Source organism: Vipera berus (assembly GCF_964194415.1).
Source record: "Vipera berus genome assembly, chromosome: 1".
NCBI lineage: Eukaryota > Metazoa > Chordata > Lepidosauria > Squamata > Viperidae > Vipera > Vipera berus.
The window spans coordinates 162,777,922-163,021,714 of NC_138202.1; the positions used below are offsets into that span (position 1 = coordinate 162,777,922).

The window sequence follows — 243,793 nt, forward strand, 5'->3', positions numbered from 1 at the left end:
TTCACCGAGGAGCTCCGGGAGATGAAGCGTCGGAGACGGGGCCTAGAGAGCCGTTGGAGATCCAGTCGATCCGAATCCGACCGATTGCGACTAAGAATCCTCACCAGGTCTTATCTCGCTGCGATAAGGGTGCAGTCGGTGCTGACAGGGGGACAGAGGTCAACCCCGAGGCCTCTCGCTTGCGGAGTCCCTCAGGGGTCGGTCCTCTCGCCTTTCCTGTTCAACATCTACATGAAACCGCTGGGTGAGATCATTCGCAGCTTTGGAGTAGGGTACCATCAGTATGCTGATGACACCCAGCTTTTTATCTCAACTCCAAACAATATCAGTGATGCCCTCGACGTGATGTCCCGCTGCCTGAAAGCGGTCCGGGAATGGATGGGGAGGAACAGGCTTCAACTAAACCCGGACAAGACTGAATGGCTGTACGTACCGGCAAGCCAGGATATTCAGAACGTCCCATTGCTTAACATCGGGGACAAGTTACTACCCCCTGTTGATAGGGCCCGCAACCTGGGTGTCCTCCTAGACTCGCAGCTCTCCCTGGAAGATCACATAGGAGCTGTGACCAAGGGGGCCTTCTCCCGGGTTCGACTAGTTCGCCAACTACGGCCATATCTGGACCTGGATTCCTTACGTACAGTCACCCATGCCCTTGTGACCTCTCGCCTAGACTACTGTAACGCTCTCTACATGGGGCTGCCCTTGAGATCCACTCGGAAGCTTCAACTGGTGCAAAGTGCAGCGGCACGGACACTCTTGGGAGCCTCCCGATACTCCCATATCACACCTCTCCTCCGTGCGCTACACTGGCTTCCGGTTGCCTTCCGTGTGAAGTTCAAGGTGCTAACAATGACATACAAAGCCCTACATGGCATGGGTCCGGACTACCTACGGGAGCACCTTCTGCCAATGTCAGCACCCCACCGTCCTGTGCGCTCCCACAGAGAGGGCCTCCTTAGGGTGCCACCACTCAAGGAATGTCGGCTGGTGGCCCCCAGGGGGAGGGCATTCTCAGTGGGTGCGCCAGCCCTCTGGAACAGCTTACCAACCGAAATCCGGATGGCCCCCGACCTCCGCACCTTCCGACGCGAATTAAAAACTTTCCTGTTCCAGCAGTCCGGCCTGGCATGATAGCTTTAATTGGGGTCCCAGTTTGTTTTTTACTATTGTTTTTTATTGTTCAATCTGTATACCTTCCTTCCTCTGTACACCGCCCCGAGTCCCTCGGGAGAAGGGCGGTTTATAAAAATAAATAAATAAATAAATAAATATTGAGCAAGGTACCCCCTATACCTGTACATTTGGTTTTTCTTGCCTAAATGTAGAACCTTACTTTTTTCACCATTGAATTTCATTTTAGCACCCAGTGTTCAAGTCTGTCCAGATCCTCCTGTATCTTAAGCCTATCTTCTGGAATGTTGGCTATTCCTGCCAGCTTGGTCTCATCTGCAAATTTGATGAGTTTCTCATCTATCCCCTCGTCCAAATCGTTGATGAAGATGTTGAAGAGCACTGGGCCCAGAACGGAGTCCTGGGTTACCCCACTGCACACTTCCCTCCATGTAGATGCAGTTCCATTGAGGACCACATGCTGAGTACGGCCGGTCAGCCAGCTACGAATCCATCTGGTGGTGATGCTGTCTAGTCCACATTTTTCTATCTTATCAAGTAGTAGGTTATAGTCTACTTTATCAAATGCCTTACTGAAGTCAAAGTAAATTATATCCACAGCATTCCTCTGGTCCACTAATTTTGTCATTTGGTCAAAGAATGCAATAAGATTTGTCTGGCATGATCTGTTTTTGACAAACCCATGTTTGCTTTTGGTAATGACTTTGTTTGCCTCTAGGTGTTCGCTGATTTGTTGATTATCTTTTCCAGAATCTTCCCAGGTATTGAGGTCAGACTGATAGGTCTGTAGTTTCCTGTATCTATTTTTTCCCCTTTTTTGAAGATGGGAACTACATCAGCTCTTTTCCAGTCCTCTGGTAGTTCCCCAGTGCTCCAGGATCTTTGAAAAATATAGTTCAGTGGTTCTGAGATCACATCTGCTAGTTCCTTGAGAACCTTGGGGTGTAATCCATCTGGCCCTGGTGATTTGAACTCATCTAGGCTGGACAGGTGCTCACTTACCATTTTCTTACCTATCTTAACTTGTGTTTCTAATCTGTTTTTTATGGTACTGTTTTTGATAGGTTAGACTGTTTTTTCCCTTTGTGTAAAGACAGATGCAAAAGACGAGTTAAATAGTTCTGCTTTCTCCCTTTTGCTTGTCACCTTCTTGCCACTTTCCCCCATTAATGGACCAATCATTTCCTTAACTTTTTTCTTGTTTTTTATATGTTAAAAGAAGCTTTTTTGGGTTATTTTTGACTTTGATTGCAAGCCTTAGTTCGTTTTGAGCCTTAGCTTTCCTTACTTCATCTTTGCAGGCTCGGACTATTTGTTGATATTCTGCCTTAATTATGTGCCCCTCTTTCCACTTTTTATACTTGTCCTTTTTATCTTTCAATTTATCAGAGAATTCTTTATGCAGCCATGCTGGTTTCTTTTGAGAGCTGTTATTTTTCTTCTTTGTTGGCATTGTGCTAGACTGGGCTTTTATTATCTCACTTTTCAAAATTTCCCAAGCTTCTAGAGTTAACCTTAGTCCTGCTCAGGTTCATTAAGGGTTAGAGAAACCCACAACATAATTTTACTAGTAGCCATGTACTTTCTTTTAAATTATACTAATTTTTTCAAAACCTTTTTGAAAAACATGTTTGTCATTTTTCTTCTTCTTTAACCAATGTCTCTGAACAATTTAGTCTTTTTGTATATTGATCCCAGTTTTAAGTTTCTGTCATTTGCTTTCTAAAAGCTTTATATTTTTCATGTTCCCCACTGGCTGCCAATGATAAATTATTCTTACATAATTAGAAGCCAGTGGTATTATATTTGTGATGAAATGTATCCATGAGCTGCGGTGATAGGGCTCTAGACTTTATGTAATATTATGCCAAATATATTTTACTATACATAACTATGGATAGTAGTATTGTAGGCTGACTGCCCACTGCCAGGAGTTTGATCCTGACCGATTCAAAGTTGACTCAGACTTCCATCCTTCTGAGGTCAGTAAAAAGAGGACCCAGACTGTTGGGGACAGATAATATGCTGACATTTTAAACAGAATGCTGTAAAGCATTGTGGAACAATATATAAGTCTAAATGCTACTACTACTGTTATGAAGATGGCTGATCTATACACAGTTGCTTTTTAGACTGTTATTTTTGTTAAATTGAATGAATTCAAAACATTTCAGTTATTCATGAATTATCTCAAGAAGATACTTATCTGTAAGAATAATTACCTGCAATTATCTGTAATAATATAAAACAACCACTTATAAAAGAAGGACAGGAGTGTGTGGCTAGCCACCAGAGAAGATGATGTATTGAACAAATTGATCTCTTCCAGACCCAGCTCTTTTGATAAGTTATATTTCTGTATTTGACTATTAGGGAGCCAGTTTGATATAATGGCTAAGGCATCAGGCTACAAACTGGGAGATATTGAGTTCTAGTCCTCCCTTAGGCATAAAGCCAGCTGGTCGACCTTGGCCAGTCATATTTTCTCATCCCTCGGAAGGGGGTCATGACAAGCCACCTCTGAAAACCTTGCCAAGGAAACAGCAGGGACTAATCCAGGTAGTTGCCAGGAATCAATGACTTGGAGCCACATGCAGAAAAAAATGACATCCAGTTGGCAAGATAACTAATAAAAGATGTTTAAGAAAGGTGATTCCCCCAAAAGCTGAAATTACACCCCATTCTAGCAATAAATAAGAAATGGAAGAAGAGGATATAGTTTGACACAGCAGGAGAAAATTGAGCACTGTCCAATCAATGCTTTGAGCAACTAAAACAAGAACTGAAGGTAGAATGGAATGAAGTTGCTAATACAATCCAAGAGAATACGGGAGGTACATTGGAACAAGTCAACAAACAGCTAAAAGAATCGTCTACTCAGTTAAAATATTCAATGGAATTTCCTTAAAACAGGAAACGTGCAAAAAGATATTGCAGATATTAGACTGGACTTGACTAATGTTCAAGTGAAGAAGAGAAGAAATAATTTGAGCATTAGATAAAATACTGATTTAACTGGATACACGGCACAACAAAGACTGCTTCCTGAACACTACCTTAAAAGATTTTTTGGCTGCTAATTTAATCTATCACAACTTAATCACAAGTTAGACAGAAAATTTCTATAAAATAGTGTATTATTAAGGTAGGCAAAGCAATAAACTATATTTTGGTTCCAAAAGTATATTAGAGATTGTACACATTTAAGATCAGAAATTTTGAGATTTCATTTGGACAAATAGATCTCATTTATTCATTGTTGTTGTTAGTTGCGAAGTCATGTCCGACCCATCGCGACCCCATGGACAACGTTCCTTCAGGCCTTCCTGTCCTCTACCATCTTCTGGACTCCATTTAAGCTCATGCCTACTGCTTTAGTGACTCCATCCAGCCACTTCATTCTCTGTCGTCCCCTTCTTCTATTGCCCTCAACATTTATTATTGGGATTTTAATTGTATAATTGTATAATTGTATATAATATTATATAATTTACAATTTATTAATTTAACACTCAATAACTTTACTGGTATATTAAGAATTCTATAATCAAGATCAGTCAACATAACCAAAGCCTTGGAGTCAATTGGCAGAGTCAGTAGCTTCTATAATAAGAAGGCACTACACAATAGAGATTGAATTACAAATAGGTTACCATCTGTCTTTGCTCAAATGACTCTATCTTAATTTTTTCTTAACAGAAAGGATATAAAGGAATCAGCATCTTGGTATTAGGCTACCTTTGACAAATGACTAATCAATTATTGTTCCCAATCTAAAAGAACAATCTCAATTACTGGAATTAGAATTAGGTGAACCCTGCAGGAGTTTTAAACAAATCTTGTCATATTAATTTAGGAAACCAAATACAAAAAAATGAAATTATTCTCTATCATCGTCCATACAAAAGATGCACTGAAAGATAGTACATTGTTGGCATTTAACTTCAATTATAACCTGCAGGCTGGCAGTTTGACACCCCTGGAATAGTACAAACAGCTCATAATCATATATCAAAATGTTGGAGAAGTTGTAATCAGAAAGGAACAATTATTCATATGCAGTAAACTTGTGAAATTGTTCCTTTATGAAAAAAACATTTGAATTACTAATAACTAAACAAGTAGCATGTGTGGCAGAATTGTGATTATTATGTGTTTTGAGGGATCACAGATAATTTATAATTTGATAGTTGGCACATTAAAGTATAGTCAATTTTAATTCTTGAAAAAAATCACCAATAAAATTCTAACATTAAATTTACAGAGAGATTGGTTCTGAAAAATTATATACATGTTAATGATTAGACCTCTAATTTTGAGTTATCTATCAATAAATGGGAAATATAACAATGCTAAAATAAACCATTCTTGGATATTATCTATTATTCTTGTTCCTTGCCTGTTAAGAAATATGTTAAAAGTGAATAAAAAACATTATATATCTTTTTAAAAACCCCAGTGATCAGAACAAATCATAACTTTTTTTTGAAAGCCTTAATTTTTCCCTCAAGAAAGGGAAAACCAGAAGCATCTTTGCCTAAAGATTTGTTGTAAAAAGTAGGGATTCTGTCCTGAGCCCAATTCCTGATAATTTCACAGACAAGACTTTCTTACCACAGCAACAGTAATGCCTTTCCACTCTCTTTTTAAATGATTTTTTTTTCTCAGCTTCCCAACCCAGCCTACAGTTTTGGGATTCTTTGACAGACTCCCTCTAAATCAGGGGTCTTCAAACTTGGTCCTTTTATGCCACACTGGCTGAGGAATTCTGGGAGTTGAAGGCCACAAGTCATAAAAGGGCCAAGTTTGAAGATCCCTGCTCTAAATTCTACCCCAGCACAATCCTGCTTAGCTACTGACCCTAGAGACCAGCCAGGTAGAGCCATCTAGCTAAGCAACACACATGGTAAGGCAACTTTCTTGATATACCCATTTTGTAAATGTTCAAAACTGAAGCAAACAGAGACATTTATTCTAGCATTTTGTGAAAATTCTTTTCAGATATCAACTAAACCATAAACTATTCCTGATGGGACAAGTAGGAATAGTTTCAGACAGTTTTTCTTTGGAGTAACATGGTAAACTTTGTGCTGTTACACCACAACTCATAAGCCATTCTCACAGAGAAAATATAGTGATCTATGTAAGTTCTTAACTAAAGAGCTCATCACTAAATATCCTATTTCCTCTTGAAAGAGGCATTAGTTCCTAAACAGGAATTTAATCTTCAAAATACTACATAATTGTTGACATAATCAGCATCAACAACATGTAAGACTGAAGTTTATTCTCTCCACTTATATTATTTAAGGAACAAAGTTCTTTACAATGCTTTTTTCATTTGTATCAATTATTTTCCAGAAGTAAAGATCAACACTGGTAATATATACCGTATTTTCCGGCGTATAAGACGACTGGGCGTATAAGACGACCCCCTACATTTCCTGTTAAATTATAGGGTTTGGGCTATACTCACCGTATAAGACTACCCCTCTTCCAACGCACACCAAATAAAAATTAAAATACATCAGATTTGATTTTAATATGGTAATTTTAATTCAAATGCTTATGACATGCATGTGCTTAGTAGGAAAACTGTCACTTATAAACATAAGGCAGTTTGTCATCAAACATGTAAACATAAAACAGTGCAAGTGGATTAAACTATAATAATAATAATAATAATAATAATAATAATAATAATAATAATAAGAATAAGAATAAGAATAAGAATAAGAATAATAATAATAATAATAATAAGAAGAAGAAGAAGAAGAAGTAGTAGTAGTAGTAGTTGGAGGGGACCTTGAAGGTAATCTAGCCCAATCCCCTGCTCAGGTAGGAAACCCTATACCATTTCAGACAAATGACTGTCCAGTCTCTTCTTAAAAACTTCCAGTGTTGGAGCATTCACCACTTCTGGAGGCAGGTTGTTCCACTGGTTAACTGTTCTAACTGTCAGGAAGTTTCTCCTTAGTTCTAGGTTGCTTCTCTCCTTGATTAGTTTCCATCCATTACTTCTTGTCCTGCTTTCAGGTGCTTTGGAGAATAGCTTGACTCCCTCTTCTTTGTGGCAGCCCCTGATTCCAGCAACCATTCCCTATTTTCCTAATTCACTTTTTCACTTTTCCTAATTCACTCTAAAGCTTTCCCTGCGCAGAGCCTTAAGTAACACAAGCTGCCTGCAATTAGTGCAGGTTCTCATCCCACCAGGCTCAAGTTTGAGTCAGCTTTCCATCCTTCCAACGTAGGTAAAATGAGGACCCAGATTGTTGGGGGCAATAAGCTGACTTTGTAATAATGCTGCTTGGGGGGGGGGGGTGAAAGCCCTAATAAACAGGCATATACACAGAATGAAGGCTATTGCTAAGCACATTGATTTGTGCTTTAAATTGTAAGCCACCCTGAGTCTTCGGAGAAGGGCAGGATATAAATGGGATTTTTTTTTAAAAAAAAAAGACCAAATGGGAGATCCGCTCCAGGTTTTCCAGCCAGCCCGCCCAGTTCCTGAGTCAAATGTGTCCTTAGCGGCTGCTCTGGCTGCTGCCTTCCCCACCTGCCTTTCAAGTTGGGATATACTACAGCTGCTCTTCAACTTTAGAAGGAAAGACGCCCAGACCCCAGCCTGTAAAAAATCACAGACTGCAGCTTCTTCTCCAATTGGTCCCGCTTTCCCTGCGCAGACTAAATGGGAGATCCGCTCCAGGTTTTCCAGCCAGCCCTGTCCCTAAATTTTCAGCACCCAGCGTATAAGACGACCCCTGACTTTTGAGAAGATTTTCATGGGTTAAAAAGTAGTCTTATACGCCGGAAACTACGGTAATAGGATTGTTTTTTACAATTTGTTATGTTTCCAGTACTATCAATATTCAAAGAACTTTCATTTATTTGTATCCTGCCTATTATTTTTATAAATAACTAAAGGCAGCCAACATATCCAACACACTTTCTGCCTCTTATATTCCCCACAACAACAATAATCCTGTCAGGTGCGCTGGACTGAGAGAGAGTGACTGGCCCAAAGTCATCCAGCTGACTTCCATGACTAAGACAGGACTAGAACTCATGGACTCCCACTTTCTAGTCTAGTGCCTTACCCACTGGACCAAACTGACTCTCACTTTTTGGAGACAACTTTATTGTGCCACCAGAACAAATTTGTACAGAATACATTTTATATCAATTTTATTGCTTGCTCATTCTCTCCACATAGCAGAAAATCTGGTTTAACTCAGAAACAATATCTTCCTCCTCCTCCATTTTACAATGCTATCTTCCCATACGTTAAGTCTTTCTTTGATGTCATGTCCAAAGAATTTGCTCCTTGAGATGTTATTCTGATTGTGCCATTTTCCCCTCCTATCTTGCCTGTCAAATGTTAGCCAGCATCTGAAGGGTTTTATTGGGATTCATTAGAGAAATACAGGAATTGGACAGAATGAGGATGGAAACTGCTTTCCTGGATTACTACGGAAGGAAGTTTATGAGCTCCAAGGTCTGAAAATCATAGACATAACTGATGAGGCATTTGCAGATGTGTGACAAAGCTAACAATGGTTTAACTTGGATGACAGAAAGGAGAATCACTAAATTTGATAAGCCTAGCATTTCTATCCCTAAAATGAATGGGACCTAGTGATAACATCTGGACAGGAATAAAGATAGCATTCATGTGATAGCATTCATATTTATGTCAGGAGGGCAGCATGAACTAGTCACAAAGGATATATTTTATTTATTTATTTAATGTAATGTATATGCTGTCCATCTAATTTTGAGAAGAGACCTGAAAAACGAGGGGGTCACCAGTAGAAGTCCTAAAACCTTTTGATATGATTTGTAAGCCAATTCTAGCTTACAAGTGCTCTAGAGCTGGGGCAAACTATGCGGAGATCAGACCAGCATAGCTACATATAGACATATAATTATTCTAATTGCAATCTGTATTGGCATGATTAGAATATAACCACAGGGAGCTGATATTTCTGGCATGAAGCAACTGCACTGATTCATCCAATACACAGAAACATGTTCTCTCTACTCAACATGTTCATTCTCCTTTTCCTGATTTGTATGAAGAAGAGCATAAATGTTTATAAGTCTTTGATTCTCATTATGGAAAGTTTGATAAGCTAGCATCCTAACTTTCCTACCCACTAAGCTAGCCATGCACATAGCGTCAAGTCTTATAAAATATAGGAAATCTAAAACAAAATAAAAATAAGCGAAAGGAAAAATAAAGACCAAACTCATATATAAAACACTCAGTTTTAAATAATGCATTAAAGCTTGGCCACATGAAATAATATTAATCGATCTTTCCATTATGTTGATAAAGAGCCAGTTCATACACAGAGAGCAAACAATTCTCCAATTTTTATAACCCAGGGTAGCACTGACTTTCTGTTGTAAAAATGTGTGAAGTTTATGCTTAGTAAGTTCATAGCTTTTCACCGATTGATTAATTCCACTTTTAAGGCACATAATGGCAAAACGCATTACTTTAAAGGTATCCCCCAGACTACCATTGAAGCTTTTCTTTTATGCATCAGCATGATCTCCACTGCTGGACTGGTCCTCCATAATGATAAAAGTAAAGGTAAAGGTTCCCCCACACATGCGTGCTAGTTGTTTCTGACTCTAGGGGCTGGTGCTCATCTCCGTTTCAAAGCCGAAGAGCCAGCGCTTGTCCGAGGACGTCTCCGTGGTCATGTGGCCGGCATTGACTAGACGCCAAAGGCGCATGAAACGCTGTTACCTTCCCTATTTTTCTACTTGCATTTTTATGTGCTTTCAAACTGCTAGGTTGGCAGAAGCTAGGACGAGTAACAGACGCTCACTCTGTTACGCGGCACTCAGGATTCGACCCGCCAGACTACCGACCTTCTGATCAACAAGCTCAGCGTCCTAACCCACTGAGCCACCGCGTCCCATCGTTCCATAATGATAGGAAACCATAAAAATAACCATGTTCAATTCTTTATTTATTCCTTGAAGCTCTTGGAAATATCACGATGGAGTTTGAAAAAAAAATCTTAATGATTTCATCCACTAGTATCACTGAAAATTTGAGCAAAGAGATTATGGGTAATGATAAAATGAGGACACCTGACTGCATTACAATCTGAGATTGTTATAATTACACTACAAATTATTGTGGCATGCTAAAAATGGAAAATCAATATCCCCTCCCTATTTTTCAAAGGCTAGTTCAGAACATAATAACATTAAGTAATTCTTCATCCAATATTTGTTATTAAGAAGTTGCTTGTAGGATCTAAATGCGTATATTTTGTTGCTATACTGTATATTTTTAATTTAAAAATGTTTATGATTGCAATGTTCTTACTACAACCATGTCTTAATTGCTCTAAACAAAGGGAGAATGAAACGTGCAAAAAAAATTAGTGTATCCAAATTTCACTGGTTTGTTTCCAAATTAAGCTTTCATGTCAAGCAGGCAAAGAAACAGAACAGAACAGTGATATCAGGAAAGGTTTTCAGTCATCATAAATATATGCATACCTTCAGTGGGATTTGGTTATTGATATTAATTAAGATATACATTAAGAAATTAAATTCCTATCCTATCCAAAATATACCATTAAAAATTGAAATATCTCCAGATTTCTATTTCTGATTCATTTCCATATGTGCATCTATTTTCATTTCTTTTTTCTAATAATAACATTTCCTGGATCAAGTGTTGGACATATCCAGGACAGATAGCTTGGAACATTTGAAGTCCACTGATCTTGATGCATCTGGGTATACGCTCCAAAATTCCACTGAAAATTGCTCCTGAATTGTGAATTTAAATTTTTAAAATGTATTATAAAAAGTAACTACTTAACCTGTGGCTGCTGTTGCCCACTGCTATCTTCACCCAGAAAATGGTTTTCTCTTGCTCTGGTTTACAATTTGGGAGGTAATGGGTCAAGAGGTATGCTGGTTGTTGGTTAATTTAGATATCTCTAGAACAGCTTATTGGGTGACTGTTTGTAAATGCTGTCTTTATTCAAATAAACAGGACAGAAAAAGTAAAAAGTAAATAATGGAAGGCCTCTTACAAAAATTTTACACAACGTGTTCAATAAAGGGTGACCATATTTTATTATAATCATTCATAACTGATCTATGTATATAAAGAATTTGTAATAGTTAATGAATAGAACTATTTCAACAAATAAGTGACTTAATGGCTGACTATTAAATAATTTAATTCTAATTTAATATCCCAATTCTAAGGCTGTCTGTCTACACAATAACTTTGGGTAGTTTACAAGAAAATAAAATGAAATAAAGTAAGAATCAAGGAAGAAAGATAAGACCAGTGCTTTTTTTCAAAAAAAAAAAAAAAGGCGCCAGAACTCATAGGTGCTATCACTGGGAGCGATGCTGGTGTCTTGCTATGGCATCGCTGCTCATCCTGTGCACCCCCGCCCCTTCAGCTCGGAGCCACATGCCGCGGGGATTCCCCTCCCCACAGCCGCCGTGGGGATTCCCCTCCCCGCAGTTGCCACGCCACGGCCAGTGCTGAGCCCCGATCCGCAGCTGCTCCAAACCCCGACCGAGAGCTGTGTTCCTCGTGGCAGTGGTCTCCGGCGCCAAACAGCTGATAGCCTCCAGCACTCGTTCACTTACTGCCCCATTGCTTCCAAATGCAGTAAGTGAGCGAGCAAGTGGCTTTTGGAAGCGTTTGGAAGCGATGGGGCAGTAAGTGAGTGAGTGAACGAGCAAATGGTGTTTGGAAGCAACGGGGCAGTAAGTGAGCAAGCGAGCAAGAGGCCTTTGAAAGAGATGGAGTGAGTGGGGGAAAGACTGAACGAGGTGCCTTTGAAAGAGACGGAGGAGTGAGTGAGAGCGACTGGAGGCTTTTGTGAGCAAAGTGTGAATGAGTGGGGGGGGGGCTTTTGCGAGCGAAGGGTGAGAGAAAAAGGGAAAAGTGAGGGGGAGAAGGGAAAAAGAAAAGGCACTGACTTCTGACTTCCTCTGATACAGGAGTAGAAGGAAGCATTAACATTGAACCTCAACATTTTGCTTTTCTATAATATTATAAACTAGCCATTTCTATAACAATAAATGAATCTAACCAATGAAAACCAAAATACCCCCCCCTTTTTTTAGTCATCAAGTTTTTGACACCTTGTTAAGCACTGGTGGTGCTTGAATATTGTCATGTCCTAAAAGTGATACAATTTCTGAAAAGGTTGAAAAGGCCTGATGTAAATGGAACCACTGATTGGTTCAAAATTGGGAAAGGAGTCCGGCAAGGCTGTATACTGTCGCCTTGCCTATTTAACTTATATGCAGAGCACATCATGAGAAAAGCAGGGCTAGATGAATCAAAAGTTGGAATTAAGATTGCCGGAAGAAACATCAACAACCTAAGATATGCAGATGATATCACTCTAATGGCAGAAAGTGAAGAAGAACTAAAAAGCCTCTTGTTGCGGGTGAAGAAGGAGAGTGCAAAACTTGGGTTGAAACTAAACATTAAGAAAACCAAGATCATGGCATCTGGCCCTCTCAATTCCTGGCAAATAGATGGGGAAGAAATGGAGGTAGTGACAGATTTTATTTTCCTGGGCTCCAAGATCACTGCAGATGGGGACTGTAGGCAAGAAATTAAAAGACGCTTGCTCCTTGGGAGGAAAGCCATGGCAAATCTAGACAGCACACTAAAAAGCAGAGACATCACCCTGTCAACAAAAGTGCGTATAGTCAAGGCTATGGTCTTCCCAGTTGCAATGTATGGCAGTGAAAGCTGGACCATAAGAAAGGCTGAGCGCCAAAGAATTGAAGCCTTTGAACTATGGTGCTGGAGAAGACTCCTACGAGTTCCTTGGACTGCAAGGCGATCAAACCGGTCAGTCCTAGAGGAGATCAACCCTGACTGCTCTTTAGAAGGCCAGATCCTGAAGCTAAAACTCAAATACTTTGGCCACCTAATGAGAAGGAAGGACTCACTGGAGAAGAGACTAATGCTGGGAAAGATTGAGGGCAATAGAAGAAGGGGACGACAGAGAATGAGGAAATATTGGTTGCAAAGTTGGCATTTCTGGATGTAATACAGATATTTTGGACATTTTTTGTTTCTTTGCATGTTTGATATTTTTAAAAAGGCATATGCTACTGACTACACTTATGTACATATGTAACATCTTTTGCTAGGATACCTGACCACTGCTTGTCCAGAATGTGAAAAGTGAAAGATTGCGACTAAACAAAATTTTAATGTACAGATAATACCACCAGAAATTATTTTAGCCTTTTTAATAAATGTTGTTATTGATGTTAAGCTCACCATGGAAAACATCATATATTGTTATGTATATACTAGGTTAATTATTTAAAGACTGAAGCACAACATAACTAGATTCTAAAAATCTATTTTTCAAAACACACAACAGTCCAAACAGTAAAAGTAAAGTCTAAATTAAGAATATTTCATTCTTAAGAATTGTTTAAACTGTTTTAGTTGTAATAGATGGTTAGGTTCAAAATAGTTTTCAAGAGTATGTACGAAACATACTATTTTTTTTCTAGCATCAGCTAAATTAGACATATTACATTGAGAAAAATGTTCCTCATTTCTTTCCTGTTACCTTTATTGATTTCATTGCAGAGATGTTAACATAGGAAATGGATTGTTTTGTTATCTAATTTTACCTTCCAAAAGACAGAAGCAGATGAAAAATGTGAGGTTCTTTCCTGTTGGCTTTTTTGAATTAGCGGTTTTAGATTCTAAAAGATTAATTCCTAAAGAAGTAACCATGTAAATAATTTTAATGTCCTCCTCTAGTGCAGGGTAGGCAATCTTGGCTCTTTTATGACTCAAGGACTTCAACTCCCAGAATTCCTGAGCCAGCATGGCTCAGTTTGGAAACCTCTCCCTTTCCCCTCAGCATGGCTGGCTCAGGATTTCTGGGAGTTGAAGTCCACGAGTCATAAAAAAGAGCCAAGATTGCCTAGCCCTGCAATAGGCTTTCGAAAGCCAATAGAGGGAGCTTTTTTCTTTTTTTGCAAAAAAAAAAAGGTGCCAGAACACTGTTCTGAGCATTCTATGAGAAAAAAAGCCCTGGATAAGACTAACCAGAAAATCAATCCGTAACAGTAAAAAAATACCTAAACCAAGAAACAGAAGTGGTTAAACCAGCCATCTCACCCCAGGATCTAGAATGACCAGGTTTCCAGCAAAATTCAAATTAAATAATGCAATGCTTATTAATATCCTATAGAAAAATAATATTTTTCTATACATAAAGAGATACATCTCTGCATACACATTTGAGAGAAGTACTAAGTATGAGATCTTTTCCACATTATCAAACAAAAAGGGCAGAAAATCTTACTTTTTCATCATCATCAGTAAAAGGAATACCTCCAGGAGTTTTATTTATCACTTGTGCAACTCCAATGATTTCGCCGTCGCTGTTTCTTATAGGCATGCAGAGCAATGACTTGGTCTTGTATCCTGTCAGTTTGTCAACCTTGTCATTAAAGCGGTGGTCCTAACAAAATGGAGAAGGAAAATATTAAGATTAAAACTTATATGCTTTTAAAACATTCTACTCTATATTCAATATCACTTTTGTCAGGAATTTCTTAGATTGAACTACAATCTGGCATGCATTGCACACTACTGAAAGATGGTAATTTAGAACTTGGATGACAGAAAGAAGAGAGAGAGAGAGAGAGAGAGAGAGAGAAAGAGAGAGAGGTTTTTGCATGTTGTTTTATATTGTACACATTAGATTGATATACATTTTGTAATATTTCTATTTGCTTCTTTTGCTTGGCATGTACAATAGGAGTAATTTTTTTCTGCTTTTTTGTTTGTTCTTGGCTATTTTAATGGACCTGACTTTAACAGACTTTTAAAAATAATATTTTGAGCAATTTCTTTGGATTCCTCGTCCCAATCTGTTATCCACACTGTTATCTATCATCACTGTACAATTCTGCTCCACCCAATTCTGGAAATCAATTATAATGTCTAAGACTGGTAACGACATATATTACAATAACAGCTATTCTTTAAACACTTTAAATGAGATGAATGGATATAAAGCTGCCATCCCATTTGTTTACTGTCACACCTTCCATCATCTTTTCCTCACTTGAGAGTATGAGAAACTTACATGTAGCCCTTGACTTATGAACAATCACTCAGCTGCCAAGTGCATGAATTTTGGTCATATGACCACAGGTTTCCTACATCAGTTGTAACTTTGGGCACAGGTCATAAGTCTCTTCTTTCAGTGCCATCATACCTTTGAAATGTGGCTGAATGGTCATAAATCAAGCACTACGTCTAAGCCACAGAGACGTTTACTTGCAGTGAGAAATTAGATATTGACAGGACTGAAGCTAGTAAGGCAGGACCCAATAATTCCAAGATAAAGAGAACCATTTCATAAATATATCACAACTACTTTTCAACATCCTACTAGGAATTTGTTAATTTAGAAGAAAGGAGGAACAGTTCAGCCCTAAAGCTCTATAAATTTCTGACCTCTATGCACTACAGTGGACAATCAACTGTTGTTCCATTATGGTATGCAATACCGTTTGTAATCTTGTTGATTCTTGTCTGGAAGTCTTTTCCTAAGACTAGCTGAGGAGTGAATTAAGGATTAAGTGTCTAACAATCTGTGATTTACTCCCAAAATCTGGGTGTGACTCTTGAGAGCTTGAGTTGGGATTAGGGTTTGCATTTGTTTGAATTAAAGCAGCTCTGTCTGGTTACCTTTAAACTAACCTTCCCCAAGGTCTAATCTCCATCTTTTGTCTACCTTTCCTCTATTCGCAGGGGTGTCAAACTGCCGGCCCGTGGGCCAGTTTTCATCATACCGAAGCCGCGCCCACTCCATTGCCAGCAATGCAAAAAGAGTCGTGATATGTCACGACACGTCACGTGACATGTCGAGTTTGACACCTGGGCTCTATAGATAGCTAACCCTTTCCTTAAGTCTAGCTACTACAATTCTGGTTGAGGGGAGATTAAAAACAGAGCTGCCAGCAAATATAGAAAAAAGCAAAAACTTCTGAATAATCTCTGGTTGTCCTGTTTGGGTGTGGCAGACTCACTCTAAAAAGACCCATACAGTAGAAGTAATGAATGTGAAATTAAAAAGAAACTAACCAAGTGGATCAAATTATAATTGATAAACTGTTATGAACATGGCTAGCGAAAAAATGGAAAAAATAAGTTCCAAAGAAAATAACTATAGAGTGAATGCAATCATTTAGAATGCATTTGTTTGTAATGGTGTCGTTTTATAAAACAGAATTCTTCAAGAAAACATATAGAATAGAAAATAAAACAATAAAAAATTGACTCCAATATAAAAGGAAGTGCTAGCATTAAAGTCAATAACACAAGACACAAGACCAGCCTTAACTATCTCTCAACTCAATCTATACAATATACAATACAAGGGTATTGTTATGGGGAATGACTGAAGAAGTGGTTTGCTACCCTGAGTTCCTAGAGTAGGGGTCAGCAACCTGAAACAGTGAAAGAGCCACTCGGAACCGGTTCCCTCACAAAAGGAAAAACTGGGAGCCGCAAAAAATGTGTGCACATGCGCGTACATGTGTGCATGCGCAGAACAGGGTTTGACTGAAGAGTGGAGCCAAGGCGAGATATGCACCTACCCTGCATATTTGAATTGATTGGTTGATTTTTTAGTCCCACTTTTTTTTTTTGGACTGCACATGGTAGAGGACTGGGAGCCGCAAGAGATGGCTGAAAGAGCCACATGCGGCTCCGGAGCCGCGGGTTGCAGACCTGTGTCCTAGAGGAATGGTGGGATGTTAACCAAATGAATAAATAAATACTCTAATAAATAACAAAGTTGTGCTACAGATAACCTAGACACACATAAAAAATGATTTTAAGTAAATGGTATTTTCTTGTGAGAGACTATGGGAAGGAGGAATTTAGATTATGTGAGAAGAGACAACAGAGCCCAGATATAGGAAATACAGGAAAAACATGTTACAAAGAGATTCCATCTTAGCTGACTCACTATAAATAAGGGAAGTTTACTGTTTTCAAGATTATGTTTCTTGCCCTGACTAGCAATAAGCATAACTATTGGAAATCCCTGTGTTTTTCACTCTATATTGGCTAATTTATTTTTTTTTGCCCAAGATGGCGGCGACCACGGGCGGCGTTCGTTGAGCTCTGCGGTGAGCCTACACAATGGGGGACTGGTGAGGCTCACGAAAGCCCAGCCGAAGGGCATATTCGGAGGGGGGGTGTAGGAACAACAGGCTAGCACCGTTTCGCGGTGTGGAGCCTTTCCCCCCCCAGAGAAGTAGAAGCGGCCGCGGCAGCGGCCGGGCGGCCTGTAGCCTGCCGCCGATCAGCTGGTGCTCTGGATCAGCTGTCGGGCGCTGTGCTGGCTAGAACTGATTGCTCGCTCTCCCTTCCTCGGGCGTTGGGGAAGCTTTCTCAGACTGAGATGACTTCGGCAGCCTAGGATCCTGCTGCGGACCCCTGGATGGATCATCAGGCGCCTGAACTCGGTCGGAGGGCGCCGTCTGCAGCCGCGTGGATCTCTCTGTTCCTGTCTGTTGCTCCTGGCCTTTCCGCTTATAAAATGGCTGCGGATTCCCGTCTCGGCGTGGAGGCTATGGGGGAGACTTTTCTGTCTCCTTTTTCTCAGAGGACGATGGAGATTTGGCTGCTTGAATCTGAGCATTTGACATTTATAACTGAGCTCCCTGCAGCCCTAGAAATGGATTTAGCGTGTTGGATGGTCTCTGCTTGCTACTTTCTAAGATGGACTGGAGGCTGGAACAGGATTTGGGACATTTTTTTCTCCTGTTCCCGTGACCTCCCTATGATGTTCCGGAAGGAGTCTAGGACAGGCCGTGGTGAGAGGGCGGCCCTGGACTGGCTATCAATCCCCTGCTGGTGTGAGAGACTAGCAAGGGGGACTTTTGCTTCCCCAGCAACGCTGCCCTTATCCATCCCAGGCTGGATTTCATGGCTAGGTGAGAGGACAGTCATGGGCTCTTGTCTGGACCGGCTCAGGTGAGAGCAGAGCCGGACTGGCAGACTGCTGGATGAAGACACGCTCCGGACTTAATGTTTTTTACATCTGAACTAACATCTTATCATCTTAATAACTTCTGACCCCATTTGTGAACAATGGCTCATATGGACAGTTCCATCTCATGGCTCGAGTACAATACTCTGGATCGGACTTGTGCGCCCTCAGAGGGGTTTCTCCCTCCTGGATACGACCAGCCTTCTTTTCTAACATTCCCCTTGATGACGGACCCAATTGCTGGGACCCCGAGAGGTGGCTGGGCTTAACTAGGGGCCTCGAGTTGAGATGTGCTAAGAGGCCCCTGATAAAATTTTTAGCCGGTTATTTTAAAAGGTTAGGGAGGGGGAGGGAGGGGGGGTAGGGAGGGAATCTTTAACCGGCACTCAGTCTGGACCTGTTAGAGGTCCTGATGGGACGGGGTCGGTGGCTGCTGGTTCTGGGAATGTGGGGGTGGGGCTTCAAATCCCCACGGCAATAGGGAATGGCAGCAGGTGTTTGCGCGGAGGGCCATATCAACACCTGGGATCGCGCCCCCGCTATCTCCGAGCGGTGGCGCGCTCCGACCCTCCGGTTAGCACCCTCTTACCCGGGGATGAGGGTGATCAGGTCCCTGAGCTCAGGTTGGTCTATTTTAATGCTAGATCCGTAGTTAACAAAGCTCCCCTCATCCATGATCTGATCGAGGAGGAATGTGCGGATCTAGCGTGCATCACGGAAACTTGGTTGGGTTCGGAGGGAGGGGTGCCTCTCACCGAGTTATGCCCGCCAGGTTTCCGGGTGCTGCACCAGCCACGGGCTCAGGGCAGGGGTGGTGGGGTGGCAGTGGTTATTCGCGAGACTTTGTGTCCCTGGGAGGCCACCATTGTCCAGATGGCCGGGAGTGAATCCCTCCTCTTGAGATGTGGTCCTCGGGCTCAGTTGGGCTTGTTGCTTACATACCTGGCGCCCAGCTGTGTGGCAACAGCCCTGCCTGAGCTGCTCGACACTCTCTCAGGGTTGGCGGTGGAGTTCCCCAGGCTTATAGTCCTGGGTGACTTCAACCTGCCGTCACTGGGAGGGTCGTCGGAGTTAGCTCGGGAGTTCATGGCCTCCATGACGGCCATGGGCCTGACCCAAGTTATTGAGGGCCCGACCCATGTGAGGGATCATACTCTCGACCTGGTGTTCCTATCTGGACAGTGGCTGGATGATCTGGGAGGGGGTTCCCCATCCATCACCCCTCTGTCATGGTCAGATCACCACCTCCTGAGGCTGGTCTTCCGTTATGCCACCCCCCGCCGCTGGGCGGCGGAACCGACCAGGTGGTTCCGCCCCAGGCGCCTAATGGACCCGGATCGGTTCCAGAGGGCGCTTGGGCCTATACCTATCACCCTTACCCACAGCCCAGTCGATGCTCTGGTGGAGGCCTGGGAAACGGCTGCCGCCAGGGCACTTGACTGCGTTGTACCCATGCGACCTCTGACCCGGCGCAGAACCCGTTGGGCCCCATGGTTCTCTGTGGAGCTCCGGGAGATGAAGCGTCGGAGACGAGGTCTAGAGAGCGGTTGGAGATTCAGCCGATCCGAATCCGACCGATTGCAGTTAAGAACCTTTATAAGGTCTTATCTTGCGGCGATAAGGACGGCGAAGTCTAACTACTTTGCCGCCCTTATCGCGTCCGCAGATAATCGCCCGGCCGCCCTGTTTAGGGTGACTCGCTCCCTCCTTAACCAGGAGGTGAGAGAGGATCCCTTGCGGGGACGAGCCAAGGAGTTTAGTCATCATCTGGCGGACAAAATCGCTCAGATCCGGACCGGCCTGGACTCTGACTGGGCAGAGTCTGATGTGGAGGAATCGGGCGGTCTTGAGCACATTATCTGGACTGAGTTCGACCCTGTTTCCCCTGATGATGTGGACAGGATCATGGGGAGACTGAGCACCACCACCTGTTTGTTGGATCCGTGCCCCTCCTGGCTAGCTTATGCGGCTCGGGAGGGAACACGAGGCTGGTTCCATGCAGTAATAACTGCTTCTTTGAAGGAGGGTGTCTTCCCTGCCGCCTTGAAGGAGGCGGTGGTGAGACCCCTTCTCAAGAAGCCTGCTTTGGACCCGGCTGCTTTAAACAACTATCGTCCAGTCTCCAACGTTCGCTTTTTGGCGAAGGTTGTTGAGAGTGTGGTGGCGCATCAGCTCCCTCTGTTCCTGGAGGAAACTGATTATCTGGACCCGTACCAATTGGGTTTCAGGCCCGGACACAGCACGGAGACGGCATTGGTCGCGCTGGTGAATGATCTCTGGAGGGCAAGGGACAGGGGTTGTTCCTCTGTCCTGGTCCTATTAGATCTCTCAGCGGCTTTCGATACCATGGACCATGGTATCCTGCTGCGGCGTCTCAGGGGGTTGGGAGTGGGAGGCACCGTTTTACGGTGGTTCTCCTACCTCCAGGGCCGCTCGCAGTCGGTGTTGACGGGAGGGCAGAGATCCGCCCCGAGGCCTCTCATTTGTGGAGTCCCTCAGGGGTCGGTTCTCTCGCCTCTCCTGTTCAACATCTATATGAAGCCGCTGGGCGAGATCATTCGTGGCTTCGGGGTGGGGTATCATCAGTACGCTGATGATACCCAACTTTTTCTTTCCACCCCGAACCAACCCAGTGATGCCCTCGCCGTGATGTCCCGGTGCCTGGAGGCGGTTCAGGTCTGGATGGGGAGAAACAGGCTTCGTCTCAATCCCGCCAAGACTGAGTGGCTGTGCATATCGGTGTCTCGGGCTAACCAGGTTATTCCACCTCTAACGATAGGGGGTGAGGTGTTACCCCCCGTTGATAGGGCTCGCAACTTGGGCGTCCTCCTGGATTCACGACTCAATTTTGAAGATCACATAGGAGCCGTGACCAGGGGGGCTTTTGCACAGGTTCGCCTGGTGCGCCAGTTGCGGCCCTATCTGGACCGAGACGCCCTACGCACAGTTACTCATGCGCTTGTGACCTCCCGTTTGGACTACTGTAACGCTCTCTACATGGGGCTGCCCTTGAAGACCACTCGGAGGCTTCAACTGGTGCAGAATGCGGCCGCGCGAGTTGTAATGGGGGTCTTCCGATACTCCCATGTAACACCTCTACTCCGCGAGCTGCATTGGCTTCCGGTTGCCCTCCGGGTGAAATTCAAGGTGCTGGTTATCACCTATAAAGCCCTACATGGCCTGGGTCCGGGGTATTTGAGGGAACACCTGCTGCCGGCATCAAATGCCCTTCGCCCAGTGCGCTCCCACAGGGAGGGTCTGCTCAGGGTCCCACCGGTAAGAGATTGCCGGCGGGTGACACCCAGGGATAGGGCCTTCTCAGTGGGGGCACCTGCCCTCTGGAACCAGCTGCCAGTGGAGCTGAGGACTGCCCCCGACCTCCGATCATTCCGCCGGGGCCTGAAGACCTGGCTCTTTGAGCTCTCGGGCCCAGGCTGAGGAGAAATTTATTTTAATTGGGGTTTTTAATTGTACAGGGTTGGTTTAATCTTTTTTAAATTGGTTTTTTAACTTTTGTATGGTTGATTTTTAACTCCCTGTAAACCGCCCTGAGTCCTCAGGGAAAGGGCGGTATATAAATGCAATTAATAATAATAATAATAATAATAATAATAATAATAATAATAATAATAATAATAATAATAATTATGTAGGCATCGCTAAAGAAGGCTGATTTTTCCCCCAGGTTTTTGTGCAAATCTAAAAAAGAAGACATGAATGCTTGGACGCATAGCTTTTGAGTCAAGATCTTAAAGCAGCCACATCTTTTTTTCAGGCACACATAAATTGGACTGATTTAACAAGTAGCACAGAGCTATTCTGCTCATGCAAGATCAAAGTCAAGTTGTTGTTTTTTCAAATAATGATTGAGGAGTGGTCAGCTATAAAAAAGCCAGTTCTCGCATAGGAATAAGCAAACAGCTTCTGTTACTGAAACAGAGCCTAGTAAAAACTGCCCCCAAATGAATGGGTTCTAGTCTGTTATACTGCATGGATAGGAAAAAGAGGTGAACCTTGATTTCATTAAGTAGTTTAGTTTAGTTTAGTTTTATTGTATTTGTATACTGCCCTTCTCCCGAAGGACTCAGGGCGGTGAACAGGGCATACATAAAAAATACAAGATACAAAAATTAAAAAAGAATTAAATAATAGCCTAGTTAAAACAGTCGGTAACAATATACAATATAAAAAACCCCATTAAAAATCCCCATTAAAACCCCAACATATCCCCATCAGGCCAGGCCGGCTTGTACAAATAGATGGGTCTTCAGACCGCGTCGGAAGGAGCGAAGGTCAGGTGCCGTCCGGAGCTCGACCGGCAGCTGATTCCATAAAGCCGGAGCGCCCACAGAGAAGGCCCTCCCCCTGGGGGCCACAAGCCGACATTCTCTGACTGGAGGCACCCTGAGGAGGCCCCCTCTGTGGGAACGCACAGGGCGGAGGGACGTTGACGCCGGCAGCAGGTGGTCCCCGAGGTACTCTGGACCCATGCCATGTAGGGCCTTAAAAAACATTACCAAAACCTTGAATCTCACCCGGAAGACAACCGGCAACCAATGCAGCTCGCGGAGCAAAGGTGTAACATGGGAGTACTGGGAAACTCCCAAGACAACTCTCGCGGCTGCATTCTGTACCAGCTGAAGCCTCCGAGTGGTCTTCAAGGGAAGCCCCATGTAGAGAGCATTGCAGTAGTCCAGACGAGAGGTCACGAGCGCATGAGTGACCGTACACAGGGCATCCCGGTCTAGATAGGGCCGCAACTGGCACACCAGGCGAACCTGGGCGAAAGCCCCCCTAGTCACAGCTACTATATGATCTTGCATTTGATAGACAACAGTCAATAGAATTCTTTCATAAAGACATTGCAATAAATCTTTTGTGTCCTTGGAAATCTCAACAGTTTTTTTACTAGCTGATCAATGGAAGCCTGACACTGGTCCTAATAACTGTATTTACCTTATTATCTATACATTCCTTTATTCATGCCAATATTAGAACATAATACTGTCCACTGAAATGTTCTGAATATAGGTAGTCCTTGCTTAGCAATTGCCTTATACAAATGACCATTCACAGTTATAACAATGATAAAAAGTCACTTTTGTTAATCACTCTTTGCATCTTTGCAGGTCTGTAAAGCAAAGGAAAGTTGAAGGAAGATCATAAACACAGTTTCACTTAGTGACTATTGCACTTAACAAACAAATTGCCCGTCTCAGTTATGATCAGTAAACAAGGACTACCTAATATGCTTAAAACCAGTGAAAGATCTTTTACCAGCAGGCCTTTCAGCACGTCTACCAATCACTCTTTTGTAATTGAAGAAATCTTCTTAATAGTTCCTGTAAGAAAGAGTGCTTCTAGACAAGGCTTTTATGTGCAGACCCACTGACTCATTAATGGAATTTAATGCAATGCTCCAAATGATGTTTTCCATTTTTAATCCTCCTGTGTTTTTCCACTACTTATTTCATCCTTTTTCCTTGTGATTGAAATCCATTAAGGAGAGCACATTGCAATAGCTGCATAATATCTTTTGTTTAGTAGTGTTAGCAACTCTCCATTTGGTAACAATTTTTCTCCATTTGGAAAGAACTTATTTTGTTTATTCTGCTGAAAGGAGGCAAAATAATCAAACGGCAGCTGAGAAGGAATTTCCCAGCATCCAGGAGCATGATTTAGCATGCCATAAAAATTATATGAAATATCCAAACCTATATGGTATACTATGAGCAGATATTCCTTATCTAGTATAGTATTGTTCTTTTAAACTAAAAGGACCATTTCCTTCAAATGACATGGCTCAGATGCTTGGACTAAATTTCCTTTTCTGAGAACAACCTTTGTAAAACATAGACCACGGGTGTCAAACTCGCCACGTCACATGACGTGTGGTGATGTAACGTAACTCTTTTTGCATTGCCGGCAATGGGATGGGCACGGCTTCAGTATGATGAAACTAGCCCACGGGCCGGCAGTTTGACCCCCTGACATAGACCAAGAAAAACATGTCTGTTCCTATCAAGGGGAAGTACTGAACTATTTATTCATATTTTGACACAGATACTTTGATGCTGCCAAGGCCTGATTTAAGCTTTAGTGCAATTTGAGGAACCAGAGTTTCCGCTTATCTAACCTGAGGCTGAGAGTATCAGATATATCCAGGGCTTTTTTTGTCATAGAACACTCAGAACGGAGTTCCGGCACCTTTTTGGGATGGAACCTTGTAGGGTAGGCAAGGCGGGTTGTATGACATGTGTGAGTTCTGGCACCTTTTTCTTTTACAAAAAAAGCACTGGATATATCAGAGTGGACTTAGGATAGCCAACAGTCTTTATTTATTTATTTATTTTGTTTCATTTCAGTGGGGGATAAGGATTCCATAATCACATATAAAGAATGTGAATCATCCAAATTAATATCCAAATTTGACAACGCCTGCAATAATTTCTGCCTGGAATGCAGTTGTATTCAGTGTAGCCTTATCATAGGAGTAGCCTTAATGATTAGGAGCAAATTTACCGGTAACTCTAAAACAGCATACTTGTTAGCCATTTCAAGGGAGTCCAATGTACTACATTTTCATGTACTTGTCAATTTTGGGTTGCCTTGGAAACATTTACAGTTTCAAAGACATATTATCACTTGGGCTATTTCTTAATCTCTTTTTCTTTTTCACATTTGCAATAGAATTCAACTACTATATTATCAAAATTCTACTAAGTCACGAATCAGTATGGAGCTCAGCAGAGGAAATATTGCCAACATTTCATTTAAGTTGGATGAAAACACCTACAGAACATTTGGCATGCTTTCAATCCATGCTTCTCACATGGCATTGACCAACCCAAGGCAAGGCATCCTTAACCCATACCCGCATGTTGATCTTATGAGCTTAGCTCCGCATTGATAATACTGTAAATCCAGTGCCAAAAATTTGCTCAAGCAGACGCTGAGGTTCTTTTAAAGGATGAGTAATTTTAGGTGTAGAAACCACAGCATTGGTTTCGATGTCTAAACATTTTCTTAAAGTAAAGACTCTATATTAGAGAAATAATTGAGGAAAATCTGTTTAGTCGTAGCTTGGCAGTTTGCACTGCATGTTCTTTGCCCAAATGTGTCTTTATCTATTTGAGGAAGTTTACTGCTTATTTATTTCGCAGGTTGAAGTCTTGAAGCCTCGCCATGAGAAAGCATGAAAATAAAACAACTTTAAAATAATATGTACTATGTTTTTAGTATCAGCTATGAAGTCTTAAATCTGTAGTATTGCTGCAAAACAGAAAGGATGCGTTCTGTTTTAGTTTTAAGAAAATAAATGTTTATGTTTATTAAATAAATTAGGCACTGAAATGTGTTTTATGGAACTGATCTTTTGTAGCTAGCTAGCTAGCTAGATGCATTATGTTCAATTAATTACGTATCTTTTGATATTGTTGATAACTCATTCCATACAAGTTTTACAGGCCCATTAATAATGACAATAATGAATCATGCTGATTATACACGTTGATAACTTTTTAGAAAATAATTATCAACAAAATGCATACTTTTGTAGAGAGAAAAATAGTTTCCATTAAGTCATAAGTACAATATTTTAAAATACGATAAAACTATTCTAATGACAATTATACAGCCCTTATTTACTTTCCATGTTTCCAAAGAGATTTTACTACTTAGGCCTGTAGCATTGTGTCCCCTAATTTGCAAAGGATGGCAGCACTTTAATTAATTTATCTTAATTGTATTAAATACACCATGTAATATAGAAGAGAAACAATGTAACTTATTCATATTTTGATTAATAGTATAGTTATAAAATCAGGATTGGCTTAACATATTAAAAACAACATAAAAGAAAATAATTTATCATAAAACAAATTAAGCTAAGCATGAGGCATGTGAAGGATTTAAATAAAAGCTCCATGAAACACAAAGAAAATCCTTTCAATTGAATGAGGGTTTGTTAATTTTTATTTAATTTGTATACTTATTTCTTTCTAAATAATGTATATTGCACTTATCTTTATCCTTAAACAATCCTGGGAGATATTTAATCTGATAAATGGTAAATGGATTTGTTTAATCTGGAGTCACTGAAGAAACCACAATTGAATGGGGTTTTGGAGGACAAGAGGCAATGTTAGAAAGCAACCATTCTGGTTAATAAATGTTTTCTAACTGGCCATATCTACATTACCTTTTGTAAAAGTGGCCATATGTATTTTCAGAATCTCAAATTTAACATTATACTAAAAGATTAGGAGTACATATATGCATACTATTCTTATGACCGGTATTCTCTTTTGGGGTAAGAAATACTATAAAAAGCACAAAAGGGAAATACTGTAATAACAAAGAAATTAGAATGATATGAAAAAGAATAAGAAATATAGCTAAATACCACTTACTATACCTCTTTATTCCTTTCTGAAGCAAATCAATCTTGCTACCATGTCTCTACCAATTCACATATTCCCTTCTGTAAATTAACTTTCCACTTCCCTTGTCAACTCTTTTCAACCATAATTTTCTAAGCCTTCTCATTTCTCTCAACCATTATTACCTCTTTGTTTATGTAGCTCTCGGCTTATGTCCATTCGGTGACTGATCAAAGTTACGATGGAGTTAAAAAAATGGACATATGATTGGTCCTTGAATTTTCAGCAACCACACAATCGCGACATGTGTGTTGAGGTGCCCAGTACGTAATTACAACTTTGCAGAAAATTACAGTCAAATAATCACCATTTGCAATCTTCCCTGCTGGCTTCCCAAAAGCAAACTCAATAGGGAAGGCTCCAGCAAATCATTCCTGCTTTTTCTCCAGGCCACAATACACCCCTGTCCACATGCCTATTCCACCAGCCTCCCGTGACTCATGGGCAGCTTATGTCAGTCATCCCCTGGTCTCCCACAAGGCCTGTGCTGGCCATCCCAGGTCCACCACTCCTCTTCCTCACCTCCAGAACCCCCTATAGCACACTCCTTACCTGAGACTCCCATCTCTTCCAGCTTAACGACCCATACATCTTGGGGCTATGATGTCAACTAAAAACTGCCCAAGATTGTTGTCACTAAGTGATGCTATAATGTGACATTGTGCTTTGCAACTGTATTACTTAGTGATAGCAAGCCTGATCCCTGTGCGTTCTTCCCTATGGCCAAACTACCTCAATGTATTTCCTTCATATCAGTAACTTATTTTTGAATTCAGTGTACGTTCATTTCCCATTCATTCTTGAACTTATCTCTTGTTATATTGTGCAAATTCTTAAGTACCCCTTTCCGACTGCATTCAATTTTTTTTTATCATGACATACTCAACTTTATATAATAAAATGTGCAGGAGCACATTCTTATATACAACGTATTATTTTCTTTCAAGAAATATTCAAACTTCATAAAAGACCACATGTTATTTATTATCTATCTATCAACATTTACACAGCTTAAAATTCTTATTGGTCTACCAAGATTCATCTATTTGGTTTAGTTTTTTGCTGTTTACCGTATATATAATTTGCAATCATTCACTCCATTTTCCTTGTCAAGCATAATTATCTCAGTCTTCAATACATTAATTTCCAGATCCATATTCTTGTTGCATCATACAGTTTAATATCTACTATAAATCATTTTGTTTTCAGTCAATAACAGCATTATCTGCACACACATTCATGTCTCTGTCCAATATATCTCTAACACCAGAAGGATGAATGAATGTATGGACGTATGGATGATGGACAGGCAGACAATTATGGTCAATGCCCAGACCATTAAACAAAACAAACCATCTCAGCCTTAAAGAGTTGTAAATAAAACTGATCCAAATGACTAAGAAATTTGTTTAAAGGTGTACTTAACAATGGCTATCATCATAAAGCAAGCAATATACAGTAGTAAGATCTGTCTAGTTGCTTCAATGGTTCCTGCTCTATCTAGGCATAGTCTAGATTCAAATGGAATGTCCTAATATCTCTCTAAAATTACAGATTGGAGCACATAAGCATTATTTTTGTATTCATCCATAAATACACAAATACATTAAACAACCAAGGAAACATTACATATCCTAATCTTATTCCCAGCTCAATGTTGGACATTCATTAAACAATGCATTTACTTTTACATATATTTTATTTCCGCTATATATTACCCTCATCACATTCAGTAACTAAACTTCAATTCTGTATTCGGGCAAAATATCCTGCAACTGGAGCCCAGCATATACTTTCTCTAAATTAACAAAAGTGCAGTAAATTTTCTCACATTCATATATTTCCTCATAATCTGCTGAGAAGTGAACCTTTGTCCAATACCTATCCTACCTAACATAAAGTCATATTGCACTTCCCAAATTTTGCTTTCTACTATATTTTATATGCTTTCAATCAGAATTCTGAGAAATCTTCCCAGGCACACATAACAAACTAATCTTTGCTTTCACTCTTGTAACTTTTCCTTTGTACAAGTCAAGAGAACAGTAAAAATATTCTTCTAAACGCTAGGCGGAAATGCAATCTCCACATACCAGCAGTCCTCATTTAATGAGCATAATTGAGACAGGCAAATCTCATTAAGTGAAGAGGGTCAACAGAGTGAAAAGTTCCTCAACTGCAACTGTGTTTATATGTTTACAGCCATTTGTCTGAAATGGTATAGGGTTTCCTACCTGAGCAGGGGGTTGGACTAGATGACCTCCAAGGTCCCTTCCAACTTTATTGTTGTTGTTACTACTACTACTACTACTTTCAGGTTTCCATTCCTTTACAGTATCTGGGGGAATATGATCCCAAACAGTGGAGAATGTTTCCAGAACACAGCTCCTGAGGAAGCAGAGAAAAGGGAAAATCTCTACTTATAGCCCTTTTTTCCTCCACTCCCTCAATCTTTGGAACACTCATCCCAGTGCTGGGATAATTAGCAAGCAGAGAATGATGTCTGTATTTACATTCACTGGAGAACAGAATGTTAAAAAGAGAGCATGTAGGCACACAACGGGGAATTCACATGCAAAGGAACGCACTGTTTGCCTGGTATGCTAGGAGCTGTGCTTAAGAGAAAAAAATGGAAGACTTTAATTTAAAACTGTTTTCACCATGATCTGTGTGTACTATGGCTTCCTGACCTGTATCTAGCATCACCACTGCCATAAAAATTACTAAACTATTTCTTCCAGTGTGTTACCTGACTTCAGTTTCATCCCAAATAATTTAATCATTTTATTTTTAATCCCAGTCTGCAGCAGACTCCTTGTTTAACCCTTTTCATCTTCTTCTAGAATATTTTTTTTAAATTCCATTGAAATCTTTTTGCATTTTCCCTGCTTCTTTTAATCTTAATCATTGTATTTCAGCTATTTTTTTTCAGCACATATAAATATTACACAATAGCTTTCTCTTATTCTAGTTTATTTCTAGAAATATAGCTTTTATAAATGTATTCTTAAGTATTTACCTTCTTGAAACCCAATTCATGGCAGAATACATTGCAAGTACTACAGTTACTTTTGTCTGGCAATTCCAGCATTATGTTGGATGATACTTCCAGATTTGGCAGCCAGCCTGGCCAAAGGAATTCAAGAATTTTTAGTTCAACACATTTGGAGAATATCTTATTATCGAACGCTGGGTTTATGTTTTCTATCCATTTCTATCTGAATAACATATGCTGAGAAACAACTCACAATATGAATTAAAGATATGTGAATGTTGGATTTCTATAAATATGTGCATATTACCACATTTAAATAGGAGCTTAAATCATCCACTGGATCTTTCAAAACTCCTCAGGGCTATACAGCAGGTAGAAAAAGTTCCTTACTCCTTATAACTTCTCTTACTCTACTATTCTGTAGTACTTCCAGGAACAAAATACTTCTACCTGTACTAATGAAGACATCAAAATTGAACAAAATGACCAGCCACATACAAATCCAAGATGATTTTTATTTATGTGTTAAATTTATTTGCCACCTATGGGGCTACTCTACTGCTGTGGTAGAGTGCTTGAGAAATGAAAAGAAGTGTCAACCTAACAGTAGTAAAGTAATGAAACAATAGAATAAACAATGAAAAAGAAAACAATGATACAGTGTTAGGAGAACAAAATATGAGTGGATGGGGAAGCAAGGAGCTAGGTGGGAATTAACTGGAAAGAGCAGCTCACCCTGCTGTGCAAGATACATTTCTAATCTAAACTATCTATTATTATTAGAGCCTTGGTGGAGCAGTGGGCTAATGCCTCCTTAAGTAACACCAGCTGCCTGCAATTAGTGCAGGTTCGAGTCCCACCAGGCTCAAGGTTGACTCAGCCTTCCATCCTTCCGAGGTAGGTAAAATGAGGACCCAGATTGTTGGGGGCAATAAGCTGACTTTGTAATAATGCCGCTTGGGGGTGTGTGTGAAAGCCCTAACAAGCAGGCATATACATAGAATGAAGGCTACTGCTAAGCTTGTAAGCCGCCCTGAGTCTTCGGAGAAGGGCGGGATATAAATGTAATAAAAATAAAAAAAATAAAAATAAAATGTATAACCAAGAAAGGGCAGAAAGCCACAACTTGTGAAACCATTGGGTGACATGTGAGGAAAAAAAGCTACGAAATTAGACAGGAGAGAGAAGTTCTGTCAAGACTTTCAAAAGAATAGGCTCCCAAAGAATTAATTATATTAATGAAACCTAATTAATATAAACTGCATTTAATATTATATTATTGTAAATTATTGGGTTTTATAATAGTCTAAGTTGTATGTCCAATGAGGTCTGTGAATGTATGAAAAATATCCTCCTCCAGATGGTTGGACTATGCTTCCTGTAATTGTTAGCCCCTGGCTATGAAGGCTAGAGGTTGATAGCAACTGAACTCCAAACCAAACAGAAGGCTTCAAGCTGTCTACATTTACTCATGTGATACTAGGGTGGACAGATCAGAGTGAGATGTACGTATGAAAAAAGTGCAACATCTCAGTTACTGTAGAACGTCAGCTGCTATTCTGGCTGTAACTCACAGCAAAACAGCAATGATGATAAAGGATTAAAAGCTGCACATCTGAAAGCATTTCAACATGTCACAGAAATAGGAAGCAGAACCTCAATAATATGTGAATCAGCAGTGAATGAGATTTTATCCTTCACACTAATGCATTTCAATATCTATAATGCAGAAAAGAATGCATCAAATTAATAATGCCTATTGTACATACTCTGGAAAGAAAATAAAATTTTGAAGAATGACAAATAGTATTTACAGTTAAAGTCGTCTTACAGAGGCAATAGAAGCGGAATAGGGATCAGCAATGATGGCCACAAAGCTCATGTCTGGTACAATTTTCTGCTGATGCAAGAAGAAAACCATAGAAGTGCAAACGCTGACAGCTGCTAACAGTTTTTAGCAGCATTTACAAATTTAGTCTGATTCTAACTTGTTTCCTCTTACGTCAAAGGGAATAACTGGTAGATAGATATAAACAGAATTATTACTCTTGACTCATTTTGGTTATCATTTCATTTCCTTACCTACCACACATGCATCCCTTCGCACCCTACTTGAGTTATGTAAGTATTTACAACTAATATCATTGGACTGAGTAATGCATTTGAAAGGAAAGGGTTTTCTGAAAGTAATAAAAGGTGATGTAGAAACTGAGGGGTTCTTGGTGCTCTCTGAGCTTGTTGTTTTCTTGCAGATATTTCATTACATAATGAAATACATTGTCAGTGCTAGTGATGTTACTAGCACTAGCACTAATGATGTGATCTAGTTTGGGTAATGGAACATCCTCAAGAAAGCAAACAAGCTCTGGAAGCACTAAGGACCTTCCTTTCAATTCTAAGCTACAAGTATTCTCCTTTATTAATAATGTATAAATTATATATCTTCAAAAAATTGTATTAAAAGTCTTAATTTATTAGAATGTATCCAACTTATGTTAAAAATCTGTGGCCTTATGTGGGCGAAAAAAAATGGAGCACTCATATATGTGAGAAATTTACCATGGAATCTGGAAAAAAACAAATGCAAAACAAAGAATTTCATTCTAAGGAAAAAAGATGGGAAAATAACAGTTGTTTCAATTTATGCTCTAAATTATCATAAACAAAATCTTACGGTTTGTTTTTTTTTTCCAATTTCTTCTTGAGTTTGCAGTGGAAGAGGTTTGATTCTAACAAACAGCAACAGAATCCCTTCTTTATATTTCAACAAATGTAGATCATCTACATTTCCCCCAAATCTCAGATGATATTTTGCTATTGTCCCTCAAATGCATAGATACAAATATCCCCTCAAAAAGAAATTTGCTTACGATTTTTTTGTTCATAAAATTTATCCAAGAATAGACTTGCTTTGGATTTCTTGCTCATTGCTTACTAACCTTATAAATGTAGAAAATGCACCTTTCATTTAGCAGATCATAATCCAATAATTGTCAGTTTACACAGAGGAACTCTTTGCCTGGAAAATGTGCAGACTTAATGGTTTATCATTACAGCAAGAAAATATTAAACTAAAATATCAACATATACCAAGAAGCTTCTTCCAAGCTAGTTTAACTCTGATGAATTCTAGCAAATCATTTATGAGAAGATTTTTATTTCCTTAGCATTAAATAAAAAGCTGTATTAAATCAGAAAGCTATATTAGTAAATGAACCAAAACAACTACTGTAGAAATAAGTTATAAGCAGAATCCACTTTTGGATGTAGCACGAAGGATCAAAGTAATTTTTTTACCAACTAGATTTAATGGATATAAATGGCAGCTATAAGATGAATTTTGCTAGAAAGAAATACCATGAAAAATGTAACAAACTAGATAGATTGTTGGCTTATCAAGTGGGGAAAAAAGACAAACATAATAACATTCTTAGAGATGATAACTGATGTTTCAACAATGGAGAAGATAAATCAATTTATTAAATATTAAATAAAATATTATTCTATTATTATACAAAGATACCAAATCCAGAAGAAACTGAAAAATATTTAAACACAAGACAGTTCACCAAACGTATAGATCAACACAGGAAGTTCTTAATAAACCAATTACCAAAGATAAGCAGAACAGATTGAAATTGAATAAATCTCCAGGACTTTATTGTTTTTATGCAGTTAATACAAGACTTTCCAGAGATAATATATCTGATATTATCATATATCAAAGAAATACATGAGGATATCAGATATATTTTGAATGTAATAATAATATAAATCAAACAAATCAGAAAACAGTTATGTCTTTTCTTGATGTGGAGAAAGATTCTGATAATTTATATTGCTTATTTAAAGTCTCTTATTTTTGAAAATTGTGAATTGTAATTAATTTTTCATATGGATTCAGAGTATTTATAAAGGACAAATAAAAAAATAATTGTAAATGGACTTCTGGTATAAAAATGTAGAATAACAGGAAGGATGTAAAATAATTCTGTGTCTTCTTTCATTCATTTTGTCGTTAGAACCATTGGCAAAGAAGATAAACAGGAAAATAAAATTTCAGGAATTAAACTATCAAATCAAATACATAAATTATTTTCAGATGATGTACTTGCAATTATCCATGCAAAACACTCTCTAAATGTGACATTGGAATACCTACAGCAATGTAGTTCATCATCAAGATGTCAGGTTAACAAGACTATCTACCATCAAATTGGTATTGACTCTTAACCACTGGATGCATGGATGAATAGATAGATAAATTAATAGAAGTACGACATGAAATTGTGACATGAAATTTATCTGAATATGAAAACAGTATTTACAGAAAGCAAATGGTTTGATGTTATTACAAAAAAGATGAGCTAACTTGGAATTTAGAAAAAATAAATCTTTTTCAAAAGATATGAGATTTGAAAAAAATATGGCAAAGATAGAAAAAGTTAAACATGATCTTTGTTAGGAAGAATTGCAATGGTAAAAATGAATATACTTGAATATAGGAATATATTTATTTCACTTATTTCAAATCATTCCAATAGATATTGATAAGGTTCTAAAGTGATGGCAAAGACATACAGTATAAACAATTTTACATAATCAAGTACAGTAAAAGACAAAGTGAATCTCAAGGTCCTACAAGATGCAAATAACAAGGTAGACTGGCAGTACTAAACTTCAAATTGCATTATTAAGGTAGTTGCTTAATGTACAGTAAGTCACAGATTAGGTTATATATTTATTTTATTTATTTATTATTGGGACTTATATGCCGCCCTATCTCCCGAAGGACTCAGGGTGGCTAACAACAGTAACATATAATAAATACATAAGTTAAGATAAAAATTAAAATTAAAGGCCTCTGTACAATAAATTAAAATTAAAATTAAAATAAATTAAAAGTTTAGAGTTAAAAATTAAAAACATAATTAAAATCCCTGTCAGTCCAGGTCAGCCAGGTGGGAAAGGAGTGTTTTGAGGCCGTGGCGAAAGGACCGGAGATCTTGGGCCATCCGAAGCTCATGGGGGAGCTGGTTCCACAGGGCTGGCGCTCCCACAGAGAAGGCCCTCCCCCTGGGGGTCGCCAGCCGACATTGTTTAGCCGACAGTACCCTGAGGAGACCTTCTCTGTGTGAGCATACTGGGCGATGGGAATTCGTTCCTGGCAGCAGATGATCTTTCAGACTTGATTTAAAATATAGTGAGAGAGAGAGAGAGAGAGAGAGAGAGAGAGAGAGAGAGAGAGAGAGAGAGAGAGAGAGAGAAACTTTTCCTATTGTTGATTTTGATATTAGCTTGTTTGAATGGTTGTCATCTTAAAAGTTTTATTTTCTCATCAAAAATTTCAAACATATGAATAAAGCAGGAGTGTCAAACTTGCAACGTCACATGCCGTGTCACGACGTATCGCACCTTTTTTGCCATTGCTGGCAATGGGGTGGGCGCAGTTTCACTATGATGCATCTGGCCCGTGGGCCGACAGTTTGACACCCCTGGAATAAAGAATACTAGGGTATAACATCTTACTAGTATATTTTCCCCCCCCTGCTCCTTTTAAGGTATCTTTCTAAAAGGTTACGGCATTTGAAGGTCCTGGCAATATATTTAGTTAATATTATGGAGATGTTTAAATGAATTCTTTGAAGAGCACGCATTAAGGTTTCTAAGGTTTTCTTTTCTTTTAAGTCAGTAAAACGCTGTATGTCTCCTGCATTTTGATTACATCGTGGCACAGTGTGTAAGAAATATTTTCTTTCTGAAGATGGTAAAGGATCTCTTTTTTTCCAAAAAAGAAAACTCAGTTGCTAATATGAAACAGCATTCATGTAAAAACCGAGCTGCAAACATTGCCTTTTATTTTATTTTTCAGGAAAATTTATTTCTTCAAATTATAATATGCCTCTAAAAATGCAGAAGTGCTACGTTTCCCAGTACTTGGCCTTTAAATGACTTACAACTACCGGTAGTACGCCATACTCATACTGCGTTAAAGGCAGGGAGGGGGTTTGCCATTTCACTAGTCAAAATGACAAAATCAATACACAAGCGAAGAGGATTGCCTTTTACGTCAGCATGCATTCAGGTTTTAGTCATGCTTGCAGAAAAATGGGGGAGGTGGAGAAATCAATCCATTGCAAGAGTTGTTATATACAGCATTAATCTGGAAATTAATACTCATATAGCATTTTCTTTTCCTAGTGCAAAAGGTATTGTGATTCCAACCAATAATCACCTAAGTATGTTTTGCTCTCCTGATAGTGGCAACAGGCTGCCTTATGGTATCTCTGAGATATGCAAGTCTGACTAGAGTGCATGTACAGGTGTGTTTCCCACTGGTAGTATGAAATGTACTGCTGCAACACTAAACAAGAGAATGAAAAAGACTCTTACTTTGCTTTAAACAAATAGTGGAACTTGTTTTAACACCCCCAAAGGGAAAGGGAAGTAACCCTAAATGATGAAACTAACATAACTGGGGGAGTTCCTATGGAAGAGACAAAGCTTTGGGGTTTGTTTCTATGTTAAGCACAAGGAATTTATTTTTGTTTTCTCCTTTCCCTCTTTCTTGAATTACAGTTGTCTGGATCATTTACTGTTATAAAACAGATTTTCAGATTTGATTGCATGAAACAAAGTCGGTGTGAAATATAAGCCCAAATATGACTTTTTTTCTGATTTAAAAGAGAAAATAAAAGGGATGGAAATTGCCCATACATTGTACAGTTACAGCAAAACAAAACCAAATAAACTGTAATGGTCATATTAACAGAACATACATTATTATTCTAACCACTGGTGGCAAAGTGGTTAGAATGTAGCATTGCAGGTAAACTCTGCCCACAGTCTGGAGTTTGATCCTAACTGGCTCAAGGTTGACTCAGCCTTACACCCTTCCAAGATTGGTAAAATGAGAAGCCAGATTGCTGGGGACAATATGCTGATATTTGTGAACTACTCAGAGAGTGCTGTAAAGCACTATGGAGCAGTATATATGTCTAAGTGCTATTGCTACTTACACACCATATCCTTAAATCGGCCTACTATCCAGAGGACCCCACTGCACTTTACAAGTCACCAAATAAAATATACAGTGAATTCTAGTCTCGACTTAGGCATGATGGGCCAGTCCTTCTCTCTCAGTCTAATTCACCTCGCAGGATTGTTGTGGGGAAAATAGGAAGAAGAAGGAGGAAGAGGAAGGAGTATTGTGCATGTTCGCCATCTTGAGTTATTTATAAACATGGTAAAGGTAGGATATAAATTAAATAAATTAAATTAAATTAACAAGAATCCCTAATAGAAAGGCACTTAAGTGATCAAAAGCATAATCTGGCTCTGAATGCTACATTTTGAACATTAGAAAAAAAGCAAATGTTCAGCTAGAGCCAAAAGGCTGGGGTTGAGTCAGGTATTAGCCTGTCCTTCAGGGAAATGTTATTCCAAAATCATGGTGCCACTAAATGGATTTCCCATATCTCCACTTAACATAATTATCCCAGTCAAGGAATGCTAAGAACTCCCCCTCCTGTGTATATCTTAAAATAACAGCAGATACATCCTAAAACTGCTTCTATATACTGACATCTGAAACTGTTAACGGTCCTCAGCATCATCAATGAAAAGTTGAAATTCAAGCCGATCTTGGAAGAATGTTATGGATTGTTGCATTCTGTTCAGTTACAATCTCCATACTACTTTCAGCTATACCTATGAGGGGAAAAATTTTAGCACTTGCAGCAGAATGAAGACATGATTGTGAGCCACAAAGTACAGATGCTGTTTTTAATGTTTCCTTAAATAACATTTTTTAAAGCAATGCTGAGGTTCTTATATCCTGTTTGAAGAAATTTTGCAGAGGAAAACTAAGATGGTCGAGAAGAAAATATGCAGCCACCATTAGTAAAACACAAACTTAGTTCAGGAAAACAGAAAAGTGCAATACAGAATCTTGACTTTCTTTGGAATAAGAGGAAAGGAAAGGAAAATGTCAAGCTTTTTCAAGGTTTATGTTGTTGTAGTCTGTTTCAATAAATTGGAGAGTTAATATGTCTTGTACTACATATTTGTTTCCTGACCTGGCTTATACTGACACACAGAATATTTATTTCATAGCCCTTTAGGATACCCATGTTGCTTGGGGAGAAAAAGAATGTTTTATCCACAATGGATAAATACTGTATTTACAGAATGTTTTTTTTCCTTTCCCTACTTTTTAAAAGCCATTTCCTATGAATTGCTGTTTTTTTTCAGTTTCTTGCTCTCTCCCTTGTATAAAATTAAAACATTCTGGTTTAAGTTCTACCTGACACAAATACAATTTAAAAAGCAGTAAATGTTGAAACCTAAGGTAATACTCTGTTGAACAAAGAATATCTTTTAAATAACCTTCCCAATCTGAAACTCTTTAGAAATGTTGGATCAGTCCCCATAATTTCAATGACCAGATTGGAGAAGACAAATCTAAAAAGTGTAAATCTGCTTCAGAATCACTGAATTTCAAAAGCTTTGTTAAGATTTTACAGGTACCCACACTTCCTGTGTCAAGATATAATTAGAAGAATGCAACTAGGAATAATGTGAGCTATTATGAAACATCCATGTTAGTAACAACCTTTGCAATAATGTTTTAAATAGAAAGGAGGAGCTACAACTCCATTAAGAGACGCCCTATTCCAACAATAGTAGTTCAGTTCAAACTTAGGTGTTTTTTTAAAAAAAAATGGAACAGCAGTTGTAATTCATCACCCCTTCTAAGAAAGTAAAATGGGTGAGCCATTTTGTTTTAACCCAACACTACAGGTTTAATTGCCAATCTTACTATAAAGCACATCTGCTAAGATAAAAACAGTGACACAATATTAATTTCATGGCTTCATATGGCAAAAATAACAATAGAAAATATAATCCAGCTTTACTGTTGGCTAAACAATATTGTCTCTCATAAGTACCAGCAACAAACAGCATCAAGGCCAAATTGAAACTACTTATGCTTACTGGCAATCAGAAGCAATAGAGGTGTGTACATCCACAGACATGTGACCCAGATTTAATAAAGTCATTCAAACTCCACTCTGAAATTTCATGAGTGGACAGGAGGAATGATATGTGGAAGAAGTGGACCAATGACACAAAAAACATTTCATTTTCTTTGCCCACTATTGTAAACCAGGTTTTCTAGCAAAAAGCAGGTGAGTAAAAGGTTTATTATTACTTTAAACAAAATTGCTCAAATTGTGTGGTGTGTAGTCCAATCCATTTTATAATTCTACAGACATGCATGTTAGACTACTACACTATGTATAAAATGTATTGGTAAATTAACAATTTAGGTTAGTGGTCCTTAAACTGGGATGTAATTCCCCCCAGGGGTATAATTTGGGCATACTGTGAGAGTAATGGGGCAATTTGTAATTGCTTTTTAGTGAGTCAAGAATCTCATTTCGGATTCCTGCCATGAAGATATGGCATGAAATAACAGTCTGGGTATTTTTGTGGGCATAATAACCTTATTTTAGACCAAGAAAATATTAATTGGGTCAAACAGTTTAAGAACCACTGACTTAGGCTGGGTATATGTAGTAAATCAAGCTCCTAAAGGAAAGAAACACCAAACATAAGATTCCAGGAGTTTTATGCTCCTTATTATGAGATCAGTATCAAATAGTTTCCAAAGAGTTTTCTCTTGATTAGTAATCACTTTAATGATCTGGGATCAATTGATATTTATATTGATTGACAAATGATCTGCTTTCTAGCAGTTAAAGGCATAAAATATGTACATAAAGAGATCCTTTTGCCATGAATATTTTTGTACACTTTATTTCACCTGTCTGAAACAATTTCATATGCCAGCAGAAATATAATCCAAATCTAACTGAATCAAGTGTAAAACCTGTGATGGTTTCAGTGCCAAACTCATCAGGATTTGAGGAAGAAAAACAGATGGTTTAAAAATGGGAAAATGTGTCCAAGTCTGTCAATTTTTCTGTGGAATACTAAATATTCAACATTAATATTATCTTATCAATAGAAGATAATATACTCTATTATTCTAAACTTATCATCCTAAAACATATTTACATTATGAGGCGTATTTAAAGTTTAAATTTAAATAACTATCCTGGGCAGAAGATAGAATTTGGGATTTTTTATTTTTGCCAATATGTCTTTAGGTATCAGCAATGCTGAAAAGTTTGTTCTTCCAAAATATCTGAGCTTTATTTTCAGTGTCATTATTCTTCTACACTTCATGGAAAATAAATGAAAATATTAAAACATTTTCCCCATATCTATCTGTTATTCTGATTATGTATTCATTTCATGGATAAGCAATTAGCTGTGTTCAGTACTAAAGGATATTTGAAAAAAATAACAATTGCTATTAATTTTTAATATGAGATTAACAATAATCTAAATGGCAATATCTCTTGCTCATTTGTGTTTGTTCAATACTAAAGAGTCCTTCTAAACTAAACCTCGTCATTTTTTGTACACAATATTTCCTCTTGTTTAGATAACTGTCAGTTCTACTAAATCTGTTAAGAGGCTAGAACAGGGGTCTCCAACCCCTGGTCCATAGACCAGTACCGGGCTGCGGCATGCCAGGAACCAGGCCACACAAACAAGCAAAGCCCCATCCACGACATGCAGGCAGCACACAAAACCATGCCCCCTGTGGTCCGCGGAAAAAGCTCTCTCCACGGAACTGGTCCCTGGTGCCCAAAAGGTTGGGGACCTCTGGGCTAGAATATAAAATTATGGCATACTAAAAATTGCCAGTTGACAAAAAATAAAGCCTTTTCTTTGATTATCTGAAAACACCATTCATATGTGAAATGCAGGGCGCATAGAAATATATTGGCTTTTCCAGGAGTACATTAGATCAAATGAAACTTACTACAATGAGCAAGGGCATCGAGCATAAAATTCTTAATAATTTATCAGAGTAGAACTGCGTTAGACCAAGGCGAAGGCAGGCTTTCACTGCTTCACTAGGGGTTCTGTGAGAGTTTATAAAAAAAAAAACACATTGCTTTTTAAACAATGCTTTTTAAACTTAATACACTGCAATGCTAGCTGTAGAGATATTTTTTTATGCAGAGATTTCTTGAGAACAGAACATTATATTTCAAGGTTTCCTCCAGGATAAACATTTGCAAAAGACTGAACCAAGGTGTATTCTGACATAATAGTTTCTGCTCTCTTGATTTTGAATCTTTGTGTGTTCATTCTTTCTTTTGTCCTTTCTGGCACGTCATAAAATATTAGGCTAATATACCATGTGCTTCACAGAGCCTTGAGCCTCATATTATCTATCACTCTGATGGCAAATCCTGTCAAGAATATATGAAAAACTGAGTAAGAAGAAATGTAATGCAGTGGAAAAAATCAAAATGACCCTCAGAAACATTGTGCATAACATTATACATGTGATAGATAGGATAAATTTAGGTTCCAGGGAGGGTTAAATACAATGCTGGCTTCTATTTTTAAAAAAAGAAGTTCAAAGAAGACAAAGAAAAAAACAAGATAGCCTCCTGGAGAAGGCAAAATATATTTGCCAATGCAATTCATGCAGGAGTGGTGCTACACAGATATACCGAGGCACACTCAAAACTACTCATGCTGCTGTATCCTGGACTAGCCATAGCTTCCGAGTTGTCCTCAAATGCAGCTTCATGTAGAGCATGTTACATTAATTCAAACAAGAGTACACCGAAGTACAGATGACCATGAGCAATGCCTCCAGGGACAGTTACAATTAGCACACAAGAAGGATATGTGCAACAGCCCTCCTAACCACGACTGTCACCTACCCCTCAAGCTGGAACTATGATTCCATGAGGAGCCTCAGATTGCATAACGTTTCTGATTAGGGAGAATGCCCTCATCTAGAAGATGAAAAACCTGTAGAACTGCTACTCAGTTTCATCAGGATTATGATTAAACCTATTCCTCTTTATACAGATCCTCATAGTCTACAGATACTGAGACGAAACACTTGAAAGTATCTGTAATGTAGTGGGTCCAACGCAAGGAAGAGACGCCAGCCGGAGTACGTGTTCAGCTCTTTATTGTGGGGGGGGAGGTTCGTACTGGAGAATAAGGGCTACCTGGCCTCCTTATATACCTGGCCAGGAAGGCGGCTAGCCAATGGGGTTGGCCCTAGGTTTCCCGCCAAAACCATCCAGGCTGTTGCTATGCAGATGCGTGCACTTGGATACATAACAGTATCACTTGGATGACCAAGGGCTGAGATGTATCCAGTGGTGGGATTCAGCCAGTTCACACCAGTTTGGCAGAACTAGTAGCTAATTTTTTGTTGCCCAGGCCCAGAATGGACTTCCGGAAGCGGCATCCACACAGAGAACAAGTTGTTCACATATTTGAATCCCACCACTGGATGTATCATATTGATGACACCTAAACCCAAGTCCCTGGCTGAACTTTCCTAGCAGTTCCATGTAGATGTGAAGTAGGAGAGGAAAGTGTCAAATTTTATAAAATTCCTTCAGAGTAACAACATAGGGTTAGATTCATAACAATATTCAAACAAACTCAATAAAAAAACTGGTTTCTTTCACTGACCACTCTGAGATTCTGAGACTTCTTCAAATCTGTGATTCTTTTAATATTTCATTTATCCCTTAAGTGTACTGAGAATAAGTGTGAGCTGGCTAGAAACTACCTATAAGGTAAATGGTTAATTCTTATTCTTGTAGGTGCTAAAGATGCCTTCAGACAAAGAATTCATAATATCTCAGAGCATCACTACACAACTATTCTGTCATTTAACTTAATTTCTTTTCTGGGGGGGGAAAAACCTATCATTTTTGACTGGAAATCTGTGGGTGGCAATGGCAGCAAAGAGGTACAAAAAACAAACTCTTTGCTGGTAGCTCTACAGAACTAATAGTAGGAAAAATGGGAGTTAAAATTAAATTTGTGGAATGTAACGGTTTGAAAGGGTCCATTAAAACCAACTGTCTATCAAAGTGCAGAAATTTAAAAGAAGGCATCTATGAGACAAAATTGACTAGTTCCATCTGACTACATTCAATAAAATGGAACCTACTACCTCTCCAAGGTAATTATTTTATTTCCTGCTCTTTCCTTATTAACTGCTCCAAATATTTGAATATTATCTCCTCCAACATTAAAAAAATCTCCTTCCCTGTAACTTAAATCTATTGTTTTATTTCCTATATTCTGAAGCAATAGATAATAGTTTTTATTTTCTATGATGTCATGTCCATAAGTGACTACAGAAGATAAGGGGCAAGTGACAAAATACGTATCACAATGGAAACTCTGCATGTTGAGGATTGATAGTTACCCTACAATACATAAGGGTGAAACTTGTAGGACGATTTCACAAGACGTTTTACCCGTCTGACTTAACAGTGTTTAGGAACAGATGCCTATGATAATTTCTTTTTCCACTTTTTTCTTCTCAAAACAAAATATTCCTAAATTGCTGAATTTCTCTTGTAAAAACTGAAACTTGGTTTCTATTTACTGATCATATTACTATTACTATTTACTATTTACTATTATCACTGGACTAGGCATACCAATCCTATACATTAGCATTAGACTTCTGTCATCTCAGTAAAGTATTTTGGTATTTGCCTATTAAGTTTAGTTATTTTCTGTCTTTTAGCTGTTGTACTCAATTGTGTCAGTACCTATAAGTGCCCCATGGTAGAAATTTACTTACTAACATTACTAATAACTCAGTCCTCCATACGCGCTGGGCAACAACAATGCACTGAAAGGACACTAAGTTGGGTTAGATTTTTGCAAACCAGGCACTATCTGGTTACCTGCAAAGAAGTAGTACACTAATCACAATAGAGATGTAGTGTGACATATAAGAAGTGAGTACACTGATGTTTGGATGGAAACAATGTCCACAATAAAGATCCAAATTTGGTCTTTCTTTTGCTATTGTAATCAACGTGTTATTATTGGAACCCAGCTATGTTTAGTGGAACAGAAAATTTTTGAGCAAAATTCCTTTCCCTGATGTAGAGTAATTCCATACTCTTTATGATTGGAAAGCTCATATTTGCTTGACCTAGCAGTATTTGTCCTCTTTAGTCAAACCAAACACTTTTTAATAAACATAATGCTACTTGTTGCAAACAATCGGCACAGAAGTAAATCCACAGGTTTACTTTTAGCAAGGAGAAAAAAGCTGTAAAATTGATCAAGCACTCAACTTTCAGGAGAAGAAAGCAGCTTTGATAAATTATCATATACAGCAGTTTCCTTCCACAGTGAATCTCTGACTAAGATCTAAGACCACAGCTCTTTGTGTAGAAGCAGGTGAATAATTAGAGACAAATGAGTCTTGATATAGTTCCAAAACAAGAGTAACACAGAGAGTGTGCTATAGGGTTGGGTTAAATCAATGACCTTATTCTATTAGATGAAAAGCCAAGACCTAACCATTGACCTTATAAAAAATGAACAGACGGCAGAACAGATTTAATAAATATTGTAACTTGCCCCAGATCTTAATCACAAGTATTTTGTAATCCATCTGTTCCCTTCTGTCTCTTAAAGCAGGAGCGCCTACATTCACAGTGAGACTATCAGTCAGTAAATCAATGTGTTTTAAGTTTCATATTGCTTCCCACAATTTTATCTGTTAAAATTGTACTCAGAATAGGAACAGCTAGCTTTATACAAGTAATTTCACAGACTAGTCAGCCTTCTAACCAGTGCTTTTTTGTAAAAGAAAAAGGTGCCGGAACTCACACGTCATACAACCCGCCTTGCCTACCCTACAAGGTTCCATTCAAAAAAGGTGCCGCAACTCCGTTCTGAGCGTTCTATGAGGAAAAAAGCCCTGCTTCTAACTAATAAGTCTAAATTTACAAGTACAACCAAGAAAACAAATACACCATTGAACAAATGAACCCAGAGTTCTTACTCGAGGACTAAATGACTAAGCTCAAATCATTCTACTTTGGACACATTGTGCCAAGATCTAGCTCTCTGGTGAACACTCTAATACTGGGGGAGATAGAAGGAAAGAGAAGAAGGTTAACCAGCATCAAGGTGGATGGACTCAGTTACAATGGTGATGAGTACACCATTGGAAGACCTGAAAGAACAGGTCAAGAATAGATCATCATGGAGAAAATGTAGCTGTATGATTGCTAAGTTAGAAACGACTTAACGGCACATAATCAATTAAATTTACACTATCTGCATTTATGAAAACAAACTATATTTGGGAGTGAAAATGACTTAATATATATTACTAAACAATAAGAAGCCAAAATTAAAACAATGTGTTCTGGATGGTGATTTACAGAAAAATCAAGATCTAGCCCCTCCAGTCCCATTACTATAAGGGTAATCTACATAAAAGCCACTTATTCTAGCCAACTATCTTGTCTGTTCTACATAAAAAAGTGTTTTCATTGATCAGATTTAATTTATTGCCAATTATAATTCTAGAGGTATGGTATAATAATTTCCCTTTACAAGACTGTCTTTTTTCCTGCTAAGGAGGATCAACTGAGCGGGCTTCTCATATTTACTAGCACTGCCCTATATACTAATCTAGGCACTTCCACCTAATAATGTCTTTAGTAATCGGTCCCTATGTCAACCACATAAAGGAAACCTGTTTTTCTTTCTACAAGTGGATTTGTCTGTACAAATATCCAGGAGGATTATTAAATTCTGGCAATGACTAATTTGACAAGAATTCACAGGGTCAATGAAAACATCTACATAATGTACAAAGCATTTTAAAAAAGCAAATACCATGTTAAGAAGCATTAAACCAAGGATTAAAACGTGCAATGTTTTGGATTCAATTTCAAAAGGGGTGTGTGAATTTATCTGCACCTCTTTAAAGCAGTCAAATCTTTTCCCCGGGATCTGTTAGCTGCAGAGAGCAGCATGTGATCCTGGGAATAGAGATGGCTGCTTTAAAAAGTTACTCTCAAGGACACAGATATCTGCTCCTGATGCTGTTGATCATGTTGATGTTGAGAACACTACCTTTGCATTGTGACATCAAGACATGAACTCCAACCTTTCATATTTGCATCATGATGCTGCATGTAACAGTAGAGCTTAAGCTGCAATTGATATTTTGTCCCTTGTTTCTTCTAGATGCCTATAGACAAGAGTTCTATGTTTACACTCCTCTATTTTCCAACGCATCTTTTCCAAATTATTTTGGAATGATACCTAGCAATATTAAAAATAAAACGGTCAAAACCAAAATGCTTTTATATAAATCCATGATGTGCCCTTTACATGCCATATACCGGCCAAACTATCCCATCCCTACAGCTAGGGCAAACTGAGCCTTTTATTTTTACATAATGATTATTACATGCATGTTGTCCTTTTGGCAACATTGTGGTTTGCTTTGGATACACTGATAGGCACCTTCATGGGTCCAAGATTACTATACCTAGAGATCCAACATTTACTTCTTTGAGGGATGATAAGACTGTAATGATTATTAATCAAGAAACCTATTAAGTTTAGCAAACAAAGCAAGAATAAACTTCTCTAATTGTTTAAGAATAAAATGGACTACTTGTGTTTTGCTTCCACCTCTGATTGGCCACTGAGGAAAAAATAAGCATGACTTATCTGAGACTTTAGTTTAATCTACAGCAGACATGTCAAACACAAGGCGGGGGGGGGGGGGCAGATCCGGTCCACAGAGTGGTTTCATGTGGCCCGCGAAGCCGTCCTGGCAAGTGAGGGAACGGCCCCCACTGCCTTGGCCCTGGCCCAGAGACCCTCCTTCTGCCAGAGACCCTCAGATCTGTCCCACTCCTGCCCAGGCCCCCATAGGCACCCTTGATGCGAACGATGTACAGCTGGCCATGCCCACCCAGTAGGCCATACCCACCCGGCCCCTTGAGGGCAACCGCAATGCTGATGCGGCCCTCAATGAAATTGAGTTTGACACCCCTGATCTACAGGATTCTTTGGCCATAAATCATTACACAACTGCTGCCATCTGAATCTCATTCATCTGAATCCTTTAATCGCAGACACACACACTTGCACAAAGGGACCACTCACTCTGTTTTGGTTACTCTTGATGGCAAACACAACAAAACCCCTGGATATTTTTCTCTCTCTCTCTCACACACACACACACACATACATAGAGGGACAAGGACCCTCTTTTGGCTAGTCTGATGGCAAACACCCTTCTCTGACAGCAAGTTGTATTGATACACGAACGCATACTTAAAACATAAATATGAAATTTCTCTCTCCCCCACCTAACTCGCCATAAAATATGGAGAACAGAAATAACCGGCACCAGGGGAGACCTCCTCGATTTCTGCAAGACATAACGCTTTCACCTAAACCAGGGGTCTTCAAACTTGGCCCTTTTATGACTTGTGGACTTCAACTCCCAGAATTCCTCAGCCAGCCATGCTGGCTGAGGAATTCTGGGAGTTGAAGTCCACAAGTCATAAGAGGGCCAAGTTTGAAGACCCCTGACCTAAACAGATTTCTTCCCACGGTGCCGTTCTGGATAGGTACCGAATGAATTCGAGCAGGATTTTGTTTCGGTGTTGCCGGTCGGTCGGTCGGTTTTGTTTTATTTTTAACCGTCTCACTGGAGACCTTTAAGTTTTATCAAGTTATTCTGCTAGCGTTAAGACCGCGTGCGGCGAATCGCGCCAAAAAAAGGTCTGCTCGAACGGCAAGCCGTACCTGGTAAGCGTCGGGCACGTTGACGGTCCGGCCGTGCTCGGCCACATAACCGACGACGCCTTTACCCCAGAGCTGCTGCATCTCGGCGGAGTTCTCCGTGCTGTAGCAAGGCAGCACCGGGGCGCCGCCGTGCACGTCGAAGACCCTGGAGACCAAGCTCTTCTTTCCCCCGGCGCCTTCCACCAGGAAAAGAGAACCCCTCTCGGCGTCCACCATAAGGCAGACGAAGACGAGGATCTTGTAGCTGAGGGCGCTGAGGTCCAAGTCGTTGGAAATGTCCTTGACGAGCTCCAGAAAGAACTGCCGCTCGTTGTGCTGCTTCAAGTAGCGCTTGTAGTCCAGGGCGGTGGGAGGGTACTGGGGCAGGTTGACCCGGGACTCGAGCAGAGCGCTGAGCAGGTGCGCCGTGGTGGGCGGCAGGGAGCTGGCCTTCCTCAGCAGCGCCCTTCTCCTGGCGCTGCTCAGCGGCTCCTGAGCCCGGGCGTGGAGGTGCTCGTCGTAAGTCAGGTTGACGTGGATGGCCTTGGAGCGCGCGAAACTTTTCCTCAGCTCTTTCTGGGACGCTCGGTGCGGCAGCCCGCCGCCGCCGCCGCCCGTCGGCTCCAGGCCAGGGGGGGCTGCGGACGAGGGGCTGCTCCGCGGCGAGAGGCCGTTGGGATGTCCGCTGAGCTGCTTTTCCGCCCCACCGTCGCCAAAGTCAGGCGCTCCTTTGCTAAGGAGGGCGGTTCTCCTCTGAAGCCACTTCTCCACCAGCTCCGGGTGTCTGTCTAGGAAGCCTTCCACTGCAGCAAAGTCTAAGCCGGCGGGGTTTGCCATGATCCGGTAGTCTCACCTTTCCACCCCCTCCCCTCCCCTCCCCAAAAGGAACTTTTTGGCGCTACTTATGCCTCATGCCGCAATCTTCCCTTTCTCGTAGAGGCGGTGAGAACTCTTAAGCCACTAATGCCCACGTCCCGAGAAGGTACCAAAGCTGGCTGCAAGGCGTTAATTAACCCCTTCGGGCGGTGCATCCGAAGCCCTTCCAGGGCGCTCCGCCGACTGGAGAAACTCAGCGTTGAGCTGCGCCTCTTGCTGGCCGGCGCTCGGCTCTTTCGCTCCGTTCCCTCTTTATTTTGCTAGCGATCGGCCTCTTCCACTGCCCTCTGCAAGCTCGTCTCCCTCCTTTCTCGATTTGACTTCGGCGTGTCAACATTCGGCGCGAGCGCGCGCGCAAACACACAGACACACACACAGAGAGACACACACACGCACCCTTTGCTTCCCGTTTTCCGGGTGTTTCTTGCGGACTTCTGCCCGTCCCTCCGCTCCCCAAATACCCAAGCGGAGTTGCCGCGGATTCTCCGGGGACGGGCGTCGAGCCCCGCTGACTAGCTAACTGCTCCTGCCGGCGACGGCGGCTGCGTTACCCGGCGAGAGCTGAGCACTGAACAAAATGAGGGCGGCGAGGGGAGGGGAGGTGAAGAGCTACAAAGCTGCGGCGGCGGCGGCGGCGGCACGCGCCTTCTCTTCTGCCTTGAGGCGATGTGTGCTGGAATTCGTGCAGCAGAATGAATGAAGGCGTCCAAAGGGGAGGGGCGGGCGGGCATCGACCGTTGTTCTCCCGCCCTCCTCACCCCTCTTTCTCATAAAGCCGGAGCAGAGATTGCACCGCCGCGGTAGTGTATTTGGCTAAATGGCTCGCAAAATAGCTCTCGGCATGGCTCCGTTAAGACGATCAAGCTCGGCGGTTGGGCAGAAGACGGAATTGTACCGGGGAGGGGAGGGGTGGGGGGGCAAGAGAGGAAATATTTTGAATGCGGGTAAAAAGAACGTTGGTAGAGATGCTAGGGATGTGTGTGTGTGTGTGTGTGTGTGTGCGCGCGCGCGCGCGCGTGTAGGCGATTTGTAACTACCGCACGCGCGTTTGTGTTTCAGGCTGTGAGTTCTTCTGTCTGTGCGTAAGTTTGTTAGGGGGAGGGAAAGCCGAGGGATTTCAGCAACTGTCAGTCCTTTAAAAACCGCCCGACGCACCCGTTTTAAATACCATTATGAAGACATCGACTTTGCTGTTTTTTAAATAGAATTATTCCAAATTGGACGAGTCCCTCCCCCCCCTTGCGTTTTCATCAATATCTAAAATGTTCTGTAATGTTGGATGTTTCAAGGCAAGCAGAAGCTTTGACAATCTGGGTTAACGGCTGTAGTTTGTTGTTTTCTTGCTTTCCTGTAACCGTGTATAATAATTCCATCCTCCAGTGCAGACGTCACTCATAGGAAATGAATCCTACAGCGGGAACCCCAGGTAGGTCAGCTCAAAAGTAACCCCACTAAATGGAATTGAATTCCATTTCAAAGAAGGCAGGCTTGGGCTTCCATTCTGATTTATATGATTTATATGAATTGTTGTTATTATTTAGAAATGAATATGCCCTGCACAGATTCAAGGTGCTGGTGATGACCTATAAAGCCCTAAATGGCTTGGGTCCGGGATATCTGATGGAACACCTGCTGCCGGCATCAAGCTCCCTTCGTCCTGTGCGCTCCCACAGGGAGGGTCTTCTCAGGGTAAAAGATTGCCTGCGGACAATACCCAGGGGGAGGGCCTTCTCTGTAGGTGCGCCAGCCCTTTGGAACCAGCTGCCCGTAGAGCTTAGGACTGCCCCTGACCTTCGCTCATTCCACCCGGGACCTGAAGACTTGGCTCTTTGAGCTTTCTGGCCTGGACTGAGAATATTAATTGGGGTTTTAATTGGATTTTAATTGGGGTTTTATATTTATTCAAGGTCTAAATGTAATTATTTTAACTGTTCTTAATTTTTGTAATTTTTGTATTGTTATTTTAAAAACCTTGTGAACCTCCCTGAGTCCTACAGGAGAAGGGCGGTATATATGTCTAATAAAGAGAAAGATAAAGATAAAATGATTGCTGATAAATATCACTGCCTCTTTTTCCCCTAAAAGAGAAGGCAGAGGTAAGATCTTGGAAGCACGGGCTTTCTCTTCAGTTCTCACCAATACCTAATGACAAAAACCCAGTCGGGGACAGCTGACTGGCTTGTACAACTGGGTGCTCCCCCAGCTGGCTAAGCATGTGGTGGTCTTTCCACAGAAATGTGTGAGTGCTAAGGTCTGCTGAAGGAACTGCAACCATGCAGTTTCCATCCCCCTCCCCACAGTGAGACAAAAATCTGGGCAGCTTCCATTGAGATGGACTGAGGTGGAGCTATTCTTATCCACTTGTGGAGGAGCACATTTCATAGCTAAGTTGAAGTTATGGATCTCAGCATGTGAGGCTGCAAGGACATGAATGAAAGCCAGTTTCCAATATTCATGAATGAGATATCAGGCCTTCTCCACAGGCACCCAGTACACAGCAAGCCTTTAGTTGAAATAACGGAGAACTTAACAGCTTGGAAGGGAAAGAAAATAAGACAAGAGCTCACCGGGAAGTGTTTTTGTGCTAAAGCTCAATCCCAGAACAGGTTTGTTATTATTAAGCAAATAGTATGTGAGCAGAGTTCCTTTCTCAGATTTTTCACCAGTGATTGTAGAATTGTAGAAGAGTCCACACTTGCCTGACCAAAGAAATGTGTTCACAAAGCAGATTGAGCTCCAGATTTTAAAATAATAAACTCGAGGACAGGTACAAAAAGAGATGATGAAGAGATCAAAGGTGGACATATGGAACTTGATGAAGCTGACTTGATATTTAGTGGAAGAGCACAGGGCAGTCTACAAACTTGGTCAGTAACAATAATTGAAATGGACAAGAGAGTGGTCACTTCGAAAACTCTGACCTAAATATCTGTCCCAGATTATATAGCTGAATCAAGCAAAACACATATAAGAAAGGAGAACGAAATAAATACCAGCTTCTCAGCGCTGCAATATTTGTGATTTCACTGCAATCAGATTTAACTTGGATCTATATATCTGCCCTATTTGTATTGCTAAGAATCATTTCCATTTTGCTTGCTTGGCTAGCTCACTTGCTCACTGTAAGATAATGGGCTTGCAAAGTAACCCCCTCTCCAGCTATGAGCTTTTCCTGGAGAATAGCAGAATAGGAGCTGCATGGCCTCCAAAAGGTTGCTGGTACTATGGGGGGGGGGGTTCCTTTTTAAGCTTGCACCATGTGGAAGAAAGTCCCAAACAGCCCTACTGGTAAATTTTGTATGCCACAATGTTTGTGACCTTCTGCAAGAACAGGCCCATTTCATCCTACTCTTTTCTCACCAGAATCAGTTCCATAGATGTTCAAGGGCCTCTCCAGTCATCTTTGGAATAGATAGAAAACTGCTTTAGTATGGAATTGACTATCCCCCATTGTTGATTCTGATCAGGTCTCTATTCTCTCTGTTCCCAATCACTCACACACAATTCCCCTCCAAGGTAATGGGTGACAAAGCTTAATGGATTTTATATGGCCTAGATCAGGGATAGGCAACCTCAGCTCTTTTATGATTCGTGGACTTCAACTCCCAGAATTCCTGAGTTAGCTGACTCAGAAATTCTGGGAGTTGAAGTCCATGAGTCATAAAAGAGCCGAGGTTGCCTACCCCTGGCCTAGATGATTTTAGAATAAGGCAGAAAGGAGTTATGCACAGCTAAAGGTGCCTCAGATATGGGTTGGGGATCACATAAAGCCCTGAGGATATAGCAGAAAAAAACAGCCGCCAAGACATGTTTGGGGTGCAAGTGATGAAAGGCAATTTATTGATAATATAATCGGGAAAACCGAAGATCCTGTTGCTTCTGCTCTTTTTAAGAATCTAAGGCATCCAGAAGCAGATGTATTTTGGAACTAGGATGTGATTGTCTCTTATCCCCAAAGCAGGTTGATTGCATAAGCCATTAAGTGAACCACTTGTCTAAAGTTTGGATTACAGTAAGTCTTTTCCAGCTTTCTCTTACCTAGTGCTTTGTTGACATCTTGGACCTCAAATTTAGTCATTATCTCTGATTATGCTAGGAGAGTTATAGATGCTTGTTGGTCAGTGGATTTCAAGAACACCTAGTTACTGAATGTGGTTTTACTAAGGAAAAAAACCCCATTGATTCCAATACAACATTTTCCCTTTATAAGGGACACGGTGGCTCAGTGGGTTGGGACGCTGAGCTTGTTGATCAGAAGATCAGCAGTTTGGCAGGTCGAATCCCGAGTGCCGCGTAACAGAGTGAGCACCTGTTACTCGTCCCAGCTTCTGCCAACCTAGCAGTTCGAAAGCACGTAAAAATGCAAGTAGAAAAATAGGGACCACTACGGTGGGAAGGTAACAGCATTCCGTGCGCCTTTGGTGTCTAGTCATGCCGGCCACATGACCACGGAGACATCCTCGGACAAGCGCTGGCTCTTCGGCTTTGAAACGGAGATGAGCACCGGCCCCTAGAGTTGGAAACAACTAGCACGCATGTGCGGGGGAACCTTTACCTTTACCTTTATATTTGAAAATTAAAGAAATGGCCTGTGATGCATGGTCTTTGGAAGTCTTTTATGATCTCTTGTCCCAAATTCCATTTATCATGTTTTTGCCTCTCTGTTTGTTGCAAAACATGTTTGTATGGCTACAGCAGGAATCTGTGCTTTGTCATAGAAAGTCTATTGTGCAGACTGGAAATAGGCATGCTTAAATTAGTTGGTTTAAATGGACTTGAATAAAGCTGGAAGGGACCTAGCCTCTTCTTAAAAATCTCCAGTGATGAGTGCCCACAATTTCTGGAGGCAAGCTGTTCCACTGGTTAATTGTCCTCACTGTCAGGAAGTTTCTCCTTAATTCTAGGTTGCTTCTCTCTTTGATCAGTTTCCAACCATTGTTTCTTGTCCTGCCCTCTGGTGCTTTGGTGAATAACATGACCGCCTCTTCTTTGTGGCAGCCCCTGAAATACTGGAATACTGCTATCATGTCTCCCCTATTTATTCTTTTCTTTAGACTAGCCCACGGGTCGGCAACCCGCGGCTCCAGAGCCGCATGCAGCTCTTTGAGCTGTCTCCTGCGGCTCCCAGCCGCCCGGTGCACACGCACCTCTTCGAACAGGCAGTGGTGCGCGTGTACCTCTTCAAATGGAGAGTGGCACCGCCCGTTTGGAGAGGTGCGCGTGCACCTCTCCGAACGGGCGGAGGTGCATGCGCACCTCCCCAAACCTTTGGAGAGGTGCACGCGCACCTCCGTGCGAACGGGCAGCGGCGCCGCTCTTTGAGAAAGCTGCCGCGGCACGTTTGCAGGCTGCCAAAAGTGGCAGCTCTGCAGACGGGCCGCGGCAGCTTTCCCAAGAAGCGGCACCGCTGCCCATTCCGAGAGGTGCGCGCGCACCTCTCCGAACAACCGTAGGTGCGCGCGCACCTCCGTGCGAACGGGCAGCGGCGCCGCTCTTTGAGAAAGCTGCCGCGGCACGTTTGCAGGCTGCCAAAAGTGGCAGCTCTGCAGACGGGCCGTGGCAGCTTTCCCAAGAAGCGGCACCGCTGCCCATTCCGAGAGGTGCGCGCGCACCTCTCCGAACAACCGTAGGTGCGCGCGCACCTCCCCAAACCTTTGGAGAGGTGCACGCGCACCTCCGTGCGAACGGGCAGCGGCGCCGCTCTTTGAGAAAGCTGCCGCGGCACGTTTGCAGGCTGCCAAAAGTGGCAGCTCTGCAGACGGGCCGCGGCAGCTTTCCCAAGAAGCGGCACCGCTGCCCATTCCGAGAGGTGCGCGCGCACCTCTCCGAACAACCGTAGGTGCGCGCGCACCTCCCCAAACCTTTGGAGAGGTGCGCGCATACCTCCGCGCGAACGAGCAGCAGCGCCGCTCTTTGAGAAAGCTGCCGCAGCACGTTTGCAGCCTGCCGAAAGCGGCAGCTTTGCAGACGGGCCGTCGCCGTCGCGCAACCAGGAACCGGTTCCATCACACATTTAAAAAATGGCAACTGCGCGCGTCCGCGCATGCGCAAGAAAAAACCGTTTTGCGCATGCGCAAAATGTTTTTTTGCGCATGCGCGTGCATGGACACACGCACACGGCTCCCACTTTTTTTTATGTGTGATGGAACCGGTTCCCAGTGGCTCTTTTCCTTTTTCAGGTTGCCGACCCCTGGACTAGCCAAACCCAAGTCCCGCAGCCATTCTTCGTATGTTTTAGTCTCCAGGCGTGATTATCTTAGTTGCTCTTCTCTGAATTTTTTCCAAACTCTCAACATCTTTTTTGTGATATGGTGACCAAAATTGGCTGCAGTATTCCAGGTATAGTCTTACTAGGGTTTTATAAAGCAGTACTAATACCTTGCATGATCCTGATTCTATGCCTTTTGCTGCTGCACATTGCTGGCTCATGGTTAAGTGATCATCTACTAGAACTCCAAGTTCCCTCTCACAGTTACTGTTTTTAAGCCAGGTCTTGCCAAATCTGTACTTGTAGTTTTTATTTTTCCTGCCTAAATGTAAAACTTTGCTTTTCTCTACATTGAAACTCATTTTGTTGGATAGGGCCCATTGTTCAAGTTTGTCAAGATCTTTTTGGATCCTGAGTTTGTCTTCTGGGGTGTTGGCTACTCCTGTCAGTTTGGTGTCATTTGCAGATTTGATGAATTCCCCTTCAATTCTCTCAGCTAAGTCATTGATGAAGATATTGAAGAGTACGGGGCCTAAGACGGAACCTTGTGGTACCCCACTGCTTACTTCTCTCCATGTGGATGTAGTGCCGTTGAGGATTAGTCTTTGACTATGGTTTTCCAGCCAGCTAGGATCCATCTGATAGTGATGTTGTCTATTCCTGCTTTTTCTAGCTTACCAAGGAGTAGGTTGTGGTCTACTTTATCAAATGCCTTACTGAAGTCTAAGTATACTACGTCCACAGTATTTTGCTGGTCTATTAGTTTAGTCATTGTGTCGAAAAATGAAATAAGATTGGTTTGGCATGATCTGTTTTTTATTATCTTTTCTAGCATCTTCCCAGGTATTGATGTTAAATTTCCTGGGTCCGTTTTTCCCCGTTTCTTGAACATGGGAACCACATCAGCCCTTTTCTAATCTTCAGGTACTTCCCCGATGCTCCAGGATTTTTGAAAGATGTGGTGCATCTTAGATGTAGCTAATTCAATATAGAACTGGCAGGCTCGTAATCTGGCTTATAAATGCACGTTAAGAAAAAGGAATACTGATCTTCATCCATGCTCCAGATATTTAGCCCTAAAAACGAACTGGACAAACAGGACTATTTTACCAGGATGGTCACTTGTTCCATTGATTTCACCAAAAAAATCCTCCTCTGAATAAAAGATAACAGTTGAAGTGTAGATTCTCTGCATGTAAAGCAAACTTGTAAGTGCTACTGTGTTCCCTGTAAGGTGCCTTGTATTCTGCTTCCTTCTGCAATCCTTGTCAGACTTCAGAAATAAGATGGTCTGCCATATGTATCTTGGTGAAATTCCACAGTACCCTTCCACTGAGGTAGGAGTTTTGGTTGGAGATAGTGATGTGAGCTCATGACTCTCCTCTTCTGATTATTTTCTCCTTAAATTAACATTAAATCCTGTACTGCCTAGCCCTATACAGTATTTCATCAATCTGGTAAATTAGGGATGTTTATATTGTAATATTTCACTATAGCTGATTGCTTTGCTCTTATTATGTCAACTAAAGCCAAGAAATTTTCTATTGCAGCTCCAGCTGTGTCATTCCCATCTGTTCTTTCAAAAGCAGATCTTCCAATTTATAATTTTATGTGGCAAGAAATCCTGAATCTGTCTCTTTTCTTCAAGCAACAACTACAGAGACTAATAACACCCTTAAGCAGATCCAATACAAAGTCTCTAACCGAGAGGATCAAATGAAAACCCAGGAGAAAACAATATGGGACGATCAATGTTGTGAAAAATTGCGTTAACTTCCTGGTGTCTCTGCTATACGGAACAAAAGTTTTGTGATTGGCATTAAGAATGTTCCTAATCAAATTTACTAGATGGAATTAATGGAGAATTTTTCTTCTTTTTCTGATGATTTCTTAATTGAAACTGAATATGTGAACAAAATCTTCAAGAGGTGATAATTAGGGACTAGGATTAGTTCAAACATTTTTGTTGCTCAATTTCTGCCTGCTCCTATAAAAGAGGAGATTTTTGATAGATTTAGATAAAAATAAGTGAAATCTCAGTTAGAGCAGGGTCTTAAGAAGAATAAAATATATTCATCTGGGTTAATACTATAGATGTTTACTAAGAGAAGCTTTTCAAAAGCCCTGTGTCTTGCTATATTACTGCACCTGAAATATTTTATGTGCTCTTCTACACTTCATATCAGAAAGCAAACAATTCAAATATTGCACTAGCCTCAGCTTTTAAACGGACCTTAAAGTCAACATGACAATTTTATTCTCAATTATTGAAGTTAGGAAGAGCAATACTGCCTTTATTATTATTATTATTATTATTATTATTATTATTATTATTATTATTATTATTATTATTATTATTATTATTATTATCAAACCACTATGATTTCTAATGTTATAACCAGGGCAAAGGCCATACCATTCTAGTTCAATAATATTTCTCTTCAGAGGTCCAGGGTTATAACTGGCATAAGTTATCATTTATTGATTCTAGCGTATTTATTTATTCCAATTTATATGTCCACTTATGCTAAACAGGTGAATCTGGCTATCTAGCAACAATTAAAAAAAACAGTAGAAAATACCCCAAAGTACAAAATAAATTGGAACTTGTCAGTGGAGATAAAAGCAACAAATAGAAAAGCAATCAATACAACCATTTCACAGGTCCCAACTGATTGAGCCCCATGCCCAGGATCACAGCCACATCGCCAGAGCCTTGCAAATAACCAACAGGGTTGGGGTTAAACTGATGTCCCATAAGTGGGCACCATGGCAAAAAAGACTCCCTTCCTGGGTGTGGCTAGAATGATGGTACTTTTTACTGAATGTAAACCGTAATATGCCTCTCCGGTTGGTTCTCATGCGATGGGTAAAGATCAGAGAGGTGGTCCTGCAAACAACTTTGCCCTATTCCTGGAATTATTTATTATATTTATTTGCTGCCCATCTCAACCACAAAGTGACTCTTGGTTTACAGTATTTTACGGATGATAATCAGCACCTTGAATTAAACCAGAAACATTGGCAACCAGTACAGCTAATGGAGCAGAGGTGTAACGTGCACATGTCAATAAACGTCTGTAATACTCAAAGTATTTTATGCCAGCTACAGCTTCCAGATGCTCTTCAAGGGCAGCCTAACGCACAACATATTGCAGTAGTCCATTCAACAGGTGACAAAGGTATGAGCAGAGCCTCTGTCCAGGAAAGGATGCAATTGTGATGCACAACACAAAGCTATGCAAAAGCCCTCCTAGGCACAATTGCCACTGTTCTTTGAACAGTCTGCGGTGGTTCTGTTGGGACAACGCAACCCTGCCCAGAAGAAATGAAAATGCTGGTAAAAGTTCTAAAGTTTCTAATTTAACTATGGTTATGATCAAAGTTAATGATCCTAAATTAAGACTTTTCCAACATACAGTATGCCTGTACTCTTTATACACTTATGATTGTGAATCATCTGACCCATCCACTGCGATAATCAAGTTCGCAGATGATACAACTGTGGTGGGTCTTATTACAGGTGGGGATGAGACAGCATATAGGGCGGAGGTACAAAAACTATCCATATGGTGTAGTAACAACTTGCACCTAAACATCAGCAAGACGAAAGAGATGGTGTTAAGACTTCCGGAGAAAAAAGGAGGAACCTGCCCCACTTTACATCGGGGAGAACTGTGTAGAGAGAGTTTCCTCCTTTAAATTTCTGGGAGTCTACCTCTGTGAAGATCTGACCTGGAAAGTTAACACAACTCAGGCCCAACAGAGGCTTCACTTTCTTAGGGTCTTGCGGAAGAACAGGGTAGAACAATAGCTAATGACCCTCTTTTACCGGTCTACTATAGAGAGCGTCCTCTCGTATGGTATTGTGGTTTGGTATGCTGGTCTGACAGCCACGGATAGGAAAGTATTATAGAGGGTAGTGAGCACAGCACAAGACATTGTGGGCTGTTCCCTGACACCACTGGATGACATCGCCAGGGCTCGTTGCCTTGGAAGAGTGAGGAAGATTCTCAGGGATGACTCACACCCTGGACGGTATCTCTTTACTCTCCTACCATCCGGTAGGAGATATAGGAATATAGCCTGCCGTACCAACAGGCTGAAAAATAGCTTTTATCCATGGGCTGTTAGGATTTAAATGGGACATAATCTTATGTGTGGTGTAGTTGGTTCACATAGTGTGGTGGGATGGAGGGTTTGTTGTCACTGTGTTTTGGGGGGAGAGAGCATGGGGGGGAGGCTCAGCTAATCTCAATGTACACATGTTGTACTTTGACAATAAAGGTTTATTATATTTAGAATGATATACACAGATCTCTTCATTTTCTTAACCTCTCAGACCAAACAGATATATGGATATTACATTATTTCATATATTTGAATTTGTATAGCCACCCCCCCCCCCAATCTTACCTATGTAACTCTGGGCAGGTCACAACAATGAAAAAAACAACACAAAAAACCAAATATAAACAGGTTAAAACATAAATGGATTCCTTGGTTAATGACTCAGGGACTGTTTGAAGTTATGGCAGCATTAAACAAATAGTACAGGTAGCCCTCAATTTACAACACTTCATTTAATGGCCATTCAGTTACAATGGCACTGAAAAAAGATGACCGTTTTTCACACTTATGACCACTGTAGCATCCCCATGGTCACATGATTAAAATTCAGATGCTTGGCAAGGGGTTCATATTTATCACGGGTGCAGTGTCCTGGCGTTATGTGATCTCCTTTTGCGACCTGACTAGCAAAGTCAATGGGGAATCCAGATTCACTTAACAATCATGTTACTAACTTAACTAATGCAATGATTCACTTAACAACTGTGATGAGAAAAGTCATAAAATGGGGCAAACTCACTTAACAAATGTTTCACTTAGCAACATAAATTTGGGGCTCAATTGTGGTCGTAACTCACACGTACCTGTACGTATGCCTAGAACCTGCAGTTACGGCCATTGCAATGACAGTGCAGTCACATGATCAAAATTCGGGCACTTGGCAGGCTGCCTGCACTTACAACCTTTTGGGGAAGGAAGGGAGGGAAAATGTCTTTATTTTTACAGTAGCGTTATCCTGTGCGGTGTTTTTACTTATATCAACCAGTTTTTGTGTGACCTGAACTTTTTTTAAAAAGGAAGCTGAACTGCATGTGTCATTTTAAAGGTAGACGCTATACATCCCTCCTTGCAACATCACTGAGCACTCCTCCTATTGTCTTCCTCCTGAGTTTGTCCTGTTTGCCACTGTTCACTCCCTGGATACCAAAATGGATGATCTGAAACTTGAGTTGGCCACGAACAAGGAGTGTATATTGGAGGTGGTCTCCTTTTGAGAGCTGTATGCAACGGAATTTCATTTTGATGTATGCCGATTGTACATTGTAGATTCAAAGTGGCAATAAAGTTACTGTTGGTTGTTGGAGAGGAGCAGGTGTTGTTGTGATTCAGGGTCAACCTGTGGGTTCGGCAGTTGGGTCGGACGACTCAGAGGAGGAGGGGGGTGTTGAAGAGCTTGCTGAGGGGGTTGGAGAGCTTGCTGATGAGAGCCCTCAGCCAGGCCCCTCCCACCTGGTCAGGACGGAGACCCAGCTGTGTGAGCCTGACAGCGTGGATGAAGATGACCCACAGCTGGCCCTGTTCAAGGACGCCCGACGCAGGAGGCAGTCAATCAGGAGTAAACAGAGGAAGGCAATGGGGCACCTCGGAAAGAGGCAGAGAGAAGCCACGCCCTGAACTGTATAAAAGGGGAATGCGTGGGAGGGCTGGTTTGCTGAAGGCAACCGCTTGAATAGTTCCTGTTTCATAGATCCTGTTTCATGGTTGGTGGCTTGTTTTGCTCTGTTTTATGTTAATAACTTTGGCAGGCTTAATTCCAGCCTCTTGCCGTTTGTAAAGGGGTTGTCCCTGCCTTTTCTGCAGGGCCGGTAGCAGGCTGGTACAGAACAGGTGTGGCCTTATTGTAAGCTTTTCGAAGACCTCCGAAGTGCTCTGAAGCATTGTGAGAAGGCAATGTGTGATTTGGAGAAAGTGCTTATGGTCTGAAGAAGAAGGCCTGGTGCAGCCAGCAGCCACCTAGAATAGGGCCAGGTCGGACGTGCCTTGTAAGCAGCAGGAGGAAGATGACGGCAAAGATCAGCTGGGGGTGCTAGGGCCTGTAGAGCACAGGGTGGCAGGAGTAGGTGGGGCTATGCACCATGGCACTGTGGTAGCTGGTTATGGTGCAGCATATGAGGTGACAATCCTTGGCAGCAATGGCAGGACTGGAGTTGAAGCAGAGTCCTGGAGGTAGTGGCAGCTGGCTGAGACTGCTGAAGCCCTGGGCCTCTACTTCAGCTCCAGTGCTGCCGGTGCCACCTTTGCCAACCAATACCAGTTGGGAAAAGAGCCACAGGAGCTAACTTCTTACAGACTTATTTCACTTCTCAATGTAGATTATAAATCATATGCAAAAAAAATACTGGCAAACTTATGTATAAATCTATTGTAAATACGATTATGTAAAGTTTGGATTATTCTTTTAGATCTTTCATTCCAAAAAGAAATATATGTATACCTGTTAAGAAAAGGTTAAATATCATACCTTTTAGGAAAGCAAACAAGATTCCTTTAGTTAAATATTCACTGGATATATTGAAGGTATTGAATTCTCAGGAGGGGACTATCTTTTAAAGCAGGTATTAAAAGAAATGTAAATTTGGACCTTATTTTCTTAACACGGTTAATCAATTCTACATTAACACAGACGCAAAGATGAGGCTCAGCAATTATGATTGTGATTTTGAGAGGAATTAAATGAGGCAGCCATCAACTCTATTTAATTTGGCTTTAGAAGTTTTAACAATTGCATGGTAGGCTAACAATCAAGAGATTAAATTTGGGAATTGATATTTACTAATCTTATTTGCAGGTGACATGGTATTTACATTGTTGATTCCTAGCTCTTCAGCCAAACATATTAAGAAGAAACCTTGGACTGCACAGGTATTAGGCTGCTCACTGAATTTTCAAAAAATATTTGATGTACTTCCACTCAGAGAGTGATATCTAATGCTTTAAGAATCCCAACTGCATTCAAATCCTTAAAAATACCCATGGATCAACATTACTAAGAATATTTTAAAAGTACCGGTATTTGGGAATAATTTTACATTTACATTTAACTTAAATCGCCCAGGGTCACCTTGTGGCAAGATGGGCAGCAAACAAATTAATTAAACAATTAAATAATTTTAATTCAGCTTGGGGGGGTAAATGAAAAGTCAGATGAAACCAAATTTGAATACTTTACTGGATAGCAACTATTAAAATGAACATTATTTCAAGTCTTAATTTCTTGTTTCAAACCCATCCATTAGAATTTCCAGACAAAACATTACAATAATACTATAAAAATATTTTACTTCTAAGAAACTAAGAATCAATAGATTTTATATTGACCACAAAAACAAGGAGGCAGGGAGGTTCCAAATTTTAAAAGCTATTACCAAGCAGCACAAATCATGATCCCATTTGTATTAGAAGACTGCCTAAGCATTGAATCATTACCTGACATCTTTAAAATGATATACAGTACTTTTTCAGCCTAAGATAGATAAAATTTAATAATGCCTTTACCAAGGCTATTTTTCAAATGGGCAGTGGGAAGTGTTTTACATTGATATGTAACATCTCCCCTCTAGCATCCCAGCATTTATTTTTTGAGGGAAACATCAATATGGATTAATTCAATTAAAATTATCTAAGAATTATATTTTTATACGATAAATGGTTTTATACTGATACCAGCCGGTGTAATAAAGGCAAAATTGAACACAGTACAGGTTGCCTTGGTTTTTTGGCATCACTTTTAACACTCCCCTGCTACTTGCCTATTCATTGAGAACTTAACATAAAATCATTTGGCACTATCAAAAGAAATATTGCAGTGTCCAAGATATATATGCTATTATTGCAAATCAAGATGGGGATGCTCATTTGGCTGAAACAGTGCTTGGGATATTGATTTAAGCAATTCAGTAGATGAACCAAAATGACAATTGTTATGGAAATTAGATTTTATTTTGGTCACTATCCAAGATTTGCAACTGAAGAAGTTACACAAGTAGTTTTTAATCCCTGCTTAATTAGCACGTACACTATACAGTCTTCAAACTATTGGAGGGACTATACACAAAAGGGACCTCTTTTGTGGACATGCAATAAGTTAGTAACCTTCTGCTACAGAATTTTTCATGACTTTGGTTCAGATTTTTTTAGTTAAATCAGAATTATTACAAAACAGGGTCTTCAGACATAGGTATTTGTATCTATTAATATGATCCAATGTTTCACTTAAAAATAAGGACTGATTGACTATTTACTTATTGCAGCAAAATGTATTACTCGACAACATTTCTGGAGAACTTAATAATTGTTTTAAAAATTAAAAAAGCTTTTTAATTGCTTTATTATAAAAAATATGATGAAACAATTGGAGAGGGTAATAGGTATCTCCATGACCTTATTTTTTATTTTCTCTGTTCTATTAATTAAATAACATACAATCACTCTCAAAAATCAACTTCCACGGAGATATATCTAAGCTGTCTATCCACCATTACTAAACTTCCGGGGTTTTTTTTATTTTTTATCTGAAACTGACAAGTCTGTAATAGGAACAACTATGCATACTGTAAACAAATAAAAGGAACAACTGACTTTCATTGGGATATGAGTATTTGTGTAAAAAGAAAAGACACTATTTCCCCTTAATTTTTAAAGAAATATTTTTATTTTCTTTAAGACAATAACTAATAAGACCCTGCCAGAACAATAATAAAACACCATACTGAAAATTTTGGTATTCAGAAACTACAATGTTTCATGATGAAGTTGCCTTTTTTAAATATGTAATGAGATCTGCTCTTTCATTTTTATTTTTAATGCCAGCAAAGACCATTTTTGTTCCAGGAATATATTTCTTTGGATCCTCTAAATATTCCATCAGTGTATTTTCATTCCAGACAATACCTGAAAAATATACATAATTATGCAATATCTATTTCTATTAATATCATAATAGTAACCAACTAGTTACAGGTTTTAAACCAAAGTTAATACTGATTCCTGAACTCGTCAGTGTTTTAGTTGTATTATTTAAGTAAACATTTCAGAATCTAGAACTAGGTTTCTGATTTTGATATCAAAAAACATATGGCATATCTTTCTAATATAATCAAACAATTATATATATTGTTATTACACAATAAAATAATCAGCATTATATAGTAATAATTAACAAAACATAACTAGAATAAATTGTCAAGACTGATAACCACACTTATTTGTGTCAAACCTTTCACTTATTTTTTCGTTAAGTAGGATCATATTTCCTTTAAAATATAACACACAACATATATATTTTTCCTACTTGTTGCCCTTCAATTACATTGGGAGTACAATTTCCAGTTGTTGCAGCCAATGTTCTGTTAAAATGCTGATTAGGGACTCATTTCCTCCCCTAAATATATGGGATATATATTTAATGCTATATTCAGTGTTATACAAGTAGAACTCCCCCATGTAATGGAATTTTCCTTCGATGCCTCTTCACTGCAATCCTGTATATGTCCCCAAATACTAGTAGATTTATTTATAATGTGCTCATAAATAAGTACAGTAGAGACATACATAGAATAAATTGAGAGAATTAAGTATGACAGTCTACATGATATAAAACGGAGGAAAAGCACCTATTGCGCTAGTTGATACTATTCTGTCAGAAACAGATAAAGCTGGATACAGTCCAAGTCTTTCTAAATCAAATGTATAACTTCCCTTCTTATCCATATTTAGGCTTATTTAATTTGAATTCATGTTCAAGTAAATCTTTCAAGTAAGTACCGGTATACCGTTGGAATTAGAACTCAAACATAAACAACATGAAAGGAGTGCTTCCTGCTCAGCAAAACATGCGAATAATCTTAATGCAATTCAAGTAACTTTCTCTAGACAAGCAAACTTAAGTGATAGCAATTAGCAATATCTGCCTTCTTCAACAGCTGAAAATAGGTAAATGAAAAAAGAAAAAGAAACCCCAACTGCCATAAGATGTGTCAGTACAAAGCTGACATAGGTAAGATACTGGTGTATAAAGAATCTAGCCACCCTCTGTATAAGTTGTCAGAATAAACTAAACAACCAGCAATGACAGCAGGGGAATTTCAGCAATCTGATTTAGCTATCACAATGCAAGCCGTCACAGCAGAAAAAGGAAAAAAATGTAGTTAGGAGGGATCAGAAACCCAGTTCAAATTCCTGTTCAGTCATTAAACTAATTAGCTGAGTTTCCTGTAGGGATATAGTACATGAAAATAAACCATTACCCTGAGCAATTTCATAGGATACACACACACATACAGAAGCACACATATCCATCCCATGAAATTAATTAAGGTAATGGTGTGTGTGTGTGTATATATATATATATATATATATATATATTGTATATATTGTGAATGATAATAGTTCTATATTGTTGTACAACAGTGAAAGAACAATAAGACACTGCACTGTAAACAAATTGTAATAAGTTTTATTTTCATTACATTCCAATAATGTTTTTGTTTTATTTATATAATCTCTGTATGCTGCCTCCATCCAAGACTCGAGGCAACTCACAGCATAATAAAAAATAGTAATAGTCCAAAAATATTCAGTATGTAAAACGTCATATCTTTGTAACATTATGAAACATACCAACAATAGCATCAACATTAACAATCAGACAGCCAATGAATTGCTATTCTTAAATTGCAAGAGTTTTCATTCTTTTAAAAGACTTTTTATGGTGCTTATCTCATCTAAAGATTCTAAGAGGCTCACAAAAATCCATAAAAACAAAAACAGATCCCAGGCACCAGACAGTCTCCCAGGTCAGTCCCATCCTAGCCTAATGCTTGGGGGAAGAGCCAGGTCTTGGCACACTCTGTAGTATCCAAAGCTCCAGGATAAGGAAAAACAGCCTGCCTCAATATTAAAAGGGAAAGACGGAGTTTAACTTTGGGTAGGGAGCAAGTTGTTCCAAGGGATCATGACCTGGATGGGTGGGGGCATAATATTGAGGAATTAGGTACCTACTGCTTGCTTTCTTGGCCACTGCATATTAAATGGGGATTCTGCTGATGTTCCCAAATGTAAGATGGTCCCTAAAGCTATAAAGGGCTTTATAAGTAATAAGCAGCATTTTCAACTTGATTTGAAAGCAAGTTGGCAGCCAGTGCAAATCTCCTGATGAAAATGCTATTGTCCTGTAATGCGTTTCGTCTGTCAGCAAGCAGGCAGCTACATTTTGCACTATTCTGAATAGCCCTCAAGGGCAGCCCCATATAAAGAGGACTCAGTATCTAGCTTCTGAATATAGAAAGCTTAGGTCAGGCACCATGATTGAAACATACGTTCAGTGAAGATTTCCTCCCAGATGGATCTAGAATTGCAGCTTAATATAACTAATATTTTCCCATTAAGTGACATTTGTAAAAAAAATAAAAATCTGCACTGACATAGGCTCCTGGCCAGCTCAAACTACCCGTAGTATATTACAAACTGTCAAGCTCCATCGTTGATCTTTGCTACATAGGACTGAAAGCAAGGCACCGTTCTGACAGAAATTCTTGTAGCATTGGCCTAAGTAGATGCATAGCACACCATAAATAGAATGTACTATTAATCTAATAATATCTTAAACATCAAACATAAATCATAGATACTCCCTAAAGAAACAGAGTATGCACCTCCACAGAAATGAAGAACCTCTCAGAAACTGGTGACTAACATACTAACCAAGGATGTTTGGGATATAGTTTGCCAAAATTAAAGAGTGCAGCAAATTCTTACTCTACCATTATATACAGTATATTAGAAAGTCATTTTTGGAAGACATCCAACAACTCTATTTTAAAATGGGAAGTAATCACTAATTGCCATTTTTCTTTCCCCGATTCTGGAGCCAATTTTAAAATAACTTAATATTGACCCAAATTTTTTATAATGCCAATTTCATCAAATTGCTCCCACCGTTATGCCTATTTATCTACATAATTTACCTTTATTCTTATTTGCTTCTGTATAAGAAAATCCTGCAGATTGCCCTGTTTTCCGGCCAAAGAGTCCCCAGAGATTAGGGCCTGTCTTGTGCTTTCCACCTTTTTCAACTGTGTGGCATTGTGAACATTTCTGAACAAAGATCTTTTTACCCTTTTCAAAATCACCCATGGTAATCTGTGGGGGAAAATGTATAGAAATGAAAGTCTGACAAAATTTTAAACCATTATTTTAATGTATCTATTGCCCCAAATCTCATTTATGGTATAAACCAGAAATGAAACAAGATCTAATATTTTGGTACAACAAATCTTTATAAACAATAGTGAAAAAATTAAAACCAAGCAGTCAGATCCTACTCAGGTTATTTAAAGAAAGATTCATGAGATTTATTTCCAAATAAAATGTACAATGGGTCAAATTATTCCATGTAGGCTGGAGTTTTAACAATACATTATTATTATTGTTGGTTTAATTGCATATTGCTTCTCTTCTTGAAAAAAAATCAAACTGAAACTCCTAAGCTCAAAATGATAAAAACCATTGCCATGTTATACTCTAATAGCCAGTGTGTACAAGCATTTTTACTTGGTATCCAAAGTTTAATAATGTAGAGAAACCCTGTGGGACTTCCCCAGGATACATCGTCCATAACAGTGGTACAGTGAGATACCAGTGTAAAGAAAGGTTACATTTGAAATACAAATAGTCCTCGACTTACAACCACAACTGAGCCCAAAATTTCTGTTGCTAAGCAAGACAGTTGTTAAGTGAATTTTACCCGATTTTATGATCTTTCCTGCCACAGTTGTTAAGTGAATTACTGCAGTTGTTAAGTTAGTAACAGGGCTGTTAAGTGAATCTGGCTTCTTCATGGACCTTGCTCATCAGGAGGTTGCAAAAGGTGATCACATGACCTTGGGACACTGCAACCGTCCATGCCAATTGCCAAACATCCAAACTTTGATCACATGACCATGGGGATGCTGCAATGGTCATAAGTGTAAAAAGTGGCCATTAATCACAGTAACTTTGAATGCTCACTAAACATGGTTGCCAGTTGAGGACTATCTGTATGGCTTTCCCAAAATTACAACTGTTAATACAGAAGAGTATCATTTTTTTCATTTTAATAATCTTAGAAGTTGAGGTAAATGAAATAAATATCTACTCTTTCGAACAACAAAATATAGCTTGAAGTGAGAAATACCAACAATATTAATACAAAGGCAATAAGGGAATAAATGTGAAGTGAAATAGATTATTCTGCAATTAATTGCAATTTGAAGATATTTCTTGAAGTGTATGTATTCCAAAGGAGTCTCAGTTCTTCAAATGAGTATACAAAAAAATTGGGACAAACAAGATACAGAAAATCCAATCCTATATATTTATTATTGAAGTCCCTGCAAGCTATTAATTAACTGTAAGAACAAAAGTAATAATACTGGTACACACTACATACAATCCATAATACAATTCAAAGGCTATAATTTCATAGTCTGGAATGTAAAACAGAGGAAGAACTATTTAGTGTTTTTCTGTTCCTTTTATTTACATGTTTTAAATATATGCCAATTCTCCTGGAAAATTATTTTTTCTTTAAAGTGCAGTTAAGTTTCAGCTACATGCTCTTAACTACAAAATAAAAATGTTTAGGATTGAACCTGTTATATATGTGAGGATTCAAGTCACAGGTCTGGACCCTCACAAGCTAAGGATGGTTGAGCCAGGTTCAATGGGAAACTTCCAAGGAATTCAAAGGCTGTAGGTTAGAATGGAAAGTAAAAGATAAAAATACAAACACAGCTATATGACTGTGCCCATGTAGCTAACAAGAGTCAAGCTAGACTCAAAATTTACCTCAGAAAACAAAGATATTGCCCCAACACAGGCAATAAAAAGGAACTGAAACTTTAAATACCGGTACATATCTTTAAATACATGCAACATAGGGATGATCTCTAGAGAACTTGATAGACTTTATGGGGAAAAGAAATTGCAAAATGGCTATGCTTACTGCAGAAAACATATGATAGATATTAAGGCTAAGAAGAGTATGTTAGGACTCTGAGGCAAATAACACAACCAGAGAAAATGTGCCTAGACTAAAACATTGTAATCCATCCCTAAAATCATCCTTTATTTTAGAAGATAAAAAAGTGACCAGTGTAGCATATTTTTTAAAAAAAAGTTGAGAGAGATGTGGCTATGAAGTTATAGAATAATTTAAAGACTGTTCTGGGCAAATTGGGAATGGGTTTTGAATAACTCTTTAAATGGCTAAGTCCCATTATAAAAAATAACTTGGCTTTTGTATAGGTTAAGACCTGTCTTCCTTTCAAAATTCTGTAAGAGTGGATTCTTAGAAAACTTTCACATAGTTTCCTTCCATAGTCTCCTGAACTAATGTAACAAAGTTGAAATTAAAGAATAGTCCTCTTTTAATTTGGTAATTAATTGCATAGAAAAATACCCAGATAGTTTTCACAACTAAATGTTGTGCTGGGACTAGCTGATTCAATGTTCAGTTGTGGAAAAAAATAAAAGAAAATGATAAAAAAAAGTTAAAAATAAAGCTTCCACTATTTTATTACCTTTATTTTTGATATTTTGACCATACCTGAGACTGTAGGTATGATAATTTAAAAGAAGATAATATGAAACTATAAAGGATTTAGAAATAATCAAGATAAGGAAAATCTTGAAAAAAAAGTGTATTTGAAGCATTTTAACGGAGAAAGGAAGAAACTTGTTGACTTGTATGGTATACTCTACATAAGACCTCCTGATTTTTATATACACCACTACAATCCTCATTGCACCATAAAAATAATTTGTCATTTCATGCTGCACTATTGAAAAATGCACAGGATACACAAAGACTTGGGTTTTTCCCCTAGATGGAAACGTTTCAATAAATTGTGAAAGATTACTAGCAAAATACAACAGCCATACATAAAACTACAGGGCCTTTTGTATAAAATGGATAGAAGGGAAGGGACCTCGGAGGTCTTCTACTCCAACCCCCTGCTTAGGCAGGAAACCCTATACCATTCAGACAAATGGTTGTCCAATCTCTTCTTTAAAACTTCCAATGTTGGAGCATTCACAACTACTGGAGGCAGGTTGTTCCACTGTACAGGTAGTCCTCAACTTATGACCACAATTGAGGCAAGAATTTATGTTGCTAAGTAAGAAATTTGTTAAGTGAGTTTTGCCCTGTTTTATTACTTTTCTTGCCACTTTTAAGGGAACCACTGCAGTCGTTAAGTTAGTAACACGGTTGTTAAGTGAATCCGGCTTCCCCATTGACTTTGCTTGTCAGAAGATTGCAAAATACGATCACGTCACTGCAACCGTCATAGACATGAACGCATCTGAATGAAAATCACACGACCAGGAGGATGCTACAACAGCCCCAAGTGTGAAAAATGATCACGTCACTTTTTCCAGTGGTGTTGTAACTCTGAACGGTCACTAAATGAACCGTTGTTAAGTCGTGAACTCCCTGTATGTCTGAGGAATTGGTCTCACCTGAGGTGAAAAACCTATACGCATTATTCAAAATTAAGATGTAGCGTTGTACTAATAATGGTATGGACGGTGATGAAGAGTAGTAGGAAGCTAAAAAAAAAGCTAAAAAAATAAAATACTGGAAGGCCTTTTAGTTCAATTAAAAAGAAACGAGGGAATAGGGAAGGGCCCCCGGAGCCGGGCCTTCTGCCTGCGGCTGTGGCATCGGTGGCCGCGGACGGAAGGAGAAAGAGGCAGCACCTCTCTTCCTGGACGAAAGACTGAGAGCGAAGCATTTCACAATAGCAGGAAAAACCCTCTCCCGCTTTCAAACAGCGGTCTCGCTCCCTTCCTGCCTACCTTAAATCAGAAACGGGTCAAGTCACTTTCTACGCTAGCCTGGCTTGTTCTCCTCGCTCAAGGCCGAACCCTCCCGCCAAATCCCGCCAAATCGAACTGGCCCTGATATATCACGCTTTTCGCACGCATTTCCAGCCGCCCCGCCGCCAAGCTAGCGAAGCCAATTGCGTCATAATAGCATCGGCCAATCAGACCCAAGGCGCCGTGGCTTGGCGACTGCCCATTGGGCCATTTTAGCCACCGAACGACCTATCGGCTGCAAGAACCGTCGCCGTCCCTCGGCATCTCTGCGAAAGGAAGAAAAAAAAAAAAGAACTTTTGCGCTTTCAAGCAGTCAGTGCAGGGGTCTTCAAACTTGGCCCTTCGATGACTTGTGGACTTCAACTCCCAGAATTCCTCAGCCAGGCAAGCTGGCTGAGGAATTCTGGGAGTTGAAGTCCACAAGTCATCGAAGGGCCAAGTTTGAAGACCCCTGAGTCAGTGGAACGTCGCTGCTGTCAGATCTTTCCTCAGCTGCTTTTCCTATTTTTTTTTAAACCTACCAACCGTATATCGGACCGCAGAGTCCACTGGAGTTGGATAGCGGCCGGCAAACAAAACCACAACAGTAAATAAAGGGACGTCGTCCTGTCGTAAAAGTGATTAAACCTGGAGAATACGTTTACGTTCAAGCACAAAAGAGTTTCCCTTGCCAACGATCGTATATCGACCTTTTCCCACAACAGCTGCAACAGTGAACCGAGCCCGCCTCCACGCCCCCCCCCCCCAAATTGAAAATGCCAGGAAACTATAAACCTGTTTTCCGATTGACTGCTTCAATCGCTGACAAGAACCGCGAGAATCAGGCGATGAAGCCTGGTTATTTTTCCCACCCGTGCAGGGCTTGCCAATAACTGGGCTGCAAAAATTCGCCTGACCGCTAACTGGCAGCAGAAAGACACGGAAACTCGCCGTGCGGATTTTTCCAGACCAGGTAAAATACCCCCGCCTTGCGTTTGTTCGGACCTTCGGAGCCAGGAAAAGCAAAGCGGAAGAAGCAGTGCTTTTTTTGTAAAAGAAAAAGGTGCCGGAACTCACACATGTCATACAACCCGCCTTGCCTACCCTACAAGGTTCTATCCAAAAAAGGTGCCGGAACTCCGTTCTGAGCGTTCTATGAGGAAAAAAAGCCCTGGTTGTGTGTAAGCAATGAAAAAGCCCTGGGAAGAAGTGATGCTAGTGAATCTGTCTGATCCTGGTAAGATGGCGATGCTGATGACGGCGGTTGTTATCCAGAACTGGTGAAACCGGTGGATGAACCGCAATCCCTCTGAGCTTTTTGAAAACTCCCTTCTATCCCACAATTGCCTTTCGCGCATTGGAGAATGACTCCGAGATAAAAAAAAAAGATCCAGGAATCTTCTTTCCGTGAGTCCTGTAACTCTGAAGATCGTTTATCGTCTCACTCATCGTTGTAAATCCGCACTTCGCCCGCGGGGCTATGCAGGCGATTTACGGTAAACAGAAACGGAAGGATGCGGCGCCTGTAAAGTGACGGACCTCGCGGCACTGATGAGATGGTTACATTCTTTGACTAATAATATTTGAAGTACCTACATCCAAACTGTGTTGGGGTCTAGCGTGAAGAACGATGGAAGGCTTATATTTAAGACCGGTAACTGCAAAAGTTGAGGCGATCACTAGATGGCAGCAGGGAGGTGCAGAAAAACCCTAGCTCTGCACGTCTATTGAGTTTCTCAGTCATCCAGGTCAGGGCTTTTCAACCTTTTCACCCATTGTACTACTTTTAGGATATGGCAACATCCGAGTACCACCAGTCCCCTAGCAAGGTGTCAAAAACTTGACCCCCCCCAAAAAAGGAAAAAAGTGATGAAGTACCGGTAGTCCTCAACTTACAACAGTTCACCTAGTGACTGTTTGAAGTTACAATGGCACTGGAAAAAATGCCCCCCAAGCCACAGCTGAGCTATGGCTGGCGGCGCTCTTCCTCCTGTCCGAGGTTTTCATTGTTGTGAGCATTTCTGTTGAGGATTGGCAGCGGGGGTGGGGTGTCTGGTTTTTATTCCCCCGGTCTACTGGGTGGTTGCAGCAGGTTTTGGTCACTTCACATGACCCTGGGACACTGTGACCGTCATAAATATGAATTAGTTGCCAAGCATCTGAATGTAAATCACAAGACTCTGGAGATGCTACAACATTCCAGCTGATTGGCGCTTCTGGGCTCAGCAGAAGCGCCGGGATCAGCGCCGAGCTCCAGCTGGAGCCTGGCGCTGATCCTGGGTCTTCCGCTGAGCCCTGACAGCTCTGAAGAAGCGCTGATCCTGGCGCTTTCGCTGAGCCCTGAAAGCCCTGCAGCTCTAGCCACCTCTCTCAGGCTTGTGCGGTGCTGCCACCGGTTCAGCTCATACCCCTCTCCCGCTACCACTTTTCTAGGATGGTCGCGTACCACCTACCAGGTGCCAATGTACCACAAATGCTACCCATACCACTGGTTGAAAAGCCCTGATCCAGGTCATGGTTGTCCCAAAGTTACTTTTCAGGAGGCAATTGGACTTCCTTGTTTTTCTTTGAAGACGTTTCGCTTCTCATCCAAGAAGTTTCTTCAGCTCTGACCGGATGGTGGGGAATGGAAAGATTTATATTCCTTGTAGATAGCTGGTCATTTGCATTATTTTAGAGATTGCTTGGTATCATTTGGAGGTTTTCTGTCTCCTCGGGGTCACCTTAGTAGGGCACATGTGTGTGGAGCCTTCTGGCTGCAGGATGTTTTCTGCCCTTTTCCTGTAGTCTGCAATGTTTTTTGGAAATCCGTTCATACTCCCGCACCGTTCAAAGGGTGTTCATCCCAAAGTGCATATAGCTAAATGTCTATGGAGATTCTCAGTCATCCAGGTCATAATGTGCAACAGTCAAAGAACTTATAAAAAAGCTTGGATGGCTCATAGGAACAAATATTCTATCAACTCCCCACAACAATGTCTCTAGAAAATCTGAGACCTAAAAGTAGAAGAAGATGAAATTATGATTTCATTCGGTGTTATAGCACTCTTTGTGTCCATAAATTTAGAACTAGCAAAAGGCTTCAAGATGGCAGTATTTACACAACACACTTGATCTAGTGAAACACTAAGATCAAAATATCCAGAATCATGGACCTCGTCATCCTCTGCCTCACCACCTACGTTCTAGTTTGATGAACAAATACATCAACAAATAAGAGGAAAACCCATGGGATCATTACTCTTCAGGCTCATAGAACCGATCATAACGCAGTGTGTAGAATCTTTAGCATTCCCCCACATACAATGAAAAGTATGAATCCCGTATCTAGTCTAATGTGTTTGTTTGTAAGCTTCATTTAACAAAGGGAGAAAAAAAACCCATCTCTTTGCATATTTATGTATGTTCTTGACCTGTGCCAGGGCATCCTCTCTAGCAGGCAGTACCCAGATAAGCAGAGATAAGAAGGGATTAACACCAGACAAAAACCAAGCAAAAAACAATACTTAATCAAGAAACTGTTGAGAAGAAAACCACATGCCCACCAATATTGGCAGGGCAAACGACTGTATATAAACCCTACATACACTCATTAGCACTATTTTTTTTCTTAGTTGGGTAATGAAATGTCAGCAAATAATCAACCAAGCTCAGAGGTACCACAGACTCCACAATTCAATTTTGAGTGACATATATTCTTTTTTGAAGCAGTTAAATAAATTAGGAAACAAGTAAACTTGCTAAATCTTCCTACCTGGCAAAGTATGAGATAATGCCAATATTGACACTTTTTGGGGGAAAATGCTGTCCATTAACACAATGTTTCCTTTAAATGAGAATGTTTCCTTTAAATGAGAATCTGTTTCTTTGAATGAATCACTTTAAGTAGTTCCATTAATGCTTTCACAGGATGCATTCATCTCAGGGGATGGCCAGCTCAAATACATGTTTATTGCAATGACAAGTTTTAGGCAATAGATACTGTACATACAAAACCTGACACTCAAAAGAGCTTGTGCATGTTTGTGTCGATTTTCCTAATCACATCTGATTTTATAGAACCAGAAGATGGCACTATAAAATTCATTTCATTTTTATCAATTCCCCCCCCCCCACACACAGGCTATTAAGTTCTGAGCCTTATTTATTTCATAAGAGGGAGGATGCTACATAAAAGATAGGGAATAGCAGCATTAATTAGCTACACTCAGACAGGAAGGCAAGGCTAGTGTAGATCCAGAGATGATCTATAAGAAGAGATTTATGACCTCCTGCCTTTCACCCTTCTCTCAGCCCTGCCACTGTAGAAGACTTCATTCTCACTGGTGAGAATATTGAATGCTAGGCAGAGGGTATGTTCAGCCACTACACTTCTTAATAAAATCCAATTCCTAGTAAAATCTTGGCCATATTTTTCTTCTTGTAAGTGGACATTCAAATATTGTATTTAAATGGACTGTAATCCACAAATGATGGTGTATTAATATTTGTGTGAGCTTCCAAATAGGCATTATTAGATCTCAGCATCAAATTGTTGAAAAGGCAGCAAAGAAGTACACATAAGACTATTTGCACTTTCCCAACTGGGAAATGCTCTTGCTCTGGCATGTAACAAATAATACTAATATGGAGGAAGATGCACTGCATCTGGTAAGTGAAGACTCCTTTGAGATGAACATCAAATATTGGCAAGTGCAAATAATAATAATAATAATAATAATAATAATAATAATAATAATAATAATAATAATAATAATAATAATAAGAAGAAGAAGAAGAAGAAGAAGAAGAAGTAGTAGTAGTTGGAAGGGACCTTGGAGTAACCAAAACCATTTGTAAATAATTAAAGTAAGCAAGTTTATTGTTTTTGACCAAACTTACAAGAATCTGCCCAAATGGCTTGTTTTCCCATGGGAACAACCAGATAGGTTTCATGGATCTTAGGAGATGTGAAGCTTATGCCTCTTGTGGCTGTGCAAGAACTCTAAACTAAGCCTATGCTTGACCCTGCCCCTTCCAGCCTAGCTAGCAGCTTCCGAACAAATATTGACTAATTGGGGAAAAGATCTTTTGTACTAGCTCATACAATTTTGGGTAAGCCTTATACTCAGATTTTTCTGAAACCTGTTATCAAATATCTGTTGCTTGAAATCTACAGTGGCATTCTGAGAGCCAAGAAAGATCAAATGTTTGTTGGCGAGAACATATACCTTTAAGTGCAATGAATACTTTTTCCAGGCGTGTAAGAAGTTAACCCATAAGAAAGTAAGAAAGCCATCCAGAAGAATCACTGTAAAGATGAATTTAAGCCAAATATAGGACTTTTAAGAACATTGATTCCAAGCAAAGAGGTGGGGAATCACCAGGGGACTTACAATAAGCTTCTTAAAAATTTGACTGAGTCCCTTCTACAAGTCTTGTGTCATAATAATTAAATATCTGGCGACTGTATGGCAGCTTGTTTATTTTGGTGGGTGTTACTTCGTATGGGCATGATTCAAAGTAGCATTGGTGGTCCATGGGCCTGAGCAGTAACAGCAACTGTGTTCTCGATGGCTTGAAAGATGACATTCAGTTCAATTTAGTATATTCAGAAGCCATTGATTTTCTTGCAGCAACTGGCAGCACTTTTAGGAAAGATGACTACTTTTATTTTTCATAGCTCTCTTCCTGGACCCTTTCAGTTGGAATTCTTTGGCTGATATACAACATACCTTCCCTGCCTTACTGTGTGAGACAGGCTGATGTGATGGGGTGAAGATGGTTCCATAGGTAACCTGGCCCTAGTAGGGCTTTATGGGCCATAACCAACACCTTGAATTGGACCTGGAAGCAAACCAGCACCTAATGCAGCTCATACAGCAGAAGTGTTACATGCACCATTCTTTGGATGCTCAAAATTGCCCATGTGGCTGCATTTTGTAACAGCTGAAATTTTTGGATACTTTTCAAGGGTAACCTCATGTAGATCACATTGCAATTTATGTAAATCAGTCAAGATATCATGACAGATGCCCCAAGGGCTGTTGTAGTACTTTTCTACTAAATGAGGCAGATAAACACATTGGTTGAACATTGATCATCCCTAACCCTGCTTGCTCTTCCAACAGGACATTGTGCTGCTGCATCTATTTCATTAAACTCCCATGGAGATGTCTAGAAAGTTGCTAATTATACTAAGAAAGTTAAATGAGCAAATGTTAATCAGGTTTACCTTGTTTCTTCTTTTATATATTGGCATTGTAATAGATCGAATCCAGTCATTTGAAGCATATACAAGGGAATTTTAAACTGTAATTCAATGTTAGGAAAAAATTATGTCCCCTTAGAAATCTTATCCTTTAGCACTTGCAATGACTTTTGTGTCTCCTTCCTTGGTATAGTCAGAGGAGTTGAAAAATGCATATATTTTACTTGGACTCCCAAATTTTTGCCAGAGAAGAAAAAGAAGAATAAGGGAATTCTTTTTCAATAAATCCAAAACTCTTCTCTGAAAAATATTTCAGGAAATCTATGCAAACTTCCCAGAATTAAAACAGAACTTCAAAACTATATTCATTTTAAGAGTGAATTTTCTACACTTGGTTTTCTGAAGCAATCTGTTTTCACAGATTAGTTTTTGTCACTAGCAAAAGTTTAAAAAGTAATTTGCCACTTTATGCTAATAATAAGAAACATCCTCCAAAGATGTGTTACCTATTCAAAATAATTGCCCACTTTTGATGTAAGTTATGATCCTCTGAACACAAAAACCAGTTATTTGTAGTGTATATTATAAATGGATATAGTAAAATGAAGGGACATGAGTTTCCCTTTCTTTTTAAAAAATGTGCATGGCTTTTTCAAGTGTGAAATTAAAGCAATAAGTTTGGATAGGTAACACATTTCAAATTTTAGTAACATTTTCAGGAACAGATACCAGTATTAGAGACTCCATATAATACTTACTGGATCCACTCCTACTTTTATCTAAGGACACTGCAAAGTACCTCAGATTCCTGTGTGCAGAAGATCATCCTTGGATATCTGGAGAATATCTTTTAGTCAACAGTAATGCTTTTAATATTGGTAAATTAAATACACCCCCCTCTAACATTTTATCCAATGAGAATAGGAGAGCAAAGGTGTATGGGGCAATTTTAAGACTGTTAAACAATGTTTTAAACACTGTTCATGTATGTCTGCTAAAAATGTCTACTGCATTCCCAATTAGAAATATATTAATTTCACCCTTTCATGGCACTGTAATTTTAAGTCTGCCTGCTTGCTTGTCTAGTTATTTTCCCCCCTCCGATTCTTTTGTTGGTGGGTCCTATTTCTCTGAACAAATATTCCTTGAAGCAGGTTATTGATAGGGCAATATTGGAAGAAGGATAGTTTGCCTACTATTGAAGAATGGACGCTTAAAGTGTCAAATTTAGCAGAAATGGCTAAGATCTCTGCTTACTTGAAGGATCATTCACAAGAAACATACATTTCCGTTTGGAGAAGATGGATAGATTATATTCAGAATAAATATGGGACTAAAAAGTTTCATTTGGCTTACGAATAGGTTTTATATTGTTATTTTTATTAGTAGTTTATTATAGTGAAATTTTGGATTAGCTTAATAATAAGGATGTTATTTGTTTATGTTATTGGTATGTATATTCCAACTTGGTCTGTATTTTTAGTTTAAAGGGAGTTAAAGTGCATTAAGAACTTGGTTACTTACATAGTTGGTTAATGTTAGTTAGATTATGTTTATTTTATTTGTAACCCTGTATTCAACTCTGGGAAGTGAGGGAGGGGGAGGGTGGAGGGTGGGGTGGGCTGGGTTTATATTGTAACTTTTATAAAACTTTCAATAAAAAAAATATTCCTTGAAGCAGCTTATATCAGAGTATTGGCCTCTCCTTTCTTAGGCCTGGGTATCTTCCAAAGTCTTTGCTCTCCTGTTCTGCTCACACATTCAAACAAACCTACCTACCGTAATCGTTTTCAGTTTCCTTCAGTATAGATTAATTCAACCAATCATTATTAGCAGCTTTACCAAACACAATAAGCCCAACACAAACAATACGTTTATATTGTGTAGACACGTACTGTTGACTGCCTCTCTTATTTAGTTGCAAATATTTTATTGTTTTGAAAAATGAGTTTATATTTTAAGGATTTTAAAAGATTTCAGAGGCAGCATTAGATGCCTTTTGAATTTGCTTTGCAGGATGCTGCTTCGTACAGTATTATTTTCTGTTCCGCTTCCTTTCATTCTTGCTTGAAAGTGTACCTTGAATAAGTTATGAATTGCGATACAGGATCTTCCCCTTAACTCTTCTCATCTGTTCCACTGCCAAATTGCACATGAGCTTTCAGTTCCTTGCTGTATCCTCTATAACTGTATCATCTAATGAACCTAATGGAGATTAAAGTTTCTCTTGAATAATAATAATAATGGTATAGTATTTAAATTATTGTGATCTTTTCTAATTATGTCAAAAATGAGTTACTTGGGAAAGTTTCTGGACAAGAATGGGGGTGACTGATTTGCAGCAAGTATCAAGAAAGCAATATATTAACCTTTTCCATGCTCACTTTTTAGAATGGAGAGACTACATAATCTTATACTTGTATTTGATTTGCATCTGTTCATTCTCTACTACGTTAACAACCCTTGCTACATTTAACTTCTTTGATTCTCAACTTCATCCTACAAAAAGCAGGGTTATCATATAAATGGCATTCAAGAGATGCTGTTTGGGTTCCCTTTGCACTTTGCCATACAATCTCCTATGCTTTCACAGACAGTTCACAGAATTTAGTAAGGTAAAGGTAAAGGTTCCCCCGCACATGCGTGCTAGTCGTTTCCAATTCTAGGGGCCGGTGCTCATCTCCTTTTTAAAGCCGAAGAGCCAGCGCTTGTCTGAGGACGTCTCCGTGGTACTGTGGCCGGCATGACTAGACGCCAAAGGCGCACGGAACGCTGTTACCTTCCCACCGTAGTGGTCCCTATTTTTCTACTTGCATTTTTACGTGCTTTTGAACTGCTAGGTTGGCAGAAGCTGGGACGAGTAACAGGTGCTCACTCTGCTATGCGGCACTCGGGATTTGACCCGCCAAACTGCCGACCTTCTGATCGACAAGCTCAGCGTCCTAACCCACTGAGCCACCGCGTCCCTCACAGAATTTAGGCATCCTCTAATAGTTGTGTTCTAAATTTAGCCAATGATTTTTGTTGTCTAAATACTATTGCTAGTATAACTCTGGTGTATAATGAGAAAGGGAGTAATTAGAGGAGAACTTAAATGTAACAGTTCTAAGGAAAAATAGATTAGGTATTGTGTCGGGATAAAACAGGATTTGCTTTTAACTACCTATTATCTGGAAAATGACTCCATCCACACAATCTTCACCCGTCTAGGTGGGAGGATGATAAGGCACAAATCCATGAAAATACTGCATATTCATAGGATATCATCACAAATGTGGAATGAGTCAGATCAGTACCCACTGACAACCACGTATATATGGTTGAAGGCTTCAGTGCATTGTTTAGAGTATATGCTTCAATTGGTGCCACATCATTTCTTCCCATCTCAACTGAATTAACTATATGCTGAGTGCCATGACTCATGTATTAATAGTAAGATTACTTCCTCCTCCTCTTCCTCTGTATTTGCTTTCTGTTCTATTCTATTCTTCTAGTTTTGCATGGCAAGATACTAAGCCAGCAGTGCAAGAACTTGCAAGGTAAATGAGCCCTTGGAAAGTAAAAGCATTTCTGGCATGAAAGTAGTATTATCCCTGCTATTGCAACAGAAGATTCCCCTATGTACAGTTTATGGCCCACAGAAGAGGAGCAATGAGCTAGGCTCCGTCTGGTCTAGCAAACCTGTTGTGGAATCATCCCTGGTCAGTGGACTCTCTTCTTCCAAGGTTCTTTCAGCTGTGATTAGGAGAAATACCAAACTTTTTATCTGGTGGTAATGGTGGTGGAGAGAGGATAATTGATGGAAAGGAGGTTTTCTTAATTTTGTTTTATTGTGTTTTTAATCGGACTAATTATGGGATAATTTGATTTAATACCTTTTAATGTTTGTATTTTGTGTTTTTATTGTTGTTAGCCGCCCTGAGTCCTTTGGGAGATAGGGCGGCATACAAATCCCATAAATAAATAAATAAATAAATAAATAAATAAATAAATAAATAAATAAATAAATAAATAAATAAATAAATAAATAATCTCATATAAGACTGAATGCTGGTCTAGAAGTGGGTGGCTATTTTCCCCAATGAGTATATTATACCGCAAAATTAGCGAATGGCAAAATAACTATTTATTTATTTATTTTATTTTTATTACATTTATAGTGGGAAGGGACCCTGAAGTTCTTCTAGTCCAGCCCCCTGCTCAAATAGGAAACCGTATATCATTCCCAAAGACAAATCATTGTTCAATCTTTTCTTAAAAACTTCCAGTGTTGGAGCACCCACAACTTCTGGAGGCAAGTCATTCAATTGATTAAGTGTTCTTTCAGGAAATTTCTCCTTAGTTCTAGGTTGGGTCTCTCCTTAACTAGTTTCCATCCATTGCTTCTTGTCCTAGTGCTTTCTTCTGAATACAATATATGTGCTGCAACTGACCATTGAGAAAGATCTTCCTTGACAAATGCCACTGAATAAAATTACCTTTGATTTTTACCATGTACAGTAGTTACATTTAATTTGTAACCATTCTGTACAGAAAACAATCTGTAACTGTTAGTGGAAACAGTCTGATCAGAAATGCCACCAGCTTTTTCAACAGTCTTGGAGCAGCTGTTCAACAAATTTTCTAGATAAGTTTTCTTCAGCTTTTTGATAACTGCTTTTTCTGGATCCAAAAACACAACTGTCAGTGATGTGGATAAAGAAATTGATTCTTTTTCTATTATTTGGAATAATTCTCCTGCAACACAAGAAATGTTGAAGGAACATTTTTGCATTCATGGGAATGACCAGTGGCAAGATAGGCTGGGAGACTAAAGGCTGACAAGGAACCCAACAATCATTGTCCTACAGCAGACATGTCAAACACAAGGCCCAGGGGCCAGATCCTGCCTGCAAAGTGGTTTCACGTGGCCGGCGAAGCCATCCTGGAAACAGTGAGGGAACGGCCCCCACTGCCTGAGCCCTGGCCTAGAGACCCTCCTTCTGCCAGAGACCCTCAGATCTGTCCCACTCCTGCCCAGGCCCCCATAGGCACCCTTGATGCCAACGATGTAGAGCTGGCCACGCCCACCCAGTAGGCCATACGCACTCTAGCCATGCCCACCCAGTAGGCCACGCCCACCCTGGCCATACCCACCCGGCCCCTTGAGGGCAACCGCAATGCTGATTCGGCCCTCAATGAAATTGAGTTTGACACCCCTGTCCTACAATATTTTATTTTTCACTAGAGCAGCAGCACTGACCAGCCTCATTCTGAAGGCATAGGAAAAGTAGACTGCTTTATATTGATATATTTTCCTCCTATCTCGATAATGGAAACAAAGCACATCACAGAGAGTGGTAGATGGGCCCACAGAATATGTTCAGAATTGTTCGATAAAATCTCATTCCCAAATACTGAAATTTTAAATACTCGGGCATTTAGCACAGATTCTTCCAGGATCGCTGAAAAAGTTGGTGACATTTCTGATCAGAGTGTTTGCACTGTAAGAATTTTATAGTGAAGATTACTGTTGTTGTAACTGTCAAGTAGGAGCTGAAGGTCATTCCTCAACAATTAAGAACATGTTTGATATAGCAATTGGACTATTTCCTGGCAAGGTATCCTTTTATTAAATGACTTTCTCTTATGGATGGATAAGTTGCTTGAGTCATCTGGCCTTTTACAAAAGATACAGCATTATTCATCATTTCTGCTCTCTTCTTCTGCCCTCTAATTCTACACAATGTAGGTCAGAATATTATTTGCACTGGATTGCAAGATGTTCTTACAGAATAGAGTTGATTACTTCTACAATTTATTACTCTTCCATAAAGCTAGGAAAGCAACTGCTTTCCAAATTTGCTGGATTCAATGCCTACAATTCTCACCCTATATGCGCTAAACCATGGGTTTTCAAACTGTTTCAGACTATGGAACCTGTTAAACAGGAAAAAAAAACCAGAACTCCTGATCAAGAGGCAGTGATGGACAATGACTGCAGTCAAATTAACTTTTTGTTACCTAAGTCTACGATGGAAATCTATCAAATTCACTGGACAAAACTAAGGAGGGATATAAATCTAATAAATAATTCTTGTGGAACCCTTGGAAAAAACTCTGACTCAAACAATAATCCATTTGGTGGTTATGAGATCGTGAAAGGCATTGTATTTTGTATGTACCATAGTATGCTATTGAGGACATGAGAAATCAAAACTATTTCAAGAGTGCCCTGGGTTGCTTCCAAGTCTCGTTACTTGAGTCTTGCTTCCTTGTTCCCTCCATCACCCTAATATTAAAATACACGTGATTAAGTGTGCTTCTGATGTCAGAAGTCAATCACTTCTTGTCCAGACAAGATTTATTTCTACCAATATCACCTTGCAGAACAGAATATCTAATGACCCTGGCACAATAGAAAAAGGCGGTAACCTATGGCCAGTCTGAGTATTTACTTATTTGTTGCGGTTGCCATCATTCAATATAGTGCTCAATCCACTTTAGTAACTGGATTGAATAACTTTTACAGTGCAAAACCTACATGTTACACCTGGCATCAAAGAGATCTAGGTTCAGGTCTATAAGAGCTCAAAATGGCTGGTTGGTTTCTTCAGCCCTGCCTGCCAAGAAAGTTTAAAGTTTTCAATAGCCTTCCTATGACCTCGTTGTGTGTGTGTGTGTGTGTGTGTGTCTTTGGAAAACCCTCATATCGCATATTATATTTCACATTTCCCCCACCCTCCCGTTGGAACCCAAACTGTTACACTGCTGCTATAATTCTTTTACCTCCTCCTCCTCCTCATGGAAAATATTTTGAAGGGCAGCATGCAAATATTTAAAACGAGTAACAGCCTTACTCGTTTAGTTTTAACTCAGACCACGGGTACATACAAACTCATCGGCCTTTCTGCTGCTCTGCAATACATGGAACAGGCCCTGTAGCCTTCTACTACCCAACTGACAGTAGGTAGGAGTAACTCTCACATGCGTCGTAAGGGCACGCACTGTATTCTAAAGCCAGCAGGATTAATTTCTACGGTTGGTTTAAGCCAGGGGGTAGGCAACCTCGGCTCTTTTATGACTCGTGGACTTCAACTCCCAGAATTCCTGAGTCAGCTCTGCTGACTCAGGAATTCTGGGAGTTGAAGTCCACGAGTCATAAAAGAACCGAGGTTGCCTACCCCTGGTTTAAGAGAAACGAAAACAAGGGTCATTTCTCCTCAGGACGGCATACTATACTGCTTTGTAAAAAGCCGCTAACTCCGATATCCTTTGAAAGAGAGCTAGTGAGCTCCGAGTCCTTTTCGGGCATTGCTGAGCACGCCCACGCGCGTTGCCATCCCTTTGCCAAGACCCTCTTGAAAGGAGGAGGAGGAGGGAAAGGGGCCTCGCTCAGGCTCTGCTCGCAGGGGGCGGGGGGGGGAAGGAGGAGGATGACTTAGCATTGAATCCGACTCCGGCAGGCTCTGCGCTTCCAGGTCTTGGCACAGCCCGGCCGGCCTTCTCCGAGCAAGACGGGTAGGCGGGAGCGCCGGCCAGGCGTTGAGGGAAGGCGAGACTGCACAGCCACGGGAGGGAGGAGGGAGGGAGGAGGGAGGCCCAGGAGCTGCCTGGAGGAGCCGCCGCCGCCGCCTTCGCGTGCTCTTCGCGGGACTTCGATTTCCTTCGCGAAAACCAAGCGGGCGACGCCACGACCGCCGCCGTCACTTTCCACGCCGTTTCCTCCCTCCACCGCCCCCCCCCACGCGTGTCCGCATTTTCCTCCTGCAGCGCGCCCGGAGCTGACTTAACTCAGGTGCGTTCTCCCCTGCCGCCGCTCTCTTCCCGGGGGCTTTTTTTTTTGCGCGGGGAAGGACCGGGGTGATGATGATGATGATGATGGTGGTGGTGGTGGTGGTGGCGGAGGGGGGGGAGCGACCCCCGGGGTAGGAGGTGCGGGTGGGGTTAGGGTAGAAAACGACCCGGGGGGGGGAGATGCCGCGGCTCGCCCCGCATCCAGTCCTCCTGTCAGAGCGGCTGCCGCTGCGACTGGAGGGAGAACGACTGATGCAGATAACGGGAGCGTCGTAAACGCCGCAGAGCAGCGGCAGCAGCAGCGGCGGCGGCGAGCCGGGTCGGAGAGGCCCGTTTGCAAGACTTGGGACAATGGCTTGTGTGCGGACGGAGGACGGAACTGCGCACAAGGCCGGCGAGCCAGACGACTGCGGCGGTCCAGGGTTCCCTGTTGGCAGGGGAGGGAGAGGAGCAGCAGCAGCTACTAGCTTAGCAGCTCATGCCCCCGTCCACACCCAGGAAGAGAAGTAGGTCTGCATTCTTGGGCGCACGCTGTTTGACTGTGTGTGTTTGTGTGTGTGTGTGTGTGGGAAGGGTGTTTGTGCAGGCGCGCGGGTCTCGGAGCCCACGGGGAAAGTGCGGGTTCCTCCTGGGTGCCAGTAGAAATAACGCTGCAGTTTTAAGACACAGCCTACTTTTTTTTTTAAACGAACAAACAACCGGATCATAGGTTTTCCTTAATTATCTCACGCTGCAAATGGATAGTCATAGGCAGTGCTTTTTTTTTTGTAAAAGAAAAAGGTGCCGGAACTCACACATGTCATACAACCGCCCTGAGTCTAGGGAGAAGGGCGACATACAAATTAAATAAATAAATAAACCCGCCTTGCCTACCCTACAAGGGTCCATCCCAAAAAGGTGCCGGAACTCCGTTCTGAGCGTTCTGTGAGAAAAAAAAAAGCCCTGGGAATAGGAGGGCAAAGACTTTTTTTTTCTCCTTCTCTGGTTTTGCAGTCAGTGCTCCGTCCCCTGCATAGCGGGAGCTGCTCTGCATTAACGATGTCATCAGAGAAGCTGGGCCCGGGAAGGGTACTTTTCCTTGCATAATGTGGCGCCGGGGGGTGGGGGGTGGGGGAGGAGAAGAAAGCTGCATGCTTCAAGGGCTGTGCTATGATAAACCTATAAACGAAGCTTAAAAACTTGGAACTGACATCAGGGCGTGTTATATAACTCAGTGGTGCTGAATGGAATGAAAGGGCTTGGAAAGATCTTTTGATGTTATCAGGGGCAAAAAAATAAATCAGGAGGTTTTCCCCCTTTACCTACAGTATCATTTTGAAATATGTGGCAAATGGATTGTTCCTGTGCGTTGGAGAATCCCAGGTTTTGATAATGGCAGACATATTAAAGTATCATCTAAGTCTCTCTTAAAGTTAAATTAATCAGAGAAATTCATTTTATTTATTGTTAATGTGCTCAAAGTTGTGCAGAACAGTAATATTTCACATGGCTTTAAATTGTTTTGCTAGCGCTAATACGCTGTATGGTTATGGCCATATGGTAACATAACAAGAATATCTATGTTGTATTTTTCATAGTAAAACACATTTCCAAGGTCGTACCACAACCTGCAGTGTAGCTTTCATTTAGCAATCGGTCATCTGTAAGATCAAATGCCTGAGCCATCTTGGAAGATTATATTTACAGTGATTCTTGAATGGAGTCTGAAAATAATTGAATATACTTTATAACTTACTCGCCGAATAGTTTTTAAAATATTGGCAGTAAGTTAAAAACTGCAAAATTCATTGACTATTGAAAACTACAGTAGCAGAACTTTAGTGAAAATCGAGCATGTAATCACAATGATAAAGATTGTTATTCTCTAAGTGGTTAGCAACAGGATGCCACTAGCTAAAAGATAAAGTAGTTCTTAATAACATGTTTCTCTTTGGCTTGATTTGAAACATATGTACATAGGCTGAATATTTGCTCATGTTTCCAAAAGACACGAATTTCAATGTTGTTTCACTAAGTGACTGTCAGAATCTGAATTGGGACAGGGAGGGAGCAGATTTAAATGAAGTTGCCAGATAATTTTATTTCAGGATAAATTGATGCAAGTAAGAAATTTAAATGCACATTGTGGTTCTGTGCTGGGGAAAAAAAAATCAAAATTATTATTTTCTATTCAGAACTCTGAGCTAACTGCATTTTGTTCAAATAATTTTTTTATCACAAACTAGTTTACTTAGAGAATATTTATGGAAGCGTCCTTCTCCTACTTTAATTAATGCAAATTTATATACTGATTTTTATGAAAACGACATCAGAATTGTTTACTATCAGGGAGGAGATAGAATGTACTGCTAAGCTTGTAAGCCGCCCTGAGTCTTCGGAGAAGGGCGGGATATAAATGGAATTAAAATAAATAAAATAAAAAAATAAAATAATTGAAACTTGGCTGAACAATAAAGTTACATGATAATTAGGTACAAAATAATTAAGTCAGGTAAAGGAAAAAGCAATTTTGGAAGGGAGTTCTGTTAAAGGATAATGCTGTAGAAAATAGCTTTTCCCTGGTCCCTCTTCATCTTGCTTCTGCTGATTAGAACATCATCAGGCCTACAGGTTTGCAATTCCTATCATGTGCCGCTGCTTCCTGTGCCTGGTTGTGAACCCGTGTAATTGTGTAATTCGTTGCTTTGCATACCCATGATCTCAAATTCATCCCTGGCATCTCTGGGTTGAACTAGAAAATTGGCTGCTTAAAACCCTGAAATGCCAGTTCTAGTCAATGTCAAGTAGACTGAGGTAGCAAGTGCCTTATGTTCCTATGGCAGAATTATGATCTGTGGCATTGCAGGTATGCAGGATGAGCAGTGAGGCTTTGACTCTGTAGAACTTCCCACGTGCTACTTAGCAGATAATGGAAAGAATATTTCAGAAGTGAAGCTTATAAGTTCCTAAATTTTATACAAATACAGATCAAAAGCACGCTTTTTCTATGTTTCTGTAATTACTGCAGTCTGTTGTTCTGTCATTCATGACCAATGGACGACGCTTGTATGTTGTATGGAAGAAGAAATGGATGGAGAATTTTTTGGGGGGATGGGTTGTCCAGTTATGGTAACCTATTTATTTTATTTATTTTATTTTTATTACATTTATATCCCGCCCTTCTCCGAAGACTCAGGGCGGCTTACAAGCTTAGCAGTAGCCTTCATTCTATGTATATGCCTGCTTGTTAGGGCTTTCCACACACCCCAAGCGGCATTATTACAAAGTCAGCTTATTGCCCCCAACAATCTGGGTCCTCATTTTACCTACCTCGGAAGGATGGAAGGCTGAGTCAACCTTGAGCCTGGTGGGATGCGAACCTGCACTAATTGCAGGCAGCTGGTCTTACTTAAGGAGGCATTAGCCCTCTGCTCCACCAAGGCTCCTACGTATTGACAGCTACGTAAGCATTAATATAGGAAACAAGCCAGACCCCCACAAGTGTTTTGAGTTTCTTCGAAGTGCCAGAACTGAAGCTGATCCCAAACTCTAGCAGAAAGATGTCTCCACATAGTAGGTTCTGCAATAATTATTATAGTTAATTTGGGGTAGATAATGAACTACCTTCCTCAAGATTAACCCCGAACGTCTTTCTCATTGGCTGAGAAAATTGTGAAGGATGCTTCTTTTCTTCAAGAAGAAAAGGGTAAAGAACCTTTGCAGAAAAGAGTAATTAAAATAAGAATGCATATGCACAGATAATTTCCTATGAGTAAAGATGTTATAGAATGGTAAGTGATGGAGTACAATTCTGTAAGCATTCTCAGCCAGTTTCTATATACAAGCTTATATAACAAACCAGCATTGCTTATCACAGAATCCCTGCTGTGGGAATCATACTTACGGTATGATGGGAGGTCCTCATATATTATTTCCACAGCTTTAAACTGGAGATAGGAGACATTGGCAGTTAATCTGTTGATCTATAACACAATAAACACAATTTGTGGTGTGTACATAAATTAGTCGCAAGGTCAGCCAACCAGTCTAATCAGTTGTGATATCAGGATTTCATTTTTGGCAGGAGATTCTGAGGGAGATCTGTCCATGTACCCACAACATGAATATCTTCTCTGGGTATCTTAGAACCTATTGAAGAAGGAGCAGGATGGCCTGAATTAGAGCTGTGGCTGTAGAGGCATTCCAGCTGGGGTGAAGTGTTGCAGCTGTTCCTGCAGATGACAGATGGAATAACTTGTGCTATGGTGGGCTTTTGGGAGTCCCATTGGCAGCATATTTTTGCCCTGTGCTAGATAATAAAGCAGAGTTTTGGAGGATTCTCTCTTTCCCGCTTCCATATAAAGAGGTGGCTTTTCTGATCTATATTAGAAACCCTACCTTTATTGAAGACATAGAGTTTGAGGGTCTAAAAGTGGGAAAATATGCATTTATTATTATTTCATTTAATAGAATAGTATAATTGATCAAATGTAAGCTATGTACTGATGTATGATTCATTTTGAAATCTAAAATGATTTTATTTAAGAATTGAGGATTATTTCCCTCCAAATTTCATTATTAGATATAATTCATTTTTTAACAAGTGTCTGCTGAATGGTAATTAAGTCCTTGTTTCACTAATTCCTGAGTAGATATCTTTTCTCTGCTTGCATATTGGATTACATATGGCTTTATGAAGCTAGTATACCCATTTATCCCCAAAATGTTTAGGAGTAAAATGACATAATAGTTGCACATAGTCAGCAGGACAAAGTAGAGAGATTTGCTGTTGAGTTTTCACTTCTGTACTATTAATTGTTACCATCTTGAACTTTTTTCATGAACTTTTTTTTCACTGCCTCATGCATGTGATAAATTTTTGACAGACATTTGCTAGATAGATAATGCTGTCATGTAATGTCAGGCAATCCCTCAGGAAACATTTTATCTCCAACTAAAATGCAGAAAAGTAGAGAGAGGCAGTGGCTTCAAAGGTCCAGTAACTTCTACATTCATGCTAAATGCAAGTATATACTATAGTAACTATATAGAGCCAGTTTAGTCTAGTGCACAGATCGGCAAACCACAACTCTGGAGCCGCATGCGGCTCTTTCAGCCTTCTCATGCGGTTCCCAGTCGTCCTCCGCCATTTGCAGAGAGAGAGAGAGACAGAGAGGGGCACTTGCGCTTCCCTTCTCTCTCTCTCTCACTCTCACTCTCTCTCTCTCTCTCTCTCTCTCTCTCTCTCTCTGTGTGTTTGTGTGTAAAAAAGAGAGTGGCCTCACGCTGTTCTCTGAGAAGCTAACAAACCGATTGGGTGGGGCTCCTGCCTTTCCTGCGTCTCCACAGGAACCAGAAAGCAGCAGCTCTCAAGGGCAGGAGAGCCAGCCCAATAAGAATGTGTGTCAGCTTGTCCAAGAACAGCGTGAAGCCACCTTGCCAGGTGAGCAGAGGATCAGAGAGAGAGTGGGGGGAGAGAGAGAGGGAGGGAGAGAAAGAGAGAGGGTGGGAGGGAGAGAACTCATGCACAGCAGCCTCTATTTCTTTTTAATTAAACTCTTCAATCAAGCTCTTCCCCTTGTGCGCGCACACGCACATGAGTTTTGTAAGGCATCAGGCTAGAAATTGGGAGTTCTTGAGATGAATGCCAGTTGGGTGACAATAATAATAATAATAATAATAATAATAATAATAATAATAATAATAATAATAATAATAATAATAATAATAATAATAATAATAATTATTATTTTATTTATATACCGCCCTTCTCCCGAAGGACTCAGGGCGGTGAACAGGGCAGATATATAAAAAATACAAAAATACAAAAGTTAAAAGAAAATTAAACATATGCCCAACTAAAAACAGTAAATACATATATTAAAAATGACAATAAAAACCCAACCCATCCCCCATCAGGCCAGGCCGGCTTGTTCAAATAAGAATGTCTTCAGATCGCGACAGAAGGAGCGAAGGTCGGGCACCATCCGGAGCTCAACTGGCAACCGATTCCATAGCTCCGGGGCGCCCACAGAGAAGGACCTCCCCCTGGGGGCCACCAATCGACATTCTCTGACCGGTGGCACCCTGAGGAGGCCCTCTCTGTGGGAATCACCTCATAGGGTTGTAGTTGTGGGGAAAATAGGAGGAGGAAGAAATATTAGGTATGTTCACCACCTTGAGTTGTTTATAAAAATAATAAATGTGAGATATAAATAAAATATTACTCATTTATAAAATAAATTATTTATAATTTATAAACTAAATTATTACTCATTAATCTGAGGTATTTGGGTACTTTATGTTTCCTTGCTGAAAGCTTTGTAAATAGGAACTTTTAACTATTCTGTAAATGTAATTTCAGTTTTTTCAGACTGTAGAAAACAGAATCTGTTGCCCTTTTTTCCTTCCCTGATATACTTTCTCTGCCCTATGAAATATCAGCAGTATCCCAGATTAATGTCTCATGTTCCAGACTTCCTATTCCTACTGCAATCTACGCGGCCAGAAGAAAACAGTCCAACTAATTTTGCCACCGAAATAGTCCATCTAATTTATGCTAATAAGGAAAAGTGTACTATGTTTTAATTTTAGGGCTACAGTCCTCTGGTGAAAGATTGAGATTAATGCTGAAGGTGGTAAATCTCATGATTGAAAGTGAGCTACTTTTGTTGAGGTAATTTATCCTGTTTTTAATGTGAGAATTATTTTGATTTACAAATCATCATGAGGCATGAAAATGTTGTATTCTGCTTTTTAAGTAAAAATACATGTGGATTAGAATCTTTTGTCAAGGATTGGGGCTAAGGATTTTATTTGTAAGCAAGCATGGTACATTCTCCCAATGTTGAGGAATAACGTTTAGAGTTCTTCACAGACCACTTTGTTTTTCGCTATGCTGAATTCAATCTAGTATCATGTGCAGACTTCATAATTTCATAATATCCCACAATGTATTTTCCTTTCAAATATTGAACTATTATACTGTATATAGTTCTACTCAGTGAGAATATCTGACCTCTCTTGCTTGAGTTTCCATTAGATTCTACAAGTTGCAAAATATATTCACTTGAAAATAAGTGTATTTAAGCTATTGCATCTTAAATGATTAGGTGTGTGTATTCTACTACTTGCACCTGGTAAAGGAAAATTCATGATTTTTAAATATCAGGTCTAGAAGAGCATATTTTTCTGCTTTAACAGTTTAAATATCAGTTTAACAGTATATAACAGTTTAGATAAGATATCAAAGCTGAACATAAATAAATTATTTGAATAGTGGAAGAATGGTTGTAAATGTTCTACCAGTAAATGATCCTGGAAGAAAGTGAGGATTCTTGTATTAGTTTTGAATAGTATTTATCTTTCTTACATTTTTTAAGAAACAGCAGTCTTAGGTCAAAAAAGGATGTTCCCCTGTGGCAGAGGGAAGAGGTTACGTTTACACTAAAAGGCTTATATGGATTTTTTTTGTTCCCTGATTACATAGCACATTTAACTGCTGGTATCTTAAATGTTGATAGAAACCTGATCTAACAAAGAATAATTTACTTTTGATTCTGTGGCACTATGGCAGCTTAACATGTGTTTGTGGTCACACAGTAGTGTCATATTTTCAGCTTTATCAGGAATTTTCAAGTGTTTCCTAAGGCACTTGACCAAGTATTTCTCAATGGGAAATTCAATAATAATAATAATAAGAAAAAACCTACGTTGGAGGACATACTTCTTAAACTACTTATTTTTGTCCGTACCATTCATAGCTGTAGGCAGCAGGTCTCTTCCTTTTGGCACAGCGAAACCTTGGTTTAATAGACCTTGTTACAATAAACATTTCATGTGACAGAGATTTCTGCAGTGATTTACATCATTTGTGTAATGATATCATTGATATAATTTACATAATGATTTCATTATACAAATTATATAACTTGTCATGATGTGGTACTTTGAAATGATACTGGTGAATAATGAGCCCCCTCAATCTGATTAGTCTGTTAAATGAGTTTCATGGTACTTTCACAGTATTGTATACAGTAATATCAATTCAGATGACAGGGCTGATGGGAATGTGAAGTATCCAACATAAACAGATTTTTAACAGCGGAATATACCAGAGAGGGAAAAAAGTACACCAAATTCAGGTACAGAGGTACACTTTTCCGTGTGCAAAGAAGATTTTTTTTGTTCTCTATATTTCAAATATAGTGAATGAATTCCAAATTCTAGTTGATGATGATGGTGCTGCATGCTTATAATTATTTATACTTAGCTGCTTCAGCTTGTAGGGGCAAGTAAAGGGTTTAGAAATATTTCTCATTATTTTTGGGAAGTGTAAAACTAGGATACCTGATTTGCTTCTCTTAAGAAAGGAATATTAAACTAAAAATAAACTACTTTTGGGGAAAGGAGTAAATCAGAGTTTCTGATTCCTATGTCACAGGATCATGTCACTAAAATATGCAAAATACTAATTTACACTGACACATTGTTTTTCAGTTTTGAATATTTAAAGCTTAACCCCAAGGCTTAATAACTATATTGTATGTACATATGGACCAATTTCTCAGAAGATGAAACAAGATTGAATATTTCTACCTTGTGAACTTTGGTGAAATCAAAACTGTCCTCTTTATCTCCCAGAGGCTGAAACAAATTGAAGGGCAAGCCTTAACAGCAAAAAAATGCTTTTTCTGTAACTCAAGTCCAGCACACAAATGCCTTTCTTATTTACTCTCCTCATCACATGTAAAAATAGTGGCAGGGGAGTTGATCATGCAGACTTGCCTCTTGATTTTTTTGATATCCTCCCTCCCTCCTTGAAATGGTTCCTGCCAAATGGGCACTTGGTTGATGCCAAGGGAAGCTTCAGAGGCTGCAGGGGTATCCTATCCCCTAATGTTGTGACCTACCCCTTAATGTTGGTCAAGCCCTTTCTACCATTATTTGCATAAGTTCTTATGCTACTCTTGCTTACGTATCGTCTTTTTTCACATTGCATTCTAGCATTAGATTTACCAGCCCAGTAAAATATCTTTTCCGAGTTTTGGAATAGTTCTTTTAGGTTTCAGCCTAGCTTGGCTGAACAGAACATACAGAGCCCAGGTGTACTTGGATAGCTGGCATCCAATACTGCCATTTTTGACTACAGAGTTAGTGGACCTGTAGAGGGTGCCTTCTTCACCCAACATTTGTATTATTCACTCACTTCAAATCATGAACATCTAATTTAGTGCACTTGGGGATATGTTCGTTCTGAGTGGAGCCCTGAACATCTTAATGTCTTAAAGTGTCATTGTTTATTTCAAAGGAAAATGCAGATAAAAGGAGATAAATTCCTGGGTAGGTCACCCATATCTCCCAGATGTAAGAATAGGGTCATTAAACTTGGCAGTATTGCTTCCTGTTTTGTCCTTTTTATGATTAAACTGAAAAATAATCTTTACATTTCTCTGTGTTAAAAAGAGTAAGGCTCTCTTAACTCACAGCTTGACCTCCCTTAGCATGTGACCAAATTGTCAGCAGTATAATGGTCACCTTTGGTGAACGTTCATACGCCCAGATGAAGGGTGTTCAAAATGTAAATCCCCTACCCCATCTTTATGTGTTTGGCAGTCTGAGTAAGTTACGTAAACGTATTGACAGGCTTTCCTTTTCTTTATGGGCTTTACGGAACCTTAAGTAGTTAATTTACAACTGCTCCTGGAGGCAAAAAACAATTCTGTGAATAATAGATCAGACATAATTTCTTTGATCCTGCATGGTAGGATGGTACCTTTGCTACTACCATTTGGATGCTGTAAAATCCCTTGGAAGTTTATTGCCCTGTTTGGTTCTGTCAGAACAGAGAAGTTCATAGGGCTTGATACAAATTTCTTTTCAACCTTTGTTGTGTCCAGTCTAGGTTGCAGAAATAGTCACTTTAGTTAGTATAGCCACTTCTCTCTTGTCCCTGCCACAGCTGTTTCTTTTTATGCTTAAATAGAAGAAGCCTCTTTAAGAGCAATCCCAGAGCATGTGTATGTTCATATTTTGTATTTCAATATTCTCTAAGGCAGTCTTTTTCAACTTTGACAATTTTAAGATGTGTGGACTTCAACTCCCAAAATTCTCCGCCAGCTGTCAACCCTGCTAACATCTAATGTTATTGCTTGACAAGAGATGAAGAAGTAGCCGTTTCATATGTTAAACTTGCTTTAAGACTAGTGTATTGCTTTAGTTTCAGGTTAGGAGGGGGAATGAGTAGGAATGCACTTTCAAGGCTATTTCTCTCACTAAGGAGATAAGAGTTTGGCGCGTCTTGTAACGGAAGGGAAACTGATTCTTTAAATTAATTGGAGAATATGATTAATGACAAAATTAGAAAGGTGGAGAATTGTGTTTTAATATATTGTGCAAGGGGCGGAGATTTCAGATTCCAGCTTCTTTTGAGCATATTAGGCTAATAAAGGACTTTTAAGGTAAACAATGCCTCAGAGTCACTTGAAAAGCCCATACGTCGGAAACTTGACACCAGCCATGCTCACTGAAGAATTCTGGGATTTGAAGTCCACACATCTTAAAGTTACGAAAGTTGAGAAATGCTGCCTTAGAGAATATCGAAATACAACATATGCCTGCACGCATGCTCTGGGGTTGCTCTTAAGGGTTTAGATAAGAGGATTCTTCCATTTAAGCATAAAAAGGATGATAAGCTTAAAAGGGGGATATTCACTAAAAATCACTGTGTGAATGAGATGGACAATATATAATTTATTTATTTATTTGACATACAAAGAAAAAAAATACTAAAAGTTGCCAGGGTTAAGTGGATCTGCATGGTTTTATTTGATTGTCAAGGAGGCTATCGTCATGTTTTCACTAAACTTGTTTCCTCACTTCTGCAACAAAAATGAATTTTGGGGAGCAAAATGTATATTAGTCTTGTATATTAGTCTGAAACCCAGTTCCAACTGCAAGTAATCTAAACTCAGCACATTTGAAGATTTTTTTAAAAAAATCCAATTAGAAACAAAAAAAAATACCTTAATAGCTTTACAGAGTCCTTGAAGTGCAGAATTAGTCTTTAGAATAAAGGGTAATGTTAGGTTTTCCTCTGTTAAAGAGTATTTGGATTCATTGGTGCAAAGTTCCATCTGGCTATTCTAATATTTACATTCCCTTTCTGATTTGTAAAAAAAAACCACTAGTATTTTAAATAAGTGATTAACAGTAGAGTGTTAATGAAGATGTAAATATACATCTAGCTAAAAGGTGTTGAATTTGGCAAGATCTTCTATGCAGTTAACAGCAATCAGTTCAGAAATCACAACTATGTTAGAAACCGTTCCCCACAGAATTATTCTATTTGTAGCAAATAAGGATTTTGTGCTAGGATGGAAATCTTAAGAGCGGTTGCTTGGCATGCTATAATAATAACCTGTGCTTAAGCATCACAATTGCCAGAATGACCTTCATCAAGCTTAGGGTGGAAATCTTGTTTGCCCAGGATCCCAGAATAAATAGGAATGGTTGCTGGAGCAACATAGTATTCTTAATGAAGTATCAAAGGTGCAGCCAAAACACTTGTGGAACATTGCAACTAAAATAGCGAACATCTTCAGAACCCACACATTTTATCATCAGTTATGTCAGACTTTTTTACACTGCTTTCGATGTAATTGTTAAAAGTTCTTTAGAGGGCTGGCAAATGTAGCAAACAAGTAAGGAAAGGGAAAAAATACTTGAAAATAAGTCTTAGTGAAATTAATAATATCTGACTGTAAGAAACTATTCATGGAGCTTTCAGTTAAAAAATATTTAATTACATTTAGTGGAAGAATCAATGAGTAAAATAGATTGGAACTAAATATAACTTGATACCATACATTTTTGTCGCTTGATTAAAATGCATGCTTGTTATGAGTGTTTTTCAGATACTATGCTGTGGTTTAAGAAGCTCGATAAATTGGCCCAACAGCATCCCAATCTTATACATACGCTCATTTTTGTCTCATATTGTCATCTTGTTTTCCTGACACTCCATTGTGTGTGTATTTTTAATTCTTCCTCTTTCTCCTATTCTTCCAACAGGTAGTGAGTGACACTTGTGATTTTTTTTTTTAAAAAATGTATAAATGTAATGCACTGAATTTGAACCTATCAAAAGTGTGAGCTTGCTTTAATAACCTAGGCTAAATGGTTCCTGTATATAATGCCCAATTTAAGACATCATATTTACATTTCTATGAAGATGTGCTAAGTACTGATTTGTCTCTTAGTTAAGGTGGCAAAAGAAAAATCTGGCATTGTTTGAACTGAAGCAGCCTCACATCCAGGATTACATATATTTGGAATATCCTATGCTAAATAAAGAGTATGTTTTTCTTACATTTGCTTAAAACTATATATATGCCTGCTATCCCTTTATGTTAAATCAATTGTGTGGCCAAATGATTTCCCAGAATGAGTTGCCGATTCTTGGTAATTCATAAGACTGCAATCATCCTTGTAATATATAGGAAGAAATCTGTTACACAGAACATAGTGACTCTGAAAGCCATTACAAAAGCATTCTGTTTGTCTTGAGTGCAAGAAAGACTTTTTCTTGTAAAAAAACAATCAGAGTTTTTTCTTCTTCTGAACCATTTCTAAGATACAGTAATGTACAGGGCAGTGCAATTTTTGCTAAATAGCCAGCAACATGAATTAAAATTACATCTTTACAATTATAGAGGTGAAAAAGCTACACACATTTGACTGTGTTGGTTGGTTTAAGTTCCTTCAGAATAAATATAAAGAGGGCTCTGAATTGAAAATTATCTCTTTGCTATAGTATAGTATAGTATAGTATAGTAATAGTATAGTATAGTATAGTATAGTATAGTATAGTATAGTATAGTATAGTATAGTATAGTATAGTATAGTATAGTATAGTATAGTATAGTATAGTATTCAGCTTTCACAGCAACATTTCAGTGGCATGCCAGGGCAGCAAAAGGGGACAAGACTACATCAAAACATTTTAAAAGGCAGGGGGAAAATTGAATTAAACTATTCCAATTACATTATTCTTCAAGGTGCTGTATTTTAACATAAGTACACAATAAACAGAAAAAGAAGCCTCGTTCATGTAATATTATACAATTCAATTTTTAATATTTAGGGAAAAAGGGATCTTAAACATGCAAACTGGTCTGTACAGTTCACAATTCTAAAAGGCCACATTGAAGGCATTCCTAGTATTAAAATGTCTCTTCAAAGAAACTTTGTATACTTGTTTAGTATTTTCATTCCAGGTTTAAACTCACAAGGAATATATGAGCAAAAAAAGGAGGAATTTCTCTCATACATATTCTCTTACTTGTGATTCTGATATGGGAGGCATTCGGCCAAATCTGAAGACATTTGGTGGACAATTGAATCTGGGGAGCATTAGGAAAACGTTTGACCTGATAGCTGAAATTTCCCAAGGTGACCTTGCAGATTTCTAGCTATGTAAAACAGGCCTTTAATTTTAGATTTGTTTAGATATTGTGCAAAATATCCCAGCATTCTAAATCCATTGATGTAGCAGTTTTTAACATAGTGTGCAAATTTCATTTTTGTCCAGCAGAAGAACTTTGAATTGCAAAATCTTCTTCCTGAGATGGTGATGAATATTATTTTGCCTAGCAGAATAAACAACGGCTAACCCTTTCAACCCAGAAGTGCCTCAGTGCTTCTGACTCAATGCTGGATAGTCCAGCATTTCTTCAGTGTAAGGCATGCTAGCTTTTAGTGGTGCATTTATCACTGTGGGAACAGAATGCAAGATTCATTTTAAGCAGTGAAGCAAACAGATAAAAAAATCCAGATAAGTGTGCTTTATCTCACATCCTCATAGGCTCTAGCTGATTTGATAAGCTAAAATATAGAAAGATGTTCCTGTTTTAAAGGCTAAGCATAAATATTCTATCTGTAAATGTCTTTATGAAATACTTAAAACTGCAGTAATCTATAAAGTTGACAGTCTCACTGAAGTTAATGCTCAAGTTTACTTGTGCAAATCATTCATGTTTCCTTTCCTGTCTACTTTTAGTATTCAGTTACAATTCGTTGGTGATACTTAAGAGGAATATGTGTTGTTTGCATGATTGTATAATGCTTGCTATAATGAATTAAGCTAGTGATGCAGGAACTACTATTTCTACCACAAGAGAAAACTGCTATGTCTACATAGATAATGTATCTTGGGCCAGCAAAGTCCCTTAACTTAGAAAAGTAGAACAAAGAGATCTAGCTTTTAAATCCTGGAGCTTAGGCCCACAGCATTGATTTTTCCAGTAGGTAGATCCCATACATACCGGTATATTGCTTTATTTTTTTCTAGACCTGTCTTATTTCAGGCCAGTGAATATTCTGGATAAGCATTATTTTTCAACCTTAGCAACGTTAAGATGTGTGGACTTAACTCTCAGAATTCCTCAGCCAGTGAGTCAGGCTGGGGAATTCCTGGACTTGAAGTCCACATATTTAAAAGTTGCCAAAGTTGAGAAACACTGATCTAGAGAGTAAAGAATTCTTGCTGTGCCTCTGAGAAGCCTAATTACTTGTTATGTTGTAGCTGATCCAGTCCAACAGCATCTAGTTGAAAACGTGCTCGTTCCCCATGAGCAAAAAGAAAACTGTCCCAACAGCTGAGCAATCAGATCAGCTCCTAATTGACAAGATGATTTTGGAAAACTGCAGGAGAAAGAAGACCAACTTAATGTAGCATGGATTGATTACAAGAAGGCATTTGATTCCCTGCTAGATGATTGGATAAATCAGATGCCTAGAAATAACAAGAGTCAGTAAAAACATCAGAAGTTTTGTGCAAAGATCAATGGCACAATGGAAGTCAAAGTTGCTGGTCAATGGTGATAGAATGGGACAGGATAATATCAAGAGGAATCTTCCAAGGAGACTCACTATTGCCACTACTGTTTGTCATTGCACAGATTCCTCTCTGAACAATACTGAATAACTCAGGCCATGGCTATCTAACATAAAAAAATATCTGCCAGGCTATCCCACCTTCTTTACATGGATGACCTGAAGCTGTATGGAAAAACATCATCTGAAATAGAATTGCTGTTCAACACTGTTCGCCAGGTATTGCAATGGAATTTGGGTTGGACAAATGTGCCACCCTCACCATCAATAGGTGAAAAATAGTGAAAACTGAGAGAATCAAGAAGTCCTATGGAATGAAGATGAACATTAGAAATATACCTTCAAGCTGACAACATCAAGAAAAGGACTGAATTCAAGAAAAGGATTAGAAATGAATACATCAACAGAGTGAAGATCTTAAAAGTCCTAACTCAGTGGAGGAAACATAATCAAGGCAGTTACAGTCATTAAATACACAGCTGGAATAGTGGACTGGATTAAAGCAGAACTAAAGGCTCCGGATAGGAAGGCCAGAAAAATAATGACAGTGAATCATGCCCTTCATCCACACCGTGACCTTGACAGACTACTTACCAAGTAAAATGGGTGGGCATGGAATGTCGCAAGTACATCAGATGGTTGAAGAAGAAGAAAGGGCATTGGAGGAATATCTGAAGGATAGTGAATAAGATGCACTGAAGCTGGTATAACAGGAAGGCCTACTGAATACTGGAGAGACCAAACTGGCCTATGAGAAGCACCAAATGAAGAATAAAAAGGAGGCATGGAAAGCCAAAGCATTACATAGCCAGTACATTGAAAAAAAATAGAGAAAGTAGATAATGACAAAACCTGGCAAGAGCTAAGAGCAGGATAGTTGAAGAAAGAGACAGAGGGGCTAATTTTGGCTGCACAAGACCAAGCCTTAAGAACAAATGCATACAAAGCCAGAATTGAGAAGACAGCAACATATAGCAAATGTCATCTCTACCAGGAAGCTGAAGAAACAGTGGACCATCTGCTTCGCTGCTGCTGAAGATTGCACAGACTGACTACAAACGACGGCAGGACAAACTAGCAACAATGGTGCATTGAAAGATCTGTAAGAAATTTACGGGAGTACCTTTTGCCGGCGTTAACTTCCCATCGTCCTGTGCGCTCCCATAGAGAGGGCCTCCTCAGGGTGCCGTCGGTCAGGGAATGTCGATTGGTGGCCCCCAGGGGGAGAGCATTCTCTGTGGGCGTGCCTGCCCTCTGGAACCAGCTTCCTGTTGAGCTCTGGATGGCTCCCGACCTTCGCTCTTTTTGCCGCGACCTGAAGACTTGGTTATTTGAACTTGCCGGCCTGGACTGAGGGATTGGGGTTTTAGATTTTAAATTCCAAATTTTAAATTTTAGAATGTGTTTTATTGCTTGGGCTATTTGGTTTAATTTATTTTAATTTTTGTATATTATGTGCTGTATATTGTGTTTTAATTGCCCTGTACACCGCCCCGAGTCCTTCGGGAGAGGGGCGGTATATAAATCCAATAAAATAAATAAATAAATAACTGTTTGCCTGCAAGCAAGAACTCGTGGGTCTATAATAGAATAATAGCAAACGAAAAAGCTGAAGTGCTCTGGGACTTTAGTATTCAAACAGACTAGCACCTGCCACATAACACCCCAGACTTAACAATTGTCAATGAAAAAAACAAACAGGTCTGAATAATGGACATGGCAATTCCTGGAGATGGCAGAATAGAAGAAAAGGAACTGGGGAAGATAATAAAATGCAAAGAAAAGGAGGAGATAAGAAGGGAGACCCAGGCGACACAGTATTGGATAACCGGAGCTAGTATAAATATTTATAGTATATACCGAGAAGGTCAGATTTATAGAAGTATTAACGTAATGGAAAATTAATGTTATTATACCTAATATAGATATTGAAAATCTAGGGAGAGGAGTTGCTCAGACATTACCCCTGAATTGTATCTGCAGATGAATGAGAGGGAAGAAAGGAGAGGAGGGAGGGAAGAGAGTAGAGGAGGGGGGAAGGAAGTAGGAAGGTTGGAGGAGAAGAGGAGGAGAAGGGAAATGGGAGGGGAGCGCTAAAGGAAAGAGGAGAGGAGAGGAAGAAGAGGGAAGAAAGAGAAGAAAGGGAGAAGGTAGAGAAGAGGGAAGAGAGAGAAGGAGTGTGGATACAGTAAAAGGGGAAATGGACGAGCAACACCAAAATTTATGTGTATGTATTTATGTTATTAAGAGTATCTGATACTGTAGATAAGAATGTAAAAAGAATGTATGTCAATACTTGATAAAATATTACGGTATATTTGTTGATATGTATGGGGGACAGTTGGAAAAAAAAACTTTAAATAAAATAAAATAAATTGCAAAGACCTGCAAATAGAGATAGAATGACTGTGGCAAAAAAAAGCAAAGATAACACCAATAGGAATAAGTTGCCTTGGATGCAATCCCAAAACAACTGGAGCATCACTTGAACACCATCGATATTGACAAATCAATCAGTTTCAAAAGGCAGGTTTACTTGGAACAGCTTATATCCTGCGACAATACCTGTAACACCCAACAGATTTCGACATCTGCCTATCCCAGGTCCTTGTGAAGGACTCAATAGAGTGGACAAAAATGTCAAATCCAATCTGAACATCTAGTTGATTGTGCGACAATAATAATAATTTGCTTTCTTTATTCCCTCTTAGTCTTGCTATGGTCCATTTAATCTTTTCAATTAAGTGATTTGGATTCATATCTCTGTTCCAAAATATGATTGCAGATGTTGCATTGTGAGTATTGTTAAGACTTCAGAGTAAAATATGCAGAGAAATTTTTTTTCTCTTGCTATTTCTATTACAGCAAATGGCTTTCTGAGCCAGGATCTTTTAGCCATATTTTGGATGCTTTGTCATTCTGTATGCAAACCAAGTGCATTCGTGAGTCACTGCCTCCTTGCAGATAGCGTAAAAAGACTGGAAACAAACCAATACCTTACACAATTTTTTCCTTATTCTGAGTCATTCTTGCCTTACTGACAAGAATTACGTGTTTCACTTTTGAAAATGAAGTTAGTTTCCTTAGAGAAGCATTCATGAATGAGTTCCTGATTCAGAGTTTTATACTGATACTATTTGATCCATAGAATTATAGTTTGTTAATTTGAAAGCCTTATTGTCACAGTAATGTTTCTGGTGATTTGTATTTTAGTACTGTTTGAATTCACGTTTAGAGATTCTGCTTACATGGTACAGCTAATACAGTATTTGGCCACTGGGGCACTTACTGGAATTTATTTATTTTACATTATATATTCTGTCTTAGTTGTGCATATATGATATTTGGGGCAGCTAGCAGTGACTCAAAATGCAAAATAAATGTAAAAGAAGGTTTAAAAAGGTTAAGTAAAGGCAGGAAACATGTTTTAACATTTACATTGCCTGTATAAATCAGTGCCTTCTTCATGTTTCATCCAGCTGGTAAAGGATCACCAAAATGCTAGAATGATTTCCACATTTAGTTGTAGCCAATAGAATGATGATAACTTTATGATGATGATGATAACTTTATTGTCACTTTGAATGTACACCAATCGGCATACATCAAAATGAAATTTCATTGCATACAGCTCTCAAAGGGTCACCACCTCCGATATATACTCCTTGTTCGTGGCCCGCTCAAATTTCACATTGTCCATTTTAGTCTCTAGGGAGTGAACGATGGCAAACAGGACAGATGGAAATGGGGCTCCATGTGGATTAGCCCTCAGGTTAGCTTGTATTCTGACAACCTCGCCTTCTTTCCTTTTTCTGATCCTGACTCTTCCACCTTTTCCTTAAAGAGGCCTTGCTTCTTTTCGCCCCTGGAGCACACTGCCGCCGCCACCAACTCCTCCAAAAGCCTCTCTCTCTTCCTCTGGGCCTGCCGACAGCCTCATCCAGTTCCTTCAATAGAATCCATCACTAGAATAGAATAGAATAGAATAGAATAGAATAGAATAGAATAGAATAGAATAGAATAGAATAGAATAGAATAGAATAGAATAGAATAAGAATAAGAATAAGAATAAGAATAAGAATAAGAGTATTCTTTATTGGCAAAGTGTGACACTTCAAGGAATTTGTCTCCAGTGCATACGCTCTCAGTATACATACAAGCAACAAAATGATAAATTATAAATCATAAAATACACTCTTAAATGATAAGATACAACCAACAAAGTTATAGCCATAGCATTTTCTCATAATTCTAGTATCCATTCCTTGGCCACAATTTGGACTTATTTTTTAAAATCCTGTGTGGATTTTATTGTACACCACTGAATGAAGTGGGCCATTTAACTCCTGATGCTAAATTCTGAGTTGTTTTCCTGAGATTGGAATAAATACTCATTATGGATTATTATTGATAATGTGAACTAAGCAGTCCAGTTCACCATTATAGTCGCTATAAAAGGAAGCTTGCAGCAGTTAAATGTGTACTCTAAAAGTCAAAAGATTCACAGAAAAAAGAAGCTGCCAAAAGTTCAGCCACATGCTAAATGAAGTCATACCTGCAAGATTAGGTTGCAGACCACAAAGCAAGGATTCAAAGGGTTAAAAGCAGGTTTCTGTCAGAAAAAAAAATCACGTCATGTAGATTAGGGGCGTCAAACTGCCTGCCTGCGGGCTAGTTGCATCATGTGGAGGCTGGGCCCACCCCAGCTCTGGCAATGCGAAAAAAGTCACGATACGTCATGCCACGAGACACGGCGAGTTCGACACCCATGATCTAGATCACGTAGAAAATTATCTGTTTCATTATTTACAAGTAGTCCTCATTTAATAATAATAAAAAGGTAAAGGTAAAGGTTCCCCCGCACATGCGTGCTAGTCGTTTCCGACTCTAGGGGCTCATCTCCGTTTCAAAGCCGAAGAGCCAGCGCTTGTCCGAGGACGTCTCCGTGGTCATGTGGCCGGCATGACTAGACGCCAAAGGCGCACAGAACACTGTTACCTTCCCACCGTAGTGGTCCCTATTTTTCTACTTGCATTTTTTACGTGCTTTCGAACTGCTAGGTTGGCAGAAGCTGGGACGAGTAACAGGCGCTCACTCTGTTACGCGGCACTCGGGATTCGAACCGCCAAACTGCCGACCTTCTGATACTCAGCCGTTAAGCTAAGTGTGAAGTGAAATCACAATTGTGTTTATGTTATTACTTCAGCATTCCTTTGCTTTACAGACCTGTAACAGGTGTAAATGCAAGGAACGGTCATAAAATTATTTTTTCATCAGTGTTGTAACGGGATGGTTGCTAAAGAAGGCAGTTGCTAAATAAGGACTACCTGTATTTCATTGAATTTAGGGGCCAACCAACTCTAAATAATTCTAGGCATCTTACATTTTAAAAAGTAAAGAAGTATAAGATAAAGAACATTATTATACTGAGCAGAGAGCATCAAAAGCCTGATAAATTCAAACTTTGATCAAGAGTGAAAAGAGAAGGAGACCGTTCAATCATCATCATCATCATCATCATCATTATTATAAAACTTTTATTCATAAAACATGAAACTCAGTCAACTGAACACTCAAATTGACTGGCACTAATGGTTGACACGGGCTGCTGCCAGCGTCCTAGGTATCAACCAGGTATCTCCTTAAAATGTAAGATGTTCCGAGTAGCGCAGTTTTTTGTAGCTTTGCTGGAGTTATTGCAGGAAGTTGCAATTTCTTGATGTGTTTTGTAAAGTTTTTTTGGACATAGTTCCCAGTGCCCCGATGACAATGGGTATCACTGTTACGCGTTTCATCCATAATTGCACAGTTTTGACGGCCAGGTTGCGGTATTTTGTAATTTTTTCCAGTTCTTTTTCTTCGACTCTGGCATCTCCTGGTACAGCGATATCAATCAGCTGTACGCTTCTGTTCTCTACAAGTGTGATATCTGACGTGTTGTGTTCCAATTGGCGATCTGTCTGTATTTGGAAGTCCCACAAGATCTTCACCCTGTCATTCTCGACAACTTTTTCCACCCTATGTTCCCACGACTTTTCAGACACAGGCAAGTCGTATTTTTTACACAATGCCCAGTGGATTAGTTTAGCAACTCGGTCATGTCTAGCTTTGTAATCAGTTTGGGCGATTTTGCTGCACTCACATATTAAATGTGAAACAGTTTCAGCTTTGTTGTTGTTATTATTATTATGCCTTCTCTCCCTTGGGAGGAGTGGAGCATGTTTTTTCCAGTTTGTTCAAAGCCAAGAAATCAATAATCCAGTTCCCAGGGATCTAGAATTGGAGATCCAGGATATATAGAGCAATACAGGCATCAGTGAAAACATGATATGAATTATTTTTATTTTACTTTATTAAAAATATTCTAAACTCTGGTGTTTTTGTTATCCAATTATTCTGTTTTTCTCTGTGTAAGACAGCAGCTGCAGAGATAAAAACTGAACACTTCAGTTGCTCGTTTTTTCTTGCACTTTGATTTTTAAGTCTTGTTCATGTCCTTAACCTTGATATACATAATAAAGATGTGAATTTCTTACTGATTCAGGCCACTTATTCTGAACAGATTATAATGTTATATGGTCTCTCTCTGCTCCCATTAAGCTACAAAAAGGACTAGCTGTTGTAAGTATCATAGAAATTGTCTTTTTAGATTTTTATAATACTGTAATGACAACTGTTTCATCTATGCCATTCCTATGATACTTAATATGGTATTTTCTTAACACTTTCAAATAGTGTTAAAGCAGTCAAAGGTTTTTCCTTCAAAAATAGTTGTGTATACAGACTAGAGTTTTCTCTGGCAGAAATCTAGAAGAGAGCGAGAAACTGTTGGCATGCTGTTAAAAAGCTTACATTAGGAAAGGAATGTTTTGCACTGAAAAGAATTGTGGTCTATAATTAAAGCATCATCTCTGTTTGGAAACTTAAATTATGATGGATGCCACAGACTTCTAGGAAGCTAATGTCAGACAAGGCATACCACACCATACAGACAACTGAGGATTGACTGATTTATTTAAAGACCTGTTTGATCTATGGTTGATGCTAAAATAAATAGATATTCTGAAGGTTACATTTAATGATGTACCTTTTACTTATGTGTCCATTGAAATAAATAAGCAGCAATTTAGGATTGGAACCTTTTATCTGATTGTTGGGTAGTCACATACAAACAAATAGCACTATCAATAATACTAGTAATTTATACCACCTTTCATTGAAAAGCTATGCATGGTGATTCTAATTCAGGGCTTTTCAACCAGTGGTATGGGTACCAACTGTGGTACATTGGCACCTGGCAGGTGGTACGCAACCATCCTAGAAAAGTGGTAGTGGGGGAGGGGAATGAGCTGAACTGGTGGCAGCACCATACAAGCCTGAGCGAGAGATGGCTGGAGCTACAGAGCTGTCAGGGCTCAGTCGAAGCGCCAGGATCAGTGCTTGATTCATATTTATGACGGTCACAGTGTCCCAGGGTCATGTGAAGTGACCAAAACCTGCTGCAACCACCCAGCAGATGGGGGGGAAATAAAAACCAAACACACTCCCATCCCACCCCCACTGCCAATCCTCAACAGAAATGCTCACAACAATGAGAACCTTGGACAGGAGGAAGAGTGCCTCCGGGCGGGCAGGCAGGTATCTTGCTCGGCTGTGGCTTGGGGGGCACTTTTTCCAGTGCCATTGTAACTTCGAACAGTCACTAAGCGAACTGTTGTAAGTCGAGGACTACCTGTACTTCATCACTTTTCCTCTTTTTTTTTGGTCATCAAGTTTTTGACACCTTGCTAGGCAACTGGTGGTGCTCAGATGTTGCCGTATCCTAAAAGTGGTACAATGGGTGAAAAGATTGAAAAGCACTATTTTAATTCATTATATAGTTATGAATACAGATTCAGTAGGATATTATTTACTGAAGATTAATCTGGCATTAAACATAAAGATTATGTGTGGGGGTGTAACCTTCACTCTCATTGGTGGCTGTTAAGGAAAACTTATTACTCGGTTCTTCCTCTACTACAATAGTCTTGTTCTGTACCAACCTACTACTGGCCCTGCAGAGGCTGGAACTAAGCCTGCCAAATTTATGGACACAAAAGCAAACAGAGCAAAAACAAGACACGAACCATGAAACAGGAGCTATTCAAACGGTTGCCTTCAGCAAACCAGCCCTCCCACGCATTCCCCTTTTAAACAGTTCAGGGCGTGGCTTCTCTCTGCCTCCTTCCGAGGTGCCCCATTGCCTTCCTCTGTTTACTCCTGATTGACTGCCTCCTGCGTCGGGCGTCCTTGAACAGGGCCAGCTGTGGGTCATCTTCATCCACGCTGTCAGGCTCACACAGCTGGGTCTCCGTCGTGACCAGGTGGGAGGGGCCTGGCTGAGGGCTCTCATCAGCAAGCTCTCCAACACCCTCAGCAACCTCTCCAACACCCTCCTCTTCCTCCTCTGAATCGTCCGACCCAACTGCCGAACCCACAGGCTGACCCTGAATCACAACAAGTCTTCTCAACTCAATGAATTTAATAAACTGATAGACTTTTGGGATGCTCAGCCCAGGAGTGTGGTCTGAAGGAGCTTTTTGACATTCCATAGCTCGGGGTTGCTTTTTTTCTTTTCTTTTTCTTTGAAGCTGAAGTCCAGCCCTAGCCTGCATATTAGGCATATTTTGTCTGTTTTCAGTATGTAGGCAAATGATGCTCACCCTTGGCATATAGGTTATAACAAAAATGTCTGTTGGTAGATTGGGAATTACTATTGGAATATGTGAAAGAGTTAACTTAGTAATAAAAACACATCTGAAAGTGGCCTTGAAAAGTACAAATAGAATTGTTCTTGTAGCTCTTTGGGGTATGCTGTGCTGTTTATTACAACTGAAGCCATAACCTCTGATGACTAATACTTGACTCAGCCATCATTTAAAAAAAATGATTCTGTTTATACAAATAAAATCCACTGAAGGACACTAGCTTTAAAGGATAATAAAATTTATAGGCTAAAGCTGTATGTTTTATCTGCCACATTAGATATTCATCAGTAATTTTAATGTTGATTCAGTCATGATTGTAATAATAAGGAACTGCTTCCAGTAATTAGGATCATTTTCATGTACTATTAAACCCAACAATGGAGATTTCAGTGCTCCATGATTACGTTCAGATGTAATGTCAAATTATGTCGTCTTTTACCCCTTATTGTTTCGTCTTTTGCAAATGGCAATCCAATCATGGTTCAAATCTTTCCAAAAAGCGATTTAAATTATGGTTTCCTCAGTGACATTTAAATGGAACTCTTCAAGGCTAACTTTGATTCCCTAAGTTGGCAGCAAAGTTTCATGAAGAAATTGGACATTTGTTTCATGTAATGTTTATATCTTGTTTTTTATTATTTATTTTTTGCATCGTATTACTGTTAACTTACTAATTTCTATCTGTTTTGAAGAGTGTAGCTCTAAAAATGGTTTAAAATAAGCTTACTTGGTTGTTTATTTATTTGACATACTTTAATGATTTATGTCTATCCTTGGCAGTCTTATTAGCCTGAAAACAGGTTCTTCCAAAGTTATAATTGTGAATAAAGAAATGGGGAGGGGGCCAAAGCTTAGTGGTAAGATGAGCTATAGAAGAAATATGATTCCAGATACTTAGGAATTTTTGTTTTTGAAATTTGATGCCTAGAGCTTTAAATTAGTATAACTCTGAAATAAAGGAGTATAAATATTGATAGAAAGGTGAACAAAACCTTTTTATCGTTCCCCTTAAGAGGTATGCTAATATTGAGCTGGTAATTTTAAACTATATACAGTATAATTGAGAGACCAATGTATGACTTGGAGACAGTTAGCTTGTGGTATATGAACTAAGAACATAAATATGTCTTTCTTTTGCATCTTGTTTGCAGCATTTAACAGCAATATGTGATGCCTGTATTTATTTTACTATACATTCTTCATATTTATCTTTAGAATATTTTTTTCCATTTGTTTATGGTTTTTTTTGGTAAAATACTTCCAGAATATTAACTGTCTCTTTTGGGAGGCGAGGTGACTTAAAACTCACATCAGCTAAATAATATATTGGTTCATTTCTCTTTAATATCAATTTGTGAAATAGCCAACTACGTTACTTTCAATGTATGAGATTATAGGTGAAAATAAAGCGAATCATGGTTGAATCAATTGAAACTGCAGAATGCTTTGATCTTTCTGAAATTAGTGCAGATACTATTTAACTGCTTTTTTTTAAAGGGTGGGTCAAAGGCATTTGTACATGTGTTTGTTTTAAACAACGAAGCTAATGTTAGAAAAAAGAGTACTGTATGCTTAGTAATTTCCTGCTAGATATCGAATAGTACACCATGTAAAGATGAAAATGGTCCACAGCATATATATTTTGTTACTGGGAGTCAGTTTGGCTAGTGCAGGGTTGTCAAACTGCTGGCCCACACTGTTCCCACTCCATTGCTGTCAATGGGAAAAAAGTTGTGATACGTCGCAACATGTCACGTGACATCACGAGTTTGACACACGTGGTCTAGTGGTTAAGGCACCAGGTTAGAAAGCGGGAGATCGTGAGTTCACGTCCTGCCTTAGCCATGAAAGCCAGTTGGGTGACTTTGGACCAGTAATACTCTCTCAGCCCAATCCATCTCACAGGGTTGTTGTTATGGGGAAAACAGAAGGAGGAAAGCATCTTAGATACGCTTGCCACAAAAAATAATAATAGCGATATATACTTATGTATATGCATATACAGTACGTACGTACGTACATACGTACATACATACATACATACATACATACATACATACATACATACATATATATATATATATATATATATATATATATATATATATATATATATATATATATATATAAAGGTAAAGGTTCCCCCGCACATGCGTGCTAGTCGTTTCTGACTCTAGGGGCCAGTGCTCATCTCCGTTTCAAAGCCAAAGAGCCAGCGCTTGTCCAAGGACATCTCCGTGGTCATGTGGCCGGCATGACTAGACGCCAAAGGTGCATGGAGTGCTGTTACCTTCTCACCGTAGTGGTCCCTATTTTTCTACTTGCATTTTTACGTGCTTTCGAACTGCTAGGTTGGCAGAAGCTGGGACGAGTAACAGGCGCTCACTCTGGTACGCGGCACTCAGGATTCAACCCGCCAAACTGCCGACCTTCTGATCGACAAGCTCAGTGTCCTAACCCACTGAGCCACTGCGTCCCTATATATACATATAGATATAGATATAGATATAGATATAGATATAGATATAGATATAGATATAGATATAGATATAGATATAGATATACATATACATATACATATACATATACATATACATATTTATACACACCTCACTGGCAGTTGTATCTGTTTTTTCCAAACGTATTGAGAACGTGCTGCAAATGGCTATTTGTTGGTAACACTGAATGTTCATACTCATATCAATGGTGTGTTTGTGGGGAAAATAAATATGCTATGATTACTGTAATTATTCGGCTTACATTTACAATACTTGTGTTTCAAAAAAATAAAGCTGAAATGTGATAGAGTATAGAAAACAGATTTTAACAATTCATTTGCAAAGTACTGTGATGTGTCATTTGGGAAATCATCAGAGTAATCAATATCATCTCAGGAGAAATTCTGCTGTTGAAAAAAGTAGTAATTATTATGAAGGATAGAACCAGCCATTTATTTTACTGACATTAAATGTTTTTCATAGGTTTGATAGCTGGAACCCAAGAGACCTGCGTTTGTTTAACACTGTAACTCATGCAAACTCACAAATACATAGTATACCAATCACTCTCTCTTTTCCTTTCTCCTTCAAGATTTGGTTTGGATGCCTTTTACATTAATTTGACCTGCCCATGTAAAGAATATACTCTGGGAGAAATGCTGAAAAGCGCTTGGCTTCCTCTTTCCGTAGAAAACTGAATGGAATGTGGTGTTAATCTGTGAAAGGAGACCCTTAGAATTTAGCTGCAGTGATGAGTTCTGAAGAGAAAGGTGTATCTCCTGTTCACAGAACCTCCACACCATCACATAAAGCTGACTCCTCTTCATCATATTCCCAGTGGGATACTAGGCAGGTAAGTGAAAATATTCTTTTAATTATGGATGTAGAAATCCTGCAAATTAGTTGGGAGGTTCTTTATTTACTTCACCTGTTAAAGAAAAAAGTGAGTCAATGGATAAAAATTAGGCTTCTGTAAAGATAGCTGCAATTAATAATGGCAAAATACTTTGTGAGTTTTCTAGTTCTTTGTTTTCTGCTATCACTTTATCCTACATTATTCTAGTGTATTCACTCATGTTGGATTATTATACAGTCTGCCTAATCTTTTCGACTGCTATCGTGAGACCTTATCCCTGAGGCTTCAGTCTCTCTGATTCTTCCTCCTACCCTGTTGGAACATGTTCAGTTCTATTGTTAGTTTATATTTTTTTTGTTTCATTCCATCTCTGACAATATTGAGTTATTTTCAACCCTCCTTCAGATGCTGTGCTGCCATTCCCTGATTCCTTATGATCAAACAGTACCGGTAGGGGTCAATCATTTGCTTTTGCTTTTTTTTGGAATACTGATGGTAATGGCTAACACTGCATCAAAGTGAAATATTGGTCCTATAAAGCCTGCCATTTTACTTCCCAAGAATGCCTCAACGTCCACAAGGGACCCATTGGTGTTCTGAGGACATTTTCCTGTCAGCGCTGCCTTGAGAGCTGTTAGCTTGTCTACAAGGAAGAGATCATAAATGGTTATATCATTCTTTGTAGATTATATCTTTGTGACTTGAGCCCACTTACAGAAGTAATTTGGAATTGGGCATTAATTATTAATTCCAAACCTAAACATATGATTTAGCTGAAAGATAACTATATTTTATATGGAATATTGCTGTTTAAAATAATTATAAAAATGTGATCTAAGGCATGACTAATTCCTGGACTTGAATTGTGACATTACCCACATCAAAATAAAACCCTTTCTGTTTTTACATAAGGACTCAGCAGTAGCAATCGCAAATGAGATTCATGATTCACAAACAAGCAGTTGCAAATTGTTCTATTACCCCCAGGTTATGCCAAAATTACTCTCTAGTAATTATTTCCAGTTTAAGAAAGATGCAGAATTGATAGTATTGTACTCCAGTAATCATTTATCATTTGTTAATTAGTCTTTTAATTTCTTGAACCTTAATTTGATCATTTTAAATTCTGTCATTAGAAAAATTTCTGTCTCCCACAAAACATTAGTCACACTTGCTATTAAGTTGTTTTCACGATGCATCTATTTTGCTGTTGATATTGTCTCCCTATTACCCTTACTAAATGGCTGAGGGTGGTTAGAATAAAATGTAAATCACAATATTCTGCTCTTTTGAAATCTCAGTTTTTTGTAAATTACGTTTTGGTAAGGAACAGGTAGGTCACCTTAAAAGAAAGCACTTTCAAAAGAACATTGCAAGACAGATATTCAAATCTTTGTACTTTCAAACACATATATCAAGAATACATTTATTCTGCTTTATAGTATTGTGCTTGACAGATTTAATTCAGTTCAGCTCAAGGCAGGATCAAACTCATGTTTTATCTTCCAAGCGTATATATATAGAGTGAGTTTGACTTATTTTGATCTAATTAATTTTCACATTGTTATAGCTTATAAGTGAATGCGCTCAGATATTTCATCGATTTTCTTAAAGTATCCATATGTGAAGTCTAATGGACCTGCTCTGCTATGGGTAGCATCTACCGTCATAATTAAGGTTACTACATCTGGGAGCAAAAATCCAGATAACTACTAGACATGGGAAAGAATCAGATTTTTCTTTACATCTTGGCTGCCCTGTCATTGGTGGTCTGAATTTCTGCAACCCGATGATAATATTCCTACACATGAATCCATTCTTGTCTCACATATGTTCACTTTATATGAGAAGAGTATGTACACAATCTCCGGTTGAACTTTAGACAAGACAGCTGTGGATGGAAGCCATTTTATAATAACTCAACCTAATTTTGGAAATTTTAGGAAAAAAAGTTTAATTATACAGTAATACCTTAAGTTGGCAGAAAAAGCCTGTCGAATGTTAAGATGCTGACTGAAATAACATTCAGTACTAAAATTTGAAAATACTTTGTCTATTTTCCTTATTAGAATAAATATATATGTTGCCTTTCCATTTGAAGCAGCTTGGGTAACAATATCTCATAAGATATTTCTGTGCTTTAATATTAAAATATTTTGAAATTATTAAGGTTGGTAATGATGCGATATCTGTTTTGTGTGAACACAGTGTATTTCCATTCCCTCAAAGGCATCTTAGTTATGTATGAGAACTATTTTCGGTGACAAAAATTTACTCCATTCTTTTCTTTGTGCTTTAGAGTGGTCATGTGTTAGAGCGAAATGCTTCTGCTGGAAGCACAGACTTGATTATTGGGAAACAATTGCTAGAAAATGAGCCAATCATTGTATCTAAAGTAAGTAAAGTCTTGGTCCCTGCAAAAGTATGTGGTTGCAGAACATATTTAATCATTGGATGTGTTCTATAAGGCTATGCAAATCATTGGTTTGTAGCAATACTGTAGTGCCACTCCTCAAAGCACTGAAGTGGTTGCATTAAATCAGGGGTCTTCAAACTTGGCCCTTTTATGACTTGTGGACTTCAACTCCCAGAATTCCTCAGCCAGGCACGCTTATATTTATCAACTATTTTTTGAAAAAAATTCCACTAATTAAAGGACTTTTATTTGAAGTGGATCTTGCATGTGCTTTCTCTGGTTAATTTTAATTATACCAATTCACTCTAAGGAATCTAATACAGGTAGTCCTCGACTTTCAACAGTTCATTTAGTGACTGTTCGAAGTTAACAATAGCGCTGAAAAAAGTGACTTATGACCATTTTTCACACTTAACGATCGTTGCAGCATCTCTATCGTCATGTAATCAAAATTTGGACTCTTGGCAACTGGGTCATATTTATGACGATTGCCGTGTCCTGGGATCATGTGATCACCTTTTGTAACCTGACAAGCAAAGTCAATAGAGAAGCCAGATTCACTTAACAACAGTGTTACTAATATAACAACTATAGTGATTCACTTTGCAACAATTGCAAAAAAAGTCATAAAATGGGGCAAAACTCAACTGCCTTGCTTAACAAAAAAAAACAACAATTGGGCCCAATTGCGACCATAATTCGAAGACTACTTGTATCCTTTTCATCCTCCCCATCTTCCCCACCTTGAATCATCACTGCTGGGTTTCATAACTGTAGAGCAGGGGTCTTCAAACTTGGCCCTTTTTTGACTTGTGGACTTCAACTCCCAGAATTCCTCAGCCAGCTTGCCTGGCTGAGGAATTTTGGGAGTCGAAGTCCACAAGTCATAAACGGGCCAAGTTTGAAGACCCCTGCTGTAGAGGTTGCTCAGCCCTAGGCTGAAAGTGTGAAATTTTGGAGAAAATGTTAAAGATAAAATATCCCACAGCTTCTTGAAGTACGTGTTTCTCATCTGCATTATGAGAAAGAAAGATTGGATTAAAAAACGGAGGTTTTTAAAATTAAAAATGATTCTAGTAATTGGAAAAAAATGTATGTAAGTGCTGCATATAATGAAAACACAGTACATCTGTTGTCACAAATTCTGGCACATAAAAAAAACAAATGAATACTATCAGTGCATTTTCTTCCTGGCAAAGGAACGAATCATATGAAACTAAGCAAACTGCAAGAAGCATATGGGTAGCCCTTGAATTGCAATTGTAATTGGGACCTGATTGATAAACAGTCCGCTCATAAAACATGACATCCACGATGACCACATTCCATAGTGACGGCAATCTCGGCAGGCCCTGTTGCTGTCATTAACATAATCCCACCAATTATTAAGTGAGAACCCATCCCTGATTGGTACCCTTTGTAGCTTCCTCATTTCTAGCTCAGATCCTTGAGGAGTTAATTAATTGCTTTGATTGTTTTGAAGTTAAACAGCACTGAAAAAAGTAACTTACCATTGTTTTTCACACTTACGACCTTGCAGCATCCCCATGGTCGTGTGATCGAAATTCAGACGCTTGGCAACTGACTCATATTTATGACGAGTGCAGTGTCCCTGGTTCATGTGATCAAAGTCAGTGGAGAAGCCAGATTCACTTCACAACCGTGTTACTAATTTAACAACTGCAGTAATTCACTTAACAAATGTGACAAGGAAATGGGGCCAAACTCACTTTTTTTTTAATCCCATTTATATTCCGCCCTTCTCCGAAGACTCAGGGGGGCTTACAATCTAAGAAGCACAAATCAATGTGCTTAGCAATAGCCTTCATTCTATGTATATGCCTGCTTATTAGGGCTTTCGCCCCCCCCAAGTGGCATTATTACAAAGTCAGCTTATTGCCCCCAACAATCTGGGTCCTCATTTTACCTACCTCGGAAGGATGGAAGGCTGAGTCAACCTTGAGGCTGGTGGGACTCGAACCTGCATTAATTGCAGGCAGCTGTTGTTACTTAAGGAGGCATTAGCCCACTGCTCCACCAAGGCTCCACTTAACAAATGCCTCACTTAGCAACAGAAATTTAGGGTTCAATTCTGCAAGTGAGTTGAGGACGACCTGTGTGGGATTTTGAGAATAATTTTTTATATAAATACTGCAAGGTACATCATGAATTTTTTTTTACTGAAGACTCAGTTCAACATAACACAGTCCTTTAATGTATCCCTATATTACATCAGTAATGCATAGAAGTGCTGTTTACAAGTCTCTGTTCTATTATAAAAACTTAAGGGACCAAGCATGATGAGTAGCGTGATTTTGATTGTTATTGCTATGCAGAATGCTGCAAATCAGCCCTCGTCATTTGTTTCCAATAAAAGAACATGGTTACAATTTGAAATATTGCTTCTAGAATTATTGTGCCTTGATGTGCCTAGTTATTATGCTAGGGGTGCATCATTTGCAAATGGATGACATCTTTGCTTGCTACAACTTCAGATATGTATATACACGCCAGATTTCTTCCAAACATTTTTTGGAAAAGAACCCAAATAGAACTAAAGAGATTTTAGCCATGATTAATTATGAATGGTATATAGGATACCCCCCAAAACTGTTACCTCCTGGGAGTTCCCACTTATATAGTTTAACCTTACAATTCCCTCAGTAATTTCCATAGCATAGACTTCAGGAACATTCGTATTCTCAGTGTGGTTTACTTAATATCCAGTTTCTTTTTTATTTGCTAACTAAAGGCAGACTTATTGAATTCAGTGGAATAGATTTTATGTAAATGTACACTGGGTTGCCAAAATAACTTGAATAATAGGCGCCACAAAAGTGAAATTTTGATCTGTTTGGTTCTGTTCCCTCCCCTTCTTCCCCCTTTACTCAGGAGCCAGACAGTTGGGAAATTATAGAAGGCTTGAAAATTGGCCAGACTAATGTCCAGAAGCCAGACAAACATGAAGGATTCATGCTGAAGAAAAGGAAATGGCCTTTAAAAGGCTGGCACAAGGTAAAATATGTATAAAACATATTAGATGCCGTTATTTTCAATTATCACACAAAATTCATCATGATCTGTAGCAAATTGAACTCTCTTCAGAAACTGACCAGCAGTTGTTGAACCAGGCCTAGCTCTTTAGTCCCTGACCTTGAACTGAATGGCAGACTCTGAAGGAGGCTTTCACTTCTTCCTTTGTTTTGCGCTCATGTAATATGTTGAATTCTATCAGCATTCAAGTGAACATGATTAAACCTTCCTGCAGGGCTAGAAACAAGCAGTTAGCATGTGATCATATACCCTTTAAAGAAGTTTAACTGCCTCAACATAGATACGTATTATTCAATTATAGACATACACACAGACAGAAAAAACGGGAGATAAAATAAGACTGCAACATAAATTGTATTCTCTGTATGAAGGCATATGCGAGTCACAGTAAAGTATATTACTTGTAAGGAATTAAAAAAAACCAAATGCAATGGCTAAACAGAGTTATTTGATTAAAGGAAAAAAAACGTACATTTAGCGGTGACGGGAAACCCTTTGTGGACTTGTGATTTGTAGCTTTGATGATTAGAAAGGATAGACTATAGAAAGAAGAGAGTAATGAAGTAATCTTAGAGAGAGAGGTTAAATTATAATTGTATTTATACCTGCTGAGAAGACGATTGACAGTCACTTCTTTATATCTTTCTTAATACCCTCTGTTTCCTACTTTCCTTTTTTCTTTTACCTTCCTCTTACCTTTTTTGTTATTTTTAATTTTTTTAAATCTCTTTTTTTCTTTATTTATTTTAATTTGTATTAGTTCTTACTATTCTTCTTAAAACTCAATAACGTCTGTCTGTCTGTCATATCAAATGTTGGTTTGATTATTGTGAAAGGAATTGTTCAGACTCCATCACAGTCAGTTACTGAACAAAGGGATGATACAGGAATCCCTGAGTATGATGTATGAAACTGGGTACATTTTTGATGTTTTAAGAAAGTTAAGAATTTTTTCTGAGATTGGAGAAGCATTTGACAGGAACGGTTCTAAATAAAAAGTATATCAGTTTGACTTTGTGTCTTTTCATTCTTATCCCGAATGCAAAGACTTGCAGGAAATTAGGTTCTCTTCATTTAAAGGGTTCTGCCAAGTAAACCTGCTTAGCATCCTAGCCTTCAGAAACCTAATTCTAGGCAAGCTTTCAGATGCACTAATTCAGTAGGGTTATTGACATTTGCCCCATGAATGACTTGATTCAATTCTGTCAAATAAAGCAGACTCACTTTCAGAAATTCAGACAGGCCCCTTATCAGTATAAGCTGCAGGATCTTGCTGCTCTTTGTCAGAAAGATGAAAGCACTATTGCATCTTCTTTTTTTTGAGACATCCTTGTTACATCACAGTGTACATAGACAGGGGCAGGGTTTGCATCAAATGCTGCAGTGCTGCTTGTGTCAGTCTGATTCTGTCATGGTCTGTTGGGATGACCTTGGGAAGCAGGAGAAAGAGCTGCAGGCTGGATAATTGTCATGCCAAAGTATCTCAGTCCATAGGAGGAAAAGGAGTGTAGGAAGGCATCTCCGAAGGCACCCGCCCTAGTTTTCTAGAAAGGAAAAAAAAAATGATGTCAGGCTTGCAAGATTTTATTTTTGTAACCTTACAGTAAAGGTAGCGTTAGTATTGGTTTGTGCTTCTTGCCTAGACTAGTTTGAAGGGCTTGTAGATCCTTGTTTGCTCTGCTCTGGGGACGTCAGTGCTCCTTATTCAGTAGGACTACCTAGATTCTGTTTTTAACCTATTCTGAAAATACTTGGTTCCAGTATGATCCTGTGAGCTATTTGTAAAAAAAAGTGATGGGTTGTATTGCCATATACCACAGGTCTGCAACCCGCGGCTCCGGAGCCGCATTCGGCTCTTTCAGCCGTCTCCTGCGGCTCCCAGTCCTCTGCTATGTGCAGTCCCCAAAAAAAGTGGGACTAAAAAAGTTAAACCAATCAATTCAAATATGCAGGGTAGGTGCATATTTTGCCTTGGCTCCACTCTTCAGTCAAACCCTGTTCTGCGCATGCGCGCATATGCACACATTTTTTTGCGGCTCCCAGTTTTTCCTTTTGTGAGGGAACCGGTTCTGAGTGGCTCTTTCACTGTTTCAGGTTGCTGACCCCTGCCATATACCATAGCTCAGTTCACAAGGCAGCTTTAATGATTTAGCTTTAGGATTGATTGATTGATTGATTATGTTCCATCAGGTTGGTGTGGAGTCCAACCACATAGCTAGGAAAATCTATCCCTAGCTTGGTCCTTCATTTATTGTAATGATGTTTATTGCTGCATGCAATGTGTTTATGTCTTCATTAATAGTTTTATATATTCTCCACTAACATTGTGATCTACATTTTTTTTCTGCAGCGCTTTTTTGTTCTAGACAATGGAATGTTGAAATATTCAAAGTCACCAATTGATGTAAGTAACTCTGGGGGTCTTTAAAAGAACAATGAATGTTACATATTATTTGGATGCTTAGTTCCAGTAACGATGCAGATATTCCTGTACTGTAGAGAAAAGGTACAAATCCTCCCATTCAGTTCAATTTTTCCCCATCCTCCTCCTTTTTTCTCAAACATTCTGGATTTATCAGTGTTATAACTTGCCAGATTTTATTTGTGGCAATTAGATAATTTTAAACCTGCTGGGTTATTAGTGTCTCTGAGCTTGATTGTTTTCCAGCAGTTATTTCATCACCTTGAGATGAAATCTTATTTCTGTGGTTTCTCCATATATCAGGGAACAAAGCACACTTCAACTAAGATTGATAGGATAAACTCCTGTTTATAATGACCCAGCAAACTCCACCCTCTGGCTCTTAAATTATTAAGATTTAAAACCAAAAGCACATCAGCTTCTTGCCTTAATACTATTATTTTGAAACTTTACTTTGGTCAGATCAGTGTTCTGCCTTTTGCAATATTATTCGATAGATAACATCAGTGTACTTATTATGCAGCACCTGAGTCCTTATAGGTCAAGGGCCCTGGAAACTCTGTATATGCCATTTGCTGCTCAGTGAACTACAAAATGCAGCAAACCCTCAATTTTACAGAATAATAGAGGGGAAGGGATGATTATTAGATCTGAATAACCATTAAATTGCAAAGGGGATGCATAAAACAGTAAACAAATTTTCTCCATTGCTTTCATGAACCAATTTTTAATGAAGATGGGTAAATCAAGGGTTTACTGTAATAATAAATAGATAGAGATTTTAAACTGTAACTTTGTTTTACTTTAATTGTAAGGTGATTGTAGACCATAATAAAACATATATTTTTACTATAATAATACAAGTCAATAATTACATAAACATTGGAAAAATCTAGCCAAGTTTAGAAAAACATATCCCTGTTAATAAACAATATAAAACAAAAATGACCTATAGCGTTGTAGATTTAAAGATGAATTTAATTTAGTTTTTGTTGCATCTTTAGAATTCTGTAATTGTTTTAGATTATATATCTATATATGTTAAAATTAAGTACATTCTGTTATTTATTTTATAAAATAAGAGTTTCACTACAAAATGGTCTTAAAACACAAAAGCAATCTTAGTTATAATTAATCTTTCTTTTGTGTATAATTGTAGGGAGGGGAAATTGGTTCAGAACATGTTGATATTTTGTTCAGAGGCAGACTTAACTATTTGGGTAACATTGTTTTCAGTTATTTCTGAAATATATGTATAATGGGTGACAAATAGGAGTTGATATGCTTATTTATGTAGTTTGTGCCTTTGTGCCTATTTTGAAATTTATACAGGTATAAGTTTTCATGAGGGCAGAAACTCTCTGTTGTTATTTATCAGCATAAATTGATGTTTACTATTTGCATATGAATGATGCATCTTACCAGAGTTAAATTAGCCATTTTTTTATCAACATAGCTTTCATTACTACATAGGTGAGCCAGTGTTAATCTGAATTTATTTCTTTAGCAATGAAAGTAGCTGTCATAGAAATGTCACTTAAATTAGATCTATAATTTTTGCCTGTACGTATATGTAGATTATCTGAATCATAGCCTCAGGCTTGTTTTTCATTCTGATATTTAAACATCTGCCATTAGTTTTGTTCTTAAAATAGTTTTATACAGAATTATTCCACATCTTTTATTTACTCAGCCTATGAAATGTTCATATGTATGTGTGAAAAAAGCAGTGCACTTCTTACATAACAATCCTGTCCTGGATAAGCAGCAGGTGATGTCTTACCAACTTTTTCCTATTTTTGCTATTTTATGTACCTTTGCATTATATCCCAGAAAGCTACACTTCTGTCTGCTCATTCTAAAAAGCAATAAGTTACCAGTTTTGCCTTTTATTTCCTACTGTGCATACCTTTACTTTTCTCTTCTTTTTTTTCAGACTCAGAAAGGAAAGGTTCATGGGAGCATAGATGTGGGATTATCGGTTATGTCAATTAAAAAGAAAGCACGTAGAATAGATCTTGACACCGAGGAGCATATCTACCATTTAAAAGTAAGGAGTATTTCTACTGAGTTATGGGGTAAAAAGGAAATCAAATACTATTACTGGATTCCTCACATCGAACTTTTAATTAGGTAAAGTCCCAGGATTCATTTGATGCTTGGGTGTCAAAGTTGCGCCATCATAGATTATATCGCCAGAACGAGATTGTGCGATCGCCACGGGATGCCAGTTTCCACATATTCCCTTCAACTTCCACCACTGAATCTTCACCAGCTGCTAATGCCACAGTGCTGGAAACTAAGGTACAACCTTTTATTCAGTTGGGAAGAATACCATCCTTCAGTTCATATAGAGTTGTTTTATAATATACAACATTGCTAGCCGCTCAGTATGGATGCAAATGAGAATGGATGCCGTTATATGTGAGTAAACGCTAACACCGAAAAGAAGAACACACTCAACGGAGGAATCTACACTGTACAGATAATCCTCGACTTACCACAATTCACTTAGTGATCGTTACTCATGGTCACGCGATTTACATTCGGATGCTTGATAACTGACTCACATTTATGACGGTCGCAGTGTCCTGGGGTCATGTGATCACCTTTTGGAACCTTCTGACATGCAGAGTCAGTGGGGAAACCAGATTCGCTTAACAACCTTGTTAACTAACAACTGCAGTGACTCACTTAACAAATGTGGCAAGAAAAGTCATCAAATGGGGCAAAACTCACTTAATAAATTCCTCACTTAGCAACAGGTAAATTTTGGGCTGAATTGTGGTCATAAGGTGAGGACTACCTGTACCACATTTACTAAAATATTTGTTATTTAATTGAGACTAGAGTATCAGATACATACATGCCTCAGTTTTTAAAGAAGAGGATAACAATTGCCACTTTGTTTTTTTTTATCACAGGCAGTTTTTCTCCCAGAATTCTCATGTGTATGTGCATATTTGTGGGCATATCTTTCTTTAGGTTTCACAGAATAATTTCCCCTGGCAACCGTCTATCCCCTGCAGTAATAGTCTACCTGCAACGTGTACTACTGGCCAAAGTAAAGTAGTTGCTTGGTTGCAAGAATCAGAGGAGATGGACAAGTGTGGAGAAGGTGAGCACCTCCTTCCTTTAATCATCAATCACTGCCACTGATACAGCAGAACATAGCTTGAAGCTACAATGAAAATGTACTTATTATATGTTATATAGCAAAACGAAAAAAAGGAATTCTGCCCTGGCTGTACTTAAAATGAAGCCTCCTCTTTTTAATTGTATGTAATTTTTCCAAGAACCATCAACATTTAGATTTTCAGCACTAATCAAAAGTCTTAGTATATTTTATAGTTAAAAGTACTCAATTTCCACTTAACAAACATTTCCTGTGTAGTATACATCTGTGTAATGCAGAGCTGAAAATTCTCTAGTTTCTCTATATTATAGGTAATAATAATAACATTTTATACTTTCTATTTCAATGTATCTTTTTTTAATTTTCAAAATAGTTATCATTTCACTCAGGGATAATTGTAGGGATTAAAGATAACCCAAAATGAATTTTAGGATGTTCCCATTATTTGCCTTGAAATATAGTTTTAAGAAGGTTGAAGAACCAAAGAATAAAAACCTTCCCAAAACTATGAGTGTTTCCAAGCAAAGGGTTTTTTTCCCCATGGGTCACCCCACTAGCACATAAATTGTTCTGTTCTGCACATGGAATGATTTACTATCATGATGTCCACCAATCTAAAGTTATTCCAAGAAGGTTTGGGGACATGCAGGAAGAAATTTAACAATTGTATGGAATAGATCAGGGGTAGGCAACCTTGGCTCTTTTATGACTCGTGGATTTCAACTCCCAGAATTCCTGAGCCAGCTGGCTCAGGAATTCTGGGAGTTGAAGTCCACGAGTCATAAAAGAGCCAAGGTTGCCTACCCCTGGAATAGATGAAGGGAGCCCAGAATCGGTTTGCATGATGTGGCCTGAAATTTATGGATTGTTACTGTGTGATCATCTTGTTTCCTTTATGGAATGTTAGTGGGTAATGGGGCATGGGCTCAGATGTCATTTCAGTAAGTCTTCTTGTATTACTTTAGCAAATAAAATCTTAAATCAAAATAAATTTTTGTTGTTCTAAATGTGTTATTTTTTGTCAGATCTTGCACATTGTCAATCAAATCTTGTAAAACTCAGTAAAATTCTTCAGAACTTAGAAATACTTCAGAGAACTCAGTCAGCACCTAGCTTCACAGATATGCAGGTAAACAAAATAGATTTTAAAAATTATTGAAATAATGCTTGCTTATACCATTTATTTTGCATTTCAGATATTCTGTATGAATGTTCTCTGTCATGTCATTGTCAGTATATGAACTTCTAGTATGACACAAGAATTATTCATTATTATAGTCGAGTTCTCTAATGAGTGTAAACTGAAATAATTTTTAAGCCTAAATCACATACTTTGTTCTAAATTTAATTTTCAGTTGCCCTTTTGTTCTTCATGTTAAGAACTGTTTTGAAAAGAAAAATGGAATTATCCTAGTTAGCAAATATTAGATAAAATTCTTTAGCATAAATGCTTGAAGAATTGTACTGCAATTCTTGTTTGTGAAACTGTCTTTAATGTCCTGTTTGCTTTATCTGTATCATACTGTATAGATTAGCACTTCGGCAGTCAACTAATGCTGGGTGTTTATTACTAACTTTTGCAGTATTGTCCATGTCAGCTTTGTCAGCTTTAACCCAATGCTTTACTACTTTAATTATTTTATAACATAGGCTAACAGTGTAGATAAGAAAGACAAGCGTGTCACCAGAAGATGGAGAACAAAAAGTGTGAGCAAAGATGCTAAAATACAGCTTCAGGTACTGAGTTCACTATATTTTAACTGTGATTTGGTTAAGTATTTGTTAAAAATAATAAAAACATAAAATTAACTTGGATTTGAAGTACTGGCTATTTAATTATTGATAGCTTTTTAAAAATGTAAGATGAAGGTCTGCTGCTCAAATTATTTTTGTAATTATTTGTCCTTAGAACTGCTAGACCTTGTTGCAGAAATCCAGAGGACCGCTGGAAGGTAGCAGATCACTATAGAATTTTATTTCCATCTAGTGGTTCTTTGGATTTTACAGCCTTGATCTGGTAACCATATCATTTCTCCTATGAGCACCAAGGCTTATTAAATAAAGAAAAAAGAAAGAGACAAAGAGAGAGAGAGACCTAAATAGATTGATTCCTCATTATCAAGGCACTATCATAAGTTACATGATGAATATATGTGACTATTTTGTGTGTGAATACATTTTGGGAAATCACATCTAATTGCTATACTTACAGAGCAGTTACACACAGTAAGGCAAGGTTTATCTACTCAAAGGTGATATCGTATCAGAGGTATAGATACCCAAATTTTTGTTTTTCTAGATACCTTAATGTAGGCAAAAAATTAAACTTCATTGAAGTGCCACAAAATCTGGTCTTGGATGCAGAGTTTAATGAAATAAAAACAGCATTAATTCTACTGCAAAATGGTAAAGCAGCTGGAATGAATGGAATTAGAGCCAAGGTATTTAAAGCTGGTAGAGATGATCTAATTCAATGACTACATTCACTATTACCCATTATTTGGCAGTCAGAGGAGGTCTCCACTGCATGGAAATGAAACAGCAATAGTTGCAAATGCAAAAGCTACTGGGACTTAGGATTTTATCAGTCATTGGGAAGATCTTCATGAGAATCATTGACTGACTTTCCAAAAAAAATGGGAATAGACAACTGGAGAACAAACCAAAGAAGATTATTACTTTATGTGTTCATGAAAAAGTTATATACAGATCAGCAGAAAGAACATGATGAAACAGACTCTCAAGATTGGCAAAGCAATAAGTCAAGGCTATGCACTTTCCCCTTATTTATTCAGTCTATATGCTGAATATATAATAAGGGAGGCTGGATCAAAGTATGTCATGATTTTAAAATTGGAGGGAAAAACATCAGCAACCTCTGCTTTGTTGTTGATACTACCCTAATAACAAAAATGCAAAAGTCTGCAAGACTAGTTCTAAAACTGAAACAAGCACAATGAAAAAAATGGGATTAAACTAAATGACGACTGGTACAACAATCAGTCTTAGAACAACCAGCCTTAGAATTCATACTGAAGATATCAACATTGTAGATAGCATCTATCTTTTAGGATCAATCATCAACACAAAGGAACAAGCAATAAAGAATTACGCTGCAGACTTGCACTTGCTAGAGCAGCCATGAAGGCCTTGGAAAAGATACTGAAATATGACAATGCAAAAGTCTGCAAGACTAGTTCTAAAACTGAAACAAGCACAATGAAAAAAATGGGATTAAACTAAATGACGACTGGTACAACAATCAGTCTTAGAACAACCAGCCTTAGAATTCATACTGAAGATATCAACATTGTAGATAGCATCTATCTTTTAGGATCAATCATCAACACAAAGGAACAAGCAATAAAGAATTACGCTGCAGACTTGCACTTGCTAGAGCAGCCATGAAGGCCTTGGAAAAGATACTGAAATATGACAATGCATCTATAATCTACAGAGATCAAAAGTGCAAGCCATGGTGTTAGAGAAGATGTTGGAGAAGACTGGGAATACTGTGGACAGTGAAGAAAACATGTCAGTGGTTCATTGAACAATTCAATCCACGCTTCTCACTTGGGACACAAATGAACAGACTCAAATGATCCTACTTTGGACACATGCAGAGACCTAGATTTCTGGACATCTGTAATGCTGAGAAAGATGGAAGGAAGGAGAAGAGGACTCAGTTAGATGGACTCACTAGCAGTGATGATAAGTGTACTATTGGAAGACCAGGTTTGAGACAGATAATCATGAAGAAAATCTATGTATATAGTTGCTCTCTTTAAATTGGCAATGACTTGGTGGCATGTAATCAGTCAGCTGTTTATATAGAACTGGCTGCCTAAGAACATACATAGTGAAAAGGCGTAATAATAATATTTCCTGGAATTGAAACAATCACTGGGAAGTTGAATTTCAATCATAGTGTCATTTTGTCAGTCCATCTTTATTGAAAATTATATCATATCCTACTCATCAGGCACACATCCTTATATTCTTTTATTGGCAAAAATTATTTAGAATGGAATATATCCTTTCACAATTAATGTGTGTCTTATAGGAAATAATAGGATTGCACTGTTACAGAGCCTTGCCAAAAGATGATGTTGGGTTCTAGATATTCTCTGAGCTTGTTATTTTACTGTAGACATTTCATACCAATCTAGATAACATAATTTATGCATAGGAAAATGGAGTATCCTGCACCAGTAATGTTACCTAGACTAGCAATGAAATTTTGCAGAAAAACAATGAAACTTAGGGAACAATGAAATTTTTTACCCTGACCTACATGTATTCTCTAAAGTTGGAAAAGACAGTATAAAACATTTTGGAAATGAATGTATTATTTATGGAAGAAATCACTCTTAACAACTTTATAAACATTTCTTTTATGAGTGAAGTGGGATATCTTCACATGTTTTTTTTTTAAATGACTCACAAAGAGACTATTGCAAACTTGAAAATAAGTAGTTTCTACTTAGGGAAATAATATAGATCTAATGACAATTGCTTACAAGTGTACAAGACAAATTAGAAAAAAAGGAATATAATGACTTCCACTGTATTCTTTCTGAAGTTACAAGTAGGAGAGAATGTGTTGTTACCCTGAGCCACACCACACATTGGAGTTTTGCAATAAAAGATTCTGTTTAAAATATGTGCCTTCAAGCTGAAATTAGTTTTAGTCTCTAGCATGGAGACAACCTGCTATGTCTTTCCCCAAAATCAATGGGAAAAAGCTAACTTTTAACTGACTATTTTTAAGGCAATACTAATTGGTGTACAGATAATCAGATAAGATAGCATACAAAATATTTCATTTTCTACTTGAATTATGTTTCTGCTATAAGCAGTGGTGGGATTCAAATACCCGAACAACTGGTTCTCTTATTGGATGCAGGCCCTGGGTCTCCGAAGCCTAGAACGGACTTCCAGAAGTGGCATCCATGCACTTCCGGTGGGCGGTTCTAGGCTGGGGAGGCCTTTTCCAGGCCTCTGAGGCCTGGAATGAACTTCCAGAAGCAGTGTGCATTCAGCCAGTTCTCCGAACTCAGCAAAATTTAGCTTCCGGTTCTGCTGAATTGGTGTGAACCGGCTGAATCCCACCACTGGCTATTATTATTATTATTATTATTATTATTATTATTATTATTATTAATAATAATAATAATAATAATAATAATAATAATAATAATAATAATAATAATAATAATAATAATAATAATGTTGGAAGGGACCTTGGAGGTCATCTAGTCCAACCCCCTACTCAGGCAAGAAACCTTATACCATTTCAGGCAAATGGCTGTCCAGTCTCTTCTTAAAAACCTCCAGTGTTGGAGCATTCACCACCTCTGGAGGCAGGTTGTAAAATGAGGATTTTTTACATATAGATGATGTACCTCTGTCTTCAAACAATCTTTGTGCTTGTGGCATGCTTTGCATGAAATGTTTATACAACAGTGGTTTTGTTATATCTTAGTTAATGTCTTGTGTAAGGAATACCAAATTTAGGGTATTTTACTTACCATAATCTTGATGTTGATACTCTGTTGATACAGTCTGGGACTGCACTGACTTTTTTGACAGCTTTTTTGACATATTTACATAATGGTTTGCTAGGACACCAAGATTTTTCTCACAGTTACTATTGTTAGGCCAGGTGTTGCCTATTCTATAGCTGTGTATAACCTATTCTATAGCCTAAGTGCAGGACCGCAATGTTGGAGCTGTTTTTTTTAATAGCAGAAATTTCCAAGGAGATTTTTCTAAATTTATTCCATGCTTTCAAAAATTCTGTTTAGATTGCTTTGTGACCTATTTATCATAATTTTCCCACATAGAAGGTATAATTCAGAAGCCTACAGAATTTGTACATTTCAGGATTAATGTAATGTTTTTGAAATTATGTGGAAAGATTAGAATAACAGTCAACAGTCTGAAGGATTGTTTTTCTATCAAATCACCAAAATTAAACAACAAAAAAGAAAGAAATATTGCAACATTCTAAAACATAGCTTTGTATTTTTATGTAGTAGTGATATATGGGATTAATGAAGATTGATCTAAAAGCCTGGATCCAAATTTTAATTTCAGTTCTCTATTTCTAATGTAGACGGATGCTCCCTCAGTGTGACTGTGGGGTCCCACATCAAACTGTAGATCACATCGTAATTGGCTGTAAGCTGAGGGCATATACCGATCTAGTATCTAATTTTTTTAACATAAATGAAACTGTGTTTCAATGGTTACATTGCCTAGACATTGGTATTTGAACATAGATCTTTTTAACATTTATATTTTATTGGGTTTTGCTAATCTAGATGAAATGTTAATATATTGCTAGTCCATGCATGATACGCCATGCGCTAAATAAATTTGTAATATGTTAATCTTGCAAGACTGTTCTGACTTAATACTAATAATTTATTGACTAGGGATGTATTGGCTTAGTGGTTAAGGACTCTGAGCTGGTCAGCTGGAAAAGCTGATAGCCAGGGTTTGAGACCCAAGTGCCACAGGATGGGGTGAGCTCTTGTCCTTGCCCCAGTTCCTGCTGGCCTAGCAGTTCAAAAGCATGCAAATGTGAGTAGATTAATAGGTACCACTTCGGTGGGAAGATAACCGCATTCCACGCATCTCTGTGTAAAGTCACGCTGGCCACATGACCACGGAAATGCTTTGGAAAACACTGGCTCCCTCAGCTAAGAAATTGAGATGAGCACAACTCCCCAGAATCAGAACAAGTATACGGGAGAAACCTTTACCTTTAATCTATTTACTATATATCTATTTATTTTAATGCAACAACTTAAATTGTTGCTGCTAAAGTATGAAAACCATTTGAAATAGGAAAAATATATTAGAAGCTACATGCAGTTATTTTTGGATATGTGACTTCTAAAAAAACAGGATTCCAAATTTCTCCTATTGTAATAGACTAGGTCTCTTGGGTGGCTCACAATAGAAAGATTCCTAGATATAACTAAGCATCTGTTTAAATCATATCTGGTATAGAATGGAAGTGAATCTTTTCTCTCCTTTCTGTTGCCCTTTTCTGAGCTCCTTAGGTAAAATATAGTAATGACTATGTTCAATATCAGTTTTAGCTGTATCCAGAGTTTTCCCACGTCCTCCATCTGTTACTTCTGATTCTTACCTCTTCTCCCCTTTAGTTAAACAATGGTTTAGTGTTGAGAACCTACAGGGACAGATCTGCAGAGGCAAGAGATGCTGAAGGGAAACATCCATTGTAGAAATAGAAGTCTGCTTCATATTACATATAGTCCAGGAATAAAATGAAAGAACTGTGCAGGAGGAATGAAGCAAAGATTCGTGCAATCTTAAGTCTTACTCCCTTTTTCTGGATTGAAATAAATGTAGTTAACTTGAACAAGCTTCAAAGACAGAGGGGGTAAGCCTTCCTGCCCAACTAGGAATATTTTATGTATTCTTACTTATTATCAGTTGGACATACAGAAGTTATGGTGTGGCTTTAAAAAGAGTTGTTTATAATCCCGCAAAACTACTGTTTGCTGCATGCTGTGGAATGGTAATTTTACAGTAGACTTTAGATGGCATATTGAAAGATGGTCATCACTCCTTGGGTAGATGACATATACAGGTAGTTATTTAATGTTTGTTGTTATTTGGGGATGGGGGATGCAGAATAGCTTTGAAAGGAAATGGACAAGTTAATAATGTAAAAAATCTATAGAAAATATGAGTTTTTGAAAAACTTAAAACATGAGCTTACTTTGTCTATCTAAAATGTAGGAAATCTGCAGAGAGGTCAAATAGTCTTGATGTCTGCCACAATCATGGACTCAAAAATCCTTATGATCTATGTAAAAAGGGCAGCGCCTCCGTTGCCTGGTAGTGGCTGCTTTCTTTGCTTTTTTGACCCCTTTCTTGTAGCTACCCTGCTAATCTGTAAAGCATAGAGCAGCATTCCAGGTGATAGTACTAGAAATACAAAGTAAATCATCCGAATGTCACATTCTTAGTTTTTTGTTATCTTTTCATCCCATACCTATTTTTTATTATTTCCATGATAAATGTTTAGACATAAATCATAGTGGACCACAGTCAGATGGTACTGAGAAAGCTGTATAACAGTTATTATCAGTGCTTTTTTTGTAAAAAAAAAAAAAGGTGCCGGAACTCACACGTCATACAACCCGCCTTGCCTACTCTACAAGGTTCCATCCAAAAAAGGTGCCGGAACTCCATTCTGGGCGTTCTATGACAAAAAAAGCCCTGGTTATTCTGAATTTCTGTTGCATATGATTCAGTGACAAAACCAAGCATGCTCTTTTCTACCAAAATATTCTTTACCACTACAACCTATGATAAATTTGGATGATTCCTCATAGATTGACAATATTGAATTATAGCTAAGATTTGATCATTTGTTTATCTATTTCCTGAATTGGCCAAACAACAAGCAATACAATTTCATTTAGTTTAATTATCATGATCTTACCTGAAGGAAAAAAATGAATAACTTTTCCTTCTTCATATATATATATACAGTAGATATAGGATAAGATAGACAGTCCCTGTATAGGTTCAGAGAGTTATGGAATTTGGCTTTTTTAGGAAGAATATTCCATTAAAAAAAATATCAACCCTTCCTTTCTTTGATCATCTGTCTCCTTCTTGCCTTCCATCATTCTTCTTCCTTCTTTTTGCTTCCCTCTTCTTTTCATGTTCCCTGTCAGGAAGGGACTGCACTGAAAGGCCAATTCGGTACTGCACGGCGCCGGCAGAGACTAGCAGCAGCAGTGGCTACAACAGTGAGTGGACTCCTCAGTCAAGGCATCTCCACTTTTAAAGATGAGGAACTGTATATCTTGAACATGCACTTACCATATGGAGAGCTTGGTGCTCTTCAGAGGCTGGTCACACTGGGGAAGTTTAGAGGGCAAGGTTGGAAAACTAGAGCTAGGGGGATGGTGGCGGAATGCAAACATTTATATTTACATGGAGACATACATGGGCTTCTAAAGCTCTGATTTATAGGAATTTATAGAAGTGTTTTTAAGCACCTTACAAACAAAATCTAGCCAAATTTCATGGACTCTAGATCCTGTTGATTTTGGAGAGAGAAAGTGTGGTTCTAGCAAAAAAAAACCTTCAGTGTGACTGGACTGTAAATTGCATTTTTTATATAGTCATTTCTCACATAAATGGTTGTATTTCTATTTTCTGAGCTAAATTCTTTTATGTTTTATACTCAAGGTGTCCCTCGTTACGAGCAGTATGTAAAGCATTACATATGTTACATTGCCAGGAATTATTGCTAGTACCATGGCTATTATATTGATGAAAAGTAGCCCAGCTCCTTCGCTCTCCCATAATAGAAATTAACTCTTTTTATGCATGGTTCTCTATGGGATGGCTGTCCAGTCTCAGATTCTTTTTTTTTTTAGTTGGGGGCCCACTTATCCTTTGAATGGCATTTTGGGAATCAGCCTCCAACACAAGGGTCAAACTGACCAAGGGCTGGAGTGAAGGAAAGAAAAAAAATGTTGATTTAAATTAAATGTAAACTAAATTAAGTATAATGAATATACTCCATCCTCATGTGTTCAGTATTTTTCCCTGACAAGTGCAAAAGTTGTAATTAGGAGCAACAATTGGTGAGGCTGCTCCCAAGACTTTGGCAGGCCCCCTAGGCTTTGTAACCCCAGACTATATGCTCCTTTTCTGTCCGTGTATTCTGTGACCTAAACAGAAGGAATGGCTTAAAAAATTCCAAGTCACCACATGTATTTCCCTCCCTAGAAGAGTGGCAAAGTTGTGGGAAGTACAGAGGTTTCATACTTGAAAAGCGAATCAGACAGAACTTAAATCAACGTGGAAACATTTATAAATAATGAGGCTATAATGCAGACTTGTAACACATTCAGAATTTGGGTTTCTCTTAACTTGAAGCTTTAATATATTTGTTTCTGCTTGAATTGTTCAGTGAGGATGGAAGTTTAAGACTTGAGGGATGGAGCATTTATCTAATGCCTACCTTGAAATCTTAATTTAAGTTTATGTAGCTTATAAATCTATTCTTTTTCCTTTTAAAAATTGTTCTGTTTCCTCCTTTTTATTAGTTTAATAAAAATAATTAAATTAATATAGTATGTATAACTAGAAAACTACACACATACAAACTCAAACACAAATATATAAAATGTGGATGCTTACTGAGAAAGGGTTTTAATATCAGAACTATTATGATCTTAGCATAATTACTCACATTTATTTATAATAAAATACATAATCCACTTTCCCCCTGAAGAAGTATATATTCAAAATGTATTTGTTTCTTTGTTTTTTAATCTTGCCCTTATTATTTTTTTATAAATAACTCCTCCTCCAAAAATGCAAATGTGCTAAAATCAAGTGATAATAAAACAACCAAATGCATACATATGTTGTATTTACACACACACACACACACACGGACACATACCAGGATGTATGTATGCTCATTTTGGAGTGAACTCAGTGAAATCTGAGTAACATAATTTCTCAGTTCAGTTGCTTAAGCCATACTGATTCTTTTAACAAACATTTGAAATGGGCCTTCATGAAAGGATAAATACCCTATAAAAACTTTATTCCACCATTATATATTTTATTTATTTATTTATTTTATTTTATTACATTTATATACCGCCCTTTCCCGAATATAAAATTTATTCTCTTCCTTTCCTCTTGCCTTGTTTGTTAGAAAGAGGTCAGTTTTGAAATAGTCATATTCAACTGGTTGTATTCAAATGCATGATTTACTTTATTATGATCTATTGTATGTGTGCTAAAAATAAATATTTAAAACTAAAAATAAGGTAGATATAGATTTCTCCCTGGCCTAGTTATATCTTTTTAGATTTACATTTATTCAGTCTCAGTGGCCCTCCAAAAACAAGGATTCAAAGTGCCGTTGGAAGTATAAATATGCTCTGTTGGCAAACTGGGGCTTTCATAAGTGACATTTTTCTTGTTCTCTGATTCTTGGGTAATGTAGTTATTTCCTTCATTTCAAATGTCCAAGATCTTAAAAATGTTATCAGTTGTTTCTTTGATGGGGGAATTTCTGGATGTCTTTAGATCCTATCTTTTCGAAAGAGCATACACTAAATAAATACTTGGCCTGTGGAGCACAAATATTCCCCCAGAGCTTTCCAGAGAATGAGTAAACTTTGTGTGAACTTCTTCTGTCCTTCTCTCCTATCATCCTCAAAGGAAGCCATTGCAAGAGATAGTTTCCCCGTGTTGGAGAAGTGTTTTCAGAGCCTCTAGAACAGGGGTGTCAAACTGCCAGCCCACAGGCCAGTTTCATCATACTGAAGCCGCGCCCACCCCATTGCCAGCAATGCAAAAACGATCGCAATATGTCGCGACACATCACGTGACATGGCGAGTTTGACACCCATGCTCTAAAAGGCAAGGTATGGTTGCCCTAGCTTCAATCTTTATGAGGTTTATTTTTTGCTCCTCATGGTTATGTTGTGAATTTAAAACACTTTCCTGCTTCTATTTTAAAGAGAAGATCCTAGCTTATTTTTCCCCTGGAAAGGTTTACGGTTCAGGGCTTAAATATAGTGGAATTTAGTGGATTTAAATGGGATTTACATTCCAGATAATTGCTTAAATGGAACTTAACATTTCAGTTAGAATAACTAGATACCTAGAGGAAAGAAACAACAGAATTATAATTTAGCTACATAAGAATTTCAGTCCAGGTTTTGGTTACAATTTTATTTTAGGCCAGTTTCAAATAGTATGGAAAAGGAAATAATCCTATTAAAATATAATGTGTAATTTTTTTATGTTACTGTTGTTCAGATTATTTCAGAAGACTGTAAATTTTTTGTTTGTGATTGGCAGGGCAGGCTTTGAAAGATCTTAGGAAGAAACATTTAGGATGTCTTGTGAGGGAATTAAGGAATCCACACATTAAAGTTCTTGCCGTTCTTAAACAACAGCACCTTTTTCAGGCTTATAGAGAAAATACTTAAATGGGGTACCTTAAATGATAGCAGAGAGAGGCTGCACTTGTGTGAGATCAAAACCACATTGGTATCATATTTAAAGTGTGCATTGCCCTATTTTGTAATATTTTTCCAAGTATTGGTCCTTAGATTACATGAGCAGTTTGAATTGGAGTAAATTTTAAAATATAATTGAATACATATCTAACATAACTTACGTTGTGCATGTTGATACCATAGACTAGCATGTATATTATTGTAGGCATTTATGTGTGTTTGTTTTTATGAGACTGTCAGATTGCATACATGTTTAGGATAGGTTTTACAGATATATCTCAAAGTTGCACATATGTATTATACATATTCAATGTACATTTAATATATGTACAGAAACATATTTTAGAAAAATAATAAAAAGTGGAGATGGCATACTATCCTGGGCCCTTCAAGATATTCAAAGAATCTTAATTCTAAGTATTATATAGGGTAGTTTTTAATCATGCCCTCCAGATATTGTTGAAAACCATCATGTACAAAGTTATGGGGGATTGAATTTAAAAGCATCTTGATAGCAGGAATTTGGGGGAAAGCTAATGTAAATATTTTCAAATTATACCAGTTTAGACACCAGAACAATATGTGATTTGAAGATCTTCAATATTAATCTTAACTCTTCTTTGGGAAAAATCCTTTTTTAAATTTACTGATCTGTTTAAGTGTGTGCTGAAACCATATATTACCATTCACTTATCTGCTTTTTCAGGAATAATTTCAGCAGGTATTGATTAAAATCCATTATTTTATTCCTTTCCTCCAATATATAGTATGATTTGTTGCACTTTGTTGTCTTTAGAAGACTCTTGCTTTTGCACATTATAAGTCTTAGCTCTGTGTGTGTTTTGAAAACTGTATCTATTCCTTGCATAGCATAAGTATTTTTCAATTAATGTTCAAAAAGCATCAGCATTGATTTGAGAGAAAGGAGCCTAACTTGGCACTCGCTGCAAAATAAACAAAAGTGCTGGACTGCTTCCAGGTGAGGATTTTTGATGGAATTCCGTGGTTTGCTTACTCACATTTTGTAGGAAGTTCACACAATATAATCACTTGCATAAATGCTGTTTGTCCATATTTTTTATGAGATGTGGTTCTGAAATGTGGAGCACTCCCATTTTATGTGAATCTCACAATTTTTAGTACATGTTCAGTGTAATGTTTGCAAAAGGGTGCTGTTTTTATCACTTCACTGTTTTTTAAACATTGTTTAAGTAATCTAAAGCATGTTTTCTGTTTTAAAAATTAAGATAATACTAAAATACTGCTTAAATATACAGTCCTACAATGTGTACACATCTAAAATGGATTTCCAAACATGACTAGCACCATAATGCTACTTAAAAAACACACAACTTGATATAGTTTTCAGTCACCAGTCACTTGCTAAAATGGTAGCAACTGTTAAGGGAACATTTTCATAGTAATAGTGCATGTGTATGGATATAAAAAGAGTATGTGTGCACACAAATACAAGAGTAGAATCTATTTAGAAACATTATTTAACAAAGAATAAAAATGAGTGATAAAAATAGCAATCACTAAGATAGGCTCATTCGCCCAATACATTAATATTCAAGCCAAAAACTGTGCATCTTTTAGACATGGAAGGATGTGTTTATATGGTTTGAACTTCATAAGATATATAAAAAGGAAAATAATTCTAACCTGATGCTTTAAAAAATAAATTCCAGTTCAATTAATAGAAGAGCAGAGTTCTGTTACCGATAGAAACCAGAAAGGATCCTCTACCAGGAACACTTCTAAATATTTACAATAATAAAGCCTAAAATAATGTAAGAAATTATTTAGGAATAAGGTTTTTCTGGTCTTTCATGGTAGTCAGTGTGATGTATCTGTTGATTTTCAATTTAGGTTCCTTTCAGTACGACAATGTCTCCTGTTCGCTTACATTCATCTAATCCTAACCTTTATGCGGACATCGAATTTCAGACCCCACCAACTCATGTATCGGATCCTTTGGAAAACTCCACAGACTACATAAAACTCCAGGAAGAATTTTGCCTCATGGCTCAGAAAGGTAAGTGTTAGCATACCCCACTGGGCACTGCTGCTAGTTTGGCCATTTCATCTGTGAAAATGTAAACAGGTGAAATCAGAAGAGATTTTTTTCTTCCTGGATTGGTTTCCAGGAATCTTTATAGTTAACTTGCAAATTGGATACCCTTGTACAAAGCTACACCTGCATGAAAGTTGTGTTATCGCTTGGGTGGTTGTTTTCATCAGATCAGTAGCTAATTTTCTTGAAACATCTCAAGCCTGTGGCAGTGTTATCAGCTGTATTAATCTAAATGTTAAAAAAAGCCTTTGTTCTATTGAGGCTGTCATTGTAGTAAAAGTCAGAAGCAAATATAATCTATCATTAGGAGCTGCGAGAGAGCGTAGTTTGCTGAAACATTTTCAAGAGCAGAATATAAATCACTATCTCACACTGTGTATATCCGAGATGCTGTCAATCCTTTTCAGTTTTTGGGGAGACAGTTGTGAAAGTATTCTAAAGAGGTATTTTGTATCCAGGTAGTCCTTCAGTTACGACCACAATTGAGTCCAACTTTTGTGTTGCTAAGTGAAACATTTGTTAAGTAAGTTTTGCCCCATTTTATTATGACTTTTCTTGCAACAGTTATTAAGTGTTTCATTGCAGTTGTGAATCTGGCTTCCCCATTGACTTTGCTTCTCAGAAGGTCATAAAAGTAGATCACGTGAGCCTGGGACACTGCGACCATCATAAATAGGAACCGGTTGACAAGTATCCGGATTTTGATCATGTGACCGTGGGGATGCTGAAATAGCCATAAATGTGAAAAATGGTCATAAGTCACTTTTTTTCATTTCCGTTGTAACTTTGAACGGTCATTAAATAAACTGTTGTAAGTCAAGGTCTACCTGTGCATAGCGTTTTCCGTCAGTGCTTTTCTTTTCCTACCGTAATCTACATGCTGCTCATTTCTATAACCTGTTTAGGTTACATTTAATAATTGCATACAAAAAAACAATAAGGGTGTTTTTCAAAGACATTCTTGTTTCTTCTTTAGTACATTCTCTTTTGAAGTCTGCGTTTAACAGTATAGCAATAGAAAAGGAAAAGCTGAAACAGATGGTAACAGATCATGATTTCGCAGGACGTAACACACAGATGATACGTCTCCGACAATCACTTTCTCAGGTAAGGTGATATGAAAATGAACGTTGACTTGAAATAGCTATAACATATGGTGTGTGTGTGTACGTGTGTGTGTGTGTGTGTATGCTTCTAACTACACATGACACGTGGCCAAAAAAAAAATTAATAGAAGTTTTATTGATTTTTTAGTTTTACATCCAGGTATTTATGAAGCAATACGGTGGTTGGGTAGTTAAAAGTAAACAGTAGTAAATAACAAAGTCATTTGTAGATAGGTCAAGTTACATCAACAAGAATTCCCTCTCCAATTCCCTTAGTTATGATAGCATAGTCAAATTAATCAAATTAATACATTTCTAATTGTAACACAATCAGTTAGAACAATTTTCAATATATTTTCACATATACATATCCATGTCCTGTTTTTAAGTTTTACCTAATTGGAATAAGATACTCCAAACTAGCCTATAATATATAAAAGAAAACTTAATTTTCGGGTAGCCCCCATTTCCCCCATTTCATTATATAATAGTTATCCTGTCTAAAGTACATATATTGTTCATTTCAATCCATTCTTATCTTATACAAATTTATTCTACTTAACATCTTAATAGTTCACCAATTATTGAAAAAATATCTTTTGTTGTCTCCTTCCAAATTCTGTAATATAAGTCAATTCTAATAGCTAACTTTCCTTTCCTTTAAAGGTCTAAAAGTTAAGTGTAAAATCAATGCGTACCTTTTAAAGATTCCCCTTAGAAAATTTTTTAACTCTTATCATTACAGCAAATATATTCTCTCTTATCATCTTAGTAGTTCATCTTTTTAAAATAATATCTTTTACTATATCATTGCAAATTCTATAATATAATTCAGAATTATGTTCTGATAGCTAATCTATTTCATTATATAGTGATTATCATGTCTGAAATACATACATATTCTTTGTCATCTTTACAATTCATCTATAGTTAACAAAGTATGTTTTATTGTTTGTAGCTAATTTTCATTCCCTTAAAAATCTAGTTCCTAAATATAGACCCAGTTTATATCTTTTAACAGTTCTCCTTGGACTGTTGAGAGAAAAATTTAAGCTTTATTATTGCAAGTCCCAACACTTACAACAAAAAAAGAAGAAAAGTTCATTTATTTATTTTTCTTTTTCTTAAATCTAATTCTAGCTTTCTTCTTGTGCCAGGCAGGCTTCCATATCATTGCCCTTAGCTTCTCAAATGTGTCTCCCTTTCTTCCTACGCATGTTGTTTGAATCCAGGGAGACCAGTTATCAAATTTTCATGGAGAGTGACCCCTTTGTAGACATTAAATTTTCGTTCCAGTAAATCCAATCTCCATGTTTGGCATAGTGCAGATGTCATTAATTCAATCTGGTCATCTTCTTCTTTCAAATCCATCTGGTTTAGGTAAGAGGTCATGTATGGTGTTGTAATTATTGTTTTGTTTGGTTGAAGTCTTGGTGTACAGTATTTGAAGGCCTTTGGCATCCTCCATCTTAGTATTGCTTTCTTCAGCTTCTGTTGCTTGTTGGATTGTAGGTTTTATAGTTGAAATCAATGTGTGGGCATCAAGGATCTCAGAATATACTTGTACTTTTATCATTAAAGATAATGTCAAAGACAAATCTGTTAGAGCCAAATCTGAGAGTAAAAAAAAAGGTTTACTTGCTATACCAGGTTTCGCCACAAGATGTCCTTAATAGCATGTACAATCGTTTTGCAGACTAATATAATGTAAGTCTTTTATCCAATTAATTCATTTTTAGTAGTAAATAGGGTAACAGGTCTCCATGAAAATAGGCAATAAAAACTTTTTAGTGGCCCAAAAATTTCAGAGGTACAAATAAAGTTGCTTAGTTATTTAGCTTAGTCATTTGATTTCTTTTGAGGCTTTAAAAGTTGTAAATCCTCAAGCAGTTGCCCATCTTTCAAGAAGGGGGGAAAAGATTTTCAAAAAAGTCCCACAGGAAAGTAATTAGGGAAGTAAGAAGGGTAAGGTCTTTCCCAAATCCTCCAGATTGCTTCGTTGTGCTTGGTAGTGATTTTGGCTTTCGGCAGGGAACGGCTTAGTGATCAGGCCAGAGAAGTAACTCTGGATCAAACGGAGGGCTGCCGCCCTTCCGCGATTACAGAGAAAGTCTCCTCATGGTGGTCGCCCCTCCAGGGCGACTTTTAACCCTTTGCAGGGTCCTTCCTCAGAGGGAGAAAGACCGGACGGCAGGGGGAGAGCTTCTCTCTGCATGTTCGCCAGCGATGCACGTGCAAACCGGAAGCCACGTGGCAACTTTTTAATAGATAAGTGAAATACAAAGTAGTACCAGCAATAATTTCCATTATATCTTATGCTTCCATGCAACATAATAAAAAATGAATGTTTGTGATTTCCTTACTAGTGTTTTCAATCTACTGTATAAGATAAATCAATTTAATACTGATATTAACATTATACTTTATACTGATTTTTAATTTTGTTTTTCTGCTACCTAGAATTCCACTTCAAGCATATCTTTAACCTCCTTTTTTCGTATTCACATGTATCTTAGTTATAAAGGGAGCTATGTAGAAGTATTAATGTGGTAGACGCTGTTTCCTATGTATCCCTTAGATCTATTTTGCTGTGAGGGAGTGGTGCTAAGTATATTAATATGACACATCATGCCCAAGATTTTCCAAGGTTTTTTTAATGGAGAACAAAAAAGAAACTTTTACCACCACCCCAAATTGTATCCTGAGGTTTACAACAATTTCATCTGAAGAACTATGCTACCAATTTTCAGTGGGAAATTGACATATTTTAGTTACATGATAAGAGAGGCTCTTGAGACTGAAAAATAGTAGCTTGTTGGCCTTAATGTTGCCTACCCCTACCTTGATTAATCTGTTATCTGTTTATTTACAGTAGATATCAACTGAAATAGATATCTTTATGGAGAACAGCAAATTTTTGTTTGATTGCATAACATGACCTTGTTTCCTTTTGTAACTTAAATCATAATACACCACGCAATTCTATGTATTGCTATCTCATTCCACTTACTATGAATGAAGTAAAATGTAGTTTTAAAAAGCCCCATATTAAAAAACAGCAACCAAAATAAAAACTCACAAACTGCTAGACCATGGACAATTAATCAGCATTAAACCACAGTAATAATAGTAGCAATAAAAGTTGTAAGTATTGTAAGTATTCACAAAAATGGGAGAATAAGAGACCGTCGTCTTGGAACTATATCGAAGGTATCTGTCAAGCATTTTTGAGAAGGGTTTTTCAGCGATAAGGTACCATTGAAGAAAAGGAATTCACAAATGCTTAGGTGTAGACTTTCCTATCTGTCCACCTTTCCATTCAGATGATTAGTCTGTTTAAATTTGCATTTGCAATAATGTAATGTAGGAAATACAATACAATATCGATTGCATGGAAATAAGATATACAAAATCCCACTGATATTTTTCTCAGTTTTGCTTTAACATCTATACAGTGTGTGTGTGTGTGTGTGTGTGTGTGTGTGTGTGTGTGTGTGTATATAATATTCACAATTAATATTGATGTTAGGTTGGTTAACATCTATAGTTTTTCTTTCATGTTTGTTTTACTGTTACTGCTTTCTACTTGAAGTCATGCTTTAATTTCTAGAATTTTTCTAAATATGTTTTTTGTTGTGGAATTGTCTTGCTTTATTCTTTTTTTTTCTTCATGAGGTGATTAGATAATACAGGTTTTGGTTACAACCTCTTCTATTTTATTAGTCATTTTCCTTCCCAAGGAGGAGGAAATTATTTGCAGTGTTTATTGATTAGCACTTATAGAATATCTTGAAACCCAGTATCTTAGAATATCTTCCTTTCGTAGTGTAACAATTTCTACAGGGCAAAATAGGCAAAGAAGAAGTGAGGAAGAAAAAAAAACATTTCGTGGAATAATCCATATCTAGTAGGATGTTATTCTTTTGCCTCTGGTCACAATATCATCTAAGTGACCCAATTAGCATTTTTATTGTCGTGTAATGATTTTATTATTTTTTTAAAGATAAAATAGTAACATGGCATACACTTTTACTTCCAGTCTGGCATCTTACAGTTCTGTGATCATTTAGTTTTCATTTCTTACGAGTTTCTGTAGAAGAACATATAAAACATCTCTAAAACTAGAAAAGAATCAGGGTTAACAAGTGAAATCATATTTTTCTTTACTAATTTTTTCCTCTCTTTCTTTGATAACCAAAATGTTTGCCCAAATTTCCACGGTCCCACTCGTGCTTTCCCCACATTGCGATATGTTTTGGTGAATCCTCTTTTGCTATTGAATAGAATTCAGTTTCATAAATCAAGCTTGTCTAGCTTACTTAACCTTAAACAGTTAATATTAAAGTGTATGTTTTCTAATTTGTGGTAAACAAGGCATTTCAGGAGATGAGTTTGTTGCTTTTTTTCTACCCCATTGTATAAAAGCTAATGATTATTTGGAGAGTATTTGCACTGTTACAAATATATTCAGTAGTATGGGATAATATTAATATGAGAACCAATCTGGTGTAGTGATTAAGGCACCAAGCTAGAAATTGAGGAGACTGAATTATAGTTCTGCCTTAGGCACAGAGCCAATTGGGTGAGCTTTATCAGTCCCTTACTCCTAACCCTAGAAAGAAAGCAATGGCAAACCATTCCTAAATTTTGCCCAGAATACTGCCAGGCCCCTTGTTCAGGCAATCACCAGGAGTCAAGACTGATTTGAAAGGAGAGAGAGAGAGAAAAGGAGAGAGGGAGGGGGAGGGAGAGAATATGACTGATGATATCAGTAATAAGTATTGATATACTAGAGTTACAAGCAGCAGTCATTAATATAAGTAATATAAGAGATGGCCGGGTAAGGCCAGGGGCTCTCGATATAAATTTAATAAGAGGCCCCTGGTTAATTTTTTAGTCAAATTTTTTAGGGGGTTGGGGAGGGGGGTGGGGGGTAGTGGTTGTCTGGCTGTGGGGGGTGGCCATACAACCGTGTTGCAGGCCAGGCCTGGGTCTGACGGCGTTCGGGGGGAGCGGGTTGTGGTTACATCTGGGGCTTGGGAGCGGGTCGTGGGATTACCGATTCCCACGACACTGGGGTATGGCAGCAGGCGTATGGACAGAGGGCCGTATCGTTACCGGGAGGGCCGTTTCCGCTGTTTGCAAGCGGTGAGGCGCTCCGACCCTCTGGTTCTTCCCCGAGGTGCCGGGAGCGAGGATGTGCAGCCTCCTGAGCTCCGGCTGGTGTACCTGAATGCCAGGTCTGTGGTTAATAAGGCTCCCCTTGTGCGGGATCTGGTGGAGGGTGAGCATGCGGACCTGGCTTGTATCACCGAGACCTGGTTGGGTCCAGAGGGTGGGGTCCCTTTGGTTGACCTTTGCCCACCAGGTTTCCGAGCGTTACACCGGCCTCGGGCTCAAGGTAGGGGCAGGGGAGTGGCGGTTGTTATTAGGGAGACCTTATGTCCGCGGGAGACCACCGTTCCTCAGATAGTCGGGTGTGAGTCTCTCTTTTTGAGGTTTGGTTCGGGGGCGCAGTTGGGCTTGCTGCTGGTGTACATTTCGCCTAGTCACACAGCGGCAGCCCTTCCCGTACTACTCGATGTCCTCTCCGGTTTGGTGATTGAGTTCCCCAAACTTCTAGTTTTGGGTGACTTCAATCTACCATCCCTGGGAGGGTCATCTGAGTTAGCCCGGGAGTTCATGGCTTCCATGACGGCCATGGACCTGACGCAGGTAATTTCTGAACCAACTCATGAGGGAGGCCACACCCTTGACTTGGTTTTTTTATCTGGACGGTGGTTGGATGATCTTGGTGGGGGCTCTCCATTTATTATGCCCCTGTCATGGACCGATCATCACCTCCTGCGGCTGGTCTTCCGTCTTGCCACCCCCCACCGTGGGGATGCGGAACCAACTAGATGGTACCGCCCCAGACGCTTAATGGACCCTCGGGTTCCAGGCAGCGCTGGGATCCCCACCTGCCTCCGTCGCTCACAGCTCGGCGGATGCCTTAGTGGAAGCCTGGGAAAGGGCAGCCACTGAGGCACTGGACCGAGTTGTACCCCTGCGGCCCCTGACCCGGTGCAGATCCCATCGAGCTCCATGGTTCTCCGCGGAGCTCCGGGAGATGAAGCGTCGGAAACGGGGCCTAGAGAGCTGCTGGAGGTCCAGCCGATCCGAATCCGACCGGTTGCGGTTAAGAACCTATATTAGGTCTTATCTCGCAGTGATGAGGGCAGCGAGGTGCAATTACTTCTCTGCCCTCATCGCGTCCGCAGATAATCGCCCGGCCGCCCTGTTTAGGGTGACTCGCTCCCTCCTTAATCAGGAGGTGAGGGAGGATCCCTTGCAGGGTCGTGCCGAGGAGTTTGGTCAACATCTGTCGGATAAAATCGCTCGGATTCGGACCGGTTTGGACTCCAGCTGGGCAGAGTCTGACGATCAGGACACGGGCGGTCTTGTCAATGTTATCTGGGAGGAGTTTGATTCTGTGACCCCTGATGAAGTGGACAGGATTATGGGGAGGTTGAGCTCCACCACATGTTTATTGGATCCGTGCCCTTCCTGGCTGGTTTATGCAGCAAGGGAGAGGACACGAGGCTGGTTCCAGGCGGTGATATCTGCTTCTTTGAGTGAGGGTAATTTCCCCACCGTCTTGAAGGAGGCGGTGGTGAGACCTCTCCTCAAGAAGCCTGCCTTGGACCCAGCTGTCTTGAACAACTTTCGTCCAGTCTCCAACCTTCGCTTTCTTGCGAAGGTTGTTGAGAGTGTGGTGGCGCATCAGCTCCCTCTGGTCCTGGATGAAGCGGATTATCTGGACCCGTACCAATCGGGTTTCAGGCCCGGGTACAGCACGGAGACGGCATTGGTCGCTCTGGTGAATGATCTCTGGAGGGCCCGGGATAGGGGATATTCCTCTGTCCTGGTCCTATTAGACCTCTCGGCGGCTTTCGATACCATCGACCATGGTATCCTGCTGCGGCGTCTCAGGGGATTGGGAGTGGGAGGCACAGTTCTTCAGTGGTTCTCCTCCTATCTCCTGGGACGTTCGCAGTCGGTGTTGGCAGGGGGGCAGAGATCGGCCCCTAGGTCTCTCGTTTGTGGAGTTCCTCAGGGTTCGGTTCTCTCGCCTCTCCTGTTCAACATCTACATGAAACCGGTGGATGAGATCATTCGTGGTTTTGGAGTTGGGTATCATCAATATGCTGATGATACCCAACTTTTCATTTCGACCCCAAACCACCCCAGTGATGCCCTCGCTGTGATGTCCCGTTGCCTGGAGGCGGTTCGGGTCTGGATGGGGAGGAACAGACTTCAACTCAACCCTGACAAGACTGAGTGGCTGTACATTCCGGCATCCCGGGACATTCAAAACGTTCCATCACTTTCTATGGGGGGTGAGTTTTTACCCCCCGTAGATAGGGCTCGCAACTTGGGAGTCCTCCTGGATGCACGGCTTACCTTAGAAGATCATGTAGTAGCCGTGACCAGGGGGGCTTTCGCACAGGTTCGCCTGGTGCGGCAGTTGCGGCCCTATCTAGACCGGGATGCCCTGTGTACGGTCACTCATGCGCTCGTGACCTCTCGTCTTAACTATTGCAATGCTCTCTACATGGGGCTTCCCTGGAAGACCACTCGGAGGCTCCAACTGGTACAGAATGCGGCGGCGAGAGTTGTCTCGGGAGTTTCCCGGTACTCCCATGTTACACCTTTGCTCCGCGAGCTGCATTGGTTACCAGTTGTCTTCCGGGTGAGGTTCAAGGTCTTAGTGATGGTTTTTAAGTCCTTACATGGCATGGGTCCGGAATACCTCGGGGACCACCTGCTGCCGGCGTCGACCCCCCTCCGCCCCGTGCGTTCCCACAGAGAGGGCCTCCTCAGGGTGCCTCCAGTCAGAGAATGTCGGCTGGTGGCCCCCAGGGGGAGGGCCTTCTCTGTGGGCGCTCCGGCTTTGTGGAATCAGCTGCCGGTGGAGCTCCGGATGGCACCGGATCTCCGCTCCTTCCGGCGCGGGTTAAAGACCCATTTATTTGAACAAGCTGGCCTGGCCTGATGGGGAATTACTTAGGGTTTTAATATTTATATATATTTTTATTGTTTTTATTGTGGGCAATAATTTAATTCTTTTTTAACTTTTGTACTTTTGTAGTTTTAAGATATGCCCTGTTCACCGCCCTGAGTCCTTCGGGAGAAGGGCGGTATAAAAATTTAATTAAATAAATAAATAAATAAAATAAATAAATAAGTATTATTTCTATTAAGTGCATGTTTTCTTACTGAAGCAAGAAAATATATTCAGATCAATTTCCATTGGAAGTTATGCATGCATGCTTATTTATTTATTGAACTCATATGGGCTGCTTCTCTCACATTAAGATCCTAGGTGACTCGTAACAACTAATAAAAACAGAACAAGCCTTTCCATCAGGGTCAAACTAAACAGCTAAACAGCTCTCAATCTCTAGGCTAAACTCCCCACCCTAGTCCAATGTTTGGAGGAAGAGGCAGGGTAAAATGTTTGGGTTTTCTCAAATCTCAGTTGGGAGGCTATTCCAAAGGGCTCAAGCAGCTATAGAGAAGGCGTGCTTCCAATATCCCATCAGATGACAGAATGTAATGGAAGGGATTTCAAATACGTTTTTTGTTCATAAACTAATGAAACAAGTCAGTATCTGCGTTATAAGTATGCAGGCCAATTCTGTGTAAGTCTAACTCTGGGTAAGATGTTGTATTGGATTTCAGTCTTTATAGCCAAATATAATGAGATATACAGTATAAATGGTTTCAGACCCGATTTCTAAATTGATATGCCTCCCTAGAAAGGTTACACATTTACTTAGAACAGTAAGAGGTAGATAGGCTCCATAGCCTATTCTCCATAGACTGTTTTTCTAATAATGGCTTACTCTTCATAGAGGAAACAAATATAGAAATCTGATTAATTTTCTTGTATAAAAGCAGTGTGGAAATTATTCTGAATAAGAAAATATTCCACCGGGAAAGATCTGAGCACCACTTTTACCACTGGTCCTTCCAAGGTGTGCTTTATTTAAAAGGTGCACATGGATCTTCCATATTTTATCCTGATCTCAGACTTATCTAAAGTGTGAGGGACTATGGATTTCCAGCAGGATATTCTCAACATCATAGCCATAAAATCAGTAATAAAATCTTGGGGGAAAATATCCTGTTACTGTAGTTACAATAATGCATAATAATGCCGCTTGGGTGGGGTGTGAAAGCCCTAATAAGCAGGCATATACATAGAATGAAGGCTACTGCTAAGCTTGTAAGCTGCCCTGAGTCTTCGGAGAAGGGCGGGATATAAATGGAATTAAAATAAATAAAATAAAAAATAAATAAAAATAATAAGTAAATAAATCTTTGGGGAATAGCATTTATGATCAGCAAAGGATGTTAATTTTGGAAATGAATCCTTCCCAATACATTACATAATAACACTATGCTTTGGCCAGGATATAGGATATGAAGATAGCTTGGCTCTATTTTTTACTATTCTTGTGCAATTGAAATTAAATATTCAATTTTATTATTTTAAGGCTCTCAACCAGAATGCTGAACTAAGAAGTCGTTTGAACAGAATACATTCAGAGTCTATTCTTTGTGATCAGGTTGTCAGTGTAAATATTATCCCTAGTCCTGATGAGGTAAGACTTTGGCATTGCTCTAATGGACTTACCATAGTTAAATTCTGCTAATAACCATTAATGGCTAAATGATTATGGTTGGCAAAGTTGGCAAGCAGTGGGACAAACTCATTTTAAATAATATTTTTCTAATTGCATTCATGAAAGTAATAAGCTATAATTAGTGGGAAATTCCCTTTGGAAAGCCATATTTTAAATTGCTGAGTAGAATATTTGGCAACCTCATTCAGACAGTATTTGAACATACAGCTGAAATGTAAATACATAAGAGCCATGCCAGTTTATATTAAATACTTATATAGTATAACAGCTTGTTCCCAAGTTACTGTGGGGACCTTGTGAATATTTAGCATTTTTTCGGTAGCTGATCTTCAGAGATGATCCTAAGATTGTCCTACAGCTGTCTGGCTTAATAGCCACTGGTAACTTTATTCCCCATGAATTTCTTGAATACCATTTTTAATTATTCCTAAGCTATAGGCTTATCCCAGAGAATGTTTATGCATGTGGTTGTCAAGAGTTAACATCAACTCGATGACATCTAATTAGTTGGTCAGCAATTGATTTTAGGATAGCTACCGGTATTTTAAATACTGTGTGAAGACAGACTTTCATTTCTTTTTCCTAAATATGCTTCTGAATTTCTGTGCTGTGAGAGAAATACTATACATTTTCTGTCTATTTATATCATGCATAATTTATTCATACCTGCTACCTTTTTTTCAACACTAAAAATCTAAACTGATGTATTTTTTTCTGGTTCCTATTACAATCCCATGATCTTTTCTGGTTCATCCTTGCCTATTCAGTGGCCATCAATGTGTTGTGAACTTAAAATTTTTTGGCCTTGGTGCATATTATTTTATTTCTTGAACCACATTTGCCATTTTATAGCCTCTTACTCAGGTTTATAGAAATGGGTTTAAAGCTCTTCTCTGCCATTTTTTGGCCACCCTGGTCAGTCCATACAGTCAGTTACCTTATTTGGCTAGTCTGACTCTAGATCTTTAAAAATGAGTTTAAAATGTGTTTTAAAAGCATTAGTCATTATCAGTGTAGGTCCTCAGAGTAACCCCACTACTCCATTCATGGTAAGAATTGTCTGCTTCCTTTCTGCTTTCTGATCATTTGGCATTATCAATCTTATGCTTTGGATTTTAAAAGATGGAAGATAAACCAATTAGCATTGCAACAATACCTGTTGATAATCTTCTTTCTTTTCTGTTCTCCTTTTGAGCAGGAGACCTTCCAGGTTAGAAAATGTAAAACTTCACTTAGTTTTAAGAGATACATGACAAGCTAATGCTTACTGGTTTCACCAACGTTTCTATTTCATTATATATTTTTCTTTCAGACTCCTTCCCTTGAACATCATGGCGTCTCTCTTCCTCTCTTACTTGCATTTTATGCCATGTTTTAATTATGTTAGCCTGCACTTTGTTGGTTAACCCTTCAATTCAGACAAAAGTATATTTTTCTTGCATCTTTCATTTGAAGCTACGTCTATTGCATGGAGGTTAGAATTCTTCCATAGTATGAATTGAGGCAAACGCATGTAGGTACTTTTTAAAGTTGCTATGCCCCTTTTGAAACTGAATTTCCTGCATCTGACAGCATATATAGCTTACCGTATTCATTTTCTTGATTTGCAGTAATTGCTTTTTCTGTATTCTCAGGTCTTCCCATCCTTTTGCAGTAGCTTCTTAGTGATGTGTGTTGAGCTTTGTTGTATATCGAGAAGTGTTATTTTAATGGAATATAATTTGCATTGGGAAGTAATGAAATACAAGAGATCCATGCTGCAAGCCTGAATGACAGAGCATATCTCTTGGCTTAGATATGACTTCTCCTAAAAAAAGGGGGGGGGAGTACTTGAAGTACAATAAACGGAATACAAGCACTGGTTTTCCTAATAGCACACTTAATAGCAGGGTGGTAAGAAGACTATAATCAAAACTGAAGAGACCTGAAGAATTAAAAGTTATTAGCATACTCAATCCTGGAAATGTAACTTATTCAGAACTGAACATAGTCAGTGATTACAGAACGTTGAATGACAGTGGGGAAGAATAGAATTCCCTCTTTGAGGGAATGGCTGGCTGAGTATGAATTGAATTTTAGCTAGCCAGTATTTTGCGGCAAGTCTCATCGATACATGTGGAAGTACAGTGCAAACATACTAAGAATTGTATTAATCCTGAGGAAAGTAATGCATCTCTTTCTCCAGGTGTCAGAAAGTTCTGAGTGCATCCTGAAAATATGACTCCTTTTTCAACTAAATTCTCAATTGGCTAGATACAGGGCAGATTTACAGGGCCATCTCTGCTTTATTTTCTCTATCAGTACGCGGGAAATAAATGTAGAAAAGAAGCAGGGCATCTATTCATCACGGCTTGGTATGATTGTTGTTTTGTCATAGCTTGTATAAGCTCTTAGGCTAACTATGCCGTATGCAGAATTCATATATATGTTTTTTTTTCTTTTATAGACAGGTGAACAGATCCATGTTAGTCTCCCACTTTCCCAACAAGTTTCTAATGAGAGCAGGCTCTCCATGTCTGAATCTGTCTCTGAATTTTTTGATGCTCAAGAAGTGCTTCTGTCTGCCAGCTCATCAGAAAATGAGGTTAGGAAGAACAATCTTTACTCTGCAGTGTAATTTATATTTATAATAAATTTATCTTTATGTCATGTGAGATTGAAGTACTGGATGCTTCACTTTAATTAGGAAAACGGGCATGGCATAGCCTGCCTACCATTCACATCTATTAACTGCTTGGTTGATGTTCTTCATAAACATGTATGTCTCAGCCGGTGTTTCATGTATGAGGACCATTGTATCAGTTAATTTTATTGCAAATGTTTTTAAGTTAATACACTGTAGGTGTTATTTGAACACTCTGAAATCCTAAATAAAATAAGAGCTATCATATCTGACCTGTAATACTGAGGACGACTACAAAATGGCAGCAAAATGCAAGAATTTTCAAAATCTCTCTGTTGCTTTTGCTTTTAGCAGTTGTTGCATTGTTGTTCTGCCAAGAGGGGGATTTAACACAGGTAGGTGGCTCAGTGGGTTAGGACGCTGAGCTTGTCGATCGGAAGGTCGGCAGTTTGGCGGGTCGAATCCCGAGTGCCGCGTAACAGAGTGATCGCCTGTTACTCGTCCCAGCTTCTGCCACGTAAAAATGCAAATAGAAAAATAGGGACCACTCCGGTGGGAAGGTAACAGCGTTCCGTGCGCCTTTGGCATCTAGTCATGCCAGCCACATGACCACGGAGACGTCCTCGGACAAGCACTGGCTCTTCAGCTTTGAAACGGAGATGAGCACCGGCCCCTAGAGTCGGAAACGACTAGCACGCATGTGCGGGGGAACCTTTACCTTTACCTTTAGGTGCACCTATCAGTGTTCTACTGAATGGGCAGAATACTTGCAGACAAACAGAGGACCTAAAAAAATAAAGATAAAAATAAGGAATTTGAATTTATGACAATAACATCCTATTTCTTCAGTATAATAATGATAATAATCAGTGTTATTATTTGTTCTCTTCATTAGGCTTCTGATGATGAATCTTACATAAGTGATGTGAGCGACAATATATCTGAGGACAACACTAGTGTTGGAGACAATATTTCTCGGCAAAGTATGCGGTTTCTTGACTTTTAGAAAATAAATTTTATATAATTTATACAGAGGCAAAGAAGGAGTCGCCACTCTGAGAGCTACTTACAAATTGCTTCTAATTTACTTTATTAGTTGCAACAAATTACTTTTCTTTCCATTTTCATTCTGTGAGCTCTTTTTAGTGTGTTTTCTGTTAATCCATTTTTCTGCCTTTATCCTCTCCTCTTTGCCATTTGTATTGTTTTTATGTGCATAATTCCCATCTTTGCGCTCTCTCTTACTTTATTTCTATTTTCCAATTGACAAATTCTATATTTTCATTCTCTCGTGCAATAACGCTTGGAATATTGATTAAATTTAAATATATAATTGATTTAAATAATTACATTTGCTAATTGAGTGGGTGGCACGATGGCTCAGCAGTTAAGACGCTGGGCTTCTTAGGTGGAAGATTGACAGCCTGGGTTCAAGACCCAAGCGTCATGTGATGGGGTTGAGCGCCTGTCTTTGCCTAGCTTCTGCTCACCTAGCAGTTCAAAAGCATGCAAATAAATGTGAGTAGATAGATACCATTTCAGCAGGGAGAAAACATCACAATGTCATGCTGGCCACACGTCTGAGGAAACGTCTTCAGACAGCGGTGGCTCACAGCCTTGAAACGGAGATGAGCGCCACCCCCTATAGTCAACAATGAATAGTGGAGTAAAATCTGCCGGGAGCCTTTTCCTTTGCTAATTGAACGTACATACAAATATTTTTAAGTTTTGTTACAAATGAAACTATAAAGTGTAGAATTCCAGCAACCCAGGATCTCTTAATTTTGTTGCATATTTATAGCAATTTTATTGAAGATTACAATTTACCACAATAAAAACAAATGCAAAATAAGAAAAGGAAAGACTAAAAAGAAAAAAATTGAAGGTGCAAAAAAGAAAAAGAAAAAGAAGAAAAATTAAAGAAAAATAAATAAATGCAGTAAAGATAAAGTAATATATAAAGAAGTGACTTCCCCCTTCTTTACAAGTATAAACAATTTTAATCACTTATCTTTTAAAACACAACATACCATCTTTTCTTCCCATATCCCATCTGTTATCTATAAATAAATCCATAAAATCTCATTGTTTCAGCTCTATTAGCAAAAGTATTTTTCCTTTAATATATATATATTCTTTAATATATCAATGCTTTTCAATATTTATATGTACAAGATATATATATGTGTATATAAGGATATAATTCTTTTGCATTTTTATTCTGTTTCATTTTTCTTTGTATTAATTTTTTATCTTTCTGTTTTTAAACTTTAATAAAAATTATTAAAACTTCAAAGTTTTAATTACCCTTTTACTGTTTATTTCAGAAAGAATTTTTTAAAGTCATTAATATTGTATTTAAAACTTTATTTCGCTAAGGATTGAAGGAAATTTACCTGGTGCCGTAAAACATCACTCCAAATGTTCCTAATAGGTGAAAGGCAGTTAACAATAACAGTTTCCTAAAGTGATTAGAAAAGTATACAAACTCAGTGTCCTTTCAAAGATACCAACCATGATTTGAATAAGAACCCCTCTCTCCCAGATTGCTAAATCTGTTGGAAACCACTGTCTTGAGATCTTCTCATGAGGAGCAACTGTCTGGAGCACACATGGGCAATCTCAAGTCCTCTCCTTGTCTGGAGAGGAATTATGAAAAGCTGGTCTACTCACCAGCTCTTCATTCTGGTGCAACCGTCTTCAGTTCAGCAATTCTTCCCTGGAAATCCAAGGTCCCTTAATTTTGTCATACTGAAAAAAATAAAGTTGAAGACTGAAGAAATGATTAACATGATAATAAAACAGAATTTTATCCTTTGAGACCTAGTCAAGAGCAGGCCTGACCGCTAGGTAAAAATTCAGCAATAAGACAAGCTTACAAGCAAATCAGTTGCCAAATTCTTCTTCCTTTTTGATGAAAATGATAGTGCCCCTTAGTGGCTGAAATGTATTTTGTACTTACATTTGAAAGCTGTACTCTGTGTATAAGAAATTAGTACTCAGCTACTTGGGGGAAAAAATCTAATTACAGAAAAATATTTGGGAAAATAAACAATAGCAATATGTGGACAATTTCCCTTATTGCATTTATTATTTGAAAAGATATAATTAGATTTTTTTAAAGCTATTATCAGAAGATTTTTATTTTTCCAATTATTTTACAGAAAATGGGCTGGGGGGGAATAAACCATCTTCCTTCCTCTTTTTTCATTCTTCTTTCCTGAAACTCATATTTCTGCCTCTGTCAGCGAGTAGTTGATTGTATTATATGCAAAAGTACAGTAACATTAAAAAAATATCCTTTCAAAAAAGAGATTGCCCTCTTTTAAAAATCTGTTTGGAAAATTAATGGGAATAGAAAAGCAAAAGTGGGAATGAGTGCGTAGACATAATTCTGTAATTCCATCTGTCGAGGCAGCTATGGAGAAAAAAACTAAAGTGGTAAAAAGGCAAGCAATGAAAGATTAAGCAAATATGTACCCCTGCGACTTACTTTGCTGTTTGAATATTTCAAGGTAAGCAGCTTATTACATCTTTTGTTTCTGTAACAGTTTGTTATGTACACATGACAAAGCAAAGGAAAATCTAGGTAAAGCCATGGTAAGGCATTGTATGGTTTTATAAAGAAAGTAATGACACCTGGATGCCTTGTAAAATTCTATGCACAATAAAAGCTTCATTTGGGACGATTCTTAGATTGATTTTAAATACGCTTTTTAAGGTTTTTGTCTGCCACTCAGGATTTAGTCAGGTGTAGTGATTGTCTCAGATAAGAAGGAAGGACTATGGCCTCAATTGTTGTAACAGGTTCAAAAAAGTGGTACTAACCCCACAGTGAATTTCTGAATCCATGACGTCAGGAGACAATATGACTTTAGTGGTACATTTGGTTAGTTGATTTTAAATAAGCAAACAAATTGTGGCCTCAAATAAGGAAATTCCTTACTGTAGTCTACAAACTTTGTTGTACTAATGTAAGATAATTAAAATTCAAACCTAGTACAGGTATTCCTACCACAGTTGGGATCTATGACTTGGTTGTTAAGCCAAGCAGTTACGAAGTAAAAATCATGAGATTGCGGGCATGCTTATAATTTTACTTCAGTTTTCACCTTTGCTCCTTCAGCTGAACTGGGCTTATTTTTCCTCTTTCTCTTTGAGGACATCTTAGTATTGGCTAAATAATTAAGACAAAATTAAAAGAGAGATTCTACAAAAGTCATAAATGTGAAGACTGGATGTTAAAGCTGTTTTTTTAGCACTATTGTAACTTTGAAAAGTCACTAAATGAATCAGTGACTGTGAGATTTATAGTTTTATGTAATATCATGCTATATACATACATACACCCTGCACAAACACAAGCACAAGCACCTACTATATGTATATATGAGCACATTGTATAGGTTTCACGATATTCTGTTCTGTTTCTCTTTTAGTAATGAATGGGGAGCTAACAGGAGGTGCTTTCAGAAATGGACGAAGGACATGTCTTCCAACACCCTCCCCTGATACTAGTAATATAAATCTGTGGAACATTTTGAGAAATAATATTGGGAAGGACCTTTCCAAAGTATCAATGCCTGTAGAGCTCAATGAGCCTTTGAATACTTTGCAACACCTTTGCGAGGAACTGGAATATAGTGAACTTTTGGACAAAGCTGCTGAAAGCGATGATCCCTATGAACGTATGGTAATGGGCCTGATTATGGAACATATCGTGGTGTTCCATAATGTGTTCCTTCTCTCTTAGACCTCTGATATTTTGCATTCTCTAGAAAAGGAGTGATGTTGGCACAACGAGGGCCTCTAGTTATTACAAAAAGACCCATTTGTTTGCCTATAAAAATGAACTTTGTAATATACTTAAAAATTCCAAAATAGCCTGCCCATCTCTCTTCTGTGTGAGAATCATAAAATAGGTTCTGACAGGAAGAGGGTGTTGGCAATGTTTATGTTGCAAAGTCTTGCCCAAGTACCTTTCACTGCATTGCATTTTGTGAGAATGACAGCTATATAAATATATATAAATAAAAATTCAATTGTGGTTTGCATAGGAAAAAAAAGTCCTTATGAACAGTTTCCATTATATTTATTTATATACATGAACGATGCTCCATCTTCTGTGTTTGGGAAATACACCCAAATTATTGTGAGCTGAATCTCTATAAAGACGTTTAACTGATATATTTTCAAAGGTGTAAAGAAATGTTTTAATTACACAGGATACATCCATTGTTTTTTTTTCTTATTGCAATACTGCCTTTTAAAAAAGTAGTAGATTTTTGTTAGCAACTTTTTTTATATATATAGAAGTGGTTAAATACTAATGTGGGAGAAATTCACTTAGGAAAGTGTATGTTTCTGATCTAAAAATACAAGAACGGAAGAGTTACTGCAGGATATTCCTCCCATATGCACAATATGTATGAATGAAAAATTTACTACAGTCAACAACTACCTTTTTCTCCCTGAAATGATCCGTAGCTCTTTCTATCATCTGTTCAGTTAGATCAGACCCTCAGATGTAAACAATCTAGTAAGTGTTCACTTTGGAACATTTATTTGGAGCTTCTGGTTCCCAGGCAACTGAGAAGAGAACTTGAAAATGGGAAATTGGTTTGTTCTCAAAGCAATAAAATAGCTTATATTGTGATCCTGTTTGGAAAGAATAAAAAGCATTGCTTCCATAAAGCCTGAAGCTAAAACATCCAGCTCTATCCCTTCCTTCTGGTTTGCCTCATGTTCTGCACCTCATAATAAGCTGTGATTCCTCACAACAAATAAATATGGCCACTGTATGTTCTTCAGATGCAGATTCCTATCTTGACTTTCCTCTTGTTTTTCCACAGAACCTTGTATCTTTGTAAGTGCATTATTACATTATATTTAACATTATACATAAGCAGACATACAACATAGATTCAGTGTCCATCCTGTCTTCCCCTTAAGTCTTCAAGATATAACATTCTTACATTTTTCTTTCCTGCATTGAAAAGCATTTGTGTCTAATAATAGAGCATTAGTCTGGCATTTCTTTCTGTTTTGATTTAGATCTTTGCTACACTCCGGAAGCAAATGAGAATTAAATAATATTAAAAAAATATAACCCATTTTTACTGTAAACAGGACAAAGGTCCACCCTAGAAAAGGAACATGTTTGATTATACAATTGCTACATGTGTCAAGCCAGTCTCTTTCAGAATTGTTTTCTTAAATATTGTTTTGTTGTTCTAATTAGGTCCTTATTGCTGCCTTTGCAACTTCAGGATATGCTTCCACTTATTACAGGGCAGGAAGCAAGCCTTTTAACCCTCTGCTTGGTGAGACTTATGAGTGTATCAGGGAAGACAAGGGATTTCGATTTTTCTCAGAGCAGGTATGAACTGCTATTATAAAGCTAATTATATATTGTTGTATGACTTTTAACTTCTGATAGGAAGGAGAGTTATTTAAAACATTTCATCTTGATTTACGAAGTGTTGTTGAGAAGATCCTCAGATTTGTTTTAAAACATTTGTTTTTGCAGCATTAGCTAAAATTCAACATTGCAGAGTTCAGCTTTGCATTCATGTTCTTTGCATGGTTGCATAGATTTCCCCCCCCCCCAAAGTGTGATGAATATAAAAATCTTGTGTAGATTTTGTATGCATAATTACTTGTATGTATTTTTTTTCCAGGTTAGCCATCACCCACCCATTTCTGCCTGTCACTGTGAATCAAAGAATTTTGTGTTTTGGCAAGGTATATATTTTAGTTACAAGTGGATACATCAAATTTCAGTTAAAAAAAAGAAAATTAGATTTTATACAATTCGTTTGTTGAAATTTAGCTGAACAGTTACAATAATGGCAAAGGCCAATTGTTGTTTATTTATCATTATATATTTACATTGAGAAATTAGAAACCAACAGTTTTCTGCCTCTGGATTAGCCTGTTGCTCTGATTAGAACAAGATACCGTATTTTCCGGCGTATAAGACGACTGGGCGTATAAGACGACCCCCTACATTTCCTGTTAAATTATAGGGTTTGGGCTATACTCGCTGTATAAGACTACCCCTCTTCCAACGCACACCAAATAAAAATTAAAAAACATCAGATTTGATTTTAATATGGTAATTTTAATTCAAATGCTTATGACATGCAGGTACTTAGTAGGAAAACTGTCACTTATAAACATAAGGCTGTTTGTCATCAAACATGCAAACATAAAACAGTGCAAGTGGATTAAACTTAATAATAATAATAATAATAATAATAATAATAATAATAATAATAATAATAAGAAGAAGAAGAAGAAGAAGAAGAAGAAGAAGAAAAAGAAAAAGAAAAAGAAAAAGAAAAAGAAAAAGAAAAAGAAAAAGAAAAAGAAAAAGAAAAAGAAAAAGAAAAAGAAAAAGAAAAAGAAAAAGAAAAAGAAGAAGAAGAAGAAGAAGAAGAAGAAAAAGAAAAAGAAAAAGAAAAAGAAAAAGAAAAAGAAAAAGAAAAAGAAAAAGAAAAAGAAGAAGAAGAAGAAGAAGAAGAAGAAGAAGAAGAAGAAGAAGAAGTTGGAAGGGACCTTGGAGGTCATCTAGTCCAACCCCCTGCTAAGGCAGGAAACCTTATACCATTTCAGACAAATGGCTCTCCAGTCTCTTCTTAAAAACTTCCAGTGTTGGAGCATTCACCACTTCTAGAGGCAGGTTGTTCCACTGGTTAATTGTTCTAACTGTCAGGAAGTTTCTCCTTAGTTCTAGGTTGCTTCTCTCCTTGACTAGTTTCCATCCGTTGCTTCTTGTCCTGCTTTCAGGTGCTTTGGAGAATAGCTTGGCTCCCTCTTCTTTGTGGCAGCCCCTGAGATATTGGATCACTGCTATCATGTCACCCCTCACCCTTCTCTTCGTTAAACTACACATACCCAATTCCAGCAACCGTTTCCTATTTTCCTAATTCACTTTTTCACTTTTCCTAATTCACTCTAAAGCTTTCCCTGCGCAGAACCTTAAGTAACACCAGCTGCCTGCAATTAGTGCAGGTTCTCATCCCACCAGGCTCAAGGTTGAGTCAGCCTTCCATCCTTCCGAGGTAGGTAAAATGAGGACTCAGATTGTTGGGAGCAATAAGCTGACTTTGTAATAATGCTGCTTGTGGGGGGGGGGGTGAAAGCTCTAATAAGCAGGCATATACATAGAATGAAGGCTATTGCTAAGCACATTGATTTGTGCTTTAAATTGTAAGCCGCCCTGAGTCTTCGGAGAAGGGCGGGATATAAATGGGATTTAAAAAAAAAGACCAAATGGGAGATCCGCTCCAGGTTTTCCAGCCAGCCTGCCCAGTTCCTGAGTCAAATGTGTCCTTAGAGCTAAGCAGCTGCTCTGGCTACGGCATTCCCCACCTGCCTTTCAAGTTGCTCTTGCATTCCCCACCTGCCTACAGCTGCTCTTCAACTTTAGAAGGAAAGACGCCCAGACCCCAGCCTGTAGAAAATCACAGACTGTAGCTTCTACTCCAATTGGTCCTGCTTTCCCTGCACAGACTAAATGGAAGATCCGCTCCAAGTTTTCCAGCCAGCCCTGTCCCTAAAGTTTCAGCACCCGGCGTATAAGACGACCCTTGACTTTTGAGAAGATTTTCATGGGTTAAAAAGTCGTCTTATACGCCGGAAACTACGGTATATTAGCTTATATGAGATATGAGATGAATAAATGTGTATAGCATTTTGCATCTTTATAAATATTTCTTCTATTCAGATATTAGATGGAAAAACAAATTCTGGGGGAAATCGATGGAAATATTACCAATTGGAACTCTGAATGTGACACTTCCTAAGTAAGTGCTTTTAGTCTCTATGCCTTTTTTTTTACTGTTAAACTGTTACTTTTAAACAGCAAGTTATTGTATAACAAATCCGAAAATGTGCAAAATGGAATAGGATCTGTTTTTAGGCAGCGGTAAAAAAGCTGGGATTCCTGAAGAACCAGATTCCTGTGTCCTAGCAATAACAATTAATACTGAAATGAATTTTGGTTGAGCTAGTGTGAAAATGTATTGCTGTTGATGGTCGTTTGTTGAATGGATGGTGTTTTGATCCTTGCAAAAGGTTGTCCGGCATAGCTTGAGAACAGTGAAAACATTCAGATTTTCCTTTGTTATTTTCTTTAAAATGGTAGGTATATTTTAGTAATTGAAAATGAAATATGTCCCTGTACAAACTGAAGAGTGTTGGGAAAGTGGAGGAAACCTGGTGCATTTTTTAGTCTTACTATTCTTTAGTATGCTTATCCTGAAGCGTGTTGCAGTGGATCAGCTGATGCCAACATATTATAACTCAGCTTGCTTCACATAGAACTAATGCAATATGCAAACAGAACAATAAACTTTAAAAAATGACTCAGATTTCTCATCAGTATGCAGCCCACTCTGTAGCTTTAGACCAGGGCTTTTCAACTGGTGGTACGCGTACCACTGATATACTTTGGCAACTGGCAGGTGGTATGTGACCATCCTAAACAAGTGCAGCAGGAGAGGGAAATGAGCTGAAGCAGCAGCAGCACTGCACAAGCCTGAGGGAGAGACAGCTGGAGATGCAGGGCTGTAGGGGCTTGGCAGAAGCCACAGGATCAGTGCCGGGTTCCAGCTGATTGGCACTTCCAGAAGCAGTGCGCAGCTGGAGGTGCACTGAAGAGAAAAGGAGGAGGGGGAGAGAGAAGAGAGGATATAAAAGGAGGCTTTGGTGGGAAAGGGAGAGGGGAAAAAGACAATGGAGGGAAAGAGAAGGGGATGGAAAAAAGAGAGATGGAAAAGTGCAGCCTTGAGGAGAAGAATCAGCTGGAGGTGCACCGAAGAAAAAAGGAAGAGCGGGAGAGAAGAGAGGATATAAAAGGAGGTGGTTTTGGCGGGAGAGGGGGAAAAAAGACAGTGGGGGAAAAAGTGCAGCCTTGAGGAGAGGAATGAGCTGGAGGTGCACCGAAGAGAAAAAGAGGGGGAGAGAGTATATAAAGGGAGGTGGTTTTGGCGGGAGAGGGGGGGAAAAAGACAATGGGGGAAAAAGTGCAGCCTTGAGGAGAGGAATGAGCTGGAGGTGCACCGAAGAGAAAAAGAGGGGGAGAGAGTATATAAAGGGAGGTGGTTTTGGCGGGAGAGGGGGAAAAAAGACAGTGGGGGAAAAAGTGCAGCCTTGAGGAGAGGAATGAGCTGGAGGTGCACCGAAGAGAAAAAGAGGGGGAGAGAGTATATAAAGGGAGGTGGTTTTGGCGGGAGAGGGGGGGAAAAAGACAATGGGGGAAAAAGTGCAGCCTTGAGGAGAGGAATGAGCTGGAGGTGCACCGAAGAGAAAAAGAGGGGGAGAGAGGATATAAAGGGAGGTGGTTTTGGCGGGAGAGGGGGGAAAAAGACAGTGGGGGAAAAAGTGCAGCCTTGAGGAGAGGAATGAGCTGGAGGTGCACCGAAGAGAAAAAGAGGGGGAGAGAGGATATAAAGGGAGGTGGTTTTGGCGGGAGAGGGGGAAAAAAGACAATGGGGAAAAAAGTGCAGCCTTGAGAGGAATGAGCTGGAGGTGCACTGAAGAGAAAAAGAGGGGGAGAGAGGATATAAAGGGAGGTGGTTTTGGCGGGAGAGGGGGAAAAAAGACAGTGGGGGAAAAAGTGCAGCCTTGAGGAGAGGAATGAGCTGGAGGTGCACCGAAGAGAAAAAGAGGGGGAGAGAGGATATAAAGGGAGGTGGTTTTGGCGGGAGAGAGAAAAAAAAGACAACGGGGAAAGAGAAGGGGACAGAGAAGAAGCTGTGGAAGGAGAGCCCAGCAGGCAAGGAGGAAAAAGAGAGAGGAGAGGGAGAGAGGAAGAAGGGCTGACCGCCCATCTGACCACCAAGGTAGTGGTACATATTAATAAATAAGGATAAATTCATCATACATTTGTCAGTGCAAAGGGAAAGGAACCGCCACCAAAGAAATTAAAACTGGTACTTTTTTCCTTTTTTAAAATGGTTTGAAACATTTTATTAGATTATAGAATAAAATACAAAAAATAGAAAAGCAAATAGTAGGACACAGTGGGCAGGAAGAAAAGGGGAAAAAGTGAGGGGAGAAGGGAAAAAGAAAAGGCTTTGACATCCGACTTCCTATGTTCCAATAGAGGGAAGCATTAATATTGAACCTCAACTTTTTACTTTTCCATAATAATGTAAACTAACCATTTCTATAACAACAAGTGAATCTAATCAGTAAAATCCCAAAAAATCCCCCCCCTTTTTTTAGTCATTAGGTTTTTGACACCTTGCTAAGCACTGGTGGTACTCGAATATTGTCATGTCCTAAAAGTGGTACAGTCTGTGATAAGGTTGAAAAATCCTGCTTTACACAACTGACATTTTAATTTATTTTTAAATTTCTCTATTAGATTTATATCTTGCGTTTTGTTCAGGAACTAAATAGGGACCCTGCCTTTTTCCCCACAACAACCCTGGGTGATAGGCTGTGTTGCGAGAAAGTGGCTTCAAATCAGTGAGTTTCTGCAGCTTACATGGGGATATAATCTGGATCTCTCTAATTACAGTCCAGAACTTTAATCACTTACAACACTGGCTGTCTTTGTCTCAATCTAATCTCTCTCAGTGGCTTATATTAACTTCTATGAAGTATCTTTAGAACTGCATACAGTACAAGCAACAGAACGATCAAAGACAATAATTGGCATGAGGGAATTGGCAGACCTTCAAGTTGCAAGTGGATGCATTCATGTTAATCTTTTTTTTGTAATTAATTCTGTTTTGTGAATGTAAGCATTGTCTTCTCTGGAAGAGTATAAAAAAGTTTTTTTTAATATTCTATTATGTGGATGTTAGTGCCTCCATTATCAGAAGTACCCTGTAAAGCATGATTTCAGGAAAATATCTGACAATCCAAATTATCATTTAAAAATGCTGTAATGTTGCACAGAGCTTTTATGGGGAAAAAGACGGTGGAAGTATTCAGCTTCAGTATAAAGGTAAAGGTTCCCCCGCACACGCATGCTAGTCGTTTCCAACTCTAGGGGCCGGTACTCATCTCCGTTTCAAAGCCGAAGAGCCAGCGCTTGTCCGAGGACGTCTCCGTGGTCATGTGGCCGGCATGACTAAACGCCAAAGGCGCACGGAACGCTGTTACCTTCCCACCGTAGTGGTCCCTATTTTTCTACTTGCATTTTTACGTGCTTTCGAACTGCTAGGTTGGCAGAAGCTGGGACGAGTAACAGGCGCTCACTCTGTTACGCGGCACTCGGGATTCGACCCGCCAAACTGCCGACCTTCTGATCGACAAGCTCAGCGTCCTAACCCACTGAGCCACCACGTTCCATAGCTTCAGTATAGAGAGACCCAAAAACACTTGATGGACAAGCTTTTTAAATCTGCCATAGCAGGTGTATTCTTATTATTACCATCCCAGACTGTGAGATGACTTTCCAGACATTTGTCAGGCCTGTTGTTTACAGTGTTTAAGTCTTGTTATTCCCCCAGATTTTTTGGGTAGCTTTAGGAATCAGTGTGATGTAATTGCTGATGGATATAGACTCATGTTTAACTAATGTTGCTTTATTATGTTTTTTATGGTGATTGTAAAAAATTGTTGTGGACATAAAAAGTAGAATATAAATGTTTAAATGATTGAAGAGGTAGACCTTTTCCTTCTTTGTGAGTTGTTCTTAATATTGGAAATGTAGTAAGATTTATTTGCGCATGAGCTTGGAATGGTTTTAGAAAAGGTAATTCTGAAACGTATTACTTTTCCTTTTCTTTCTAGATACGGTGATTGCTATGTTTGGAACAAAGTCACTACTTGTATACATAACATTCTGAGTGGAAGGAGATGGATAGAGCATTATGGAGAAATAACAATCAGAAATACAAAAAGCAGTGTCTGTATTTGTAAGCTCACATTTATCAAGGTACCGTAGTTTTACTCTGATTATCATTATGAATGGCGAAGGGGCCACACATTCTGTCAATGGCCTATTCACAGAAATGTCTGGAAATGCACTGAGTATGCACACCAGCTTCTATAGGCTTTTGTTTCAGTGGGGAGAACAGTTAATAGTCCTTTCAAGTAGCTGCCACAGATTGTGTAAATTTAGTGGCAACATCCCTATATATTCTTATTGGATGCCATAATTAATACAATCGGTGCCTTTATTCATGTTCAGTGATGCAAATCTGTAAATACCTTGCGTAGCTCTATGGTTAACAGTGACATACAATAGAACTTTGAGGATGTAAAATCATTGTTCCGCATCATTTTATTTAAGTCCTCTGCATTAGTAACAACAGCAACAATGGCTCTGGGAAATAATACTGTGAACCTAGGTGCTCCTAGTTATATGAACCAATTCAGCATGACAGTGAAAGGCCTAACTGGAAATATTTTTCCATTAATTTTTCATCTTCAATCCTTCCCCATAAATAAATACCTGTCTTTAAGCAAAATAGTTATAAAAACAGGGCACAACCAATTTTAAAAGAATCTTCCCCTTTTTCTCTCTTGTCACTCAGAATGATTTTTCTAGGATGGGTGAGAACTTCTGACTTACCCCATGGATCTATGGAAGCCAGTATAAGCAATATTTAAATGAGTAAAGATTTCCTGTCTTCATTTTAAGATGCTGTGAGATGCATATATACTATCGTGAAATATCTGGCATTTTCGTCATGTTTTATTCCCTTGCAGACTGATATAGATGTGACCTGTTAATTTACTGTCAGTGGTGCAATTAATCAATTAAGACTTCTTTGATTAGATCCCAACCTTGCTGGAGTTCATGGGCCTTGACAGTTACATTTAAAAAAAGGAAAAATTAGAAAAGCCAGTTGTGACTGAATTCCCAATCAAGAATGCTGTTTTCTTTTTTTGAGCTCCAGACATACTTTTAGAAGGAAGAAATCTGCCCTTCAAAATGCTTCCACTTGTCAGGAAGACTGAAGTACTTTTGAGTAGGATATAAAATAATCTTACTTTTACAGTCTTTTCCATTATCCCAGCAATCACCTTTTTATGATCTTCTACAAAATTGGAGCAGCCTGTGGAAGCAGACCTTCATATTACAATCCCCTTTTAAATTAGAGGTCTGCCATAACTCAGAGCACTCACATATATAGTGTGTTGGGTCATAAACAAGATTACTTTTTTCCCCTCATGGGATTGCATGTGATGAATCAGAGCAATTATTGAGCGCTGTTAGTAAGGAATTGAGGGTTGCATTCTTTGCTGTTGATTGATGGCAGACATACTCTTGATCAGGGGTGTCAAACTCAATTTCATTGAGGGCCACATCAGCATTGCGGTTGCCCTCAAGGGGCCTGGTGGGTATGGCCAGGGTGGGCGTGGCCTACTGGGTGGGCGTGGCTAGAGTGTGTATGGCCTACTGGGTGGGCATGGCCAGCTCTACATCGTTCGCATCAAGGGTGCCTATGGGGGCAGGAGTGGGACAGATCTGAGGGTCTCTGGCAGAAGGAGGGTCTCTGGGCCAGGGCCAAGGCAGTGGGGGCTGTTCCCTCACTGTTTCCAGGATGGCTTCACGGGCCACATGAAACCACTTCTCGGGCCGGATCTGGCCCCCGGGCCTTGTGTTTGACATGTCTGCTCTTGATGATTTGTTTTACATTTAATAAAACCAAACTATTTGGTTAACATTTTTAGGTGAATTACTGGAATTCTAATGTAAATGAAGTTCAAGGTGTTGTCATGGACCAAGAAGGAAAAGTGGTACATCGCCTTTTTGGAAAATGGCACGAAGGATTATATTGTGGAATTGCACCTTCAGCAAAATGTATATGGAGGCCTGGTAATACATGGCATTTATATAATTCTAAACATAACTAGTAATAAATAAAGGAGTAGAATTTGTACTATGGACGCAGGAATTTCATCTCAGTATACCAGATATGATAGCTTGGAACATTAATTGTAGCTTAGAAACTGTAAGTGTAAGTAATTGCTATCTTTTCCATGATGAAATCTGAATCAAACTCGGCTTATTTAGAAAGCTGTGTGTTCCATATTACATACTAAGATCCAGCAGGAATAATGCAAAATGCTATAAGTTGTTAAATAGTATATGTTGGATGAAGAGAGATACAATATTTTGAGCATGACGGTAAATGTTTAATGCCACTGTTGCCATTAAAATGAATATACATTTTTCAGTATTGTACACATTTTTTATATTCTTCCAAGTTGAACCCCCCAAAAAAGCAGTTCCTCTGAAAAAAGAAACAGTCACTTATTTAATCAATTAGACTTACTGGTTAGGATTAGATTACAGTCAGTTTTTCCCCATATTTGAATGATGAATTTTGTGAAACCGAATGTTAAAAAAATAACATTGGAAGAGAAAGTAAAAATAATATAGTGGATTTTATGGGGTACTATTGATGGAGTAGGGACGCGGTGGCTCAGTGGGTTAGGACGCTGAGCTTGTCGATCAGAAGGTCGGCAGTTTGGCGGGTCGAATCCCGAGTGCCGCGTAACAGAGTGAGCGCCTGTTACTCGTCCCAGCTTCTGCCAACCTAGCAGTTCGAAAGCACGTAAAAATGCAAGTAGAAAAATAGGGACCACTACGGTGGGAAGGTAACAGCGTTCCGTGCGCCTTTGGTGTCTAGTCATGCCGGCCACATGACCACGGAGACGTCCTCGGACAAGCGCTGGATCTTCGGCTTTGAAACGGAGATGAGCACCGGCCCCTAGAGTTGGAAACGACTAGCACGCATGTGTGGGGGAACCTTTACCTTTACCTTTATTGATGGAGGGAAAAAAATAGGATTCTTTGATCAAGGATACAAGTTGTGTCTTATGAACTAAATCTTGTGTTTTTCTAACTTTTCAAAATTAGTAACTGTGAGGCAGGTCCTAGTTCTCCTATAATTCAAATGCTGGTTTTCTGATTTAACAATGACATGAGAACTAATTGAGGTTTTGAATTTTCTTTATCCTTTTAAATCTTAATGTTTCAAGGTGGACCACAATGCAGATAGTCCTCTTTTAGCAACTGCCTTGGATAACAACCATTTGCAAATGTGACTATAATTAATGATAATAAAATTCATTTTATGACCAATGTGGACATTTATGACAACACAAACCTTTTGTGTGAAATTGATTAAGGTCTGGTCAGTTTCAGGCAGCAGCATGTTGGAGGCAACAGAAGACCACATAAAAGGTCTATTCAGAACTGCTTCCTTTCTGTAAAATTAGTTCATTCATGCCAAGCCAGGATGTTAAGGGTTCCCCACATACTGATTTATTAAATTGATACACTGTCATCTCCCCTAAACTCAAGTGAGAGAATGGGGACTCAAAACAGTGTTTTTCACAAGATGGCGTTGGGTTCTTTTCAGAAAACTGCCAGAACTGACGATTTTCATGCCTTTAAACTGTCCTTGCTTCGTAATGTTGCATTCTGGTTTTATCTACTTGTACACGCCCATGACTCAACCTGATTCAGCAATATAAAAATATAAGTTAAATAAAAAAACAGAATAACAGAGTTGGAAGGAACCCTGGAGATCCTCTAGTCCAGCCCCCAACCAAGGAGGAGACCCTATACCATTTCAGATAATGGTTGTTCAGTCTCCTTACAGTGTTGCAGCACCCACAACTTCTGGAGTCAAGCCATTCCACTGATTAATTGTTCTCACTGTCAGGATATTCCTCCTTAGTTCTAGGTTGGTTCTCTCCTTGATTAGTACCCATCCATTGCTTATTGTTTTTCCATACATTGCTTCTTGTGCATAAAGCATAATATGAATGCCCGTGCTGTGCCTCAGTAATGTGGAAGGCCAACTTTCAGTAGTGTCTTTAAGACCATTGAAGGCCTAAGTATCCATCTTCTCTGGAATCTTTCAGGATGATCTTTCTTCCTGAAGTAATTTCTTTCTCCTTGCACAAAGAAGCATGAAGTGATTGTGTCAGACCATTTCATGCCTTTCTGGGTAAGAGGGATTTTATGGGACAAGGTTTGAGAAACCACATGGGGGTCCTAGCCAAGCAGAGCATATTTTGACAAAAACACGAGCAGTGCACCATCATCCATATCATCGCTATAGCCAGTAGAATAATGTCTTCACACAAAACCATTGTTTAGAGCAGGGGTATCAAACTGCCAGCCCGCGGGCCGGATGCGTCATCCGGAAGCCACGCCCACCCCATTGCCGGCAATGGCAAAACCGTCCCAATATGTTGCGCGACGTCATGTGACGTCGCGAGTTTGACATGTATGGTTTAGAGAGTTTTGAGAGTTTGCAGTGCTGTGTATATACGGTGTTTAATGAAGAGCAAGGACAAGTATTTTCTTCATCCTGTAGACCTAGTGTTTATTCATAGGGGTTAATTACTATCTTTATTTTAATAACAGGTTCCATGCCAACAAATTATGAGCATTACTATGGTTTCACAAGGTTTGCCATTGAGCTGAATGAGTTAGATCCTGTACTGAAAGACCTTCTTCCAAAAACAGATGCTCGATTCAGGCCAGATCAAAGGCAAGATGTGCACTCTTTTTTCTCCCTTTTTTAAAAAATGGTTACGGCTGCTTTTAACTATAAAGAACATTAATGTTAAAAAATTCATGTGAAATGTGGATCACTGCTGCTTAGGGAAAACTTGCGCCAGACAATTTGAGAAGTGTTTAATGTATTTTAATATATGAACTTGTAAACAGTGCAGCTGACAGGGATCACCTTAAAAGAGGTTTCCCTTCCTATTTTGTTCCCCACCTCATAAATCCTTTTTGTAATATACTATCTGCACTAATATGCAACTGCATATTGTAGAAAAAAAGGGAGGGAGACTGTTTCTCCCAAACCATAGAGTTTAATCATATATATTTATGCTGATTCAATCAAAATTTATTTACTTGAATGACAGCGCTATCAATTTTATCTAATACAACATGTGATTTAGGTGCTTCCTGAATTTTAGGATTTCTGGATTTTGTTGTTACATTTTTTTAAAGGTTGGTATATATCTACTGAAAGATCTAATTCTTAACTATAGGTACTTGGAAGATGGAAATTTAGAAGCAGCAGCAGCAGAAAAACAAAGAATTGAAGAACTCCAGAGATGCCGGAGACGTTATTTAGAGGAAAACAATATGGAACATGTACCAAAATTTTTTAAGTAAGTAATCTCTCTCTCTCTATGATTCTTGTACAGACAGAATGGAGTTGGTATATATAATGGTGTAAAAATATTAATAAAAATACTAATGTTTTTGGCATTAGAAATTGTCTTGTAAAATCTGCATGTTTCTTATTGTAAACTGAATTATTTTCAAAAATGTGTCAAAACATAGGGAAAAAATTGGTTGTAGCTTAGGGTCTTATTCCTCAGATAAATTTGAATCAAAGATGATGATTTTTGTGAAACTTGACTTAAATAGTGAGAAATCAGTTTTATTGTATTAGTCATTGTATTATTCTTGAAATTCAGAGATCTATCATTGTTTGATCCTCACATTGGTGTTTTATGCATGTACTATCTTTCATAAATTTTCCCCTAGCTAGATAAAGAGAATTGTCCAAGCAAATAAGTGTATGTGCAGTTCCTCTCTTTTATGTAACGTTGTGAACTTAGAAAAACAAAAATCTGCCAAATACCTAAGAGTAAAATTCAATCTCTTTTCTCCTTCTCTGCCAAATAATTATTTTATTTATAGTCTAATCCCTCTTCGGATGGAGTAATTCCTTCTGTGTATACAACAGTATGAAGTGGTGTCCCAGACTGAAGCAGGTATAAAAGATAAAATTTGTAAATTAGAGGAAGCAGATTAAAGAGTTATGTATTTCCAGATAGAGCTGAAGTCTTATAACGAGTAGCAGAAATTAGTTGATTCCAAGACTCTCTCAAAACCTATTTCTTCTTTGCTTATAATAACTGTTTATATTTCCTCTTGAAGAGCATCAAAGCAGAGCAGCAACTCATCCTGGATTGAATAAGAAAGAGGATCATTTTTAATATTTTTTAAAGCAGGAAATCAGTTGTTTCTTGGCTTTATGGCAGTTGCTATCAAATCAGGGTTGGTTAGAAGAGTCCCGTTTCCTGTTAACACCAGATGGAGGAGTAGAGAAATTGGCTGAAGAACCTGAACTAGTTAAGTGTAAGATTTCCCTCCCCTCCTCCCCTGTGATAGGCTCTGAGATTATAAAACTGATTAAACAGCTGAAATGAACAAAGCTCCAGAATATGAGATCATTTCAGTGGAGGACATTCAAAACAATTCAGATTGGTGGGTACCAATTTTGGCTTTCCTATTCACCTATATTGATAAATGTGGTAAGGTCTCTGATGATTGGGGCCTACCTTTGGCGACTTCACTGTACAAAAAAGAGAAGTAGAGATTATTGGCCCATTAGCCAATTAGTAAATTATATGCTAGCACTTGTACAAGCAGCTGCTGGATTGGGTTGTAATTGAGAATATCTTGGCTGATGAGCAGACAGGCTTCAGAGAAAACCACTCATACCCTCTCTTATAGACACATTGAATAGCCCATCTCTTGATCTGCCAATATTGGGAAATAGACACATTTCTGTTCTTTTATATGCAGATGTTGCTGCACTGTTTCGTTAGGCACAGTTTGTCTGAGGACCACTGATAACGTTACCTAGTTTGGGTAATGAAACATCTGCAAGAACACAAGATCTCAGACACAGATTGGCCTGAAACTGGCACTTGATAAACTTGGTGGGCAACTGTTAAGAAAAACAGCTAGAAATTAAGTACTCCAAAATGAAGGTCATGTTTTTTTTTGCTAAGGCACATATCTGGCAGCTAAATAATTATTTAACAGAGTAGGTCTTAAGTATCTGGGGATTATTTTCCATACTACAGGCAACCAGAAATTTCACATTGATTATGTTACCCTAAATGCACAAAAGTCCTCTTTGGCTTTATACTTTTTTCTATTTCTCCAAAGAATCTCAGTATATATCTGCAGTGATTAAAATATCTTCAGCTAAGATCTAAGTCCAGCAACTTTTGGGAGTTTAGTTGGGACCTTAAAGGGCATTCCTTTGTCTTGAAAGAGTTCAACCAAGTTTTTGATTCTTTTTTAAGCAGCCCATTGTGTGCCAAATGTGTGTTTCACAGTAAAGCTGGCCTACTTAAAATGATTGTGCATTAGCTGATCTCAAGCAGTGGGCCATTGATTTAGGGTTGTAGGCTGATTTATCAGTTCTATCTAGAAACAACTTCTTGAGCCACTCCACATATCTTCTTCAGTCAGCCAAATAACTTAGTTGCATAACAATTCCAAAATTGAGAAGGGCTTTATCCTTGAGGTAGATTCAGTGCCCACACAATAGTGGTTACTGAAGGGACATGCTGAAGGATCCCTTTTGAACAAAGATGTATCCACATCGTGGAGAAATAATTGAAATGCTGGAACATGATACTCTGTATTGTCCCTTCTACCCAGACACTGACCAAGAATTATTATTTCCATTCTTTACTAAATATCCTATTCATTCTGACTTGTTTTATCTTATTATTATTATTATTATTATTAGATCAATGTGATTTGACATCTTTGACCATAGCTAAGTACCATTCTACAGCTTGTACAGTAATATCTCTTCCAATCGTTCTTAGATATTTTAGAACAATTTTTTTCCTTTTTTTATCCTAATTGTGTTTTTCTTCTTTTATTTGTTGATTGTTGATTTATGTTTAAATAAAATGGATTATTTTATTGCAATTTCATTTTTCAGAAGGTTTCCTCAACAAGTAAATTAGATTGAAGTATGTTTTTATTCTCTTCAAGAATATTTCTGAATTTATTTTAACCAATAACTTCTTTAATTTTGCAGAAAAGTTATTGAAGCCAATCAGAGAGAAACATGGGTTTCTAATGACACCTATTGGGAACTCCGAAAGGATCCTGGCTTTAGTAAAGTAGAAACACTCAAACTCTGGTAAATTGAGAATGTAGATATAGCAGCATAAGTCTTTTAAAAAAGAAAAAAAAGAAACAAACCACTATGCACAACATGTTTCTTATGGCTGATGGTGATTTGTGGGTCTGCAGGAAACCTTCCTTTACTTTTACATTCAATTTATAATAGATTTCCAAAAGTGCATTAGCCCAGACTCCAAACTTTTCTGTCATCATTAAATTGAAAAGAGGGGAGGAAAATGCCCACACCCTTTATCTATTGAGATACTGGAAGTGCAGCATAAAAGAAACATGATTTGGCCAAAGATGCTTTGTAGAGTATCTGGTGCTTTAAATAGACATGAAGAGTTCAACAATAAAACCAACCTTGTTATAACTAAGTTCTAGAATGTCTACACATGTAGTTATTGAATCTTGACTCACATTAGAACACTTGTTCATTTCTAGAGTCAGGTTGGTTTTTTGATGTGTGGTGCTTGTACTGGCTATATCAAAAACAACATAGTGCTTTTCTAGATGCTCTTCCCATTCATATGCCATTTTTCATGCCTTAAAAACAATTGTCAAGTTGTACGTTGTTATTTTAAAATATGTATTATTTGTCATTTCTCAAGGGCAGATTTTTAAAACGGGATTTTTGTTCATATTTTAAATAATGGATAAAGTGTATTATTGATGGAAAATGAACTGTAATTGTAAAGCAAAAAAAAGGATGATCTGGAAATGTTTTATCTTTGCAGGTTGTGTTTCTATATAGACAGGTTGAAAGGAAACGGGCTAATTTTGTAATGACCTTGGGAAGTTAATCTGAGTTCATATTCCCAATGCCTACTGCTGTGACAAATATACCATCTCTTTTCATGACCTCATACTTCATTCTGTCTCATTTTCATAACCCTTTATAGAATTAAAATTCTCTAAAACTGTGCATGAATGCTAAGCACATCTTTTAAATTAGAAAAGCATCCTGCAGGGGTATGATCATCCTGATAATCTATGTATTCATGCTTTCTTATGTACATTATATATTTTTGTTCTCACCTTTTTGGGAATTGTTGGGAGAAGTAATGTGATACAAGCACTACTTTCTCAGTCGAATCTTGCTAATATCATTTTTAAGCAAATTATATTTTATTGCTTTTTCATAAAGCAATTATATTTTTGGATGAAGAAATGATCTAAATGGCTATTATGTAGCACATTTTGATGTATATGCGGAAAGAGCCTGGATGATGTCTCCCACAAAATTAAGTCTAGTTGGTTATCATGCTTTGCTAAAATCAATCTATAAGGTGAAAATCTTAATGCTTTTAAATAGAAACTTGTCTTTCATTTATGTCCAGTGATTTAATTTATTAATACCTTGGACACTGGCAGTAGAAAAGATTTTCTTGTATATATTTCAAAAAATAACATTTCTGTATATTCATGGCACATAACTGTATTTTACTGATTGCATTTTATTGCTTTTTTGTAAAGGCACAGAGGTGGCTATGATTTCCCGAAAGCAAACTTAACTGTATTTGATTATGTATTCTATGTATTACTCATCCTATTTCTCCCCATGTCCATTTCTGATCAACAAGCACACCTGTCTAAGGGACAGCCTGTTTAAAAGTAGGGCCTTAACTTCCTGAAGTTACTTCCAGCTGGGATGCGCCATATTATCTGGACATTTAATATCTGGCTGCGATTTTGCTTTGAATTTCAGTTGTAACTTGGGATCTCTTGTGTTTGATCAAGGCTTAAAATATGCACGATATTCTAGTACGAGCCTCTGAAGTACAGAAGGAGAATGTTTTGTTTCATGATATGCACATGTCATTTAAATGGAAAAAGAATTAGAATGCACAGGATAAAATATGCATGGACTCTTACATGATCCTTATACAACAGGAGATGTCAGCATGACACTATCACATTGGGGATTTTTTTTTAAATGTAGTAATCCTTACAAGTTACAGTTTAGTCAATCTTGGTAAAATTAGGAAGAAAGAATGCCTTACCATTCCATTTTTTTACGTTCAGTCTTCAGCAACCTCGCAGCATTTTGTTACTGTCTCTTCAAAGCCAGAATTAATTAAAAAGTTATAAATATTAACAAATATTTAGTAAAATGTCAAGACCAGATGCTTAACAAAGTCAATTATAAATCAAGCTAATTTTCACATGACATGCTCCTCCCAAATAACATGCTAAAGTTGATTAGTTTTAAGATAACTAGTATGTTATTTGAAGGCAGGCCATTTGGTTAGTTTATAATATTTATTTCTTTTTTATTGATTTGTATCCCGTCTTTATTATTTTTTACAAATAACTCAAGGCAGTGAAAATATCCCTCACACCTTCCTCCTTTTCCCCCCACAAACAACCCTGTGAGGTGGATTGGCCTGAAAGTAATTTGCCCAAGGTCACTCAGCCTGCTTTCATGGTTAAGGCAGGACTTACAGTCTCCTGCTTTCTAGCTTGGTGCCTTAACCACTAGACCAAACTGGGTCTACATATTGTACACACCTGGATAATCAGTTCATTTAGCAAACCAGCTGAGCCTGTTCTATGAATCCAGCCATTAAACTAAGTGGCTAAATTTCAAATGCTTACTTGTATTCATGTAACAAGTTTGAATCTATTGGACCAGGGATCTCCAACCTTGGCAACTTTAAGACTTGTGGACTTCAACTCCCAGAATTCCTCAGCCAGCCAAGTGGGGTACCAAGCACATTGCCTTTGTTTCTAAATCTCACTTATAAGTTATTGAGGGTTTCATTAGCTGATTCGGCCGTGATGTCCCTTCATTATCGACTTCATCTGAATCCATTTACTTTTCCTTCATACGTTTGTTTTACAGTTCGGTCTTCATTTGTTCTCTAGAGATCACTTCCTAGCAGTACTAATTCATTCTACAGATATGTCTATAGTTATTTAACAATTATTTGTTTCCATCCAAATTGCTCTGCATTTTCTTTCCTGCATTTATTTAAGTAGCTGCCTGTTGTCTGTGACTGCATTCTTTGCAACTTTTTCTCTAGATGTACGTTATATATTTTCCTCATCGTGATTCTCTTGCCCGAGTATTGCTCATTCACAGACTTTTGATTTCAATGTTCATTTTTAGTACTTTCCTTTAGCATATGTCCACAAACCTCTGTGACGTTCTGTAAAATAATTTTTCCCACTGCTTTAAGTTAGCTTACATATTCTCTTTTGTCAAGTCTACTCTCTTTTTAGTTTATTGGGAGATTTGTTTTCAATTTTATACATACAGGGCATATTTTGTCTACCTGAAGTTATTCTACTTTTTCATTTCTTTTTCTTCCATGTCTATTTTTTTTCTTAAGATCCATTTTTGAGACTACCAGAAATGATTTGACATCTAACTTCTGAACTTTTCATCACTCTTATACCTTGAATAATTGTCAGTTTTTCATTTTTAAATAATCAAGGGAATAACAACATGTGAAGAATAGTAGATTTATACTTACCAGTAATGCTTTTCATTCATTTTTCATGTGGCCAATGCATTTTTTCTGTACTCTCTCGTCTTCTTTCTATTCACTAATATCATTTAACAGTATTCTCCCTCTCCCAGATTGATCTTTTCAGAATATTGCACAATTTTTCTCAAAACTCATCCCTGATGCAATTCTCAACAGCTTACGAATTCCTATATTCATATGCATTTTTAACAATCTAGATAACATTGATTTCTAATTAATATTTTAGCTCTTTCCTTGATAACTAAACCTCACTTTCACTTCCATACATGTTTTCATCAATTCCACTCTGTAGGATCAACTACCTTATCCTTCACCTTTCAGAGACATACAACTTTTTTTTCCATTTCATTTGTTAATTAATGCTCTTTACCATTTGCGCTCTCCTCTTACATTTCAAAATACAAACTTTCATATGCCATAATGAACACCAGTTGGGCCCATAGATATTGATCTCTACTGCCCATGATGGCTTTGGTCAAGCAAAGCTTTCACACCACACGTTTTAGTCATATAGTTAAAATGGAAATTTGCTTACCAGTTTAGTTTAGTAGTGAAACATTCCCTGCTAATGATGGGGGAAAACTAGGCAGTTTGGGCCCATTTTGACCCAAAGGTATCACAAATGCAACAAAACCCAGGTTTCCTCCAAGCTTATTCATATTATTCTACGCAAGACAGAACTCTAATCCAGACACTGTCTTGCAAATCTTGCAAACTGTTGCCTGCATGCCACCATCTAGAAAGTATATGTAGTGACTGAAATACACTCAAGATTGCTTTAGTGGTTCTCTTAGTTTTCAAAGCAGGACATTGTGAGATATAAGAATCTAAACTACTCTAGGGGGAAAGAAATCCATCCAGATCTCTAGTTTGGATGAACTAGTTTCTTAAAAATCTGGATACTCTTGAAATCATTTCACTGTAGCACTTACCGTGTTTCCCTGAAAGTAAGACCTACCCCGAAAATAAGCCCTAGCTTGATTTTTGGGGGATGGGCACACACCTAAACATCAAGCTAGGGTGGGGGTGGAGGTGTGGAGCTGCCCCACATGCCCTGCACCCACTTACTTTGCAGCCAGACCTCTCCTTGCTGGTCCGCTTCTTCTGCAACGTCCCCAGGGCTTGCATTTTGCAGTCAGAGGCCTTTCCAGAAGGCCACTGCAGCCGAGAACTGAGCTATGGATTCAATCCATAGCTTGGTTGTGCAAGGCCTCTATAGCCGAGAACTAAGCTATGGATTAAATCCATAGCTCCGTTCTGCAAGGCCTCTATAGCCGAGAACCAAGCTATGGATTAAATTCATAGCTCGGTTCTTGGCTGCAGTGGCCTTCTGGAAAGGCCTCTGACTGCAAAATGCATGCCAGAGCTCCATTCTCAGCTGCAGAATAAAGCTGCTCCTTCGGCCACAGAAGAAGTGGGCTGGCTGGGTGGGTCTGTCAGTGCTGGAGGTGAGTGAAAAAGACACCCCCCCCAAATAAGACGTGCCTCTTTTGGAGGCAAAAAACAAAAAAGACCAGGTCTTATTTTCGGGGAAACACGGTATTTTAAAATCTGCTTTTGTAAGGTTCTAAATTAAATCTGAAGCAAGTATATCATATTTAGTCATAATTGACAGAATAGTCCTACCATAAATTCATGCTAACTAAGAGTGTGACTCACCACACTTGTTCATTCGTTCACCACACATCTTATAACAGATAAGTTTAGGTAAGTACTTTGTATATTTCATGCCATGAAAAATGTTTTCCCTTTCCACATTGCTTCATCCTGTTTGCAGAAACATTGGAGCCGTTTTCTCATCAATGGCCTATATATTCTAGGGCGATTCATGCTGGTGTGGAAAATGTTCATGAGATGGGAGACTTTACATTTGATTATTTCATTAAACCTATAAAATACAATAGCTAGCGGTAATAAGTAAATTTGGCCTCTAAGCATGAATCTTACATTTTTCAGAAAAATGTAAGAAATATTTCCAAAAAGAAAAAAAAAACCTGCTAGCGGCTAGCCAGAGTTCATTTAAATCAGATAAAACATACATTTAAAAATGAAACTTATAGAATTAAGGAGATGAATGTGAATGTAAATTATATAATTAACTTAAGAATCTGAATGTGAATTTCTGTAGAGGACTGAACTCATGATGGAAATTTTTCTTTATTAAATTTCCAGATTGAAAAATTGAACTCTTCTCTAAACTGGCCTTCTCTTTCAAACAAGCTTCAGGGAAATCTCAAGAACACCTAGTTTATATGATATGCTTTCATATTTAAAATATTTCTTATTCATCATGGAAGTTTCTGCATCAAGCTATGTCCCAATCAAGTGCCCATTCTGACTTAGCTTGTATGCTTTGCTTTTTGTAGGCCTTCTCTCCCCTCAATTTATCCTCCTGGCCATCCCAATCAGTAATTCCTCTGAAAGTATCCATATTATAATGGCAAATTTGGGGAAATCTGTAGATTGGGAACAGATAAGGAGGTTTTTTAGAGTCTAGAAGCAGACCGAGGTTCCCAGTTGCGTAACAGGAATCTGTCCCATCCCTGTCTCTGCTCTGCATTGCTGATTCTTAGCATGCAGTCTCAGCATTAACTGAATGTAGACTTGGGCACATCAACTCAAAACATACTTGAATAATTATCACAGAACTATCATTATTAACTATTGTTACTTCTCTGCTTTTCTCTCTTTAGAAATGAGCAGTTTCAAAATGGGAGTTCAGTAGCGAAAAAAAAGTCAGTATTAGGAGGGACGCTTAGGTGAAGTCCTTGATCAAATCAAATGATGTTTTGCAGGCTTCCCAAGTTAATTTCACTGTTCATAAATGATTGTGGTTGTCCAAAGGGACTTATGTTCTGGGCTAATGGTACATATAGTGAACAATAACCACATTCTGTTTACCAAGTCAACCCTATTAGATTTCAGTAAAATTTCTCTCAGCCATCTCTGTGTTTCTCAGAATGGAATGGTGCCAATTTTGCAACTGGGTACTTAAGTCTGTAATATGTAATAATTTTTAATGCAATGTATTATGAATAAGTGTTTTCCTGTTTATTTCAACAGAACGTGACTTGTGTCCATGCCCAGGATTGTCCAGTTTTCATCCAAATCAACAAAAGAATTGCTCCCCTATAAAATAATATATATTGTAAAGTTTTTTGTGACTTATTTATCAGGATTTTTAAAAGACAATATTGAGCTCCATATTTTTGACATTATATGTATTCAAATAAGAAGCAGTATTACAAAAGAGTATGCTACAATTTATCAGTTGCCTTTTTTCCTTAAAGATAAAAAGCCTAATCCAGTAGATTATTAGTCTCCCTCAAATGGTCTCTAGCTAGAGCCATCCAGGCTGCATAAAACTTGGTGCAAAAGGATATTGTGGTCTGGCGCATCTAGAGCAAACCAAGTTGGAATCAGCAGCAGTAAATGTCAATTAGAAAATGTTGAAAGCAATGGAATTAGATCTTAATTACACCACCCTAGTGCCATAAAATCATGGCTTTTCTGTTTCCTTCTGTAGCTTAATTTAAAGAAGTAATTGGTATTAGGAAGAATGCTTAGGGTCCTGAAGTATCAACAAGCCACAAGTCACTTTCAAAAGTATCTCCAAAGACAAAATACAGTAACACTTCCTTTTTGACTCACCATGATATTATACTATCAACTATTCAGATGTGTGCTTCTTCTGATAAATGTCATGCAGAGAAATGTACCATTTGTGAGAAAACTGACTTCCATACACACAGCACTTTTAAATCACTTTGATGTTTCAGAAAGTTTTTTTACAGTGTTGCAATTTGACTGCAATCTAATATTGTAAAGATTGCAGTGATTCCAAACTTCTGCAGTGAACCCTATGACAGAAAAGATTTGAATCTTACTTTCAGCAATCCAAACTCAATATTGCCTTTATCCCACTATCCATGTTGAAGCTAAATACGAAGATTGAATATTGTGATACTTGCACAGGATCATTTTGCAAAACTCTGTGGTCTTTATCCTCAGCCTTGAATATGAAAACTCATGTATACCTTTATAAAAATGCCATTGAATAAAAAGACCATTGTTTCTAATAGACTAGCCTATTAAATGTCAATCTGCTTGTTAATCCCAGATATTGATGAATATGTTAGGTTCTAGATGTCTTCCAGACAAAAGTTGTACCTCCTTGGAGCCAAATAAGGTAATGTAAGAATGGAAGCCAAGAGAACAATATTTTTTATATTCTTACAGCATTGTAGATTTAAAAAACTAGGGATACCATTACAATTAGCTAGTTTGTTATTAACTGCACAAAAGACAGAATATATTAGTATAGCATAAAAAAAATCTGCAATTGAAAAATCTGTATATTAATTGTGTTTGGGAACATACAGTATCCAGTTCCTTGGAAGCTGGGGATAATTTTTTTAAATATATAAATGTATGCTCTAGCATGCGATAATCAGTATTTTATTTAGAGAATTTTCACACAAGGCAAATTAAGCTTCTTGGCTCATTTCAAAGGAAATAACATGGTTGGGATTTTACAGCCTATGTTTATTTAACTAATTGGGATGCTGGATGCCAGTCTATGGACTGGCACCGGTCCATGGCATGCCAGAAACTGGGCCACGTAAACAAAGCCCCATCCACGGGATGAGGCAGCATGCGAAACTATGCCTCCTCCGGTCTGTGGAAAAACCTCTCTCCACGGAATCAGTCCCTGATGCTCAAAAGTTTGGGAGCCGCTGCTGTAAAAAATTCAACCAGACAGGTGATTAAAAATATGGCTAATTTTCAAAGATGAAATAGTTACGTAAACCAGTTTTTAGAAGGAACAGTTGATATTAAAAAGCTGCATGACCAGTTGTACTTTTTCTGAAGCTTCTCCCATTTCATTGTGGAACAGTACATCATAGTATTCAGTGATTGGGAATTAAATATTGTTGCCTATTCAGCTTCAGACATCTTAGACAACAGCAAATACATTTGTGAATACTTTATAACCATCTATAATCTTGCAGCACTGTGTCTTATAGTGTGATTGGAACAAATCATCTTAAACCAGTTCTGGTTAAACAAACATCCTAAAAAACATGACAGTGTTTTGGGAGTAGTTTAGCCAGAACCATTTTTATCCATTCTTAGGAGTTAGATGAAGCTCAGATCACATTGTATGTCACAAGCAGAGGATTATAGATATTCACATTTTAAAACATACAGTATTTCTGAACTGCTGGAATCAAAATAACATTGGCTTATGTAAATAGTTCTAAGTGGCCCACAACCTTTCTCTTACCAGTGGCAGCAATGGTACATTTTCATTGTTAGTATTTGATGGGCAAAATGTTGCATTTCCTACAATTGTAAGAAATTTAAGAACGATACTTAAAAACCATCATTTCCTTAAAAATGAACTGAATTGCCCACGCTTATTGTGTGAGCATTATTGTATGAGAAAACTGATGTCACTTTGATCTTATGGGCACCTATTTCTTTCACATTAGAAAATATTCATTTACGTTCAATATGATTGACATGGCACATATTTGTGACTTACAAACTCAATGAGACATTCTATTGTATTATGCTTGCCATTGATTGTATTGAATTCTACTAATTAATACTTTGAAAATCCCAACAAATAAAAAATTACAGTTGCTTACAGGCTGCGTTCATATCTAGTACTGAATAAGGCACATTTAATGTAAATTATGGCTCTACTTGCATTGTTAATTAATTAATTTATTTATTTATTTAACTTATATACTGCCCTATTCCCGTAGGACTCAGGGCGGTTTACAGGGCAATTAAAATCATAACATCATAACATACAAATTGGATATAATTAAGAAATAAGCAATGGAGTTTTTTCTCAAACAAAAACATACAACTTGTATTGTTTAAAACAATTTATTAAAGAATGACACATCTAATGAAAAAAACAGTGATAACAAATTTTATCATTTCTGTGAATTAATCTTCAAACTGTTTTAAAAGGCCACAATTGAGAAGAAATTTAAACACAAAAAAGTGAATATATAATGGCTATTATGTACAATTATATCATTTCTTTGAAGCTTCAGATATTAGAAATACAAGTTTTGAGGTCCAAGCTGTAAGCATTTTCATGAAAACACTAAAATTCAGCCTTCTGCTGCATAAGTTCAAGCAGTTTTGTAGTTCATGAGTTATGAAATCTTAAAGAAATGCCAGCCTTCATAAGTAACTTCAAGGAAGTTATGTCTGCAGAGATCAGAAGCCATGCTCCTGGCTACTGAAATATGCAATAATTAAAAAAAGTTGGTAAGTTTTCATAGCATCCAGTACAACCTATCTTTAGGTCATAATTCATAATTGCTTTCTCAGTATAATGTGATAGTAATCTAGTGTATTGCTCTAACTGTATAAGAGAAGGCATGTCCAATCTCCAGCCCAACCACCAAATACAGCTGATGATGGTTCCTCATCTGGTCTGTAAGCCTATCACAAAGGATGAATAGAAACAAGATATTCTACAACACTGTAAACCTTTAAAATCACTTATTATTTCAGTGAAGGATACATTAAAGCTAAAATGACATACAAGACAATAATAGAGTGGTTAGGGTGTTAAACCTAGACTTAGGAGACTTGGATTCAGATCCACCCTTAGTTGTAGAAATTCATTGTGTGGTTTTGAGCTAGTGTACATTATCCCATGTATTTGCTTTTAAGACAAAACGGGGGTATATATGAATTGTATGAGTGAATAGATGAATGATGGTCAACATGATTGTTAAATATTACCATTCTGCCAGGCAATTTTTGCAAGCTAGTGCTTTACATTTGGCATTTTGGTGGAGGGATCTTGAGGCTTTTTGGTATGGGTGTTTTTCATCCTGGCAGTTCCTGAGGAGTTGAGGAATGAGATGTGATTGTAAGGACAGGTGTCTGTGTATCAAACAGCATGGAAGAGCAGAGAACTGGGAAGGCTGATAAAACTCAATTGTGTGGAACACCAAGTGACAGATACAAAAAAGAAGCAAAGTGTGGAAAGTGGAAGGCAGAACGTGAGAATTGGAAGGGAAGGGCTGAGAGGAAGAGAGAGAGCAAATGCTGGAAATGGCAAGACACTTATCAATGTGACAAACGTGTCCCAATTCCAGTGGATGCACACTATTACTACTATTATTACCTCCTTTGTCGCTATAACACATTACGACTTAATCTGCTGCCATGCAGACACAGAATAGCCTATGGAAGCAGAGAGGACTACAGTGGGAGACCTAGCAAGTTCATTAAGGGGCTCTGGCACTACTGCCATAGCTCCAGTGAAAGGTGAAGATATCAGCTGCTTATAGAAACTGCTGCCTGAGAAGAGAAAAGCTGTTAACTCTTTCTGTCTGCCCTTCAAGGCAGGGCAGGTCAGGAAAGCCACAAGAAATACTAAAACTCTACTGCTATGGATTTGGGATAACAAAAACTTGGAAGCCTGACAGCGTTTCCCTTCCCCTCCCTTATACCAAAGACTTGTCAGTCTTCGGTCTCTTTGCTGCACTTCATTTCCCCCCCCCCCCCCAAGGTTATCTGTCTGCTATTCTGAAGTCTGTTGCTGACTATAGACTGTCATAATGGCATTCAAAGGCTTGCCTGCGACTACTTTGGTGCTTCAGTGAGTTCAACATATACAAGCCAAGGGACAGGGAACATTTCCCCCTCCAATTGTGTGGGAGTGTATCTTCTGGAGTCAAAATGCTGCACGTTTTGAGTTTGGCTAGTGTACAGTAGAAGGCAAGGGGTTTGGCCTAATAGAAAGGTGATCTAACTGAAGTGACCTTGGGCCAGATAATCTCTCTATCTGCCTGTTATGGAGCTCTGGGGGATGATAATGGATGAAGAGGTAGGCCTTGCCGGTGACTCGTCCTCCTCTAATGGAGCCTGGAGGATCACCGCAACATTATTCTTCAGGAGAACCCTGAAGATGTTTTGTTTTGCTGGGCTGGGAAGGATTGAATTCTTTGCATGCTGGGTTGTTTTATGGATGTCAATTTGATTTTAAAGAAACTAGTTAATTTATTCGGAGTTGGGTTTTAAATTTTAATCTACTTTTAATGAGGTGTTCTGAAAAACAATGAAGTTATGGGTTTGTTTTGCTTTCTGGTTTCTCTGTTTAATATCTAGTTATTTTGACAAGGCAACAATATTAACCATGTAAGAAATAAATAAGGGAGAAGAATTTGAGCTGGACTTTCTGCTCCCAATGCATGGCATTCTGAAGGAACAAACTCCTTCCCCCCTCCAGCTTAACACACACTGCACTCTTCAGCAGGCTTGCCTCAAGCCAGACTTCCCCATCCCTGGTACAAAGTAGTATTAAGAAAGAAGGCATTGGATTCAAGGCTGCTTTTGGGAAACAGCTGCTCACACACTAATGATTACTTTAGTACTGAGGATACTGATTCATCAAACGCTATAGAGTTGTAGGCTGTGTGTCTCCTTCCCTGCTGGCAGCTTTGCAGATTTTGATTTTCCTGATTCTAGCTTTCCAAAATAAATAAAACAAAAACATCTTAATAGGTTTAAGTTACATCTTCTTTATAATACAAATCATGAAACAGCTGCCATAATTTGGAAATTTTTCAATTTTAAGACAGGCAGATGTATACAAATATACCCACGTTCATTCTTTGCTATTTCCTCCCAACTATGATTTTTAAATACTGCAGTGCATTGTGGGCTGAATCATTGTGGGCGTTGCTCCAGGAGATTCCTGTCCCGTGGCAAACTATGATTGGATTGGTTGAAAGTTCTACGAGGCTCTGGAATTGTCCATTCACACTCAACTCCTCTAAAATTATAGACACAAACGGTGATAAGTAGAAAATCACTATCTTTGATCAAACAGAACATAGGTAAATTCTCTTTCCCCAATCTTCTGACCAGATCACCAAGATTGAGGTAGAAACTATTCTTTTTATGAAGGTGGGGGTTTCCCAAACGTTCTTTTTATCCCGTGTTAGCAATGACAGACTCCATTATCTATACATTTTTCTCATGCTGACCTTATCCTCTTGAACTCTTAACGCTAACCCTGGTGACCCTCCTTCCCTCTTGAATTCTAACACTAACTTAATGTAATGTTCTTCAAACTAGCTACAGAACAGCATCTGAGCCTTAAAAAAACAGCAAAAACACAGAAACGGATTCTCTGCTTGTGGTATACTTGAACAAGTATTCAGACTAAAAGTTGTAAAATAATTTCTGACTACACAGCATCTGCTCTAGCAGTGTTGAGAGAGAAAAGATGAAGGGAAGGGATGCATGCTGTATAATTTACCAGGTCTTACCTATGTTCAAACATTTTATATTAAAACCTTGCTCCTCTGCAAGTTCTCCAAGCAGCTGAATATAGTCTGTATTGGGAATACTGAGGGAGCTTATCTTCAACATGGTAATTTTTTCACCAGAAGAGTTCCTTAAGATATCCCATGTGCATCCCAAATTATGCATTTGTTCTTTTCCCTGAAACAAATGAAGGAGGTTTGGATTTTGCTACACATTATAATATTATAGTATTTAGTCATGTAGTCAATATTTTTAAAATCCTCTATTATTGAGCTGAGAACTTATGATGCAATGCTTTACGTTTTCATTAGAAAACATGGAAGTGCAAAGGCAGCACCTGCCTGTCTCTCTTTAAAGCAGCCAAATTATGTTCTAGGATCATAAGGCCAGTAAGGGAAAATTTTCACTGCAGCCCTGTGATCCTAGAGACCGATGATTATGGCTTTAATGAGTGGTAGAAGGTGCTGTATTCATACTCCTGGTAGTGCCTCTTCTGAACTGAATTCAAAACACTGCACAATTCTAAGAAGATACCAATCCAAACAGTTCTTACAGTTTTCTCATGATACTATGAGTTAATCATCAATTCCAGCTGATGGCAGATTGAGGGAAATCGAAAGAGAAAGGCTGTTTCCGGGCAAAGAAAGTTAGCTGCTGCAGCAGCAACATTAGAGGAATCACCTAGTCAATTTGAAGATAAATTGAAAGTTCTGATAGCTTTGGTGGATTTTCCTAAAAACTCCAGAGGGTTATGTTTTAGGAATTTACCTTTAAATATAAAAGGTAAAGGTTCCCCCGCACATGCGTGCTAGTTGTTTCCAACTCTAGGGGCCGGTGCTCATCTCCGTTTCAAAGCCAAAGAGCCAGCGCTTGTCCGAGGACGCCTCCGTGGTCATGTGGCCGGCATGACTAGACGCCAAAGGCGCACGGAACGCTGTTACCTTCCCACTGTAGTGGTCCCTATTTTTCTACTTGCATTTTTACGTGCTTTTGAACTGCTAGGTTGGCAGAAGCTGGGACGAGTAACAGGCGCTCACTCTGCTACGCGGCACTCGGGATTCGACCCGCCAAACTGCCGACCTTCCGATCGACAAATTCAGCGTCCTAATCCACTGAGCCACCGCGTCCCTTACCTTTAAATATAGTTGAACCCAATATCAATATTTAGACAACAGAATTTAGGCCAAGCTATTATTGAATATAATAATTATAATTTTAATTTGTGTTCCAACCCTTTTATTGTGCCTAGCTTGAGGCGACAGATCAGAGATGCACAACTTGCAGCCTTCAGAAACTTCCAAATACTATTACCCGTTTAAAAAGGGATAATTTATGAACAGAGAGCAATTGTGCTATATATGTAAATAACATCCAACTGAGCTTTTATCCTGGCTGCAGACACTTATCTTTCAGTAATACAGACCCTGGCAGGCCACTTAGAAGATGTTAAGACTGGGAAAGATTGCACATGGATTCCATAGAAATGATAAGTTAAAAGTTCCTTGCAAATGAGCCAGTGCACACTGGATCCACATTAAAATGTAATCATGCTTATCCCCATTAAGACAGTTAACGGCCTTTTTTTCATGGTCAGTTTCCTGAATGAGACAGTTCTGCTAATGGGCAAACATTCTGCTGTTTAGCAGTTCTGATCCCGAGATACGTCTAAAGTGAAAGGATATAAATCTAATAAAAAAAATAGTCTAAGAAAAATGCCTACGTCTTTTTAAAGCTATTTTCACCTTAATGTGCAGTTCCATCCTTGTTTTAAACTTGTTTTTCACTCTGCCTCTCCTGGTGTAATGAGAGATAAATCCAGAATTTTGACTTTGAAATTTCTCAAACAGCTGTCCAATACACTACAATTTTTGAAGCGAATAAGAGTTCTCAGCAATTTATGACATGGCAGAATGTTCTTTCTTTTAAAACAAAAAAGCAGTGGTTTATAGTATTTCTAAAATATTTACTTTGGACACCAAAACTAGGGTTTTTTCCATTCTCACCAAGGATGGTTGTTGGGTTTGGGTTTTTGTGGGGTTTTATTTGGGGGGGGGGAGGGGCTGAATTTTTCCCCCATTTCTTTTTCTTTTATTGTAATATTGTAAATCATGGTGGACTATGTTATTTAAAATCAAATGTCAATGCACTAATATTTAGAAAAATGATTAGGCATTACTAACATTCTACTACTTAAAAAGCTTAAAATGTTGAAAGTAAAAACATCTTACATTTTCAGAAAAGCAGTAAAGAAGGAACAGAACAAAGCAAAAACCAAGTTGTGTTTTAATTAGCACTTCCACCAGCCTAAGTAGTAGTGGAGAAAACCTATTGTAAAAATAACAGCCATTTTTTTTCCAGCACCTGAAGAGAAAACATTGCTTTCTCCAGTGCTTCAAGTAGGTAGCCAAATAAAGGAAAGGACAGCATTCTTGAACCTTCAATCATGTGCAGAAGAACTGTAGTTTATCAAGGCTTATGTTGCTGTCAAAATAATATGTACTGTAATTTATACCAAATAGTAATGCAGTTCATCATGGATATCAAATGGATAGGTGGAGTTTGTTAGAATATATATTAAAAACTCAACTCTGTTGAGAGGATGAAAAGGAGCTGCGAGTGTAATTAGTATGTACTTATTTAGTGTATGGTGACGTTATATTAGCCGGGAGTCTTTGATGCTAATACAGAGTAGTTATTTGGCTGCCTATGTAATTAGTGGAGGGATATAAAGACTTGGTTGACTGCATCTATTCACCCATATCAAACAGTTCTTGGGTAGTGAAGCCAAGCAAAGAAAGGAGCTGTCAGAGAATGGAAAAAGTAGGACCCACAAGTGTTTATAATGGGGTTCCAATAACTATAACTCAACAACTCAGAAGACTTGATTGTATCCCTCCAATCCTCTCCAAACATTGCCACCAAGTTGTCATTGTAGCAAACGTAAGAAAATTATGCAATGCACAGGGAAACTGCTATGTTACTTGTGTTTGATTAATTTTAATCAGATGTATTTTCCTGCCCATACCTCTTTTTGTGTGCTAACACTGCCTACCACAGCCTGCCAATCAAGGGCCAGGAGGAAGCCTTCATCTGAAAAGGATTGTACCTCATGATTTACAAATAACCTTAGCTTTTGGAGGGAACTGCAGGGTTCATTACTTGCTTGCTCTGAAATAAATTATGCTCAGTGGAAGTTATTCCCAAACTACTTTGTATAAAAATGTCATCCTTTACATATTAGAAAAAGATGAGAAACGGAGACAAAAGATGATTATTAGGAATGAAGAAGACATTAATAAAGTTCAGTGGTTAAATCAGGTACTTTCTATTAAATTTAATGAATTACTTACTAAACAAATTGTGATATTATCCTGATAAAAACTGTGGAATTTTTCAAGTAATTTCTCAGCAGCATTTCGCTTTGCTAATTTTTTAGATGTCCCCATACCTAAATCATAAAAGGTAAAATTATTGAAGTAGATAAAAGAACTATTTTCGATTACATTAGACAATTACATTCCAGAGTCAATTAGGATTGCATTTGGGGTATGTACATGCCTTTCTGTAGCCACATATTTGAAATTCTCTTCATATGTATTTTGTTCTGCACTTTAGCAATAGGCATCAACGGCTAACTCTGGTCCTCTCAGATCCCTTCTAGCTACTGTCAGTATTGATTCACCAAATCATTATATGGATGAGAATGCAGAATAGTGTGGAAGAATATAAGGAAGAGAGAGATGCTGCTGGCTTTGCTAACTTGGCTGAGGCTTCATTTGAACCTGCCTTACCACAGCAGGTTGACCACTTGGATGCAATTTGAAGGTAAAGTCTCTATGGGAAAAGGAATAAAAGGAGCAGCAAATGCAAGTGATAAAATATAGACTTAGCTGATGGCATCCATTCAACCATATAAAAAAGTTATAGGGATAAAGGCCTCTGCACAGATGAATTGCACCAATATACAGTATAGATAAATCATACCGAATCCTAATTTCTACTCTGAACTTAAAGACAGAGACCAATTGAAAAACAGACCAGTAATATGCTGCATGATATAAAACAAATAGCAAGGCAAATTAATGACAGAATGTTGGGAATAACCTCTCACCAAAATGTCAATAAGCTCCAATATTTGCTGAGAGCAAAACTTCGCTATATTCCTGATAATTTCTGGTGGGATATATATAGAAATAAGACACAGGTACTTTGACTATCTGATTAGTCCTTGCAGGAAGAAGCTTTGTGCACTAAGTACAGGAGGGCACAGGAAAAAGACACGCACTGCTGACATAACAGTCATATCAGAAGATAAATAAAAGCTCTCTAGGAATGTTATGAAACCTTCCCTCCATCAACATGCATATAATTCTACATTACTTTTAGCAAGCAGCAACTGTACTGTTAGGCTTTACTGGCCAGATATTTCTGGCAAACAACCTTTTGAAATACTAAAGAGAGAAAGGAAAAATGCATTCAGTTTACAATGCACAGAGGGTAAGAGATCAGTGTTTTGATGTTCTATTGTTCTATTGAAATGTGGCCAATGTAACTCAAAAAAATTGCCCTGATTTTGTTTTATTAGACCAATTAAATTTCCCCTAAGTAAGAGCAGTGGCGTAGCGTGGGGGGTGCAGGGGGGGCCGCCCGCACCGGGCGCAACATCTGGGGGGGGGGGCGCGCTCGCAGCTCTCTGCCCCTGCCTGGCTCACTCTCTCTCACTGCAGTGCTGGCTGTGTGAATCTGATCCGAGGCGCCGGGTCGCCGCCCACTGTGGAGGGGGGGGTGCCAGGCGTGCGGTTAGGGGGCGCAAATTACTTGCCTTGCCCCGGGTGCTGACAACCCACGCTACGCCACTGAGTAAGAGGAGATTAAGGAAACTTACCTCTAGCTTCTCGACTCAGTAGCATTTCATATAATAGGAAATACATGCCTACAATCCTTCCCTCCCTCCCTCTTCTTCCAGCTCCAAAACACATAATTGATCAGGGAGCAAAAACACAGTAGTAGTAATTCAACAGATCAGGGGTATACTGTTTGTTTTTTTAAATGTATCTATCTTTGCTTTTAAAAAAATCATGAATTAGGATATTCCACAAGAATATAGATAAGGGACATTAGTCTTTTCAGTGTACAGGTATTATTATGTATAAAAACTTCCCGGTTAGGTCTCCAAAAAAATATATATCACTTTTTCTCCCTGCCTTATTGTATGTGCGGTCATGTGTCCAGAAGTACTTTTATTTCAAAGTATTTATAACCAAGCTTCCAAGTGAAATATCTGACAAGGCCATTTATCAAGCAAAATTATATAAACATGAAAAAGTATGAAACAATAGAAACAACCAATTGTTCATCATTCTTAATCCTGTGCTAAATTCAAATCATTTTGGAAAAGAATTACGTACCTGTTTCTACAAATGTTTCAATTCTGCAAGTCATGGCAAACTCTCTCTTATGAGGTGGCCCAGTCTCCTGGGCCAGAAAATATTCAGGTAATCTCCAACCCTTCCTCATAGCCAGTTCCTTAAAGGGGAAAAAAACACAGAGAAGACAGTTTAGAACAGGGGTGTCAAACTCAATTTCATTGAGGGCCGCATCAGCATTGCGGTTACCCTCAGGGGGGCGGGTGGGTATGGCCAGGGTGGGCGTGGCCTACTGGGTGGGCATGGCTAGAGTGCATATGGCCTACTGGGTGGGCGTGGCCAGCTCTGCATCGTTCGCATCAAGGGTGCCTATGGAGGCCTGGGCAGGAGTGGGACAGATCTGAGGGTCTATGGCAAAAGGAGGGTCTCTGGGCCAGGGCCAAGGCAGTGGGGGCCGTTCCCTCACTGTTTCCAGGATGGCTTCGCGGGCCACATGAAACCACTTCGCGGGCCGGATCCGGCCCCCGGGCCTTGTGTTTGACATGTCTGGTTTAGAATGATCCAGCTTTAAAAAAAAATACCTGCACTTCAGAAGTTTCCTCATCCAGCACAGGAAACAAAACCCCAACGTTAATTACAGGAAATCCTCTAAGAAATAGACCTCAGTTTCACTAACTTTGAATATAATGGTTAAAATAGTGGACTTCTGTTATTTGGGGAAGCAGTGTGTACAATTTTCGCTAAGATTTGGACATGCTTCTGTGCACGCTTCATGTTTGAGTTCCAGGTGAGAGCAGAAAGGTGCTAAGATGACTTGGTGGCATTTGCACAAGCTTTGTGTGTGAATTCATGGAAGAGGGAGGGAGACCAATGCATCGGGAAGATTGGGCAGCACATTTAGGCAATGACTAAATTGAGAAAAGGGGGCTGGAAAGATTTGGTGGGCAAGTGATGGTCTTCCCAAAAGAGGGAAGGGCAGAAGATGCTAGGAAGATCAACAAGGCAGGCCAGTGGTTAGACGCTGCAGCAGTAACAGCGGTGGCAATTTTTCCTGCCCTGGCTCTTGCCCCAATCAACACGTCTTTAGTAACAAAGCAATTGGAGCCAAAAGGGGCCTTCAATAGTCCCTGAGGATGAGATCGCTAAAAGTAAATCCTAAACTTCCACAAGATCTTGACGGGGTAAGTAAGGGCAAAAAATGTCCACTCAAATACAGCCAGTTTTCTATCACTGGTGCTTTGCCTCTTGATCAGGAATTCTAAGGATTTTTTTTTTTTACTAAGAGGTTTCATGACCTAAGAAGGTTATCTTCACAAGTGCCTGTATTCAACCTATGAAAAGGGAAAGAGAAAAAGAGGGGCATTTGTATTTAACGGACACCCTCACTTGAACAGTCTGTTAAATCAAAATTTCAATTAAATACATTGTGCCTGGCTCCCAAATGCATCTAAAATCTGGGATAAAATAGTCTTTACCCATACTGCAATTACAAAGGAAACAGGAGGATGGAGTAGACACACAAGCTCTTTGTAGGCTTCCCATCAACACTGACAATGTGAATTAAAGAAAAATGTGGAGGAATTTTACATGTAAACCAATTTTGGAGAAAAGCAAGGTGTTACACCTGGGCAGGAAAAACTAAAGGTAAATGTGCAGATTAAGTGAAACCTGGCTCAAAAATAGTAACTGTGAGAAGGTCCTTGGGTCCTAGTGGATAATCACTTAAACATGAGCCAGCAATGTGTAGCAGCAGCCAAAAAAGCTAATACAATCCTTTGGTTGTATAGAGGCATAGAATCAAGATCATGTGAAGTAATAGTACTGCTTTATAAATCCTTAATAAGATCATACCTGGAATACTGCATCCAATTTTGGTAAAACATTACAAAAAAGATGTGAGTTTAGGAAAAGGACCCAGATTGTTGGGGGCAATAAGCTGACTTTGTAATAATGCCGCTTGGGGTGTGTGTGAAAGCCCTAATAAGCAGGCATATACATAGAATGAAGGCTACTGCTAAGCTTGTAAGCCGCCCTGAGTCTTCGGAGAAGGGCGGGATATAAATGGAATTAAAATAAATAATAAGCAGGCATATACATAGAATGAAGGCTACTGCTAACCTTGTAAGCCGCCCTGAGTCTTCGGAGAAGGGCGGGATATAAATGGAATTAAAATAAAATAAATAAATAAAAGTGCAAAGATGATTAAGGGCCTGGAGACAAAAACATATAATGAACGGTTGCAGGAATTGGGTATGGGGTGACGTGATAGCAGTGTTCCAGTATTTTGAGGGGCTGCCACAAAGAAGAGGGGATCAACTTATTTTCCAAAGCACCAGAAGGCAGTACGAGAAACAATGGATGGAAACTAATCAAGGATAGAAGCAACCTAGAATTAAGGAGAAACTTCCTAACAGTGAGGACAATTAACCAATGCAACAGCTTGCCTCCAGAAGTTGTGGGTGCTTCATCACTGGAGGTTTTTAAAGAACAGACGGGACAGCCACCTATCTGAAATGGTATAGGGTCTCCTGCTTCAGCAAGGGGTTGGACTAGAAGACCTCCAAGGTCCCTTCCAGCTCTATTCCGATATTTCTACAGAAGAAAAGGTCTTTATATCATCCTTCAAAGAGAAAGCCTTTTTGTTTCTGTTTTTGGTAGAAAAACTTCGTCTAATATATGGTAGTCCTCAACCTACAACTATTTGCTTACCAACCATTCAAAGTTACAATGGCGCTGGAAAAAAAAATGACTTAGTTTGATCCTTGCACTTTCACGACCATCAGAGCATCCCAATGGACGTGATCGGAATATGGGTACTTGGTAACCAGCATGTATTTAGGGCTGTTGCAGCATCCCAAGTCATGTGATTGGGTTGATTCAGAAGCTTCCCAACCGGTTCCTGACAAGCAAAGTCCACGGAGGAAACTGAATTTGCTTAATGACTGCATGATTCACTTAGCAACCACAGTGATTCACCTAGTAACCATGACAAAAAAGGTTGTAAAATTGGGTGTGACTCGCTTAACAACCATCTTATTTATTTATATTTTATTTTATTTTATTTTTTATCCCATTTATATCCCGCCCTTCTCCGAAGTCTCAGGGCGGTTTACAATCTAAGAAGCACCAATCAATGTGCTTAGCAATAGCCTTCATTCTATGTACAGTTGCAAGAAAAAGTATGTGAACCCTTTGGGATTATGTGGTTTTTTGCATGAATTGGCCATAAAATGCGCTCTAAACGTTATGTAAGTCACAACAATAGAAAAACACCGTCTGCTTAAAATAATACTACACAAACATTAGCTGTTGTCATGTTTTAATTGAACATAAGATGGAAACATTCACAGTGCAGGGTGAAAAAAGTATGTGAACCTTTGGACTTAATAACTGGTTGACCCTCCTTTGGCAGCAATAACCTCAACCAAACGTTTCCTGTAGTTGCAGATCAGACCTGCACAACGATCTGGAGTAATTTTGGACCACTCCTCTGCACAAAACTGTTTCAGTGTAGCAATATTCTTGGGATGTCTGGTGTGAATCGCTCTCTTAAGGTCATGCCACAGCATTTCAATCGGGTTGAGGTCAGGACTCTGACTGGGCCACTCCAGAAACGTGTATTCTGTTCTGTTGAAGCCATTGTTTTGTTGAATTACTTGTATGCTTTGGGTCATTGTCCTGTTGCATCACCCATCCTCTGCGGAGCTTCAGTTGGCGGACAGATGGTCGTACGTTTTCCTGCAAAATGTCCTGATAAACTCTGGAATTCATTTTCCCATCAATGACAACAATCCGTCCAGGCCCTGAGGCAGCAAAGCAGCCCCAAACCATGATGCTCCCTCTGCCATGTTTTACTTTGGGGATGAGGTTTTGATGTTGGTGTGCTGTGCCATTTTTTCTCCACACATAGTGTTGTGTGTTTTTCCCAAACAACTCAATTTTGGTTTCATCTGTCCACGTTTGAAGTTTGCAAAAGAGCACTTGGATGTTCCACAGCACTACTGGCAAAAGGTTCACATACTTTTTCCACCCTGCACTGTGAATGTTTCCATCTTATCTTCAATTAAAACATGACAACAGCTAATGTTTGTGTAGTATTATTGTAAGCAGACTGTGTTTTTCTATTGTTTTGACTTACATGATGTTTAGAGCGCATTTTATGGCCAATTCATGCAAAAAACCACATAATCCCAAAGGGTTCACATACTTTTTCTTGCAACTGTATATGCCTGCTTGTTAGGGCTTTCACACACACCCCAAGCGGCATTATTACAAAGTCAGCTTATTGCCCCCAACAATCTGGGTCCTCATTTTACCTACCTCGGAAGGATGGAAGGCTGAGTCAACCTTGAGCCTGGTGGGACTCGAACCTGCACTAATTGCAGGCAGCTGGTGTTACTTAAGGAGGCATTAGCCCACTGCTCCACCAAGGCTCTTACTGGTCCCAATTGGGATCGTAAGCCGAGGACTACCTGTTATCAGTGGTTTCATTTTCTTTTTCTCTTCACTTATTTTTGTTATCACCAACTTCACTTTATGTTGCATTCTTTCCTGGGGTGGGGTGGGGGGAGTATGAACAGCCTTCCCTCATTCACGCAACCTGTTCCTGACTACCTGCCATTAGTCTGCCATCAGAAAATAAAAAGGAGGGGGGAAAAAGTTTTGTAAACCTGGTTTGTAACTGTAATTTTAGGATTCCTTGAACTTCTTAAAACATAAAGATATAATACATATCTAATTAGCAAAATAGCGTTAAGGTCATTATAACTCACTTGCAATGATCCAATAGGATTGGTCTGTTTCTGTGCTTGATTGACAGGCTCAGGGATTGTATGGTCTGGCATAGAAATACTAAAATGAACATAGTAAACTTAAAATGGACACTTTAGAAAGTACTATTATACATGTATTATAATGCCAAGTGTCCTGGATTTTTCACAGGAATTGTTATCCCATTTCCCCCCGTTTTTTCATTGATTTGATAAGTAGATCCTGAAGTAAGCAATGTTGGAGTCAGAAGTCAGTGGGGATATCTATTCTCTTTTAATATTACCTTTAACTTTTTTCTTTCTGTTTCATTCTCGGATATCCTCTTCCAAGCATATTTGATAAAGTATAATAGCTTTCTACAAGTCTCAGACAATACTAATTAAGAAAACTAAATTTCACAGTAATTATGGAATTCCCACCTGTTCACGCCTAATCAGATTTTCATGACGTCAACTTTTTGAGAGTTAAGTTGTAAATATGACAAAAATTGTGACAAGATCTAAAATGCCAGAAAAGATTTCAGTGGATCATCTAACCCCTAACAGAGATATGTGAGATGCTGTTATATAATACTTTGTTTCTTCCAATACTTTTTTTCAAAATAAGTGACACTATCCAGCCTCTCCTATTCAGGAATATCTAGTACTATTTATAAAAATGTGAGAACACCCTAATAAACTTCCTCTATCAACATGTGAAGATCAGGGACCCAATGAGCAGGATGGAGAAGGTGAGACAGGGCTAGCATGGACCCCAGAGGCAATTCTCACTTTTAACTCATGTGAATTAGCTAACTGCCTGCCCAATGGTATTCCATCCCAATACTCAACATCAAACTTACCAGACATTTGGACTGCTTTTCAAAATATTCAGTGCAGCTTCAGCAGCTCTGTGTTTTGCAATCTTTTTGCTGCGACCCTCTCCTGAAGCAATAAAAACAAAAATATTTCTCTGTACAAAGCAGAGTAACAATAAAGATCTCAATATCTGAATTTCAAGCAATAGTTTTCTGTTACTATTTTGTCTGGGAAAGAAAAAAAGAGGCTTATAGTTAGCAATCATCATGCACTGAAATAAATTCATTTTTCAAAATATTAAAATGTAAATTCACCACTATGATCCTACAGAGACCTGGCCAATTTACTTTTTCCAAGGGAACAAAATGGCCAATCACACTTGGCAGTATAAATAAGGCTCTTTAAAAAACGCACAGAATTTGTATCTATATAGTGCTTTATTAGTTCTAAGGTGACATCAAAAGTGATTAAGCTAGGAAGGACAAGAGGATATCAGGATAAACCTCGGCCCTTTGGGATCTGAAATTGAATTAAAGGGAACAGAAACAGGAAGAAAGAGAAATGTTTGAAGTAAGAAGAGCGAATGGAAGGAAATAAATGCAGGGGAGAGAGGAATGCCCCTCTATTGCACAGCATTAGTTTCTGCCTGGAAGATAGTTTTGATGAGATGAACCTTTGAGAAACTACGGCAGGATTCATCTTTTAAACCAGTGTTTCTCAACTTTGGCAACTCAAAGATGGGTGAACTTCAACTCCCAGAATTCCTCGGCAAGCCATGGCTGGCTAGGGAATTCTGGGAGTTGAAGTCCACTCATCTTCAATTTGCCAAGGTCGAGAAACACTGTTCTAAATCACACAGTTAAATTTTTAGATAACTGCCTTCCACACATATTAGAACAGTTTTGTGGGGGAGATGGCCTTGGAAAGATATTTATGCCATGAGATCCACTCTTTTCTCGATACTGACATATTTTCTCTAAGTCCAATTCCTATCCCCAACACTATCTCTAAATTTAATCATTTGTCTTCTGACCCCATTTTCTTCCATATAAATATTATCTGCTTCCTTAAGAACAAAGAGAATAGTAACCTTATATTTTTTTTCAGCAAAAATAAAACAATATAAACATTGTATATAAACATTGGAGCATTCTCACACACCGCATTTTGATATCCTAAGCGTGAACCATTCTATTTGTTTTCATAGGTACACAACATACAGCTCTCTAAATTTTGCTAAAGCACAACTTGCTAAAGCACAACTTTTACCAATTCCAGCCAGCAAGGCCAATTCCGTAGCTGAGATTCAGTAGCATCTGTTATTTCGGACTCACTCCTCACAAGTTATGAGGAGACAATATGCTAAACAGAAGAAACACTACATGCAATGAATCAAAGAAATACATTTTAATACATTACATTTTCACAAACCTGTTGCAATGATGTCACCTACGGTGACTTTATACGTGAAAACAGGCATATGTACTTCTCCCTCAGCTTTTTCAAATTCATATTCAGGATTAAGGTGAGCTTTTGTGCCATATTCAAGCAACAGCTGCATCGGTGTTTTGCTCGGTTTGGCTGCAATAATTTCCTCCAAGCTGTTCAACAAATGAATAAGAATACGTAAGAAGATGAAAAATATTTAAGAATTAGTTTTTCTTTTGAAAATAACTTCATTATTTTTCATTCATGACATTTAGAGATTAGAACCCAGGAAAATGTAAAGTATGCTTCTGTGATTATACTTTTAATTCATACAAATGTATACATTGGGAAAATAGAAAGAAATGCCATCTTATTTGTCATTTAGCTTAGTAAATATCAGCTGCATTTGGCTATGATCCCAGAAGTATGAGAAGAGAAAGTGCAAATTAGCTGTAATGTAGAAAGACAACTTAATTTGTTTATCACATTTTTTGAACCACCCATTCTCCTTCAGAGAGCTGCAATGTGTAAGGCACATATCTGTATCTACACAATATTGTATTAACAATTCAATTTCATGTTGCCTTAAGCAATAAATTCGTCTTAATTAGGGCTGCGCAGCAATCTAGATTCAGAAAGGAAAAGGCCATTTGGAGAATGCATAGGTACATGCCTTAATCTCTCAGAATTTCCTTCAACTAACTGCATCTTTTCCTGGGCCTGCATAGTTACACTGCATGAGCACAGAAAAAGGCATCATGCTTTAAGGAAAGGCAGGCATTATTATATACACATTCACACATGCTATCAAATATCTTATATTTTTTGAGTCTACATCAGGAGTTCTCAATCCCTGGTCCGTGGACCAGCACTGGGCCACAGCATGCCAGAAACTGGGCTGCGCAAACAAGCAAAGCTCCATCCGTGGGATGCAGGCAACACATGGAACCATGCCCCCCTCCGGTACATGGAAAAACCTCTCTCTACAGAACCGATCCCTGGTGTCCAAAATCCCTACATCACATTAACTTCATTTCATTTTCTCACGCACTTATTTGTAAACATAACTTTTCTACCCATAACATTTTGATGTTCATCAGGTATTACAAAATTGGGATGGTCAAACCAGAGAGTTTGTTGAGGAACTATGACATCTGCCATTTACATTTTTATAAAAAATAATGTTTGGAGTGGGTAATAAGAATTAAGTCAATTTCTCTTGTATCATCCTCCTCCATCTAAGGCCAGTGACGGCGAACCTTTTAGAGACCGAGTGTCCAAACTGCAACCCAAAACCCACTTATGTATTGTCGGGTGCCGGTTGGGTGTGGCCCATTGGGTGGGTGTGGCTGTGGTGGTAACGGCAGACTGGGTGGGACTAAAAAGTTCAGTCAATCAATTCCAACTTTGCGTGATCTTTTTTTTTCCCGTGAGAAGTTGAAATTGATTGAACCTTTTTTTTTTGCACACGGTGGCGGAGGCCTAAGGCAAAAAGGTTTTATAAAACCCAGCTGAAGGCCTAGGACTGGGCCGACGGCGTGCGTGCCCACAGAGGGCTCTGCGTGCACCCGTGCCATATATTTGCCACCACTGATCTAGGCTCAAGAAACTATTTGCTTCCTTGCAGAAAATATTTAGTCTCCCAATGTCTCATTTTCTTCAACCACGAACTTTCTCCATAGTGATGGCTCCTTCTAGTTTAGGGGTAGGCAACCCTGGCTCTTTTATGACTCGTGGACTTGAACTCCCAGAATTCCAGAGCCAGCCTAGTTATTATGAAATCTTTTATTGATTGACTACTGCATATAGTATTTGTATGGGGACGCAGTGGCTCGGTGGTTAAAGACGCTGAGCTTATCAGCGGGAAAGCTGACAGCCCATGTTCAAGACCTGACCACGGCACGATAGGGTGAGGTCCTGTTACTTGCCCAAGCTCCTACCTACTTAGCAGTTCGAAAGCATGCAAATGCGAGTGGATAAATAGGTACCACTTTGGTGAGAAAGTAACAGCATTCCATGCGCCTCGGCATGTAATCATGCTGGCCATACAACCCAAAAAGTGTCTTCAGAAAACACTGGCTCCCTTGGCTAAGAAACGGAGATGAGTCAGACACAACTGGACAGAGGAAACCTTCACCTTTACTTCTATTATCTGTATGCCGCTCATTTTATTCATTTTATTTCATTTATATCCCATTTTTATTATTTTTATAAATAACTCAAGGCAGCAAACATCCTACACACCTTCCTTCTACTATTTTCCCTACAACAAAAACCCTGTGAGGTGGGTTGGGTTGGGTTGGGTTGGGGTGAGCTGAGTGAATGGCCCAAAGTCACCTAGCTGGAATTAGTCTTCATTGTTGAAGGCTTTGAGTGACTAACAATCAGAAACATCATTGGCAAAAAAAATCCCTCTGCATAAATAAACTGCAACAAATAGTAATAAAATTTCAATTTATTCATAATGGTTTTTTTAAAAAAAACCAGTCTCATGTCTACCAATGCATTCCAACATTCAAAGCATGCCTTTCTGCTGGGCTTGAAGGAAAAATGTCTTAACTAAAGAGGGAAGAGCATGGAGGAAAACAAGAATTTAGCTCAGAAAAACAGGAGCAGGGAGGGAAAAGAAATAATCAAGATTGCCCCACTTTGGGTTTCCAATATAAGAGGATGGGAAAGAAAAACACTGTCAGGATTTTAAGATACACATTCAGAATTGTATATACTGAGTCACTAAAAAAAGGGGTGGGTGTATTAAACTGGCTATACAGTAATTCCTCAATGGTTAATGCCACACTTTTGTCAAATTCCCTGAATTAAAGCTGAAAGTCTTCATTCACATCCTGAGTGTTTCATTTCAAATTCAATATGGTGATATACAGAGGCCAAAAGACATATCACTGTGAATGAAGGTGAATGAATATACCTGTCCTGGGATAATGTTGCCAAATCCAATCTGGGTCAGTCCTTGGGACTAGAAGTTTTGTATCATTTATCATTATCCCAAAATATATGAACCTGGCTGTAGCTTACAACCTAAATCAAAAGAATTTTAGTATTGCTCCTGGTGCCTGCTTCCTGGCTTAGCCTACTTAATACACAGAACGTAGGACTTGTCTGCAGTGCAAAGCAGTCAAAATCTTTATATGGGTTGATGCACTGGAACTTAAATTCTACACAAAGTATTCTGATCACTCTGAATTCATCTTCTTATCCATTCTCTTAATATCATTGGGAGATAGCTGAGCTCAGACTGCTATGTCCCAATCACTATATGATAGATGAGCTTCTCTTATCAACAAGACCCATCAGAAATAATGTCATTTCCTAGACATTTTTTTAAAAAAATCAGGTTTGCTTTAAATGCTATTGTTTTAAATAATAAAATAAAATTTAAACACACTGGCTATGCATAATCATGCATTAAATCCTGTGTTTGGTTATTTAAAAGTAAATCTCAAATCCAATGGCATTTCGTCTCTAGTAAGTTGCACAAAGCAATTCCACAGGGCCAGGGAAAGGACAAAACTCTTTAAGAAACAGAGCCACCACCATTTTCCTTCACCCACTGTTTAGTTTTTTACCTCTCTTTTTTAAACACACACACACACACACACACACACACAATTGCTCCTAATGGTTGTAAATAAAGTATGACATGGTACACTTTCAATTTCTAAAGACGACGACTGCTTTTTTCAGAAACTGTCAATCAAAATATTTAAAGGCTTTTTTTTATTTAGTCATAAACAAAATGGCAGTTTTATGGGTCTCAACCTCGCATGTGTTCAGCTGAGGCACTTCTATATGAAAAGATGCTCTGACATCTTAAAAACATATGGGTAGTTCAGGAGAAAAATGCATTCAGCCACCGAAGAATCTTGTGCATGGAAGCTGCATGTACCTTGCATGCAGATACTCATTAGCTATTCCACACAGAATAAAAAGAAACTGTCACATGCAAAGTGTACTGCCTATTCACCCTCAACTGTATCTACACAATATTGTATTAACAATTCAATTTCATGTTGCCTTAAGCAATAAATTTTCCTGCCTTCAAATTGCGCCAGATTTTTTTCCCTTCCATTTCTAGTCACCGTACTTTTTCCAGCAGCAGAAGGTCCCGAATCGGGTCCCCATCCTCTCAGAAGTCTCCGGGGGAGATACGCCTATACTGGGGTGGTGGGTGGTGTGTGTGTGTGTGTGTGTGTGTGTCATGTAAGTGCAAGCAGCTCGGCATCTGTGGCTCCGAGCCCGGGAAGGGTCCCCATCCTCTCGGAAGTCTCCGGGGGAGATACGCCTATACTGGGGTGGTGTGGGTGGTGTGTGTGTGTGTGTGTGTGTGTGTGTGTGTGTGTGTGTCATGTAAGTGCAAGCAGCTCGGCATCTGTGGCTCCGGGCCCGGGAAGGGTCCCTATCCTCTCGGAAGTCTCCGGGGGAGATAAGCCTATACTGGGATGGGGTGGGTGGTGTGTGCGGGGGAGATACGCCTATACTGGGGTGGGGTGGGTGGTGTGTGTGTGTGTGTGTGTGTGTGTGTGTGTGTCATGTAAGTGCAAGCAGCTCGGCATCTGTGGCTCCGAGCCCGGGAAGGGTCCCCATCCTCTCGGAAGTCTCCGGGGGAGATACGCCTATACTGGGGTGGTGTGGGTGGTGTGTGTGTGTGTGTGTGTGTGTGTCATGTAAGTGCAAGCAGCTCGGCATCTGTGGCTCCGGGCCCGGGAAGGGTGCCAGCCGCACGCGCCTCCTTTAAAAGGCGACCCCCACCCCCACCGCACCAGACACACACACACATACACAAACACACACACCCCAAGAAACTCCAAGGCGCCCGCAAGCCCCTTCCCTCTTCGCGGTGCAGATTCCCGGGCATTTTTATTTTTTTATTTTCTCACGGTCTGTTTATGGCGGCGCCTCCCCCCGCCCCGCGCGCGCCGTCTGACCTGGCGAGTTTCGGCTTTGCTCTCGGCGAGTTCCGCTGCCCTGACAATTCCTCCGGCGTCAAGGGCGCGCAAGGAAGAGACGCAGCCACGCTACCCCCAGCCAGCGCCTCCATCTCCCCCTGGCCAGAGCGACCTCCTCTTTGCCCGCCCACCCACTTCATGGAAGGCACGTGGTTCCGGTGAGTCACGTTGAGGAGGAGCCCGAAGCGGGCGGGCTCTCTCGTTCCGTGCTCTCGGCGCTTTTTTTTGTTGTTGTTGCCGTTCGGGCTCTTTAGCCCTCGGTTTGATTGACGTCTTCCGACTGCCGGTTAATGGGCCAAAATGGGGCAGGATTTGGCCCATTAACCGTGGCTTGGAAGAAGGTGCTTCCGAAAGAGCAATGGTTGCGTTGCAATATCACCGGGCGCTTCTTGTTCCGCCTGTCATGGCTGACGCTGAGCGCTCGTGCTAGATGCAGCGAAAAGAAAAATTACTCCGCTAACGCTTGACAATTACCTTCAAGTGAAAAAGGAGATGTTGGTTTTGTTTCCGTTTTGAAATCGTGAGGAAAACATAACATTTGCCATGACACTCAAATGCCAGTGTTCTCCAGTTTCCTCCACTGTGAATAAAAATGAATTATTTTTTTTACACTGTGACCCATTAATATTGAAAGTTTGAAGCCATACTTTGTTGTTGTTAGCTGCGAAGTCGTGTCCGACCCATCGCGACCCTATGGACAACGTTCCTCCAGGCCTTCCTGTCCTCTACCATCTTCTGGAGTCCATTTAAGCTCATGCCTACTGCTTCAGTGACTCCATCCAGCCACCTCATTCTCTGTCGTCCCCTTCTTCTCTTGCCCTCAATCTTTCCCAGCATTAGGCTCTTCTCCAGTGAGTCCTTCCTTCTCATTAGGTGGCCAAAGTATTTGAGTTTCAGCTTCAGGATCTGGCTTTCTAAAGAGCAGTCGGGGTTGATCTCCTCTAGGACTGACTGGTTTGATCGCCTTGCAGTCCAAGGGACTCGCAGGAGTCTTCTCCAGCACCATAGCTCAAAGGCCTCAATTCTTTGGCGCTCAGCCTTTCTTATGGTCCAACTTTCACTGCCATACATTGCAACTGGGAAGACCATAGCCATACTTAACTCCAGGTATACTGGAGAAAGCCTTTATAACACCTCTGTGCTATAGGTTATGCTGAGGATGAGAGTAACTTATTAGAAAACTAGTCTTACTTAGTACAGGTAGTCCTTGACTTAAAACAATTTAGTGACCAGTTACAATGAAGTTGAAAAAGTGACTTATGAATGATTTTCACACTTAACAACTGTTGCAGCACCTCCCTGTGGTCACGTGATTAAAATTCAGACACTTGACAATTGACTCATATTTATGACAGTTGCGGTGTTTTGGGTCATACGACCCCTTTTTGCGACCTTCTGACAAGCAAAGTCAATGGGGAAGCCAGATTCACTTAGCAACTGTGTTGCTAACATAATAACTCCAGTGATTCGCTTAACAACTATGGCAAGAAAAGTTGTAAAATGGGCAAAGTTCACTTAACTGACTCGCTTAGCAACAGAAACTTTGCACTCAGTTATGGTTCTAAGTCAAGAACTACCTGTATAACACTGCATTTTAGCCTAAATAGTGGTTTACAATATATTACAATATGGTTCATCATTAATATCATAAATGTGGTTTGGGTCTTGTGTCAAAAAATATGAATATAACTAACTACCTGAAATGGAGCAAAAGGAAATTAGTAGCTTTAAAAGTAATTTTAAAGTTTGTTTGTCCATCCATCCATCCATAGTAGTGGACATAAAAAGTCTACTTTTTAACACTCCTGTTAAAATGCCAGTTTTTTGAGATATAAAAAATCAGACCAAGATAAATCACTTCAAGTTTTTTCCATCTTTAATATAACCTATAAGCTGTACAATTCAATTGAAAAACAAATTGAAATCTTTTAGGAAGAAAAAATAAATGTCTGCAACCTTTTTCTTGTTATCTTTTTCTTTTGCTATACTTAGTTTTCACATTATTTATAATTTAAATATATACATTTGTACTTATTTATTTATCAATTTAAATAAAGTTGCTCTCTATTGACTTTTTTTGCCCATCTATCATTCTGTTTCTTTTTTTAGGTAAGCAGATATCTCTGAAACAATGACCCAATGGGTCATGGGTTTCTAGTTTCAAAATAAACCCAAAACAACATACAACACAAAGAAAATTTTTAAATTAAAGAAATTAGTATGTTTAATATTCATATCTAAGAAGTATAGATTAAAAATGCCTAAACAGAAAAATAGGTAAACAGATAAAAGATACATAAATAGATAAGATTCTGTATAGTCAACCTCAGTGCTTTTTTTGTAAAAGAAAAAGGTGCCAGAACTCACACATGTCATACAACCTGCCTTGCCTACCCTACAAGGTTCCATCCAAAAAAGGTGCCGGAACTCCGTTCTGAGCGTTCTATGAGAAAAAAAGCCCTGGTCAACCTATACTTCATTATTTAAATGTTGAATGACAACATGGAAAAATAAAGTAAGATATAATTTTGTTACCTGGTCATTTTTTTGTGTCTCTTATATTTAAATCTGAAAGAAAGACTGATGAAAGGATGGTAAAACTTGAGTGGGATACAGACAAAAAATGTCTGGAGTTCAATAAAAATTCTAGAAATGAGACAACTCAGTTGAACTGTGATATTTAGGGATCTCAAAACTATGCACATTAACTGAAAATTCCTACCAAAATGAATTTGGGTTGAATTAGATTCATAGCAGAAAAGAACACAGAGATTAGAGGGGGGAAATCCCATAGTATAGTAACATATATCATTTAAAAAATTAAATGCAGGTAAAAATAGCAGATTTTTTTATGTTGTGTGAAAGTGTTGTAGAAGCTAGAATGGTATTACAGCAAGGTATTGTTCTAACTGTGTCCTATCAGTTTACTTTGTTAATTTATTATTAATTATTTTGACTCTACCTGGACAATGAAAAGGAGTTCTTGAATATACAGAGGAAAAGGATGATTAGAATAATGTCAATGTTTCCCTTTCAGTTAGATATAATCAACTTTAGGACAACGTAGAGTTTTTCCCCCTGTATTGATCAACTTTTTAATATGGCTCTATGGTTTGGAAATTACAAGAATCTGACAAGAGTTTTATTATTTTAAGTGTGTATGTATAATATGTTTGCTGCTGCTACTAAAAGTTTTGTTAAGCAGGTTGGTGATGGAGGCCGATTAATTCCTGTCCGTAGCCTCAGTGAAGCTGATAAATATCAACCTCTCAGTCTTGTTACCAAAAAGAAAAACTGCTTTCTTTCTAAAAGTTCAAAATTTATGTCAACCCCATTCAGCCTAAAAGACATTCTTCAAGGAGAGAAAGAAATTTCTGCAGGTAAGTCCTGCAAAGCCCTTCAAAGCTTATAAAACTATACATAATTTGCTCAACAACAACAATAACAAAATAGAAAGCAAAACAGCATGGGGGGGGAAGGCAAAGCTGTTGTTAAGGGGAAAAAAAGAATTCAAATAGCTTGATATTAAGAATCTATTTTAAAACGTTTTTTTGCTAGTGCATTCATTACAGGATTGGAAAGCTTTTTGTTATTAAAACATTTACTCATTTTATTTGTGTGAACTGTTCTCTGTAATAGGATAAATATGTAATACCTGATTGCAGTGTGAACTTTAGTATATTTGTTTAGACATAAGCCTAACTGAATTTGATAGGATTTACTTTGTAACAGATATCCTTAATACTGCACCATTAGTATTTAATTATACAAGTTCGTACATTTTATTATAACTCCAATGAAATGTGACATTTCTTTTCTTACATAACTTAATTTGGCCGTATTACAGTGCTGTTACCCTGTTCTTCCTTTTATGTTAGCTACTTAGCTTTTCAAAGTTTTAATTCGGTCTTAAAGTAAATGATAGGGAAACGCTTTTAGTTTGCCAGAAATGCATTTTTCATATGTTTGTAAAGAAGGAAACTATTAGAAGAGAGTACACTTCACGGTCTCCTACAGCAACATCCTGCTGATAACATTTATTATAGAAGCAGAAGGTCCTCGTAAAGCTATTCAGAGCACAGCTATGTGAAGAAAGCACAGAGTCCAAGGACGCACAATGTTAAAGGGTCATATCTTCTCAAAGGCTCAGGATGGCTACTTCAAGGCCTTCCCATAACTGTTCCAACAGTAGTGTCAGCAGCGTATGTATTCGCATGATCAGACATCTGGCCTGTGACCTTTCAGGCACTGGATTTGGAAGGGGGTTCACAAGGTATTCCTCTAGGTCACGGGTAGGCAACCTCGGCTCTTTTATGACTCATGGACTTCAACTCCCAGAATTCCTGAGTCAGCTATGCTGACTCAGGAATTCTGGGAGTTGAAGTCTATGAGTCATAAAAGAGCCGAGGTTGCCTACCCCTGCTCTAGGTAGTTTAGCCCAAGCCTAAAATACAGAGAAAACCTAAGATAAACCACAGACCACACATAACTCACATTTTTGTAGAGAGTGTTTAGTAATCCATAGGGCCCACCCAAAATTAATTACGGCTCGATGCCACTGCAATTAAAGCAAACAGGAAGTGTATCTGAGCTGAGTCTGGATGGAATCCAAAATCTTTTATGGCTGTACCTATTCCGTGTGTTATGTACAAACATTTTAACTTACCACATCATGAAATCTTTTTTGATTCTATAGAGAAAGAATGTTGTTGCTTGCAATTTGGGCTGATAACAATGAAAAACCTTCAGTGTCATAAGAAATGACATAATATTTTGCACCATTGCAAATCATATGCTCTGAAAAGGAATGAGATAAATATATTGATACCATCAGTGTGTGTGTGTGTGTGTGTGTGTGACATTTTCTCTACCTCAGAAAAAGAAAAAAGAAAAGAAAACCCTTTCTAGGATAATATAATCTGGAGTTCATCTGAAGATTCCAAGATTGGTTTTATATGTTCACTATGTCATCTCTTAATATAGATGAATATGATTTTTTAAAGACCCCGATAAACCATCTTTTTCCTTAGGTATTTCATCCTATCAATTACTAAATTATGAAGACAAATCTGATGTAGCCCTTAATGGCAAGCAAGGAAATCACATCATGAACTCTTCTGGACTCAGTATTGGTGGGTCGGATTCCCTTGCAGTGAAGGCTTCTTTCGGTATTGTAACTAAGCATGAGGTTGAGGTGCCAACATTGCTCAGAGAGCTAACTAATAGGTTGGTATTTTTTTGTTGTTATTGCCTTGCTGGTTTTTGCTTACTTTATACCTACACCCTATGCATGAGTTTTGAGTACTACGAATATTACCCAAATCCAATGTGAGACTTCAGATACTGTATCATGAAAGGAATAATGCAGGACTCTGAGAACTATTTCTTTGTTATTTTAGAAAAGTGGATTTTGAACACTGCCTTGTTCGTCAGTCACGAGAAAGTAGAAGAACGGTTCTCTGTATGGTAATGGAGAGTATTCGAACAACTCGGCAGTGTTCTCTCTCTGTTCATGCTGGTATGAGAGGTGACACAATGAGAGTAAGTGAGCACACATATCAAAATCGCTTGTGCGTATTGAATACTTTATCTCTGGCTTTAAATAGGCATCCATAAGGAGAATAAAAATAATCAAGATGGTGATCCCAGTCATGTGATTTAAGGCCCACCCATTTTTAAAATATATTGCACAGCAGGCAAGTGAAAAATGGGGAGAGCCTTGATCACAAGGTTGGGCCTAGCGTCTTCACTTTTTTTGACATACCCAAAAGGCATCCCTGCTTTAAATATGCATCATTCCATACTGATTTATTACAAAGTAATCTTCTATACATTTTAATAATCTTTTAAATAAGATTTACAGAAAAAAACAGCCAAATTAACTCTAATTTCATTGCTCTTGTAGTAGAAATAAGGAACGCTGAAACTGATTTTCACCCAAAAATGTATAGTTGATCTTGTCAGTCTATATCAGGGGTGGGGAATTATTGCCCTTTTATGACTTATGGACTTCAACTCCAAGAATTCCTGAGTCAGCTGTGATGGTTCAGGAATTCTGGAAGTCCACAAATCATAAAGGGGCCATAGTTCCCCACTATATACACAAAAAATGTCTTGCTTGCCTTTTAAGTTTCCACATAGGTCAAAGATCTGCAGACTGAAATCAATGCAAATTTATCCAGTTAAATGTATCATTCCAATTCATTTATATGTTTTGAAGAAGGAGGTTTGATGCATGCATGGGATTCTCTTGCCTACAAGAACAGTCTTTGTCACTTCTCTTTCTGAACCGTTCCTTAAGCAAGTGCTTCTTTGAGTTGTACCAATGAATGTGACACAAATTTGCAACTGAAATTGAACCCAGGGATTCCTAAGGTTCAATCTGATCAGATTTATTTATTTATTATTTATTTATTTAATTGAATTTCTATACCGCCCTTCTCCCGAAGGACTCAGGGCGGTGAACAGGGCATATAAATAGAAGTACAAAAGTTAAAAAGGATTAAATTTATCTAATTTGTACTTCAGACATTTTAATCATGCTTTATTCATTGGATTATTTGTCATTTGTCCTTGGTTCATTTGAATTTGATGACAAGGATGATTCTATTTCCCTTGAAAAAGAGTTTTACTGGAAAATATCCTTTACTTTCTAGAACTTACATTGCAATATATTATTCAGATACTATCATTTTTAGAGAAATATTAATGCAGTATGCATGTTTCTTTTCCAATTAGTTTCATATTATTGATGAACATAATTACAAAGGATATGACAAAGCAATTGTCTTTCCGGCACATACAACAATTGCATTTAGCATATTTGAGCTTTATATTCGCCTGGATGGTGATTTTGGTAAGTAATATTTGGGCTGCAGTCTTGATTGATAGTATGATTCAGGTTATTCTTTTTCAGAGCCTAAACCTGAATACACTCATGCTTCATTTCACAATGTAAACATAAGACACAACTTGATAATCTTATTTTGCATGGTGCCATAACTACAATATGACATGCAGAAGCATTTATCGATAGTTTCAGTTTAGTAGTAGCCAACTACGTTTCTCATTTTTATGAAATAAGGAAGTGACTTATATAAAAAGGCTACATAGGTGAGGGAAAGTAAATCCTTCTCTGCCTTCTCTTCATCTTATCATTGCTTGTTCTTCCTCTTCTGTATATTTTTTCAGTTGAACTGGAGTTTGGCATAGCAAGAAAGCTACTTGGGAAACAGCAATAGAGAATGAATTGCAAAAGAGAGGAGAGCTAGTAACAATGCAAGCTTCATTTTATTAGAAGCACGATAAGAGACTGTAATACTGTCCAGTAATAAGACTTGCCTGGGCTAGACAGCTTAAAAAGGTAAAGGTAAAGGTTCCCCCGCACATGCGTGCTAGTCGTTTCCAACTCTAGGGGCCGGTGTTCATCTCTGTTTCAAAGCCGAAGAGCCAGCGCTTGTCCAAGGACATCTCCGTGGTCATGTGGCCGGCATGACTAGACGCCAAAGGCGCACGGAACGCTGTTACCTTCCCACCGCAGTGGTCCCTATTTTTCTACTTGCATTTTTACGTGCTTTCGAACTGCTAGGTTGGCAGAAGCTGGGACGAGTAACAGGCGCTCACTCTGTTACGTGGCACTCGGGATTCGACCCGCCAAACTGCTGACCTTCTGATCGACAAGCTCAGCGTCCTAACCCACTGAGCCACCGCGTCCCTTCTAGACAGCTTACAGCCAGTTAAACTGATAAAAAATAAAACAACGTACAAATTAAGGTGATTAACCTAAAAGAAGGGCTACTGTTCTGAATAGTTTGAGTCCAGGTTGAGCAACACATCCACATGAAAACTCCATGTTTGCTGCTTATCTGTTGCAGCCCAGTTCAATAGTTATTTAACGGTTATTAACTAATGGAGGATTAAGTAGTGCTCTGATGCAATATATCAGATTGATGGTTGCACTAACTGAATCTGTAGTCTGTCTGAAAAACATCACACGTCTCCAGTTACTGCCATGTATTAGCAACGAGGGATGGATTTGTTGTTCCTTCTGCATATTCTGCTCCCTTCCCAAGCCACACCAAAAAGCAGATATGTATGGGTGGAATGAACAAGGGAGATTACGTTGCAGCCACTTTTTAGTTACTGTTGGCAGGTAGCAGTAGGAAATCATGTTAGCAAGCATGAATGTTCAAGTTGAGATACCTGTAAAATCTGATGCTTAAAAGATTTTTTAAATAATTTTCTTTTGCATACATTCAGTTCTCTACATTGTTTTTGACTCTTGTGTCAGGTTTTCTCCTGGCTTCATCTATTGTTTTTAGCAGAGTATTAGAGGCTAAAAAGATGTTTTTATTTTCCTTGTATGCTACTCAAGACATATTCAAGTACTGAGCAGTCTAAAAGGAAAAAAAACAAACGCATGCTGTCACGCAGCAAAACAATTTCCTGTATATTGGGGGGGGGGAGAGATCTGCGTGCTGTAATCAGTTGTACTGTCCCCATTTCTCTTTTGAATTGAAGCTACCTAAAATTTAAAAAAAGATTGCTATTATTTTATCTTCAGTACATGTTTTTCACACCAGCAGCTTTGTCTGGAATCCATGCGGAGAACTGTTGCATTGCTTTAGAACATTATTTTCCACATTGGTAGCTTGAAGATGTGTGGACTTTGCCTCATAGGATTTCTCAGCCAGTATGCTGGCTGAAGAATTCTGGGAATTGAAGTTCACACATATTCAAGCTGCCATAGTTGAGAAACACCAATTTAGAATGAAAAGATCAAAAGGGGCCAAGAGAGAGAATGGGGTACACAATGATATCTGCGCTGTATTCAAAGGTCTTTATTCATTATCATGTAATGCCGCTGGGGTGTGTGTGAAAGCCCTAATAAGCAGGGATATACATAGAATGAAGGCTACTGCTAAGCTTGTAAGCCGCCCTGAATCTTCGGAGAAGGGCAGGATATAAATGGAATTAAAATAAAAATAAATAAATGTAGATTTATCAACTTCATTTACATAAATCATTAGAAAACCATTTGGGGTAACTGATCTAGCAAAAAAATCTGCTTCCAAGTCCAAATGTCCATTGCTGAATCACCCTTCCTACACTGTAGATATTGTATCATTTATTTATTCCTAATAATTCAATACTTTTACCTTGGTTATGAAACAAATGAAATGTCATTATTCTCATTAATTTTTTGCTGCATTTTAGTAACACTATTTCAAATATTTTTTTCTCTCAGAACTTTGTGTTGCTCCAGAAGCAAAAGGAGGATTTGAAAAAGAACCATCAAGATCATTTTCACTAACCAAATTAAGGAAAAATTTGTTTCATCAAAGTATGATATTTAATATTTATTTATATTTCTTAATTAATTTAAAGATGTTATTATCAGCCTTTAATAGCAGTAATTTTTTTTAATCAGAACAATAACAGGAAGACTTATGGGACCAATTAAAATTGATTTCAAAATAAGCATATTGCATATATTTTAATTAACACAATTGAATTTACTTCATATAAAATTCTAGATTAGGGAGACACCTTTCAATGTTGAGCAATAAAATGTTATAGCTATATTATGGTATTCAAAGTCAAAATCCAGATATTCCCAAATTCCTGCAATCAGTTCTCTGACCTAGATTAAGAGAATATAATCACTGAAGAAATTTTACTTATACTTGATCCCTGACCTAATGAGGAAGGAGGATAAAATGTATAAAATCCCCAATTAAAATATTGCTCGGAGAGTTGTTAGCTGCTTTGAAGATGTGAAGGTTCGATATGATATAACTCTGCTCTTAAAATTTTCCATTCTGTAAACGGGTAGCAAGTTTAATTTGTTACTGTGGAGGAATCAGTTTATCTTAAGTATTCATAGAACAGAATGAACCCTCCTTCAGACTATCTTGATACACAGATTCAAAGAATTTTTAGTAACTAAAATTAATGTTTAAGTGACACATATTTTTGTTCCCATGCATATGTCCATGAGATAGAAAAAAAGCAAGTAAAAACCACTGATTACGTTTGAGAGATGTCATAATAGCATCCTATTAAGCAGCTAAAATTATTCTATTAATAGTGAGCGTGGAATAATACTATCTATAGCAGAGCACCTGCTGCCGGCATCAACTTCCCTTCGTCCAGTGCGCTCCCACAGAGGGCCTCCTCAGGGTGCCGTCGGTCACAGTGTCAGCTGGCGACCCCCAGGGGGAGGGCGTTCTCTGTGGGCGCGCCAGACCTTTGGAACTGGCCTGGTTTGATGGGTTTAGGGTTGGATCTAATTTTAACATAGTTTTAATTATTGTATTATATCGGGCATGATTATTTAATTCTTTTTAACTTCTTTTAACTTTTGTATTTATATTCTGATATTTATTGCCCTGTACACCGCCCTGAGTCCTTCGGGAGAAGGGCGGTATAAAAATTTAATAAATAATAATAATAACTGTTTACTGGTTGAGCTCCGGATGGCTCCTGACCTTCGCTCCTTCCGCCGTGATCTAAAAACTTATTTATTTCAACAAGCCGGCCTGGTCTGATGGGTTTGGGGTATTTTAACATTAATTTTAATTGTTATTGTAATTGGGCTTTAATATTTAATTTTATCTTAACTTTTGTATACTGTATTTTTATTGTATTTATCGCCCTGTACATCGCCCTGAGTCCTTTGGGAGAAGGGCAGTATAGAAATTAAATTATTATTATTACATAATAAATGCAGTTTCTAAATTGAAGTGTATTTTGCAGGTATTTTACTGTGTAACCCATATAATGTGCCACTTGAATTTAAGAATCTTTCTTCTTTATGTCTGCTTTCTTACAGACAAAAGGGTGATGGATATCATTGTCCACTCAGATAATTATTTAGATGACCTTTTTGCAGATTATGAAAAAACAGCAAGCATGACTGACATTTCAACAAACTATTTTCGAGAAGGAGCCCATGCACGAGTGAATTTGCTTAATAACAACATTCCTAAAGGTCGTTGTTCTTTATGTGGTATGGGGAATTCTAGAAGGGAAACAGTTTATGGTTGCCTTGAATGTTCTTTTAATGGACAAAAATTTGTGCGGCTTCATGCTGTGCCTTGTTTTGATCTCTGGCATAAAAGAATCAAGTAGATTTCTGATAAATGTTTAAGGGCTGGCTCCAAAGTTAATTGTACTTTGTTCCCTGTAAAACCAATGGAACTAGCTAACTCACAGCTATCTTTTCATCTTGATTTCAGTGGAATTTAAATGCAACTAACTTATTCTGGATCCAATTCTGAATCCGAACAAGGTTTGATTGTGCCATCAAGCTCTGTGAATTTTGACTACAAACATGTAAAAGACAGAACCAAAAAGTTTCTTACTTGCATCTGTTTTTAAAAGTAAGTTTTCTAGTTATAAAAATAAATTATCAATTTAGAATAATTTAATAAGAGAATTTTGCTTTCCAAAATTAGTTTTCTTGGATTTCCTTTGGTCTACATAGTGCAAGATATGTACACTTTTGAATTAAAATCTTCAAATAATTTTTTTAAATCTAAAAATGTCGCAGCAAATGCATAGATTTGGAAATATTTGCCATTGAGGAATGTTAGCTCCAAAGATTTGGATCCTAGAAATTCTTGCATACTTTATGAGTGTCCTTTTTAGTTTAGGAAGCAAACCAATTGTACCTTATTTTCAGATTTTATTTTTGCTGCACTTTATAGTGAAACAAATTTTAATCTCAATACAAAAATTACCACAGTGAATGTACATAAACTTGTATGTAACACTAAAAAGACTTTAAAATGTGGTTACAAATCTAAAGGATAAATCCCAGTGAAACCAATGGAGCTGCTTCATTATACCTTTGTGCACAATGTGTATTTGATTCATCAAATCCAAGCCAGAGCTTTAAATTTCTTTGGATACATCTACAAAGACTTATTTAGGAAGAGGAGTGAGTATAGCCAAGTCATCCAGTTGTGATGGCTGCGGAACTCCTTGTGGATGCTCCATGGCCCATGAAAACTGCAAGATCCCCAAAGTCCATAAAGCAACAAGTAGACATTTGAATAGTATGTTTTTATAGTTCATCATGCTGGTAGACATTGTATTCTTTGGCAGATATGAAGCCATCACCATCATGGTCATTCCTTTTAAATATATCTACCAAAACACTGTCTTTAAAAGAAGAATCCCGTTTTTTGCCATCTCTTTCAAATTCTTCCTTCAAATAATGCTCCATCTAAATGAATTAAAAACAATAATACTGTAATTTCAACTTGCTCTTATATTTATAATTGTTTTTATATTTTTATTGTATTCTAAGCCACCCAGAGTTGCTTTAAATAGCAAGATGGGCAGCATATAAATAAATCTTATGAGCCCCAATACACTATCAACTACTGAAAATCAAAATACTATATAAAAAGAAGACAAGCATTATAACATTCTAAAATATGTGAAGTTTCCCTCTAGCCGCAAAATACACTCTAACTCACAAAACAAAATTTTTACTTCCTGACTTCACACTTTAATCTTCTGGAAAATATTTTTTAAGAAACATAGCAGGGCTAGAGCATGGGGGTTGAATCAAACAGATTCTGGTCCAATCTGTTCTTCCAGAGGGATCCACTTTGCTGGCAGCCATCGTTAGTACAAACCACCAGCAACTTACAATCAAGGAAGATGATTTTTTTCAAAATGCTTGTTATGCATGAGGGATAAATCCAATAAATGTCACTGTTAAAAGAGGAAGTAAAGTAGAATCTTCTACTAGGAAACCAAAAAGAGTCTCAGGTAAATTATCTGAGAGAAGGTTTCAATGAATGGTCTGGTTGTGTTTTTTGGCAAAGTTGAGCAAGACAGGCACAGAAAGAGAATTGCTTGTTTTCTACTATAAATGCAACAATATAGATAGTCCTTGACTTATTACTGCACTTGGGACTGAATAAGTCATTATGGTCATAAGCTGAGACATCCATATAACCAGACCCGATTTTACAACAGTTTGTAGAGATCATTAAGTGAATCCATGGTCATTAAGAAAATGCTGCAGTTTTAAATGCAAACCCATTTTTCTGAATGGGTGTATTTGACTGAAAATCTGCAAAACATGTAGCAAATTGCAGTCAGGAGATTATGGGATTCTGTAAACCATTGTAAAGGTGAGCTGAAATTTGTTCGTGACTATGGGTGGGAGGGTGGGACTTTTTATGATAGGAGTAATTTATGGATCATAAAGTACCCATTCCTGCCAAAGTTTGGATGGTCATTAAGCGACCAGTCATAAATTGGAGACTACCTGTATAGTCATGGCTAATGTCATAAAGTCTTGAAGATGAACCCGAGTCCCACATAGGGGGTTTAAAACAGGGATGGACAACATGCGACCCTCCGGAAATTGTTGAATTCTGAATTTGATCAACACTAGTCATCATAAAGTTGGGAAAAGGTATCCATATTAACAACTTGTCCACCCAGCTTTAAAGCCACACTAAATTGAAGCAACCCTGGAGGGCTGATGAGAATTAGCATTTTCTACTCTATCTATTAGAACAGACATCAAAAGTGAATAAACTAATTGAACTAGTGATCCAGCCATCCCTTTCCAAGAACAAAAAAAAATTAAAAGCAGTTCATACGTTTATTCCACAGTACTTCATAAATTCTGTAAAAAAATAAAATGCTTTAATGAAGTGACTTAGAATATTATTATTCATACCTCTTCCTTTGAAAGCTTTTTGTCACTATCCAGATCTATTTGGGAAAATGTTTCAACACTCCGTGGTCCTTTAGTTACTGCATACAGCTCAATTTCGAAGATCAGTGTTGCATTGGGTGGAATCTTTGCTGGTTCTAAGAACGTAACAGGAAAGTTATAGGAAATGCACATTCTGATTTCTCATCATTTTAACCACAGACCACTATATGTCAACAGCTCTTCAGCAATGTGGTAATGATGGATTTTACATCAAGGGAAGTACTTTGTGGAACCACTTGGTTGGAGTAAATCTTCCGCCATCAAAGACTCTCTACATGGGGCTGCCCTTGAGGACCACTCGGAGGCTTCAACTGGTGCAGAATGCGGCCGCGCGAGTTGTGATGGGGGTCTCCCGATACTCCCATGTAACACCTCTACTCCGCGAGCTGCATTGGCTTCTGGTTGCCCTCCGGGTGAAATTCAAGGTGCTGGTGATGACCTATAAAGCCCTACATGGCTTGGGTCCGGGATATCTGAGGGAACACCTGCTGCCGGCATCAAGTTCCCTTCGTCCAGTGCGCTCCCACAGGGAGGGTCTTCTCAGGGTGCCACTGGTAAGAGATTGCTGGCGGGTAACACCCAGGGATAGGGCCTTCTCAGTGGGGGCGCCCGCCCTTTGGAACCAGCTGCCAGTGGAGCTGAGGACTGCCCCCGACCTCCGTTCATTCCGCCGGGGCCTGAAGACCTGGCTCTTCGAGCTCTCTGGCCCAGGCTGAGGATTAATTTATTTTAATTGGGGGTTTTATTATACAGGGATAAATTTAATCTTTTTTAAACTTGGTTTTTAACTTTTGTATTTTTGGTTTTTAATTACCCTGTAAACCGCCCTGAGTCCTCCGGGAAAGGGCGGTATAGAAATGTAATAATAAAATAAAATAAAATAAAATAAAGACACAATGTAAATGAACAGTGCCCAGTGCACTCTTCATCCTGAAGTCTTTTGCTGTGCCAATGGAGGATAGTAAATGGTAGGATCGGGTGCTTGGTTGGTGCTCTCACTGCGTTGCCTATGACATGAGTTCTGTGTCAGCGTCACATAGTACTGACAGATCAGAAACTAACTTCATCCTTCTGTTCTTATTAGTATGTGGATTTTTAGGAATAAGGGAGTCTTCAGCAAGAAAACATTTAACACTTCAAGAAAGACAAAAGGACCTCAGAAAAAGAAAATGGACGTCAAAATGGGATATATAAGATTTAGCAGGTTTTCAGAAATAACAACACTGAACACTGGAGAAAGGTGCTATTATTGAAGGAGTTTCCAGAATTAGTCTGGAAAAGTGATTCACAAGCCATGCACGTGCATTTAGTCAGTAGAGGAAGGAGCTAGTCTCTTCTTCATAGGGGAACGTATACAAAGTGACTACATTCAAAATGACTTGGCTCCTTTCCTAGGGCTAGGAAAGACTTTTGCCTGAAATGTAGCAGTAGTTGCTTATACAAGTGAGTAAGAGGTGGGTCACAGGGATTAGATTTGTCATTCCTTAATCCAAGAATTTATTCTGGAACATCCATATGTAGCTCTGAAAACTAAAAATTAAAGTATTTTCTTCATCACAAACAATTTTGAAATAAAAAAAATCATATGAAGAATTCACTGTGAATAAACAGGCAGGTAAAGGTAAAGGTTCCCCCGCACATGCGTGCTAGTCGTTTCCGACTCTAGGGGCCAGTGTTCATCTCCGTTTCAAAGCCGAACGAGGACGTCTCTGTGGTCATGTGGCTGGCATGACTAGACGCCAAAGGCGCATGGAACGCTGTTACCTTCCCACGGTAGTGGTCCCTATTTTTCTACTTGCATTTTTATGTGCTTTTGAACTGCTAGGTTGGCAGAAGCTGGGACGAGTAACAGGCGCTCACTCTGCTACGCGGCACTCGGGATTCGACCCGCCAAACTGCCGACCTTCTGATCGACAAGCTCAGCGTCCTAACCCAATGTGGACTGGCAAAATTTTCATGTGGATTTAGAAATAGTCAAATCTTGTAAGATTTTGACAATCTCACTACAGACTGATTGCACAGATGCTTAAATTGTGAGTGCCATCTAGGTCTGTCACTGCTGCCCACTGAGTACTGTACAAACTTGAACCTTACCCACAATATGTCAGGTTGGCCAATTATGAAAAAAAGAACACCAGTATTTCCTAAAACAACAACTATCTGAGGTAATTGAATTGAACATTTAGAGAGTTATGCATATGTACCCTGCTATATATTAGTTGAGGGTAGGGGGTTGGGAGGATAATTTCACAAAACTGGGGGGTTTCAATGATCATTATCTTGTCATTTTTAAAATCACATGCAGCAGCCACACAGACTACTTATATTTCCCCTCCCTTCCATTTCAAGATTTAGTAGCAAAGCCTAATAAAAGAATCCAGTCACTAGCAATTCCAAGAGCAATACATACCAAAGGAATACCCCCGGAAAGAAGCAAAAAGCCACATGCATTCTTGACATTCTTAACTAGGTCATCTTTGCCCAGCATGCAGGAGTATGCTCTGATAGGGAACAGGCAGGTTGTAGGTTGGGAGAAAATAAAAAACTTTCTTCATCTGCTGCCTGAAAAAAGAATCATCATTAGTCTCCAACAGTGCTCATGTGTTCTTCTATAATATCTGTTGACGGATCACAGTGCAGTAACATGGCTATGGAAATCAAGTTATTACTGGCTTTAGGAGAGTCTGAATCTTAGGGGGCTCTCCCCTCTGATTTCATTAAATTTAACTTAGAAGAAAAAGTGCTTTAAGGACAGTTCTCTTCTTTCCTTTTTCTCCTTGCTGTAGTTTAGGCTGTCAGGTCCTTTGGCTCATTCTGTTGCACATGCTTTTTTTATTTTGCATCTTGCAGCCAATAAGATTATTAAATAATGTACATATAAAAATGTTAAATGACCGTGCAAAGAACCTGAGAGTAAGCCGCAATTTCTCAGTGCCACTGTCACTCCGTAAGTGCTGATGAATAAGTAACATTTACAGAAAAAAAATTGCTGATTAAAAAAAGAGGAAAAGTTGTGTTACTGGTACATAAAAGTGACATGCTTTGGCATCTCAGCAATCCTCTTTAGATGCCAAATTATGCAATAAAAAAAGAGATTTTCATATTTAGCCATATTTTACCGTAGCCCTGTTCTCCATAGGCAAGTGAAGGAGGAATAATCACTTTTCGTTTCTCTCCAGGACACATATTCATCATTGCAATATCTAAGCCTTTAATGACTTGGCCGACACCAAGGACAAACCATTTTGGATGGCCATCCTTTTGTGTGCGACTGCAAAGAAAAGAAACAATACACTTTAAGAAATTAGTTCAACATATTAGCAGAATAACAGCAATGGCATTTTTTCTATGTGGACCCAAAGAATGCAACAGGCGCGGTTCTCTTACATACTCATAATTTCGTTAGTATTTATAAACACTTAATCATGTAACCTTGGCCTGACTATAACTACAGATAGGGCCTTAATTATTAAAAACCAGCTTAAATCTCTCTTAATGGCAGAGATCCTCAGTTGTACTGAGGTCACATGAAGCAAATGAAGAGTTGTCCAGACAATAAGATACCTTAGTAAGGCTCCACCAGCCTGCTGAAAGTGCATCAGAAGCACAATAGTTGTTCCGGAGCTATCTAGTATATTTCCTGTTCATGCTTCTTGTAATTAAGGGCAAGCATCTGCCAGTGATGCTAGTTGAAAACCAAACTATCCCTGCCTTCAGGATTTGAGCAATGTAGCACCGAATCACCACATTAAATTAAGAGAGTTGGTAGGAGGGACATTTGTATCTGAATACAATCTTTTGGCACACATAGTACACAACTCAATCGAGTTTTTAATGCTCTCTGGGCTTGTAACTTTTTTTTTTTTACAAATGTTTCTCATAGGTAACATAATTACATTGAGGGGAGATGGTTAGGTGAGACACAGGATATGCACACAGGGCAATATAGGGTTTCATCAAAGTATGCTGAGAACGTCTGCGTCCTTGGGGCATAAAGCCTTGGAAAGCAGCTGAACTATATATTATTAAAAACTACCTTCGAGTACAAGTATGAGGACCCAGATTGTTGGGGGCAATTAAGCTGACTTTGTAATAATGCCGCTTGGGGGTGTGGTGTGTGAAAGCCCTAAAAAGCAGGCATATACATAGAACAGGGGTCTTCAAACTTGGCCCTTTTATGACTTGTGGACTTCAACTCCCAGAATTCCTCAGCCAGCTTTGCTGGCTGAGGAATTCTGGGAGTTGAAGTCCACAAGTCATAAAAGGGCCAAGTTTGAAGACCCCTGACATAGAATGAAGGCTACTGCTAAGCTTGTAAGCTGCCCTGAGTCTTCGGAGAAGGGCGGGATATAAATTTATTTATTTATTTATTTTAATTCCATTTATATATTTAAGTATATATTTATATTTAAATATATATATTTATATTTTAAATGGAATTTTTTTAAAAAAGTACATCTATAAAAGTTGAGTAACCAAACTGTGACACTGCCAGATGATCAGCTAAAGCGGCCTTTTCTCTAAAGTGAACTGACGGAGGTGAGAGTTTTAAGAGAGCGCACCGCCAACTTACCTGCAATAAAACTTGGTCTTATTACTACCTACGTAACCGTCGTAATGGGCATTGAGTAGATCGCCCTTTTTGCTCTTGGGCTGGCAGACTTCGGGGACGTGCAAGATTTCTATCTGGACATCTTCTGCAGGGGGACCCTCCGCCTTCTGCCCACAGGACGGAACAAGGAGGAGGGCAAATGCCTGCAGGAGAAAGCAGAATCCCGCGCGCAGCAGAGCCATAGCTGCAAGCTCTTGGACCTCGGGCTGCGTGGCACTACAGTAGCATTGTTCGACGTCACGGGAGCCGAGAGGGGCGTGGCCACGGCTACTCCCTCTACGCAAGGCCGCTTTGCTCTGTGGCCCTGTTCCGGCGGATGCGTAAAAGGCGTAGCCTTGGTCCTGTGTCTTTGCTTCCCCCCCCCCCGTCTTTCCCTCTCCCCTTTTGCTAGAGCAGGGGTAGGCAACCTCGGCTCTTTTATGACTCATGGACTTCAACTCCCAGAATTCCTGAGTCAGCTACGCTGACTCAGGAATTCTGGGAGTTGAAGTCCATGAGTCATAAAAGAGCCGAGGTTGCCTACCCCTGCAGCTAGAGAAAGCGTGCGGTCGTTGGACTTTTTTTTAAGAGTGTTGGCTTTACGTTTCTTGCTGCGTTTTCTCCTTTATTTAAAGCGAGGGAGGGTGATTGTTAGACATGGATAGGACGAGCAGGGTCGAAGTCTCTTGCTGCCTCGTGGGTGCGATTTCTTTTTTTTTTTCTCCGAGGTTGCGAAAGGGAAGCACCTATCATACTTTGGGGAATGTTGCCTCTTAGGCTCCCCCCCACCCCAATATTTTCTTGACACGGCTTCCTTTATTACTAGGAGGTGAGCGGGCATGCTTTCTAAATTGATGCCTGCGGGCCAGCGATGCTCTCCAGCCAGACTGGAACTAGCAAGACTTATCCCGTAGGAATACTGGATATGTTCCTCCAGGGCAGGGGTAAGGCAACCTGGGCTCTTTTATGACTCATGGACTTCAACTCCCAGAATTCCTGAGTCAGCATGGCTGACTCAGGAATTCTGGGAGTTGAAGTCCATGAGTCATAAAAGAGCCCAGGTTGCCTACCCCCCCCCCCGCTCCAGGGAAAGACGAATTAGATAGCAAAGAAGCAAATGCGGTTAGATTTTACATTTGGTACGTATACAGGTGGGAGCCTGGAGTACACGATGTATAACAGAGTCTCCCATCCTTGTTTCTGCCGGGGGCGGGGAGAGGAGGAGTGGGAAATGGAAGACAACGATACTCTTCGGAAATCGGCAACCAGGCGAGCATGCGCGTAAGGGCCTGTTTTCCTCGGCCAAGCGACTTCTTCCTGCATCTTCAAACTTAGCCCTTTTATGATTTGTGGACTTCAGCTCCCAGAATTCCTCAGCCAGGCATGCTAGCTGAGGAATTCTGGGAGTTGAAGTCCACAAGTCATAAAAGGGCCAAGTTTGAAGACCCCTGATCTAGGAAGTAAATGGGACGTCGGGGTCGATGGCCCCACACGCACAGGCCCGGGAAAGGGGGAGGGAAAGGGGAAGGCGAAGGCAGGCGAGCGAGCGAGGGGAAGAGACGTCGTTCATTGCTTTGTTTCCTCAGAGACGGGCAATGAGTGACTCCAAACACGCCTGGACAGCCGCGTCTCCCACTGCAGCCGGACCCAAAGGCGGCGGCGGCGGCGGAGGCGGGGGCTGCCCTTCGAGCTAAGCCTCTCAGCCCCTCGATGCCCCTCGCGGATTCCGCCTCCTCCTCCGACTGCTGCTGCTGCTGCTGCTGCCTCTCTGCTGTCACCGCCGCCGGCGCCTTGGAAGGCTGCGGGGCTCGAGGACGGTCGGCCTTGCCGCCGCTGGTGCTGCTCTTGAAGGAGGAGAGGCGGGCGAGCAGGATGGTGCGCCAGGCGCGGCTCTGAACGATGGAAGGCGTCCTGTACAAGTGGACGAATTACCTCACAGGTAAGCTTATCCCGCGCTCGACCTTCGGGCGCGGGAAGGCAGGCAGGCAAGCAGGCGGCAAGGCGGGCTCCTGTCAGTCGCGCGTGGGGGCTGGGCTGCCTTGGCCGTTGGCCTCGGTTGGTGGTTCTGCTTTGAAGACGCCGAGGAGGAATAAAGGCGCGGCCTCTCTTCTCCCGATAACGAGCGAAGCAGCGGGGTGGGGGGAGGGGAAGGACAGAAGCAGCAGCAGCAGCCGCCTCTGGAAGAAAGAAAGAGGCAAGGCCTTGCCCGGTTCAAAAGTCTTGTTGGTAGAGGCAGGGCGGCTGGCTGGCTGGCTGGCTGGCAAGAGTATAAGGCAGGGGTGGGCAACCTTGGCTCTTTTATGACTCGTGGACTTCAACTCCCAGAATTCCTGAGCCAGCCACGCTGAGGGGAAAGGGAGAGGTTTCCAGGCTGAGCCACGCTGGCTCAGGAATTCTGGGAGTTGAAGTCCACGAGTCATAAAAGAGCCAAGGTTGCCTACCCCTGGGCTATAGGGAGATGAAAGGCCCAGGCCTGATATGGCACCTGTAGCTCTTTAGATGCTGGACTCCCAACTCCCATCAGTCCCAGCCAATGGTTAGGAATGATGGGAGAAGTCCATTCCTGGGCTGAAAAGGCTGCTTGTAATCCAGAGCGTAAAGTCACTGGCCCTGGCCTTAAAGCAGGCTTCAGCATTTCAGCAGCTTAGTGGCTTTTGAGTACAGGTAGTCCTCGACTTACAACAGTTCATTTTAGTGACCGAAGTTACACTGGCACTGAAAAATAGGGACTCGTGACCGTTTTGCACACTTTTCGATCATTGCAGCATCTCTGGGGCGACGTGATCAAAATTCAGACGCTTGGCAAATGACTCACATTTATGTCGGTTGCAGTGCACCCAGAGTCATGAGCTCCCCTTTTGCGACCTTCTGACAAGCAAAATCAATGGGGAAGCCAGATTCAGTTAAAATCGTGTTTATTTATTTATTTATTTATTTATTAAATTTTTATACCGCCCTTCTCCCGAAGGACTCAGGGCGGTGTACAGGGCAATAAATATCAAAATGTAAATACAAAAGTTAAAAAAGAGATTAAAAAGAATTAAATAATTATGCCCAAGAATACAATACTAAAAATGTGTTAAGAACTTATTTAAATCCAACCCCAAACCCATCAGACCAGGCCAGATTGTTCGAATAGATAAGTTTTTAAATCACGCCGGAAGGAGCGCAGGTCGGGGGCCATCCGGAGCTCAACCGGAAGGCGGTTCCAAAGGTCTGGCGCGCCCACAGAGAATGCCCTCCCCCTGGGGGCCACCAATCGACATTCTTTGATCGGAGGCACCCTGAGGAGGCCCTCTCTGTGGGAGCGCACTGGACGGAAGGAAGTTGATGCCGGCAGCAGGTGCTGCCGTAGGTAATCCGGACCCATGCCATGTAGGGCTTTGTAGGTCATAACCAGCACCTGGTTATGTTACTAACTTAACCCCAGTGATTCACTTAACAACTGGCAAGAAAGGCTGTAAACGGGACAAAACTCATTTAACAAATGTTTCACTTAGCAACAGAATGTTTGGGCTCAGTTGTGGTCGTAAATCGAGGACTACTTGTAGTAGATACTTTTTAAGCTTTCTACCTTGACTTTTTATTTCAGAAGAAAATCTACTTCATTTCACTCTCTCCTTGTTTTACTGGCTCCCTAGATAATAGCGATTAGGTTTTTCTGGATGGAAAAATAATCAAAAGGGTATTTAAAATTGTCCTGCAATTGATCTCATTATTATTAGGTGTAACAATGAGAAGGAACCACTTCAGGAAAGTTTGCATGTTTTAACATGAGTCATCTTGATACTTCCTGTATTTTAAGGGTACATCTTGTGTATGCTTCATCTCAACCTGAATTATCCTCAGAAGGCTTATATTATAAATATAATATTGCTTATTAGACATGATAGTTTGCTTGAAATAGTTTGGAATTTGGGACCTTTGGTTAGGCATCTATTGATTGTGGTTGATATTTAGAATTTATTTATACAATTTACATCAGATTTGAATCATCAGACTTTTCTTGTTGCTTATTAGAAAGAAATATTTCACTCTGCATCTTGTCAATTCAGATAGTCTTTGACTTATAACAGTTTGCTTAATGACCATTCAAAGTTACATAGGTACTGAAAAAAGTGACTTATGACCATTTTTCACACTTATGACCAATGCAGCATCCCCAGGGTCACAGGATTTACATTTGGATGCTTGACAACTGACTCACATTTATGACGGTTGCAATGTCCCGGGGGTCATGTGATCCCCTTTTGCAACCTTCTGACAAGCAAATGGGGAATGGGGAAACCAAATTCACTTAACTGTGTTACTTAACGATGCAGTGATTCACTTAACAACTGTGGCAAGAAAGGTTGTAAAATGGGGCATAACTCATTTAACAAATGTCTCACTTAGCATCATAGATTTTGGGCTCAGTTGTGGTCCTAAGTCAAGGGCTACCTGTAATCTATAAAAGGCTATAACTAGACTCTGGTATTAAAAGACATGCCCACATATATTCTGGAAGAGGTCATGCTGCTTCCATAATTTTACTAAGAAAACTACATAATTTACTCCATGAAGTCGTTAGAGTAAAGTTAGATTTGAAAAAAACCCAATATTTTTTTTCTTGTATGGGGTCAGCTGAGGGCAAAGGTTACTATGCTCTTTTGGGTTTAGCAAAGCCTTATTTGCATCCCGAATCAAACAGCTTTGCTGATTGGTGCAGTGAGAGCCATAAATGGCTTAATCAGGGCTTTGGCTTGACAACTGTGGCACTGCTTTTGGTTGATACTGTTGTCCTTTCTTGTTCTGCTCTGTGCAAGTCTTTGGATTTCTGCAATATACGGAGTGCCTGGAGGATGTGGATCTGGAGGAAAAGAAACTGGCTACATGACTCTAGCCAGACAGGGTCTCTGGGGTTTGGGACCCCTGGATCTCTGAAGAGTTGCCGTATTGCATTTTTGACAAGGCTGCTGCACAATTTGGAGGACTTCCTGCACTAATGAATCCTGCTCAAAGAGCAGATGGCAATCGCGTCCTGGGGGGGCCTTTTGCAAAGATTCAGCTTGTGTGTCAGCTGCACCATTGTAGGGCTTGGAGTTTCTGCTCATAGTCAGTCATGCCCAGGTCACTTCCCATTTTGGACTGTTGCAACGCACCCTGCACAGAGCTGCTCTGTAAAGCCACCTGCAACTGGAAATTCTATCTAATCCAGAATTCGGCAGGGTGTGTAATTCTGGACACCCCACAGGTGAACCATGTTATACCGCTATTGCTCGGCTGAATGGGCTTCTTTGAAGATTCTGGCTATCCGTTATCTTCCTCTCTTGGAGGACTTCCATCCACCTCACTAGATTGCAATAGGTGAAGTTCGCTGTAGGTTTCCCCCTCCCAAAAAATCTGGTGGGTTCTAGAAAGCAAACCTTACTTGTAGATGTGCCTAACTTGTGCATTTGCCCCCCCTCTGAAGTGTGCAGGGTGCCAAATCTCGTTAGCTTCCCAAAGGCTGCTAAGAGCCTGTATTGGTGGTTTAATGATGGGATTGTTATAGTGCTTGATGGTATTAAAAGATTTTTCATTCTTTTTGTATCTTATTATCCGTCTGTCTGTTGTTTAGAAAAAGAAACCTATAATTTGTCTATTTGTTCTTAGCCACGTAGAGCTACTTTATATAATATGACAGCTGTATAAATCTTTTAAAACCTCAGATGCATAAACTTAATATGTCCATCTATGCCAGCAGAGTGAATTGCAGAAGTGAAATTTATCGGCAATTTAAAGTTCTTTAGAAGAGCTATTTAGGTCTTTCTATTTAATAAATATCAATTTTCAAAACGCAGGTTAGTCTATGTATGTTATTAAAACGGCAGCATTTATTCCCAAACGTAATGTGAATAAACCTGAATCTTGCTTTCGGCTGTAAGTTCTATGTGAAGGATGGTGTTGCAGTGTATGTAAAAATTACATTTGTAGCAAAACAGGTGAACATTGTTTTCTGCACTTTTCTTAGGTTGGAAGCCTCGCTGGTTTGTTCTGGATAACGGGATATTGTCCTATTACGATTCGCAGGATGATGTTTGTAAAGGCAGCAAAGGAAGCATAAAAATGGCCGTTTGTGAAATCAAAGGTAAGATTAGCACTGTGGAATTTGCCTTTTATTTTGGCCTCTGCAGTTATCAGAGCTAAGGCATGGGGGTGTACAGTTAGGCTTTTCTGGTTCTAAACTGTTTACTTGTAGGAACACATAATATGGAGCCATAGCAACTTTTGTGGGGGAGAAGAAGGATCCTAAGAAATGGACATGAGCTCAATTCTGGAACTAAACATAGTTTCCAAGACTGAACATGTCCTTGAGACATCTTTTTCCTTAAGTTTAAAAGCATGTCTGCTTCTGTTCCTGATTACACTGGGTGTACCTGCCTTTGGTGGCAATTTTTGATAAAGCACAGAGAACATCTAAGTAAGTGTCGTCTACCTTTGAATACAAACTCTTGAATCTGAAGAATGAAATATATGTTAATATCACAGAAGCACAGAGAGAACAACACTAATTACACAAGTATACCCTTCTGTTATTCTTCTACAATGCCATGCGAAGTGGGGAGGGGTTATTGCAAGTGCATCTGTGCCTGTTAGCACTGCTTTGTCAATCCCTTACGTAAAGTAATACATTTTATATTTAAAAAAATCCTAAATTATTATTTTTTGAATCTTTTATTATATTGATTAAATTGTGCACTGTCTAGACCAGGGGTAGGCAACCTCGGCTCTTTTATGACTCATGGACTTCAACTCCCAGCTGACTCAGGAATTCTGGGAGTTGAAGTCCATGAGTCATAAAAGAGCCGAGGTTGCCTACCCCTGGTCTAGACTCTAGAGCCTTTACATTTGGGAGATGGGCAGTTAAATTTGATATATGAATAAATAAATTTTATTTAGCTAACACTTTTCTTACTCTTAAGTGATTTTACAAAATGTATAAGCTTATTTTATGTTTTTGCCTCTTTCCTAAGTTCATCCTATAGATAGCACCAGAATGGAGCTAATAATTCCAGGAGAACAGCACTTTTACATGAAAGCTGTTAACGCCGCTGAGCGACAAAGGTGGCTAGTAGCCCTTGGGAGCTCCAAAGCTTGCCTGACAGATTCCAGAAGTAAAAAAGAAAAAGGTGCATATGTTTTCTAAAATATTATGGAATTGTTAAAAGTTACCTTCTTGAAACCCAAGTAGCTTCTTCAAAACCATCAAAAGTACACGTAATATTCGCTACTATTGCAAACATGTAATTTTATTTCTTTCATGATTAGAAAGCATCATGATTCACTTCCCATGTGTTGACCTGTAGGGGAGCTTTTGTAGCCATGTGGCTTTGCTTAACCGAATCACCGAGTTGGAAGGGACCTTGGAAGGAAACCCTATAACCATTTGAGACAAGTGGTGTCCATCCCATCATAAACATTTTGGGAATGTCAGTGTTGGAAATTAGCTGAGTGTCATTGAAGTTGCTAATTTTTTTTCTCAGTTACGTATATTCAGATCTGTTCCTTTTGTTTTTGTTGAGATATTTTTACTTAAAAGTAAAACCCACTGCTTTTGTTGATCCTAGTTCAGGGCGCACATAATTCTACTGTCCTGACCAACAATGAATGTACAGATAGTCCTCGACTTATGGCCACAATTGAGCCCAAATTTCTGTTGCAAAGCAAGACATTTGTTAAGTGAGTTTTGCCCCAGTCAGTGACCTTTCTTGTCACAGTTGTTCAGTGAATCACTGTTGTTAAGTTAGTAACACAATTGTTAAATGACTGCCTGTCAGAAGGTCGCAAAAGGGGACCTGGAACACTGCGACCTTATGAGTGAGTTGCCAAGTGCCTGAATTTTGATCATGTGACCATGGTTGTAAGAGTGAAAAATGGTCATAAGTCACTTTTTTGGTGCTGTTGTAACTTTGAACGGTCACTAAATGAACTGTTGTAAATCAAGGACTACCAGTACTGTATGATAGATTAGAATGTGTCAGTCAGGTGAAGAAAACGTAGAATAATAGTTCTTGGAATCGTCCCATTCAGAGAAGCCAGATACTTAGGAATACTGCAGATTTCAGAGTGATTCTGTCGTTGGACATGAATACTATAAATAAAGGAAGGCAAAATTGACCCATATACACTAATACTGTTTCCTGTGTAACATAGCATCTCTGTTTTCAAAGGAGCTAACCCTGCCGTCAGTCACTTTTGCAGGGTGCATCAAAACAGGTAGCATGCTCTACACACTTCGTAAACCCATTGGAAAAAATGGATTTATGAAGAACTACAAAATAGAGGTAAAATTGGAAATTGGCAAAAAGATCAGAAGTTTAACAAGTTTGCAGGCAGTTTTAAAGAGATTAAATGTGAATATTGATTTTTATTTTTGAGGACGGTACTTATAACCATGATTAGTGAAGTTTCCATTTTCTGATATTCTTCCAGAAATAAGTGAAACCAACGAATCTCTAAAAACCAAAATGTCTGAACTGCGTCTCTATTGTGACCTCTTGATGCAGCAGGTCCATACGATACAAGAATATGTTCATCATGATGAGAATCATTCCTCACCTAGCATTGAGGTAATATATAATTGTTTGAAGGAGCTTTTATTCACCTATTTAAGTTTTTGGATTATAAGGATGTGTAACAGTATCACGTTAGATCCATAGCTTTATCGGAGAGTATCTTAGTAGCCCATCACTGCCATACTACCAGTAATAATTGAATCTCACAGATATACAAAATACTTTTAGATTATATTTTTAAATGTTTATTGTTCCCTTCAAATGTAGTAAAATCTTAATTTAACTGTTTTTTTGGAAATATGCATTCTCTGTTTTTAGTCTGTTAAATCCGAATGTCCACTACATCCAAATTGTTTATTTTTGTCAACTTACATCATTTTGCACAGTATAATTTGTGTCAGTACCGATCATTTGATCTAGATTGATATTTTGCGTGTCAAATTACAAAAATTGATAAAAATTACCTAAGCAGTTCAATTGCTTTAGAAACAATGGACTGTTTGTGGCCAAAGTCTTAATATTTTTTTTAGATTGCATCTAAAATTATTGATTGAATCAACTTCAACTTCAGTAATAAAACCCAGAGAATCAAGGTTTTAATGTATCAGCAAAATATCCCATACAAGAAAGTTTGGCTACAAAAATGAAGACACTTGAAACATGTAACAAAACTGTCATTGTATTTTCCTGTTTAGAATTCCAGATTTTATCACATTCTATTCCCTCTCTCTTTTCCACATCTCCCTTTTTCCCCCCCTGTCCTTGGAATAGAAAGAATTACCATTTAATAATAATAATAATAATAATAATAATAATAATAATAATAATAATAATAATAATAATAATAATAATAATAATAATAATTTGGAAGGGACCTTGGACGTCATCTAGTCCAACCCCCTGCTAAGGCAGGAAACCCTATACCATTTCAGACAAATGGCTGGCCAGTCTCTTCTTAAAAACTTCCAGTGTTGGAGCATTCACCACTTCTGGAGGCAGGTTGTTCCACTGGTTAGTTGTTCTAACTGTCATTTTATTCTCATTTGCTGTGTTTTCTTCAGTAGTTTTGTAAAGCAAGTGGATCGCCTAGTGGGGTTGTCGGGAAACAGGAATAAATGTGTGTGTGTTGTGTTTATATATGTGTGCATGTTGTTTTCATCTACTTCCTTCCACACATTATAAAGATAAGTTGTTAAGTTAGGAGCCGCACATCTAATATTTTTCCCAAGTTATTTAACAGATGGAGCATTTCAGAGAACAAGTGCCTTTGAGATCTGAGTCCATCTAATAACTTCATAAACTATAAAGAAATGTGATATAATCAAATTTTGTTTTAAGTTCTGCAAAAAAATACCCCGACTGTTTCATCAGAGATACATTGGTTCATTCAGCAGCCCTATTATAATATAACATATGCAGTGAGACTAGTAGGATGACATTATGAAGTAAAATTGTTTTATTTATTTATGTATTTTATTTGTATCCCACCTTTATTATTTTTACAAACAACCTAAAGCAGTGAACACATACAACATATCTTATAAATTATAATAATTTATAAAACACTTAAAATAGTGTGGTGGAATAAAAATAGGAAAAGCCTCTTAACAAGTTAACCTTGTTGAAAATTGCATTTATTTCACCCAGATAAATAAAGGAATTCTTGACCATCTATCTGTATCTTGTTTCATTGGTGACCTAATTTATATTAACCAGTGTCAGAAACATTTTTAGAAGTCATTAAACCAAGGTAATAAAAATCAGCAAACAATTGCAAAGCGTATGGGTTAATATATCAAAATTATTACTGAGTAATGTAGTCTTATCTACCCAATTTATAGATTAACTAGACAAAAATGTAACTTCTATTAAAATAAACTAGATGCACCTACCCCTAATCTTATCTATGAAATATAAAGCAACTTTTGAAGGCAATGGCTGTTTTCTATTTTATCTCAATTACCACATTATCAGCAATATTTTCAGAATTTTTGTTGACAAAATCAGGATGTTGAAGAGCTAATTATTTAAGAAGTATATGTAATTCATGTAATTTCTGTTGAGATCTTGTGTTGTAGATTAAAAGAAGAAAATGCACTATTGGAATACAATCTAGTTGCTCAGTAAATGTACCTACTTAACCATACCATACTTAACCATTAAGGTATGAATCTCCAGACTTTTGTGGAGTCTATTTGCTTCAGATCAACAAACTCCTCCCACCTTATAAAACCTTTCTCAGCACCTAAAGAAATAATAACTATTTTAGTGGTGGCGAACCTTTTAGAGACCGAGTGCCCAAACTGCAACCGAAAACCCACTTATTTATCGCTGGGTGCCAGGTGGGCGTGGCCCACTGGGTGGTTGTGGTCATGGAAGATTGGGTGGGTGTGGCCAAGGTGGGTGTGGTCACCTCAATGTTGCTCATGGGGAGGGACACCTGGCGGGGTGGGCAGGGTTGGGGGAGCAGGTGGGGCGCCATTGGAAAAATATTTGGTGTTCATCGAAGTAAGTTAAGTCCCTACAAACCAGCAATTGCTGGTTTATAGTTACATGACAGTTAAATTGGTGAAAAGTTTTGCTAGGAAAACACTTTGCTCTAAGAGTTTCCAATATCTGCTCTTTCCTTTTGTTTTCAGAATATGAACGAGGCTTCTTCCTTGCTCAGTGCCACCTGTGACACCTTTATCACGACACTTGAAGAATGTGTGAAAATTGCAAATGCCAAATTTAAGCCAGAGATGTTTCCATTGCCTCATCCTGATCCTTTAGTTTCTCCTGTGTCTCCTTCACCTGTGCAAATGGTTGGATATTCTTCAATTCTTTGTGGAACTTTGGGAGGGAGCAATAGGGGATAAGCTAACGTACGGTTCCTCAGTGTTGTCCTTGTTCAGCTCACCAGGCTAGGCTTCTGCCATCAGTTACGAAAGCCTCAAACCTTATAGGAAGCCTTGCCTTTAGAAATGTGTATTTCTGATTTTATTTTATTTTTTTTATTTTAATCCCATTTATATCCCGCCCTTCTCCGAAGACTCAGGGCGGCTTACAATTTAAGCACAAACCAATGTGCTTAGCAATAGCTAACAATAACAATAACAATCCTGCACGTTGTGGAGGATATTGCCACATACTTTTACTGCCCAATAATATTTGTCCATGGGCAAAAAACCAAGATCACCCATGGCAGGCATGTCAAACTCGCGATGTTATGTGACGTCGCGCGATGTCTCGTGACTTTTCCCCCATTGCCAGCAATGGGGTGGGCACGGTTTCTTCGTGACGCATCTGGCCGGCAGTTTGACACGCCTGACCTATGGAGTTTAATGGAAATTGAGGACCTCCGTGGCTGAGTAGTCCCCAGCCCTAATCCGTTCTGACCTTCCAAGCAGCCATGGTGTCTTCTCCTCCTTTGCTTAAACATAGTGCTTCCAGATCTCCTTGCTCTTGGGAAACTAAATACTAAAAACAACAATAAAAACAAGATTTTTTTTAAAATTCTGATGTTGTAAATGTCATTTACTTTCAGATAATGCATATTCCTCCTCTGTAAATTCTGGAAAAAAACCCAGTTTAAATACATGTTTTTAAAATAATATTTCATCAGAAATGGACTAAAATACAGTTAGTATTTCAAAATTTATAATAACCTGATTTACTACTTATATTATTTTTTAGATGAAACGTTCTGTTAGCCATCCTGGAACTTGTACCCTCGAGAGGTAAGTATGAAGTTGTGATTAAATGATTACTGTTTCAGAACCAAACAAATTAGAACCAAAATGTTAAGATTCACTTATCACATTGTGAAATACTGTCCGATCCCAAATCAGTGGGAATAGCCCATGGTCTGGCAATTGAAATTCACAGCCTGTTGCTTCACATAAGTTTTGAAAAGATGTAGTTCTGGTGAGTTTCTCTTACATGATATAATTGGAAATTAATTCATGACTAGATTGAATTCACTATGACAGTTTGGTCTTGTACAGGCAGTCCTCATTTTGTGGCTGTTCACAGTTATGACCTTGTAAGTCAGGGCACTCAAAAGTGAGATGTCACATGACTGACTGGTGTACTGCGGTAATCCCAGCACTCTCTTTGCGGTTGTTAACCAAGAATAAATAGTCGCCGCAATCTAAGCCATTCTGGCCTTGGTCCCTCCCAGCCCCACAGGCCTCAATAAGTTAAGGGACTGTCTCCAACTCACCCCATCCACCTATCTCTACCCTTTGGCCACCCTACACCCAGAACTGCCAGTTTGCCCTAGCAAGTGCCAGCCAGCCAGCCAGCTTGTTTGTTTGTTTAGCTGCCAATTCTCTCCCAATTCCCTACGCCAACCTTTTGCCTTTTATGCCCAAGGGCTGCAGCTGGAGCGTCTCACTGCCTTGGATGTTTCTTTTTCAGAGCCGGCTTCCCTAGCAGATGTTTCCTACGTGTGATTCCCTGAGCGCTGTCTTTATAAAGCCGCGCTGCCTGCTGGTGCTTGCTAGGCTTCATGGGCACTGCAGCGTGGGCTGGGGAGCCCTGTAAGAAGCTGGAGCATCCTGGGTAGCATAGTGGCCATGGGTCCAAAAAAAAAAGAAAGAGCCAAAGGTAGCAAGGTGCTTCTGCTTTAGCAGCTGGGCACCAAAAACAGAGGGCCGCTGTGAGGAACTGAGAAGGCAGCTCGGTGAATTAAGGCTTGCTGAGGTTGGTGAAGCTTCCCAGATGAAAACATTGTGCAGGGTGGCCAAAAGGTCACAGACGAGGGAGGAAGCTAGGCTGGTGGGGGAAATTAAAATGCCCCTGCAGTTGTAAATGTGGGCAGTTGCCAAGTGTCTGAATTTTGATCATGGGACTGTGGGGGGGGGGGTGTTTTGCTGCTGCAACGGTTATAACTTTGGGCATAGGTCGTAAGTCCGTTTTTCATTTCCTTCACCTCGTCTCGAATGCTATAAAAAACGCTAGCTGTTGATTTCTGATTTTTAAGAAAAAAACTATTCAATTTCAAGAAAAGTTAAAATGCAAAGAAAAGGAAAAAAGAAAATTAGAAAAAAAGAAAAGCTCAGCAAAAGAGCAGAAGTAGGAGAATTTTTCAGAGAAAAAAGGGAAAAATGGAAGAATGATTTCTACCTTTCTTTGGTGCAGATACAAATATATAAACAACAGTAACCCAAAGCATTTCTATAATCAGTTCTAACAATTTCTAAAATCAAAGTTTCGCTTCTTTTGCTTTCAAGCAAAAAGTCCAGACGTGGTTTCCAGGTAGAAACAAAGCTGGACAAGCTCTTTTCTTTTATCAAAGTAGTCAGTTTTGCCATTTCAGCCAATTCCATGAGCTTCACCATCCATTCTTCCATTGTATGAATTTGTAGATCATTCTAGCTCCTTTATCACGTATGAAAACCAAGTCCCATGCTTTCTTTCAGTCTGTTTACCCATCAATCCTAAAAGAAAATTTTCTGATTTCAGTTGTACGTTTATTTTAAGAATTCTCTGGATTAAAATACATATTGGATCCCAGTATTGTTAGCTTTCTTCACATGTCCACTAAAGATGATAAAAAGTACCCTTATTTTGAGAGCATTTGCAACATATGTTTGACACACTCTCTTATGCACCTTTAACAATTTAATGTGGTGTTAGTACCAAGTACCAACCATATATCATCTTATAAAAATTATCTTACAATTCAGTGTAAATTTCAGCTCTTTGCAGCACAAAGTCTCCTACTGATAAAAGATTATGTTGCCCATCATGTGATCTTTAACATATTCATCTTCTGTATTAATTTTCAATGAAATCTTAAAATATCATGTTCATTACTGGTATAAAAATCTAATTTAAATTCAGTTTACTTGTTTGTAAAAATTACAATTCTTCCTGTTCATTTTAAACCTTTCAATTGAGCATGAGCAAACTATTGACAAGTACGACTTTTTGTTTCCATTTCTTCTCTTGATTTTAATTTAGGTCCTCCTTTAAAAAAATAAATGAATCTCAATAGGTCAACCAAGTTTGTGTAACTATCATTTCTCTTTTAAAAAAAGCTTCTCAGGTCACACCCGTAGAGGAATTTGGGGAGTCCATCTTGCTTTATAACTTTTAGAAACTCTCAGTAGGACATGCTTAATGAAGAGTTTATTAAGATCTATATTAACCTTAACTTTACCATACTATAAATAGCCATGCCACCCAAATTCCAAAATGATATTTGGGTATTTTGTGTATCATCTGGTTTAACTCTTTAGAGTATTTATGTTTAGCCCATAACATGAAGTGGTTCTTCACTTTTTCATCTTTTGCAGTATTATTTTTTTTTTGGCAATGTATACCAGGGATTTACAAATAAGATTAATGAATCCAAGAGAACTGGATTCTCTTGAATATGTCATAACTTGTGCAATACTCTTAATTTTAGGAGCAGTCGCTTTGGAAAAGAACCAAATGTGTCTTCCCATCAGCTTTCCCACCGGTGGAGAAGAACAGTCTCAGATACAGAACCTGCCATAGATGTTCCCTTTGAAGATACAGACAGTAAGGACATACTACCTTATGGATGTTGTCATTACTTTGTACTCATTTTTCTTACATCTTAGCCTGTGTTTTTGCTAGAATAACAGTGAATCTCAAACTAAGCTACAGTAACTCTCTCACACTACACTTGTTCAACTAAGATGGATTCAGTACTTTGTTAAAGATAGAGAACAGGCACAATGCTGTAAGTAGCGAAAAAGTGCGCACGAAAACACTGAAGTGGTGATTCAGAGAAATGTTTTCCCTAACTTTAATGATGTTAAGCAGTGGCAATTTTCTTACATAGTAGACGTATCTTAAGTTAAAATTAAACTCAGTGGTATTTCTTCTTGTGTGAAGAAGGAAGATCAGGACGAAGAGTCGGACAGTGTGAGGACTCAAGCCTCTTTTGTAGCCTCTCATCTCTGTCTGACTGCAATAACTGAAAATCCAACGCAGTGTGTTTCCCATTTGGGGGTGAGATAGTTTTAAAAAGCGAGGAAAGCCCCCCCCCCCAAGGCCTCTCTAGGAAAAACTCAGGGGGGAAAAAAAACGAAAATCCTTTTCTTACTCTTTCATGTGACACGATCCTGCCACTATAACCACTGCTTCTCCCCATTTGTGCAGTCCTGACTTACACAGGGCAGTCCATTCCTGTGGTCGGTTTTCTGAATTGCACACGGGATTCCCAACACATGGGGCTGGGTGCTAGTTGAGCTTTTAATGGGGTCTCATACCTGAGCAGGTCCCAGTGCACTAGCTTTCTTCAGAAGGGATCTAACTCTGAAATGTGATTTACTATATATACAGTATGTAGGACTTTGACCTTGGGATGGTTTCTTGGTAACAGTATAAAATAGATGGCAATGGGAAGGCTGGCATACCAAAGGCTGTTGCTAGGCTAAGTAGAAGCAATAGAAGAAAATACTTGTAGCTCCGGGCTGAACTGTGGAGCCCTACTGAATTTCATCACCCAACTGGGTAACATTTTGGGAGTAGGGTACACTGACAGGGCAAGGCACTGTATATAAACAGAGAGCAAACCCCATCACCTTTCAGCAACGAAGATGTTACCCAGTTGGTTAATGAAATGTCTGGGGGAAAAAGACACCAACCATGTTGAGAGAGCATCAAAGACTCTACAGGTAGATAATGCTTGCTTGAGTGGACAAGTATGGGCCTGAGAGCTTCCTAGCTATCTGTCCACATGAAGCAAAATCTGCCAGGGAAGAGTAGAGTAAAGGCTTCATTTGGAACATCTTTCCTTAGTTCACAGCCCTCTGATTCAGATTCGATAATGTCTCCTTGTGTGAAGTAAGCAAAGAAGGGCAAGGTGACTGAGGCGTGCTTTTCATGTTGCAGGACTAGCAACATTCAATTCTAGAGGAGCCCTCAATGGAGATTTGGCACCCCCAGCTGTTCCAGAAGCGAAGCTGTTGCTGCCTCAGAAACCCAGAGTGGCCGAAGAGACTCTTTCTGAGCCAATCTCCTGAGGAAAGAGAAGACCCCCCACTTCCTCTGAGTAATGCTATGCAAAAGCTGCTGTAATCCTGCTCTTTATCGTGGGGGAGTAGTAGTTCCCCATGTGAAGGTTTTCTCTGCACTTTATAGAATAATGTAAAAACTATCTTGGAAGTGTATTTTATCTTTATATAGTTGACTTGCAAAAGTTATTTTCCTAAAAAGAAAATTTCAGTTTGGGTATTTTTTAATGGATAGGTGGATGCCTCTTTGTAAATACTGCTCTTCTTTTTACTGGGTGTGATAAGTCAGACCAACCTTGAGAAACAGGTTTCAGATCTAGAATAGGAAAAACCTGTGCCCTAGATTGATCTGCTGAATTTAATCTCAAGAGTTGCTTTACCAGAAATGGATTCTTCTGAGTACGCTCTCTTTCCCACTAATATCAGTGGCAATCCATCATATTGTAATGGCACTTTTTATTTCAGGACAAATTTGTGGTGGTGTTTGTTAAAAGAATGAGATGGTTCCTAAAAGGTATCTCAGAAGTAATCACTTGCCCGCCTCTGTCTTTTTTAGTTTAAAGATACAGTCTAGATCAGGGGTAGGCAACCTCGGCTCTTTTATGACTCATGGACTTCAACTCCCAGAATTCCTGAGTCAGCTGACTCAGGAATTCTGGGAGTTGAAGTCCATGAGTCATAAAAGAGCCGAGGTTGCCTACCCCTGGTCTAGATTCTTAAAGTATATCTGAAATTCCATTGAACAAGGTAGAAGGTCAGTGAATCAGAGGGAATATTTCAGCCAAAATTAAACACTGAGTTCCACCAGTGCTATCAAGTGAAATTGATATGCAGAGATTTTATAATGCTTAGTTTCAGTTAGACCTTCCCTGATTAATTAAATCCCAGCCTAATCGTTCAAAGCATCTGCCTTTTTTTCTTTGACTTGCACCCAAAAATATAGCCAATCAGAAATATGTCATGGATGTGCAGTATTTTTTCTAAGCACACATACAAAATATGTGATTATGATGCATTACGCTATACACTGGTTAAAGATATTTTAACATTTTAAAAACTATGTATTCCTTTTTGCACTATTTATTGTTACTGTGTTGAAGAGATAAGAAGACGGGCTTAATTTTTGTTGAGGAGATTTTTCTCACTAAATATGCCTTGTGGCAGTGTTTGCTTGCTTGTTTTTTCAAGTTAATTGGGCAGAATCCATCCAGTGTTGGGGCTTACAACCTCAAGTAAAGGCATATTTTAATCTTCTTGTGTTTAAAACATTGCCTGGATTGACCCCCCCCTCCTCCCCCAACTTTTCTTTTTTAGTTCCAGGCAAAAATAATATTCAGAGTGTCCTTTCACCAAAGTTGTTTTTTTTTAAATTTAATGCTGCTTTATAAAATCTGTTCTTCAGCTGCTGTTGTAATGTATTCGTGTTTGCAGCAGAACATGTATGTTAATGATCCTTTATACCAAAGGAAGGGTGGCTTTTGCCATGGTGGGCGGAAAAATACAGCAAGATCCTCTCTTCTGTTCACTTGCTTCTGTCGGTGCTGGGAGGCAGGGGTCCCCGACCTTGGAAACATTAAGACTTGTGGACTTCAGCTCCTGGAATTCCTCAGCCAACATGGCTGAGTTGAAGTCCACAAGTCTTAAAAGTTGCCGAGGTTGGGGACCCCCTGATCTATGGTACGTCATGGGCCCGGTTGGTCCAAAATCGCTCTGGCGGTGCCACTCTGTTTCTGCCACAGCAAAGAGGAAAGATGGGACTTGAAGTTCAGCAATGTTTGCACAGACAATGTCGGAGGGGTTGCGTCCAAAGTTGTTAAGTGTTTTGAAATGTATATTCTTGTTTTTTATTCACTTTGGAATAGATTTAGTTAATAATGTATTGACCATGGAGCACTTTTTAAAAAAATAAAAAATAAAAATGGCTTTTTTTCAAAAAAGAAAAAAAGTAAGTGTTCAATAAATGCAGTTTTTACACAGGCATTGTCTCTTTTTTAAAATCCAGGCTCTTTTTATAATTGCCTAAATTTTGACCAACTGTCATTAGATTGCAAGGATACAAGCAGTTTTATGTAACTTGGAGCTCCTCTGATGCATTCAATTGAAGCTCATACAGTGCTCCAGGCAGCATAGCTAATGGACACCTCACCCAGGTGTATTGAGGGGCGATGTGGGTATGACCTTGACTCCCATTTGCTAGCTCTCTAAGTCTGCACTCAAAACAGCAGGTACAACTCCTATTCCTAGCCAGGGCATCTAAGGGCTACACTGGGGGCAGGGGACTGATGGCAAGAGCAGCCCAGGAGAACTTGTCATTGTTGAGTTGGCCTACAAATCACTACTGCTTTTATGATTAAGCCCGTCAGGGTTCTGGGCTCAAGAAACCCAATGATAATGCTTGAGAGACCAAAATGCCCTATCTGCAAGCCTATATGCCCTCATTGTAAGCCTTTGGGTGTTTTCATGCACAATGAAGTTATAGGTGGATGTTAACATTGTAGACAAAGCGGACATTTAGTGACAGGACCACACGCTACTAGCCTCACAACATCAGAACTGGGATGGGGATTTGTCAGAAATGACGCCACCAAAGTAAGTTTCAACTATGAGATTGAAGGACACAAGGTTTCCCGTAAGCCTCAGGAGATTTTGAGCTAGTTTTAAAATAATTACTCCATTCTGAGGTACTAATGCTAACACAAACATAATACTTCCCCTACCTTTTTTTCAAACCAGAGAAAACCATGGATTTTCCCCCTAAATGCTATTATCCCAGAGATGAATTGGGCAACAGAAGAGCAGCACAAATGTGGGAATCATTCAGGGTAGAAAATCATAAAGGATTTTTTTCTTGTGTTCTTTTAAATGGTAAGCCTTTTGCACCTCCAATTACAAAAGAAAACCTCTTCACAATGCAAATATGCAGACGCTGTAGCTGTAAGAAGTTGCAGGTTGGCAGAAACACGAGTGGTACCCTGAACAAGGACACCTGTTAGTATCACATTGCTGTGGCAACATTTTAAAGACAGCAGAATTTTTTGGTGTGTTGGTGCCACTTTCCAAGTACTTCCTTTTACCAAACAGCACAATCAAATGCCTCTGCATTGCTCCAACCTCACAGTTCTTTGGACTGTGTCTCTCTTGTATTGTGGTTATTTGTGCATTGAGTCATGCCATCAGAAAAATAACTTACTGACCTTGTAATGCAGGGGTGTCAAACTGCCGGCCTGTGGGCTGGTTTCATCATACTGAAGCTGCGCCCACCCCATTGCCGGCAATGCAAAAAGAGTCGCAATACGTTGCGACATGTCACGTGACGTGGCAAGTTTGCCACCTATGTTGTAATGTCATTCACTGATTTGCCAATCACCAACATGGTGATAAACCCATCAGAAGAACTCTGCATGCCATAGTCTATTGTCTTCTAACATCTCATTGCGATTTGAGAGTATTGATAAAGGTTCGCTTTATTTGATTTGCTATTATTGTCCCTCCACAATTCAAGAACTGAGTAATGCCAAGAATTTGCTGGGGTTTTTATAGCAATTTCACTGCATTAAGTGATGCTCTTCCTTCTCCAAACTATAGAAGTACTATGAAGGGAGAGAGCAATTATTGTATACATTTGTAGAGATAGATATACTGTATATGCCTGTTCCAAAGGCTGACATTACAATTGCAAGGATATTCCTATCTTCTATAAATGTAGATCTAGAATATGTCGCTAGCTCTCATATTCTATTATTCTAACAACAACAACAATAATAAATGATGATGATGATGGCTGGATGACAGATTAAATAGATGGAAAACCAAAGCTCTGCATGGACAGCGTTTGAAAAACATTGAAGGAAAATTTGATAACAACTTGACATGGGCATGGCTTAAGATGGGAACCATCAAGAAAGAAACGGAAGGCTTAATACTGGCTGTTCAAGAACAAGCAGTACAAACTAATGCCATGAAAGCGAAGATACAAAAATCTACTGAATCCAAATTGCCGACTTTGCAACAACAAAGTTGAAACTGTTTCACATTTAATATGTGAGTGCAGCAAAATTGTGCAAATTGATTACAAAGCTAGACATGACCGAGTTGCTAAACTAATCCACTGGGCATTGTGAAAAAAATATGACTTGCCTGTGTCCGAAAAGTTGTGGGAACATAGGGTGGAAAAAGTTGTTGAGAATGAGAGGGTGAAGATCTTGTGGGACTTCCGAATACAGACAGATCGCCATTTGGAACACAACATGTCAGATATCTCAGTCATAGAGAACCGAAGTGTACAGTTGATTGATACCTCTGTACTAGGAGATGCCAGAGTCGAAAAAGAACTGGAAAAAATTACGAAATACCGTGACCTGGCCATCGAAACTGCACGATTATGAATGAAACGTGTAACAGTGATACCCATTGTTATCGGGGCACTGGGAACTATGTCCGAAAACTTTGCAAAATACATCAAGAAATTGCAGCTTCCTGCAATAACTCCAGCAAAGCTACAAAAAACTGTGCTACTCGGAACATCTTACATTTTAAGGAGATACCTGGTTGATACCTAGGATGCTGGCAGCAACCCGCGTCAACCATTAGTGCCAGTCAATTTGAACGTTCAGTTGACTAAGGTTCATGTTTAATGAATAAAAGTTTTATAATAATAATAATAAAGTTGGAAGAGATCTTGGAGGTCATCTAGTCCAACCCCCTGCTCAGGCAGGAAACCCTGTACCATTTCAGACAAATGGCTGGCCAGTCTCCTCTTAAAAACTTCCAGTGTTGGAGCATTCACCGCTTCTGGAGGCAGGTTGTTCCACTGGTTAATTGTTCTAACTGTCAGGAAGTTTCTCCTGAATACACCTTTTTATTATCCAATAAATCCTTCAATAACTCAAAAAAAAACCAACAGTTGTACTAAAACTTTCAATGGAATTAAAGCTCTGTTTCACCATCTCATAACAAGGCAATTATTCTTTCCTAACAATGTTATTGTTTGATGTTTTATATAGTATTTTGGTCTTCACTATAAATAAACAACCTTAAACTATGGACTTGCTGACTCTGGCATGATTAAGACAGTTATAGAATAGACGAGGCCTTATATGGACGGGAGCAGTGTTTGACAAAAATACAGAAAAGTTCTCCGTCTTCTAAGGAGGCCATGAATAGTCCAGAATATGGATTGCCATTGTGTTTTTCTGGGCAGCTTTATTGGGGGGGGGATTTTTTTTTGGATTTTTTAATGCTGGGATAACCAGACCTGTCATGTATAGTTCTTTCCAAGATAATCCCTGGGAGGATGCATGTTTGTGTCTCCTATGGGCAGTTTAAATTAATCAAGCTCAGTTTGGCCTGATTATAACCACAATATGCTGCATTGCATGCCAGGCAAAAATCAGCAAAGGCTTTCAACCAAAGAAAATGGACTGCCTGTGCTTTAAAGGATGGCATCATTGTCAAACTGGTAATAATTATGGTGGGATGATAGTTGACAAAGCCTAAAGCCTTTAGCATCAAAGTTGACAAAAGTTTTGATGGCTTTTCTAAATTCTTACTCTTTGAATCAATTTTCCCCATCCTGCATTCCTCTTGCCTCTACAGCAGACGTCCCCAACCTTTTGGGCACCAGGGACCAGTTCCGTGGAGAGAGGTTTTTCTGCGAACCAGAGGGGGCGTGGTTTTGTGTGCTGCCTGCATCCCACGGATGGGGCTTTGCTTGTTTGCGCAGCCCGGTTGATGGCATGCCGCGGTTTGGTACCAGTCCACGGACCTGGGGTTGGGGACCCCTGCTCTACAGTACTTCATTTTATAATAATGGCTGAAATACTTGAACAAATTGGGATCACAAAACTGCTCAGCAGCTACACATGCAAACAAGGGCAGGTTTATAATTATTTTTGCACTTAATACCAAACTGCACTGGATCCTGTTTGCACTGTATTAGAGACTGCTAATCCTCTCCATCAGTGAATGGAAGAACAAAGATGGTAAAGCCAAAGGCCTGTGCTCATTTTTGTTTCCAAGAGGTGCAATTGTGTTATTTTTCCTTTGGTTCTGGTGTTGTCTTAAACTTTTTCACTCTTGAGGCTGAGCATATATTTAAACTTCAACTTTTATGAGTAAGAAGGGTAATGAACTCTGTCAGGCCTTCTCTGTTACAAAGGTGACTTTCTCTATTTTGGAAAAAAAATGCAGAATGAGTTTGGTAATCCTGTGAGTGAAACACTTTCATGTTTCAAACATCACCCCAGATTTTGATTGTAAATCACATGCGACATTTGCAATTTTGAATAAAAACAAGCAGTGCATGTAAAAAATCCCCGACTCTCCTGCTGCTGCCTTTCCTGGTAGAAAAATGCAAGGCAGGATTCTCAAATATTTAACAATGGAGTGATAAAGGAAATTCCCTTTCTTCTTAAGCACTTCTTGCTTTCATGCCATTATATTTTATTTATTTTTTCCTTTTATGAATTAGGGATGTCTACCGGGAATAAAGTATGTAGACTTCAGACATGTCAAACACAAGGCCCGTGGGCTAGATCCGGCCCACGGAGGGCCCTGATTTGGCCCCCAGGGCTGTCCCAGAAATAGCAAAGGACCAGCCCCAGCTACCCCAGCACTGGCCCATCCCAACCCAGCTCAGCACACACCCCCAGTGCACACATGAAACGGCAAACACTCACGGGCTGGTGGTACGCAACAGCAGCTGCAGGTCATTTGCCTCACCCTGCCCCTCCCTCCCAGCCTAATCCCATCATGCCTGGCCACGTCCCGCTTTGCCAGGCCTCTCCTCGTCCAGCTCTGCTTTGCTGGGCCGGGCCTTTCCCAGGCCGTGGCGTTCTATAAACCTAGCACCCCAGGGCATGTCCAGCCTGTGGGATGAAAGGCGCGGAGATGGGAGTGTGTGGTGGCACAAGCCAAGTGTTGGCTAGCTCCCGGTCACCCTCTCTCGCCACATGGTAGGGCTGGAGAGAGGAACGCAGCACTCACGCCAGATGCAGAGCCGCAGACTGGAAATGCCAATAGCTGGCAACGTGTGAGCTTCTGTGGTGGCTGGAGAAAAAGGGTGAGAAGGAGGAGAAAGCAGGAAGGGTTTCTTTCTCTCTCTCTCTCTCTCTGTATGTGTGTGTGAAAGAGAGACAGAGGAGAGGAGGAGGAGGAAGCCAAGCTGTTACAAAAAAGGGAATCTTCCCCCTTTCTCTCCCCCCCTTTTTTTAAACCTCCTCCCACTTCATTCAGGTGCAGCTGGAGGATAATAGAGAGAAGGGGGAGAAAGCAGAGAGAGTTTTTGTGTTTGAGTGAGAGAGAGAGAGAGAGAGAGAGGAGAGAGAGAGAGAGAGAGAGAGAGAGAGAGAGAGAGAGAGATTGAACCAGCAGGGAAGTGAAAGTGTGGAGAACGGGGAGCGTTGCAAGCAGAGTAAGCAAACTTACAAAAAGGCTCTCTCTCTCTCTCTCTCTCTCTCTCTCACACACACACACACTCGCACACACGCACGCACACTGCGTCAGGAAGGTGGTGTGCAGGCAGGCGAGAGAGCAAACTCACAGATTGACTTTGTAGTCTATTCTTGCTGCCTCCCCTCCCTAAAATGCAGCTGATAATAGAACTCTTTGGATTGAATGGGAAGTTAAGAGGAATTGGCATGAGTTGAAATTAAAAGGCCGAGTCAACTGCCCCCCCGCCCCGAATTATTTTGTCAGACACGTGGAAAGTGTTTCTTGCTTCTACTTCCCCTCATCTGCTCTTTTATAATTTAATCCAGCCTTACCCAAACTAATGTCATTTGGATGTCATGGACCACAGTTCCCATCATCCTGTGGCTATGCTGGCTAGAAAAGGAATGCCTTATTTTCTCTGCAGTTTGCGCCTAGGAGGCAGTAGGTCTGTGGGATTTAGATGCATTTAAACATTTCTTTCTTCTGCCTAATTTATTAAATCAACGTCTAATTTGAAATTAAATGTTTCAGAGAAATCCAGGGTGGTTTACAAGAAGACA

The 243,793-nt window shown here is 39.0% G+C and overlaps 7 protein-coding genes and 1 long non-coding RNA gene across 13 annotated transcripts in view; 3 read left to right on the top strand and 5 right to left on the bottom strand.

The window, feature by feature from the left end:
- PDE11A (phosphodiesterase 11A) overlaps nucleotides 1–48,176 on the bottom strand; it is a gene marked incomplete at both ends in the record, with an annotated part of 193,273 nt that extends 145,097 nt beyond the window's left edge. The window contains 2 exons of the mRNA XM_081340237.1: nucleotides 14,490–14,648; nucleotides 47,361–48,176. Of these exons, the coding sequence (XP_081196363.1) occupies nucleotides 14,490–14,648; nucleotides 47,361–48,176 (975 nt within the window). The remainder of the gene's footprint in view (nucleotides 1–14,489; nucleotides 14,649–47,360) is intronic.
- Nucleotides 48,177–63,295: 15,119 nt separating this feature from the next.
- LOC308671790 (cytochrome c iso-1/iso-2) lies at nucleotides 63,296–66,687 on the bottom strand (the record flags this gene model as incomplete). Its single annotated transcript, XM_081334243.1, has 2 exons — nucleotides 63,296–63,444; nucleotides 66,519–66,687. 2 exons carry the CDS (start codon nucleotides 66,685–66,687, stop codon nucleotides 63,296–63,298), a joined length of 318 nt encoding a protein of 105 aa, XP_081190369.1.
- Nucleotides 66,688–85,409: 18,722 nt separating this feature from the next.
- On the top strand, nucleotides 85,410–177,461 carry OSBPL6 (oxysterol binding protein like 6). The gene is made up of 26 exons (XM_081315044.1): nucleotides 85,410–85,426; nucleotides 111,070–111,330; nucleotides 113,633–113,728; nucleotides 116,642–116,764; nucleotides 119,154–119,207; nucleotides 121,162–121,275; nucleotides 121,359–121,529; nucleotides 122,211–122,343; nucleotides 123,387–123,490; nucleotides 124,012–124,098; nucleotides 131,088–131,162; nucleotides 136,287–136,452; nucleotides 137,468–137,598; nucleotides 147,140–147,247; nucleotides 149,736–149,873; nucleotides 150,808–150,895; nucleotides 154,352–154,605; nucleotides 156,154–156,291; nucleotides 156,593–156,656; nucleotides 158,644–158,722; nucleotides 162,669–162,813; nucleotides 164,559–164,703; nucleotides 167,272–167,398; nucleotides 167,913–168,035; nucleotides 170,726–170,830; nucleotides 177,372–177,461. Coding segments are annotated over exons 2-26 (2,871 nt in total). The 5' UTR covers nucleotides 85,410–85,426; nucleotides 111,070–111,228; the 3' UTR covers nucleotides 177,373–177,461.
- Nucleotides 168,544–172,981, bottom strand: LOC308660627. Its single transcript, XR_014024763.1, has 2 exons — nucleotides 172,818–172,981; nucleotides 168,544–168,840 (listed from the first exon to the last, which is right to left on the bottom strand). It is a non-coding gene; the product is annotated as an uncharacterized lncRNA (long non-coding RNA).
- A 235-nt stretch (nucleotides 177,462–177,696) lies between the features above and the next one.
- Nucleotides 177,697–201,632, bottom strand: PRKRA (protein activator of interferon induced protein kinase EIF2AK2). 5 transcript variants are annotated; one of them, XR_014024762.1, is made up of 10 exons: nucleotides 200,928–201,055; nucleotides 195,988–196,157; nucleotides 194,601–194,682; nucleotides 193,762–193,840; nucleotides 189,032–189,149; nucleotides 186,974–187,071; nucleotides 183,626–183,800; nucleotides 182,957–183,126; nucleotides 182,718–182,815; nucleotides 180,047–180,779 (listed from the first exon to the last, which is right to left on the bottom strand). XR_014024762.1 is itself a non-coding variant. In XM_081315051.1 (9 exons), exons 1-8 carry the CDS (start codon nucleotides 201,038–201,040, stop codon nucleotides 182,969–182,971), a joined length of 993 nt encoding a protein of 330 aa, XP_081171177.1. In that variant the 5' UTR covers nucleotides 201,041–201,055; the 3' UTR covers nucleotides 177,697–179,047; nucleotides 182,957–182,968. The 5 variants fall into 5 exon arrangements, 4 of the variants coding, with proteins under 4 accessions (XP_081171177.1, XP_081171176.1, XP_081171178.1 ...); XM_081315051.1 differs by lacking the exons at nucleotides 180,047–180,779; nucleotides 182,718–182,815 and adding an exon at nucleotides 177,697–179,047; XM_081315050.1 differs by having other exon boundaries at nucleotides 179,056–182,815.
- A 2,476-nt stretch (nucleotides 201,633–204,108) lies between these two features.
- On the top strand, nucleotides 204,109–212,165 carry PJVK (pejvakin; the record flags this gene model as incomplete). Of its 2 annotated transcripts, XM_081315045.1 has the most annotated exons (6): nucleotides 204,109–204,328; nucleotides 205,979–206,174; nucleotides 206,348–206,489; nucleotides 207,687–207,804; nucleotides 210,196–210,291; nucleotides 211,783–212,165. In XM_081315045.1, the coding sequence occupies 6 exons, from the start codon at nucleotides 204,109–204,111 to the stop codon at nucleotides 212,079–212,081; spliced, it is 1,071 nt and encodes a 356-aa protein (XP_081171171.1). In that variant the 3' UTR covers nucleotides 212,082–212,165. The 2 variants fall into 2 exon arrangements, with proteins under 2 accessions (XP_081171171.1, XP_081171172.1); XM_081315046.1 differs by lacking the exon at nucleotides 210,196–210,291 and having other exon boundaries at nucleotides 204,118–204,328.
- Nucleotides 212,166–212,626: 461 nt separating this feature from the next.
- FKBP7 (FKBP prolyl isomerase 7) lies at nucleotides 212,627–219,517 on the bottom strand. Its single transcript, XM_081315054.1, has 4 exons — nucleotides 219,272–219,517; nucleotides 217,818–217,969; nucleotides 214,660–214,793; nucleotides 212,627–213,180 (listed from the first exon to the last, which is right to left on the bottom strand). The coding sequence occupies exons 1-4, from the start codon at nucleotides 219,490–219,492 to the stop codon at nucleotides 213,019–213,021; spliced, it is 669 nt and encodes a 222-aa protein (XP_081171180.1). The 5' UTR covers nucleotides 219,493–219,517; the 3' UTR covers nucleotides 212,627–213,018.
- Nucleotides 219,518–220,639: 1,122 nt separating this feature from the next.
- On the top strand, nucleotides 220,640–236,394 carry PLEKHA3 (pleckstrin homology domain containing A3). The gene is made up of 8 exons (XM_081315053.1): nucleotides 220,640–221,228; nucleotides 225,282–225,398; nucleotides 226,285–226,440; nucleotides 227,744–227,880; nucleotides 230,466–230,630; nucleotides 231,502–231,545; nucleotides 234,224–234,339; nucleotides 235,681–236,394. Exons 1-8 carry the CDS (start codon nucleotides 221,189–221,191, stop codon nucleotides 235,809–235,811), a joined length of 906 nt encoding a protein of 301 aa, XP_081171179.1. The 5' UTR covers nucleotides 220,640–221,188; the 3' UTR covers nucleotides 235,812–236,394.
- Nucleotides 236,395–243,793: the final 7,399 nt, after the last annotated feature.

Coding starts and splice junctions, on each gene's coding strand:
- OSBPL6 (XM_081315044.1), top strand. CDS start 111,229: ATGAGTTCTGAAGAGAAAGGTGTATCTCCTGTTCACAGAACCTCCACA. Junction 167,399..167,912: donor CGATTCAGGCCAGATCAAAG/GCAAGATGTGCA, acceptor TCTTAACTATAG/GTACTTGGAAGATGGAAATT. Junction 168,036..170,725: donor CATGTACCAAAATTTTTTAA/GTAAGTAATCTC, acceptor TTAATTTTGCAG/AAAAGTTATTGAAGCCAATC.
- PRKRA (XM_081315051.1), bottom strand. CDS start 201,040: ATGGAGGCGCTGGCTGGGGGTAGCGTGGCTGCGTCTCTTCCTTGCGCG. Junction 196,158..200,927: donor GCAAAGCCGAAACTCGCCAG/GTCAGACGGCGC, acceptor TTTGTTGAACAG/CTTGGAGGAAATTATTGCAG. Junction 187,072..189,031: donor TGAAACATTTGTAGAAACAG/GTACGTAATTCT, acceptor TTTATGATTTAG/GTATGGGGACATCTAAAAAA.
- PLEKHA3 (XM_081315053.1), top strand. CDS start 221,189: ATGGAAGGCGTCCTGTACAAGTGGACGAATTACCTCACAG. Junction 221,229..225,281: donor GTGGACGAATTACCTCACAG/GTAAGCTTATCC, acceptor CACTTTTCTTAG/GTTGGAAGCCTCGCTGGTTT. Junction 226,441..227,743: donor CAGAAGTAAAAAAGAAAAAG/GTGCATATGTTT, acceptor ATATTCTTCCAG/AAATAAGTGAAACCAACGAA.
- FKBP7 (XM_081315054.1), bottom strand. CDS start 219,492: ATGGCTCTGCTGCGCGCGGGATTCTGCTTTCTCCTGCAGGCATTTGCC. Junction 217,970..219,271: donor AAGACCAAGTTTTATTGCAG/GTAAGTTGGCGG, acceptor TTTTCTTTGCAG/TCGCACACAAAAGGATGGCC. Junction 213,181..214,659: donor AAAAGCTTTCAAAGGAAGAG/GTATGAATAATA, acceptor TAATTCATTTAG/ATGGAGCATTATTTGAAGGA.